Genomic DNA, 288,358 nt, shown 5'->3' with positions numbered 1-288,358 from the left:
TGAATAGTGTGGAACCATATCAGCCAATTACTCTCCCTTCATATAGCTATCCGAAATACTGTATAAGTGGCTTTTATGCACATTTAGAAGAGCCTTGATAGTTCCTCCTCTAATCTGGGGATGTCCAATTCCATGAGTTTTGCTTCATAATGCCATGACCCACATGCAATTGCATAATAAATCCAGCCTCAAGAGCAAAATACTGTACATCATTTGCCTGTTTAAATGAGCAAATCAATATTGACTTCCTCTCTCATCAGAAAGCAGCATCTTAAATAGTGTTAAATTGTGATGTGAGGCATTAATGCAGAATGTTACCACAACTCACTCACAGGGTCCTATTTTTGTGCTCAGGTGCAAGTCTTGTGATCGGCATGGCACACACACGATCGGCGTAAGGCCATTGTGAGATTTAGCAATCGAAAAGTCAAAGTGTGTGTAAACAGAACTACAAGTAGATCTACTGAGTCAGACTATGTCAAATTGGCCTGGGAGGAAGTCAGAGCTGTTCTGAATGAGTACTCCAATGACACACTAAGAAACGCTGCCTAGCGTTAGCAGTCCACCAATGTGGTGTACCAAATTCCTTAACACAGAAAACTAGACATGCACCTGCACAAAATTGAAGAGGCGCTAGTATTTAGACCAAGCGCACATGCACCAGTTTTTCAAAGTAGAGCCAAAATCTTATAGTAAAAAAAAAAAAAAAATATATATATATATATATATATATATATATATATATATATATATATATATATATATATATATATATATATATATATATATATATATATAAAATAAGAAATGAAATAAAGACAAATCTCCAGGAAATGTCATCTGTGACAAATATCAGCAAACTAAAAAGCAAACAAAGCAACCAAACAAATAGCAGAAAGAGATTGCATCCACGTTTATATTGTAGCCCGGGTTTGTCTTGAGATTACAGTCTGCCTCCCAGATGAGGGTGAGTCTGCAAAATATCAGACTGAGTCCACAGATGTGGCCTGTGCCTCTGTGAGATTATGGAGAGTGAAGATTAGGTAAGCAAAGAAATCACATTAACACCTGACCTATTGTGGAAAATCCTGCTGATTCTGCAGGCGAGAGTAAGAGAGGGAGGATTGAAGAGAGAAAGAGAAAGAGAAGATTTCACATGAAGACCGACCACCGGAAAAACACAACCAACATGAAGATGCAGAAACCCACGGAGATACTGTATATCCAAACTAAACAATGATTCTATATTCTATATTGAGTATTAGATGAAACATAGCAATGAAAAATCAATTTCTTTGGGAGCATGGGTGTTCACGCTCAGTGACAGATCAGAACACCAAGGTCTCAAGCTGTTTCTCAAGTGCTAATTTTCTGCATCTAGTTTCCGAGTCTACTTTCCAAATCTAATTTTCCAGTCTAGTTTTGCAAACCTACTCATGCTTTCCTAGTCTTTTTTTCTTCCATTTTATATTTATATAAACATTTCCATCTCTCACTCTCACTTCTGTGTGCTGTTTGCTTCTGGGTTCGAATAGTGCTCCTCATGTGACAGCCCCTCACTGATTGGCTACATTAGTGACTTTTCTCTCTTGTTGCAGGAGTTTTAGATAAGGATCTTGTTTAAATTTTGAGCGTCCTTGTGGATCAGGCTAATTGCCAGAGGCATGAGTGCATGCACATGTGGGTGTGCTTATCTATATGGTTTTGTACATTGAGTGTGTTGTTAAGCCTCCAGAGAAGCAGACAAAATGACAACCAAAATGATAAGCGGCAGTGACCTCTCTCCTCTCTTTGCCAGTCTCTTTAACCTTCATGGCCGACCCTTGGGACACATGCTTGCTATGCTGTGCGCTTGACAGTGGATGTGTACTTTCACATCTGAGCTGAAAAGGCGGCAGGTCAGGAGAAGATTGTGTGTGTTGTGTTATATATAATTAGGATGATTTTCTTTCAGTCAAGACGATTCAAAATCCTTTAGTTTAATTTTGCTTTGTCTGGCCCAGAACATTTATACGTACAGTTGTATAAAAGATATGAAAACTCTAGTATCCTTCATTTGTGATTGTATTATCTCTTAATATAACAAGCTTGAAATCTAATACATTTCTTTAAATAAAAAAAAAAATATATATATATATATATATATATATATATATATATATATATATATATATATATATATATACAGTACACAGTTTAGTATTTGTTAATACTTGTTTAATCCATACAATGATGTTTTATGTTTATTTATCGAGTGATTTATGTGTTTCAAAATAATCAGTTTGTATATGAATAGATTGGTGAAGAATACATATAAAACAAATTATTTTTCTATAAAGTGTAACAGAGCTGTAAAACACTATTCCAAAATTCCGTGATAAAATATAGCATTCGCAATATCAGTAAAAACATGACCAGTTTCTCTGTCTTGTGACTCTTTTAATATTCCTGCGCTCACAATGATATGAATATTATAAATAATGGAACCCAATAAAACCAAATGCAATATTTTATTTCAAAGTCTGTCATGTCATTAGTCTTTATTAACTGTAGCTGTGTATGGAACATTTTGCGAAACAAGTGTTTACCCCCGATCGCACATATTGCAAGAGCCAAGTGCACACAGCTTTGGATATTGCTATTTTAATTGCAGATCGACTTCGGTTTTCTAAAGTAAATAATGTGGTAGTCACTCCCCTGTCGCAAATAATGTTTTTGAGGCTGAAAGTTCAATTCTCTTCCCTTCACCTGTCAAGATCTTTAGCTTGTGGTGCCATGATGCGGAGATATCTGCCAGCGTCGGCACCCCCCAGAGGCTTACTTGAAGTGTCCTTGAACAGCAAGCGGTACCCAAATGTTGTTCCCAATGCTTCAGTGACACAATGTGTGGTAGTCTCAGGCTTGCCATACCGCACTGAACTATTTAGGATGTTGACAGCATATTTGCCGCATGGATCGAACAGTAGGAATAGCAATGAAAGCAGCCTTGCTACTCTTGTGACCTTTTGGATGTTTGGAAGAATATTAATTACAACGTCCCTGACTGTTTAGGTCAGCAAACGAATCAATAAAAATATGCCAACATGAGTGTAAATTTGCGAAGTGTCTCCATTTGGACAACGCAGGCTTAATGCTGATGCTGCGCTACGAACCAATAAACACAACACATTGTAAATCAATAAATAGAGGATAATGTATTTAAACTATGTTTGTAACCTAAAAAGTTACATGACTTTTTAAAACCTTTGCTATAGCTATTAGAAAGTTTGAGTGTTTGCTTTCGTGCTTGGTTATCTTTATAAATACGTTTTTGGTCATGCTTTCACTGAGTTGGGTTCTAGGTACTCTATTAGGTACCCCTCAAAAACACCCTATAGTTCAGTTATTTTTAATTCTATAAAAAAAAAAAAATCAGAATATCAGACAATTACATAGGTTTTCGACATTATGAAGACATTTTAGGAATTATTTTGACAATATATATATATATATATATATATATATATATATATATATATATATATATATATATATATATATATATATATATATATATATATATATATAATAATGTGTGTGTGATTGCGCTGAAGATTTATGACATGGAAAATTAATAGCTTGCATTTGAATAGCTAATTAAAGCTAACAATGCTAACAATGTTATCATTGTATGTTTTGAGGTATGAAGATGAAGGTCTTGGTCATGTGGGAAGGCTATTTCTCCATCACCGTGAACTAGTTGGGCTGGCGGGGGCATCTTGTCCGGATTCCTCTTGGACTATTCTCTATGGATCTGTTGCAAGCATGTCCAACTGTGAGGATTTCGACACGCTGGAGGAACCACGGAATGTTTCACTGCTCACCTGGAAATGCTTTTGTTGTCGCTGGTGGAACTGGAGGACTGAGAAAATCTGAAATATAATTAATCTAATAAAATGGATGGGACATTTAAATGGTTTACCACAGTTCTGTGTTTAAAATGAATCACAGAATCTTTTTATTTTCCTTCCTTCTGCTTATCGGGCTATATTTGAACACCCAAATGCTAATCTGATTGATGTGAACCCATTTATACTAATCCTAGCAACCCGGCAAGAGAAAAGCCATTAGTAGGGCAAAACCCTGCAAGCTCATCAAATGTGCTGTTGCCATGTCGGCCTCCACATAATTGAAGTTCTCTGGTGTCACATGACAGACTTATGGCACCTCCTGGGAATGGGATGCCAGTTAATAACTACACTCTGTGATTCGAGAATGTGTAAACACCCTCAAGGAAAAAAAAAGTAGTTATGAAGGAATATGATCCATCATTTCATCACACGCAGAACAACCATTTTAAAACTGCAACAGTATAAATTAAATGTGAAATGTATATGATGCATTTTCACAAAATCATGCTTTTGTCTCTGAAGATTCAACATGAGATGGTAAGATATTCTAATTCTTTACTTAATTCCCTTTAAAATTATATATGGTACAAGGATGCAGCTCAGGAAGTTACAGCTATTTGAACGTCGGCAAATTGAAATCCCTAGTTTTGAGAAAACACCGACACAACACTGACACAGCTTTCAATGATCATGTCGTTGTTAATGCTTTGTTTTCATACACTTTGAATGCAATTTTCTTGGAAATTAAATTCGAGACCTTAAGGATGATGTTTCTGTAGAAATTCCAAAATTGATGTGTCTGTCGAAAATGTGTGTTTTCCTCAATAATTAATCCCATCTAATCTCAAAACATAATCTTGATTTTGTGAAAACTTTGTAAATATTTGATTGAAATCATTCATCTTCTGTAACAGTCATTTGTATTCTTCCATAACTCCATCTGACTTTTCCCCTGGTGGTAGGTTTCAGCATTTACCTGATGTCACATATCAGCATCTTTCACCAGAATTGTCCTTTTCTATTTGTTGACATTGTGTTACAAAGACACAGGAAGCAAACAAATGGCTTCTCTTTTCCTGTGTTCCCCCTTTGATTATGCATACCTTTGAATGGACAAAGCAAGGCAAAGTGAGAAAAAGTGGCATCTCAATGACAGATGAGAAGAATAGGAATGAGATCACAAAGAAGGGAGTGAAAAAAAAAGCAAGAAGAGAGAAGAAACCAAAATAAACATTAAGTGAAAAAAAGAGAGGGCTTTTGGCTGGGCTCGGCCTAGGAAAACACGCTGTCACGCTGCATCACCGTGACAGGCTGCAGACCGGCCACTTGGGAGGACTAAAATGACACACTAACATACACAAAAAAACAAAAAGACACCTGTGTAGTCATGCAATCACATTACAGGCATCCAACACCTGAAAAACACATGTGGTATAATTATACTTAAGCCTATACATATACTTGTCATTTAATGCGACATTTCCTCTGATTTTTCCCCAACTTTTTCCCCTGCTGTGTGCAAGAAGATAAATGTTGACACACAACCTTCCCTCGTTTCGAAGCAGTGGCCAGAACACAGAATATCAGAAAGTGACCTTAACAAGTTAATAATTTTTTGTGTAAAAGGCAAGTGTGCCTGTTTGCCCATATGTGGCATCACATACAGTCTGTATGTTATCTAGGCTAGTATGCTATCTAATATTATGACAAAGAATCATATTGGATAATTCAAAAGCTGAAAAAAGTCATTAATGCAACATGCGCTAATGATGGTGTATGTACTAGAAACATGGTGTTGATACTTTATGATCTCCATTATAAGTGTTTTGCCGCCATTTTGTTGGAGCCATACTCATTAAAAAAAAAAAAAAACAGTTATAGGGACAGAACACTGACAGGTAGAATTACTGTATTTATTTATTTATTTATTTATTTATTTATTTATTTTTAGTGCCGTGCAATGAGATTTTTGCCACACTCTGAAATCAGTCAGGCTGAAAATTAACCAATAATGGGTAAAAAATAAATAAATAAATAACAACTGAATATATAAGTCAAATTGACTCAACTTTCTGGGTTGTTTTGCCCAAAAAAATCCCCTAAAATGGATTGTTTTGTACCTCATTGGTTTTACATCAAACAACAGATAATTTGTTCAAATTGAACCAAATATTAAGTTGGTCCCTTTTAACCAGTGATAGGGTAATTTTTTTTAGCAAACTTTTTCGAGGGCATGTAAAATATCTTCTAAACATTGCAAAACTTGAGTAAGTGATTAACTGCCGCTGTGACAAATTTAGGTTAAATTGCCCCCAAAGGAATGGAACTTCATCATTAGTCGAACACCATCTGTATTGAAGTATATTGTAATTGACATGCGTGACGTCAATGCTTAAAGGCGCAAATGTCAAATGATCAAATAATGCACTTTGATTAAAATATGCCCAGATCAGATGCAATCGCCAACATTTGTCTGATTGCTCATGACAGACAGAGCCTGTGCTTGCGCCATTGTGTGATGTGATCCCATGTGAGTCATGTGTTTGCCCATGTACGCCATCTCCTGCCCTCTCTTTGGTTCTGATAATGATGACAAGTCTTGCGTTACCCTAGAGGAAACCAGCAGCCCGTCTGTGTTAGCACAGATCTTTGTGTGTGTGTGTGTGTGTGCATGTGTGTTTGCATGTGTGCGCTGTGGAAACCCGTTAGCCTAATCAAGTCATTTAAAAGCCTAATGAGAGCACTGGTGACATGAGATTATGATCAATCTGACCAGTACTATAAATAAAAATAAGTAGAAACACATTGATAACCTACAATAATTGGAATTTAAGAAAATGTGGATTTTAGCTTTCATCTATTGCACATTTTGGATTTTGAATATGTTATTGAAAATTCAATCAAATAATTAGGGATTGGGATGAAAAAATATACATATAATACAGTTAATTAAACATAATGCTTAAAAAGCAATTTTGAATGCAAAAGACAATAATACACATTTCCACACATGAACACAAATGTTTCAAGTTTTGATTTTTTAGACTCACATCTAGCGCTACTTTCCATTATTGATGCTATAGTTGCCACTGTTTGATGGAAATAGACATTATGTAATACAATGTCAGCATAATCATGCCTTTGTTTTAAGCATCCTTAATGAACATAATTGGCAATTGAACTTGATTTCAGTACAACCTTGTGTTGTTGACATTGGTGATGGGTCAAGGCATCCGTTTTGCTGTGAAATGCTGCCAATATCTACTTCAAAATAAAATTCTACCTAGATATGTTATTTGGGAAGGTTGGATTTATCTTGAAGTTGCCGCATTGGGAATGCCTTTTGTCATGCAAAATTACTTGTTGCTGCATTTGGAATTTTCCTAACAGTGTACACTGAATAAATGAGGCAGATTTGTATTTTTTCACCAAGGAGCCCAAAATACTCAAGGACTCTTTTCGCCCTTCATATGATGTTGCAGATGAAGGGTAAAATTTAGACGCCTTATCATCTTAAAGGTGTTTGACAGTTGAGCCTTTCGCATCAAACTCAAATAAGCTTTCATTAGTGGAACTTGTTTATGAACTGGCACACTGTCATGTTAAAACATAGATCAGCCTTAACACAGAGTTGGAAATACTACCTGTACATTCGGAGAAAAACAACGGGGTTATTCAAACCTATCTTTGATGTATTGATTTAGCAAGTGCCCAAATCACTTGACAATGGCATGATGTCCATATACTGTTGTGTAGTTTGTTTCCAGGTCTATAATCATGGAGTTGAGTGCCTCTGTGTCCCATAACACAGACAGGATAAATAGAGAGAGTCCCTGCACAGCCTCACAGATCAATAAGGACATCACGCTCCTTGCCTGAATAATTACATGTCTTCAACCTGTCTGTCTAGTGCAGATATGCACACAAATCACAGATTTTCCAACCTAGAAATGAAATTTCCTGTACGTGATGTTTATGCGCTTATCAAATGATGACACTTTTATTTCAACTCGTGAAATAGAGGGGTTTTTCCAAACGGTGTTTAATTTAATTTAATTTAATTTATCAAGAGGATGAATGTGTGTGCATTTTGAGTAAGAGCTTAACTTAGATTTTTTATTTTCACAAATTTATGAACAATTTTGGCAAGTGTTAAGGACCATAGATGATGCTGTAAAATCTTATAAATGTTTCTCAAGGTTGCACATTCACAACTCACAGGTTGACCAGGGAGCATTTCTTATTGATATGAAAGGCTTTTGGAAGTGATCGACTTCAACTTATGTTTTGTACATCAACATCAGGTTCTGAAGGGCCTTGACCATGGGAGTGCGTCTGCTTTTTGATGGCGCAGATGCTCAAAATCAATGCAAACATGGGGAAAACCAGATATGAACACACAGCCTGTAAGGCAGAATATTGATTACAAAAACATAAATGTTGTTTGATTAAGATTAATATTTTCAATGATAATATTAAAATGTCTCTGTTTGAAGTTACTCTTGATACAGTCTTGAAAACAGCGGGTACTCTAATGTTGGCTTCTTTTGTCTTTTGAGAGTCAGGCTAAGGTCTAGCTAAGGTCTTAACAGAAAAAATACGCCCTGCAATGCATTAATAGAAAATGGACATTTTGGGCATACAAGAAAAAGCTTTTTTTTATTATTATTCATGACTGCAAGTGATGAAAATAATGTGCACTAACATCAAAGCTGAGTGGGGTCAAATATAGCTTTAAGAGCAGCACATTAACAAAAAAGATTGTTTTTCATGTCAAGGTCACAGAACAAAAAAAACAAACTTTGACAGCAATGATATGATTCCATATTAAGTCATTCAATTCCAAAAATGCAATTATAGCCTTTATAGTCCAGATTTTCAATCCCATGAACATATTAACATAGTATTTTTTTTTAAATATTAGGGTAAAACTGTGTCAGAAATAGCTGGCAAGGAATTAGTTAATTGCAGTGAAAAGGCATTTATGAGGCCGATGCATTACCACAATCTGCCCCCTATTTGTTTTTAACATCAACAGCATGATTGGGGTGAAAATATTCCATCCAGCAGCAAAATACTGAATGATTGAGTGTCATTTTCATCCTAGTGCAGAGGGGCCACTTCTAGGACAATTCAATTTGCTGATGTTTTCAGTTTTCCATCTTATCTCATTTTTCTATCTTGATAGAGTATGTGAGATACAGGTTAGTTATTCAGATATATTCATTAAACATTTTCTGGTCACTGCATATCTCATCCTACCAACAATCTTAACATCAGCAAAGTTTCTGACTATATCTTTGTCTCGAAGGAACACCTGTTCCATGCTATGATTGGATTTGTCCTCATTGACACAAAACCAAACTGTGTCCCCTGTGTTCTTTATAGGCATCCAGAATGTGAGACTATCAGCAGTTCGCCTCCCCTTGATTGCTCAGGTAATTTTTTCTATGTTGTTATATCGCATTTCTAAAATAGCTGAAGAGCGAACAGGCATCATCCATCTTTTCATAGTGGTTGTCTATGGCTTTCTTTAGCAGGTTAATTATAGAATATAGCAAGTGAGGGGAAGATGATTACTGCCACAGTGGTCCAATGAGCAGTTCAATGATTCCACCACGGCACTCGTAAACTTTTATTTCGTTTCTTGCGCAAATTAGAAAATCTGGACAATTAAAGGTGCAATGAGAATGCATTACAATACCCAACTGGGTATTGAACAGACTGAAGGTGAGAACTAACTAACTTTTTTCCTCCATTCATTGACCTGTTACCAAGTCAGTAGAAGCACACATTCACTATCTGAAAAGACAGAAATGTTTTGCTGATGTTTTTGGTTTTCAAAATTGAATTACAGTTCTTATTCATAAATGTATGATACATATTGAAACGAAAGACAAGCATATCATCAAGATGTGATTTCGAAACATGTTTTTGAAAGCAAGGCTTGCTCTTTTACGTATACCTGTAAGCAGCCCTATTACCAGTTGTTGGTTTTAGTTGTCAATTATCATAATTTCACGTTTAAATGCTCCTCAGAATTTAAGAAAAAAAAAGACGAAAAGCACTTTGGTAAATTTGGCTCACTCCCATGCCCGTGTATTTGAAAAGCTTTGATTTAAAAATCTTTCTGAGAGATCCACTGATGTTGCCCTCCTAATTACTGTTTTGTTGCCAACGTTAAACAGCAAGGCTCTCATTCAGTCATTTTGTTTTTCCCTGTGAGTTATGAATGACTTAGGTGACAGTCCGAATGACTGCATGCTACCGTAACATACTCCTGGGAAGTTTGAAATTAATAAATGATGAGTGGATGCTGGACATGAATTGACTTGCCAGTATTTAAATAACTTGTGGGTATACTTAGTTGATGGTTCAGAGAATAAAACTCCACATTTAATTGTAGCTATTTTAGAAATTGCCAAAGAAAGCTTTTGGAATAATGCAGGGAAGGACTGTGCGTACATATAAAAACAGTTATTAGTCACAAAGAAAATGGCTGGATATTTTCAAGAAGGGCTGACACAGCCTGCTGGTGAGAGAGGAATGTTGGAATGGGGATTCCAAAAAGGAAACCGTGTATGTGATCATTTCAGTCCAGCTATCTCGACGGGGAGCGATCCTGCCGAGCCGGTAATCCTCTGCCTGTGCAAAACAAAAAATAGAAAAATCCCGAGAAATGAAGTATGTGCTGACTCGAGTGGCTCATTGAAATACGAGACTCCACGATGTCATTGGATCGGCTGACACTGCAGGTGTTGTCCCTAAAAATATTAGCTATTTATATGACTGTGACATTGCCATTCAGCAGTCAAAGAATTCTTGTTTGTGTATCTAATGATAAACTAATCCCAAAATAACATGATGTTCTCTACTTATAGCTCATAGCTGATAAATTATTATTATCTGCAAAGTAAGATCATTACTTCCTTTGCAGTGCATCATCATAATCATCATGATAGGCTGAGCTCAAGTGGCTCCTGACATGTATTGAGTCCTGAGTCATGTATTTATTTTCATTTGTCAAATATCTTCCACTCAGCAGGGGAAGAATGAGCCCAACCCACTAATCCGTTGCTTTGTGACTTGGTTTCTATTATATTTTCAATTTTATATATATATATATATATATATATATATATATATATATATATATATATATATATATATATATATATATATATATATATATATATATATATATATATATATATATATATATATATATATATATATATATATATATATATGTGTGTGTGTGTGTGTGTGTGTGTGTGTGTACACTGTGTGGATGTGGCAAGCATGCAGTGTGGTTTCAACCATAAAACAAAAAAGAACTTCTACACTTCACAAATATTTAAGTTCCCTATTTTAATTATTTTCCTCCACCAAATTGCCTGCAATCGAGGATAATTGTGAAGTAAAGTAAGGCAATGTGTTGCACACAGTGTGCTAAATTGCGAGTCATACATCTGATTAGCATAACGCTAACATCAGCATGAGCCGAGACCACAGAACCGTGTCAGTATAAGCGTTTTCTTCTCCCTGCTAGATACATCAGATACACATGAGCTCATGTAACAAGTGACTCACTTCGTGTATCGCTGATGTTTGCAAAAGCAATTACTTACAAGGTGCACATGATGATGGTTTTAACTTTCTTCTGAAATATGACAAACACATTGTGTTTGTCAGTTTAGGAAATTCGAACTTTAAGGTCCCATAGCAGTCACATGGTCAAATTACAACTTCATTTCTAATAAAATCAGAATTTAGCACTATTGAATGCATTTAACATTGTAGCTTGTTTCTTTTAGTTATGTGACAATAAATTCAAAAACCTTCTAAATCATCTTCCTTTGTTCCTCAATTTTTAGGTGGAAATTTCAACAGTGGTCATCACCTTTTAGTCACCTCAGAAGTACATTTTCTTTGTCGTTCATTTTAAAACAATGTTGAAATGTGAATTTGGATACACAACGAAATTCTCATTGCTCCTGATTAATCTGAATTATCTACATTGATTTTCACCAGAAGAAAAACCCCACTGGAGTAAAAGAGCTGAAAATCCTAAAATATTTTTCATATACTAGCTGTGAGTGAAAAAAAGCATCGAGATGGCAGAAAGTCATTTTAAAGTTACGGGCGCAAAGCTAACCAATGAAGACGGATTAAGCAATTAAAAGTGCATGTTTACTCGTGGCTCAACTGTTTCAGGGATTCCATGCAAAGCAGAGTTGTCCAAATAGTGCACGCTATTGATTTACACCTAATCTGCAAGACACATAAAATGACCTCCACAGGTTCTATAAAAGGATTTGTACAAAGCAGATGTTGTAGCTGTCACCTGGTTAAAGGTGTGGAACTTAAATACTCTACACGACTGAACCGTCCAAGAATTCAGTGGCCTGTCTTGTCCTGTTCATATAACCCCTCCGTAGAAAGATCTGTGTGTGATTCTTCTCTGCTGACCCATGCTGTGATCAAACGCGCAGATGTGCATCACATAAGCGCTCTGACCTTGAAGTTTATCCTCATATGTGCTTTCAAGTTTCATCTGGTCATGAGCCCTGACACTGGAGAGGGAAATGAGCCATGGAAGAATTAGGATGGCAGGTGTAAAGGTCAACAGAGTCCCTATAAAGCAAGAGGACTCACACAGAGATGGATGACAGCGAACTCAGCAGTCTCAGCCAAGACAAACAAATTGTTATATCAAACAATGCAACCCTGACATTGGCATTTTGCCAGTAATTGGCTGTAGGTCTATTGGCTGGCTACTCATTGTCACTTGCCACAAAAGTTAGGGTCAAGTGTTTAAATACTTTAACGTGAGCACAAATGTGTCAAATGGGATGCACAAATGGAGGTGTCATGCACGCATTACAGGCTTGTGATTTGCATCTGGTTACAAGTTCAAAATTGGTTCATTAAGGATTTTAATCATAAAAGTAGTCCTGTATGTTTTGGGGACTACGGCAGAGTTAATGTTTTTTTTATTTTCTTGAGAGTGCACTTTTTAATAAAGGCGTGCCATATATTCTGAAAATTATAGTTTTGAGTTATTGGCAATAATACAACTTTTCTGTAAAGCTGTCCGTTTTGGGATTTTTACAAACAATAAATAAATTAAAGAAAATCACCTGCTTATGGTCTTGACTTTCATTTAACAGCAGCCCAATGGTACAAATGTGCAAGTGTATGAAAATGTCCCAATGTCCCAAAACGATGGATTTAAACAATTCAAATTGCTGTAACCACAAATTCCTGAGCTTGCTACCTCCATGTATTGTATATCATTTTAAAGGTAATTAAATTTAGAATTACAATATATTAATATGTTCATTTCGCTGGATTTTGTGAAAAAGCCACAGAGCCTATTTATTTTTCATTGCCCGTATAGTTAACAAAGGTTCCTTTTTACCAATATTTTCACCCTGAACCTTGGGACTTTTTCCTGTTGAAATAATGTTTAAAAATCCAAACAAACCCGGACTCCCGAAAAACAGTTTGTGCTCATCTGCAGACGTCCCAGTTTTGACCATACACAGGATGCAGTGTGAGGGTAGACAAGGGCAAAACGGTGTCAAATCTGACAAGTAAAAAAAGAATATACAAACATAAAATCCACATATGGGTGTACAATAAAATATTGAACCAGAAATAAAGGTCAGAAACCTTTTGGGATTGTGATAAAAGAGGGGTGTACCTTCTCTGCAGTAAGATTAAAGTGGGTGGTGATGGGATTAAAATGGGTGACCGAAACACTGTAGACAGAGAAAAAAAAAAAAAAAAGAGGAAGTTTTAAAGGATTAACAGGGAAAACAAAGAGTAAAGCTGCCAATAGATAAGAATGACACAGTTTTTGACATCCTTTTTTGTTCTGACCTTTAAACTGTTGTTGAACATTCATAAAGATTTTTTTAGGTTTTTACAGTTGTAACAACAAAAATTAAGAACATTCATTTTTCTCTAAGGTGCACCAGATTCTAGAGCAGAGTCTCAATGAACATGTCTATTTTTAGAAACTTCAATATATGTATAGGGCGCATTGGATTATAAGGTGTTAAGGCACAAGCCAGTGCAATGAATGAGTCAAAATGTATTTAACTTGAATTTGATATCCATAAATAAGCAATGTCAATTTGTGGGGAATAAATATACACCTTATAAACCTAAAACGAGAAACATTGACATGTATTCCTTTTCCAGCATTGTGACAAAATATTCATTAAAGTGCAACGCCTCTTCTTGTGTCCATGACTTCATTGTGAGTGATGAGTGAATTGCTTCCGACAACCTTTAGACACCCTCACCTATGAAGACCTGTCATCATTGATCACGTCATGACTCATTTGTTAGCCTTCATTATTCCCCTTGCTTCTAGAATTATCTCTCGACCTCTTGTCCTGCTTCTTTATCTCATTACAAGTTAAAGTCATGCCTGTGACACTCACAGTGTTTGTCATTACCCGCTTTTGTGATTGTATTGTGTTTCATGGTTTTCTTTCTGTTATGCTCCTGATGTTTGGTAGTTATTTTGAGTCTTGTTTTTTGGTATTTCTGAGTACTCCACATTCATTAAATACTTTTTGTGCTTATTTCTGCTCCCGAGTCATGCATTTCTGCTTTCCTGTATTTGGGCTCTCTCACAACCTCGACTCTTGACACAATGTGCCATAAATGTTTGTAAAACATCCTTTCGTATTCAATCTTTCCAGCTGTCAACGGGCAGTTCTTTTCTGCTTGGTCTTCTTCCCTTCGCTAGCTTCCTCCAGATGGTCTTCAAAGCATTAACGCCTGTGCCAACAACGTTTGGTTGCTTCCCTCAGTGGCCAGGAGAATGACTGGCCTTAGGCTGCTTTTGACAGTCCGACAGAAAGCTCTTCTAACAGCAGCAACTGTCAATTCTGGCTGGTTGCCAACGTTTTAGACTTATTCCAGGCACCTGTAGCTAATTGTGGCGTCAATAAGGCTAGGTCGCCTTCACAGTAGTAGTGATGTGCCTATGGCTGCTTATTTTCAGAGTACGGAACAGGAACCAGTAATTTCATTAGTGCCCTTACAAATACTCAGCACGATACCTAATAATTCTATTACATCTTGCATATATGTATTTTTAACTCATTGAATCCCAAATAAGTATTTGTATGTATTTACAGAGTCCAGATTTACAAATTTGCAGATTAGTTTTAAAATTTTAGAGTAAAGAGAGGTCTCATTCCAACTATTTGGCTTATAAATAAATACATATACAAACTAGCTTCAGAAAGCTAGACGGAGAGTACCTGGGATTGATTATCTAATACCGGGGTGGCCAAGTTCGGTCCTCAAGAGCCACAATCCAGACTGTTTTCAATGTATCTCTTCAACCAACACACCTGAGTCAAATCAGCGTCGTTATCAGGATTGTGCAAAGCATGCTAATGAGCTAATCATTTGAATCAGGTGTTTTAGTTGAAGAGACACAATGAAAACAGGCTGGATTGTGGCTCTTGAGGACCGAACTTGGCCACCCCTGATCTAATACTTATAAAAGATTCATAAAAATACATATTTAGGAATAAATAAGTGCTTCTCACTCTTTTATAACACTGAAAGAATAAATCCCATACTACAAACAACCAATTATTTCAAGTAAGATTTTCTAGAATGTGGGACGAAATCAATGAAATATAAAATGTTACTCTCTTAGTAATGTTTTCCTGTACTGTAGAAAAGAAATGAACATATTCATTTTCATTTGCAAAGTGTATCTAATTACTAACTACCTAACTGCTCACACAGCTGTTTAGCGGCTGTAAAAAAGAATGGCAGTTGTGCAGAAAAGCAAGACGGCTTCAATTACACAACAAGCAGGTGAAAAATAATGAAGATTAAGAAACAAACAAAATTCAACAAAGCTAACAGTTGTATCTGCATAACACTAACAACTACAACAAGGTTTAGAAAATATGATGGACATTTTCGGGCATCCTCAGTTGTCAAAGTGAAAAGGCAACAGATCTCAAAGATGCATATGTCAAGTTTATGGATCACAGTAGCAGACATCATTTTAAAAATCATCAGATGTCAGGGGAAAAAATATGTAATGTTTTATGGAATTGCACCATTGGACTTAGGGCAAATAGGTTTTGTTTTTCTGTCTAGTCTATTGAATTACGCCATCGACCATCAGACAACATGACTGCCAACAAAACCGCATCAGATGAAATGCTTGTGACAAAAGAGCCCCGGGCAAAAACTGTAACAGACAAACAACTTCAGACTAGCCATTTACCTTTTTCAGCTAGCCAAACACAGCTTCTGAAATTCTACTCGGCCACTTCCAACAACTTTCGAAATAACAATCACGATCCACAGATATTGCTTATTTTTAGCACTGGCATTTGGATATCACATACCTGTGCAAAATTGTCATTTGTATAACCATGCGTAGATTAGCTTTATTGTTTTTTCCACATGGAGTTTTTCACTCAGCCCAAAAGCACCTTCTGCTTGAGTTCAGAGATAGGATTAGGCGTAGAGGTTAGATGGTCTGAACAGTGCCTGCAGCTGGGACTTAATGCGTGACATAACATGTCACTCTTACCCGCTAGATATGACAATTCATTTGACTTTGATGCCCATTGCGTGCACTTGTTCGAGCACACCTGTTGCCCAAAAAGTCATCACTTTACCTCGGCAATGAAAAAAAAAAAAGATTATTTCTTTTGCAACTGAATAAGTATTTTCTTCCTTGTCTTCCTGCCCATCCTTTGAAGTCACACTAGGGGATTTATCAGTCCTATAGATGCTTCATATCAAAGTGCCATTTCAAGTTCCATTTCAAGACAGAACATCAACAATCTGGGTCACAGTTTACGTTAGGTTCAGGGCTGCTGATTTTGTTGTGATCTTTTGATTTGCATGTCGCCTACTTTTTGCAAGCTAAAAGCTCCTATTGAGCAGTGCTTGCTATGTGGTGGTGTTTAGCACCTGAGTTGTAGTTTCCCACTATTGTCATAGGACATGTTAACACAGTAAAACAGCCAATTGCAAGGCAGTTTAAAAATACAAAAACAAATAAAAAAAAGAAAACGCTTGTGGTGCATTTTGTTGTGTTCTAATCAAACATGATTGTATTTTGGAATAAATAGAGTAATTCATTATGCAAAAACGTTTGAAAAATGACTTTAAGAATTGACAAAGAAAAGACAAGTAGCTGTAAAGCGACAGCTAAATGCTTCACGTCCAGGTGTCCCAATACTTTTGTCCATAAGCTATTCACCCATTCTCTGACTCTTGTGGGATGGGATGGGGGGTGGAAATGGGTAAAGCCAGTAGAGGGTTAAACCTCCTCGCAAGAAGAGCCAACCCACTGCGTTCTCGTGCCGGCACCAGTGTCATAATTTGACGTGGACTCGAACCTGCCAATACGCGCTCTGCTGAGTGGAAAATGTGTTTTTCATGTACACGTTTTAATACCTGTTGAAGCTTTTGAAGAAAACCCTGCGCTTCGGATGAAAATGGGTGATTTTTCTTCCCGTGCCAACAAGATGAAAGAGGGCTTCCACTCTTTTGGAATATGTTTATTAATGCGCAATGGACATATTCTGTCTTCATATCGTCTTTTTTTATCCTGCGAGTTCTTCCTGGCGTCCAATATGCGAAGATGTTATTTGATGGAACAACCTGTTCACTCGCCTTAAGGCTTGAATGATGTAAATCTTTTGAGATGAAAAACGGCACTTTGGGGGATATTTGCTTGCCTGCGCGCGGCTCCAGCCTGTTGTTTGAGACTGTGGAGGAACGCGCAACTTTGCCGGGAGGTGGACCTGCATCTGGACGTGGAACCGGAGCCGGATCCGGGGCTGCAGTTGGTCTGAGCGGCTCGCGAGGGCCACACTGTGGGGCCCGGGAGGGGCACCGAAAGAGCGGCCCCTGTATTGGGCCGATCTGCGGACGGGCCGGGCGTCCGATTAAGCTTGGATATGATGAAAATGGGAGTGATGATGATGATGGTGAATGGTACCGGCTCATCATTGTGTATATTCTTGTGCGCAATAGTATTTTTGCTGCCGTGCTCGTACTCGCACCCGCAGCCGTGCCAGGTTCTGAAGCGCATCGGCCACACGGTTCGGGTGGGGGTTCTCCACGTGCATCCTCGCCTACTGCCCGACGCCAGCAATTCCGATCCCTGGAATAACACGGGGGCTCCACCGGAGACGAGAGATGGACGTGCGCACGTGGACAAGCAGCTTGCGAAAAGTGCCGGGTCGGGGTTCGGAAGCCTCCGGAGTAGAGGTTCCGCTCCCAGCCAGCGGGTTGGCAATCGGGGTAAAATCCACGCACGGCAGCGGGAAGAGAACACATCGTGGGATAATCGTTTATTCGCACCCAGGGAGTCCATCCTGCTCGCGGTGGAGGCTGTGAACCGAGCCGGGATTCTTCCCTTCAATTTGTCACTGGAGCTGGTCATGGCGGTTGGCTCGGGACTTGGAGAGCTGCCCGCCTTCTCCTTCACCTCACCGGGAAACCCCGAGGACGAGGACCCGCTGTCCTTTGTCGAGAGCGTGTGTCACACGGTGGTCGTGCAGGGCATCTCCGCCGTGGTGTCCTTTCCGCGAAACCGTGACGAGTTTGTCAAGTTGGAGTTCGTGTCTCAAGCTCTTCGGGTGCCGGTTCTCAGCGTTCTTCCCAGAGAGTTTAAGCGTCAAAGTGAGGTAATAATAATAATAATAATAATAATAATAATAATAATAATAATAATAATAATGACACAAGTCAGTACTTGTTGGCATTATCTAATATGAATGTAAAACTGTCATCCCTCAACTAAAAAAGTCCATTATGCACTTTTACACAAACTCACCATTTTACATCACATTTACATCATCAAATAGACTCACATGGGTCACCCTCATACTACACCACCAAACTGTCAATTCACAGCTTGGTCAAGCAATTTGCACATCTGCCTCAGTTCTGAGCTTGCGGGTTCAAATCTGGTCTTCCTGTGACATGTAAGCTCAGGCTTCTTTCGACTTTTCAAACATGCATTTTAAGTTCATTGAAGACTCTAAATGACTATGTGAGTGTAAATGCTTGTACAGTAATGTCTTATGGATGCCCTGGGACTGACTGCTGACCAATCTTGGGTGTACCCTTGGTGTATGCTCTAGCTCACCCCCACCTTAGCAAGGATAACGAGTATAAAAAAATGGATGAATGGATGGTATAAAGGTTGACTGCGTCATAGTGAGAGGTGTTCCTGTTATTGGTCCTGTCATGTAGAGCTAAATTAAAGTAGGTCCTCACCATTGAAAGCACAATCACAAATCACAATCATAAACAGTGTCAGACAGGGGCGCAGAAAGAAAGTTTTCTGGGGTTGGCCAGGCTGACCTAACACCTCAGTGAGGGGTGGCCAGAGATATGCATGCATGCATACATCATTCTTTTATCAAGCCATGTACAATCAGTATTTCATGCAGCATAATAAATTAATTATATCATGTACATTTAAATATGCAGCCAACAGATTAATTACCAGCCTTGTTAAAACGAATTTTGATTGAATGGCAATGAATGAGTTAATATAAATAACGTGTGGTATGTATCAAGGAGTATCAGAATATCCCATGCATGTAAAATTGGCTGAGAAATCACAGACGGCTGGGATGGACTCCAGCTCATCTATAACCCTGGTATAGATAAGTTGTATAGAAACTGAATGGATGGTTGCATTGGATCTCTGTTGTAAACAGGTAGCACCTGCAGGGATAAAAGGGTTGTCTCTGTTTCCATAGAAGATTGAAGGTGATCATCCAGCAGCTAATGATTCCACTGTTGTGCTTTTACAAGACAGCAAAGTCTGAGGAAGATGAACACATGCACTCATAAACACACTGTAATGTCGCCTTAGGGTTGGGCTTTCATCTACAATAGTCATCTTTTTCCTACCCTCCCCCTTGGGGATATGTTTAGGGGTGTAACAATTAGATGATTTGTGGACATTAAAAAGATAATGCAGTTATTATGGTCACTGATTACTGTGTTTATCCAGTTTTTGTAAATGTATGTATTTTTGCTGTTTGGGGAAACAAATTGCACAGTCCACCTGCTCAAACTTTCCATTTGCAATTTCTCACTTGTACTTGTGATATTTCATTCGAGCCTATTAATCATACAGCCAGACACTTAATTATGAGTGTTGTGTTTGCATAGATATGAACAGGCCTTAGCCAATGTGGCGCCCTCGGCGAGATTTATTTGGCGTGCCCCTCCATTGATGATTAACATATTACACATAAAAATAATAAAATATAAAATGGGACTTTTTTGCATTTTATGATTGTTTAGTCACTGCCAAAATTGCCATTGCCTGGATGTTGCAAAATGTAATTGCAAAAACCAAAAAGAGCAACAAATTCACCTCTCCTCATCCCTCCTTTTGGTGCCCTTAGGTGCATTGTGAATTAAATCCACAATTTTGTAATTAAATAAACATAAATTGCCAGTATTTTGTAAACTGAAATAAATACAACTCCTGAGCCATCAATGAGAACCTAAACACAGGTCACTCAAGGAGCAAATAATTTTTAGACTTTTTCTGTTCACAAAATTGCTTTTTTCAGAGCTCAGTAAATAATACCCACATTCCTTGGTAATGTCTGCACAGTTATAGTCACCACTGGCATTATCTGACGTTCTGCAGCGATTTTGGTCATCAATGTCTAACCTGAGAGAGTACCTCTTCAACAATGTCTCTTCAATGTCAACACAAAGGTCTTTTTTGCGGTTGGGGTCCTACATTAATTTTTCCGGAACCCCGAATTACTCCTAAAGTACTCGCTGTCTTTGTGGACTTGACCGGTCATGCTGGAACAGAGAATTGACGTTCCCTCCAAATAGCAATCATATAATTGTCCGACAATACCTTGGTAAATTTAGGAATAAAATCTGGTGCAACTATCTAGCCTAAACACTGACTTAAAATTTCTATGTCAAGAGTTTGATCAGAGGCCTAAATCTTTGATCTTGTTGGAGACTCACATAATCTTTAAAAGCCATTCAGATGGCAAAAAAGAAATCTGGATAAAACACTTTACCCATTCAATCCCTAAGGCACGTTTGTACTTTTTTTTTTTTTTTAGTTCAGACATTCAAGCAAAGGTACTTATCTCTACTTTTACAAGTGTTTGATAAAGGAAGGTTCTAATATTGGCTGGTACTGAATGAATTAAGTGCTAAAGGAATTGATTACATTATATAATTCAGTACAAAATTAAAACATGACGCAATTAGGTCCAGAAAAAGGATTTTATTATGTAGTTAAGTATTAAATTAATGAATTACCATATGTACTGTACTTTAGGTCATTGAAGTACTAAAATTGATTACTTTAAGTCACTAAAGTAATTGCCTGATTAATTTGAAAATGTCCATAGCGCCGCCCTAGTGGCCTCTTGGAACTTTTTCAGTAATGTATGGGGAGGAAAGAATATCATTTTCCTTTTAATATAGTTCACAAACATTCCAGAAACAGTCTTATCATTTTCCAATGTGGGAAAATGCGAAGAATACATACCACTGGAATTTATTACTTTAGTATTACATTAATTAAGGTAATTGATTACTTTTCTACTTAAATCATTTAACACCAGCCACTAACACTTTGGAAAAACACTTGTACATCTTTGAAGAAAATATAAATGAGTACTTAAATCTTAAAAATGTTTTTGGGATTGACTGATTTAGGGCGGCTGGTTCTATGTTAGCTCTATAATTGGCTGGTCTTTTGTTTAAATTTGTCACATTTCGCAAACCCCACATGTAGAGAAGTGGGAATATTCTCATGTTAAATCCACTTGTTAGGTTTTCACCTTAATGATCAAAACAGTTCAACGTCGACAAATGTTAGCTAAATATATACGCAGTCAAACTTAATCACTTGATTAGTAACTTAATGCACTGTAACTTGATCGTCCATCCTCGTTTAGACACATAAATTCAATTGATTTATTGCAACTAAATGCACTGTTAAACTGCACTGACAGGAAAGTCATTGCACATCACCAGGAGAGTTTTTGATATTCCGTGCACACAGCTCAAAATAGAACACACACAGTAGACACACATTGACACACAGACACACACACACACAGTGGCTGAAGGCTTCTGGGACAATTGCCACTTTTAGGAGCAAAAGTGTGTGTTTCTCTTTCATCCCCACTTCCACACTTTTTTTTTCTAAAAAACGCTTGAAATGGATGTCTACATTAACAGACAGATAATGGATGTGTGGTTGCATAGAGTAGTGGTTTGCAATTTTTTTTTCAGTGATGTACCCCCTGTGAAATATCTTTTCGGAATTTTATTAATTATTAATAAATATTTGTCCACAAAAAAATAATCAAGTGTCAGACCTACAAAAAGAAATCTTCATAAATAAATATTTGTTCACAGAAAAATATTAAACATAAAGCATCCTGTTTTGGGATTACAGTAGAAATCTCTTCACAAAAATAAATCATTAACTTAATTACTTTTAAATATGTGTTCCCACAAAAATAATGAACATAAAGTGTCAAACCTGCTCCCATAAAGAAATAATCAGAAATAAATAAATTAAAATAATTCTAAACAACATAAAGTGTCATTCTTTGGGATCATTGCAGAGATAAGTTCACAAAAATAAATCATTTACTTGACAGGTAACGAGAGGAAAATAAAACGTTGGGTCGAACCATTCAAGTAGAAGAATCTGAGTTTTTGTAAAAATTAAATGAAATAACCTGGTGAACATAAAATTTGTTTTATGAGCTTATCTTTTCCTGAAACAATTAATTAATTCAATGATTATTTTTAAAAGATTTATGCTTGCTTCTTTGTTTTTGTTTTTTTAATCGCGAGTAGAGAGTAGATTTAGATGGATTGTTTCTTATGATTTCCTAAACAATTACTATTTGTGCTTGTTAAGTACAAATTCCCTGAACATCTTTGAAATTTTCTGATGGATGTTTGACTTGTATGCTGAAAAAAGCTTTAGTGAAACTCAGAATAAAGCCAGCGAAAAGTAGCTGGCACACGACATCTGGGTCATATTGCAAGCCAGTCAGGCATCAGTTCTTTTCACTTGTCAGTCTATCATAAAATGATGGAGAAGCAGCTGGGGCAAAACAGAATCAAGGTTTTAGGACAGCATAAAAATACAAACTTTGATATTAAGCCAAACGTGTCCAAGTCTTGAAAATGGTCATCACTCTAGAAAAGATCACAATCATCCGTTTTAAATGCATGGATTTGAAAAAAAAGAAAATATTTGTCAAGCAGCTAGTGTTAAGAAACCTCGCTTAATCAACTGTGACAGTCTCAGTAACTAATCATCTAATGTGGGGACAATCACTCCAAATAATTAACAGTATGATTTGTCAGCTGGCTTCTGGTAATGACAGTTCCTTCACTGAGACAATGAATGCGACATTCCTCTCACGTCACATCACAGCTGATGGATGCACTGTGTGGAAATTGAGGCAAGATAGCTGAGTGACAACACAGTTGGGATTTTTAACCCATCTCATACGAAGACGTTAACAGGTATCTGCACTGCAGAGCTTTTCTTTTTTCCCCTCCCCCATCTTCTTTTCTTGACGTCAACAGATTTAAGCGTTCACAATGCACTGAGGGTTGGATTCGGACCCTGAGCATTTCGGGAAGAGCTGTTAGAATCTAAGGCCCATATAAACTGTAGTGTCATTTGTTTATCTTCAAACAGTTCTTCTAATCAGGAAACAGCTTGTTTAATTGCTGTAACTGATGCTTATATTGGCACAGTCATCCATCTCCACATGTACAGAAAGCAGATGAAGAATCATTACATGCATATGGAGTCACTAATGTGATTAAAAGCTTTGGGTGGCTCTGATAGATTTTTGTTTCACAGGTTGCATAAAGTGTATAAACACTAAGGTAGAGAGTGTGCGAGTGAAGTGGAGATAAATCATTTTCTAGCCCGAATTATTGGGTAGATCCCGGAATATTCTTTTCATTCTAAAGTGTGACATTTTTTATGTGGTCATATCTTTCCTGGCAACTTATTCAACTTATTCATTTGCAATTTGCAAATACAGTATGTTTGAACAAGTTGGCAGTCAAAAATGTTTTCTTCACAGTGGCAGATTCACATTTTGTATGGGATAGGGACATATTACATGGTACTACTGCCAAGTCATAGTCACTGTTTTAACATAAGTGATTTTTTTTAAAATATCAACCCTCCATTTTGACCAACAGTTAGCAGATATAAAGTGTGAACAACATCATGAAATGGAATAGACATGTTTCCTTCTTTTTGTTTTTTTTCTTTGCCATAAATACATGTAGTGTAACTTGTGATGTGAGTAATGATATTCATAGAAGCAGGTAAGTGGAGGTTGAAAATCCATTCTTTTCACCTCTGTGTCTGGTCTCAAGGAACAAATTGAATTCAAAGAGGGAAAGTAATTCCAAGGCTGGATTCATAACCCATTTTTTATTTCCGCTTCCACTTCACTCCATCTGTTTTTGATGCCTCATCTTCCACCCATCGCTCGCCTTCCCATATCCCATACTGTAAAGTTCCATAGTTACCCCTTATCTAATTACCTTTCATTTCTCAGCCCTTCCCAGTGTCACCCATCTTCTTGCCTTCTATGAAATCCAAATGACCCTTTCCAACATTTTATCTGCCTTATTACTATTTGTTTATCACTGCCAGCATCTTAATGTTATCATTTGCATTCCTCTCTTATTTATCCATCAATTTTACAAGTCCCTTAAAAAAATTAAGAGACTTGTGGTCCTCCCTCTATCCAAAATTCCCTTTTTTCATTGAAACTCAACCTTACGTCACGTGAACCTCCAAGAACGCATGAGTTGAAATGGCTTTTAATAATTTCCCTCCATTCCTGTCTTTTATCAGAATCCTCTTCATTTCCAAATGGCCATGCGGACAGTTGAGGCTCCGGCACACCACCTCCTCTACTCGCTTTTGATGATGAATGGCTGGTGGGACATAAGTGTGTTGCTCTGCCAGGAATGGAACATAAGTGAATTTATTTTCCTCATCAAAAACAACAGCCGTTTCCACCTGGGCGCTCTTGTCAACTTGACAACTTCAACCTCGGCACTGCCTTCGTCTTCTTTACCAAACGCGGGAGGCGCATTAGGCGTCTCAACAGGAGCAGAGTTATCATCGTCAACTTTTTCCCATCATTTGTCTTCATCTGCTTCGGCTTCCTCTGCCAAGGCGGACCAGCAGCTAGTTCTTATGCGGCAGCTGGAGGCTCTGAGAGAGCCTTCGTCCACGGTCGGGGTGGTAACTTTTGGGTGCGAGATTCGCGAGGTGCGTCGCCTGTGGGCGATGGCCACTCGGATGACGCTTCCAGAATTCCACTGGATCTTAGGGGACGCCCAGAATGTGGCCGAGCTCAGAACAGAAGGATTACCCCTTGGACTTTTGGCTCACGGGGTTATGGCCTCCCCTTCCCTGGATCATTATGTTCAAGACTCGTTGGAGCTGGTGACACGGGCCATTGGGAGCGCAGCTCGAGACAATCCTGCCCTGGCGCTCATTCCAGGAACTACAAATTGTATGGATGTACAACAGAGCAACGGCAGCTCAGGGGAATACATAACAAGGTAAGGAAATGTCACCATATTGATTTTTATCTTTGTCCCCTCTTTCATGAGATCATTTTTTACTTTGCATATCAATCTGATAAACATCATCTGCATTCCTGGATTTTATGCAGCCTATGATTTTGGTTATCAGAATTTACTACAAGGAGCAGGTGAATACCACTGAAGACAGATGGCAAATGTCCTTGCGCTTGTTAATGATGAAATACAAAACAGTGTCGTCTGCATAGTGAAATTTAGCAAAACCAACATTTTGACATGAGACATGTATATATTGTAAATAATAAATACAACAGTAGCCACTATGGACACTTGGGGATTACGTTTTTGGTTAAACAAGTGGTATACACAAATGATGACAACCTGAACCTTTTTTGTCACTCAAGCATTTTCCAAACCATTTGACAGCATTTGAAGACAATTTGGTATATTGTATGGTAGATATTCGCGAATAGAGGCTCGGGAACCACTTTTTATTTTTTTTATTGTAGATGTCATTCTTGGTTTCAAGATCCAGTGTAAATTAAATGCATTTCCATTGCACTGGCCTTTATTTCTAAACAAAGACCACAAGCTAGAAGACTGAAAAAAGTGGCTCATGAAGCTTCACTTACCCATCACTATTGCATGGTTCACCAAATAAATTCCAACCATGCAATTAATTGTGTATCAATTTCGTGCCCTTTGTTTGTAGACATAATTAATTGGGTATATTTAACTTTCCTGGCATCTTGACCAAGCCACTTGCTTCTTGAAATAAATTGTGAATTATACTTGCAATGAGCAATGAGTACATTTACAGACATTTACCACATTAGAGTAACTGGTGCATAGCACTCAGCCAGTTGTTCCTGGGTAAATGTATGTATACCTGTGGCCTATTTAGATTATGTTTACAATTCCATCCTCTCAAGTATAGCATATGCCATTTTAAAAATGTTTTGGAAATTTGGAAGAATTAATTGAGTGAGGTGACATGGTGGTGATGATTATGACGGAATGAGAAGACGGATCAAATCTACTGTTCCATTGCAGTTAGTTCGTCATTTTTTAAATGTTTTTGTTGAGAAATATAATTCGGTAATAATAAAAACAATTCAGAATCTTTCCTCTGCAGTTTGTATCATGCACATTAAAATTTGACAGCTTTTTTTTTTTTTTTTCCCAAATTCAAGACAAAGACACGGTATATTTAGTGGTGCACAAACTAGTGAACCATTGTATGAACATCACCTTGTTCAAAGAACAAAACTAACACAGTGCATATAATCACAACAAACCCATCAGACAGAGTCACCGAACCCTTAGGGTTTGATAAACCGAGGTTACGAACCGTTGATCTCTGGGTATTTGCAGTGCAGTGATGTCACAAAAGCACTCTCTGTTGGTGAAGTTTTAGGGCCTCTGTCATCCGCTGTATGTCAAAATCTCTTCGACTTTAACAACGTTGCCCGGCATTGATAGTTTTGTGTAGCAAATGGACAATAGTGCAGCATCGTGTAGCCTGCTTTTCAGCTGTTATTACATCGTTTCTAGTAACCATAGCAATGGATAGAGTAACTACACCTTTGATGCTTCAAGCTTCAGTAAGTTTGGAAACCCAGAATTGTCAAATTAAAGCTTAAACATGCAAAAACATATTGGTAAGTTGTTGAACAACAAATTCAAAGCAGTTTTGTCTGGTTAATTATAAAAGCAGAACATAATTACAACTAGTTAAAGTCCTCATTCAATTACAGCGGCTATTTCATTTCCACTAACTAGACTTGATCAAATTGGAAATGTTGCTATTGAGTGCCTGGCAGGGGTGCACTGTAGCTGCCCTGGGTTGTTTACACCTTTTTTACTGCTTGCTTTTGCTGGAAGAAGACCTAGATGAGGGCGAAAGGGAACCATTACATTCTGGGGCAAGAGCTGTTCAGTGGAGCCAATAAAAAGTCCAATACATTAGACTAAGCTGTCACGGTGTCTGTGTTCATGGCAGGTACAAACAAATACAATGAAACTTCAATTCAAGCAAGTTCATGATGCATCTTTGCTCAGTGAAAGGCATTGCATTAATACCATTTCAATTAAAATGGCAGTAGAGATGCAACATTGTTGCACTGAGCTGCTCTGAATATATCACATATTTATCGGCATGCATTTTTTAACTTAGAAATCTGCAAAGACTCATGTGTGCCCATGGATACTCCACATTAGAACACGCTTTAAAAATACATTAAATGCATAAAAATGTCAAAGCTTTGGGCGGTAATCTGCACCACTCAACTTCATATCACTTTGATGAGAAGGTGAAGGGAACAAGCTGCTGCATTACAATTACAGTGTGCCTTTTCCTGCTGAGATTCACCTTAAAACCACTGAATCAGCAGAGCCATCATCTCAAGAAAGAAAGATTGGGGAATTAGGCTTGTATTAACATTACTCTGGTTGTAGCATCTTATGAATGATTAATTAGTCCCTCTTTGATTTACATACCAGTAGGCAAAGAAAAGACAAGTCCGGCATGCCACCTGTAGAGTTAATGTTGTCATACTCACCACCTTCCCCAAAGCGCATGTTTAAGTGGAACATGAAAGGATTTTATACTAATACCATTAATACTACTAGGGCAACCTTGCTCTGTAAATTTCTGGTCCTGAATACATTTAAGAAATGCAAAGGGAATACGAACATAGTTAGGAATACAAGCAAGCATAGTGAAGCAGCATTTAGCTGTTATGCTGCCTAGAACTGAAACAATTTGACAACAGGAGTGAAACCATTTTTCTGCTTTCCTTGGGCTTTAGTGCCGAGCCTGTACTTTTTCTACTGTTGGACTAAAACATTGTTCCGAAGCAAAATTTCTCACAGTTGAGCCATGATTTGGAACATGTCAATGTACAAACAGAGATTTGCAGGGGTTCTGCCTGTAAATTGTGCTTAACATTTCACACGTTTTAAGACACCTTAAAATACTTCCGTTATGCTTGTTTTCTCCGAAAGGTTAATCGGCTGAGAGAATGGATGGATGGATTGTGTATTCAGTCTCTCACACTTGCAATGGGGGACTTTTCTTTCTGCATCATGACGTCAAGGTATCAGGTGTTTCAGAGAGCGGGTGAGGTGACCCAAAGAAAACTACATTCATGTTGAAAAGAATAGTGTGTGACAGATGAGCAGCAAAGAGACTTTGACTACTTTCAAGCTAGATACGAAAAAGTCACTTTCAGGAGCAGAAGGAGGAGCAGAAATATAAGTAAAATTTTGAAGCTGCAAGCAATGACAAACGGGCCTTAACTCAGCCTTTCTATGGCAAATCTTTGAAATGATCAGCAAACTTTTACACAAGTTTCACAATGTACCGTCACCCTTTTGCTGCAGTTCGGATACTTGCTTCGTATTGACTTCAATTCTAATTATTGTGACATGTTAATCTAGCATCAATCCAATTGAATTAATTCTCAACTGGGCGGCGCAGTTCTCCACGAGGCCACGAAGGTCTTCTCAGGGTCCTCCGGTTTCCTCCCATATTCCCCCCAAAAAACATGCAAAGTAATGTATTGGAATCTCCATATTGCTCTTGGATGTGATTATGTGCATGAATGGTTGTTCGTCCCAGTGCGAGCTGCAATTGGCTGGCAACTGTTCAGGGTGTCTTCCACCTACTACCTAGGGGGTGGTACCAAATGATTTTGGGGCAGGAGTGGGAGGGTTGTGTTGACCCAAAGATGATTCATTTGCACGTCCAAAAACAACGGCTGGCACTCGAGTCCCAATAAGCAGCAATATGCAAATGGCCAGCCACAGGCCGACCTCGAGTGAATGAAAACACAATGGAGATTCATGGTCCACCAATTTGGCTGTGACTGATGATGTCTGGTCACTTTCTGTGGCCCATTTATTAGTGTCATGTCCCTAAAAAAACAATTCACTGAGGGCCTGGAATATTTTCCCCTGTTACAAAAAGAGTAATGTAGAAAAAGAAAGCCGGAAAGCCTCAGCCACCATAAATAATACAAGATTAAAAGTAAGAAGTGTTGATACAAGCTAAAAGATAAAACTAACACACTTGATAGGAGCTCTGATCAATCAGTTAAAAAGCTTTGCTATATAAGAGGAAGCTAGAGAGAAATATACATTTCGTGATTTGTTGATTCTCCAAAAATCAGATACTCTATATAATTTGTCTTGCACTTGCATTGACAACTGGGTAGAGTAAGTTTTCAGGATATTTCTATATGTTGCTGCTGCCGCAAAGTTTATTACATAACCTCAGTCGTATATCTCACAGTATGTCATCATCGATAAAATCACCAACTTATTCTGTTTTTTTATTTATTTTTGCTTTTTTTCACTTATTATTTACACTACAGGCTTTTGGTTTTCCATGATGGGCTTTGAGCAGCAAGTACTACAAAGTCCTCAAAGAAATGCCACTTTATACTACCATCTATTTACCTCTCTGATTTGATGGCTGAGCACCAAGTGCTGCATCGTTGGACGTTAATTCACTTGCTCCTGTGGGAAGAATCTTTCAAGGCACATCACTTAGCATTATGATGAGGAAAATAGCTCGAAAGGGACACTGCGTATTCTACCAGCAGCAAAGGCAAAGGCTCTCATTTTAGCGCCTCAAGTCCTAAAATGCACATTTTTTTATCTCAAGTTTCATCCCACTCGGTGTGTGTGTGTGTGTGTGTGTGTGTATATATATATATATATATATATATATATATATATATATATATATATATATATATATATATATATATATATATATATATATATATATATATATATATATATATATTAGCACTTGACAATATTAATTGAACAATATGTGGAACTCTGGAAATTGGGCCGTTAGGAGCAGGACATTTGACAGTAAAACAAAATGCTTCAATAATACGCATAGCTGCAAAATATATCGAGCGCTTTACCCATTGATTCTTTAGTTAGGTTAAAGAGGACTTTAACTGTGCTGAATTAAACATTTATGAATGTGATTGATTTATGTTTAAGGTTGCAGGAAGAAGCTGTGTTACGTGCATTATTCATAAATTTGATTTACATTTACACAGCATGTTTAAGAGATGAGAGGCAGGGCTCATTTATAATAAATGTAATATTGTCAAAACCACAAACAAATCCAAAAACATTAAAATTCATGAATGACATAGTATTTATTGTAAGTCAAAATATCATTAGATGATCAATTGTGACTTTTACATTTTTTTTTTTTTTTAAATTGTTACTTCTTTGTGCATTTTGGTATTTCAAAACTGTCAGCTGCAACAACCTCAAATTAAACTGAAAATTATTGGTACATAAACACATAAAAACCATGAGCCATGCACTCCTTTTATTTTGGGCTCATGAATTGAATAGGTTGTGTAATTACAGTTAAATTTACAATTTAAGGGCTTTTGTTGCACTGCAACGTTGCTGCTCACATAACCCGTGATCATCTAAATGAAGAGTTGGTGAATCTACTTGAAAAGCACTTCTCTTCAAATGTCAGAGATAATTCCCACTTTGAAATTCATCACACATCATACGATTGGCTAGGAGGCACTCGTTGCTCCCGTTTCTGCCTTACATTACATGACACTCAACATAAAAGTACACATGAAATTGGCCCATTTTAAAGAAAGTCAGCAACTCAAAATCATACTGCCAATGTGCTTGATTTTTAGTGTATGCTCAACTTTACAGGAGGATAATTAAAGGTTACCCCGACCTTTTTAAACTTAACAAGCTCAATGATTTATCTACAGGTTTGAACAAACTGCAAAAATGCTGCGCTTGTCATTTGCCATTGATAGCTTGAATGTGCACATCACCCTATAGTCCCTGCCATTTAAGATTGACTTTTTCCAAGCAAAATGTCAATGATTTTTAGCCAGCCATGTGCACTGGCTCTTAATAACTTGTTTGTAGATCATCCTGTATGTGTGTGTTTTTTTTTACACCTTAGCAATTGTAAACAACTGACTACCCGTAGTCACTTTTCCTGACAGAGATTTCTGTTTTCCTGAACGTGCTTGTACTTTTTGGAAATGATGTCACGGATTTTAAATCACAACCAAAAAAAAAAAAAAAATGCTTCTACAGTTATGTGGAAAACATATAAAGAAGAAAATATCTTATCAAATTTTCAATAATAGTCTGGAATGCTTTCTACATTTTGCAAAAAACACTGGAATGCAAAATTGAATGGGGCCACTGTAGGAGTGTGGTAGCGCCTTTGCTGCAGGGAAGATATCGTGGGTTCATTTCCGGCTTTGGCCTTCCTCTGTGGACTTTGCAAGTCCTCCCCGTGCCTACCTGGGTTTTCTGTAGATACTCTGGTTTCCTCACACGTTCCAAAAGCATGCATGGTAGGTATACTGGACACTCTAAGGTTTCCTTAGGTGTGTTTGAGAGTTAGGGTTATCTACCCTAACCCTAACCAACCCTAACCCTAACCCTGTGAAGAGTTTGTCTTTTTGTGCCCTGCGGTTGGCTGGCAACCAGTATATGATGCATCCCACCTATTCCCCGAAGACAGCTGGAATAGGCTCAAACACGCCTTGATCCTTGTAAGGATAAGCAGTCAGGATAATAGATGGATGGATGAAAAATTGAAATATTTATTAGGCGCCTTTGCATATTACTGAGGTATTGATCCTTATCATTTATGCTGGGTGAGTTATCTCAGCCTTTGGTGCTTTAACTTATTTGACAGTTATTCTTTTGCATCAAAGTATCAGATAGATATCAAAATATCAGAAGAATACTGCAATATATGCAATATATACAGTCATGCCCTCTGAAGAGACAGATACAGCAACTACAGCAGCAATCATATGGATAAATAGATTAAGTATTGTTAATAGGTGCATGTCAGCAGTTTATCTATTTTTGTTGTTTCTACCTAACGGAGACACGTCGCTTTTACAAGAATCTCTTCACAGGGGTGTTTAGTACTCTTAATATGTCAGCTAGCTGAGTAACAAAGATAGAAAATCCTACATAATAAATGTTCCCTCCGTGGGTTGCATTGAACAAGCCTATGTAAGTAAAACACTTTCCTGTTTGCTTTGGGGGTGTGAGATTGTTTTAAAGCCACCATAAAAGCAGCAGCACTTCCTTCCTTACGTATCTTCTGGCATCAAGAACACAGAGCTGACATGGCACCCGATGAGGTCGTGATGGTGAGAAACAGATTTGATTCACCCCGCTGTCACTCGCAAGCTTAAAATACCAGCTTCGCTGCTCCGCTTCAAATGCCATCAGTCTTCCATTTATGAATTGCACAGGAAATAATAAAAACGTCATTTTTATGTGGCGTGTAGGAGCCACTAATGGCGGCGACCCTGAAAAGAAAGTTACACTTTATTATTACTTGTGAACTTCTGAGTTGAGTTGTGTTTAAAGGGCGAAGCATCCCCAGTGATAAAACTAGCTTCCATGCAAATGAGTGAAATGAAGCACAAGAATAGATTTGCACTAAAATTCCATGAGAAGGGAATTTACACACAAAATAAATCGGGTTTATGACATGGAACACCACCAAATGTTTGGTTTGATTATGGCTACTACAATGTGAATAACCGTGAACAGCAATCTTAATCCTAACGTATAATTTTACTCAGGTAAAGTCAATGTCATACAGTATATTTCCACAAAATTGTTAACATCTTATTTGTGGGCTAACGTACCTTTACATCTTGAAAAACAGCATCCACATTACTGGAATGAATCCCTGGGGACTCGGAATGACTAGTAAATTGGCAGTTGGAAATGAATGCCATATCACAATTTTCTCATTTGAAAAGATTACTAAAAGTGAAAAAAACACATTAGCTGCTGCCAATGTGTGGGTGCTGAAGGTAAAAGTAGATGATTTTAAATCAAAAATGGAAACCTTTCCATAGGTTGATGTGGTTATGTTAGCGTGTTGGTCGGTGTTGATACATTACAAATATGTTTCCAAAAAAGTGAATATGACAATGTGGTAAAACGCTTAGACAATATGTGGTGTTTATAAAGTAAACCCCATTTAAAATTATGATCAAATCAATTACATTTTATGGGACTCAGACTTTTAGGGAAAAAAATACTCTGATTCAAATGGATCTGGATTCTGGGTTTAAATGGTAAGCGGGCTTGAGTTGTGTGTCCAGGCCTTAATTTACATGTCGTGGACTCAGTTTTGATTCCTTTATCTGCTTGCAAACTGGTTATTGCTTTGAAACTGACATTCACTTTTTGGGAACCAAAAGACACTGTCAACACAACAAAGGACTTAATCAAGCGGACAAAAAATAAATAAATAAATAAATCATAGACTAGACCTTACACTAGACCATGACCCAACAGAAGCATACACTTTTGCCAGTAAGGGTTCTGCCACTAAAAATTAAATAAAGTTAGGCTAATATGCATCTTTTGATCGAAAACTTCAGTATATGGATGTTGCTCTATGTCAATCATAATTGAAGCACCAGTAATTAGTCGCAAGATCACACAATGCGTACTGGACAAGCTACACGCTCTCTGAATAAGAAGCATTAGAGGGATTGTGTCATCTGTAATGATTAATTTGGCAGCCTTTGATTCTTGTGACTGAAGTCAAAGGCTCTGCGTGCCCCATCCCAACCAACGCCCACTCCTGAGTATTCACAGTTGACACATGAAAACGAGTGGCCCATCAGGTTTCCACAAAGCAAAAGTTCCCTCATATCAGCACGGACATTCATCACACTTGTCAGTGAGACTCTTGATAGTTGGAGCCAAATTTGTTGTTGTGTGTCACGTTGCGTGTCGTAGTTGTGTGAGACAGCGACATCAGGACAAGCGTCGCAAGATGAAAGAGACAACCGTGAGAGGCCATCTCCTAGTCGTGACTGCACGTCACAAATAAAGTTTACCAGCTCAGCTCCTTCCTATTGTCATAATCTGCATGTAGACACTATTTCGGAACTGCGGAACTTTGACAACATCCTAACACTAAATTTCTGACATTATGCGTCTTAACTGAAAGATCATGGATGGCATCAAATCTTTTTAATGGATGTCATCAAAGCTATTTAAACCCAACTGAAAATTACTGCGTTTGTTTTCACCTCCATCTCTATAAGTGTGGACAAAACTGTTTTATTGTGCCTGTGCACGCCTTGTATGTTAAATTCTCATCTTTGAGTGAGTGACATTTGAATGGTCAAATTTTGGGGATTAGGGTTACAGGGAATGGACTTCGTTGTTATGTCCCCTGATGTGAGGAAAAACATGCGCGTGTGTGTTAGTGTGCGTGTCTGCTCTGGTTCCTGACACTCTCCGACAGCCAGTAGCATGGCTCACTGAGAGGCATGGCGTGATCATAGGGCCATGCTCTGTCCTCTGTTGTACTACTCACTTTCACACACACACACACACACACACACACACACACACACACATATACACACTGAGGCCACCAAGACAGCACACCTCTTCTCTGTAGCAGGGCACCGGATTTTTCTTATATATTAAAAAAAAAAAAAGCACAACAAACGCTTGAAACCATGCCAGAAAAACTACAGTACTCTCCTTTACAGCATGATGTGTCTTATTTATTCCAATTTGTCTGCAATGATATTAATCACACAAACATGAATAATTTATGGTTCATTTCCTTCCAGCCACTTGTTGCAAGGCTGACACCATAATGTGCCCCATTGACTGTTGGACTGGGTTGATGGCAACTTGCCCCTGGTCATAGACTCCATAGAAATTACAACAAAAACAGCACGTGAATCCTAAACAAATAAGAATTTTAACGGATAAATTGGCTAACACAGCTCTTTATTACCATATTTTTGGGACTCTAATGCATATTTGAAATCTTTTAATTGCCTTAAAAAACAATGCTATGGTTTTTGGCTTTATTGAACCTTTAATTAAAATTCTTTCCTCGTGACTGATAGTGTGTGGTCCAAAAACATATACATCATATACATGTGTCCATAAACAACTACATAAAAGCAAAAAAACTTCATATGAATGAATCTAGAATTAAAAATAATGTCTATCATTCAAATTTTGTGAAAATTAATAGCCATACCATGATTTTGGCTTTAACATGTGACAAAAATAATCCACCAAGTGAGGTTTAGTTTTCATTATCGTAACAACATAAACGGTCGAAACTGAAATTGAAAGGCTAATCTGACGTTTTAACTCTAACAAACACGCCATGGCTCAAGTCATCGTTTCGTTATTACCTTGTGACCTCTTCATGTCGTCTTCAAGAGTGGATTGATTTTTACACTGCTGCAGTGAAGTGACAGATGCCGGCAAGGGTGAAAGTGGCATGTGTAAGGTAAACACCAATAAAAAGCCCCTTGCACACCGGACATCCAAGCTTGCATTTTCCTACCTCCTTATCCACACGCCGTCCTGTGTGCAAGCTACCAATGTGAGATACGGGGGTTTAAGTTAAACAGTAAATTTGCTGTCTTCCCAGCTAGTGTCAGAGGCTTAAGAGAAGTGGAATGCAGCCGGTGGATAAGTAGCAAGTGGAGACTATCATCCATGACGTCTTTCCTAGGGTCTCTTGTGTTGAGAACAAATGACGACGCCGCGTAATTATCTCAACGCAAGCTGAGTCTTGCATACTTCGGCCATGGCAATGTTTCGCTTCGGTGGGTTCTGTCTGAAATAGACAGCCAAATAATTCTTGGCTCCACTGTTACGCGTCTGAAACACCAATTTATTGGGAAGTCAGTGTGAAATTGGCTTGTGTCTGTTGTTGATGCTGTTGACAGTTCTCCATCTATTTGCTATACTGCTGTTCACTGGCACATGGATGCTGGTGCTGTCTCACCCATGGGTGCATCCAGGACAATTTACCAGTCAATGGACTCACATCGGGGATCGTTGTTTCACTATACAGGAAAAGTGGTGAAGTAGTTAGCGCCTGTTGCTTCTCGGTGGACTATTCACGATATTTCTGTTCTTGTAGATTTTTATGTTCTTAGATAAGACTTTTGACACTCCATAATAATGACAGCTGTTTCTTGAACATGTGTATTTGTTCAATATGGGATTGTGATTATTTATAGTATGGTTCTTTCTTTGGCAATTATTCCATGGTGTACCCACATTCATGCTGAACATCAGCTGAGACAGGCACCAGACTTCTTTTATATCAAAACAAGAAAATACATGAAAAAAATAAATATTTGACGAACATAATAATAGCAATGAAGACATGACAGTATTTTTTACTTGTATTTACTCAAATAACGCATTTTTTTTTCTATATACTGTAAATCTCAAACTATAAGCCGTTACGTTTTTTCTCAGGCTTTGGACCCTGCCACAAGGGGGCAATCGCCACTGGCTATTAAGAAAACAAACTCCATACCAACTGTGATTCCTGGGGTCACAATAAAATATTTGCAGCTAGTGGTCATCAGCATGAATCATGAATGGATTTCATGCAGAGGTTGAAGAGGAAATTGATAATGCCCAATAACTTCTAATAGGCTTTCAATCAGGCATGTTACTGTTGTGTTGGTGTGTGTCGCTTACAATGGCAATGAATTAAGTTTCTCAAACTTCAACAATACGCCTTATAAGCAGGTCTGCTATATGTATGGATGCTGACTTTCAGCTCATCATCTTTGATTTGTTTTTGTTTTTTCTATTAAAGATGACAATTCTTAAACTATGGTCCTCTATATTTCTACAAATAAATACATAGAAAATGCAATCAAAATTGCATTGAGACTGTGGCTTATATTAGGGGAAAAAAACTTATTTACAGACTCGTGTTGTTTGATTTACTATCTTCTGTTCTGACCCTCACCCAAGTGTCTCGTCCTGTGATTTATTGATGTTTCTGTTTGGTCCCCTTTAGATTTCTTTCCAACACATCCTTTGAGGGCCAGAGCGGCTTTATATCCAGAGAACGTCAGAACCTAAATGTCATCTCAGAGGCCCATCACTACATCTGGTCCCTCCAGCTGGACCCTCTGGGCCAGCCAACCTGGACGAGACTGGGACGTTGGCGCAGAGGGAAAGTTCTGATGGACCAGGGGGCCTGGACGAGCCGCCAAGGTTCTGGAGGGGGAGGCGACTGGCGCAGACCCACGAGGTTGCATTTGCGGGTGGTGACACTGGTGGAGCACCCATTCGTATTCACCCGGGACGTGGACGGAGACGGGTTGTGCCCTGCTGGCCAGTTGTGCCTCGACCCACTCACCAATGACTCAACGGTTTTACAGAGTTTTTTCCAAAATCTTGCAGGACCTAATGGATCGGTCCCCACTGACTCTAAGAAATGCTGCTACGGTTACTGCATTGACTTGCTGGAGAAGCTGGCAGAGGATATGGGATTCACCTTTGACCTCTACATTGTCGGGGATGGCAAATACGGAGGCTTTAAGAATGGTCGCTGGACGGGATTAGTGGGTGACCTGCTTAGTGGTGCTGCTCACCTCGCCGTGACGTCTTTTAGCATTAATTCAGCAAGAAGCCAAGTCATTGACTTCACCTCGCCCTTTTTCTCCACCAGCCTGGGAATTCTGGTCAGTTTTCTACTTTTGATTGCTCACTTCTGTCTATTTCACACTGCTGTTTTGCTTAGTTCCCTCTCTGTCATTGACCTCACCTCAACCCACTGTGATCATTAAGCTGCTGGTCACCCTCTTTAGGGCACAGACTTTTTACTGCACACTTTACAATTGTCCACATGAGGTTTGACTGGTCAGCATTCACTGCAATTGCTTTTCTTGACCTCAGTAGATGACAAAAGCTGTTCTGATTACACTCTCGTTCTCATCAAAAACTTTTTTTACAGAAAAGCATGTTTTGATTTATTTTATGGTAAATGGGTGTTCCTTCTGGATGTGTTTTTAGGTTCGGACCCGTGACACAGCAGCACCCATCGGGGCCTTCATGTGGCCTCTTCACTGGTCAATGTGGCTTGGCATCTTCGTCTCCCTCCACGTCACCGCCATTTTCCTCACTTTGTACGAGTGGCACAGCCCGTTCGGCATGACGCCACGGGGACGTAACCGAGATCGCGTTTTTTCCTTCTCCTCGGCTCTCAACGTGTGCTATGCCATACTTTTTGGGAGAACCGTTGCCATCAAGCCTCCAAAGTGCTGGACGGGCCGTCTGCTGATGAACCTTTGGGCCATTTTCTGCCTCTTCTGCCTGTCCACCTACACTGCGAATCTGGCAGCGGTCATGGTTGGTGAAAAGACCTATGAGCAGCTGTCAGGGATCCATGACCCAAAGGTATTAGACACATTAAACTGACAGACGGGTTGACTGACTTGTCCCTGATGGTGTAGTGGCACACTCACTTGAATTGCATGCGGCCTGTATGGCTTCATTTCCTACTCAGTGACAGTGTGATTGAGAGTGCTTGTCTCCCTATGTGCCCTGTGATTGACTTGCGAGACCGGTCCAGCTAGTACTTTACCTTTTGGCTAAAGACAGCTTTAATGGATTCAAGCTCCCTGTAACTCGAAACATAATAAGCAGGGAGAAAAGTCAAATGATGGCTGATTGGATCAATGTGGCAAACATATTTTAGTATCTTCATTTCCAATTTAGCATTTCGATTTTCTCCTCTGGCTTTTGTTCTATATGTTTTGCTCAATGTTTTGTTCTGTTCTAATATTCTGGTTAGGGATGGGCAAGTATTGATACCAAATATAAGTGTTGGGCCAATATCAGGCCTTATGTCAAGGTAAGGTAACGGTACTCATGATGCATCCGATACTAGTATCGTTGGCAGGTTTTGCTGAAGGTTTTTATCTTGTTAGAATTAGTTCAAGGTCACAAATGCTCTAAAAAATTTTCACCAGACAGTCAGCATTCACCCCTCTGTGGAATAGAGCAGTTTTACAAACACAAAGTATAGAAAATGGCCATTAATATCATGACATTTTGACAACAACAACAAAAAATCTACATGGAAATACATGGAGCTTTTAAAATTATCTTTGTTTTTTTGGAGGGTAAAATTTGTAAATCAAAATGATTGGTGATACCAGTCCTTGTCCAAGTACTCGAGTTGAGTACTTGTGCTGATATTGGTTAGAAAAAAAAGGTGTTAAATACCTGTGTTTGGTGTTGATACAAGGCCACTGGCATCCTATACAGATTTATCAAACATAAAATGGACTGAGTTTAAAATAAACCGTGTTTATATGGTTCTGGTATTGCCTTAGACTACAATTTTACTGTTGTCATTTTGCTCATTTTCATCTATCATCATCTATGTCAAATATATGAGTAATTTTGAAAAAAATCATTTTGGTGACTTCACATACAGGTGGTATAATAAATTTAAGCTGTTGTATTTTAATATTATAGTCAATACTTGGAGACTGTATTTTGGTCACTAAGTTTAAATGCTTTGCTGTTTCACACACAGTCAGTTGTGCATGTATAATACTGAAGTTCATTGAATATTCATATAAATCGGGGTCAGAGCCGCTTCTGGTAATTGCCATCACAACTTTGCTTTTGATGAAAAAAAATTGTGTTCTAATGAAGAAACAATTAGTATAAGTATTTATAAAAGTATCTCTTAAAGTGAAGGCCATTATTTAGGGGAATACGGTAAAAGTAATTCAACAGTGACTCACTGGTTTTTAAGAAAATATATTTATTTAACATGTTTGGTATTGCGTGAACCATTTATTTATGACTTTTTAATCCCAAATGCAGGTAGTCTAATAACGTAGAAAGTGTTGCGTAACTGTAGAAAATCAATAGCAGACTGAAATAGGTGGGGGGTTGATATTAAAGCTTAAATGTCTCCTCTATCTTTCTTGCAGTTGCACCATCCCTCTCAGGGATTCCGATTCGCCACGGTGAGAGAAAGCAGTGCCGAGGACTACGTCAAAAAGAGTTTTCCTGAGATGCACGAATACATGCGACGATACAACGTCCCAGCAACACCAGACGGCATACACAATCTCAAGTAATTTCATTTTTTTGTAATAATACCACTCGTGCATGTTAGTCATGTCTACAAGAATAATATTTGCACAGTCATGATCCAGTATCTTTCCAAGGAGATGGTTTATTGTCTCTGGAAATATCACATAAATGTCAAGTGAATGGGAATGAAAAGAAGGGGAAAAAACAATGCTGCTGTCATTTTCTACTGTGAGTCTGCCTTCACTTCACATTCAGCCCCTATCTTCTTCTTCTTCGGCACCCCCCGACCACAACCATTGCTGTCATCCTAAGCTGCTTCGACATTCCACCGGCGTCCCTACTGAGCAAAGCAAAAATAAAGTGAGAAATGGCAGCTTGGATACAAACAGAGGATGGCTAGAACACAATTTAAAAGATGAAACAAGTTTTTTTTTATTATTTTTTCAGCTGAGCCTCGAAAATGCTGATTAGAAGGTTCAAGGAAAATGTCAACCTTAGGAAATTACAGCTCAGGAGCCGGAAATGTGCAACTTAAGGATTCACGCCCCAAACTAAATGGCTTCTTATCAGTCACGTAATGATATAATAATAATAATGATAATATTGCAATTTTGCTCTGTGCTTGCCAGGTGAATGACACTGGATAGTCAATTCTCAACTGATAGGAGCAGCGGAAATATGAAAATGTGTTTCACTCTGTTTCATCTTCATAAGTGAAGCTACAAATACTAACTATAGCTAATTTGCCGTGCTATAACCGGAGCATCATCAACGCTCACACAACAGCCACATCACTGTGGAAGACATATTAGAATGGCAGTGCTGATGCTATCACCTCCATCAGGATTGAGATTTTCATGGCTCAACTCGCTGATGACGAATCCAAAACAAAGCAATTTCAAGCACGGGTTTTTCTTATTAACCTGGCTGCAAGCATCAAGATGCAAAGATGTTATAGCAATCAACCTTAGAGATGTACCATGAATAGAAGTCCTCCCTCTCACATAGTATCCAATGAAGCAATGCTGCAGAAATGTCAGTGCAATTCAAATCTACGGTAATGGGCTGGCTTTTTTTTTTTTTTTTTTGTGGTGAGTTGAAAAGATCACGTTAACTATATATATATATATATATATATATATATATATATATATATATATATATATATATATATATATATATATATATATATATATATATAATTTTTTTTTTTTTTTTTTTTTTGGAGCTGACAGCCTAAAAAGGATTTTGTCAATTTGTAAACAAAATCGTATATGGTTATAAAGTTATAAGGACATTCCCCATATATTCTCTATAATGAGTGACTGTCCATTTATTCTCTATAATGAGTGAATGGTTATACTGTGTGCCAATCACATGCAGGGCACCTACCGTACAATCACACAAGACATTACCGACCTAATGCAAATTAGAGCCTACAACATTCACTTTGCTGGAAAACCGAAAGAGCACTGAACTCAAGCCCCAGGGCAGTGTTTTAGTCCCAAAACCATTTTACTATGTGACTTACTTGCTATCCACCACTTCATTTTTCTGACCTTTTTTTAACTTTGTGTATTACATTTTAATCACACACGATCATTTGAATACATTGTTTACTTCAAAATATAAATGCAAATAGGAAGAATTATATCATGTGCAGGAGAAGTGGAATACCACGACAGGCTTATCAAAAAATCCACCTCAAAAAAAATAAAATTGGAATTACATATTAGAATCAGAACATAACAATATTATGCATTTCTAACTCATTAAATCTTTACTGAAAGATTCGTAGAAGTAAACTGAAATTATATACAAGTAACAGAAGACGTTGAAAACCATCATCAAAAATACACTGGATAGGGATTTGCTAGGATTGAACTTGAGCACCCCTGCTCTGCAAAATGAATTCTCTTTGACATCAAGGCTTTCTTGTAATTTAATTCCGAATCCAGACTGTAGAGGTAGGCAACCCCGTTCCTAGAGAGCCGCATACCTGCATGTTTTTGATTTCTTTCTCATACGTGACACATGAATCAAATAATCAGTTCATCAGCAAGCTCTGCAGAAGCTCGATAACGATTCTGATCATTTGAATCAGGTGTGTTATCGAAGGGAGATATCGAGTAGATGCAGGATAGCTACACTCACCCGGAGTTGCCGACTCCTGCTCTGGAATCTAGAACAGCGACAAAAAGTCAGTTAATACATATGAATTTGGATTCCATAATTTGACTCAATGGGATTTTAATGGAAGTTGTTCTCTAGCTTTAATATATGTATATTGGTACAGTAGGTACAAGTTCTTGATGTCTCTGTCTATTTAAAAATGTGATTAACTTCAGAATTATATTTGGAATTGTTTGAAGACTTTGTGGCAAGTCTCAACCCACATATTTTAATTTAAAGATAAATGTACACTTTCAAAACTATTTAAATAAGAAATAGACAGTACATTACATTTTTAAAATAGTGGAATAGTTGGCTAAAAATGAGCAATTCTAACAAAATGTTATTTTCAGCTGCATGAATTCATGAAGATATATATAACACTTGTACAAGTTTACAGTAGGTCAATTATGAATACACAAAACTAAAATTTTGAAACCATTCTAAAATTGCATCAAGGCTGTCTTCATTCATGAGTGTTCATAAATGTTGTTGTCGTTTGTTTGAAGGGCCGATCCCCAGAAACTGGATGCGTTTATCATGGACAAAGCTCTGCTGGACTATGAGGTCTCAATTGATGCAGACTGCAAAACATTGACTGTTGGCAAACCGTTTGCTATCGAAGGTGAGGGAAGAAGAAAAGGACGAAACTTTTTACTTTCTCCCAATTATCTGTTTCAGCCCATCAATTTTTCAGAGGTGTCACCGCATGAGTGTTTAAGAGCCAGTAACAGTGTTAATCTTCTTGCTTTCAAAAGCTTATAGTCCACGTAGAATCCTGTTAATCTCAGGCCCATTTAAAAAGCATCATTCACCTGCAGCGAAAACGTTCCCATGATGGTTAACGTCCATTACAGGCCTCAATAGTCCTCCATACCATCGCTGATTTTAATTACTTTATGCAGTCTCTATGTTACTGAAGTTCACATTCAGGAGAGGTTAAGTTTAGTACTTTCATACTTTGTTTTTATTGACGTCACATTTACCAAGGAATAATACAAAACAAACGGGACTCTGTGGATTTCAGGTTAGATGGTGTATGCTCACTTGCTATCTTAAGGGGAAGCTGTATAGAAGTTGTGGTTAGATGGCTTATATAAACGCTGAGATCAATAGAAATGTTGGGACAAAAACACACTAATCTTATTTTTGTGTGTGTGTGTCTCAGGATATGGGATCGGTCTCCCTCAGAACTCTCCGCTCACCTCCAACTTTTCTGAGCTTGTTAGTCAGTACAAGTCGGACGGCTTCATGGACATGCTGCATGACAAATGGTACAAGGTGGTGCCGTGCGGGAAACGGAGCTTTGCCGTGACTGAGGTAAGAATATAGGCACCTTCACCTCAGCTGCTGCTGTTGGCAGCTTTTCAATTAAAGCTTGTTGATGTCGCGTTGATCTCTGTGTCATGTTTATTTATTTTGGTTTGTGTTCTTGATATTCACCAGGGCGTGCTGTTGATTCAAACCCGCACAGCACATCAATGAGAGTCCTTTTGCGTTTGTCTGTGTCCTATACCTCAACAGTAATACGTGACCTGCCGAAATGATAAGCAGAATCCCAAATTGGTTTTCTTAATTTTAAGTTTCTTCTGAGCTCTGTTTGATAAGCACTATTTTCATGTGGTTATTAATGTGAAGAAATCATTTCCTCCGTCAGAAAACGACCAACTCACCGTGAAATAATCAACTCCTGCTTATCTTCCTAATGCATCTTTAATGTTTAATTAGGAGGTGTTTGCAGTATAGCTATCAAGATCATTAACTGCTGGTTTTTATATTTAATCCCTTCTAATTGTCCAATTCTTTAATTTGCCTCATGGCTAGAGTAAAGTATATCTATCAATTTATCTGTTGAACTTACTCCAAAGGGTGAAAGAAGATGTGGTAGTTAGTCAGGATAAAGAAAAAAAAAATCTTTCTATAAACTGATCCAGGAAATGAGCTCATGTCAGCACCTTGTTTTGTTCTAGCTTGTAGTAAATGTGCTGAATGTTTTATATTTGGCCACAGTAAAATAAAACTCGTCTTCTCCGTCAAGCTTGTTCGAGTGGCACCAAGAAAAGATGTTAACATCCATCGACCGTTTCACCTTATGTGGGGACATAACATTCGGGGCTTAACGGCCAAGTATAAAAAAAAATGTCGGGACAAGTGTAAAAGTCAATGCTACTTGAAGATTCCTGATTACAGCCATATACCATCCCCAATAATGGCTTCCTTTTACACAAATAAACACCTCACTCTCCCCTCAGGAACAAGGTGCTGCCAATTTCAAATTTCTGTTAATAAAGCAATTTTTTCAGCAGCACAAAGTAATGACTGATAGTGCAGCAGAGTTCAGAGGTTTGACTCTCAACTTTGGCTCCCCTGTGTGGCGTTTGCGTGTTACGTGAAACTGATTTCTGTTCTATTCCATTTATTCTACTAAATTGTTCATAGATTTTTAGTATGCACCAATCAGAACTACACTTCCACTTTCGCTGTAACATTCTTTTCCATTTCAAACATCTGCATGGTTTCAGAATGCTGCTAGTGCAAACTTGATTCGTCGTAACATGACCACCAGCTTGTCTGCTTCAATTGGCCAACTCGGGCAGATGCGGCGATTGTGAACTTCACCTCTGTCTTCTGCCTCCAAATGGGCTGCATTATTGATATGAACTAAGAATAAAAGGGCACATGGTACAGTAGAAGGCAGTTAAGCATCCTATTCCCTTTGTGTTCCAGAAATCACAATTCATTGTTGACTATTCACTTGGTAACAAGTGCTTCACACTGTTTGTCTTGCTCTCCAGACAAGGTCATTTAGTTGTAGAAAAAATGCCTATTACCATGTGTACAATAACTCGTAAATTCAAAGACTGCCCCTAACCCTCCAGCTGCTTACCAAGCTGTACGTCCATTACTTTGGTCTGTCCTTAGCAGTCAAACAACCCTCGGAGGTCCATCTTGTACTGTTGTCCATAAGAAGTCAGTCGTTTAAACTGCCAGCTGTGATTTGGGATCTCGTAAAGTGTCTCCTCGCTTCGATTGGGTTGTTCAACCTTATTAAGCCTTTAAAATGTATATTTGGGGCTCGTATCACATTTCTGAACATATTTGCTTTCAACGGTTTGTTTTGTCACAAGGTGTATTAAAACACAGCAATCTATGAGAATCTATACAGTTCTTTGGAAAAAAATTAATTAAAAATTTGAAAGAAAGAAATAAAAAATTTCTGTTGAATGTGAAATACCTATACGGGGCAATAGCTGCAAATACAGTATATCACATACTGGGTCATTGTAGGTAATAGGATAAAGTAAGTAAGTTTTTAAGTCTTGTCCTTTAATTAAAATTGTAAACATCCAGAATGCCTGAAAACAACTGAAATTGCGTAAGTGTGTCAAATTGGCCTGCCCAAAGTTTAATTTTAAGTAGAACAACATGTTTTACAGAGGTCACATTCAAAACCTTTTTTATGTTAAAAAGTCCAGAATAATCTCAGTTTAGTCCAAGTTTAGCATCAGTTCAAACTTCAATACGTTGCGTTAATACCCAAAGCTAAAATAAAGAGCAAGCATGTCTTGTATGTGTTTTGTGAGTCCCGAGAAAAGAAGTAAGTTATTTCCCACAGAAGCTTTGTCAGAGATGGTTTCAGCTGTTGCATACATTTGTGTTGCTCCAGGTTCATTTCTGTACTTTGATGTCTGCAGGCATTTACTGTAGCTCCATGTCATTCAATTTTTCTCTCCATATCTGCCTGGGCCCAGCAAACAGATCATGGACGATCTGGCTGGCGTTGCATGCTTTGGGCTGAGAAATAGCTACAGTTGTATACACTGGCAAAAAAATAAATAAAAAATTGATGATTTAACTAAACATTACTCATGTTTCACTGCAAATAAACCCTTGTTATTACCTTGACATTGCCAGTTGCTGTCAAATTCAACATAAGGCAGCATAAGCAAAGAGATTCATGTGACATGCAGTTAAATATTGACCATGCAGCAACATTTTAGACATGCTCAGCATTTCCAATGCAATGATTCTAACAAATGGCTGCCAAATTATCAGAATCAAGCCTTTCTATCTAAAAATTATTGACAACAAAATTGATGGATCGCCTTTCAGAATGAGGCCAAGCTCAATGCATCTTCAGAGATTGGTCACAATTGAAGACAATTCATTCACTAATAAATGAGTCAATAGCACATCTTCAGTTTTAACTGGAAGAAACAGCACATCCCGATCGTCATTCTCCTTGCAATGCTTTCTTTTTGAGTGTGGACGCTGCGTTAAACCCGGCTGGGTTTGCTTGAAAATCATTTCAGATGAAAAGCTGTTCCGCTTTATTATAAGCACAGCCCATTGGTAAAAGAGTATCCTAGTTTAAAAAAGATGCGGTACCCAACATGGTGTCAGCATTCAGACAATTTTCCCCAGCTTCGGAAGTAATTGGCTCCACCTGGAATGCCATTACAGGCATCTTAGTGAGTCACTGTCCGGCAGATTGCCAATTTAATCCATCATGTATTTACATCCCACATCACTTGATAATGCGGCCACCGCAGCCGCATTGAGAGCTGCACCTTACGGGGCAGTAAAAAAGATTCATACGAGGATGTGCATCGGCAGTATCTGGAGCAAGAGCTCCATTAAGAAAAGTGCAAGATCACATTTGTTGATTGCTACTTGCACACTCATGATACACCTCTTAAGGAGGGGTGACACATTCACGCTTGAGAACAATAACTTAAAATGACTGTAACAGTTTTGGCTAACACTAGATATATACAGACAAAGAAATAGATATATCCACTAACAATGAATAGACTATGATCTAAAACAGAATTTCTATGTGATGGTGATTGCTAAACAATTGGAAAACACGATACAATGTAGACCGTGGCATTTGTAAAGAGCAGTGCTAAAGTAATTTTAAATTATATTTTAACCTGACACCATGATATTAGGTGAACCACAGTTTATGGGCATTCTGTGCAAAACAAATAAAGGTCTGTGGAGTATTTTCTGTCACACAATATTCGTTTTCCGTCGACTGAAACTCCACAGAGCTTCTGCTGCAGCACATTTATATTTAAACTGATGTGGTTGGCCTCACTCACCCAAAAAAATAAGAGCTGCAAGGGGAAAAAAGTCATTTGCAGCATGACATTGTCCGTGTTCCTGGCCAGGCCAGCGGCAACACAGCAACATTAACCACAGGGATGTCCTTCACCTTCATGCCACTCTTAGCCTAAAACAGCTCAAAGTGTTATGTTACATGACACCCTACATGACATGGTCATCCCGATGTGCAGGGGAATCCGCGTGGGTGCCTAGTATCATGCCCTGTGGGACGCCATAAGTTTCAACTAGGCTGCTCTGGTCCATGAACATTTCTAGTTGCTCTGTCCTCAATGCAGGCAAGTGACATTGATGAGGAGGACCTTCTACATAAGACGCGACATCGCCTGATGTCTGACCTGGTTTTACTATGGCCAGACGATGGGGATACCCTACTAAAGCTAAAACCAGTGAACATGTTAATTAAACTGTCCTTAATCAGGAAGGATGACGGTGGTTTCTTGTCATTTTTTTTTACACACTTGGTTTAATCAGTGGCCTTTGGCAGATGTGAGTATGTTCACATGCATTCACTGGGCCAAAATTCATGTTTTTGATACATCCGCCAATAGCTTCTTTTACATGTGGTCACAAGACAGTTATGTTAATTATGTTACCTATATTGTGATGAGGACATACATATAACTTTCTGTTTTCTACTGTCAAGTAAACACATTTTATTACTGTCATTCAGACATGACCTGATAGTAGATTCTCATAGTGTGGTAACTGTGAGCAAAAATATAATTGTGTCCCACTACCATGGTATTAAAATGGCATTCCATTTAATGCACTGTATTATATTTTTAAACAAAATAATGAATATTTGCTACATTAAGAAATGTGTCTATGAGTACAAATGAATCCATTCTTCCATTTTCCTTCACATGCGTCGCAAGTTGCTAAATGAATAAATACGTAAATAAATACATTGAGATTCTTCTTATGGTAATTAATTTTAGTCTTATTTTTTTCTTAATTCTTAGTTTCTCAGTTTTGTTCTTAGCATGTCACGGTTCCCTATCACTGGTAATCTATTTACAATACTAAGACCTCCTTATAATTATTATAAGGATTATAAGGAAGGACGTAGCCCAAGTGTATTAACACAGCCACATATTCAGGTTAGAAATCAGATACCTCATGAGTTTTATTTGGGTTTTGAAAACTATATTAGCTCACACAGGTTATTGCTCGCATATACATGACATTCAAAAATCTGAATTTTGCCAAAATTCAGATTTCAAAAAGGTTAATTGACTGCATGTAAGCACAGTCTGTGTTCCAGAAAGCTACCAACAGGGTTTTGCACGATAAGCAGAGGTCTTGCACAACTATTACCGTGGTTGTAATGTTTTGTCTTTTGAAAACCAGAGGGGCATTGGACTTTCCCCAAGTCTCAGTGCAATAAAACAGTTGCAGATGGCTCACATTAAGTAAGTTAAATTCACGGTAGGCTATAAACTTGACCTTTAAAAGTCTCAGCAGTTAAGAAAGCATTTTTGTGGGATCTCCTTTACTCACAATATATTCTTTCAAAGTGCTTGGACATTGAAGCAATGTTCTGCCTCATTGTTCAACCCATAGACTTCACTTTGAAAGGACAGGATTGAGGTTTTTGTGTAGAGGTGAGTAAAAAAGCAGAAACAGTCCTTGTGCAAGTGATCCGAATGTGAATGGCACACAAGCTTGCACGGTTGATTTTTGGGACAATGCCAGTGTTTACGTCTTTGACAGAATTACATTTTCATTTTGAATGAACACTTTCAAGAGGTAAATAGTCTTCTTCCAACAAACTTTGCTGATTCTCTGTTTCTTCATCCAGACCTTACAGATGGGTATAAAACATTTCTCTGGGCTCTTTGTGATGCTTTGTGTGGGCGTGGCCTTATCTCTGTTGACTACCATTGCGGAACACATCGTGTACAAGCTGGTGATCCCGAGGGTCAAGGAGCCACGCTTCAGATATTGGCTGCACACCAGCCAGGTACTCAACTCACACACTTTGCAGTCCATACAATCCACTCTTAATATGGAATGGAACTATGATATTTACTGTATATTACATTCTGATGAAACATTCAGGAGCAATTTCCGAATCTCAGAAAATTACACATCTGAAACACGAAAAAATGGTGAATATTCTGAGCTAAAATAAATTGCTATTGGGATAATTTTCAAGACCCGCTGGGTTAAAAAGATAATAAGAATATTTTCCCCCCAAGTTTGCGAGGCCTCTATAAGTGATTGGTTGTATGTTGCTTGCTCTCCAGAGATTACACCGAGCCCTCAACTCTGTTTTCGCCGATGACAAACTGCAGACTGTCGCCAAGCCTGAGAAGAGGTACCGTACAGAAATATTTGATGTGAAAATGCTTGTACGCTAAGCAGTAAATCACTTCCCTAAATCCTCCAAAAATGGATGGCTTGAGATATTAGGCTGAGAATAGATGACACCAATTAACATTCAAAATATGTTGACGAAACTATTTTAATGGGAAAGTGAATAGACTGATCAGTCTGCTGGAAGCTAATTACCCGCAATGAAAATTGAGTTAATAATATGTCATGTTGAGGTCAAGAAATATTGTTCCGAAGTGTTTCTTGGTCAGTTGCGTTACAGTTTTACAGTACCTCCGCAATGTGCAAACACACACCGGGTCTGTTTTCAGCCCCACGGTGAATTTGCAGATTTCTTTATGAGCATCTTATAGTATGTTGCACCGAACTATAAGGCACAGTCTCCATTAACAGGTCAATTTGGGGAAATGTACATATGTTGTGTGCAGTGGATTGTAAAGTTTTAATATGCTGTATAATAGCCAGAAAAATATGACTTAAGCAAGGTGTGACACTGCTAGAGGTACTGAACCATGCCATACCCCTCTTTTTATGGTACATGGATATGTCTAAAAAATACCGTAAATTCTAGACTTTAAGCCGCTGTTTTTTTCCAATGTTTTAAACCCTGGAGCTTTGAATGTAGTGCTTTTTATTCAGGAAATTTTTACTGTAGTGCTCCAAGCAGTCAATACATTCATCTAGTCTTCTGACATCTAACCAATGAAATTACTGAACATGTCAAATAGGACCAATGAAACTGTACAAGTCTGCTGTTGTACTGAATATTTACCTGCTATTTGCAACAATCACATGAGGCAGGGTGACGAGCAGGGAAGAGAGAGACAACACAGAAGCACGCATAGGTGTGTTCCGTAATTTAGAGCAAAAATTAGCATCTTTAGAGAGTATACATTGGGTAGCAACCACTTCAGGGTGTACCCCACATACGAGCCATAAAGAGTTGGAATAGACTTTAGCATGCCCAGGACCTTGGTGAGGATAAGTGCTTACAATGGATGGATGGATGGATGATTTCATAAGCAGAGGGCCAAGGGCAAAAAATGTACTGTAGCAATAAGCGAATGTGCCTTTTGACAACATTTTTTTTTTTGGGGGGGGGGGGGTCTAATGGTGTTTAAGGTAAATAAATATTTTTCAAAATCCATCTGCGAAAGCTCTTTCTTTGCAAATATCCCATGTAATATGGAGACCTGCAGCTTTTAATCTGAAGTGGACTATCTTTGTACAAATTAATTTTTAATGTATTTAAGTGTTGCGGCTTTTAATCGGGTGCATTTTTTAGTCGTGAATTTACGATATATATGTTTAAAACCGTTCTTTGCCTGCATTTTTTTGTGCTGTAATTTAGACTACAATTTTGTCACCTTGGCGAGAGTTAGCGCATGACCAGTTTCTTTAAAGTACCGTAGTAGGAAGGAAAGCCATGATGAGCCCATCACTGCAGCTATCTGACTCAGAATAGGTCACTTTTCTCATGAGTCAGTATGACTGGAGATTATCAGATAAGCATGATTCATGTCCTACACTAGTAGCTATATGCTTTGAAGAGGAGGTTAAAGTATCCATTGAGCTTTTGCTGAGCAAGAACTGTGTTTTGTTCTTCCTCTAAAAAAGAAAAGAAAAGCGAAACGGCTTTTGTGCTGCTGTTTCAAATTTGTCCTGGCTTAGCCCTACACACAGAGAGGACACTCCATATCAAGAGGAATGTCTGAGTAATGAGGATAGATACTCTGCCTGTTGAGTTCGGTTCATTCAATCAGGCCCTTCTGCACTGTGCTCTTCCAATTGAAATTATAACTGTCAACCTGTCAGAGTGTTGCAGGAATGCCGTGGTCTGTATTTTGCTGAAACAAGAGCAAATGAAAACGAAAGCTTTCTCAGTTACAACGCTAAGCTTCTAGGTTATAAATGCTATCAAATATTGTTGAGTACTTTGCACTGCATTACCTTTAAGTAACAATATTTAGAAGACTGATGTGCTGAGAATAATCATTTCTGATTTCACCATTATTATCAAAGAAGGGGTAATATGACCCAAAATAGGATTTCATATGAAAATATATGTATTTTTATGACTAAAATATTTTTCCTGAGTCCTTTTCTAACGTGATGGCTCAAATTTTTCCACAGCAAAAAATCCTCAGTGCTAAATATGAATTGTGAAAGCTCTGTAGCGTTGTAATGCCACTACCAGCCAGATAATTGTGACTGTATGGAACAAGACACTGCTGTACAACAAGCTCGAAGAACACGTGAATACTTCAAGACCATAATCAAAATTGGTGTGTGTGCACATCAGGAACGTGTGAATGAATAATTAGGTGCAGGAGGGTGGCAAAGTGCATGTACAATATGTGATCTAGGCTATTAAAAAAAGAAACATGGGAAAAATCCCTATAACACTTTCTAAATGGTAGTGATGGGTCCCTCAGCACATGTATAACTAAATTAATTATTGCAATCTACATAATTAATGTAACAATGGGCTGACATGGTTGTATGCAGGGACTCCATGCATCCTGTTATATAGAATATTAAAACATACAGTAGAGCTCCCTCTGCATTTTTGTTTTACTGCAGAAGGCATGGCTATCTTGTGCAACATATTACACAAAGACATTTCATAACTGCTGAATTGATTTAAGGACCATTGTAGAGAGGCAAGTGTGTACAAGCAAATGAATATAAAGCCACATATTACAAGCCAGTATCATTGAATGTACAATGTAAAAGTGCTGAAGAGGCTCATTTCATTTTGATTTTGGATCAAGATAGTATGCAGCAACGATGGAAATGACTTAGATAAAGAGGAGTCATTGTTGTGTCAGAGGCTGCAGCAGCTTCAGTCACAAAGGATGTTCAACCAGCTCATGTTTCAGCTCACTCACACTTAAAGCGCTGCAGGCCTGGTAAGACCTTCTCTGCTAGCCTAAAATTTGTCATTGCATCAAAATTGTACTTTAACTTTTAAACTGTAATTTTCAATCCATGCATCTTTTACTGATTTTACTTCTGTCATTTCTTTTGCCCCGAGACCTTCTGGTCGTAAGACTGTTTTTATGGGTCACTATGATAATCATTTTTTTATATACTGTATATTCATCCCCAAAGGAAAATTCTATTGCACACTCTTACGACAGCTCTCAAAGAGAGTGGGTCTTACATATATTATAATAATATTGACTTCAGAGCAAAGTAAAAAATGCGGTTTTGTTATCTGTATAAGGTAAATTAGTTTATTGATTCAAGAAATCTCAGGTCACAGCATTCCTGGCTGAAGGCTTCCAAGAATCAGGACAGTAAGCAAATTTTAAAGAGTGGTCTGTTTTATTTTTCTCTTTGTCTTGCATTTTCAGATGCAATGAAGGAAACAACCAGTCAGCATCCTGGAATCCCGCAGAATCTTCTCTCTGCAACAGGCGTGGGGTTCTTCCTAAAGAGGCGCACAATGACTTGGAGTGCCCGTCTTCCCAGGACGTCCCTATTCCCCAACCAGCTTCGGCTCTTCCTCTTCACCATTCTCTCCCTCTGTTGGACAAACATCTTCCCATTGTGACCACGTCTAATGGCCGCTCCAATCTGTTGAGCCGCTTGTGTTCTCAAGGATTGGGGCAAGGCCAGGGTAGTGCTGCCCCAGGCATGACTTCAGCACAGTGTCTGGGTTTGGGGGTGGGGGACTGCGGTCCTGGACTGGGAGTGGGATGCAGTCCACTGGTACAAGAACTGTCTGAACTGGAGAGTCAAATCTCTGCAATTAAGCAACAGCTGCAGTCGGCTATCAGGAGGAAGAGAGAGCTTGAAAAGTACCAATCAGAAAACTTGCTAGCAAACCAGACTACACCCAGTCAAGCTACTGTGCACCAGTCTAACCAGCACACACAGTATACACAATCTCACCAACAGACTAACCAACACCAAAACACACTCCCAGAGTTCTGAAACTTTTCCTAATATGTCCAGTGAAAACATCCTAGATGTGATGATCCTAGAAGAGGATGCGATGCACTCCCGATGGATGTGGCCAGAGCATTTATTGGTGAGCAATGTTATAGAGTTCAGGGGAACCCCTGAATGCTGGGCTGAAATGCTCCCATCAGTCCCAAAAGAATCAGTCATGTGACTTGCGTTTGACTGGGAGTCGTGGACAATATATGGTACCAAGCACCGAGTCAGTCCTACCTTGCTTGTTGCAGTTTATGGTTAGCTGTGTAAATCATCCCCCCCTCCACCTACCTCGTTACCACCTCCAACCTCTCATTATCTTCATTTTCTTTCATCCCTTCCCTACTGCGTCACTCTCACGCATTCCCCTCTAAGCCTTGCCTCTTCAAGGGAACAGATTTGCTTTGCAGTGATGATAAGCCTGATCCCCGATATGAAAACCCATAGGTGTTTAAACCTAATGGGGCACATCACCTGATTCCTATGTCACAGCTCACTAAAAGTATCGATGACCTGAGCTTGAACCCAGCCATTAAGTATTGTTGTCCCTTTGATTTTGAAACCTTGTCTTTTCGAATAGAAGGACATTTGTCATTATTACCAATGATTTCTGAGCTTTATAAATCTTATGGTTTGACTTATGTCTCTTGTTTTCTGGTAATTGTGTAGTAAGTTAATTTGTGTAGAAGAAGGAAGTTTGCGAAGACTGCTCGGCAGAATATGATGTCAGGTCCTGAGGTAGTTTTACAATACAATGACTACGTTCACATGAAGTCAATAACCCTTTTGCAAGCCGGATGTCAGCAATATTTTGGTTTTAAAAGGCCATGTCAAGCGCAAAATCCTAAAAAAGACACATGGGACTCCTTTGGTAACCTGAAAATGTAGTGATATAAATGTGTACAGTTTAAAAAGGTAAATTTGTGTACGTATGAGCACGGTACCTTGATTGAAAGTAACGTTGGTTTATGGTTCTGCACATGCAACACAAAGCATCTTGCTCCCATTGGTGGCCTTCTGACCTTATTATTTATTATGTTATTGTTAGTATTATTGTTTTTTATTATGTTGTTTTTTGTTTCTGTGGCATAAATGGCAAGTGTGTGGTGTGAGATTTTACCAATACGTCTGGGAAAATCATACATAAATCCTTGTGACTGGCCTGCAATCTGTCTGAAGCACACAAACCGAGATTAGCTAGGGATATTCTGATTGACCCCATTGGCCATTGGAGTAAATGTTTGCTCACGCATCGTTGCTGTCTTTCTGATTGTTTCAAAAACCGTAATCATGGCCTTTACCTCAATATTGAAGACATGTAAACGTAGTCAGTGATCTACTCTGTAAGGTTTCAGGATCAGAGAAAATGTATTTTATTTGAGGACACATTTTTCTTTAACCATGAATATTGAGAACTGAAATCTCTCCCTTGTGATAAAACCTGTTTTTCTTATTTGCTGTTCAAGGTTTAACCTGTGTCATTAAAGACTGACCTTTCATTTGCACTTATCATGATAACACAATTATTTCTCCAATTTTTGGTTGAAAAACACAAACAACTATTGCACTGTAGATATTTATCTTGGTACCGCTAGACATAAACAAATGCAAGTTTGCTAATAGTGGTTTGTGAAGATGACTTTATTTCTCTCTCAGGTACAAAAAAGACAAACTGCAGCTACACATGCATTCCAATCTTTAAAAAAAGACTTTGCTATCGTTTCAAACACTACGGACAGCTGCGAAACCATTGCACCCAACTACTACCTGCCTTGAGCCATTGTTTCGTTGTTGTACTATTCCTCACTTATATTGCTTGGATAGAACAATATGGAAAAGGAGGCAGGCTCAAAGAAGCTAAGGACTGCAACACACACACACAAACAGGCTCTTTTTTCCCGTCAGTCTGTCTGCAGGGTAACTGCAGACTGTCACCACTGAAATGAATACCTGACAGAGCAGAAGGGCAAGTGCACTGGCACAGCAGCCAGCTTTCTTTGTGAAGCTGAGACAGAGAGAGAGAGGGAGGTTGCGAGAGAGAGAGAGAGCACTGCTTTGTGCTGACGTGCGTGTCACTAAAGTTGATAAAGCCATGACAGAATGATTTAACTGAAAACAAAACAAAGTGTCAGGTTTTAGCTGATCTCGTGCTCTTTCTAATCCCCTGTCTGAGAAACGTCGATTGAAGAGGTAAACATTGCATCCCGTCATGCAACGCTAGTATACCAGGAAAATAAATTTCAGCTTTGGTTGCTAAACATCACAAGTCATTATGTTTGAACTATATTATTCCGGATTGTACTCCCGCAATGTCTTGATCCTGTGTCATTAAGTCCAACTCTATTAACACTGAAACTACTTCCCTTCAGGCTGGGAATTGCTCAACACATTCCCACATGTTCCTCCTGCCAATATTTTCTGTTTCCCATTTATTTCAATCTAGCCAGCAATCTATGACCCTTGGGACCAATAGAAACGCTCCTTTATTAAGTAATGCACCATTACAATTTTAATTAGTGTTGTAAATAGACATGGAAATGAGATCTAACACTTTTCCATTATGTAATTATCATTTGCTTTGTTTCAATTTTTATGAACGGAGGGTATTTTTGGTTGCATCTGGTTTATTTATTCGCTGGGGTGCGATTTACAACATATTTCTTTCATATGCTGCACCAGGCAGCCCTTAGAAGCAAGGGATGTGCCTGTTTATAAGATACACCTCTTAATAAAAAGATCAATACAACTGCACAGTGGCATAGCGGTCATCTCAGCTCAGGCAATGCAGTTTTAATATTCCCCTCATGCTTGTGTTAGTTTTCACCATGTAATTTTTTTATGTCTTTTTTTCAAATCCCCAAAACACGCATGTCATTAGAGACTCAAATCTGTTTATTGGTGTAAATGTAAGTAGGAATAGCTGACATTTGACCACTCCAGAGCATAAGAAATATTCCATGGGATGGTTTTCAGCTCACCTGTTATACCTGTAATGAGGACCAAGTGCTATAGAAGAGAGATGGATCCCCATCTTCTTTCAGGTTTGTCGTTTTCTTGCCACTCCATGCCATTCAACAAATGTGATGCATTTTCACAAAATCAGGCTATGACTCCTAAAATAAAAATGTTGATATGTTCTAATAGCACACAAAATTATATAGATGTATAATAATTATATACAATTACATAAAATACATGGAGGTAGCATAACAATTGATGAGTTTACATCTATTTGAAAGCTGCCAAGTTGAAATTCCTAATTCTGGGGAAACACTTTAAAATTTGACATGTGCATTTTTCAATTGTATGCATCGTCAGTTATTCGCTTATTTTCACACACCTCAAATAAAATATGAATCTTTTGGCTGCTGAGAAATTAATGTCAATACCTTAAGGCGGTTGTCTTTGTAGGTATCAAAATGAACATCTCTGTCGGAAACTCGTATTTTGTATCGCAAAAACTCTACACACGCAAAAACACACACGCACATGGGAGACCACATTGTTGCTACTGACTATTTAATTTGAGAACAAACCAAGAAAATAAAATATATGCAGCATTTTAAATGAAAACAGCTCTTTTGAAACATATCATAAAATACAATTATAATCACACTGTTAAAGAGTATCATTAAAATCATGAATATTTATAAAACATCTTGACTTCTCTCTTCATGCTGGGCGTTTTCTTCCAATAGGAAATGGAGTCACAACATTGCATCACAATCCACTGGTGGGTGGGGGAGGGATACCTCGAGGAGGAAAGGTGAAGTGGTCATTAGCCTGGTTCACATTTTTTAAAAGGACTAGCCAGACTATTTAGCAAGCCATTTACTCTCCCCAAAACATGTTTCTACAGTGTACAGACTGGAATTTCATTTTGGAGTGGTCCGGCACAGAATTGCTAGCCTAGCAGAGCCTCTCTGAAAAGAAATTGCCATAAACAAAAGAATCTGGATACACATATAGTAGATAGTTGAAGGTGTCCCCTTCCCCCAAAAAATGACATCATTTGAAATATGAATTATGATTAACTACATGTCTAGGGATTATGATTCTCAAAGTGCAGTATGAATAACACTAGTGATTGGTGGGCTCTTGAAGGCTAAATGCTAAAAATATAGCCTTTTTCCCAGAATGCCAAGGGGCATTAACTGGTGCATTTGCATACCCCCCAAAAAAAGGGAAAAAAAAAAAGCAGCACGGACAGCACAATCAAACAATAAACGTTCACGCGTACTTACTTAATTTTCAAATACATTAGTAGGCCAAATGCTAATAAACAACATTTCTACCTTTTAAAAAAATGCGGTGTTTGTAGAATTTAGCCTCAAAACATGTTTGAATATATTTGCAAGTGTGTTCAAACGTATTTGCAAATAACATACGAGCATAAGTATGTACGTATGTATGTATGTATTTATTAAACCAGATAACTGTTTAAAGTTTTAAATAAAAATCCTCGTTAAATGCCTCAATTTAATGTTTCCTTTGCACTTCAACTTTGTTTTTACACATTGTGTTAAAATTTTGGATCATTTGTTGAAATTTAGGTATATTATTTGACTATGAAATGATGTCAAATTTTTGGGGACACCGTTCACATGTGAATGTGTCTGACTGATACCAAAACATATCGACGTTCACAGCAGGCAAACAGGTCCAAAAGGATCTTTATATTACAGATTAACAAAAATCTTTACAAAATTCGACCTGACAAGGTCAATCCATATACGGGCATAATAAAAAGAACGACTCTATCTCTTTTTTTTCTGTACAAATGACAAACATCACAGAATGACAACATCAACATTGCTAGTTTTCCATAGCACATTTTCAGACTGAGGAGGGCGGGACAGGACGTGGTGAACGAAGGGAAGTCACCTGACAGGATGTGATGCAACACAGAGGTGTGCAGGTGGAACACTGTCAGGCTCGGTGAAACCACAGTCGCTCATACAAAATGTGCAAAACACCATCCTCCAACTAAAAACAGAAGACCTCGGAGCAACATAAACACCCCATGCTGCAATGAGCTGTTATGAAGAAAACAATCTGTGCTTGAGTTTGTTTTGGAATGCGGATGCCCATTACAAGCATGGTGGATTTCGTCCCCCGGGAGTGAAATAGACAGATATATCAGTGTTTGATTTTTGCAAGCAATCGAAGCCACGTGTATTGCGTCCTTGTCATTGTGTCTGGAAGTGCTGCGGAGACGCAAACGTGACCCGGTGCTGCCCCCTTAGTCATGTGACCTCCGTCATTGATGCCGAGTGGTTCTGAAAATGGATGTGGTAGGAGGAAGGTAAAGGGAATTTGGGGACAAGGTAAGGAATTGGGAGGAGCGTGGAAAAAGGGGAAGGGTTGGGGTTTGGTGAATGGAAAGAGGAAAATATCATCAGGCAAGTGTCAGGACCGCTCCGGTTGAGCTTCTGTTAGTGTTTCATTCAGGAGACGAGGACAAGGTACATGCAAACACTCATGCCTGTGCTTTGTTGATGAGTCATTTGTAAAGAAAGAAATAAAAAAAAAAATAACTCACTAAAGAATGGCAAATTGCAGTGCATTTCAGTGAAATCTGCATCCAGAAATAGCCTGAAAGCCTTGAGGGACTTCTGACAATTATTGAAAACAATACATTGAGGTTGTACCTGTGCACTGAGGGTCTCCAGAGGACTCTCAACACGAGGGAATGTCATCAGGGGGAGGCCGCGATATTCTTCACTCTTCTGTTTGATTGTTGCACTGTGGACACCTTTGAAGTTGTTCACCACGCACACACCCTATAGTGTTGACATATGAGCAGTTCAACAATATTTATAGTTTAAATGGGGATGAGCATATACTAGTAGATGCATGATGCAGTGATCCACCGTGATCAATGAACCTCGTATGTACAGTATAAGTCCGCGTTCCAGCATTTAAGCGTGATTTGACACCAAAAGTAATGAGTTTGGGGAGACTATTAGAATACCTATTAGAATTTAGAACCTATTAGAAACGCTTTCTTGGCCAATCTGTAATGTTCTTAAAACAGCGCCAGTGTAGGCAGTATAGCTAATAATATGCCGTATTCCCTGTCCATGTTTTTAATTAAGACAAAATCGAAAGCAATATAGCATTTTCAATGCTGGTCTGCTGAAACTGCATAGTGCCTTGTAGCAGCTCTTATACTCATCAGTACAATCTGCAACTCATCTCCCTCATCGATGAGCAATTTTATTTAATATGTCGACTGTTCAGCAAGGAATGAAACGGGACTTCTTGTATGCAAAATGGCAAAAAAAGGGAGTTTTTTGTTTTTTTTTAATAAACAGTATGTTAATTACAAGAGCATGTGTAATTATGGTAAAAATCTGTTTATGTTTGACCTTATGTACACTTTGTTAGCGCGGCAGTGGTTGTTAAACGTGCTTCATGAATTACAGTGAGCCAAATTGAGAGAGAGGAAACTTGGTGTTGAAAGAATTGACCTTTTTGTTATTTTTATCATTTGTTGGAATTCTCAACATTTAGGGTCTCAGCAGAACCACCTCTGCCTCCTGAAAAGATATGAAAATGGATGTTTGACTATATCTGAAAAAGAAAAATACATTTTAATCCCATGTGGGTTGGCGGTGTGAATTCAAACACAGTGTGTTTCATATTAATCCTGATGGTCACTTTGAGGTTATGACGGATCGTATCTGATCCCGTGCAAGGAAACCTCATTTTAAGTAAACCATCCAAACATTGTCTTGTTTTAAAGCTTTCAAATAAACTGAGAGCCTATCTTGGTTCCAATTTTGTTTTTCCTATCATCCGGGCTCAGCTGAATTGTTTATTTGGCAGCAAAATGGAAAATCCAATTTAACATCTTCAGACGTTTTGTCGAGACTAGAAGATATAAGATGTTGTTGTCTGCATATTGACAAACCCACGTTGATTCGGGATCCTCTCGACAAACAGGCTCTGCTTTGAACCATCACGCCTCAAAGAAGTCGGCAGTCAAACAACTTGGAATTCACCCAAAAATTATGCAAGGTGCTAGTGAAGTCAAACAAAGCTCCAGGGTAAAAACATAAAAATTCCCCAATGAAGAAGGATATGAAAAAACAGTTCTGCATAAGAGGAACTCATTCACTCTGTCACTTTGTAATCTGTCCTTTCATCCATCTTTTCAATGTGATCCTTGTTCAGGGTCAGGATTGTACAGGGGTATCCCTGACTCTTGAACACATCCCTTGATTGACATGCTGAACCGAAGAGCCGTGTGGAAGGAGGAAACGATATTTCATCTGAGAATTTCTCAAGATCATCTTTCATTTTCTTGGGACTCCCGAAAAAGACAAGATTGCCCCTCGTACTGCACTATTTGATGTAGAGAACAGCATCCTTTGTATCATTATCTCAGTACGGGGCTTCACTTAGAATCTAAAGAGCTGGAACGCAATGTGTTGCCATTGAAACTCTTTTAGAGGACCTCAACCAGAGAAAGGTGCAAAGATGTAACTTTGAGATACAGGGCATTTCTTTCTATGAAGAATGCAGCGTACTGTCTCATGAATTAATCAAGTGTGGTCTTTCTAAGAGTGCAACTCTCTTTGTAAACTGGAAGGAGCAAACTGATGCATCATTGGTGTAAGTTATCTGACAAGAAAAACATGAGTGTATTCCATATTCTTGATTTACTCATACTTTCAATTGGCACAGTACTGGCCACTGATGGTATTTCGCATGGATGTAAGAACAGATAATAAAGCCAGTTAAGAAATAACTACAGTCAAGAAGGCTTTTTTTCTTTTTCTTGCATGATAGTGTTTTATATTTTCTTTGTTGTGTTTGTTTGACTTTGACTTCAGATGGCTGGCAGCCAGTATAGGTTGTACGCAACCTCTTGCCCAATGTCATTTGGGACTGTCTTGAGCTTATAGGTGACCCTAATTAGGACAACCGCAAAAGAAAATTGATGTTGGGCTTTGATGGAATCTAAGATTTATATAGCATCAAGGGGGGGGGGGGGGGGTGCTGGTTTTCACACAGACACACTTAATGAACTCTCACTAAGGCAATAGACATATTTTTTTTCTTTTTTATATCTAAGGGAAGGATGACTCCATTCACAAGTCTGCCGTGAGAGCACAAATAGCACAAGAATTAAACCTGTATTCCCTTTAGGAGGCAGTCCATCAACCTTCATTTTTCATCAGATGAAAAGACAAGTGATGAGCTACATCAGAGCTATTGGTCCCACGTGGAGGCGGAACTCGGCTCCCCTCCATTCAAGGTTAGCAGTTAATAAGCTGGAAATAAGCGTGCTGAAATGACGATTGACTTTTTTTGCCTGGAGATCACTGAGTCAATAAATGTCACTTTTTAAAGGGCGATCAATCTCATCTTCAAGCTTTACAATCTCATGTTCTTTACCTTGTCTTTTCCCGTCCCAAAGAAAATTGTCCCAAGTTTGCATTTTGATCCTGTGGTTACATGGGTTTATTCCAGTACTCTCCACATTTCAAAAACATGCTTGGTAATGCAAGGCAAGGCAGTATATGTAAGGAAGAAAATTAAATCTGATTTTACCTTGACTATTGTTGACGTTCTGAAAATCAGTCGCAAAGTCTATCTCTCCCTGATCTACAGTACAGAGTTGTGCAGATGGTTTTATAAGTAATTACAAACACCAAACCCTAACCCTGAAAGTTTAAAGATGTTCACTGTTTTGACGAAAGACCTGGAATTGGAAAAGTAATCACCGATCCCCTTTCTTTCTTCCTTAAGCAATGAGTTGGACATCAACAGCAAAAAAATTCTTTGTGATTAACTACAAATGCAAACTTGTATTGACAGCCGCCCTGCAAGCTCCCCATGAGGCAAATCAGCCTGATAGTTTTTGAAGGAACTTGCTGACAGACGGACAAACAAACAGACGGGTGCAGGTTGAAACCTTGGCAGAGGGTGCAATCCAATCCCCTGATTAAAATGATGCTCTGTGCCAGTAGGGCTCCCGTACGCTGTCGTTAGTCTTCCCCCTCTTCTTCTCTTCCCCTCTTTCATGACATTTGAGGACCCAACACTAATTACGCCTGGTGAATCCCCTGAGACTATGGAGTAAATTGTTGTTGATTTGGGGAGGATTCCTTACAACCACTTTCTGTGTCAGCAGGTACACCACCTCGACGTGAAGCAATGACTGCGATCTTCCTTGCATTCAAAACATAGACTGTACAAATAAAGTATACAACTTAGTACAAAAGAGCATCATTCCATTAGTCATTTGGGAGTGTACCTAAAATGATAGTTATAAAAGAAACACAAAAATAAACATATACTGATGAGAATTTCTTCACAATTCTCAATTTCAAGTTGTCCTCACCAGAAAAAGTGCAACTGCTGATCCCAGTATAAATCCAGCAACCACGTCTGAACAATGGTTTCGGTACTCTGAGACCCGGTTGAGTCCGGTGAGGAAGGCTGAACAGAGTGTGCCCAGGCATAGTACAGGCTTGGCCAAGCGGCTGGACTTGGTCTTGATGGTACTGGTGATGTACATCTGGAAAAGTAAAATAGTGTTGTTTGGACTGCAATTGTGCATTATTTCTCATATCAATTCAACAGAAAACCACTGTGAAGGGTGTTCAAGTCTTGACCAAATTGGTAACCCAGTTTGTTCAATATGAGGAAATTTTGCAGGATGAATGACTAACTGGCATCCTTTGCGTCATACAATAGACACACAATCGAAATGTAGCAGAGTTTGCTTGGAATCATATCAAGATCACCAGTTTGTCAGACCAGATTTATTAATATCTTTACATGATGTTAAAGCAACCCCACTACAGAGGAAAACAAACGAGAATGCAAATTTTAAGGTATTCATGAGTATTTGGGACATTTTCAGATACAAATCCTTAAATCCTTACATGTAAAGATTTCATTTTCTTTAATGTAAACCAAAAATTGAAAAAGAGGTCAAATCATACTGTTCTGGGGTTATACAGTATTTAAAGCCCAGTTCACAACAGGTTCAGTCAAAGAGATGGAAGAGATTGCTTCAAGCCTCTCTAAACTCTGAGGTCGCCTTCTTGAATGAGCACGTGATCCCAAACGTGTGTTCACCGCAACTCCCATTGCTTGCGAGGTGCCATCAACATTGAGGCAAAGGAACTTCGAGTGCAGAGAATAGCCCCATCTGCTCCCGGCAGCCATCCAAACTCTGAGTCAATGGCGTATTACCGAAAGCAGATTTCAATAGACTGCACATCTAGGAATTGGTATATTCCAACAAATTGTTTTCCATGTGGACAGACTTTCTTTTTTTTAATCTCCATAGCCACATAAGGTTTTACCCTGGAGCCAGCAAGATTTATGTTTTGTTTTGTTTTTTTGTTTTGCAAAGTGGCCTTTGCACCAGGCCTTTATGAAGTGTTGACCAAGCCAAGGAAACCTGATTGTTAGATGTAATACTGTGTGGTGTGTTATTTCCACAAATCGGCAGCCTAATTCACATTTCCAGATGTGACCAAGGCCATGTTTTGCAGTGATACTTTTTCAACAATGCTTTAAGAATGTATTGCTGTACCCACAACAACAAACCCCTCTGTGGATTATTGCTTGTTTTATAAAACACACACAAATTCTTCAGTTCCCCTTTCACTTTGGTGCGACTGAAAAACATTTTGGTAAGTGAGACTACAAATACATGTTTTTCCAAAAAGCCCTGCTCCTATAACAGATTTCTGAGGGAAAAACCGGGACCCTTAATAGATGTTCCCTTTTAAAATAATACTTAAATAAGGGACACACAGAACTGTTTTTAGGAACTTCTCATTCCTATGAGTTCTAAACTGCAATAAATTAAAACTGTGATAAACATGTGGAACGAATACCGTATTTTTTGGCCCATATACGGCACACCGAATTATAAAGTGGAAGGCTCCATGTATAGATCCATTTTTGGAAATTTCCATACATAGGGAGCACTGGATTATAAAGCATACAAATTATAAGGCGCAAAACTGCAAATTAAACAAAACAAACCTTGACATCAAATGAATCCAACTTTATTTCTTTTTAATTCCAGACTTAAGCCTATCAAGATTTAATTTTACTATGCAATCATGTGTAGGTGGAATGACCATATTTTTCAAAGCATAAGGTAAAAGTATAAAGGAAGAAATATGAATTAAAGATGACCAACTGAGAAGCTGACATGCTGTGCATACATTCCTAAGGTGATTTTTGAGAACATGAAAGGATTTAAGTGCACTTAATGTACAGTACAAATGTCTACCAAAACTGGAGAACAATACACAGCATCATTATACTTTAAGATAGATAGATAGATAGATAGATAGATAGATAGATAGATAGATAGATAGATAGATAGATAGATAGATAGATAGATAGATAGATAGATAGATAGATAGATAGATAGATAGATAGATAGATAGATAGATAGATAGATAGATAGATAGATAGATAGATAGATGCATATGGTACATTACTAAATGTCTCACCGTCAGATAAACAGCAGAGTAAACGCTCAGGGAGGCGTCTTTGGACGGAAAAGAGCGGCGTGCGTTGCCAACAATGATGGGGTTTCCAGTGCAGATGTTGGTGTTAGTGATAAACTGGTGGTTCAATCGACACTCTGACCCGGTGTAGTTAGGTTTGCACACCGTCAGAAAGTAGGGCGACAGGCCACCCGTGACCACCTGACCGGCATTGACGAAGATGTCTGTGGCAAACAGGCCAAATGCAAACACACCTACAGACACACAAAGAATAACAATGTGAAAATTTGGATGATAGAACCCAGCAAAGAGCAGAAAAGCATTGCTCAGCAATATGTAATGATAGCGCTGACATTTAGTGTGAAATTGGGCTATGTGTTCTGTGCCCTTGCCAAAATCATCATTTACACTGCAGAAAACGCCACTATTTCAACACCTTTATTTAATTAAAGTAATAACCTGGATGATATACACTCAAATGAATGTAGTATACGCCACTGGCTGTGGTACAGTGATGTAGCAGAAAGTCTGTGGCACGCTGATGAAAGCTGTTTTCATTTGCTGTTATTACGAGTGTGTAAATAAATGCTTATTAGTTTACTGCTAATGAAAACTAAACAACTGTGTCATCTTCTCAATAAAGCCCTCAACTGGCAAGTGAGTGGATATAATTATGGCATCTGTAGCTACAGTATGTAGAGCATGGAATGCTGACATTTATCAAAAGGGTAGAAAACCCAACTGTATTTTAATATTCGGCATGATGGTGGTCCTAAGAGATCTGTGTGATTTCTTTAGGTGGAATTGAGATAAACTAGGCGAAACTATTGAGTTGATAGCAATAAAAAGACACACTAAAAAGAAGGAAATTAGCATGTTTAAATGGCTAGTATTTATTGTTGAAGTTGAGTTGGCTCATTAAGATTCATTGTTGACTCCTGTTTTTGGTGGGTGTGTTTATTATATTCAGGTATCCATTTGCACTTTGGGTTTGTTGCATTCTATTGTTGTTATTTAAGTTAATTAAAATTGATCTAATAAGATTAGTTTTGTTTACTTTGGTCTGAATAGATGTGGTCTCTTTTTGCTTGTTAAGCTTAATTTTTTTTTTCAACCTGCTTTTGTCAGCTCAGTCACTTGTCAAGCAATCAGCTTCCAGCAGCCAGCTGTGTCTTGCCCAGGTGTAATTCGTTGTCTCATCTATTAGTTTGCATTTAGCTCCCTGGATCCATTAAGTCTTTGTGGGTTCTTTGCCACTGTTGCTGTCAGTTGTTATGTAACTGTGTTTGTTTATTTCCATTAGTGCTGAGCGCTTTTGTTTCCTTCCTTTCTTTTGGCATTTTGAATTTGGATTTGATAGACTTTTCAATTTGGATTTTTATTTGTATCTACGCCTTGTTTTTCTTTTTCATATTGGAAAAATAATGAGATTATCTATGCCGCCTAGCTATTTGCTTGTTTTTGTAATTGTGCTTTGAATATTTACAGTACAAAAAAGTCATTGATAACACACCAGTGAAAGTTATGCCTGTCAAAAAATTGATGGCAGAAACACTAAACTATCAGTACTGTACTTGACAATAAATCTAGCACTCATAAATGTGAGCCATTTTTTATTTACATCGCCATTTTCAGTCAAGGGAATCTTCCCGGCGCCTGCATTGATTTGACTGCAAAATATGACTCTGATTATCTGGCTTGCTTAGCCATGAAATGACTGGGCTTTGTATTCTCAACTGCGGCGGGGCGGTTATGACGATGCAGCACGATGGGTGCAGAGGTTTGATCGTGTGTGAGGAACTACTGAACAAGTTGAAGGCCTGAAAGCATCAATCTGTCTGATTTGGGGTTTTTGCATGGGATAATATATATAAAGATAGATTTTGAAGATAGAATTTGGGAAAAACATTAAAGACAAACATTCAGGTTTTCCATCTAAGATGCCATATTTGCAAAATATGAAGGCAGTTTGGTTTAAAGTTGTTGCTTGTTGGATTTATAATATAAAACCTCCAGCCTATAAAGCTCAAAATGTCAGTTGTTTTTAAATTTGAGTAAAAAATACATTTTTTTTTTTTTTACAGTTGCTCTCACTTGACCTCTTTGAGCCAAGAAAAAGACCCCACTAAAAGTGTGCTGCAATTTAATTGGAAAAAGCCAAGTGGACTTAAGTGAACAATTTCCAAAGAAGGCTTGTAAAAGGCAGTCATTAAACATATTTATTTAGTATCCTGCTGGCATCTATTGCATCCATCACTGCATCGACTGGCTTTGTGCCATCATGGAGAAATGACCCATCTCGTCATGTATCATATCACACAAAGGTCATGGAGACGTTACTTGCTTGATCATCCTGCTTAGTGAAATATTGCTTAACTAATGTCGGCAACAAAACATTTTTTAGAGGAGTTTGAAAATAACATTTGTTAATCACATTCTGCTGAAGCCTTTTTGACAAATGTTTTTCAGGGTGTTTAATATCACATAGGCTTTATAAATAGTTTACTAAAGACATATGTGTAACAAACAAGCTATGAATAAGAAAATCAGACCTATGGCATTTATAAATTATGACAATTTCATCAACATGAAAAATTCAGTTTGCCTCATAATAAATCTGTAAATAGTCCCACAAAGACTGCAGTTGAACTACTTCATAAATATGTAAATAGTGCCACAAAGACATCAGTAGACCTACAAATAGTTTTCATTACTGTCAACTGTTAGTAAATTGTAACTACATGTGATGGATATGTTGAACAAGTCAAGTTGCTTCAATTCTAGCATGTTTAACAAGAATTCTCATTTTGTTCATGAGAGGATTTTATGATTTTCAACAACTGGATGTACGATACAAACGGCATCCTTACCTATGAAGCGTATGACACGGCGGATAAGAGGGTTAAGGTAACAACAGTCGCCAGTTACGATGGTCTTCTCCTGTGCCAAGAGAGATTCCCTTGTTGATTTCATGGCGTACATGGACACCTCGCCGACGAAAATCTAGAAATAAAAGGAATGTGCTGTAATAAGGACGAGAGGTAACATTGAGCTTGTGGGTGCTCTTGTGTACACAAGCGCGGTTTCTTAATGCAGTCTTTGCTCGGCTCTATTACAGTGGTGACATTTCATTACCTCTGATGGAAAAACTGCTGCTGGACACACTAAATGAAATTCCTATGGTGAGGCACGCTGTGGTGTGTGTTTGTGTTCATAACAGACTTTCTTCTGACCCTCACAATGCCCTTCGTAAATGTTTTTTCTTGAACACCTCTTCTAAGCAACTTTGTCAACTTGTTTGTTAGCATCACGAAAGAGGATAAATCTTCAAATGGATGCCTGACAACATACAACTATTAAATGCATTATTACATAAACATAGACTGTAATCGTCTTAACTGAATGCTACGGATGGGATAAGATCCCAAGATTAGAATTTCTAAAGATATGTTGTCCCTGCACAGCATGAAATCTTTTATTCTTTTGGCTTTGTTTTTGCAGTGGGGTACACAGGAGAATCCTCTGCTTGTTAATGCTCTGCATGACATTAAAACATGTTGCCAAATGTGGTGAGAAGGCCAACCGACTTCAAAATAAACCTAATCTTACCAAATAATATGGACACACACAATAATATTTTTTTATTTTGAAGTTGTTCCCAGCAGCACGTCACGACAACAGCTGACTTGACTCTTTCTGCTGTACAAACTGTTGCTCCCGGAGTGAGTCTTGAGTCGTAACTCCCAGTAATAAAAAATACTTATGCTATGAATTCACATTCAATTGCTAATTCAGGGCACTAAAAAGGACTTAATTATGCTAACATGATATTGTGCAGCGCCCGTTGCCATCGTTTACCACAGCATCTGGCATAAATTAGCTGCTAGCTAGCAGCGCTCTACCTGTATATTGGCTGGCAAGGGCAATTATACTTTTCAAAGGCACTTTAACAGATTTAAATGACAGTGCATACTTTGTTGCTGACAGCCTGACACAGTTTAATTCATACTGATCACTTTTTAACAAATCTAGACATCTTAAAAATCTGTGTTCTGTGAATATGACGTCACTTTGGTCTCTGAGAGAAAGTTGTCTAAAACGACAATCTTCTCCCCATACATTTGTTAGTTTATATTTGTGAAAAAAATCGATTGTCAAAAAATAAATTATAAAAGTCTCAAAATCAAGTGGAAATGTGTTGTTTTGTCTTCTGTGTTTATATTTGTTTTTATCAAGTAATATATATATATATATATATATATATATATATATATATATATATATATATATATATATATATATATATATATATATATATTACTTCAGATATCAAAATGCTGAATAGGAGCAGCACTACAAAAATCAAATAAAATGATTACGTTCAAGTTAGCTGTGGGGCAATATTCTGTAATCTCACTGCCCAACACAATTTGCCATACACCTCAGTTCGTAAGAGCTGTATTCATTTGGTAAACTACTCCTATTTTGTTTACCATTGCATGTTAAAATGTGAATTTTCTTGCAGTCTGCTCAATATAAATAAAACTCTTTGAAATTTGGAAAATTTAGTTTAGGCATTATTACAGACGTAGCACGTTCACCTCCCGAGTTCAAATCCACTTGGCTCCGGCCTTCCTGTGTGGAGTTTGCATGTTCTCCCCAAGCCCGTGTGGTTTCTCTCTGGGTACTCAAGCTTACTCCCCCACTCAGAAAAAACATGCATGACTGGTGAATTGGACATACTAAATTGTCCTTAGATGTGATTGGGTGCATGAAAGGTTGTTCATCTGTGTGGCTTGCAATTAGCTGGCAAGCAGTTCAGGGTGTCCTCCAGCTACTGCCCGAAGCCAGCTGGGATAGGCACCAGCAAGCCTGTGAACCTTGTGAGGATAAGCGTCTTTAGAAAATGGACGTATTATTGCAGATGACAATTTTGCAAAAATCTCATCACATTCTCGTGGACTCAATCACGTGACATATCTTGTCTCGTAGGATTTGTCTCTTGTGGCATCCCGATGGAATACACTTAAAAGGCATCCATCCAAAATACAGAAAAATGTGCCTGAACAAATTAGACGGAATTAGATGGTGATTCATTCTTTCGCACGCTTTCCCTGACAGGACACAAAAAGAGCAGGCCCATGTGTCTTAATAACACTGGCAGGGTAATTAATGAAAGCGTAGGATCGCTATACCCTTGAAAGTCCATAAAGCGCTTCACCTGTGACATTAAAATGACAGATCGCAACCGCTTCCCACATTCAGGCCGAGTCTTTTTGCGCTTATCGCCTTATTCGCACGCTAAGTACCACATGTCGACGTCCTTGCAGGAAGACCGCAACTGATGAATGTTGCCTTTGCCTTCCATCATAAGGTGCTGGCAAAGAGCAGAGCCTTTGTGACCACCAAACAAATCAAGTGAACTGTTTGAGGTAATGGAACTTTCATTGGAAGTTTGTTTATCAGTCCTTCTGCATGAGAAGAAGAAGTGGAATGCAATTCAAAATGATACAGACATAAAATCATTTCGGGATCTGCTGATGCAACCAATCAATTCCAGGCTATGTTTGTTTTCTTGCTATGCAGCATTTTTGCTTAATCTTGTCATCTAGCAAGATAATACCCAAACTGTGAAACAAATATGTTTCCCTTCAAGAAAGAAACAAATAACTCAATACATAATCAGTTATGGAGGACCTTTTTGTTCTTCTCATTTTCAGAGTATTTTTTTTTAGAATTTCATCTTTTTCTTTTTCTATGATTAGCACTATTTCAACATGAAGACCGCAACATAGCTCTTAGTATGTAAAAATGTACTTGATTCATCAGTCTGGTTTTAGATGAAGCAAATGGTGAAACGCCCACCATTTTTTTCAATCTGTAAAGGGTTAAAAATTCCTCATTTAATGACAATTATACAGACATTCACTCATTATTCATTTGAAACTGAAACAAGTTGAATTTGTTTTTGGTTATAGCGCATCCAGTTATAGATGTGCTATCAACAGATTGTTGATGTGTTAATAGCACATCTATAATGGGCATCAGTAAGAGTACTGATACAGATACTATCAGATTGATTCCTGACCTTATTTCAAGATATGTGCACTCACAAAAGTGTCCACTCTTGGTATTGGTCCTCTTGTGGCCATTTTATGATGAGGAACTGAAGGCATACATGTCTGACAGATGCCTATCAAAATGCTATTTCTGAAAGTTTAGAAATGGCATTACAGTATAATGCTATAACGGGATATGTATTAGAGCTGTTCTATATAATTTTGTTTTAAACCACTACCAGTATGACTACTCAACCCAACTCAACACATGTCCACTACAGTGAACATATTGTGGGTCCTATCTCATTATAGCATTTTTTCTTAAAATTGCTTGAAAATAAAGTACATTTTGGAGTCTATTTTCTATTTCTTCATTTTAAAACGTCCTCACATACCTTGGAATATGGCCGGTATTGACCCAACACATGGTATGGTTGCTCATCCAACCCTCGTATATATTCGTCTTTCTTTAAAAAAATCTGTCATTGTTTACTGTAAATTTTATATATCCATGCGACGCACTGGTATCAGGAATTGATATCTGTTTTGGTGACTACTTAAAAGTTGTGCACTCATACTGGTATGAAATTGTACTTGAACCATATTCAGAATTATTGAGATGCACCTGATACATCTTACATAGGTGTGACACTGACAGTAAACATTTGTAAAATTCTGTAGACCTCAAAGGAGAGTATTCCGATTAATATTGTGTTTGAGGAATTTGAATAAAGCAGTAAAATCTGCCGTTTTGTTAATCCAACCCAAAGCATGGCCATGTTACCACTTGCTGTAGGCTAAAAATGACTAAACTCAGAAAACAGCTGAGTTGCGATCGTTACCTGAGCCCTGCGCAGCTGTGATAACATTTTTAGTTGCCAGCAAGAGACAAAATGGCCGCCCCCTGAGATGGATAAAAATAATTGGATTTTGCTGCTTAATTCATCTTCCACTAATGCAATATTAATCAGAATGCCGTGTTTATAATGGTGTAGGCTTATAGAACATATTATAAAGAAAAATATCACTGACTTCTCCTTTAATATTTGCTGTAATTCCCAACTAAATTTGTCTGATAACATAGTGGGGCTTCTTCACTTAGACAAGAGGCATTCCGTATAAATTAAAGGCTGTTTGCTAATTGGCTAACATCCCGGCCTTGCCCGCCATTAATTCTGATTGGCTGCTTGCGTGGTTTATGAGGCACGAGAAGAGGAACGATGTGCAGAGTCAACTGCAACACCTGAAGAAGCACTCTCAGAGGGCACAATTAGGAAGTGGAAAAAGTACACATGTGCACAAGGTAAAACAGGAAGTGATGAGTAGCGTTAAACCAAACTCGAGCTGCTGACGCTAACACTCCTCACCGGGTGCGGCAGCTAAAAGAAGTTGTGTGGTTATAAATATATTTATGTATATATTCACACGAAAAATGAAATTAGAGGAAGAGGGAAAAAATCCAATTCAATCAGAGAGAAATCAGGCAGCCAATGATGAGCACACATGTGCACTCTTCACTAATCAGCTGGAAATAAAATTGTCTGGCTCATATCCTGGCCAATCACATTGCTCCTCTAGATCTGTGCGTGCGTGACACACAGGACTGATTAGGCACAGTAATTAGCCTCAATGACAAATTGCATGCAGGACATTGTGATTCATGTGTTTGATGACACATGACAAATTATCATCCTTGTGTAGGCAATTTTAGATTTTTTTTTTTTTTTTTTGGTAATTGTACCAAAAAGTAATTAGTTGATCAGGCTTACTTTAACTTCTGTTTTATACAGCATAAATAAGTTATTTTGGGCAAAATAGCCCAGTTAGATCATAGTTTATCGCCGACAGGGCCAGCTTGACACCTAGCCTGGAACAATACTGACATCTACTGGCAAAAATTGTCACTTCTTTTTAAGGCGTTTGAAAAGTGGCAAAATTGTTTTCATCCTGAAATATTAAATTGAACGAGGTTGTTGGAGAGATGTTTCTGCATGGACATTTTGTCCAATTGGAAATTAAGATATGACTCTAAAATAATTCAACCGACAAGAAGCACTCTCTATTCAGTTTGACAGTTGCAGATGATTGGAATGCCTCTTCAAATTAAACATCCCCAAAACTCTCTTTTTGAGGCTCTAAAAACCAGTGATGCTTTAATTTCATGCATTTTATGATTTATTTATTGTCACGTCGGCTCACGGGAAAGCAGCAACATAATTTCAATCACATTTCATTTATTAAAGGTAGAGGTGACTAATTGCATATAGTCGCATATCAACGTGTATTCTGAACAATGACGGTCAGCCAGGCTTCTGACGTCATTCAGACGTAATTAGTTACAAGACGTTAATTTGTAATTACAGTTGCGCCGTCATTAAACAGCACACCTCAGTAAATTTAATTTCCACCAGTGTTAATAGATACATGCTGCATAAAAGTTTTGCTTTGCTTTTACTGTTATAAAAATTTACTATGTGTGTTTTTACATCAGTTTAGAAACTTCTCAAAGATGCTTACGATACCATACATTTATTCTTCCTTTCTTTCACCTTTGTTGGTCGATGTCACGGGGTCACGGAGTGATGAGAATATGCTTCCTTTCCAATACAGGAAAGAAGGGCAACGTTCCAAATGAATTCAACGCCACTTTATCTGATGGACGTCATCATGCGTCAACAAGCATTGCTGATCTCAATCTATTTTGAAGACTTTATCTGCTAAACATTATTGAGTGTAACATGAGCAAAGTATTTAAAAAAAAAAAAAAAAATTATGCCCATGTAAAGCCAAAGCGATTCAAAACACACACACACACACACATATATATGGACAATATATATATATATATATATATATATATATATATATATATATATATATATATATATATATATATATATATATATATATATATATATATTCGGAACTACACAATCGAAAATCCCTCATTTGCAGCATTTAAAATAAATATTAATGACAACATTAATATTATAATTATAATAATTATAATATTATAATAAAGTTTTTTTATCTTTCATCCTTCTCACAATCAAAATGGTACATCTCTTTTTAATCCCTCGTCTTAATCTCACAATATTTTGTTGTCAGACGAACAAACATTCTTACTTTTACATGCAATGCCCAGATGAGCACTGCAAGTAACAAGGGGAAGTCTCCATTTCCCACAAATGTATGAAATATCAAGCTGACCGCTTATTATATATATATATAATTATACCACTATAAATTTTCCTTCCTATTAATACTTGTGGTTCATTGTATTTATTTACCTATTAATTCATTCATTTATATTTAAATAAATAATTGATTTTAGTAGATATATATCATGTTTTTTTAACATCATTATATTTACAGTTGCCTACCACTATTTCAGTGGTCTCCGGTGGAAAAATGGCTGTCCTGTGAAGTGGATTAAAACAGGTGGATTTAGCTGCTTAATTATTGTTCCACAAACACTCATACACATTCATTGCAAACCCAGTTAAAATTGATTTTTGACTTATATCCATCTGAGACCAATTTGTGTGTATAGTAGACCAGTGTTTATCGTATCTAGTGATTAATTTGAGATACTCTACCAAATCCTAGTGCGTTCAGTCGAGGACATGGTCTTTCCAATGATGTTTAATTTATTTGAATGCAATGGAATTGGCCTTGCTGTCCCTCTGAGACAAAATGGACACAAATGAATAGGTGAGGTTTCGGGAGGAGATACCACTTTTTATATAAAAAAAATACAAAATGTATATTTTATTTTATTTTTTTAAACTTGAGTGTGAAACCTGATCCCCTTTACATAATCTGTCACTAGGTTGCTGCCGAAAAAATTGTGGGTAATACATTTTGTCAAATTTGACTAGGAATGACGTTTGTCATCGTGCCTTAAAGGTCATATGCACGCACTTTTCCTCAATATTTTTCGAATCTAAATCCATCCTCCAACAACAATCTAGCGAGAACAAGGCCCTTGGTTTTTTCCTCAACTGACAGCAGAGGGCGCCGTTTCATCCATCGTGCGCCCACTAGTTGGCATCTTTTAAAATGAAAATAAAGGTACACTGTTCTGTATGTCAACAAATAACGTATTGATATTTTTTATGTGTGTTTATGGTAAAGAAGCTTTGAGGGCCCCCAAAAAGTCCCATTTCCCCCCCGCCTCTTCTCCACATGGATGACTGCACAAGGTAAACCCAAAAGCACTGAGCAAAACGTTTTAGCCAATGAAGCTGTTTTACTCACAATAGCGGTCGGAGCAGCGGCCACCACACAATACAAGATGAGAGGGGGTACAAAGCTGGCCTCCTCCGTCCCCGGGTATGGTTTCATCAGCTCGGCGTCATTGCAAAAGAATCCCTGCACATGCACGCTGAACAGGTCTGTGCACTCCATGTAGTAGGCCAGCAACACTGTGCCGGACATGATGACGAGCTGGAAGAAGAACATGGTGAAGTGAGATGAGGAGAACTTTTAAAAATCTTCCATCGTTCCAATTATTAAGTTAATTCCCCTAAAATGGATCCAACTCTTCGTCTCCTTGGTTCTGCTTGTCTAGCTAGCAGCTTTTGAAACAAAACATGCAGAGTCCCTCTCACTTTCTCTTTCGCTCCCTCTCTCTCCATTCCTCCAATGTGAAGCTTTTGTCTCTGCTCTTTTACCCCACTCTTTCCAGAATCAGCTGCAGGCATGTTTGCTTCTTTTTATAAAGTATGGTATATTTAGTCTGTGATGACGAATCGAGGCTACAATGCAAAATGTAAGGCGTGTCGAAGCGTTTTTAAGTGGCTGTGTGAAAATCTTCCACATTTGTATTATTCACCCACTAATGCGGCAAGAAAGCAGGCAACCTACTGGCAATCTGTTGCGGTTTTGTATATCAAAGGAGTGTGGATGAGACGAGTTCATGTTTGCAAGCAAAGGATTTGGCTAAAATAGAGCGCCCTGATGTAGACTGTCAGAACCATATCTCAGTCAGGCTATTTCTGACAACTGATTTAAATACTTGATTTATAGAAGTCTAATTGTAACATTTCTACCTTCATCATTCACTATTTTTTGTTGAATCTTATCAATATTATAATTGGAAAGTAATTCTACAGAAAGAAAATGACATAACTAAATGTAGTTTGTTGATGTGCCCTTTCAAGGTGTACGCAAATGATAGGTTGTGCATAAGAAAAAAAAAAGGCTGAGTGTAAATATTTAGGTCCAAATATTTACAGCTTTGATCATAGTTTCATTGTCAATATTCAAAAACAGTAACTCAAAGTGACTATTAGACTTTTTAATCTATTATGCAAGTTAAATAACTGCAATACCAATTGTTAACGCTTGATGTCACTAAATTACTTAGGAAGATGACACCTGCTTCACCGAGGACAAATCAAATCTTGTTTTCATGGAGACGACCTTTAGTTTTGCCAGCCCAACGGCCAAAATACATTACAGAGCTTTAACCATTCGCTTTGGATGCTAGAGTAAATTACAAATGACCCATAATTATGTAGAACATGAAATAAATTATTTCATTTGATCGTACATATTTATCTAATTATCTAAGTCTTGGGTCAGGTTGTGCATATCCTACTGAGATCCAGCCTCTTTATTTGTGTCCACCGTTGTGTACATTGTGTCTTAGCAAGACAGCAAACTGTATTGCATTTACCCAAACACATGAGACATCACTGGAAAAACAGAAAATCCTTTACTGAACAAACAAGGACTCCGTAAGAATGCTTTAATAAGTCAAAAGATCTAGACTAAAAACAAATGTCCAGGGGAATCTTTTTCATTAAATTTTATTCTCTTTGTTGTAGTATGACTGGTCTATAAGGGGGTCTGTGTTCTTTATTAATTTATAAGAGAATGTATCTGAAGAATCTTTAATCCGATTGACATTGATTTATATATTACAATCTATATCATGTTGTGGTGTGAACCAGACTGAACAAAATAACCAGCATGATACAGACTGAGAAAACAAGGAAAGATAATAATTTGGCAAATATATGACTCCTCCAGATGGCCATGTTTACACAGTGTGTCAAAGTGTGTGCGTCTGTGTGTGTGTGTTTCATATGCCATTGAAACAACTTTGCGTGGTAACCTTCCATTTTCTATCATTTTCTATGTATGGCATGTGTCCGCCTCATAGTCAAAGCTGAGCTGGAGAACATCCAAGCTTACTGTGGACGGGAAATGGGGTACACTCCAGACTGACGTATGACAATTAACACTCACATTTATGGGCAATTTAAAGTCTTGAGAGCATGTATTTTGGGGGGATTGTAGGATGAGTATTTTTTTTTTATTTTTACTGAGATTGTAGCACGATAACTTTGCAATAGTCAGATGAAAGAATGATCGACTACTGAAGTTATTGTGGTCACCTCAAACGTTGTGGATGTGCAGTTAACTCAACCAGTTTTAGACCAATTGTAATTCAGATTAATGCCATTCAGACATGTTTAGTATACTTAGCGTGACTGCATTTACTCTTGACCTTCCATCATATTAACTATGCAAATAGATGACAACAATCCCAAGGCATGAGTACAACACTAATTATATCTTATCATGACCATCTCCCTTTCTTGCAGTGTTTGCAGTGTGATATACGGTATATATATATATATATATATATATATATATATATATATATATATATATATATATATATATATATATATATATATATATATATATATATATATATATATATATATATATATATATATATAATTTTTTTTATCTAGGCAAGGGTACCTTTCTGTAAAATTTGCTGGCTCCATTTTATGTGCCTCTCTGCTGCTTTCTCGACTGTGAGAAGGGCAGACTGAAGGCACTGGCGCTCATAAAAGGAAGCTCCGAAGTTACTGCAGCAAGCTATTATGGCAGACTTCTTTGAAGGGCAAACTTGACAAAGTACATCAGCGTAGTCATTTGCATTTGTGTTTGTTCTCAGGATTCAAACAGACAGACTTTGTTAGATTTTTTTTTTCTCAGTATAAAACTTTTTTTTGTTTTTCAGAGCTGTCCTTGTCTTATGCAAATGAGCCTCTGTAAACCCCACCCAATAAAGAAGTCTTCCAATTTGAAGTGGAGACACGACATTAAGGCTACATACGCTGCTTTTTTAATAGAATAGAATAGAATAGAATAGAATAGAATAGAATGTATTCATCATCACTGCACAGCAGGTATATAACGAGCCAAGGAAAAAAACGCAACAAAACATTTTTTCTTCATGTTTTGCTTCAATTTAGCCACTTGGGAGCAGTATAATACAAACATACAGTCACTATTTTTTTTTCTGTTTGTCAGCTGATCGATAGCCTTTTTGATAAATTAAGCATTCAAATGTATTGTCTTTTTTTTTAGCACTTTAACAGTTTATGTTTACTATTGTTTTTTGGTATTACGCTAGCGGACCTATAATTCTTGAGTTTGAGCTCAGTACAACCAAAGATAAACAAAAATAAATAAATAAATAATTAAAACGGTTTCTTCATCTTTCACAAAGAACCATCTCCATAACTACTCTTGCTACATTCGTCAGCCAGGCACTGCTACTGCCTGCCATCAGTGTAGAAATATTACATTTTTTTTAAGTTTTTGGAACCACAAACTTTTATCCATCCTAGCAAGGCCTAACAGTCATCCATCACCATTAAAAACAATTCTAGAAAGCTTACACTCATGCGTGGACCAGTTGAGCTGGATCCAATCCTCACTGACCTTGTTCACCAAACAATCAGGTATAGGAAAACAATCATTCACACTGACATTCACGTACGGACAATTTAGACTTAAGAGTCCTCAATTAACCTCACATGCATGTCTTAAGGGAATGCGAAAGAAGCAACCGAAAAAAGCCACGCAAGCACAGGAAGAACACGCAAGAAGAGTCCCTTGGAGCAGACTAAGGTGAGCCTGCTGATCCACGGATTGTCAAAAGCAATCAGCAGGCTTAATGCATGACCTGCTTTCGAACCAACAGTAGTGGATGAAAGTAGAAATTATAAAGTCACTTTCTAAACTGGAATGTTGAACACAAATACAAAATAGGCGCGGGGTGATTTCAATAATTGAGCAGCTGTAATGCATTTTCAGAGCTAAGCGAGGGAAGTGCCGCATGCATGCAATCTAATTTGATCAGGTAGTGCGTTGAATACTACTTTTCACTCTATTCAGGAAATGTTTTTATATCTGGTTATCAATAAGTGAACAACACAAACAAAAAAGTGCTGTAAAAAGTGTATTTAAAGATGGTGTATGGGGGGGTGGGGGTGGGGGGGGGGGGGCATTCTTGTTGTTTGCATGCCGGCAAATAAGTTTAACGAAAATGGCAAAAATAGACAAAGTCTATTAGACATAGTCAAAAATAGCATTTTTCGAATGGAATAGAATAGAAAAAAATTGAATTGAATAGAATACCTTGTGTCATTGAAGAAGGATTTACTAAACTACATTGAGAGCGCTGTTACGAATACGGTGAATGTTAATAAATGAACAATAAATAGAATAAATAATATAGAAATAAAGAATAAAATAAAAATAAAATAGAACTGAAATCATAATTTCACAAGTGCATGTAAAATCAGAGTAAAATCAATGTTATTTTCAGTCTGTTCTTGTTTTGTTATTATTGAGAGTGTAAACAGCTCGAGGGAAAAAGTTGTCTCTGACTCAGTATGTCCAACTTTTTTTCCGTTTTTAGCCCAGTAAATGCCGACCAGTGGGCAGCAGTTGAAAATCATGACAATTTTGAAATTTTACGATCAATACCCTCCTAATGGTCCCATTTTCTAGCAGCCAAAAGATTAAAATTGAAGTCAAAGAGGATGAAGAAAGTATTTAGTAATGTAAAATATTTAGATAAAAAATATTTAAATAAAAATATTTAGTAATGTATATAGTGTGCATCACAGTGAGTGCATGGTTTTAGCATACTTGTAGATTGCGCATCTAAGGGTACCTACAGGCAGTTCCTTGTTTCTACTGTCATTTTGCAAATGATTTATATTAATGCCCATAACAAGTAATATAAGTCAAAAATACACCATTATGTTACCCTCCAGTATAAAATGGAGAAGAAGCTGTGTTGTTTACAATATTGTTGTCATGTGATCCAGACTCCAGCAAATGTTTGAAATCCATCCACTATTCAAACCGTTAATCATCATGAAATAGTAACAGTTCTGAGACGTTTTTTTCTTGATGCGTCTATCCATCCATTCTGTATTTCTACCTTTAATTTAATGTTCCCGTGCTTTCAAGCAAGTTATGTCACAAAGACGAGGACATCGAGCACTTTTGTTTCCATCAAGCACCTCCCGGCTGGATCCGCCATAGGAGATTGGTACACTATAGTGAGCCAGGTTTAAAGATTTTATAGTTCCTTGCAAAGTCGTGTTTCTCAAAACCTTTCATGAAACGTTTATAAATTCTGAAACAATCATGTACGTACATCAGTGACTAATGAGGTGCTTGCATATGTGGCCCAGCATCAAATCTATTTTATGCTGATGAAAATAACATCTAAAATGCTCAAATAAAGAAAAGATTATCATGATTGGTCCTTCCCCGGTGTCATATGGCAAGCAGTGCGTAGTTGAAGTGACTTGAAAATTCTGGACAGACAGCTGGGTTAGGCTCCAGTACACCCGTCATTCGAGTGAAAATATGTGGCTAAGAAAATGGATGGATGAATATAAACTCTTGAAGTGTTCCTTTTGAAATATGTTAGATGAAAAACAAAAAATTAAAATCAAACAACCATAAAAATGTTCATTTTCTTTTTGTGTCTAAATGCATTTGAGGTATAATGTTCATGATAATATATAAATAAACTCTCTTGTCACAGTCCAACATATAACAAGTAATTGTGTGACAGAAAAATCTTAAATTCAAATTTCCATTGGGGTAAGAAGCCCTAATAAATTAAACTTTGGCAGGTTATGCCTCAGCAAATGAATTGTAACCTTAATGGGATCTAAAGCGGATGAGACCAAAATCACGACTTTTACCTAATTTCTCCTTTTGAGGAGAGCCTCCTCATCTTTCAAAGCCTTAAAATCTCTGATTATAGTTTACTTTGCGGTGTTCTTTCTACAGTTGCTGAAAGTTTGAGCTGAATATCGTTTTCCTAAGGTACTGCTTGTTATGGTGCCAAAACTTTAAATGTGTTTTTCACAAAACTAGGGAATTCAACCACGCAATATTCTAATAGTGGTAACTTTGTCAATTTTGAGGTACCACCATGTATTAATTATCATTTTGAATCTAATTAGATATCAAATTAGAATATATGAATATCACAATACCAGTTTTTGACACATAAGACCGTCAAAATTGTGGTTATTTATAGTAATGTAATATCATGTGATTTGAGTGGTCATTTTGATACACATACTGATACACAATATTTGTGATTAGCAAATGGGGTTCTCTCGACATTAAAAAAAAATCTTTTGTATAAAAGTGCATGTTTAATTTTTATTGGCTAGTGGCAATGACAAAATACAGAAAGAGATATCTAAAAAGATATCTAAGGATATCACAAGATTTTTTAGCTCTTTCCCAGTTTCATTCCAAATTCCATTGTTGCATAACCACACCCAGAGGGAAGTTCAGCATCCATCTGCTTCATTTTTCCTCAGCACAACTGCTCCTTTAATTAATTTACTTCCTCTTCCTTCCATCTCACTTCATTACACCTCTTCCTTATTTCCTTTCATCCTACCTCCCTTGTGGTGCCTATTCTCATTTTTCATTAGAATGTGTATGCCTCGCTCATCTTATGTTGTTTTTCAGCCCAAAAAAATAAAAAAAATAAAAGTAGAAGACAGCAACAAACACACTCTTGAGGCTCAATAAAGGCAGGAAGTGACAAATGGCCATAAGCTGTCAACACTGCCTCTGGGGCAAAACTTTACAGGCCAGCTGCTCCACTCTGGATAGGTTTTATGTCTTGGTCATGTGACAAGACCAAAACAAAGAGTCTCAATGTGTTTGTGACCGGCAGCTTGAGTGCTGTCTCCACCGTGTCAAGGACTGTGCATCTTTCGCAATTTCAAAAGGAATATAAGAGCCACTTCGCTTAGTGACAAATTGTTGCAAAGCAAAAGGAAGGCTTTTATTTTTCTTTCCCCAACCGTGATCTGCTTGCATCTGCAAAAAAAATACCAAAACCTGGTTAAGCACAAACATATATTTAGGCCACCCCTAACTTTGTTTGGAATTGTGTGGAATTGTTATAATGAGAAAAAATATATATTCTGGAGGGTATGAGCTGACATTGGAAACTTGCTTGAAAAATTTAGAAGCAGTTGAAGAACAAAATTCAGTTGAGTAAAAATTATAATGACGAAAAATGTGCATTATTATGGAAATTTTGCAATATAGGAATTGTGGGGATGTTGACAATTGATCAAAGGATGAAGTGACTGAACTGATCATTTAACATTTTGGAGGAGAATAATTTCTTCAATTTCTCATTTCGGAATGAATACGTTTTTTTTGGGTGTGAAAAATGTTGAATTGTGGTCAAACTGAAAGTTCGGAATGCGAAAAATGATAGTCGGGGAAGTGTGAATATCTGGAACACATTGAAGTTGGAATGTTTTGAATTGGTCAAAAAGTCTTTTATGACAAAACAATGGTGGAATAAAAAGTATAGTAATAATAATAACAAAAATAAAGCTAGAATAACCTGTGAATGCTTTCAGCTTTGAGAGAAATATTTATCTTTATTTATATCTTGGATTTGCACCCATGATGGGTGATTGGATTCTATCCCCTGCGATGAATAGAATCATTAATGCAATATTGTTTATATTTTTGGGAAATTTTAACAAAAATCACAGAAATTTTCACCTGGTTTAAAAGATGGAACTGTGTTAAATATGGCTCCTTTATAGAATATAGACTATCAACAAATGCTTGTGGTTTCTTGTACGTCTTGATGTGTGTGTTGTACAAGCATTCTACTGGTTGCCATTTTTCAAAGTGGACGTCTGTATTTCGGTGTCAACACTGAATAATTTGGAGCTTTTGGCAGGCGTTCCCACCTACACTACGTTAATCGAAGGATGTTGTCAACACAATTAACAGTCACTTAATGACCCCTCTCATTTAGTCAAATAGTACTAATTAAACTAATTACGTCGTCGTGATTAGCAATGTCCAAAGGAACGCCACACACTGACTTCGAGCCAAGACACTTGAAAGCTACAGATTGAGCAAAATGTTATACAATGAAGTCAAGCTGTGAAAACAGACCACAGAACAACATTTTACAGAGTCAACAGTGCTCCTAATGTGATTATGTTCTCTTTTAATTTCAATGCAAGCTGCAGAGCAATGTCACACATGGTTTGATTCAATCTGTCTGCGTTGTAACTGTCTGCAATTGGACTGTTCAACAGCACAACTGTAGACACAGCATACGGTACTTGACCGAATGCAGGACAGTTGAAATTCGATTTGGGCCCGACCCATTAATCGTCTGGTTGATCAAATGTACTGATTATAGCCTTTCAGATATTGGCCATTGATAAAATTTAGCCATTTTTTGTCCCCCCAAAAATCGGCAAATATTGGCCATTGGGCTGAATATTTCAACTTTTTACATCTATGCACTCAGAAGTTGTATACAAATAACAAATACAAATAACAAATAACACTGGTGTCATTATTTAGCCAAGGTGGGCATTTTACATTTTCATGCTGTCAGTCGTCAGTCAGGTGACACAGATGGTGATATATACAACAATGGAGACAGGCAATCTGTTAATATCGATTAACTGCCCACCTTTTATTTCGTACACATAAATCCCAATCCAACATAATCTTGTCTGCTTAACTCACTCTATACCAATTTTTGTTAATTGATAATCTGAAGTTTATTCTGCGAAAAATCGGTGTCTCAATACATTTATCGGATTCTTTATTATGGAAATTATAGTGTGATTCTGAGATTAATGGAAACATACCTAGCCTAAAAAGTGCATGGATTTATACAACTTTTGTCAAAAATGAAAAAAATAATTCTTTGAAGTTCATCTTCATATTTTCATTTACACATCAAATGCATTTTTGCCCTTGGATTTATTAGTCTCAAGCAATTGATATCCCTGGAAAGTGCTCCTCTTAGTAGAAATGTATGTCAGTGCCTTGATGTTTGTCTGTTGATTACCTTAATCACACACAAAGGATGAATGCAGTAGATTTTATGTTAATAATTGTATATAATTTCCTTTTTATATATACTTAAACTCCCCAGTGTGTTTCGTTGGCTTGGTACACAAGAAATGTTCACTGGTCCATGTGACTAAGAGCAAAAATGAAAAAATAAAATATATAGTTGGATAGTTAAGAAAAAAGCCTTGTTGTATTAAATGACTATGAGACTGAGCTTGTTAGGACTTGGTATGGTAGCGCCAAAGTGTCAAAAGTTATGAACCACAAAAACATTTAAAAAAATGTCCACTACGATGAACACGAATAAATTGGATCAATCTAACACGCTACCAGTCTAAGACACTACCATTTATATTTGAACCAAGTAAATAGTGCACAAAAACTCACAAATTTGTATACATTTTTGTTTTTGGGCTCTTTGGTTGCTGGCTTGGAGGCAAAGAGATGCAGAACTGTCATGTGATTCTTATGTAACAAGTGCAAAGGCTGCCCTGAATGCAAGGTGGAGCTTTGCAAATAAGAAGAGAAATCAGAATACGCAGATGATGTGTTTCATGTATCATGTTACATGTCAGGAGGAAAGGGGAAAAGTGTGAGGTCACTCATGGACAAAGCAAGAGGTTAAACAGTGATAATGCCAAATTATGGAGGATTTCTCTTAGGGAAAATGTGAGTGTAAGTATTATTTAGTGGTGGGGGCTGGGGAAAAAAGAGCAAGTTGTGTGGGCGCCCTGAGACATCCCTCTGATTTAAGGCTCTCCGCTACAGGGTAATTAAATATGGAAGACGGCACACACATTCTGCTTTGCACTCATTCCGACACTTCATGCTCCAGTTGGCCGTTTAAAATTTAGCAGACAAGGTCATTTTGCTAATGGTTAAACATCTCTGACGCGCACACACAATCTCATGTGCATCTTCTGATTCTAGATGAAAATCAATTTACATTCAGTGTGTTTCATCTGCTCACACGTTGCACTTCTCGCAACTTCTCACCTCTACAAAGATGAAACATGGGATGATGGAGTAGCTGCGGAGGATGTGGTTGGACGCCATTTTGCCTCCGCTCAGGAGACGTCTCCTCTCAGGATTCACAACACCTCACTCTGTAGAAGACATTACATGACAATGCTACTCATAAAAGAAAGTCAGACATTCAACAGTTTCTAGCATAAAAACAACAGCAGTTGGTGTGCGGTGCCCAAACAAGAATGGAAAAAAGTTTTCTAATTTTTTTAGGATACAGGATTTTTTTGTTTTGTTTTTTTAAGGAAAGGATACAAGAAAGAATTCTTGTTTTATTTGTCTTTGCTTCAGGGCTCTCAACGCAGTTTGGAAGTTAATACAATAAAATGGTTTCTAAGGTTTCTAAATATATATATATATATATATATATATATATATATATATATATATATATATATATATATATATATATATATATATATATATATATATATATATATATATATATATATATATATATATATATATACTTTAAAATGGCCTAATTTTTTTTTTCTTATACGACTACACTTTCTTCTTTGTATTTTGTGACAGTATTTTCATGTTGTTAAAGGTACATATGGTTATGTGGGATCTCATTTAAAAAAAAAAAAACACCATATGCATTATTGGCTTCAGATGCACATTATTGTGTCTGCTGAGTGCAATATGATACAGAGCATAATCAAAGGTGACCTTGAAACATCATAAAAGGCCTACCCGAACATCTGTGGGTGAACATGTGAGCTGCTTCTCTTTTGCTTCAATGGCACAAAAGAACAAACAGAGCAGCTCAAATGTCCTTTCAACAGAACTCATTTCCTTTTGGGGACTCTCGCAAGCTGCCCGGACAGCTGCAAGATGTCATCTCACGACTGAGCCTTAGTTGACCCAAAGGCCATCAACATGGGGCACCTCTCACTAGGATGAGTAAAGAATTAAATACCACTGGGGGGTAAGCTAGAGGTTTGACCATATCTGTAGCAAACAAGCAAAGTAATGGTTCCAAAGAGCCTGGAGTAATGTCTCATAGCTTTTAACTGCACGGCTCAAGAAGCAGTCCCTGGGAATATAGTTAAAGCCTTACAAATAATACACAAAATAAATGTATGAACTACTAGTGTTGAAAACGGAAGTTAAGGATAATAGTTTGTCCAAGTTTTGTTCTAGCAAAATAAAAATTATTACAAAATCTCAACGTTACTATTTACCACACATGACACGGAAATGTTAGTATTAAGGATCATTCAAGTTAACTCACATGATTTGCTTGCTCGGGTCACACAAAATGATGTAGCGGCATAGATGTGGTCCCCGGGACTCAGGTTTGACACTTTTGCCCTAGATGGTTTGTCTGTGTGCAACATTTTCTGCCAACTTTAGAGCGTCTTAAAAGCCATTTCAAACAGAAACCTAAAGGAATTTCAACAATCAAGAACTACTCTGCATATTTGTTGCTACATTTTTTCTATATCCTCCTGAAAGAGAGCCTTTTCGTTTGTGTCCACTGTTGTTTCCATTTGGTATCAGCAAGAGAGCAATATAAATTTTATAAAACATGACATGAAAGGATGTCCTCTATTTAGCACACTAGAACTTAAAAGGGTAGCTCAAATGATTAAGAAGATAAAGACCAAAAACATGTCCACTATAGTGGACACAAATGAAAGTGTGTGTCTCAGGAGGATATATACAAATGCAACAGAAAATGGAATCTTGTGGCAGAAGTAGCAGTATCTAGATAAGAAGAAAAAAATGCACCAATGAGAATGCCGCATATACTGAAAGATGTCAGCCCAGCATTGTTACATTTTAATTCTGCAGCCAAAGGAATTATGTAATCACTCTTGGATGCAAGTCAGGGTTTTTTTTTTCTTGGTATGAGCTTCTTTTGAAGACATGATGTGTGATTGTATCCTACTTATTTGGAAAGGCAAGCAGGAGTGAAGCATTGCTAATTCTGCCTTTACAAACTTCGAGTTTTAGATTTCTTGATGACTACAGACATGTTCTGCAGAAAATTTGACATGTATTTAAATATAATGGTACTTCTTTGCTCAAAAAGAGCAAAATTGTACAAAAGCCTTCCTTGTGTTGTTGAGTGCTATTTAGTCACAGTTCTACAAACAATAGCGGACACACGACTGCCCCCCCCCCCCCCCTTCCAAATTGAGTCATTAGATGCAGGCGAGACAGTGATGATGATGAGGCCTAATCAGTCCCTAAGTGCTTGTCCCATCTGATTGCAGCGCTAAATCCAGCAACATCACACCGACACTGGATGGCAGCAACCTGACCGTCACTCCCGCATCTGTCCTTATGCCTCATTCAGCGAGACAAAGCATCAAGGACGCAAACATCTGCTGATGTCAGTGTACCAAACACCCGCAGCTACTAAACATCTGGCCAAGTCACACTTATTCTCACACCAAAACAAATGACTTGACAGATTTGAAACATTACCTTAAGATGTGTGTAAACAGTGTCGTTTCAGTTTTAAATGCAGTGTGTTTCCTGATCAAGAGCGCTTCGGCTGGAACCGAGTGATCATTTTCTCCCAGTTCACTAAAACCGCAAGCATTCGCCTCCAATGACATGTAAATTGAATTGCACTCGGCAAATTCTTGGAAAATGCTGCTGCTAGACATTCATTGGATCCGTCTCAGCGCACTTCAACAGTGTAATCGGCCTCTGGTGGCTCAGTGTCTGTTCATATTACGGCAGGTAGCAATATGAGTGGGAGTGCATCTTGTGCTTTGGGAAAACTGCTCAACCTACTTTGAATGCACCCAAATGCTTCATTTCCCTATCCACGCGTTCGAACTTAATATTAAAATATTCATTAATATATTAATGTGGATATTAAGTCAAAATAACTTCACAGGAAAATAGTCCTTTTTAGACCAATTTGTTTTTTAAGTCAGTAATGTTACAACCGAAATGTAATACAAATTGAAAGCTGTTTAAAACATGAATGTCTCTAAATGTTAATGCATTCAAATGTTAATACAACTAAACTACTGTAAACCTAGAATGACATATGCTTGAGTCAGACTGCGCCCATATGGTTCATCTTAAAAAGGAAAATCCAGATCACATAGAATGGAGTAACATGTGCTGACTGAATAAAGGGAAAAGGGAATCATTGAAATCCTACAGGATGCATTTTGAATGTTGTAAAAATTGAAGTTCTGGTTGTTATGCTTTTTTTATGACCATAATCTTTTCAGCTGCAGGTTTGCGTATACTTGGACTGCAACTGTTCTTCTTTTTTAGTCATTTCATTTTCATCCATACATACTCTTATCCGATTGTCGTCATTAGGGTTGCTGGCTTGCTGGTGGCTATCCCAGCTGTCTTTGGGCAGAAAGCAGTATACCCCCTCCACAGATTGTCAGCCAATAGCAGAGCACAACACAGAGACAAACAACCATTCACAATAACACACCTACGGGGAATTTGGAGCGTCAAATATGCCTACCATGCATGTTTTTGGGGAAGGGGAGGAAACTGGAGTACCCAGAGAAAAGATGGGATGGGGACAACATGCAAACTTCACACCACAGGAAGGCTAAAGCTAAAGCCACAGCCTTTGCAAATGAGGCGGACGTGCTAAACTCTCCTCCATCGAGCTTCTATCAAGAACCAGTGTGGAAAAAATAATGTTGTGTCGTTTTCTTAACCGTTTTGATTTTTTTGACTTGATGTGGACAAGTGAAAATGAAAAAATTCAAGGTTGGGTCATGCATTGAAACAAAAAATGAAAAAAAAAATCAGAGAGCATTTAAAAATGTCAATTTAACAGTTAAAAAGTACGCTTTGACTGGATGCTGCGTGACAAATTATTCAAATCAAGAAATTTATGGTGAGGTTGCGCTAATCATAAGTGAGTTTTCACTAAATCCAATCAGTCTTCCGATAAGGTCACAGCGTGGCCCCGTCGCACTTCACGAGTAGCAAGTATTGACATTTTTCTTCCACTCTTCAAGTAACCTTCAGGACATCGCGAGCATTAAAACCAAGAGCCAATTTCGTTGAAATCGCTGGGGTTGAAGGGTGATCAGACAGTCATCCCAGAGGCGAGTTCATCAAAGCAGAAGCCTGCAGGCTCTGTCACGTTTCATCAGCTTTGTCCTCTCCGCTCAGCCAAGCAGCGACCACTTTGTCAAATCGCTGCTACCTCCTCGAGTTAGAGTGGGCAAGAACTGACTCTAAAATATGGAGTGTGGAAATATCGGATTCAAAATCTCCTTGTCTGCAGCTGACAAGATAAAACGCTACGTTTCTTTCATTCTTCTTGCCGGCCCTCTTTTTAAAAGAGACATATTATGCTTTTGTTTCAGGCAGTTCTGTTGCAAGGCCCTAAGAATTCTGAGTTCATTCTATTTTTCCTTATGGAGGTAGCATTTCATTACCATTATATTTTGTCAACTACCCCAGAGGATGTGTGCACTGTATAGAATTGTGGCAGCAACAAATTGTTACGCAACAATTTTAGACAGGCAGCCAGAACAATTAAATGGTCTACTGTACCATTAAATGGTACAATAAACCCAAGTAGCCACTTGTTGCCCTTCTTTTAAACCATGTCCGCTTACAGTTTATCAGCTTTGTATTTACTTAAATAAATTTGATACAAAGCGAATGGCGAATTGGCAAAAGTAAATTGAGAGAAGATCAGTATTTCAGTAGTGTATTGGTATTTTTTCTTGTTATTTTTGTTAAGGGGGAGAGGCCCGGTGGAAGACTGGTTGATTAGCATGTACGCCTCACAGTTCAGCGATTCCGCATTCGATCCCGGCACCGGCCCTCCTGTGTGGAGTTTGCATGTGTTCCTGTGTCCATTTGGGCTTTCTCTGGGCACTCTGGTTTCCTCCCCCACTCCCAAAAACATGCAACGGCACTCCTCACTTTCCATTAACATCCTTTTACGTCAACAAAGCACAAAGTGCTGATACCGTTCAAAATGCGTGTTGCCAATTGCTTTTGACTCTATATGATATCACAAGTGCTCAGAGCTCAGGTAACGATCAATAATGTCACATAAGCAAACACAGAAAACAGGTGAGCAGTGATTTATTGTTACCTGAGTTCGGAACTCAAGTAACAGCAAGTGACCTGTTTGTTTTTAAAGGTATTAATTGTTCTTAAAAAACAATGATCAATGTTATCTATTTGTAGTAAAACTATTTACATTTATTGCTTATACCAGCTAGATAAATAAAGTATCCCATGAAAAATCGAAAATACTCAGTCAACGGGCAGTCTTTCAGATTTTGATGACTTGTGATTATAGCTAAAAAAGAAAGAGAGGATTATTCATACAATAAAAACCCTACTTCAATGTCTGAAAAAAAGTCACATTTTCAAATTTTAACGTCTGTGGGTTTTTTTTTTTTTTTTCCAAGTGAGGTCATCGCGGTGTCCTGTTCATTAGCAGTCGGTCAGCTGTCCACCGACTCGTTTACTGTGATTTTGTGTTTCACCCCAACTCCCTCCAGGTTGAAAATAAAGCCACCGGTTTGTAATTTAACCAAGCCATGTTTACTTACAAATAAATTGAGCTTTTGTGGTGAAGGGTATTTATTTAGCAGGCTATACAGTAAATGTAAAATGATCATAGAAGAGATGATGTCCACAAGTATTTTTACTTCATACACTCTAGTCTAGTGCAGACAGAACCGTCCCACAATTGCTTCTCTTGCCAATGGAGCATCTTTGCTGCTATAAATAGTGTTTCATTCCTCCCCTGTGTTTCTCTTGAGGTTGATTCATGTTTGAGTATTTTGCCTTTTCTCACGCCATGAGGCAAAAAAAAACAAGTTTGCTTACCAACCTTCCCCTCATAAAAGACAATATCTATGCAACTTCTGTTAGTTATGTTGAACATTTCTGATACAGAAAAGTATCATCCTCAAACCCTTTTGGGGGTTTGGGCCATTACTTAAAAAGTCAACTCTTTGGAGCTTTAACTGTTGATTTCTCAACCGACCTTACCCACGTCTTTTAGCTTCGTTTTGGTTCTGGAGCTCAGGAACGATTTTGCACCGAGTCTGCCAAGTAAACAGCAATATTTTTTTTTTAATTTTACAGCAGAAAATACTGAAGTGACCAAAATGTGTGTTTGGGAGCATACAGCCGAACAATCAACGTCAGAAGTAAAAAATTCACCTATGGGCAGAACTATTTTTATGAATATTGGGTTCTCATTTGATAGGGGGAACGCGTGTTAGTGAGTGTGGTGTATTGATGCCATTTTGCATTTGAAGGACAATAAAATGCCTGTTTTTGACCTTGTTATTTACAATGTTGGAATAGTCTCCATCATCCGCGAGCCTGGTGAGGATGATGAATGGATGCCTGTTTTGGCTGGCCGGCCGGCCGGAAATGAGCATGGAGCATCAAGGGGGCAAGGCAGCTACACAGTAAGGCAAACGAGCCGTTTTACTTCCTGGTTAGAAATATCCAAACCATAAAATTCATATTTAATATGAAATTAAATCACCTAATGTGCCAAAAGTAATTTATATGCACATAATATGCTGTTGAAAGTATTTGAATATCATGTTATGGCCGCTTTAGAGTTCAGAGATTTGTTGGCCTTAGAGACATTATCATGCATTTCATTGAATGTAAGGCAGGGTTGTGGGTACACATCTTGCTTTATAGGATTAAATTAGAAGTAGAAATAGAGTCATTAAGGAAAAGACTCTGAAACAGACTGTTAATTGAATTATTCACTGATATTTGGATGACAAGATCTGCTTCAAGGTAAGGAAGCTCATGTACAGAATGTCCAATATGTTGCACATACAGCCATGTTGGGATATTGCGCATAGATGTACATTTGCCTGGCTTCTGTTCGAGGGTCCCATCATGGTGTTTTTAACTTTTATTTGTTGCTGTGCCATTTATATAACTCATTTGTGAAATGATGTTCGAGGTGAGGAACTCTGTCATTCGGCACCTTCAAAGGGACGTGTTAGCTAGCTTGTTGGATTAAAAATACTTTACACACCTTCTACTAATCTATTAAATTCATACAATTTGCTGACAATTTGGTGATTGGGAATCGAAGTAGAGAACTTAAGTAGTGTTTTTGTAGAAATTTAAAAGCTTTAAAAGTTTTTGTAGAAATTAAAAAGCTGACATCTCTGTCCAAAGCTGGGATAAGCATCAGCAAGCCAGCGACTGTGTTGAGGATAAAAACCACCTATTATCCTAAAGAAAATAGAAAATGAATGGATGGATGAATGGATAAATGATAGAGGGTTAGGGTTAAGTTTAGGGTTGCACAGGCTATTTTTTATATAAGAATAAAAACACAAAAAATGAATTAAAAGGTCTTCCAAACCTTTGACTGGTCCTGATATTTAACACCGCATACTTCATGTTTACAATTTCATTTTTTTAAAAACAATTAACTACTGTAACTTCAATTGAAACATCTGCCTTTGAAGCTATCGGTTTCAAATCTTGGCTCTTCTGTGCGATATTTTTTGTAATGCATTGATTCGACCAAGAACTTTCAGTTATTTTTTGCAAGTCTATGCCAGTGGGGATTTGCCACAATGTCTTCTGGAAGTTTTACAACTAGAGAAAACACACAGGCACAGAAGCCCTCATTCGTTCTACCATCGGTGTTCGTATGAATGTAAATGTGAGTGTGAAAGACAACACAGTAAAGTGCTTTGAATTCCATGTAAGGAGACATGAGTGCAGCGCATGAAAAATACATGAAAACACTTACTCGAACAGAAGTGAATGTGAATAATATGAGCCACAATCTCAGGGAAAAATCAAGGAAAAATAAATATGTGATTTGATTAATTACCTCTGAGTGTCAGATATGATCATTTAACTGTCAAAATGAGGATCAATTATGACTGTTACCTTGGACTCCATTCATAATGTCCAATTTTGTGGCATGTGCAGTCAAATAAATCAGAAAGGGGTTGTCCTACATATCCAAAATTATTACTGGTAAACAACTGCAGGTAGGTTTGCATCTTGCATGAATAAAACAAAAATAGGAGGGAATTGCATTTCCTCAAGCACTCCAAGTCCAGTTATTTATGTCTTTCCTCAGAGGGTGCAGATTATTCACAATCTGCCCTGGAACTCCTATCACGAAGATCAATCAAACTCCTAGCTAGTTGTCAGCTCATCTACAACACAGTCACCGCTACACCCAAATGCCTGTAGGAGATAAAGACTTATATTCTCGCCAATAGATAGACTTTATTAGCCACTAAGGGTAGCTTCAGAGATATATTTATGAACTATAAAAACTGAGAAAAGGAATGCAACTTTTACTGTTAGTCTTGTTCTTTCAGTTGATCAGTAGTTCAGTGGCATTGCCCTCACAGATGGCATTATTCAGGCTGTTGAATATCAAAAATATTAGATCAAATGAACTCAGTGTTATATAAATTAGCGGTTAGAGAGAGAGCCATGGGCATGAGGCCAAAAATATTTCTATCCATTAAAGGATCAAAACAAGTGGCAAATGCAAATCAGGTTTAAGGCAGAAATTCAAACCCAGAACAGAATTGTTGGGCAATGGTACTAACCACAACATACCATGCTAAAATAACTCTCATATATGCTTTGGTGTGCAGTCTTAATTAACGGGGCTATAAAGCTTGCATTTCAGCATAATTAAAATCAATCATTTAAATCAATGGATTAGCAGAAATTCAATCAAATCTTAAACATTCCTGTGAATCAACCAAACAATTCCTAATGTGTTCATCCTTTCCGTTCAAAAAAAAAAAAGCATTAAACTGGTGGCACTGTGGGCTGGGGGGGTTGAGGCCTCATTCTCCAGAGCAGTCTTTATCTCACCTTATAGGGCCTATCAATCCCTTGGGGGATCGCTGACAGATCTATTACCCAATCAGGAAAACTCCACTGGCTAAATGGCGCTGCCCACCCCCATACGCACATCTCGAGGTAATCAAATACCTGCTATCACTAAATCATTTGTGCATCCATGTATGTGTGTGTTTGCGTGCGGGTGTGTGTGTAATGAAATGTGTGTGTGATCAATAACCAGCCAGTGTGAGGTCAAAAGTCACTCCTTCCTGCAGTCACAGTAAAATGTATGTGTGGATGGTGTTTTGAAGAACACAATAAATTATCCTGAGTTATACAAAGCACATTCTAGTGAGTCCAAATATGCAAGCCGCAAACAAACAGTGGATATATTGCCTATAGTTGGCTACATATAAACAAAGCTTGGCACAAGTCTCAGAGATTGTAATGAGACATCTTCCATCCATCCATTCCATCCATTATTGCAAAGTATATTTATTTAAAATGATACAAATTTCATAAAAGAATGAAATATGACATTCAAATATTGATTTTGTGAATTTATATATATATATATATATATATATATATATATATATATATATATATATATATATATATATATATATATATATATATATATATATATATTTATTTTTTTTTTTTGCAATTGTTTATAACCTCACAACCAAACCTCATCATAAACATTTACAATGTGGGTGGGAGAACGATGCTGATGCAATATGACATTATATGCACAATGGCATCATTCGATATTTTGAATGTGTGTGACGGATGCATGGCATGATGTGTCTCTAATAAGCGGTCTTGTTAAGATTTTAAAAATACCTTTGCAAACACACATGATCCCAATTCTATATTCAAATAAATAGCATTCACTGTAAAAGCTTATACAATATGGTATAATATAAACTTTATGAATGCATAAAACACAGCCTGCACGAAGAGAGCAAGTGGGCAAAAAAAAAGTAAATATTGTGGATATTTTAAGACTACCTTGCCCCCTTTCATTATCTCTAGTTGGCTTGTTGCCGACATGGCTTTTATGAATTTTGGTGACCAACAGTGCACACTTCAGTATTTATTCCACAGACACGTATAAAATTACAAATATGGTTAAGTATTGTTGTAAAACACAATAGTGTCACAATACACATACTGTTCAGCGTTTACATTGTACTTGTGTGTGATGATGGTTGTATGGTTACCGAGTATGTCTTGCTATCTTAAAATTTGAAACCACAGTTTTTGGGTGGTAAACATCTCAAGATGATGTAAAGAAAGCTCCAAAGGCTTCTAATATGGTGATGAACTGGAAACCGCAAAAAGCTCCAACATCATATAAATAGTTAGTGCCTGACTAACATTAGAGACTGTAATCTTCGTAATGTATGGAAAAGTAGGAATTGGAAAGTAGTAATGGGTATTTTTTAAGCATTTTGAGAATTACTGTGGCAGACTGATTCTTTTTTGTTTTCCCAGGATGGTGCTAATACACAGGATGTTCGATAGCAGTGTTTCAGACTAATATCAGTACAAGCACTTAACTCCAATAGTCACGATACTGATGCAAGAACCAATACCACTTTCTACTTTTGATAAGCAAAATTTCTCCCCTCGCGTCCCCCACAAAAATGGCAAATCATTTCAAAGAAGAAACTGCCTATTCCAAAATACTATTTTCCTTAAAAATTGATAAATGTACATTTCTATTCTAATTCATAAGTTCTAGCCATGACCATTGGTAGCTATCACGAGTACCGTTACTTCGAAATAAGGTCAGGTATCAGCCCAATACAGATGGTATCGGTACTCACCCATCCCTACTAATACTCCTTTATAATTATCAACAATTTATGTAGTATAAAATGCAAATCCCAAGAAAATGCAATGCTATAACAGGTACATTTACATCATGAATATGCAAAAAAAAAAAATCAAGAAGATGGTATTCCCACACATTATAATCAGGTTGAACACAAAAGCAATGCACTTGAAGCTTTGTAGATGCAAAGGAGGGTGATGCCCTGAATTAATTCCAAGGTTACAGCCCATGGATTTTAACAGGCGTGAGATTTCAGCCTTTGAGTGATCCGTGTGGCATCAACTGCGCCTTGAATCCACAAAAGGGGGTTGTGTTTGGGGGGGCAGCCTCTACTGTTGGGGGGCGGGGAAAAAGGACACAATATATTCATTTTTGCAACATTTGTCGTGCCAGCAAGGTGACAAATGTGCACCGACCGCGTGTGAGGGATACACACATTAGCAACACGTCGAGGCTCAAATATTGTAAAGTGTGTTTAAGTAGGGCGTGTTGTGGGGTACGCATCCACGACCACTGTTGCTGGTGGAGAGACAGGTGTCTTCTCCCCTTGAATACCAACACGATCCTCTCATCCCTTCTAACACGTTATTTTTTTTTATGTACACAGTCGCTGATCGCGGTTTTACGCATTGATGCGTTTTTATGCAACCAAAGAAGATCCTCGCGATTAAAATCGCAACTTGCCTGGGAAACAGACAATAGCGACACACCAACCCTTCTGTGTTTGTGTGTGTGCGCGTATTTCTCCCCCACAGTAGCCACGACATCATGCACGCGCACGCTTACCGCGATGGGACGGAGCAATATTCCAGAAAAAAGGTGAATCCATGAAAGGTGTGAAGAGGACTCCTATACTTCTTCTACTCCAACTACTACTATTGCACGGGCTGCTCTGCGTGGATGTGAGGGGCATCACGCGGCGTGGATAAGGACGGATGCTGTGCTTTGTCGGAGGGCGGGGACAAGACGCGTACTGGGCTCTAGTGGAGCGTATTTAACGCGCTGGAGGAACCTTGTGTTCAGTGCAAGTAGGCTGTCTAGTCCGTCTATTCCCAGCCAGGCTGCCCTTTATAACCCCACGAAGATTTCTTGTTTTTATTCCACTGGGGTTTGTAGTACGCAATCCATATTCATGTGGATTTACATAGTGGATGAGTAGTTCTCGAGTTCTGAACATTTCTCCAAAACAACATTAAGATTAAATTGATTATTAATAGCATCAAATTAAATATATAAAACTAAAAAGAATATGTTGTTTTTAGGCAGCATGGTCACAAGTTCTGCGGGACCTTTGTCACATGCAGTGAGATTGAACAATAGCTCTCAATCATCAAGATGTGAAGGATGTATTACGTATTTATAATTCAGGTGCAATTGCATGTCAAACTACTGTACATAGCAAAAAGAGTTTCTTCAGAAAGACGAAAAGACCAAATATGCAAGTGTATTGCGCCGATACAATGTAAAGGACACATTTTATTTCAATTTTTCAGATGCATCACATCATTGACATCAATGAGCACACTTTAAACATTGTTTTTCCAAAACCCTTTTTAAGGATGAAATGTTTCAAGATGGATGGTTTTTCCCTGTTATTACAAATGACTTCATGCTTCTTTTCCTCTTCGTTAGCCATTTAGCAACTTAAACCATAAGCGCAACACTCAAGATCTGTGACGTCACTTGTGTTGGTGAGGAAAAAAGAAGACGACAAAAACCAAGAACAAATCATAGGGATGTTATGTACTTATTATTACATCATACCTACATTATACAATCTATGGAAATGTTATGTGAATAGCACTGTCAGAACAGGGGTGGGACAGACACACGGAAGACTGATGCACCATGACGCTACAAGAAGCAAGTGAAGAAAACATTGGTGTGTTCAGTGATCTAGATTCTAGATGGCACGCCACATTACACTCTGTCCTCTGTCCACCCCTCTTCAGTCTTCTGCTTTTCCCTGCCCATCTCACTTCTCTGAGGCCTCCCGTCACATTAACCAAACGGAGCAGAAATATTTTGGAATCGATGTAGAAAAGTCATGTGTCCTGTCGGGGCTGTACATTCATTTATTGCAGATTGGATGGAGGTCAGGTACCACATAAAGATAAAAAATTGATATGTTATTTTAGTCAAATCTTCAGAATATACTTCCATTGTGAAATCATTCCAGCTTATTTGCAAATGTTTTGATGGCACCCTCGGAAGAAGCCATTTATTCCATTGGCTACATGATGTATTATTCCTTCTGCATACATGGTGAGCAATTGTGCAAGGGAGCTTGATGACAGAGGCATTCATGTCCAAATAACTCAGCAGGTATCAAGAAGAATACACTTAAACCTTGTATGACTTCTTCAGACGAATCCTTGCAATTTTCTGCTATTCCTTTAAAATATAAAGGTCATCTGCAGACATGTGGGGCTTTGAGACACTTGTTTAAAAGAAAAAGGTCACATGGGTGCTGTCCAAATAGATGCCTGAGTCACAAGTATGCAAACTCAGAGGAGAAATGTTGTGCTTTTTTTTTCTATTCACGTAATTCCATCGTCCTGAACTATTTTTGATAAAGTTGCTTTTGAACATGTTTTCCAACCAAGTACACACTCACCCATGCAAAATATATTTGTCTGATTTATTAAACTTTGGAGCTACATTTGTAGCGGTATCTCTCTGCGTATTTTATTCAGCAACTCCAAAAGACAGATTGTGTAAAATCATCTGTTTTCTTTTTGGATCATCTGCCAGAAATTTGTGTCACTACTGTAATTGTAATGACATTATATAAAACTTAAGAAAAAGAGGGCAAACAATGTTATGAAAAAGAATAAATACAGCACAATTCAGCAAGAAAACTGTTACATATTGCATTTAATTACCTCCTAATTTGAAAAGAAAAATGTACCATTTCTGCATTAAAAACAAGAGTGTAGATTTGCTGATACCTGCAGAAACCCGGTGAAAATGTCACACGCCCCTTGAAGTCCCTCTACATGCCAGTAAAGTCAACATTCTCCTCTAGTGCAATCAATTTAGCAAGAAAAAACTCTGATTATAATACGATGTTATCTGTTCTTTATGTAAGAAGGGGAGAAGCCCAAGTTATTGGCATAGTTTGTAGTTGCACAAAATTTTGCTTCAGTTTGAATTGTCAAGCATAACCCTATGAGCTTTCAGTTCAAATGTGCATCAACTTTTTAATTCCATCTCTTTGGCGTTTTTACACAATTATTCCCACCTCAGCAAGGTTGTTCAGGGAAGAAACATGACAAGTGTAGAAGAATAAACAAAAGGAGTGGCACGAAATAACTCATATCTCTGGCAGAGCAGAATGACTTAACAACAAAGTTCTCTGTAGGTGTTTTGCTTTGCTTTGCTTTTCAGTGTGAACTTTTTTTTATATCATTACCCTGCATTTTACCTAACATATTCATGTGCTAATCTAAGATTGATTGTATTATCAGAAGCCCCCAGGACTACACAGTATACAGTATTGTAGCATACTCACACACAGAAATATCAGCTTACACCTCACGTCGGAATTTGTCATGCCATACACTGGAAGCTTGGCATTAGTCTTCTAATCTACTAACAAAGCTTCACTCAGACTCAACAGCGTCGTGCAGCGTTTCCCTAATATGATGGGTAACCTAATACAGGGAGAAAGGGGCAAAAATGAATACAAGCACATGGTTTATAAAATATATGATGTGGTAATACATACTGTGAATTCATTCGTTGTGGTCAGCAAGATAACAACACAAAGATGGGACAATTCACAGTCACAATACACAAAATATTACGCTGATCTGATTGGCTGAATGGTGATACGACAATATTTGACTTTTTCTGTAAAGTCGGCTGCTGAACAGTCTGCTTTTAAAACCCAATCTCTGTTAATAAAATGATTGAATTAAATGGATCTTACGCAAGCAGCGCATTTATGAAATGACAACCAGTCCACGGTGAAGTCAGAATAGGCTCCAGCTCAAATTATAGTACAGTATATGGTATACATAGAGGGATGCAAACCACGATGAAACCTTGCCACCACCTAAGCTCCGACGCTAATGTACCTTGCGATTGGCTCGATTCCATTTGGTAAGGTTGTTAAATAGCTTATTGAAGCTTACCAAAGAACCTTCACAATTGCACAAAAGGACTGCCGTTCTTCACCGTGTTCATCTGGGCTTTGTGCATGTCCATTGCCTCATTATTGGTGAGGCGTATTGATCAGACAGTGTTTGGTTTCTAAGAGGCCTCTAAGATTGTGAGCACCCCGTTTCCATGGCGACAAAACAGACTGCCTGTGAAGCACCGGCCTTGGCTGTGATCAGCGTTCCTGGAGAGACTTTGCAAACGCTTATTCACACACATACACAAGCAAACATACAATGTAGTCAATCTCATGCATGTGCTGTATTTGCATTTGGGTAGTAGAGATTTGCATTTTGAAGTGAGTGTTATATAACTGAAAGACATGCAATAATTGTCATTAATTTTGTATACATATTCAAGCATGTGTCATAATGGATTTACCGAACTGTGGCATTTAGTGCCATTTTCATCCTATCCCAGCTGACGATGGGCAAGATGTGCAAGACATTTATAGATAAACAAACATAACCATTCACATTCACAAAAACACAAACAATTAGTGCCGTATTTTCGTAGATTGGAGTCCGTGCACTTCGCATAAAAATGGGTGCAATTTCATTTTGGTGCATACATGAGTTGCCTCGCGCACAACGCACTGATATTTTGGTGACAGAAAGTAGACTATACCTAACCGAACAAAATAAAAAGCTCATCCTTATTTTCATGCCATTGCAACGACTTTAACATTTTTGTGAATTTGATAGACCGTTTACGCCTCACTGGAATTTCTGGTCGATGTGGTGGGACTGCAAACGTTACACTAGCTTTTAGACGACGTAAAAGGTGTTCTATTTTAGTGGTTCAGAACAGTATATTTTGTCTATCCTTTGTCCATCTGCAATTGTCACCACCTGTCAGCATTCACCATCACCTGTCATGTCAACACAATGGTTTATCATCTCATCCAGTGAAATTCTTCCAAATTTCTGAGAAATGTTTAACTTGCCATATACTAGGGAGCAGGAAAGCATGAACTCCATTTAAATTGGAAGAAAATTCATGCACTCTCCATGAAAATAGGGCATTCAGAGTTTTCAAGCTCATATAAAGACCAGAGCTGAAATACAAACTTTGAAAATCAGAACTATGCCTGATGCGCTAATCTTACAACCAACCAAAATTCCATCACATTATCAGTTGCTCTTCCACTGAGGTAAATTCACGAACCGGAAAAAAAAAATGCAACCCTTCACGGTCTGCAATTTTCGTGGGAGTTGTGCCGATCTGCTGCTATAAATAACTAGGCTGCATGGTCGCCGTGGCAACCAACAAACTGATGGCAGTGGTGGGGATGCTCAGCTCCTTCAGCAAAGCACATTCAGCGAAGGGACAGGCAGTGACAAGAGGAAGAATGATTAGACATGAGGGAGAAGTTGTGAAAGCAAGGAGAATGTAAAACAAGTCCAACAATCAGTCACAAATTCCCTTAAATAAGGAAGTGTGATTCCTCATTTATTGTCCTCGCTTGGGCCAGTGACTTACTGGAGTCTTGGGAAAGCCATGGAAGTCTTCTCATTAGCACAATGTTAAACTTGCTCTTGAGTGACTATATCATGTGCTAACATAACAGTGCATTTTTTCTTTTGTTTGAAACAGATTATAAAAACAAACTAGTAATACACATTTTAGGAGGCAGTCTTGCCATAACAGTAAGTTGGCATTTTAAGATATTGAGTTTACAATTTAAACAATATTACTATATGAAATTTTCATCTTGTACCATTTACCCCAAACAAAGACTGCACCAGACAGATGCCATTTTTGACCTATTGCCTCCATCTGCCTCCAACTATCAGCCTCATAGAGCAGCCATCCTCCTTGACATGTAGCATAGCCTAGCCCTGTGTGTAGAGACACTCATGCTGACATAAAGCTTAACGCGATCACAGGGAGGAACGGGAGTAGGTCATCGCTGGGATACGAAAGGGTGCAAGAGGGCAGGACTGATGTGCAAGGGGTGGGGGGTTGGTAATGTTTAAATGAGTGTGAGAAACCACAAGGGAAGGGTTAAAGGCGAGATTGGCTTCTGAAGCGGTTGAGGTTCAGGAAGGAGGGGAGCTTAAAGAAATACTCCAAGATGGGGTCTCAAGAGAGGAATTTGAAAGTCTGCCCTATCTTACTGTTTCAATTTTCTTGAATTTTTTATGCAATATTTTTTCATGACACTGGATCTGTTCTTTATCCTGATGGAAAAAAAAAATACAACTATAATGGTAATACATGTTATCAGTAAGAAGCCTAAGAAGCAAGACTGGCGTTATTATGTCAACTAACGTGTTTTTGATGGTTACAATGGCAACAGATGTTAACACTGTGTGCTGACTCTTCTATTTTTTTTCATCACTCCCAGTTTTGTTTTGTTTTTTAAACATGATTCTCTTTCCACATAATTTAACTAAATCACAAAAATCAATATTTAACCTATCCATTCATGCATGAGCTACCGCTTTATCCGGTCTCCCACCAACACGTCTCGCCTTGAGGAAGTAGAGTCTGGAAACTCTGAGGTAGGCTCTCCTATCCTCTAGGGTGCATGGGAGTTCGCCTAACTGATTTACATGTGTTTTATGGACTTGGAAAAGGCGTTCGACCGTGTCCCTTGGTAAGTCCAGTGGGAGGTGCTTCGTGAGTACAGGGTACTGAACGTTTTGATGCGGGCTAATTGGTCCCCGTACCACCAATGTCAGAGTTTGGTCTTCATTGCCGGTAGTAAGTCAAATTCATTTCCACTGTGTGTTAGACCCTGCCAAGGCTGACCTTTGTCACCAATTCTGTTCATTATCGCATATGGACATAATTCCTACGTGCAGCTGAAGTGTTGAGGATGTCCGGTTTAGGGATTCTATTCTTGATTAAGAATGTATTCAGCATGCATAACTGGATGCATGTCCTTGAATATCAGAGAATATTGAGCCAGTAGTGCTCAAAATGTACATTTGCTGCACATTTTGAGGACTCTTCCGAGTTATAGGTACACAAATATGCATAAAATAAAGCGTCATGGAAGACAAAATTCATATGCAGTCCCGAGAGTTTTCCCTGTGGATTTTGTTTGCATGGTACATTCAGAAAAAGGTGAATATGGAAGCCTATTTGTGTGATTAAATCAAGGTAGGGGCGACATTCATTTCCATTAGCGACTCAGAGGGCTAAATGCTTATGGAAGCAACGTGACTCAACACACGCGCAGACACACAAACCAGAGAGGGAGAGCGAGCTAGCGAGAGAAGCACGTTGCTCAAGGCACTGGCATGTCAAAGAGAGAATGATCCAAACAGAAGTTCCATGTGGACTTCCATTTGCAAGTGTAAACCTCTTTGATTTGAATGAACATCTAATAAAAAAAAAAGTAATGTATTTTTATATCCGAGCAAATATATGGCAGCCTCAATGATAAATCATGTAGATTCACACGAGTATAAAATAGAATCATAAAAAATGACAACTGTGTTTGCTTCTTTCCGCTTCTCCCTCGACAAGCATCCTCTCAGATCTTGCCGCTCTCACTGCCTGATTTTGTCTCCTCTCCTTCCTCACAGCACTTTTATAGGTCAGTGAACACAGCATAGCCACAATTGTAAATGCAAATGTAATGGCCACTCATCCTGTATACTAAAAATCATGTTAGGATGAATGTAAGAATGACATGCCAACAGAGGCAGATAAAATAGTTATGAATCATAAATCGCCTTCATAAAAGGATTGTACAGCTTGCATTTTATGAGGTGTGCGCCTGATTACTGGCTGAAAGGTCAAAGATATCTCATCACTACGACTTTGACATCATTTATGTGAAAGAATGGTGTGAATATGAACTACATGGATGGGCTAGCCACAACATTATGACAACTTGCAGAATATCGTGATATAAAATACAAGAGCAGCGTCAAATATATTTGAGTCTAACTAGTTGAGGTTGGATGACCAAACCCAGAAAACAAGTGAGCCGTGATTGGTCGTTACCTAAGTCCTTATGTAATGTGATGTCATTTTCAGTTGACACCAAGTGACGAAATTGCCGATCCTTGAGATCGATCCAATCGGATGGATTTTACTTCTTAATTTATAGTCTACAAATGCAATGTTGATCAGAGTACCGTGTTTAGGCTTGGGGTGAGAATTTGGGCTACATGGAAGACATTAATATGAAGAAAAATTTGAACTGGACTTTCCTTTATCAGTCAGTCAATGCTAAAGACTTTAAGTATTGAAGTAATGCAATTATTTTAGGTAATCACTTTTTAATTACTTTAGGTACTAAGGTACTTATGAAATACTCTAGTACTTCATTCATGTAGTAACAGACATTTTTAGAACAGACATTTTTAGAACCTGAAAAGAAATAGTAATTACTACTTGGGATTGAATATATATATATATATATATATATATATATATATATATATATATATATATATATATATATATATATATATATATATATATATATATATATATATATATATATATATGGGATTGGACTTTTATTTATTTTTTTTATTTTTAATGTATTTGGTTCTAATGATAGTGGAGTGTGTCACTTACCTGACTTCCAGAAGGAAGCAAGTTCATAATTAAAACATCGACATGCAGACAAACAAATGTTCAGCCGAGTGTTTATTTTTGTTGGTTTCACTTAATCTCTTGAAGTTGAGTTGAACAACACTAATTAATGTCTGGTCCAAGGATTTGCTGTTTGCCACTAAATTCCCTAGCGAAAAACAAAGTAACATTCAATGATGTGAATATAAAAAAAAAAAGAAAGAAAAACAGAATAATGATTTGCACTTAAAAAATGAGTTCTGTAATAGAGCAGAGAAGTGATTCAAAGTATGAATGTATAATGAATATTTAAGGAATCTAATAAAGATTTTTCAGAAAATGCTGGGAGATGGGAGAGGTCATTAATACTTAAATGCTATCATTTTAATCGTCTCTTTTTCTGTTAGGCTGATGGTTGTTACACCAGTGCAAACTGGAACCACAATAGTAAACAATATTCAAATATACTGTAATTTCTTTGACAACATGAGCATTTGGTACATTAATAAACAATGACCAGTCAAAAACACGTATATGATTCAATGACAAACCAATCTTATGGTTAAAGCAACCAATCTACATTGGTCATCTCTATAACTAATACATAATGGTGATAGGGTCAACTAATACAAATTGGACGTTTTGACCAAGATATTGTTTAATTTGCTGCCCTCCTAAAAACAGAATATCACAGTGGATCTACAGATGAAAATCCACAAATATCTACTAAAAATTTAGAGTATTCAACCAGCCCTGCCCCAGTGTACGTTGCTGGAATGTGACGGATATCATGCCACATGAAGTGGACTACCTAATATAATATATATATATATATATATATATATATATATATATATATATATATATATATATATATATATATATATATATATATATATATATATATATATACCGGTAATATTACATTCAGTTACAAATAGTAGTAAAGTGTAAATTGGGTAGTACCATAACCCAACTGGATTCGTCAAATTCTGACCAACGTAACTGCTAATGTAACCAAAAACACTAATTTGATTTTAGAGTGTTCAAGAATTGTTGTTGTAGTTGCGGAATGACAAGAAGTAGATTGAAAGTAAACGGCTGCATTTAAAGAAGAATGTCAGCAAAGGGAAGCAGAGATACAGTCACACTATTGTGTCAGAGGGGATTTGCAACAAAGACGAGAGAGCGGAAAGTGCCGACTAAATTATGGAGAGGGACTCCATGTATTAAGAAAGAGATGCAGAACTAGGCAGGGTGTCCAGAAATGGGGAAAAACACATGAACAAGCTAAGCAGAAGGGTTATACATCCAGAAGGAGCATTTGTGTGTACACCGCTTTGGTTCACTGTTGTCGACTTGCGGTCCCTCATGTTGTTATGTTCTTGTGTTTTTTGACAAACCAAATGTGAAATTCATGGCAGTTTTTGAGTTTAATTTTAGCTATGTATTTTTTATGTCCACACTAGATATCTGCCAACTCAAAAGTACATCGTAGTGACAATATTAAACTTGCGTGTTGCATGTCGGGTGATGATTTTTTCAAAATTAATTTTCCTCACTACAATCTCACTGAAAATCAAAAATACAATACATTTTCACCAGGAACTCAATCATGACAAAATGAATCACTAATCAATACAATGACTAGTGGTTGTGTTATTATTTTAGCTTATTATGCTAAAAGTTATTTTGTTTGACAGTAAACAATTCATTGCAATCATTATTATCCAGCCTCATTCAGTTCCAAAAATGTGTTTCAACTGCGATTGCAACTTGAGTTGACATACAGCTGTTCTGAGGTTGGTGAGTCAATCAAATTATTAAATGTTCCCATGCCCCCCCCCCCCCCCCCCCGCAATGTGCTCACACTAGTTATTGCTGTTTAATGCACTGAATCATGATTTGTACTAAATACTCAGATGTCCCACTGTGGGTGGTCATTGAGCCCACCTTGAGTCACCTTGCTTTCTTTTGCTTTAACTTATTTTTTCATATTTATTTATTTATTTATTCACTCACTTATTTATTTTTGCAAAACCATGTTTACATAACTAAAAATGAAATAAAACTAAAGTGTGGTAGCCAGGTCCCACAGTGTAACACTGCAAAAGCACTGCCAGAAACACTTGCAAATGGTTTGACTACACTTCCCATGATTCTTCAACACAGAAAATGGAAGTCATTCTAGTTCTGGCATGACAAAAATGCAAATGTGAATTGAAGGAATTTAACAGTTTATTTTCTTTTGAATTTGATGAGAATTCACTCAGAAAATTAGTTGATCAGTCAACCATTCTCCCTGATTTCCTGATTGCTCAAAAATGGTCGGCGCTAAACTAACATGGTCTGATCCAGTTACCAGCTACCATTTTTTACTTTATCCCATAATAGAGTCGGTTTGCATAGATAGTTACTAAAAAAGATCATTATTTAAACTCTGCACTTCTCAAGCTCTAACCACAACCTCTACTTAATAGGGTTACTATTGGCTGACCTTTCACAGCAATTGATGAAATCTTCAAAGCACATGACATGATGCCTAACTTGTGGTTCACACACACATAGACATGCACACATGTATTAAATCAGACTGCAGTCATGCTGCCATGCACACACAATGACCCTAGGGAATCATATCAATGGCATTGCGAGTGGCCCAGACCAATCAGAGTGCTTAGTAAAAAAAAAAAAAAACACCATAACAATGACCCTTATGTGGAGAAGCCCACATCACATCTTTGTGTGCATGTGTGTGTTTGTGTGTGTGCGCAGGCTGCTCTCCATTTTAATGGCAATTCCGACAGAGCCTTTCCCATCTCCTCATCACCATGGCAACCAAGCGGGTAAGCGGCCACGTTTGTCCCGGGGGCCTTGGCCTTCTTTTACGTGCCACAGCTACACATGCACACACACATTCCAGGATACACATACTTACCCCCACCAGACCTGGAGAAATCCCAATTATTGATAAATTCAATTGCAAAATAAACATTTATCCTCACACACGCATACCCTTGTACAGTATGCACTCATACCCCCTCCAACCTTATGTGAACTGCGTGCTCCCTAAAATGATTCAATCCTCCCCCTCCTCAAAAACAGTGTTTGGGATTTCTGAGTCAGTTGCTTCAGGGGCCTTCCCAGCTAATTCATCCTTATCAGGAATCCCTCCTTTGCTACATTTGTGCCAGCCTAATTTTTCGTCACAATTTTCTGTGTCTCTCTAATTTGGTCAGTAGACCAATGGTCCAGCATTAAAATGTATTTTTTGGTGTGATTTGTTTCTATTGGACACTCATCAGGATCTGTTTAGCCTCATCTCACCTCTCTCACACACACACACATACCAAAAATAGGTGTTTTCCCAGCCGGCTAATGGGTTTAAAAAGGGATATAAAAACAACCGCTGAGGTTTTTCTGCTCAAAACAAAATGGTGCTAAAATGTTAAATCTTTCATTTGTTTCATTGACTTTGCACTGATAAGAGGAAAGTCATCACACTTTATCTTCTGCGGAATTCTGCCAAGGATGTTGGTGAATTTTTCATCAGCACATATTTGCTCAGCTCAAGTGGGTCGCGAAGCTCCACTGCTTGTTGTGTGAGGTTTGAATCCTTTGAGATAAATGGCTTTGTTGGAGACAAATCTCCACGATGGAATGCAACTGACATTCTGTGGTAGATTTTGTGAAGGTTGAGGGCCTTTCTAAATGTTAAGTTTTAATGTCATTCAAGTCACATTGGGGACTTTTCTATTTTAGAAAGATTCCCACCTACCAAAAAGTTTCTACTACCAAAAATTTCACATGAATTCCCAACAAAACGCAACTGTCCATCCACTGGTCGATCGCGTTGGATGCATTGGTAGATTACAGGACACCACATTTACTCATTATCCGACTGAGCTAAGATGTTTACATTGCTCTTCCTATATACTCAATTAAAAAAAAAAAGCAGCGAGTTGTAGTTGCAGGTGGACGTTTTGAAGCTGTTGTTTGTTGAAGGACTACACTAACATGGCTAATGACGATTAATGTGGATTCCACTTCCTCATGGTACCAAGATGTATAGGTGGCTGATTATTTCATTTTACTGGTCGCTGTTGGAAAAGTAGACCGTGGGACAAAAATGTTTGGCCAGCCCTGCTCTATTTTTTTTTTTTTTTTGACTGAGACAAAAAATACTCATGTTTAAACTCTTCAGAAAATGGGCTACCACATCTTTTTCTATATATCAAATAGAATGCCTATTTTTCAGTTTTTTACTTTTTTCATTTGTTCTATTCTCAAATTTCAGACTTGTACCTATTGAAGCCATTCCAACTTCAAGACTGGTTTGTTCTAATTACAGTCCAGGAGCCATTTGCGGCCCACCATTCAAATTTTAGCAGCCAACTACATAATTTATGATGATTTTTCACACGGCCTGTAATGTTAGTTTAAAAGAAAGCATTGTATGAAAAGAATAGGTGACACTGACAACAACTGGTTTATATAATCTAAAGATAAAAATGAATTCTTTACCACTAAATTAAACAATTTCTCTTACATTTTTTGAAGCAGAACTTGTTTCCTACACATGGTGGTCTGTGAGAATTAGTTGATGAAATCTATGATCCTCAGCTAAATAGAAAAAGATCAGCTTTCTCCAGTTTGCTCTTCCTTTGGTTGAATTTTGGATTTGGTTGCTGTTCAGAATAGGGGCGGAGCCAGTCAAGTTGGATACAAGGCTGAAGTCATCCAAAAATCTTGAAAATGTGTTAACCTTATCACATCTAACAGACTGTTGTTATGTAGCAGTTTTTGAAAATACATTTGGACAATATGCATTTGTTTGATGATAACTGTTTTTAATCAATTAAATTCATTGAATTTCAAAGTGGTCTGTACATCCAGGTCCCAAATTCAATTCCACTTTGCCCCGGCCTTTGCATGTTTTTCTTCTGTTCACGTGAGTCTTTTCCGGGCATTCGGTTTCCTCCCACATTTCAAAACAAGATTGAAGATTCTCAAAAGAAATTTCTGCTTGAAACTGTTTTACTCTGCCTTACCACCATCACATTTTTTTTCAAACATTATTTGAAAATAATAGTTAAAAATTACGTTCTCTTTAATCTGGTCTAATCTACTTTTTTTTTTGATTGATTTTTTGATTTAAACTCTTCATCGCGTCTTGGCCTATTGATTGGTTTTGTGATTTACAGCTAAAACTTTCAGGGATTTGAAATTTTGAAAGACAGTGCCCTCTAATGGTATTTTTTTGATAGCACAGGCTGTTTGAATATTGGATGTACAGTACTGTCTGCAATGCATTACAAGCGTGTACATATAGATTTTTTTTAATTACCTCATTATATATGAGCGATTATTGCTGTTTTAACGCTCCAAAAATCGTTGAAGTACAGATAGTGTTTTTCTCTGTTTATACTTTTTTTTTCATTTCTTTTTGATTCATTAGTTAATATCATTTTTTTGTATTTTATCGTCCCATTTATTTTTATTTTTTATTGTACATCATACTTTTGATTTTTTATTATGCCTGTCTTTTCATCTAAACCCAAACCTTATGGTATTAATTTATTGTTTATTGTTATCATATATGCGTCTGTTTATTGTTTTTCGTTGTAAGTTTATTTAATGATTTTTCATGTTGTATGTTTAATCGTTTATAAAAAGTTTATTTGATTTAGTTTTCCGTTTATAATATTTTATCATTTATTTGTGTCTTTTCACCTTTTTTTTCTCTTCATATGGTAATGTTTTAAGGCAGTAAAAACCCTCGCCAATATACATAATAAACTTTTCTCAAGTGGGCATTAACATTTCTCACATTCCGTCGGTTCAAACACCCTCAAAATTCAAATCTTTGTCGAAGTCAAGCAAAAACAGAACAGAAATGCCGTTGAAAGGCCGCACAAGGTTATCCGTGTTATAGCGAGGGAACTGAGAAATGGACGGTAGTTCTAATTCCACTCTGTACTCGTGAAGTAGCAGTTTTAAAAAGGTTTGGCACGTTCTAGTGTGCAACAATCCACAAGATGGCAGTATGATCAATTCTTTCAGTGATGCTGTAACATTTATATTCAATAAATGGTATTACAATTGTCAGCGTGTCTCTCCTTGTTGGGAACATAAAAAAATATCTATCCATTTTTAAATTTGCCGCTTGTTACTACAGTATACTAAAATTGAGTAATTCGACAAGGCATGTGCGTGTGAATCTGTTTGCATGTTCGTGTGTGCGTGAATGAGTGTGCCTGCATGAGCTAGCCATGTAAGGTCACTTCCTCAGCTTGAGGAGCGGCCTTGGGATAACTGGCACACACACTGCAACACGATAGCCATGAAGTCCACATGAATGAGAGCCATGGAGGGTACCGAAGAGGCCGATAAGAACAGCAAAAGAAAGTGCCTCAAGAAGACTTCATATCGACTGTGTGTGTCAGTCAAGAATGTGAACCATTTTGGCCCACACATACCACTGATAGTGCTTTCACTAGTTCTCAGTGTGGAAATGGTTTCCTCCTTTTTATTTAAAAAAGTAAAATGTGAATTTCATTGATGACTGCTTGGAATTTTTGTAATACAACCAGAACTATATTTGAAGTTGTTCATTTCACAATTTCAAATGGTCTGCTTCTAATAATAAATGTATGGCATATGACACATCTGGTTGTGAATATCCATTCCATTTTAGTTAAGGTTTTAAAAAAAATAAACATGTTTGCTATTTTGCCTGGATTTAATTTCAGTTTGATTCCAAGTGGTTTAAGTTTGGAGTAAATTCTCTGTAATTTATAACATTGATAAATACATCATAATTGAAGTATTCTGGTAAATCTCTGTGGAATGTACTCATTTTATGAGCATTTAACATTTTATTTATCTTTCTACTAACATAGGGTGACCAGATGTCCTGCTTTACCCGGAAAATCCCAATTTTTAGACTTGTGCCTCGACTTCCGACGGAATCTGCCAGGCCCATTTTTTTGTCCCAGTTTTACATTGATGAAGTCCCTGCGTCCTGTAGTTTTTTGTTTTTTTTTCCCCCAGCAATCCAATTGTTTGGGCTAGGTGTATGTCAACTAGATTGATACATAAACATCGAAAAACAAGAACTACTTCCTGCTTCCGTGTCAATGACTCATGGGAAATGAAGTCAGACTATAGGGAGTTTCTTTCGGTGCATTTTCATGTTGTGGTGAATGATTTTTAGTTTTATGAACAAAGTTTTGAAAAAAAAAGTGTGCCCATTCAAAAAATCTATTTCTACTTTAAGAATAAAAAAAAAGTGAGTACTTGTACTTGCTCACACGAATATCTTGCGATGCATTCTATAATCACTCACACAGTAGGAAATCCCAAAAGTCAACAGATAATACTAATTCAATGGATCAAAACAGCAATAATTATTCCATGTGCACATCGTCGGGGATACATGGAAACATTTTATTATTTACTTAACAAATCACAATCAGACCTGCAGGGGATACAAATTTTACTACAATACACTGGCACAACACAAAGATCCTGAAAAAAAGGATCATGGTGAGTGCATTGACCAGCTAAGCGCTGTTGACCCCTAATAATTCTTAGTGAGCACTAGTTTTCATATTTCCTTTAAATATACTTGTCATATTCCAGTTTTTACTGAACATCTCGCCATCATGTACTATTACAACAGCTCAAGTGTGGTGCAGGCTTTCTACTTTCTGCAGTGTATGTGTGACCGTTTTCAGCGTGGCTACATTCTTTGGTATTACAATGTTTCTTGTTGCCTAAAATCTCCATGTGCTGTTCATTGCACATCCTGGAATTATTTAGTGGTTGCTTCTGGATGGATCTTTTCCCAATCTGCTGGCAATCACTGTGTACAAGTAGTTTAAGTCCACATATTTTAATACTCTTTTGAAACCAAGGCATCTACCAATGGAGCGGAAGAGAATTTTCTGCACATCCTGCATGTTTTGACATACAAGTGACCCTGATAATGCTTTCTCTCTCATGCACACACAGTGTGCTCCCCTCCATCCCTTCTGGAGCAGGGCGATGCAGGAGCTGCGGCAGCTCCACTGACGGTTAGCGTGACGAAGATTCACCAAAAGGCAGGAGGAAGGAGGAGGAGGAGGAGGAGGAAAAGGAAGGAAGACAACTCTGTTAAAAAAAGACGGCATCGGTCAGTGGAAGTAGAGCGGGGGGATGGAGATGAGAAGAAGAGCAGAGGGTGTTGCAGCCTTGATGTCGGAGACACCACTGCAGAGCAACGGCACTGCATCGATACGGTGAGTAGACACTTCATCATTCATCCCCATCCATCTCTTTCGCTTCATCTCGCCTCTCCCTGCACGTACTCCTCCATCTCTCGCCCTTCCATTTGACAGGGGTTGTCATGGGAACCGGAGCCCCGTCATGGTGAGGCTGCTCAGTCATGACTGGAGAGGAGACACGGTGTACACTCCTCCCTAGCCTTGCCTCATGTACAATCAGCAAAGTATAATCTGTCATAAGATGTGTCATGTACGTGTCCTTTTCTTGGACATATCTATCTATGGCACAAAGACCATAATACAGTGCTGTGAGTGTGTGTGTGATTGAGGGTGTGTGTAATTTTGCAGGTTCAGCACTGACAATGTACAGGCTGCAGTCTTCCTCCAACATACTTGTGTCAGCACAGCTGCAGGCCGATTCATTCATTACATTTATGCGTGTTTGAAGTCTATGTATTTTTCTCTGTAGTCAGGGATGGAGTTACCATCAGGCAAAAGCAAACGATTGATTGGGGCTACCAAATGTCCTGAAAGATAATATTTTGTCTATAATTATTTTGGTCATGGATGATCCGATAAAGTGATCAGAAATCATGTAATTTTCCACATCATGATATGTCCCCCCCAAAAAAAATATTTAAAAGTTTTACTTGATTTAAACCACTGCTCCACTCGCCATATCAAATGTCTCATGCTGGGTAGTTTACTTAAGAAATGACAATTGGAATGTTCTTTTTTTTCTCTCCTCAATACATTGTTGTTGTATTGTTTAGAGACTTGATGGTGACAGATCTTCAAAATCAGGTGACTCGGACCCAGATTTGGATGCAAAAAAAAAACGTAATTGGAACATTCTTATTTTGATAACTAAATTATATTTTGACATTTGTTGATGACTGAAAATTACATCAGATATGCTCAAGGCCCAGTTTAACAAACAATAACAACTAACCTGTTTTCTGTATTTGATCAAAGTGATGCAAGCTGAGCCATGATTGATTGTTACCTGTGCACATGCAATGTCATTTACAATCAACATTAAGCGACAAAATATGTTTTTAAATATATTCTTTGTACATAAACATATTTTAGTCACCAAAATGACAAAATATCAAGTATTTACCAACAAAAAAATGGCCAAATAAGTAAATTATCCTTTAAATACTCACTTTACAAACACAACTGAATGATAAGACCATACAATTATGTGCAGAGGGTGGAGCAGATCACATTTTCACATAATTAATTTTTAAATAAATAATGCAATATACAATTTTGGAGCTGATCCAACACATGAACGAGGGAGGTTTTGCTCTCACAAGTACTTTTCTAGTTCCATCTGGTGTCATATTAATCGTCATCATGTAACATATGCCGTAGAGTGTTTTGTCATCGAAACAAATAAATAAAGACTTTTTCTAAGGTACCAAAGAATAAAGTACTTCGCAATGAAACACATAAGAGCCCAAAATTAACTTGATCAACAGCTTCTTTCCATTCATGTAATGATATTTATAACAATGACATTCATCAATCTTCCTTTGCACATAAAGAAAAACAATGTTATATAGTATGAAGTTGAAAAGATTAATAGTACTACTTTTTTAAATAACCCACTAAGCACTAATGTTATTTTATATATTTCCTTTTTTTTATGTGGAAGTAAATGGGGAGCAGCTCGGTGGCCTTCCTGTTTGGGGTTTGCATATTCTCCCCGAGCCCGCGTGGGTTCTGTGCCGACACTCCGGCTTCCTCCCTCACTCCAAAAACATGCAAAGCGAGTGTATTGGAGACACTAAACTGTCCCTAGGTGTGACTGGGTGCGTGAATGGATGTTAGTCTCTGTCTGCCCTGCAAACGGCTGGCTATCAGTTCAGGGTGTCACCCGCCTACTGCCCGAAGTCAGCTGGGATAGGCACCAGCAAGCCTGTGACCCTTGTGAGGATAAGCGGCTCTAGAAAATGGATGGATGGGACTAAATGGTACCTGTGAATGGCACCACAGAGTGTTACTGTCTCTTTAAGAATGCAGGTGCATTCTGGGTTGTGTTTACTCCGTTACGTTGTTATGCTAACAGCCTTAAAATGTTGATTATGTTAGCCTCACAGAGGGTTAGTCTCGAAAGAGCCTATCACCCAGATTGAATTCCTCAAGTTTGTCGTAATACTAAAGAAAACCTGGTGGTTATATATTTGCACCATTATAATGGATTTATGTGGTGAGTCTTTCTTTATGTTTTCCCAACATGCAATTTTATTTTTTTAATTTTGCCATTTGGGCTCAACTGTTTGACATCATCAAAAGTAAACGACTTTTTAGGCCCCGACATCAACACGAAATGTATGCCTTTATTCACTCCGTTTCAAAATGTGTTTTTGAAATTGAGAATGTAAAGTGGCCACTGTGATGCTGTAGTAAGTAAGACGAGATGAGTGGGAGATGCTTTGTGGGTGGACTGTATCACGCCATTACCGGATATATTCGTATGGCTGTGACAAGACAGAATCAATAATCCATTATTATTTTTACTTTAATTTTTGCAGTGTTTTTCTGCAGACAGACTTGGGCCACTTTTGCATCGCCACAGTTCATTTAACACTTAGTTTTCATTAACAGCAAAAACTTACAGCATACAGTATAAAAAATGTCCGTGTATTTCTTTTTAAATGTAAATTAGGAAGACTAGTTTAAAATTCCGTTTTTTACTGCATGGGTCCATTAGGGTCAATGGTAGACTAGAGCCTATCCCATCGAAATTGGGCTGTCACTGTTCATTTGTTGCTGAATATACTTATTTCCATTAGGAATTGGTTGGTTGTAATTTGCTGTGCTGTAGAACAGCGTGACATTATATTGAGAGATGTATCTAATGGAAACTTGTCGTACCATACCTACCCAGAGAGACATTTTGGAGTTACAGTGTGACTTTATGGCTGTCAACATTCTCCATACTTAATTGCATAGTACAATTTTACACTGAAATCAATGTTCTGACCTTCATGCAAGCCTCTACTAGCATAACTCCCATTTTACACGCCTGTGGGGATGCAAGTGGCTCACTATCAGATTCTTTCAGCCCTGACCTGCACATTTTAGTGTTGCGTACATTTTAAGCAGATAATTACACAAAACTTCAAATAAATGCTTCCAGATTTGTTTAAACTTCCTGATTGCGTTCCTATGTATACTATGAAAGCAGAAGATGACATGAAGTGGTGTCACATGTAAACAACTTGGCCTCTGTGATGTATAAAATATACATGGGATCAAGCTCTGGCAGCCTCATTAGCAGAAACATAGCTGCTTGAGGTTAAGCATTTACTCACACACATTCAAGCTTGTGCAATTTACTTTATTTGTAGATATTTATTAAGCCCCCCTTTCTTCATTACACTCTGTGCATGTCTTTTTTTTTTCTATTTGTGTGTGTGTGTGCTTGTGTGTGTGTTATTCTGCTTTTGGTTCCACATCTGGAGGCCATTACATCCGAGTCGGGATTGAGGGTGGGCGGAGCTCGGCTGACTCTGCAGTGAGGTCATTGTGTCGTCGTGGCGATGCAGACGAACAATGATACTGTTGTCTCTGGAGGTGGGCAACTATGAAACTGACGCCAGAATGAAGTTTGGTGAGAGGTGGGGGTGAAGCTGGCAGAACTTTCCGAGATGACGAAGAAGGGTGCATGACTGTATCGAAACAGGAGAATATGGTCTGGGGAGTTGAAAAGGTTGTGATGAATAGAAGATGCTTGTTGAGAATGACAGCGTGCGCAGGCCAAACAGACTCATCGTGTTATTGGTGTTAATCCAGGTTGCAGAGAAAAGACAGACTCAAGTCTACGATAGTTGTGCGCTTTCAAGGCAGACTGCTGCACAGCTGTCTATCAGTCTGGTTATGAAACACTAATAGTCTATATGTGCATGTCTCAGGACAGATACAGTTTCATTAGTACCATCACAGCTGCATAACCTTATTTTGTCAAATTGTAAAGCAGATAAGGAGAACATGTTCAAGAAATTAGAATAAAAGGTAAAAGATGTACGGCCAATTTCGCAAAAAATAACATGTTATAGTGGGGGTGTTATCAGTTTTAGCTGAGTTACTTGATGAACATCGGCTCCCAACTGTCACCTAGCAACTACAACACAAGCCCAAAACCACGCGAGATATTTTTACAATGAATTAACCAACATTGTGTGAGCCAACTACTTGAACTGAGTTTTATTGCTTTAATCATTGTGAATACCAGTGTGCTATTGATACTTTGTGTCGGTATTTGTGACTACTCAAGAATTAAGTACTCATATCGCTCTGAAAAAAGTGGTGCTAAACATCCATATTTAGTTTGAAGCGAACTAAACTTTTGTTTTGAAGAATTGTCACTTTCTTCTATAAACTGTTACCGGTTGTAAAGTGACCTGAGTTGAGGTCACTGCCACTAAACAGCCTTCACGTCTCAAATGATTGTTTTCAAGTCAAAGCAAAACATTGGCAGAACGACTGCTTGTATCTAAAAAAAACAAAAAATAAAACATGCAAGTCAGGTCTCTTGTACCTCAAGGCACTGTAATATCTTTACCTTTCTTCATCCCAAGATTCACTGAGAACATTTTTTAAATTTATTGGTCCCTCGAAGCAGCCCAGTACAGGACAGCTACTTTCCAACTGCAGTCATGTTTTGTGTTGTTTTTCCACATTAGCCAAAGTCTGTTGTGTCAGATTGTGTTTGCATGTACAGGGTTAGTGTATATGTGTGTATGTGTGTTACATGCTTCTGTATTCCCCAGTGAGTCTACCGGCACGACGGCTGTTCTTTTCCCTTATAAGGATGTCAGACTCTGGAAGAAGGGAGAGAAAGTAGCAAAAGGAATGAAGGAGGGTTGAAAAGAAAGTGAGAAGAAGCAAATATTGAGGAGGAGACAGGTATAGGCATCTAGGGAGGAAGGATCTAGAAAAACAATGTATGCAATTATTGATAGAGGATGGTCTCAAATGAACAAAATAAAGGAGAACGTCATCTCACCGTTTTAAGGGTCTGATTTTAAAAATGTAATCAAAACTGTGATGCATTCAAAAGTCTTAGTCTTCTGATGTACGTAATCTAATTCAACAATGAGCTATTGTTACAGCGGTTAAATGACATCACTTACACTTTCAGGCTAATACAAGCCTGTCTGGCACTTGGATTTATTGGCAGAGCCATTCACCTAGGAATTGGAGTCCAGATTTGGAGGGCACTAAATGATGTCAGCCTCACAATTACTACTGATGAGGGTGTTGCATCTGGAAATGTTTGTACATGTTATTTTGGAGGCCAAGAATAGTATATTTATCACAAAATTTGGAAAGTACCAACAATGAGTTGGTTGGTTGATTATTAACTGATGTCCCTGATCTATTGATGTGTCATTGAGTTACACAGATGTTTCACTGTATTAAGTCTGGTGTTTCCTTTTAATATGTGTTGTAAAAGAAAAAGGACTTGCACTGTGGTTTTACAATGCAGTTCAATACTGAGATAGGAACAGTACAATTTCATTTTAAAATTAAGGGAAACTTAATTGAAACATGAAGCAACTCATTTGTAGATCTGTCATGTAATATGCTGAGTCCTTTGCAAAAGTTCTATATTGATAAACATTGTCATTAGTTACATGTAACAGTACAAATGCAGTTCCAGAGTTTAATAAAGCTAAAAATGCTAAGTTTTATCCTCAACACACACCACATGGTCATCAAGCTTTCAAACTTGCCCTCTAATCGGCATTGCAGTGCTCATAAAATCTGGAAAACAGACTTATGAAAAGTTCTTTCTCCCAGAGAGCTATTAACGCTTCGGACAACAACAAAAGTATCAATAGTATAAAAGTACAAATATCAATATTGTACATAGTTATTCTATTCTGTTCTGTTCTATTCTATTCTAACAGGAAAATTATTTGTTTCATCTTTCCACTGTTGCAAGCCAAGAGCAATGCCAAGTGATGGCACCCAGATTGATGCAGTTGTATTTTCTATCCTCTCCAACAAGACCTGCATGTCAAAACCACTCAAATAAATAGCAGCAGAAGCTATGCTGTGCACCCTGGATGAAAAAATCAACAGTGGATGATGCTTTACATGCCAAAAGACAGGCGCAAAAGACCTATTGGTCCAGTATCAGAGCCAACAAAAAGTAAAAGTTATGTAAAACAGTATTTCCCCGATATGTTTATTTTTCGTAACCCTTATTTCTAGTCTGGTTCACTCTTGTCTCACCCTGTCGCTTACACTGTTACCACCCTCCCTCTCTCTCAGCTGCTCCTCCCAGCTGTTTAATCACACATGGCTCTTGCCTAAAAAAGAGAGAGGGAGGGAAGCATGGAGCGAATGGGAGGAGAGACAGTGGCCCAAAAGAAAGAGTGGGTGATCTCGACAGAGTGGGAGACTCATGGCCAGTGAATGAGAGATCTTTTCTTACTGTCTACTGTCTGTTGGATTATTCCGGAGGAAGGACTTTGTCCGTGCCCTCTCTGCTCTACCCCTTGACCCTCCATCAGAGTCTCTCACATTTAAGACCCCAATTCTCCCGAGGTCTCACCTCTTGTTCTCCTCTCACCTTCCCCACCTCCCCTCTCCCCTGCTTTCCCCTCTCAGGATGTCGTGTGAGGAGGCTCAGCTCCACAAAGAGAGGCTGCAGGCCTTGGCGGTAAGTCAAAGTGCCTTCAAACTATTTCCGCTCACCTTTTTGTGTTGCCTTGTTCTTCTGTTTGTTTGCCATTGAATGGCTCAAACTCACAGATGGATGTCTCACTTTTCATCTACTTGTCTGCTTTGCACTTTGCCATCTATGAAGCACCTTTGAAGTCCTTCAGGCTCTTTCACTAAGCTACCTCTCATCCGCCGCTACATTCATCCATGTTTCAACTGCTTCAATTTGATGCAATTATTCAGTCTGTAGAACAGAAAACAAGGAAATGGTGTGTGTGTGTTATGTTTGAAGGTTTTAGAAGTGCAAGAACAGCTTTACTTCAAAGTAATAATGACTGGTATGTGTATGTTGTACAATTGCATTTATGATTTTTTTAAATGTTCAAAAAGTCCAGAATGCTTGTGTCCGAAATGGAAACTATGTGCATTATATAGACTCCAATGACAAGTGGATATATAGGTACAATCACACAAATTTGACATTGACATCTGCAGTGACCAGATTTTGATGTGAAGAATCAATCACAGTGGATTTGGAAAAATACACCTTTGTTGTCAGTAACTTGTTTATTAAACCAAAGTAATCTTTGATGTTTACTATCTTGACAATGTTGAGAGTTCATTTTCAAACCAGAGTGGTGAAGGTGATGTCTGAAGCAGAAGCACAGCATGAATTTTATATGAAAACTTTGTCAACCAATGCAAATATTTCTTAACTCTTTCACTGTCATTGATGGCTATAGACATCAAAGATCCCTTTTTACTGGGCTGGCAGCGAATAAGTTAACAAATTCACTGTGATTGAAAGAAAAATAAAACTACCGTTGACATTTGGGCAAGTCTGGCATTGAAGGAATTAAATACATACCATTAGGCATGTCCTAATTAGTTGTTTAGCTAAATTTGAATGGTAGTAGATCAAACATGTAATAATAAAAAAGGCAAAATAATAATTGAAGTTGACTATGCCTCGAAAGGGGTGACAATATTGATTTATTTATTTTTTTTTAAGTTGCTTGATGGAAATGCAACTTTTTTTTTTCTATTGATGTGTTTTGAAGTCAAGGACCAAGGCATCTGGGGAAGTGTTGGGCTGTCTGCTGATAGGGCTTCAGAGCAACAGACAGACCTGGGGTTCTTGCCTGTGACTAAATTTGGCACCAGCAAGAACCAAAGCATACCACACACTCTAAATGAAGCACAGGAACACACACATTCCCATAACATGCAAGTAAGGGGAACAGCAGTAGCAGCGGCTGCTGCAGATAAACTATTTTAGCTGCTTTGAAAAATGGCAGCCATACCAGGCCTCATTTATGTCCACCAGCTTGGCATGTTAGAAAACCAAGTGGAAAGTTCCCATTGGTAGAAAATTTTATACTTGGTGATGCACACAGCCAAGAAAAACAAAATGATTTTGCAAAGCATGCGGATTTTAGTGGCAGCTGTTGTAAACTTTCCCCTACAAAGACTTGTGCCTTGCAGTCATAGTAGAAATATCCTCTTTGAGGTTCTGCTGGATGTGCTAAACTGTGATATAAAGAACATTTTGCCTTTGGATGCTTGTAAATCAGTCTGTCTTCTCCCAAAGTCAGTAACAGCACTAATGGCTCTCAAGCAATCCCAACAGAGGGTTACTATTCCACTGCTGACAATTCTCTAAGGCCGCTAAGCACTCTGTAAGCCTTAAAATTGTGTTAAGCATGGCAGGTCCAATGCAAATACAGGAGCCAATCAAGTGGATGAGGAAAGATAACACAAATAAACTGCAAGCATCCCCCGATGCATACTGGAATTTGAGAAATGCTTAACACAGTAAGTGCATTGAACACTAACGTCAGACTTTATTTTTCCATCTTTTTAAAATAATCAAACGTTTGTTTGACTGAGCATCAGTGCACCCTTATTGAGAGCTGTGTGAGTACTCTGCAGCTGACGAGCCAATGATTACATCAATTATTCATAGTCTTAAAATTTCATTATCGCCCACATCAGTGTATGTTTTCGTCACTTCTTTAGCCAGCTGGAAGACTTATTATAGGGTAAGAGCCAAGCATAGAGACCAGTCACACCTCTTTATTGATCACAAATACAGCCCATAAATCTGTCATTGCATTTATTAAATAGTACACAAAGTTTGTTCCTAAATCCATTATTTTACTAGTGCTAATCCTGATCAGGGTTTCAATTGAGCTGTACACCCTGGGCTGGTCAACAGTGAATTTCAGGGCACATATTACAGGCAGCTAGTCAAACTCACATTCACAATTAAAAGTCGGACCCAGAGAAAACTCAGGAAGGCCTAAGCCAAGATTCAGACCAGTGTGAGGCAAATGCGCTAACCACATGTACCACCTCGCCGCCAAACCCTTGTCATATTTCATCCATTTAAATAGAAAGCCTCCGCGAGGTAGTGGACAGCTGCAAGCATAATGTCCATGTACCACAGAGAGGACCTCATGGTGGCTAACTCATGAATAAAGCAGTGCGCTAATGGTTAGATACGTTTTACTCGTACAGATTCACAATAAATATGACATAGCTGTCAACACTATTATGTCCTTGCGAGCACTTCAAAGGTTTAGTAAGTAAGCCATCTGAACAAGTTAACGCTTCACATTTTGCGCTTGAGGATATTACTAGAAAGTTGGATACAACTATAAAGAAATGAGATGAGAAATGCTAGATTCCTTAGTTTCCATTCCATATCCAGCAAGATGTGAATATTGCATGATGCCACAATCTTCAGTGTTTGGAAATGTTCGTAATGTAGTTAAAACAAGGGCTTAGAGTCCTTGAGTAAGTTGAGTACCTCGATTCTTTCTTCCTCAGGATACTCACTTATTAGTGTATAAATCAGAAAAACAAATCGTTAGAACAGTTGCAGCAATAGTTTTTTGTAGTCAGCTGGGATAGGCGCCAGCAAGCCTGCGACCCTTGTGAGGATAAGCTGCTATATAAAATGGATGTATGAATGACAGTAAACCATACCGAAATCAAAATGAGAAGGCCAACATCAAAATGAACCTTAGTTTAAAATAATGTATGAACACAAAACCCTTGATACACTTTTATAAGTTGTTTCCAGCAGTGTATCTCGGCATCACAGCTTGACTAGTCTTTCCATTGCAACTGTTGCTCCTGACTCCCAATACAAACACCACAACTTGATTCCAAAATAACGTTTCATCGCCTATTCACAGCCCTAACAAATGACTTAATTACGCTGACATTTCCCTTGACATACGGCACTTGTTTACTGGTGGGTCGGGTTCAGTTATAGCTGCGCTTAGCATAAATTAGCCGCACTAGAGTGCTCCATGTGGGCTGGTGTGCAAATGACTGTGCACACTTTGTAACTGACAACCTGACAGTCGCTGTTCCTGCTGATCACTTTTTATCACACCATGCTGACTCAACTCTGCTGTTTCAGTCAGAAAATTCACCTTGTAGACCAAAATTTCTGTGGAGAGATTTGGACCAGGATGAGGAAATTCATGTACTGCTAAGCACAGTTTAAATTTATCAAAAAAATATATATAATCTGATCATCAGAAGTGTATAACAGTTGTTCATTTATAATCAAGTAGAGATTTGTCATTTAGTGTGTACAATTAGATTTCACCAAGGTATTTTTTTTTTTTTTACAATCTGCTGTTTAATTGGAATTGTCCGTTGGATACAGGAATCAAAAATACTCGATAGCCGCAGCCCTAACTATGGTTGACAACTTTCTAGAAGCGACATGCATGTATTACTAAAACTAAATATTAACAATGAAAACATTAATTGTAAAAGACGTGAAATCTAATAACTCACTGAATTCTACACTCTATTTGTAAGAAGGGAATTCTGTCTCATTCAAATAAGCCTCTGCACATGTCTGCTTGTGAGGTGTACCACCATCACGACTAGGGGTGCTAGCCGATGTCTTATTGCGCTCGTTAGGGAAAAACGAAATTTCCATAATATCCCCTTTTTCCAGACCACAGAACCAACTTGTGGGGAACAGTGCCAGAGATTTAGACATGCACTATTTGGATAATACAGACATGCACTTAATGGAAATATGTCTGAATTAGAGCATTGCACACAAACAGTGCCCTAAGCAGTTGGGGGCCCTGCCTTGTCCACAAAATGCAAATTCCGAATACAATCAATCCGTCAGTCTGCTTTCGAAGCACTGCTAACCTTTAACATACTTATGTCATATTTTGGATAACTCTATTTCATAGACATATGTTACACAGAACAAAAAAACATGAAACCAATTTGTATTTAAGTTGTACACTCAGAAAGTTTGTAGGTTAATCAAATATTATGTCAGGCTCATATTTTAGCATGGGTCATAAAGTAATGCAGATGATGCGACGTGTTTGCTCATCAATCTGTTTGCTGTCAAACGCAGATTCGAATTCCCACTGTCTGATAGTGATTACAGCCTATCAGATGCCAACGATGCCGGTTTCTGTGGTTACTAATTGTTCAGATTAAGTTGATGTCATGCTTTTAAGTTCAGGCCTGTAATTGGCATGGCTTAAACATTCAATTATAGTAGTTGAGGGAGTAGAGTCTGGTCAGGGTTTCCTAAAGAACTGATTACATGTGTGGGTCTGTATGTGTTTGGATATGTGTGTGAGTGTGTGTATGTGGTTTGAAGATCAACCAATGAATGGTGAGTGCTACTGCTTTTTAATTAGCTATTGCCCATGGTGCAAGAAGCTGCATGGGAGGTTACACTGCAAATCCACGGCAAATGTGTGAACACGCTGCTGTGTCTGGGACATGTTTACACAAATGACCTCAGCACTTTGGACTTTAAGCTATCCTTAAACATGCCACAATCATTTTTCCTATGTGTACATTTTGGGAGGTATGACGTCTGCAGGCACCGACCGCGAGACAGGAACTGCGGGGGATCAAAGTTTTAGATAAAATAGCCGACCTTTAGAATACTCATATTTACAAGCTTGTAAAAATAATGACGCTTTAACTGCTAAGGCACCCAGGTTCAACCACAGATTGCTCCCAGTCTAAGTAGTGATCGTAACGGATGCTGGACAATTTCTGGATCCACTTAGTGGAGGTCTTACAGCGGGAAGTAAGTGGAACAGAGTGAGACGGAGGGGGATGCACGTGTTGTGATTTGTGACTGGTTTGCACTGGAGGGGCGGAGTAATGTACTGCGTCAGAAGTAGTAAATGGAAATGGGGGCTTTGCTGTCAGCACCAATGTCAGTGCAGTTTCCCTAACAATGGATAAATAGTTAAGGCCTATCCATGAGTCATTTGGATCAATATTGAAATCTTCAGTGTTACTTTTGCATAAAAAAATGTTTACAAATGACAACATTACGTTGGCTCAGTATCATACAATCAATGTATGATACCAAAATATCAGCCTTTAAAAAGATATGCATGAACAATAAGGTCTGGTTTTATTACTCTGAAAATATGAAGAGTGTTTACAATTCAGGTTGTAATACTAACAAATTCGCTGGAGAGTATTTAGTTGGTAAATCAGTGGAAGCAAAAACTGTTATACTTTGATATACACTGTGTATCTCATTGTTTGTCTTATCTCTTGTATCTATCTTTTTAGCATGGAACGAATCAGTGGATTGACGATTCGTTTGATGGAGACAGAATTTTCCTATTTGACTCAAATGTTTTTTATAGCATATTGTTATCAAGGAGGTGTGATCATGTGAGTTTAGGTATGTGAAGTGTTTACGCATGTTTTTGCCAGCAAATAAGCATTATATTAAGCTGATATGTAATCAGTTAGGAAGCTCATATACGTAGGTAGTGAACCATTTTGTTGCTGTTGTTCTTTCGCCATGGTAGCAAGAAGGGGGTTTGAAAACTTGGGCGTTTTACTGAAGATACCTTTGTTCATTAGCTTGGAACTAGCAAGCATAATATGAGCATAATATGATGGATGTAAAGCTTTGTTCTATCGTGAGTGGTTACAAAACCGTATTTATAGTGCATTTTACTGCTTAATTCAAACTTGAATTAAAACCTCTATATTTTTTATTAATGATGTTTTCTGAATGTATACATGTATATTACATATACACAAAGCACTTACTATACTATTTTGGTACCAATTTTTAATATGTATGTACAATTTTGAAGTTTTTGCCTGGGGTTCTAAATGCATTAGCTATTTAACATAGGTTTGGATAGGCCGCCATATGGTGAATTCGCCTTACGAGCCCAACCGCAGAACGAATTAATCTCGTAACACTATACATCACTATAATCTCGTAACACGATACATCAGTTCACCATGTACATTAATTTCATTTTAAATTGATGTATTCAATAGGTGGTTTACTCTTTGAATACTTGGAAATGTAGAACAACACAACTGGCAGTTTGCATTTTTTAGTAGTAGCAGAACATACATGCTAACAAGATGCCCACTTTTTTATGAGTAGTTCATTAATGTGTGTGGGAGTTTGACCGCTTGGGGCAAAGTCACTGAATACGGTACAGGCAATAGAGATAGGGTGAGAGGTTAGTTTGTTGGTAGTAGAGTGTCTCAGGCACGACAGACATGACATGCCATCCAAAATTAGCAGCTGCTGTTTTGGGCCTGCTGAACAGTTGCGTCTATGAATGTGAAAGCCATAGGAGAAATTGGAATAATGGATGATTGGGTCTTGATGTTTTATTATTGATTGATTTAATATTTCTTGTCGTAAGAATTGATCATGAAGAGAATTATACATTTGGATTTGTGGTATTTGCCATCAAGATCCATTTTGGGCTTTGCACTCTTTGGCATTTGGCTCAATGGAAGAAGATCTTTTTTCAGGGAGATGTTTCTTTTAGGTGTGTTGGAATGTCCAGAATGTGAAGCATCTGCGTCCTACCTCTTATGATGTGGGGTACGAATTGATCTCAATTGATGGTTTCTAGAATGTAATATACTAAATACTTTACAGTATAACACAAAATTATTTATTGTTGAATCATCAATGTTTGAATGAGAGATTTGATACCCCTCTAGTGAATGATTAACTATAGAGTGTAAGAGGCAACAATGGAAATCTCGGAAGACCGTGTTTAGACTTTCCTCTTCTTGATTTCTAAAATGGAATTGAAGTTCTGTTGAAGAAATTTCATTTCATTTTTATTTCGCTTTTTTATTCCTTCTGCGTGTTACCAGTAGCGGAACAAGTGGTTATCTGTGTTTTAGAGCCGACTATTAGTTCAAGCCAAGTTTGACTCAGATTGTGGGAAGCTATTAATGTGTCTTGAAGAATGTCAACATATTTTCCCGAGGAGGAGGATGGTGTGCTCTCTGGGGAAAAACCTCTGCAGCTGAGTTACTAGACGTTTCATTTTTCATGGCAGAGGAAATAGGAAACGCAAAATTTGATGTCTCGTCATGTAGTATTTCAAAATTTCAATTGGTTGTCACAAGTCTTGAGATGGTACAGCCCAAATTTGAAGTTAATCAGATGAACAGGTCTAGGACAAGGGGCCAAAAGTATTCCTGTAAATGTCAAAAAATGGGCCAAAATTTAAAGCTCATACATTATTCTGTACATGCTTGGACATTTTTTGTTTGTCTTGGGGTACTACATGTGCCTACCATTTTTCATAGGCCTAAGACAGGAGTGAAATATACCAGAGTTTTTTATTTATATACTTTTTTCCAGCTCTCGGTGACGCTACAGAGCCGTTATGTTTTTGTTGTTTATGAAAACTATAAAATGTAAAATCTTTCACCCGGCACAATGAGTGTGTAAAATTTGATGAGCTTTTGTGCCTGTTTACGTCAGTTCAAACTTTAAAACACAAACTGGCAACCGATCTCTTGAGGAAAATTGGAGAAAAATAATAATTAAATGCATTGGCCCCAAAAGACACTGACTCACCGGGTAGCTGCCCTCTATGCCAGATGGCCAGTCCAGCCCTGCTCAAGTACAACAGAAGCACTACTGGTAATTTTGCTACCAGAAGAACCACAAAAGCAGATTTTTGCCCCTCTTGGAGGTGTTTTTGTGAGCGTATATATGAGAGTTTGTTTTACGTGGTGCAGATTATATTGCATTGTACTGCAGCCAATGTAGACGCAGTGTCAACTTTTCCTACGAGACTACCCTCTCGTGCCCCTCCGCCCCCTTATACCCTCTGTGGCACTTAGTTCCTTTCCATTACATCATGGCCTTTTCTTTCAGCAAACCTGATAAAGCGAAGTTGTTTTCATGCATCGCATTGATTTGCCCTATCTATTGTTTAAAGTTTTGGTCCATCCCTGTTTTATTGGCAAACGAACAAGTGGAGGCAGGAGAGCAAAAAAGTAGTATGTCAGTGGACTAACAAAACATTCAATTTAAGCACAAAATGAAAGGGTGGGAAGAGCAGACTCAGCACTAAATGGTTTTGTGCTAGTCGCTTTGCCAGGTTATAATAGTACTGAACATTTGGATTTTACTCGAGTGTCCCTTTTTTCTTCTTTTCTTTTTTCTTTTTTTCATTTCTTATTGTTTCTTCATTTTTCCCTCTGTTCTTCATGTTCCTTTTTCTTGTTTTTGTCTTTTTTTCTTTTCTTCATCTTCATTTCTCTTTTCTTGTTCTTATTTTCTTTTTCTTTGTTGATTTTCCTTCTTCCTAATTTATTTTTTGATTCTTCTCTGTTTGATTCTTTATTTTCTTCATCTGATTCATTTTTCATATTTCCTTTTTCCTCTGCTTTTTTTCTACTTTTCTTCATTTTTCACTTTTTCTCTGTCCTTTTTGTTTTAAATATTTTTCTTTTCTGTTTTCTTTATCTGCAATTCATTGTTTGTTCACCTTGTTTCCTTCTTTTTCTTCTTTTCCTGATTGTCTTTTTCTTCATGTCTTTATCTTTTTCTTCATCTTCTTTTTTCTTTACCTACTTTTCTTTTGTCCTTTTCTCATTCTTCTGTTTTTCTTCTAATATTATTGTATTAGTCTTCGCTTCTTGTCATCTTTACACTGTGTTATTTTTATTATTATTAGTAGTAGTATTAGTAATAGTAGTAGTAGCAGTTGTAGTAGTAGTAGTAGTAGTAGTGTTACGCACCAACTTTTTTTCTTTCCATAGAAGTTATTCTCCCGTTGGTTTTTACTCCAGAAATGTCTATGAAAGGCCTTAACATTCATGTACATTTGGGGGATTTTCTGTGGTTATTTAAAGCAAACAGGAAATGTGTGAGTGTGAAAGAGATGTCCACAAACTCCCATGCCCTTCTACTCCTGGCTGGGCTAGGCCATCTTGTTTACATTCCCACGTATTTTCATCGACAGCTACTTCACATTGCCTTCATCTTCTCCTTTTTTTTTCTCACTTTGTTCTCGTTTATGTCCATTTGTGCCCAGGACATTTTCCCCAATTTAAGGTCAACCTCTGGTTTCTCTTTTTAGAGGACTGAATTGCCTTATTCATCTTGAGATAACAGGTGAATCCTTAGACTTTGCCCTCCAGTACTTCACTTCCATCCTGCAACATTTTTCACACTGTTCTTTAGAATGCGTCATTGTTTCCATTTGCTTAAGTATTTAAACTTCTCTCTGGAGCATTGACAATTACTGTACTAACAACTTTGGCAAAAGGGTTCTGAGGCTGCAGGTATTAATCCAATTTCCAGCTTTCCTGTGTGAGGTTTGCATGTTATTTTATGTGTTGTCTTTAGTACCCAGAATTCCTTCCAGATTCTAAAAACATGCTTTTTAGCTTTGTTGAAGGCCCTAAACTTTCCTTAGGTGATAATAGGCTGTATAACTATTCTATATTTGCGATTTGCTGATAATGTGGATCCAGCTTTTTACACAAAGTCAGTTGGAATGTCTGCTCTAGCTCAGCAACAAACCCTAGGCAGTATAGAAGATGGATGGATGAATGTAACAATTGTGGGTGTTCAATAATGTCTGTTGTGTGTCACACAGGACAAGCGAAGACGTCAAACTGAGATTGAAGACAAGAGAAGTCAGCTCGATGACTTGGTTTTGCAGCTCCAACATCTCAAGGTTGGTGTGTGTGTTTTTTTATTTGTTTATTTGACCCAACCATCCTGTACTCAATTCACACAAATTGTTTATAATATCTCATTGCGTATTACAGTCATGCTATAAAAGTCAGTGTCAGTATACACATAACATCAAAAATTGCTACATTTTTGAATAACTATTCAAACAAGTTCCAGTTAATTGCAGTAACGAGATGCCTAACAGATTATTAGTTTTAAAAGTAGAGCGATAGGGAACAATTTAAATAAAAAAAAAACTTAAATGTCTTCACACTAATGAACAAAACTTCAAATACCATTAGACAAATCATATAGAGAAAAATAATTATGTTGTGAATGTCAACCATATCACCATTTACTGGTTATTGAACTTATTTAGAATATATATCACACCGACTGTCAAGATTAAGTACATCAACCTGCATTATGAGATCATAAATTTTACAAAGTTTAGACTCCACCACTGTAAATTATTTTACAATTGCTGCTGAGATTTAGAATGTGTGGGAAAATGGCTGTGAGTTCCTGTTTAGCTAAATATATCCAGCCAGTGCAAATAAAATACATTCCTTCTCTAATTAAAGGCCTTTACATACTTGGCTAAAAGAGGCCTTTATTAGTGATTTTGATTTCTGACTACTGGTACTTTGCATCTTTAAACACCCACTAATGGAAACAATGACAGAAGACTGTTGATTGAAGTCATGCACACCTTATGTTTCTGGTCGTTAAAGTGTCGTGTTTGACGTAATGAGTCCTTCATGCTGGGGTGCATGCACCCAGTGTTTTTCTACAAGAACTTAATATTAACTTATTCACTATCATTGACAGCCGTAGACCTCAGAGAATCATTTTGACTTGGCCAGCAGTGAAAATGTCATAAAGATATTGGATCAAATTTTAAGCACTGTATTAAGTTCATAACTGGAGTGCTTTCCAGCAGCATGAACATTATACATAAGCACAAAACCACCACAAGGAGATCCCAAGAGAATCCTTGCCACACAAACTATACAAACACAACTCCATTATGTTTTGCCATCACCTAAATAATTTAAAAGTATTGAGATTCCCCCCATTACTAACATCAATTTAAACAGTATTTTCAGAAGCACAAAAGATGTTGATTTTCTACTTGCTTTATTGCCAGTATTTCCAAGTCAAAATTTGACGACATCTGGTACATAAAGGCACAGCTGCAAGATTTATGAACGAGTAGTCTCTAATGCATAAGCTTAAAAATGTAAAGTCATAGCATGCGCCAGTAAAATGATACTTTTGAACCAATTGATGAATTAATCAATAGTGTTGTGAAAAAAACCTTGCTATATGGAGCGTAACTCTCCCTTCTTGAGTCAGCACACTGCTGTGTTTACTTTTCATGCATACACCACCAGCCGACTTGATTTAATCAGCATCTGGTCACACGGTCCCATTAAATGGCCATTACATCTGAGTGCCACGCGGCCAAGCAGCAAGAAGCGGGCTTTGTAGTATGCCCTCCAGGGGCCTTGTGCCCCGAGAAAAGAAAACGAGACAGGAACTCAGTGATTTGATCAGGACAGCTGGGCCTCTAAGATTGGATGCTTTGGTCTAAAAGCGAATATGTGGTGTTTTGTAGGGTTGCAGCTATTGACTATTTTTGGTGTTTGGATGTCCTCCGAGAGTTGTAATTGAATATTCAGTATCTGGATGAAAATAAAAATAAATACCTTTGCTTGGTAAAAATCAATTGTGAACACAGAAGACCAAAAAAACATTTCAACATATTTATAAATTTTTGATGATTAACATTTTTTTTCCTTCCTTGCATTTAAACTGTGCTAAGCAGAACACCACTTTCATCCTTATAAACATTCAATTACATTTTGGTCTCAGGAACACATTTGCTCAAAAGGCACATTTGAGTTTGCATGGTTTGTTCAAGTAGGTACCCCAACTATGTCAGGCTCTCAGCATCAAAGTGTACAGTCCTTTACGTTTATCACGCCAAACTGTATAGAGCATGTGAGCACTGCTAGCTAGATGCTAATTCATGCTAGACACAGCTATAACTGAGCCCAAGCTACCGGGAAACACTGGCAATAGGTCCCATATGTCTGTGCTAAATTAAGTCATTTGTTAGCACCCTGAATTGGGGATTGAATGTAATTTTGGAACAATGGTGTGTTGTTTTTATCTGGAGTCGGCAGTTGCAGTAGTAAAACTAGTCTAGCTGTTGCGCTCCAACACGCTGCTGCAAACAACTTCAAAATAAAAGTGTATCAAGGCATTGGTGTCCATATTCTATTCATCCATCCTTGTCCTCATTTAATAAATTAAAGTATATTTTGAAGTTGGCTTTCTCTTTGTGTTTATTGCCATTTTCCACAGTGTTTAAACAATCTTATCTGTACAGTTACATTCTTTGTTTACCGTCTATACAAATGACATAAAATAAGCTCCCAAATCAAAGCTTTCACAATTGGTGTTGCAATTAGCTTTACAGGTTGTTTCTGAAATGTACCTTATTTTATATGTGACTATCCAGGGCAAGAAAAACAAAACCCAAGCTTTTTTTTTTTTTTTAACTGCGGTACTCAAATTATTAAAGGACACATTTCAACCCCAGCATATTGCATTGCAATTGTCTGGTGAATCACAGAGGAAATAACAGCTGTTCCCGTATTTCATCCGACATTGTGGGGTACGTTTTGCAGCGGTTACAACACGGCACATGTTGGCAACTATTTTTCAGATGTGAAATTTAGTGATCAATAAATCGTGTCCACTGTTAAAATGACTCTTTGACGTCTTTATCTGTCAATGGCCGTGAATGAGTTAACATGCATGGTTTTGGAAATTGTTTGTATCCAGCAAACAAACAAGCACCAGGTCGAAAAGCTCGAGCTTCGATTCAAATGCTGATTCTTTTGGTTGTGAGGTTTTTAAATGGAAAACAGGACAATTTTTTTAAATGGATTTTAACATACACTGGTATAATGTGATAGCAAAAGGCAACAGTCATTTAATTAAAATTATGTGAACAGCACACACACAACAAATGTGATGAATGTGAGGTTTGCATGGTTTTGGAAGGGAACTAACCACACAAGCACATTCACACGCACACACACAACCAACAAAATCAGCTGTCACAATCTGACAACAGGTGGCATAACACGGTGGACTCATTTCTACATTGTGTGAATGTGTTTGTACAGCCATTGTCATACATTTGACATTGTCATTTCTAACATTTGGAGACAGGCAACTCATTGTGGGACAATAAACTTGAATAGTTGAGGCATGGTTTTCATGGTGAACTTTTTTTGTGGGAACAACACAGAGACCAAGACAATTTAGTTGAAGAGGCAAGTAAACAACATTAGCTTTTATGATTTCAACATTAACAGACCAAACTCATTTACTACCTTTTGCCCATCTGCTTCATATTTCTTTGATGTTGCTGAATTGCTGATATGACTTCCAACTGTTCTTATCAGTGAGGGTTGGCTAGGCTATATTTAGGAACATGCTCACCTGCGTTACCTCTGTTTGCAGTCCAAAGCCATGCGGGAGCGATGGCTGCTCCAGGGAATGGCAGCAGAACAAGAAGAGGCAAGGCGGAAACAGCTGGAACTGGATGAGGAGCACGGGAGAAGGCTAGAAGACATGATACAAAGGTATTGCTGTCTTTATTATTTGAAATATTTAATTGCGTTACATTTCTACACTGTCTGCTAGAGATAATCGGCGGATATTTGGATTCTTTAACGTCATATTGCAGTGCATCAACCCTTAACAAATTGGGCAACGTGCGTCACTTTGATTACATCAGCCGCATTTGAAGTGTCAACTATGGTCTTAAAATAGAGCTCTAATTTTGTAACGCTACATGTGGCACATCACAAACATTCTCCACTTACTAAAATGCATAATGAAATGTGAGCACTGTATAGTAAGTTTAGAGAATAGCTCGTATTTTATTAAAGTATTTCAGGACCAGCTCTTAAAAGAAGCCAAAAAGGGTGATGGACAAACAACAATAGCATAAGAGTGGCATGCATGTCTAAACAGTAACATGTTGCAAGAGAGACAAGTGAAAGGGGGATGTAATTGACAATTTAGTGAGGTGTTGAGAAGACTGAACGAAGTGGAGCGAGTGATGCAATGGTGTGTGCACTTCCTGCGTTTATGTCTTCGGGAGAAGCAACCCGAATCCCATCAAGCATTAATGTGGAGTCGTTACTTATTTCCAGAAGTCTGTGCATGAAATCACAGGCGCTATGACAAAGTGCCAGGTTTTGTCATCATGACACTTTGCTGTGGTGCGTAGCTTATGTGGATACGACCACACCTTTTCTTTATATAACAGTTAAGGAAGAGGAACTAAATCCATGATGAGTAATTCGACCAAAACTAACTTTTGTGCAGCTTGTGGGGCTCAGCAGCTAATTTTCTTGAGTGGTTGGCTTTCAATTACTGGATTTGCTTTGATCTAGCTTGGTGGCGTACATGAGCTTTGCTTTCACATTAAATGTGTGGAAATAACCAGGGATACCAAATTTTCTTAATCTCTAATTTAATGCTATGTGTATGTAGATTACCTCCATTTTTTATGCATCAGGCTTTGTGCTTGAGTTGTTGAGGATGGGAAAACAAATGTCAATCACATCCGTAATTGCGCGCTTGGTTAGCTGTGATTGTGTTTTGACATAGGCTGATTGACTCTTGTTGTGAGTGCAGGGAACATGTTACAGGGCAGAAGAGAGACTTGAACATGGAGGAGCATGTGAGAGCTGTCAGTCGAGAAATGGTAGAATGTGAATGCATTCATTGCTAACAATGTCAACAAAGATGCTAACAGTGAGCCGTAGCAATGTTGTTGTATATCAATCATTTCATCTGCCACAATAACATAATGCATGTAAATCTAAAAACAAGTATTATTTGGTTATAAACTCCATTTTTACTGCCCTTGGGATCTGTGCAGGGTGTATGCTGCCACTCTGTGGTCTTCAGGGTTAAGCTCCAGTATACCCGTGACCCCGTAGCGGTGGACAATTGTAATTTTGTATGACATAACTATAATACATAATATAAATTAATGTAAAACACAAATCTTCCAGACAATAAATCAGCCTAAATTCAGTGTGAATAATTGATCGTGCTTGAGATATGGGTGTGATAACACACTCTGCACATTTCCTCATCCATAATGTATACATGAAAGAGGTTTTGTTAACCACCAGAAACTGTAGCTTATCATCAGTACTAAAAAAACGGAAACGTCACTTGTGGCCACAGGCGCCAGGATAACATAGGCACTAAAAGTTAAAATAGCAAAAGTGAATGGTCAAAGCACTGTGGAGCAGATTGTCGCTTCACTTTAGCTGAATAGACTTGTTGTCCGACACATTTTGTTTCTCAATGAGGAGATATTTGACTTGTGGTTTGTTGACCTTAATTATGAAAAGCTCAAAGAAAGAAAGAAAGTATAGATTGTGTGTTTAGAAACTGTGCTAACTCCTTGATGAAAGAGGGCTGTTTAAAAACAAAGGGAAAAAAAAGTCTAGTCATAGTCCAAGTTTGCACAATTGTGCACATTTTCCTGACCCTCAAGTAGCTAATATAGAGTTTAAGGATAAGATTATGTTCAACCAAGTATGTTGTAAACTAGGGCGGGGAACAAGAAAACCCAGAAAATAAAATCCACATATTTACTGTAATGTAAATCATAGCACATAATGTATGTAACCAATTACTCTTTACTAATCTCGGGAATTCTTTTAGTGCCGCGATACTTTGTGGCTGTATATCCTCCTTGAGACACACCAGTATTCTCAAGGCAACAAAGAGCTCTTGTTTGTAATCGATAGCCACAATTATAATGAACTAAAACAAACATGTTGCCAGAATCTGTGAGATAGCAAAACCAAAATGTTGGGATGGCATTTCCAGTTCTCGATTCCCACATATCTGATACCCTCAGAAACCACTACAGATTGGAAATTGGATGGACTGAGTGCAAGGAATAAGATATGACTACTTACAAATCCTTTCCCTTGTAAACATTTCCAAATTAGGCCTCACCACTCTGTCACTAAATGCACAGAAGCCCCGGAGTCATTCTCTCCCCTCTTCTTTTTTACAACTGTTCAACTTGTAAATGACACTTTTATAATAGAAAGTGACCAAGATAGGGCCAATGACTTTTTATGAGCTCTTGTCCCTTTTCACGGCCTGCTGAACATAAAAAGCAAGAAAAAAAGACTGTCAAGGTGTTACTTAGTTTGGAACATCTGAATACCATAAAACCAGAAGGAAACCAAAAAGAAGTAAACTTTATATTTTTCACTGAAAGATGCAAACCAAATATTTCAAACATCATTATGAAAAATAAACATATAGACTGGACAACAAGTGCATTTTGTGTGTGAAGGTAATCCTTAAACTAGGTCTAACATAAAGCAAGAAGAACAAGCATGATCTTTGTACTTTATACCTAGAGAAATGACTCCCCTGGCTCACCCCTCAAAAAAGGTCCAAGAATTTTTGGTCATAAACCAACTGGGGAAGCATACAAAGCATCAGGGTGGTGAAGAAAGAGGAGTCATTGTGTGCAGCATGGGACGCTCACACTGCCTGAAGGACAAACATGAGTGGAGTTGAGCGAGTGTGGCAGTGGGAGTTTTACAAATATCCCTATCATTACATGGCCAAGCTAAGCAAACAAGTGAGCGAGGAACACAGCGTAAAAGGCCTTTTCACAATGTGCCACTGACCTGACATGTACCCACACTGTGCTACTTTTAGACTGTTATACACATTTTATAAGAGCCGAATGCTTTATTTGTCCAGGAAAATGCTGGACATTTTACGTATTGTATTTGTATCGACCATCTACAACATTATTGCACAATGTGTCTGATTTATTAAACTTTGGAAATTTTATATGTGGCTAGAAATATGTTATTCTTGAAGTCTAGAAAAAAAGATCCTGTTTTACTTATGGCTCATCTGCCAGAAAAGTGTCAGTAATACCAATGCTCATCTGTATGGAGTTTAACAAAAAGGCATACAATGTTTTGCAAAGAAGACAAATTACACAATTAAGTTGTCATAATTGAATCTTTTTAAAATCGATTCTCCCCAGGGGTATCTTTTTCCTTTGCCGCTGTATGTCTGCAAGAAAGGTCTATATAGAAAATGGTGGCACAAACATGGAGCTCCCAGGTGGATATTTCAAATCGGCCTATTTTCACAGTCGACTTGGTTGACTTTTGTCCCAGCCTTAAACACGATTTTATCAAAAAAAATCCTTTAAGTTTCAAATGATTTGCTCTTAACTTGAAAAAAAGTAGTTCCCGTCACGTCATTAAATGTTTGCTGAAATCTGCAGAAACCTTCTCAAGAACCTTCTGAAGTCTATTTTATAATCGCTGCTTTACACTGTCAAATATTCTGCCTTTTCAAAGATTATCACGCTTATTTTTGATTAACACTGGCAGAAAGAAATCAATTTAAAAATAGATCTGTTGTGTGTGTTTGTACTTTTCGTTGATTTAAAAATTTACTGCAACATACTGACAGCTGAAAAACTTTAGACACATCTGATAATGATTTTCCTTTTTTATGTTTATGTCATTCAAATGTTTCATCCAATCCTGCAGACACATGGAAATAGATGTTTTATTTAATCTGACCATACACCGAGTCATTTAACAGAATAAAGGACCATTTAGCTTCATCCAAACCATGTCAAACGAGAAAAATTGAACCTCTGAGAGAAATGAACTGTACTTACTGCGGGAAATAAACGAAACACTGAGTTTGAAAATAATCATCAGTGTGAAGCATTGGTGTTTACTTAGATCACTTTGAAGTTACCTGTTCCAAGAACTTAACATTTGGGAACTGAAATTGTCAATTGTTAAAACTTTGCTCCACTGTAGCTTTATAAAATGGTAAAGATTTGTTAACAGCTTCCAAATGTAAATGATTTGGGATGAAGGAAATGCATTTTGTGTTTTCATGAAACACAAGACCTGGCATACTGTTTTAATTAAACATAACAGAAGTAAAGCAAAGGCTTACTCTGTACTGTACTTATAACTGTTACTTTAGTGTCAACTTCAGCATCATCAGGGCAAAGCAGCTGCAGTATATTAACACAACGTCTAGTCAATGGTTTGGAAACATCTTCAACTTTATTTCTTCAAATAATGAAAAATAGAGAAAAAAAGCGAATTACAGAGTGTTAGATGACACTCAGTTTTGATGGACAACTGTCATAGAGTCTTGAAATAAAAATCACCTGTAGAGTAAATGTTTCTCCAACCCCGTCAGTTACTTAAAGCAACCTTAACTGACATTTCTTATTGAGTGCTCTGTGGTCTTGCTTTCATCTGTGCACGCCCTCCTTCTGGTTGACTTTACAGCTGTGTAATTTAGACAAACTGATGCTCTCATTTCAAATACGTTAGAATAACAGTGTAGACCAAATGCATCACGTCAAGTAATTTCCCAGGAGCGGACCGCTTCATCCGAGAAACAAATTATTTTCACAACTGAATGCGCAGAGAAACAAAGCAGCCCTTAGCATAGCTAGAGCAGAAAACAAAGAGCTGCTGCAGTGTACTTTATGCATATGCTACTTAAACTGAAAGGTGTGCTGGGCTCGGAGAGAAAATTGAACAAGAGAACGAAATTAATACTGCTTAATCATCTGTGTGAATTGAATGAAAGCCCACCTCATACTTTTTTTTTTTTAATACTTGTGAGAATTCGCTCAGTTGCACATTCAGTTGATTTTAGCTTTGGAATGTGGAAAACGGCAATTCTGTTCAATCCTAGATGAAGCAATTTCTGTGGAAGTTGTGCAGGAATGATGAAAGCCGAGTGAAAGATTATGGAAGCATGTGAAATGATGCGGTATACTATACTTTGGAACCATTAAATATAACAGAATGTTCAGAGTTATATAGAATGATGTTGATCAATGTGGAAAGACAGATCATTATGGAAATTTATGGAAATTATTATGGAAAACAATCTTGACTTTAATTTTAAAAATTAGGGAAAATCAGACTTCTTTTCTTTAGAAATTTTACAGTTGTACTACACTCTAAAATCAGTCAGGTCAAAATCAATCCAATTATGTGTCGTGGAGGGCATAGTTGGGTCTATTCGGCCCAATTTTCTGGGCAATCCTATTCAAAACAATTATATTTATGAGGTTATCTTGTGTAATTTTTTTTCCAGGGTTGTTTTTGTGTATAACTCAGAAGTTTGTGTCAAATGGACTCAAATGTTGGGTCTGTTATCTGTTTATATGTGATAGCCTGGCAAGCATTTGATGGTATACCCCGCCTCCTACCTAAAGGCAGCAGAAATAGGCTCCAGCGCACCTAATGAGGAGAAGTGGGGTAGGAAGTGAAGGAGTTGAATATCTGATGAACCACAGCAGGAAACGTTCCCTACTAAAATGCAAAATTTGATATATTCTTGCAAGGGAAATACATCAGAGGCTTTTACGAGAGCGCCGAAGAGATCATTTTTTTCACTCATGGAATTCTTGGGAAAATGGTGGCTCACTGGCACAACTTGCTGAGGCTTACCTCAACCAACGTGATCTTTCCAGCAGCTCTGCATCTGGGAAACTGGCTCCCAGAAGGAAAAGTTCACATACAGCACACACGAATTAGTGTGTAAAAATACTCTGTTCTTTTCCCCGTGGTTAGAACTTTTACTTCGTCCTCTATAGCATCAATCGTTTGGATTGCCTCACAATCTCCCAACGCATGTGGGCATATAAGCACACTCCATCACCACACATAAAATAAGTTAAGGACTTTTGCCTGTCCTGTATGATGTGGAATTGGGGCGTAGCCGTGGCAAATAGCCTGCGGTTGGCTGACGAGGTGGGACAGTGACATTGACACTGGGTTCTCTTTTATTCAATACAATTGACCTGGGCGATATGGCCGAAAGATAACATTTGGATTTTCTTCAATCATTCTGGATGATTGCTATTTGAAAATATTTGATCAGAAATAAATCAAACGTACTTATATTTTGTTTTTATAAAAACAAAATTATGTTGGAAATATTCAGACTAAAATAATGAAAACTGATTTAAAATGTATTCTTACATAAACTTAACAATCATAGCTTGTGCCTAACTTTCATTTATTTTGTCATTTTCAGCAAAAATTTTTAAAGCACATTATTCCACTAGCTGTCGACTTAAATGACATCATCTGTGCTCAAGACTGATAACGACTATGTGCTACTATTAATTATATGTGCGAAAAAAAAATATTTTAAAGACATCTGTGAAGCCCTTTGAGACTTCGGTGATTTAGGGCTATATAAATAAAATTTGATTGATTGATTGATTGATTGATTGATTGATTGATTGATTGATTGATTGACATAATCTTATGTTTTTATGGGTCCACTTTTTTTTTAAACTTTTTTTTCTTCAAATATTTTCATGTGTCATTCTATTAATTGCTAAATAAGTGGACCACTCCTTTAAATGCCACATTGAGCTACACATTTTTGCAAAATTTCAAACTTCTAAAATGATAACTTAAGCGTATTAATTTAATTTACTGTCCATTCCTGCAATACATCTTTAGTTATATATTATATATTTGAGAAATAGTAAACAAGCCTATGATAATTCATGAATGAATCTCAGGAGTAAAATATAACAATATTCTCCTGCTTTGCTGCCACCCTTAGTCATGTTTATGGTTTTTTCACTAGGGGGTGCCAGTTACAAATAATAAGTGTTGAGTATGTGCTTAGTTTTGCTTAGTTGGTAAAGACCATGGAGGGGTTATTACATTGGATACTGTATGAGATGCAGGACAACAATGCATACATTTATTAAATGACAAAAGCATCAATGAGGTCATTGCAATCCAACAAGATCATTATTATAGTTTTTGTTCTTTTTGTGGTGGTTTTTTATGTGGTGGTACGATGTGACCTTTTTCCAATATAATTTTTTTTATATATATATATATATATATAAATAAAGTTTCAGAGGTACTGAATTAGTTGTCACTGTTTGAGCAAATATAGTAGAGGCTTTATAAAGAGATTGACACTTAGTCAATGTTTCATGGATATACAGTACTCTATTTACTTTTTTCCCATGGAGGTGGAGGTATGACGGTATTTTAGGGATTATGTGAAACTTTAACTGGGTTTCTGCTGGGGCTGTCGCTGTCAAATATTTTTGTAATCATTCTATTGATTGTTCCACCAATTAATCAAATAATTGGGTCATTCTATTGTTTCTTTTTTTCTCATTTAGAGATTATTTATCAATGATTTATTTTACAGAAGAGGGATCGATGTTGTACTCACCGTTATTTTATATTTTTCTACTTGCTGTCAGTTGAAATCATGAAATCATCTCTGCTTAGATAACAACCAATCACGGGTCACCTGTTGGTCATGTGACATTCATTAACTGAGCCATGATTGGTTGTGTTCTGCCACTTTTACAAAATCTTGATTTCCCAATTTTGCAAGTTTTCAAATCTTAATTTAAAAAAAAAAGATGAATTAATAAAAAAAATCCGATGTATTGCTCGACCCTAGGTGCCTTTTAATCAATTAATGTTGACATTGCTATAGTTTCTTAAATTATCATCAAATCTAATTGTTTTTAATGCCGTGACACAAACAGCACATTATCTTTTCAAAATCAACCGATAGCTACGTTGTGTTGTTGGCATTCCTCTTCAAAATTTTGCGTGCCTTTGTTAATTTTAAAGAGGCACATTGTCAGTAGTGATGCAATTTTCCAATTGACTAACCATAAATAAAACAGATAATGTTACATGATTTATTTCTAGGGTTTCTGAATAAAATACACATAGGAATATTATTACAAATGCCGTTCCAAAGTTTAATAAATCAGCTATGGTTGGCTTGATGCTGCCCTCTTTTGTGTTTATTTCATCCAAAAATACTTTGCGCCAGGGAGTACTTGACTGAAAAAAGATTTCACAATGAAATTCTAAAAAGGTTGAGAACATTACTGGGTTTTGAACCATTGTTTCATTGCAGTCCCACTGTCTACAGATAAGAAGACTTCTAATTTTCTTTTAACTGCTCTCGAATACCAAATCCCAGAATATCATGTCCATGTAGTTTATCACAAACACAAGTCGAGATGATTGACTACTAAACCATCACCCAGATGTTTCTGAAGAGAGGCTGTCAGATCAACAATGAATCAAAGTGCTTAAGATGCCAAAACGAAGAGATGACCTCTGTTATTTCTGGAGACCTATGGCAAGACTATCAGTTTATGGGAGTGTGATCAAGCCTTCTTTCTTTACACATAATTACGGCACACACATTCTTTGCATCCCAGAGGAGAGTATGAATGTGTTGCAAGTGCTGGCAGGCTGTGAGGAAGCAACAGTGGTTCTCCTCCCTGACCGTTTCCGACTATTGTTGTTACAGCCATCTCTTAATGTCCCTGCGTGCGGGTGTGTTTCAGAGCGTGTCTCATACACGTCAGCGTCTTAGAATTGAGGAGGACTCTGTGAGTGGATCATCGTGTGGTGTCCTAAATGCAATCCAGAAATTGTCTTGCCAGCGACCTTTTTCCCATCAGGAAAATTAATGGGATTGGTGGTATATTGTAATTAGCGGTTACCACATATGGCCCCTTGTGTTTTCTCCACATGTGTACACTAAATTACCCATTGGTGTGAATGTGGTTTGCATGATTTTGTTAATGCTTTTCTTGTGCTTGATTGGCAAGTAATCGAGTGCAACTAGCATCTTAGCCTGAAATCAGTTAGAAAAACATGTATTGCTTGATTTTTTTTTTTTTTTTTTTTTAGGAAATTTTAGTATTTGAAGTGTTCCCTATACAGTAGTCAGAAAAATTGTGTTTTAAGTGAATTTGACTGGAGAGGTTCTAATGCATTTCAAAGGACTTAAGATATTACTTACACTTTGAACGTATAATAGGATTAGTATTGCAGGATGTTATGGATGGATCATGTAATTGTTGAGCCGTCATGTTGGATTATTCCACATCTCTCTCAGGATAAACTGTTTTAAGTCATTGCAACACTATCCAACATAAAAGATTGTATTGTCCTATAACCTGCTACTCTGGTTTTTGGGTTGAATCCATCCAAAGAGGATTGAAGGGCCGCTAATTCTTCATGTGACAGGAGTCTAATTTGTTTATAGTATTAATCAAAGTAAAGTACAGTGTTCCTCCGGTTATCACAAGTACATTGCAAAAAATACCCATAGTAAGTGAGCTAGATGCTGATTAATTTTTTTCCCCATTTATTATGTTTTTAGCATATATTCTTGGGATATGAATTTTCAATTATAGTATTTCTCCAGTTTATTTTTTTCCTGTTAAGTATTTGGTTTGTTATGAATGTATTTTCGTTTTTCTTGTGTTTTCCCTTCATTTTACATTATTACTATGTCGGAGGAGATCAACAATGGGGTATGGCCGTGTAGGATTGTTGGACACAGAACATAAAGTGTGTTGTTTAAAAAAAAATGCATAAAAATAATGAGTGAAATAGCGAAGCCATGACTTGTGAACTGCGTTACAGCAAGGAACCCTGCAAAGCAAAAAATGATGGGATGCTGATTTTTATATATGCTGGGAGCTGATTTAAAAAAATAAGATAAAACAGTTGGTGGGTCATAGTTTTAACTCTGCTATTGCCTTTAACTTACTTTTACATCGCAGTTCAAATGGATCTTTGACATCTATAGCCATCAATGGCTTTGTATATACTGACTTCTATAACACATGATTAAGTCAAGTCCAGATGTCCCCTCGGCACATAGCTGCACCACATCCTAACACACAAACTCAAAATATGTTGTTGACAGTGAACTCAAGCCCAAGTCACTATTGTTGGAAAACTGCGATTATAACTGACGTGACTGACAATGGCAAAAGATATATGGAGCCATCTTTTACTGTCACACAAATATTCACTGTGTTCAAATAAATTTGAACTGTCTGATTCAAACAGCCACACGATAGGAGTCAAAAGCAGCAAACCTATCCAATACTGACTAAAAGTTTTTTCTTCCTGTATTTGCAGATTGGAATCTGAAATCAGTTCACTTGAGAGTGAAGAATCTCTGATCTCAGCCAAGGAGCGGGCTTTACGGGAACGACTCAAGGAGACTGAACGCTCAATAGAAGACCTGCAGAAGGTACGGCACATGAACTTCTCAAAAAAAAACAAAAAAACCCCTCAGATTTACATGCAAAGTCCATTCGGTATAACTTACTGCACAATCTTAACACATTTAAATATTACAATAAGATTCACCATATATGTAAATATGCAATTCTATGGTCAAACCGTTGCCATCATAAAGCCTTTACTTTACTTTCAACAGACCAGATGTTTTAAAGCACAATTTCATCATTCTTTATAACAAGCATCCAACTTAAAAAAAATATAAAAATGAAGAGAACTCAATATCAGGGATTGACTTGGTTATTGTTTTTTCTCGTTTTCAGAGTCTGATGGCCCATGATGGAGGTAAGATCCATCACCCACATGCACATGCCCAAATACATTGGAATCATGATCATTTTTGAGTGTGAGTTGTTGTTTGTCCCTGTGTGCACTGCTGTTGGCTGACAACAAGCTTAGGGTGCCCACTGCCTACTGCCCGAAGACTTCAGGCTCCAGAAAGCCCATGACCCTAGAGAGGATACTTACTAAGATGGATGTGGGATGGATGGATAGAAAGGATAATTACTAAGGTTACTAACTAAAAGTTATTTGTTTTCATTGTAGCAGACAATCAGCTTTAACAAGTGAATCCTTGGCCCTATTTTACCATTAAATCAAGGTTCCACTGTACACATTATTAATACGATACTGTAGTTGTTCTTGCCAAGGGTGTCAGTCACCGTTGTTTCCAAATGTGTGTGCATGTGTCAGTGTGTGTATTTGTTTGGATAATAATCTCGCTGAGGCAAGAGCAATTCGGGCCAGAGAGCGCCCATGAACCTTCATACACACACTCTTGACAACTTACACTGCACACTAGCACTAAAACACACACACGCACACACACCATGCTCAGCAAGACTATTGACGCTCACACTCACACAAGGCCATGACTCTGCAGCCTGCACTCGCTGGCTTTATCCCCCGCTATTCTCCAAAAAGCCCTGTAAGCCCCTGCCACTTTGTTCTTCCCATCACACGCACATGCAAAAACACACAAATACACAGACAAAGCAATGACACGCAAACTTTTGCTGCATAAGCACTTGAACCTCTGGGGTGTTACAGTTGCTGTGGACACAGAAGTGAGACAAGGACAGTTAGACGGTGTGTGTGTGTCTGTGTGTATAGAAGTGGATACATTACCTTATCCCTTGGTGTTTATTTGTCTATGCAGAGTGTTTGTGTATGTGTGTGTGTGTGTGTTTGTATCACGCTCTGCCTCATCACTGACTGTCTTCTGCACTGACCCCCCCCCTCCCCTTTGTGCTCGTGCTCAGTAGAGGCCACCGGCTGCACGTCCGTTCCTCTCTCGGACGGCGCAGACCGCGATCCCGACCGATTCATCCCGGCCACGCAGCCCCAGACTGGCCCACCCGCGCCTGGAGAGAAAGCAGCTCCGAGACCCGGTAAGGATGGAGAGGATGACAAGGGCCAGGGTAGAGGAGAGGAGGAGGAGGGGGGAGGGAGGGGGTTCGGTGAGGGAGGGTGAAAGGGTATCAAAGGTTTGGGATGCGGCCAAGGTGGATTAGACACACACACAGAGCAGACAGGTTAGTACTTAAGTATACATGCTTATTAAAGTCAGTAGATGCCAAACATAGCTTTGGAACAATACAGACATTGCGTGCTCGGTAGGTGATGCTGTTTGTCGTTACTAGAGTTTTAAATGTTAACTAGTAACCTACTTTTAATTCTAGCACGAGCTATTTTACCACAAGTTTTACTAGCCCCACCAAGGAAGTCTTTTTTTTTCTTCTTCTTTTGGTTCTTTTCTCGTTTACACAACAACGATATATTATGTGAATGGGTAAGACATTAGAATAAATTTTGCTTCATGGAATTGTCAAGGAGGAGATTCAGGGCACTTTTTCCAAATGCTTTTTGAATCACACATGGATTTGAATTCAACTCACAAAATTCATGCCCATACAGGTTTGGCAATGTGGTCTTTTGTGGAACTTTTAAATGATAAAAGGACGGAATAACAAGATATTTCTTTGATTAGCAATTTGTAAATGTGGCCTTAACAGTTCCTTAGGTCTTCATCCTATTAAATTATCTGATGCTGAGAGATAGTTAATGAAAAAATATCATAATATTTGATGTAACAAGGTAAATGTTTGAGTCATCGTGAAACACAAATATCACAAATTGATGAATGTTATTAGTTTTATAGGGAATTTTATTACATCCTTGCTGACTGATTTGAGCACAGCTAGTACAAGAACTGTATCAAATATTGTAATTTTCCATATCATATTTTGGTAACCTAAAAGAGTCAAAAATGGAAAGTGCATATCAGTTTACAGCATTTCCAAATTGTGTGTGTAGTGTACGTTAGCACTTCTTAAATAGTAATACTAGTACCACTCAGAATACGTGAAGGCATTTCAAGCGGTACGTGAGATTTTAACTGGGTTTCTGGAGATATCAGCAAATTTAATTAAACGATTTTAATGCTGATGACAGAAATGGTATATTTTGTCTTTTCCAATTAAGAGAAAATGAATTGCACCATGAAACAAATTATTGCTAAATTGTGTTATAGTGACTCCTTTGCAAAAGTTTTACATGGATGCACATTGTCATTAGTCACGCAGTTTTCTGGCAGATGAGCCAAAAATAAACCAGATGAACTTACATGATCTGGAGTTGCTTATACCTGGAATTACCACTACAGATGAAGTTACAAAGTTAAATAAATGAAACACTGATAAATTATGTTTTTTTTTTTCTCTGAATCCTTTATGCTGGTTTGGTGGTACTTAGCTGAAAAAGAGTACCGGTAATAGTAAAATAGTTGAAAAAATACAATCGCTAGTGTACTTCTTAGCTTAATTGTAAACTCACAATAAACTAACCACCACATTAATCAATCATATTTACTGCATATCAATTAAAACGGAAATGTTTTCATATTTGTAAGACTGTGCTCTTCTGGCTAAGAATTGTGATATTGTGATTGACATAAAGGTTTTTCAGTCTACTGTGTGTCCCCATCTTCACGCTTCACTCCTTCCACTTTCTCCTCCACCTCCCCTCACTCTTCCTTCACACCCCACCCCCTTCTGCATTACCCCCTCCCTCCCTTCTAACAGCAATGTTTGCCATGGAGATCAACGTGCAGCACGACCCTCAGACCGGCGAACAGCGCGTCCTCTCAGCCAACCGTGTGAGCCCCTCAGAAGCGGGCTCCCGCGGCGTCAAGGTCTACGACGACGGCAGGAAAGTTGTCTATGAAGTCTCGTCCTCCGGGGGCGTGTCTACCACCTCGGTAGAGAACGGGTGGAGCTCCTCGCAGGTGGATCAGTTACTCCAAAGAGCGGCTAGACCATGCGAAGTGGGAGATGAGAGGAGGGGTCAGGTGTCTGTTACCCCCGCCGTAGCTGCGGATGATTTGTCCCCGCCATCCTGCGCCCCGCCCTCCATCCCGTCGAGCCCGCCGGCCCAAGTCATTCTGCATCGGGAGACCCGGCTAGGCATGATGCCGCCGTCCTCCGCTCCCATCGTGACGCAGCCCGGTCCCTCGGCCCAGCCGGGACCAGAGCTTAGCTGCCTGCCCCAAGCCAGCTCCGAGCACCCGGTCACCATGGTGTTCCTGGGCTACCAGGACCTGGAGGACACCAGCGAGAGCCGACGCCTGCTGGGCTTCGACGGAGCCGTCAAGGCAGAGGTGGTGCTGATCGACGAAGACGACGAGAAGTCCCTGAGGGAGAAGACGGTCACCGACCTGTCCATCATTGACGGCACGGCCGCCGACCTGGTGTCGGGCCGGCCTGTCACGTCCGAGGCCGTCAGCACGGAACTTTCATCCGACGGCCGCGAGCCCGACAGCGCCGCCTCGGCCCCGCCAAACCCCGAAGCCAACAAAGCCCCGCCTCCCGGTCTCACACCTACCACAGGTACAGACAAGAGGAAACGCTGCAAGTGCTGCATAGTCATGTGACTGAATCTTCTGCTTCCCTTTTATTATTACCCACAACCCCCCTCTTTTCCCTCTGTCTTTGGATGGTTACTAACTGAAGCCCCTTCTCCTCTGGACTCTGAGCGGCTGCCACACTCACACACGCACGCACGCACGCACTCGCCTTTTGACTTTTCACAATCTTACGCCTTCATTTCTGCTTTTTTTTAATTCTTTTGTGCCAACACAATGGCTCTGACCTCCTGACAATTTAGTTCAACAAATTCAAACCAATCAGCAGGAACTCATTTGTTATAATGCTGCTACCATCATGGCAAACAAAAAAGAAACAGAAACAGCCATGTTTGTTTGCCAAGCAAAACTTGAATGGCTAATCTCGGTTTGACTCTACAGACGGTTAGCTGCTGGGTTCCCAAGCAGACATTATGGACCCACACAATCACCTCAACTCATTCACTGCCATTGACGTCAAAGATACATTTCATTTCACCTATATAGTAGATAGTCAAAAAGTCCCAATTTAACTGGGCTGGCAGTGAATGAGTTAAGAAAGAAGTCAACACCCAAAATTTTATTTTACAATATGTTCTATGCACCTCCACTAGTCTAAGCATGACATTCTGATTAATAGTGCGTCCGTGGAAAATAAAATATCCATTACTCATTCACTGCCAGTCCAGTAAAAATGGATCTTTGATGTCTATAGCCATCAATGGAAGTGAATGTGTTAACGGAACGATTTCAATTCAATGAAATTCTAACAATAGTTTAAATCTTAGTAGTCTAAAAGTCTAAAACTTTACCAGACAATTTCTGGTCAAAAAATATGTTCTATGAGTCTAATGATTTGTCAATTTAACTCAATAACTGCCAGTGGAGTTTTTTTTGATTTTCCATCTACAGCCGTCAATGTTAATAAATGAGTTAAATTCTGGTAAGTAAATCCACTGTTTGTTTTGTTCTGTTTTTAATCTTAGGGGGGTGGCCATTTTGCATCTTGCATCACAGTTGCTCGGGGCTCAGCAACCAATCACAATTCAGCTTGGGAACATCATAGATAGACCAAACTCAGAAAACAGAGTTGTGAGCAACTGTGATGTCACTTTCAGGTGACAAATCGGCAGTCCCCTGAACTAAATGAAGACAAATTTTGCTGCTAAATTCATATTCCACGAACAATGCTAATCAGAATGCCATGTTTAAGCTATTGGGCCGCATAAAACATATTATTAAAAAAACATATATATACAAAAAATTATCTATCACTTTGTTTTTCCTACTCTCTTGTCCCATTAATTCCTTTCACCCAAACAAACGCGCATGACTTTAAAAAACAGTTGTGTGGTGAAAGTGTGTTTCTTAGCAGGGAAGAGGGTGAGGGTCCTTGTTGCCTTGGTTTCTTCATGTGCCTCTATTTTTCTTCCACTTGAAAAGTCAAAATCACTAAACAATTAGATTTTCTATTATGGCTTTATTTTCATTTGCTTTTAGCTCTACATTATATTTGCTTTTGGAAAACAAAACCCAGGTATTTTGGGGAAATATTCCTTCAATGAACCTTAACATTAGTTGTTTGTTTTCCCCATCAAATTGAGCTATCCCTCCAATGAAGTCATTTCCTCCCATTCAATCACTTCCTAACTCAGCAGCCGGTATGAAGCCATGAAGCATCTTAGGAATTGTGCAGCCATTTCTGTTTTTAGTCTACAGGACCACAAATTTATGAGCACATTGAACATGAGGAAACACCTTCAATGACAGCTGGTAAAATACATGCAAATAGTGATATGAATTGCCAACCACCATTAAGATAGGGGCCAGTATGCTGCAACCCAAATGAGGACTAGCAGGTTAGAAAATGAATGAATAGCCAACCACTGGTATTGGAAAAGACCATTTTTTTATGTGCTTCCGAGGACCACCACCAACACTGCCAGCACTTGCTATGCTCTCCTTCCAGGCCGTCTTGTATAAGGGTGCTAGCATCATGTGGCCTGGATAACATGTTAAAATGTTTTATATTTATATATAGTACAGACTAGTGCTCATTTTCTTGGAGGCCAGCAGAGCTTCCTCGTCTTGTTTAGGGCTAATGAATTAATGTGATATTTGAATGCATGAGTAATAAAGTTGCATTCAAAATGTCTGTATTTTCTCAGATAGTGGCTTCACATTTAGTAGATGATGAGCACCAAATAAGGGCTTTGTCAATCAAATAGCACAAAGCAAGGCAACTACTTTTGCGGCCCCTCAGAAATGTATTATGTGGTGATTGGTGGATTTTGCTTTTATGTACTTTTTGTACATTTTTTTTTTCCCTTAAAACACACTGCCTGCACAGAACACATCTGTCAAGCTCTATTCAAGAGTGCCACATTATCCAGCTTGGAACATTCCAAAGCAAGAATTTCAACAACACTTATAGAAAATTAACATTATGCACCCTGAAAACAATTGTGTTAAAGATAAGCCAAATTATACATGAAAAAAGGAAAGTCCCAATATTGTCCCAACTTTCTGTCTTAGGCACAAAACAACCCCTAAAGTGGGTATTGTCCACTAACCCCCTGCCCCTTAAAAGAAGAAAATGGTTGGTTCATGTAAAACAACCCAGAAAGTCTATCTAGATAAACCTAAACATTGAATTTGTCCTTTTTTGCCTCATATTTTTTTTTAACCCAATTGTGTGGAATTATGACTAAAGTTCTAAAATCAAATAAATGCCTTACTCATAATGGAGGCCAGGTAGTCTCTGCATTAATTTAAGTTAATGTGTTCTATGGTGCCTATATCCGCCTGAGACCCACCTTATTCGTTTGTGTCCACTGTAGTGGACATTTGTTTTTGGTCTCCAACATGTCCTAGTGGTCTCCAACAAGTCCTAGTGTGCTCTACAGAGGCAAAATGTCCACGACAGTGTATACAAATGAACCTGCTCGCTCTCAGGAGAGTATAAGGAAATGTTGAAATTTAAGAATCCAAATGCATCAAATCTACAAAATACATCAAGTGGTGCTTAGGTGGCTCAGGTGTGTAAACATAATAATGTACCCTGTCACCTTTTGATAAGTCACCCATAATTATATACATTCAATCTACTTGAATTGAAACATGAACAAATAAAATGATGTGACATGAAGTCTAAAAAACTACATTTTTTTTTCTAAATGGACCTGTCATAGCTGAATTGTAGTTTGCCTTATGTTAAACATAATTTATCGAATACGATTGGCCACTGCTGCTGAGTGACCGGCCAATTGCACGCCTTGTGTCGAGTTTCCCATGTTGGTAAAGAATGTAAATACTCAAGGCTCTCTGTATTCAATCCACCAATCAATTTCTTTTCACGTCTACACTATGCTACATATCACTGTTATAGACATTTTCTGTCCTATGATGCAATATGACAAGAGCTTTCTATTATTTTTTTTTCGACTTCACAACACACCCAACTTGTGTATTGTTTTGCTGCCTTTGAAATCACAACCTCATGTAAACTCGCCCTAACAGCTAATTCCTTCAGCAGATGTGTCATGCTCACTCTCAAAGGCATGTGCGGATGTTAAAACAGTTTGCAGAGGCAGGATACCAACTAACCCTCTCGATAGGTTTGCATGGTGGCCTATTGACTGCATGCTAAGCAAGTGTTTAATTTTCCTCCAATGCAGACCACCAATGTTTTTAGATTAGGTTTTCTGGCAACCATTAGAAACAGACTTCAATAAGTGGAAGATGTTGCCACTTTAGGTGAAATAAACCTAAATTAGTTACATGAAAGGGTCAAAATTAAAAAGTGTATGCATACCAATTTTCAACATTTTAAATTTAGAAAATGTGTATGTGGCATACTACATTGATTCTCAATTAGGGATATAAATACCCATACATGATTTTTTTACTTTGCTCTGCAGGTATCAGTAAAACTAATCTTTTCAAATTAAGAGCAAATGAATTGGAATATGAAAGGAACTTATTGCTGAACCGTGTTATAGTGAGTCCCTAGCAAAATGTATGCCTATTTTATCTTTTTATTCTGGAGTTGCTCAACAAATATACCATCAATGTAGTTCCAAACTTGAACAAACAAGGATGGCACATCACTTTCCTTTAAGTAATTTGAATGAAAAACATTAATTTACAGGGAGTAAAAATGTTAACCACTGCTATAGATGATGAATGGTTAGAAGAATGAAATTCATCTGACTAGATCTGGTAATAATTACTATTTGCAACAAACACTAGATTATTGTCCACTCTCTTCAGTATCACAGCAGATTCAGTGTCTTGTTTGTCATCAAAAAGCACTAACAATATAGGAAATACAATCATCATATCCGAAATAACTTTAGCTAAAAATAAAAAATGTAGATCTGAGTTGATGAGCAGTCAGCCATGGAGTTTGCAAGCCCCACTGCCACTCAATGAAGTACTACTTTTGCTCTCTAGGGAGCGCCCTTTCTTCCCCTCTGCCTGTTCTCGTGGTTGTATGGACTGTTCATGAAATCAACAAAAAAAGAGCCATTTTCTATTGTTCACATATTCACCTTCTCTCTCTGTTTCTTCAGTCTCACTATCACATCCTTCCCCACCTCTTTCTCTGACGTTTGTATCCTCGCTCTATCTTTGGACAAATAAAGCTGAGTTTCTCCAGTTCAGCCCCTGCTGTCTCTTGCTTGTTGTTCCTTCCATCTGTCTCTTGATATAACATTCACTGTGTCATTGGCTGAAAAAGGATCCTCACTGCACCCCAATTTCTCTGGATAATACCCACTGCCACTAACAAGTGGGCCATCTCTGGCCACAACAGGCACAACCAGGTAGGCCTATTCGAGCCGCATTGACACCAAAAACAATTTTAGTTCAAACACTAAAATATTGCTGTAAGAAAAGCATGTATTTTTCAAGAAAACCTAATACTCTTTATTATCCTAGATCATCCATCCTTCCATCATCAAGCTATTTTTTAAATAATTAATTGCTAAATGTTCCAATAACTAATTCATTGCAAAATGTTCCTTAATTGATCAAGATTAATCCCATTTTTGCAAATACATAACATATTTACTGGAGTAAAATCTTGGCATTACCAGAAGATCATTAAAAAAAATGAAAAAAATGTTTCAATGAATGTTTCAGTCACTTTATCTCATTCTTTAATACGATTATTGTCCTGTAAATTATAACTGTTGAACAAAACTACCAAATCTGACTCCTTGTGACAGTATTTTTTTTCTGAGTCTCTTTGAAACAATTCTTAAATCGTGTCAGTTATGGTGTAATTCTGCTCATCAGCAACACACTCCAGCAGCATTTGTGAGTCTCTTTGGAAGTAACTTGAACAGGCTGTTTTACTATCAGGTGGTGTGCCAAAAATGTACTACTAATATGCTTGAACCTGGCTTTGCAAACCATACAGATTCCTTATTTTTCCAATTAGCCACTGAGTCACATTTTAAAGTAAGACTACATAAATGTCCATTTTATTCTTGTAAAGAACCCAAACCCTGGAAGAGAAAAAACAGTGCTTGTTTTAACTGACAGTCAGAGAGGTTTTACACTAACCTTACAGTAGAGTAAGTGCTGTCAAATTATCATGATAACAGGTGTTACTTGTATCCGTTGGTTCAAAACTGCAATAATAAACATATTAGTAGCATGGTAATGACATGTTAGTGACATCTGTCATTGGTGTCAAAATATTCCTTTATATATATATATATATATATATATATATATATATATATATATATATATATATATATATATATATATATATATATATATATTTGTATACATATACCTTTCTATTTTGTGTGCCATATGTAGCGACCTCTATTAGATGTCACATTTAGTTCAATTTGTGTTAAAATGTTAAAAAAATAAATAAATAAATATATATATATATATATATATATATATATATATATATATATATATATATATATATATATTTGTATACATATACCTTTCTATTTTGTGTGCCATATGTAGTGACCTCTATTAGATGTCACATTTAGTTCAATTTGTGTTAAAATGTTAATATATATATATATATATATATATATATATATATATATATATATATATATATATATATATATATATATATATATATATATCCTAATGGGGTTCCATGATGTTTGATTATTTGTCTTATGTGATACAGTGTGCTTCATACAGTATTCAGCAGAGTAATTCACATTCTTATTTCAATAACTAGACAACAATTTATTCAGTGCACACACATAGAAGAAAGCCAGAAATGTCTTCTAAGCTCATTGTAGTCTGCATGAAACATGCAGGTAAGTAACAAGCAAGATAAATTTTGAGAATTCATTCAGAATTCAGAAACCTTTCCGGGATTTTATGAATAATGCAAGTTAAATTGGAAATGTAAAGCGGGTTGAATCTCTGGCACAAAAATGAAACACATATACACGCACAGTGTAGAAGACCTAATCGCCGGATATGATAAGTGATCACATTAGTGATACCATGACAACCAGAACTAGGCCACATGTATGTTTGATCCCCGGCTGTGTGATGGTAAACATGATAATCAAATTATTTTGGGACAATGACAATGCAAGATAAGGCATATGACTATCTGATGATTTTTACGCCACCCCGTGATATTGCTCATGTTTAGGCATAAAAGGACAATGAATATGCTGATTTTCTCAAGGCCTCATCTGCCCTCATGGAAGAATGTAAAAGAAAATGGTCACGAAATAAAATTGTTAAAAGAGAGTCATTATGAAACATTACTTCTAGGTCAGAGTTCTCATACGGTACAGGTGGTCACACATTCTGAAAACGAATCACGGATGCCCCCTTTTTTTTTTCTTTTTTAAAGGTAAAGTACTCCCACCTTGACAGTAACCGCATTTTGGAATACTCCCACATTTATAAGTAATCTACCCAAAATATTTTTTTCATGAGCAACAAAGAGAACGATGTAGAAAGTAATTTTGTTCTAATTCTTTTTCTTTTTTTTTATCACAGGCTATGGGATTATCGAGACGACCACAAATGGACATCAAGTCGAGATGCCGAACAGATATCCTCACACTGCCTTGGTGAGTTGCTCAGTTTGTTTAGTTAGCAATGTTCTACTTGAAACGTTGTTACTTTTGTGCACATAATGTCTTAGTCATGAAATTTGATAAACACGACTGTAAGAGCTTAAGCTATGTGGCTTAAAATAGGTTTTGAATCCCCTTTGTGTTTTCTCTTTAGAATTTTTTTCAGATATGGCGCACATTTGTCCCTCCACTTGTTACCAGGCAGACTTTATTGGGCTCATTCATAAGAGCTCCATAGGTCCAATGAAGAAATTGCCTTATGCCAGTCATGTCCACTATTTCTTAATGAATTGGGGTGGAGATTACCATGTAACTCATTTGTGTTGGATTCCTATGTAATACCTAAATCTAAAGTTAGAAAAATAAGTCAAACAACTTTTTTGCTTTTGATATTTTGAATTTGAATTGCTTTTGAATTTGACCCAACTTTTCTTTGCACAAAAATTGGGGTTAAATGGACTCAAGTATTGTTTGGTCCTTTTTTGACCCAAAATCTGGGTATTTTTGACCCAACTGATGCCAATATGTGATGCTAACACTGCGGCCTTGCTTACCATTTGGTTACGTTCTCTTGTATAGTCCACAGTCCTGCTGTCACTTGAAAATAGTGAATCATTGCCCAGTCTCACTGCCAGCTTATGCGAGGAGAAACCTGGACCAGGGTGTTATGTAAATTAACCATACTGTTAAATTCGGATAAAATAAAGAATGTCTCACAAGTATTGTCGGATATAGACTGGTAACATCAGATTTATGTGGCTCTTTGTTTTCAAGGTTTTGGATAGGTGTGCATACTACTTCTTGAAATTATGATTGTCTGTAATATGATAAACAATGACTCCTCAGTGAAATGATATTTTACCCTGGGAGAACCCGTGGTGCAACTGAATGAAACAAAGTTCTAAACAGAGGCAACCTGATCCGCTCGGGGTCGGCCACCATTGTGCTGGCTGGCCGCTGGCGCTCTGATTGTCTCTGGAAGGGCTCCGAACACGCTCCGGCCAGCTGCATTATTCAGCACGCGTGCCGGTAGAGAGAGATAGAGAGACAGAGAGAGAGCGAGAGAGAGAGGAAGAGGGGGTGCATCGGAGGGAGGGTGAGTGAGCAAAAGAAGAGCACAACAGAGAACAGCCCGATGCTCATAACTGGCGTATGCCTCTATTTGGATGGGACCACAAAACTAGGAAAGTAAACGTTCTACCACCTGGTACAACACTAGAGAAGCAAAACAAGACAAAGGAGAAAACAGAAGTCCAAGCCAGTAGGTAAGCATCTGTCGCTGAATCCCGGTCATTGTTTCCTCCTATGCTTGTCCTCCACTCTGGCTACTGCTCTGGAGCTATACTACATTGTGACTTTAAACGTCAACACATAAACATTGCTAGAATGAACCGAAAAGCGCGTGTCAAACAGAACATGCTTGCAATCACATTGATGGGCTCCTAAGTGTGAAGGACAATGGATACCGCAGCCCTTGAGAGCAGTAGGAGGTCAATGGACTACAGTAGAGGCTCACTGCAGTTTTTTTTGTTTTGGTTTCTCCAGTCTTTGTGCTCTCAGGTACGCTCGCGTTTTGGCTTTTATTTTGCAGGAGAGTTCTGTACAGCAAAAATAAGTTTGTTGTTTTTTTCATTTTTGATTTCCAATTGAAAATGAGCGAAATATGGTCCTCCCCTTCCTCACTTTGACCTACATTTGCAATGACCTTAACCCATTTTTCTTCAACTCACACTCAACACTGTTAGTCGACTAGTCGTGACAGGCTGTCTTGTGTCTGTACAAGTTATACATTTTGTAGCATAACATTTTTTAAGCTGTTTTATGGAAGTTTCCTTTCTGAGAGTAAAAGAAGTAGCTGTTGGATTCAGATAATATTCAATGTGTTTGCATGGAGAAGTATTGTCTGTCCAATGCCTGTTTATTATTAGAGCGTTAAACGCGCTTGCCTCTGGGATTTTGGGTTAAAATCTCGGCTCTGACCTTACTGGTGGAAATGTGTGTGTTCTCCCTATGCTTGCATGGATTTTCTCAGGTTGTCTATATTCTTCCCACATCCCAAAATTAAGCATGGCATCTTAAGTGAGAATTTAAATGGTTTACAGATATCAAAGATGGTTGCATTTATGGTGTATAATGTGATGTGATTGATTGACCTGGCTAAGGTTCCAGCTGACCCATAAACTAATTGGGACAAGCGCTTATGACATTTGATGGATTCAAGATTTTTAGTGCTGTGGAACTGGAGTGCAATTAATACACAGGCAGCTATTTCTGATGCAATCCCTGCTGGTGTAACCATATAAGGCAACTAAGGTTAACAATACCCACAAAATAGCTGTGCAAATTAATAATGTGACCTTCATTCATATTACATTCAATTACTATTACTGATGTTACAAGTTTGGGATGGCATTGACATATATGTATATATGTACAAGTAAATTAGGTCAGCAACATTACATTATTGCTAGACTAAGTATATTTGCGAAACTTGTTAATACTCCAACACACACTTAACTCATTCGGTATCAGCCGTTTTCAGACCCTTCTTTATCCTGCTATTTGAAATATGTCTTTGTGATTTTAGATTCAGTGCTAGCTATTTGCAAATCTTTCTTTACCCTATGATATGAAAAATAAATACATAAACAAATAAATAGATAATGTTTTGTAAATAGGTAACTGGATTGAATTTCTGGAATATGTAAAGCCATGTAAATACTTATTTGGGATCGATTGGAGTTTACCGGTTAACCTTGGAACAATGATTCGTGCCAAAACAAAGTAGCTTATTTTGTAACTCCAATTATGTTTGAAAATAAAAATACAGTTGAAATCTATGCTATCTTGTTGTTACTTAATTCCCTTTAAGGTGAAAACGTTGGGCTTGCTAAAAGTTGAAAATAGGTTGAAATGATCTGATCTCTATTTTCACTAACTACAACTGAAAAGCAACAAAAGTACATCACGACAAGCCACCATAGTGCCATTGATTATGGTATATCAACATAAATATGCTTCTTTATTTGAATTTAATGAGCATAGGGACCAATTTACGGTAACCAGAATACCATATTTACTAGTGAGGTGCATGGAGCATACGATAGTAAAGAAAGAATTGGACTTTTGACCCTTAAAATAATTTCTATGCGTGAGGTAGCATCTGAGTGATAAGCCACTGCACCCCTATAATTAGAAGGAATACATGTTTTGACTTCTAACTTCAAGTACATTTCCTTTCCCAGACTTCACTGCACCATCAAGTGCAAGATCATGGACAGGAGCAGGAATGTTATCAATGATGTCTTCTTCCCTCCAAACCGCTCCCTTTTCCCAGAAAGCTTCACACCAATATAATCACAGGTTATACAACAGCTGTGCAGTTGATAGGGCTGAATGTCAGGGGGTAAAACAAGGTTCTGCAGGCGAACGGATGAGAGGGGCGGATATGGTGACGATAGCATAAAGCTCCAAGGAGAGATAAAGGGCGGTCCAGGTGCAAGAAGGGTGGAGTCGCCAGCAGTTAACTGCAAGGGGGGTGAGGGAAACAGAAGGGTGGGGGGAGGGGGTGTGAAGGATGCAAGAAGGAAGTCTGTTCAGCCTCACACAGCCCCAAGTGTTGTTGACATTAACAGCCCGCTGGCCTTTCAATGGCCCATCTGTTGATGTGCCGCCACTGGCCGCTATCCAGGAAGGAATTGCACTCACAGTTAGAATGGCATTGATGTTGCATGATTGACAAACTTTGTGTAGGGTTTTTACTCAAATTTGACTCGGGTGGGCTTGGCTCACAATTGTACTCTCAGCTGATCATAACTGAAGAATATGAATAGGAGGGGAAAAATTTGGCTCATGAAAAAGCATGTGAGGGTGCCTCAGGCGCAACAGAAGCTTCACCATTGTTTTCTTAGTTTTTTTTTTTTTTTCTGTCTGAAGGACTTGCTATTTTAAGTGAGGTAGCTCATCAAAGAGTCATTGTCACGTTGTTACTAATTTTGTTTTTTTGTTCAGTGGATGTACTTTTTTTCTGCTGGTGTCTATTCCAGGTTCTTGTCACATTTAACACAACTCATCACTGTAATGTGAGAGATAAAGAGGAAGAGCACATTCATGAGGGAGGTGTATTCTGAGTTGGGTCATGTAATGTCCAAAAGCTGAGCCTTGATTGGTCGTAACTTGAGTCCTACACAGTAAACAAAAAATGCAAACATGTTAAAAATCAGAGCAAAAAAAAAAAAAAAAGAAACACTTATCACATTGGTAAAATTACAAGTGAGGTCTTGGAAATAGAAGTAAATAGATTCAGAAAGAAAGAGTAGAAGGGGCAGACCTAACCCATCCATCATTTTCTCTCTCTCTTTTTTTTAATAACTACTATTACACCTTTGCCCTTCTGTGGCGTGACTGGTAAGAGATAAGTGGTGTCACTAGCAGCATATTTTGTTGCGGCAGGCCTTTTCATCCCTGTATTAATTATCTTTATGTTTTCCATTTGTTTTGTTTTAAGTTGTCCATGTCATTTCTGTGGTTGCATCGTTGTTTATTGTAGCGTTTTTCTGGTCGTGTTTGTATTGTTTGTTTGAGCTGTTTTAATCCTGGTTGTGTTTTTTTTTTTGTGTGTGTGTTGTTTACTAGTGTCTGGATTACATGTTTACGTTTTCCATTCATAACTACTCCAAATACTTTAGATGTTTGTGAGAATGAGTAACATAAACCAAAACGAATCTACCTTACTTTGTAGTAACGTCTAATTTAATCGTTCGGTTCGATCGAAAGGATCTTTCCCTCGCCAAATGATTTTATCCAGGATAAGGACTTTTAATTATGCTGCTGAGATTGTCAACTCTGAAACATCAGTGAAAGAAAGTCTAAACGAAGCATGCAACAAGGTCATTTGCTCTACATTCCATTGTGGAATGTTGTTTTATCCAATGTTTTCAGTATTTGCAATCCATTGAGGGTTGCAGGAAATTAAACAATGCAAGCTAAACATGTGATGACCACTATTGCCCAAACGCCCACCAACCCCTATTGTCCTCAACATCCACCTGCAATTGGCGCACCGTGCTGCACCAGTCATTGATTTCACACAAAGCAAAGTGCAACCATAAGCATGCATAAGCAGTCCAGTGAACAAACCTCAGCCAAAATATGGTGGAAGAGCGTTAATTACAAATCTCTGGAGGGTCAAACAGAGGACCACCTGAACTGTGGTAAACACATAATGACCGTTAACAAAAACATGCAACAGAGAGGTTTCTTTCTCAGAATATTTAGATCCAAAAAGGTGGTCAACACTGCAGGGAAAATCATTGCTAACCTCCATGGAAGATCTCTATAACCTTCACTGCCTTAGGAGAGCACACAGCATATGCAAGGACGTGTCACATCCAGGCCACTTTGAGCTGCTGTTTCTTTTATGTCGAGCGGTTAGCACATCCGCCTCACAGTGCAGAGGTCCCGCGTTCAATTCCAGCTCCTCCTGGCCTTCCTGTGTGGAGACTGCATGTGCTACCCATGCTCACGTGGGTATATTTGTGTGTGTGTGTTATGCGTTTTCACAAAGCCAGGCTTATGTCAGAGAAAATAGTTTTGAGTTATTGATTAAAAATCTGAGTTTTTCGGGAAAGGAAATATGTCTGGTTGTGGTCTATAAAACGTGGCCCACTCGGGGAGCTGCAGCTTTTACATAAAATGCTGACGGTTGCTTTTCATGCAAGTCAAATACTTTCTGAAAGGCTAAGTCAGCAATCAAGAGCTTACTAACATAATCTCACTTAAAAATATAAATAACATAAAAGTGTGTCACAAGTACTCTTTTCTACACTTTTTAAAAATGCATATGTCTGGAAATAAGTCATTATAGAGAGTTTTAATAGCGTTTCTTATTTTTTTTTTTTACCTAACTATTCATGTTTTGTGTAGCTTCCCACACTGGTTCGCTGAATGATTTAAACGTGCCTGAGGTTAAAAATGGGTCAGGTTACAGGGTCATAAGGTTAAGTATCAGTGTTGTCAGTGGAATATGACCTCATCATCTAAGCAATGCACATACTGGTACTGTATCCAGGATAGCCTATACCTGAGTAAGAAATCATGGTTGTGTTGAAAAATCGTATTTTCTTCTCGAATTTATTCCCGAAAGAGTAAAGCCATGATAAGTGTTGATGAATGCAGCAAGCAGATGGAAGGACAATTCTATATAAATAAAATAGGAATACTGTAAATCTGCTACTCAGACATGTTGGCTGGCAAACTGTTTTTCTTCTTGTGTGAAGCCTCCTTCCTCTGTCTAAATTTTGCAGGCTTATGAGCTAGTTTCCTGAAATAGACAGGTGATTAGCACAATGCTGGTCTCAGCGTGCACCACAGCAAAGAGACTTAATGCAGTAAGATAGCACTGGGAAGAAGTTTGAGGGCGAACCATGTTTTCTTGGGACTAACAGTATGGATAGGTTGAGATTGGGAGATCATTTTTAGAATCAGATCATATGTCTTTTGTACCAAAGAAGAGCACTTTGTGGATGGATGATAAGGTCAGATTCCATATTCAAATATCAGAAATCAAACGTCATATTTATTAGCAATGGTGTCAGCGTTTGCTTTGCTCTTGACAGTACTTTGTATTTTGCACTAGATTTGATAATGGGGTTTGAGAGCCTAAAATGTTCATGTAAATTTTATTTTGAGTAATGCACATACATAATATTTGTTCAGATGCGTGACAATGTATTGGATCACCACACATTGTAAAGTTTAAGCCAAACCTCTCCTTTATTAATTATTATTAATATTTTATTTCTGTAATGGCTAAATACTGAACATTTTCATTGACAGGAAAAAAACACTTACAGGGGAATGTTTCTGTAAATGTTCAGTGAAGCTAATAATACAAAATCAATTAAGATACATAGATCCTATATTATTTGCTATGCTTTCTTTGTATCTTCTTTCACCAGTTCAGTGATGATAAGAGTAGCCTGTGGTATGTTTGGGAAGGTGCATTAAGCTTTCTAAACATAGCCACTGTCCTGTTGTCACTAATTTAATCTCGGAGCACTCTGCCTCAAGTAGTTCATTTAAGACTAGGCTGATGTCAAGCAGCTAATTAGAGTTTAATGATTGCTACCAGTAGGATCAACAGTGGTTGGTGGGTCAGAGTGGCTGCCTGTGTTCACATTGCTCCTTCAACGAAGCAGTGATGTGAATTTAACTTTGGAAACTGCTGCCTACTCAGAAAAATGTTTCTTGTGTAGCATCTGCTTCTCATTAGTGGTTTGAGTGGTTAGCATGTACTTTAGCTTAGCAATAGCGCATCTTGGCAGCTTTAGTTTTGTTTACGCTCCCTCTGCAGTTTACGGCACCTGTCAGACCAGACAACAATCCTCTGAGATCCCGCTGGTGGCTAGGCAGGTCGATCCATGTATCGAATGAATTGATACTGAAGTCAGTATTTGTACTGTATTGATACCAAAGAATTAGTATCAGTCAGTTACGTATATGTATTTATTTTGTTTTTCAGGGGTCCCTCATGCAAACGATTTTAAGTGTGTGCGCATGCGACACACTTACCAGCATGACATGCAACAACGAAATGCATTTGTATTGTCAGTACTGTTTCATACTACTGTATTTGGAACACAGTTTTTTTTTTTTTTTTGAAAGACATATTTTCAATTCCAGTTTCAGGTTTACCTGAGTCAAATCCTGCTTTGATTCCAATCTCCATGTTTGCCTCCCCATATTTCTATATTTTTTGCTGAATTGATTTTAATTGTAGAACTTTATGTAATATTAGGCAATTGTTAAAATCTCAACAGGAAAGTCTTTTTGAAAAATAATAGGATAAATAATTGAAATTACCATAATATTTAATGAACCTTTAACTACTTGGTATCAGTTATTTAATTGCTATTGATTAATTTCAAAAGTATCACACAGCTCTTGAGCTCGGTCTTCATCTTCTGCTTGTCTGTCTGCTGAGGTCACCATGAAGTCTTTTTTTTTCCTTGTGTTTTTTTTGTTTTGTTTACTGCCGGGAAGCAACTGATTTTGCGCATAGACTAAACCAGGTGGTGGCTATCTCCACACATCAAACCGTGTTGTCCAAACCAAGAAGATTTGGACCAAATACAAAAATGTTACACCCCTAATACAAACCAACATTTGAATTTAAAAGTTATATTTATCTTCCAACCTCTAACAGCAGTGAATTAGTCCTACAAAATATTTAGATTCATGTGATCAGTGGTGAGTATTGCCTATTAAGGAAGTCTAGAACACCAGATTTTGCTATCATTCCTGAAGCAATTGACATTAATTGACATCATAAATAATAAACGCAGTACACAGTGTCACTGTGCTGGCTAGCAAAGATAGTTCCCATGATAAATTATGTTCTGCACACCTCCAGCTGCAAGCTTGTGTTTAATCCAAGACATAATTAATAGTATATGGCTGTCCTGTGTCCCAGTTATTCCTCCACTTGTGTTCGGTTGGCGGGTCATTTCTCTGGACCTCTGTCCAATGCTTGCAGAGCCAACGTACAAAACTAGTCACACTGTGTGACTACAGACCTCTTTTCTCCGAAAGAGCACTCCATCGCTTAGAGTGTTCAAGTGTAGCATTAGTATTCAGCCTGGAGTGTCTCGCTCCATGCCTGCATTTTGGACCCTTTGTTGTTGTTTCATCAAGGGGTCTTCTGGGGGGTGTCTGGGTTGTGTTGCAAGAGACACAAACAGTGAGCCAGGAGTTCAGACATGCTGTGCATTCCTCTGTCACACAACTCAAAAATCCAACTTATTTGTGGTCTGGTCTTGTAGCCTCTGGCAGTGGCTAACTGAAATTACATTCGGTGTTTTTCTTTTGGAGCGCTGCAATATGCATGGCGCTCAGTCGGACAGATGAAGAATAGACACTGGTTCCTCTTTTTGTATATGGATACTCCTTTGAGATCTGTGTGGGATGCCACACTATTCCAAAGTGTTAATATTGGATTTTCCAAACTGCCATACATCTTTGTAGTCTCATCGACAATGATAAATGTTCTTCTTTTAATGCCAATAATGGCGCTTCCTCCTGGTTTATTTTCGGTTGTCCTGATAAAGTGCAGTCGTGGCAGCTTATTCTTTGTCTGTCTTGTGGTGTTGTGTAGGTGGTCTTTTGTTTTTGATGCATTTCCTATGTTAGGGGGGCCATATCCGTGGATACAAGTTAGCAGAGGTTTCCTGTTTAGAGCGCATGTGATCTGGGAAAGGCTTTGCACGGTTTATCCAAAACCGTGCAAAATTTTGAATAGCTTTTATTGTCCTCATCACAGAGGACAAATTAATTTTTGTACGGCGCGGTTGAAACACTTGAAGTGTGATTGTGTTTTATTGTTTGCAATAGGCATAGTATTGTCCTCGAACAATACAGCCTATGATAAATAATGTGACTGCCTCTGACAAAAGGGTCATCATGTGTCCAAAAAAAAAAGAAAATTTTCATATAGGTCGACACTTAACTCCCAAAAATATTAGTCTTAAACTTTCAGGAACTGTTGATTCAAGATTCAAGAGTTTTCTTGTCATATGCATAATATTACCACACAATGAAATTCTTACTCTGTTCACTTCCCCGAGCAGACAACATTCCATAATTGAACAAATGATAAGGTAGGCAATATTGTGACAACAAAAAACAATAATAGAGCAATAAGTAATAATGACCCACTAATAAATGAATAGATTTACATTCTGACCATAAGAAATGACAATACAGGCCTGAAGGAGGGTATTTTGGGAAGAATCTCAAAATTGTTATTTTTGTCCATGTCATCAATATTTACCATTTACGCGAAACAATCTGCTAACATGCAGACCCCTTTGCCTGAGCAGGCAACATATTTGAATCCCGCTCTATCTACTTGTCTTTTTAAACAAGTCTCATCCATCTTTTTGATATGCCTCCCAGAAAGATGGATGAGAACTCAACTAACTTGCAAATGCACTCAATAATCAACTTGAAGTCTCACCTCTAAAACAAAACCAAGCTAACTGTTCCTGTTAATTTAAGCGTGTTAAGCGTGTTAGTTGGTGTTATCAATCAATGGTGACCAACTTCCATGACACAAGACTGCTTAGGCCTTAGGGCACTGTTCTGTATTGATCCATTAGCACTGACCCAGTTGCACAAACACGCACATGAATAAAATATCACATGTGCTCCTGTTGCCTTCTCTTATTGTACTTGTGGTTATGCAGTCATTAGAATGTACTTATCTTGTTAGAAATCCACTGACGATCAGCATTCAACGTTTTTTTTTTTGTTTTTTTTTAAGCATTCTCTTCAGGGATTAGACTCAAGCCTCAATTATGGTAGATGCATTAATTAGGTAATATTCACTTTTCTGACTAGCTTATTTTTAACCTGCCAACTCAGAAAAAGGATATACCTTGAGTCACACTGCTCATGTTGGGTAGTAGAATTTATTTTTTGGTACTTTTCTGTGTTTATTTTCAACCAAATGAACATATAAATGGCACTGAAGGAAAGTGTCATTCATAAAACAATGCCTTCACTTTTGCAGTAATGCTAACCTTGAAATCAAGGAATTAGTCAAATGTTATCCCTTAAAACACTGTTTAAGTGATGTGCTGTATTTTTGACCAATCTGGGGGCATATGGGGGACAATAGCAGCTTCGCCAGTTTTCCTTTTAAATATGTATTTAATTTTTATACTTTTTTAATTGAACCACATTTATTATTATGGTTATTAGTGACGTCCGAGATCTGCTGTGTTGGAAAGTTAACCAAAGGCCATTTCCCACTGAGATGCAAACATTTGCAAGTTTGGAGAAAGGCATCACATGCACGTTCACGTCAGGATTTGGGTTCGTTCAATCGTCTCACATGTTTTTAAGACTTAAGACATTTTGAAACAGTCTTGTTTGTCATGTTGCAAGTAAATTTTGCTCAATTTTGTTTCCTGCGACACAAAAAACAAGACTTTCAGAACATTTGTTTAAAATTTTTTTAACAACATCGTAAAAAGAATTGCAACCTTGAATGAAACCTGAGAGATCAAAAGAGCCGCTGCCTTTTCAGAAATTTGCCAACAAATAGCCCCTCAGTGGGATAGGAGCTTAAAAGGCTTTAAAAATAGTTTATGAAAACTGTTTGCTTGTGCTATTTATTTTAAATTTAGCACTGTTTTATTTCTTTCATGTCACATTGATCATACATAACTGTCACAGCTTATGCTAGGCTGCCAAATACCCGTTGTGTTGGAAAATCAATGTAATGGAAACGGTCTGCTTTTTTGTTCCATACTTATGGCCATATACTTTCTGTATTGTACAGCTAAGAATCAATAATTGCTGATTACATTCAAAGAAAGTATTTCCATGTTGAGCTATGGTGTATGTAAGCAGCAGAGAAAGTGAGCCATGACGTCGTATCTCTGGTTTCCCTCGCTGTGATCCTGTTACCAAACAAACACACACACTAAAGTTGAACCTAAGTTGGTTTGTTTCTTTTTTAATGACCTATAAAGAATGAATGTGGGTTGAATTGAGTGGTTATTACAATCATTTTTATTGTTCGATACGTATGAATTTTGCATTTGGCATTACCATGCGAGCAATCACTATTATAGGTCAACAGACTCTCATGACCATTTTACTTCACACATACATAATGTTCATTACATACTGTATGTATGTAGTACTGCCCTCAAAGTCACTTACAGATGATACTTCAGCAATATTCCATGAGTAAACCTGAGGGTGGAACTGCCTGTTACAGTATGAGGTCAATAACTTCCTGTTCTTCTTCTTTGTCTTCTTCTTGACAGATAGACATGCCATGTTTTGTGATTGACTGACCCCTCTGGTTAAAATTTGAATGCCTGAAACCGAGCTACTATGGATTGTTTGTAGTGACAGGGTATATTCTTGGCTAATATGGCCCTCATGTTATTTGGAAAGGTCTTGCATTTATTTTGGGAAGTTCCCTGTGATAAAATTGGCTTTAATGAAAGCCTTCTAACAAATAAATCAGTAAGTTATTTTTTAAACTACGCAAATAGCCATTCGGCCACTAGGTGGTGCACTGAGACAAGCAATGGCGCCTTATGTTCAAGACGGTCTTTGCATTATGTTTTTGTTTTTTTGCCCCCCTCATAAGTGCTGCTGCGGTATGTCTTTCCATTTTGCACTAATTATAAATGATCCCAAACATTGTGATACCCCATTTTTTTGGAGAGTTTTTCTTCCTGACTGGCATTGTAATGCTGTGTATGTCTGTAAGAAAGGTCTGTGTTGAAATCTGTGATACAAACATCGTTCCTGCACATCATCAAGGCAGATGTTTTTAGTCGACCTCTTTTTAAAGTTCATATATTCAACCATTTTGGTTAGTTTTTGCTGTTTTATAGATAACATACATTTAAATCTCTCTTTCTGTCTCTCTCTCTTTCTCTCCCCTCATAAATCCACATAGGAAAAAAATAAAATACTATGCCACATTAGTTCCCGTCCCATCCTCCCTTGAAGCTTAAATGAACATTTAGGTCCTTTAAAAGAGGGATGAGTCACTAGGGTGTATTTCATTAGCATTTTGATAAAAACTGAATACAGGAAACATGACACATCTCTCTAAATCTTACATTAGACCGAGTCAACAACCCTAATATTACGATGACAGAAGAAAATGTCATTACCTTGTTATCATCCCCTCCACCTTTTTTCACTCATCATCTGTTCATCAGTAGAAAGTAGGCGGAACTTAATATTATACAAGGAGGGAGGAGTGGGCAGCAATAGGGAGGATGGATGTTTGCTGGGCTGTCTGTACAGAAGGCATCTTTGTGCGTGAGGGCATCTGGAGAAGTCAGCATGCACATACGCACACAGACGCCATGACATCACAGCTCAGTGAGCGGCCGGCAGGAATGCTGCTGAGAGAGGAGAGGCTTTGTGGAGGAGAGGAAAGAGATGGGAGGGGAGGAAAAGGAGGGGAAGGAGAAGAGGAAAAGGCTTGGCCAGGGAAAACTCAGGCACTCCCACAATCTGGAGCAGGAATGAAGCGAGAGGAGCTGAGAAGGATTAGACAGAATCGAAACTAGTAGAAGACATTTTTTTTACAAACTTGAAGGCACCCTTTGAAAATTTATGGATTAGGGGTGGTAGACAGATGAGCTTTGTTGACGCTTGTGGAGACTACTGGTGAGTACAGCCATATTATCATTACAACACGTGCAGTTGATGTGGTAAAAATATAGATATTGGACTTTGAGACTACAAAATATGGATATTCCTTTAGGGGTTTTAACAAGTTTCATTAAATGGAATGATATAGCAGGAAAAAAAAGGAAGTGACTTCACAAGACTGATAAATCAGTTCTAAAGTCACACCCACAATGAAATTTTGAAATGAGAAGGTCCGTAAAGATAAAACAAGTAACATTACTGAAACATGTAATGCAACATTATATTTATTGGGACTTGTGTTCACAGAAATTTAAGTCTGGTCTTGTTCTGAGTTCTACATTATGTCCCTTAAAATAACTCCACCCCCCACCCAATCTCAAGCATGATGTGTTTAAAAAAAAAAAAAAGTTTTCATGTGCGTGTTTGTGATTGTGACTTGTATGCGTCAGCGAACATAAGAGTTTCCAGATGTGTTTGGGATGGTGACAGCAAAGGAGAACTAGCATTTAGACAGCAACAGCTGACTCATGCAGCCAAACACATAGTCCATGTGTGTCTTTTTTTAAACTTTTGATTCATTTTCACCTAATTGTGTCCTTCAACATTCCACCACAACATCATCTGCTGAGCATTTACCTCATGTAAAATTATACACTACTACATTCTCTGTGTATAACCTGTTCTTTATTCTTTTAATCTCCTTTTGTGGTTTACCATTTGCTCATGTTTTTATGGTTTGATATTCAAGACAACTTTGTGTAAATCTTGAAGCACTTTTCATTTACTATACACTGTTTTTCTTATACTCTTGTTTTGTTTTTTATTTGTTTGTTTTTTATTATTGTATTAAAGCTTCAAAACCCCTCACAATACTTGTTTTGTCAGACAGACATTAAAATTCATTCACGTTCTCTTCATAGAAGGTTGGAAAAAAATTGCACCCCAATTTAAAAAAAAAAAAAAAACATAAAACAATGAGTCTGTGAAAGATGATCTAGATTACAGTAAGGGACCACTCCAGTTCATTGATTTTAAATTGGCTTGCTGAATATTCCGTACAATCCTGCTTTATTAATATTGTGTAAATCACGTGAAGTGATAGAGCATATACTGCATGTTTAATTGCTAATTTAGTGGGAAGAAATTGGTGAGTGGATTTACTTGATTGTTGAGTGTTATGAAGCAATCGAGGGCAAAGTTAGTGCACTACTCAGTGACAAACAGCAGAGGTGCTGTTGTGCAGTCTCACATCAAAACAGAAGTTCAGAACATTCAGAGCATTCGCTCGTATTTTTTTTAAATCTTAAAAGCTCAGTCTTTATATTCTTCTAGCATATCTGATCTCTTGTCAGTTGTAAAAAAACAAAACAACAGCACAGACTATACTTCCAGGTGTTCTCAAGATTGTGTTCGTGTCCACAAGTACGTACTCAAATTGTATTTGTTTTGCTTAATTTATACTTCATTTCTTCCTGAATTCTTTCGCACTGCAAACTAACCTTTGAGTGCAGGCAGCATACAGTGTCCTTCATCACTCTCATTAGTGTTGGAGCTTTGAGCTCGCTACAGTATGTCTGGAATGTCAGCTCACCTCATGGACACACACCTGCTGTGCAATGGCACACACTCGCACACACACCAATCCATTATGTTTCTGCACAGGTTTGTGCGGCAAATTTGCATATGATACCCTCCCGTCATATTCTTTTCCTCAGGCTGTAAAAGGATATCCTTCCTCTTCTTCTCAGTCCGGTCTGATGTGTGTCCTCCTACACACACATTCCAAAAGTACACAAGTAGTCAACCACAACAAGATAGACGACTTTAAGTGCAGACAAGTGATAGCTGATGCCCATGTACAGTAATAACATTAACAGCATGGCTGTTGCTATTTTTAAAGACACCAACAAAATATTCCTAAGCTAACCAGTTAACAATTGTGATTAGCATTAGCACACTAGTGATTACCATTTAAGGTCAACAAACACTAACTAGCATTTAGTTCACACATACATAATGGTATATGTACGCTACAATGTAATAGTGTCTTAAATATTGTGCTTCAATAATGTCTAGATTAAATTATATTGTAGCTGCCGGTTAGCTGCTATAAGGTCCATAACATTTTTCATTATTACAATTCTTGTTATAAATATTATTTTTTCTTCTTATTCTTCTTCTTCACTGTCCTCCCCCTCTTCTTTGTTTTCTTCTTATAAAAAAAAAATGTAGCTTTAAGCACGACCACAAGGTAGTGCACCCAGACAAGCAATGGAGCCATAAATCAAAGTGGTTTTGCATACGTTTTGTACTTCTGTTGTCATCCTTTTTATTGTGGCAACAATTAAATGTAATTTTTGTCACTATTTTTCTTTATTACAACTGATCCCAAACTTGTAAAGTCCACTGTTTTTTGACGGAGTCCTCCTCCCTTGCTCTGATTATAACACTGTTTATTTGGAAAAAATGTCTGTTTAGAAAATGGTGCCGTAAACATGGTTCCCTTGGAGCTTCCAGGCAGATATTTTAATAAAAATGTTTTTAAAGTGAACTTGTTGACTCTCCCAGCTTGGTCAACATTTTTTCTCAGCCCAATAGTCAACCACATTAAGATAGTAGACTTTAAATACACACAAGTGACATTTGACATTCATGTGCAGTAATAACAATTTCAGTGTAAAATCATTTGACTTGTCGATATGCAATTGTGAAACGAGCATCGAGGGGGGGCAATGACATTTCTTGATAAATAATCAAAAGATTGCAATGTAAATAATTAAAAGTTTGCAATGTCTGCTTTTCTACTCATCAAAGCCGCCGCTGTGTCAGAAAAAAAAACAAAACAAAACAACAACAACTCCACCATTTTAGTTTTGTGCACCCTGCAGAGCCTCGGTGTAACCCTTGGGTGTGGTTGCACCTCAGTTCTGACTGCTCATTATGTGCTGGGAAGCTATGGAAGCATAGAAGGAAAAAAACAGACCGAGGGAACACAGCTTCATTTGTTCCCATTACACACCGTAAAAATCAAGTAAATATTACTCCCTATAAGTGGGAATGAGCTCAGTAATCAAACTACATTTGTTGGATGTTTACAGTTTAATTGGCATTCCGTATGTTTGGTGCCCCTTTACTTACAAATTCAACATGAATGCTCCTGTTGTGTGTGTTTTGCAAACAGCTGTAACTTTTGCATCCGTGCAATACTATCCAACAACTGTGTGACTTTCATAATAATTTTGACATTCCATCGCGCTTCATTAGACAGCATGAAATTTCACATGACTGAGCAAAATGGGTCACCAAGATGCCCTTGGGAATTCATTTGTCCTCAAAGGATTGGAGAAGAAGAAGAAACGAACAGAGGATTGTTGTTAAGTGTATGACAGAAAAATCTTTTTTTGTGGTAAAGCAGCATTTATAATCCACCATGTGACTGTACTGTTTCTTTAATAATCCCAGAAAGTAGGAAGGAAGGAGAAGAATGAGCTCAGCGGGAGAAGGAACACGAGCCAAATAGCAGAAACGGAAAGAAAGGGTATAAACTAGTTCCTTTGAGGCAGTACCTCCCTTTTAAAAGGATTTCCTTATAATCTTACTTTTTTCCAATTGTGCTTTCAGTGATTTATAATGGATTGTAAATTTCTGTTCTAGCACTATGTTAGAATTATGGTTCCTCACCAGGACTCAAAAAATATTTATCAAAAAAATAAATGAAGTATAAAATTAGAATGGCTTCTGGTGATAAAGAAAATAACCCGTAACACTTGCTGATAAACTTCACTGGATACTTTTCAATGACAGCAACTGTAAAAAAAAAAAAAAAAAAAAAATCTCTACTGGACCCGCTTTGGGTTCTAAGTCACAGTTTGTGAACAAGTGCTTTAAATAAATTAATTTTACTATCTATAAATAATGTGAGTGAACTTGTCTATCATTAATTAGATAACCTTTACTTTTCATGTATATTTAATAGCTTAAAAATTGATTTTGTCACTTGCTGTTGATGAAAAATTTCGTCACATGGCGCAGGTGACAACCTATCACCAAGAAAGTGGAAAATATATTTTTAAAGCTAATAGTAACAACAATAATAAATAATAACACGGAAAAATAGCTATCAAATCATTCACAAAATAACTTTTTCATGCTGAATTAAGTAAAGTATCCCTAAAAGTGTAAGTGAAATTTTTAACCAAACACAGACCTAATTCACTGAGGTGATGCTCATTAAAACGCTGCACGCAGAAACAGTCAACAAACGTTCAAACTGTCAAACAGTCAACAACGTTAAAGTCAACATATCTGAAGAATGGAGTACAAGAGCACAAGGCAGTAAAACTAGAAAGCCAACAGTTAGTGTTAGTGACTTGTATAGTGAATAAAAAAGGTACACAACTGGGCTCCTGTGAGGTCTGGAATGTGTTGGGTTCAAAATCGGAGGGGTACTTTATTTGTTTTAAAGGGGCGTTTTAGTTAGTCCATGTTATTCATACATGAGAAGATTGGTGACTAAAGTTGTGAGCTGGTCTTTACTTGTTTGTTAGTAATTGACACTTTTGTTTACTCTGGTAAGTCCTACATCAAACAAAAGGTGTTGGCTCCACTCAGTGGTTGGACTAGGCAAGGGCACACTCCATGCATTTACTGTATGATATCACTGCAATGCAGACCACACTTGATGCCAGTGATGTCGATTGTCCGCTTGTTATAATACTGTTTTTATTTTATCATTTTATAAACAACCCTAATCTCCCTGAATTTGCATATATCACATGTGCTTAACAGCTTTGTAAAAATAATGAGGATTATATGAGTTGGAATGTGCAGCTTTTGATTATGTTTTTTTTCCCCCACAGAAATCGTGGCAAGCACCCGAGGATGTCAGTGGTACAACACCCAAGGAGCGAGCCTTAAAGAGTGTCACTTTTCAGGAATCAGTCAGCATCATCACTGACGGACCGCTAATCATGGAGGTGGAAAGCCAGCAGATCCAGCACGGTTGCCTCAGCAGATCCAGTATCCAAAGCCAAAGTGCGGTCGAGCTGAAGGTAGAAACATCTGATAGCGATGTAGAGCAGGTATGCAAAATCTCATTATATGGGAATCTTGCACTTATCGTCTGTATTTTTTTGCTATCAAGCTGTACAAGCTTTACAGCATTTTCTAAGTCTTGTCCCCTTGACCCCACCTGTGTCAACTACATTCGTTGGTTGCTCGTAGTAAATAGTTGCATTATTTCATTTTAGCAACATTTTTGAGAATTGAATGGGTCAGATCAAGCCAGGAAAGATCACAATGCTTGCCTCCTGCTACAGATGACATTGTCGAGATAATGTGTCAGTCGAGCAGTCTGCTCCGAATATTTGGGCATCAGAATTTGTTTAAAACAAACACTATGTATTAAAAAAAAAATCACTTTGACAGAATTTTTTATTGTTGAATCTTAGTGTAAGAGTCATTTTTATATACAGACCTACCACATAAGTGTTCACGTTCATCGTAACTGTGAGCATAGTCAAATTTCTACAATTGTAGTTTGCATTCAGTCTGAAAGATCACGGTTTGACATTTTATTGTCAGGGTCCTTCTCCTTGATCACTCAACTGGAACCATTTGATGATTATCCTGTCGTATTTGTATGGTTTCCTTCTTTAAGTCCCTCCACATTGTCACGTTGACGACCCGATCGTACGTGCCTTCAAACAAAGTCTCACTTTCATTCTTTTCATCACTATCAGACAACGAAACACTTGTGTTGTCAGATACCGAGGAAAAGGAATCACTCAGGTCCATGGAAGCAGCATTGCTGCTTTTCGCCATGAACCTATAACCTACTTGACACTGATTGTTGACTTGCTGCAGTGTTTCGCAATTGAGCGAGAGTCCGCCATCGTTTTCCTTGACAATCTTGGTTCTCAGACGCTTTTCCCAAAAGCTGCTGTATCTTGTTTCAGGTGTTCTATCCAGCATATTGGCCTCAACGTCTTTCTTTTTACTCTCCGTTTGGACCTCATTGGTCAAATATTCCACCTGGTCCCAGAGAATCTTGTTCTCGTTCCCCTCCGACTTCAACTTAGCAGACAAGTCTGCTAATTTTAGCCCCTGGCAGTTGATTTTTTCCTTTGCCATTTTGAGCTGAGCTTTCAGGTCTTTGACTTGATTCTCCAGCGACTTGCTTCCTTCCTCGTTGAAAACGCCAAAGAGCTTCTGCTTGGCTGAGTTATACCTGCCAGAAGCCAATTCCTTCACTCGTGATAACATTTTCTCTTGCATTTACATTAAGGTGTGGAATGGAATTTTTGCAAAGTGTTTACAATGAACTAACTTAGATGTTTTCAGCTACTACTAAAAAAGAAGTATTACATTTGCTAACTGTATGAAATGCATACAAAGCAGTGATGTCATCCTACAAAGGGTATCCAAAACCTTTGTGAAATCATGTTTTTCTCACTTCCTTGGGTTCACTGGCATCACCATGACAACTTAAGTGGTTACAATGAGCTCATTTTGATCTGTAGAATTACATGCGCATAATATTTGACATGAATACAGAGCAGTGATGTCATCATGCAAAGGGCATCTGAAACGTTTGTGAAGTCATTCTCTCTCAGTTCCGTGGGTTCACTAGCATTGCCATGACACTTTGCTGTTGATTGAAAGGGATTCGGGCGTCTGCGGCATCAAATTCTTTGACTTTGATCAGTCCAGCCTGAAAATTCACATATTTGGGAGACTTTTTTTTTTTTTTTTTTATAAAATTTAAAGTTTCCGATACGTTTTCTCAATTTTTTGACCTCGTCATGATTTCTTAACTCATTCAAGCCCAAAGACATAGTTTTGTTTTTTTTAAGAGGATATTCAAACCCAGTTAATGGCTTTAGCACTTAAGTAATTGATTAGTCTCCGTAAATAAGTACTAAAATGATAAATTATATAATAATCAATTACTTTAGATTCTAGAGTGCCTAAATTGATTGCTGTAGGTACTGTGATACCTAATGTAATCCATTACTTTAGATACCTAAAGTATTTGATTAATGTATAAAGTACTCACTTATAATAGTGCTTATTATTTAATGTATCTGATTACTTATTATCTAATGTATTTGATTTGACTAAAGTAATTGGTCATTTCAGGTCTTAAGTAATTATTAAAAGTAATTGATTACATGAGTACCTTAAGTAATTAATTATGTTGACGCTCTTGGTACATCAACTAATCAATTATTTGTAGTCCTTAATTACAAAAAGTAATCAATTACTTTCACACTTTAGTAATTTAGTACTTAATTTCATAACCAGACCATCTGATCTGATCACTGGTTTCTGTCTTATCTCCTCTGGTCTTAGGAGATCCGCTACCTTGATAAGGTGCTGGATGCAGCCTCAGAAACACCCACCAATGGAGACTCCTCCCCATCTGCCTACACCAAACCCATCAGCATAGATGGAAAGTCTTCATCTGTGTGCGTGTCCAATTCCCCTCCTGGCTATCACCAGCCAATCATCGTGGAGGGACAAAACCAAACTACTTTCCTACATCAGGATGACTCCCTCGTAAAAACAAACGGGCATATGCCGAGGGAGGACTCAAGCCACAGCAGTGCAAAGTTTGAGCTGAGAGCTTTCCAGGAGGACAAAAGGCCGGCAAAGCTCTTCACCCCAGGAGAAGAGCAGCAGGTCAGAGTGACAAGGAGACGAAATCCAGATGAGGTAATTGGGTCATGTAATCAGCTATATTAGTTCAGAAACTATGAGTGGACAGTAATTCAGGAATGCAACATTACAATGTCCTGACATCATCAGTCTACTCATGTGCCTCCTCTGAGGCTGAAAAGGTGTTACGAGTGTACATCTTCCAACAGGTCCAGGAATTGGAGCGTGAGCGTCAGGAGCTGATCCGAGACCAGGCAGTTAAGAAAAACCCTGGGATTGCTCAGCGTTGGTGGAATCCTCCGCAAGAGGTAGTTCTCTTATAAACATGTGTTTCATTTATAATATTGAAACACCCATTGATTGACTCACTGATTGACTTATTTAAGGTTCCCTTGGAAGAGCAGCTGGACCCTGAACAGCTCGAGTCACTCCGAAAATATCAAGAGAGAAAAACCCAGAAGCAAAATCCTACTTATACATACTCACAGGTAGCAGAATGCACACTATAAATAAACAATAACAACATTATTCAGTGTAGTGTCGTGCAATGAAAATTGTGCAGTATCTCTAGGGTTTAGCCTGCTTTCTAGCTATTGATACGTCACTTCCTGTTCCCTTAGCGGTGCATAGAGTGACTAAACTTGTGATGCCTCAAGCTTTGTTAGGCCTGGAAACACTCAATGCATAATCAAAAAAGTTTTTAATCAAACTATATTTGACAACTTCCTAGAAGTGACATGTATGTATTAGAAAACACATTAATGACAAAAAAGATTAATTTTAACATGCTGCCCTAAATATTTGCTGTCTTTGTCTTTTGTCTTTGTTGACCTTTTTTTTTTTTTTTTCCAACTTAATTTTGACAATGTCCTGTTTTCTCATCCCCAATGGCAGCCTCAAGTTACCGGACCTCCCACGCTGGTTACCTTTGACCCAGAGTTAATCAGGAAGGAGGACATAGTGGAAAAAAAGATTGACTTCTCATCTGCCAGGAAGCAATTCCTGCAAACGGAAGTGCCCAAGAATTCCGTAGCTCCTCACATATACTCTGCCAGACCCTTCTCCAAATCCATACCCAAGGGCAACCACGGGAGTGGCAACGTTGTTCCGGAAATCGGAGAGTGTCATGTGACCTGGTCTGATGAAGGCACGGCTGGAGAATTCACCAGCGTCCGCGCTGTCATGACAAATGTCAGTGACGAAGAGGAAGGGAAGAGCCAGTTTTCCCAAGGCTATCACCCCGAGGAGTCCGACTCTGGATTAGAAGAATTATCTGTCCGCTCTCAGGACACAACAGTGTTTAGCTTGGATAGCATTTCAGACAGTGGGGCCTCACTGCCGCCGACACCACTGCCACTTACCCCAGTGTCACCCTTAACCCCTCAGCCCACTACACCAGTCAACGGGCGAACCACTAACATTGCAGCAGAGGATGAGTTAGAATACCAAGCTGAAGTCCTTGTCCAAAATGTGATCCAAAATGCCCTCTCCACAAACGGAGATGACTGGCAGTCAGCTCTCCAGAACCTGGATTCTTCACAAACAAGCAGTCCAATGTCTCCATCATCTGCGTCAACAAATAGTCCAGTGCCAGTATCTTCATCTCCTTTGTCTTTTGGGGAAGCTGACCATCTGCAATCACCTGTTAACTCCAGCGTGGCTACATCTAACCAGCTGCCAGAGGAACAGGTTGCTTATCAAGAAAAGCCTACAAAAATCAAAAATGTTCTGCAACAGTCTTCTTCATCCAGTCCAACCCAGTCATCACAATCATCTTCAATTCCTTCTCAGCCTATCTCCCCTCCACAGAGACCCAAAGTAGGAGGACCAAGGATCAAAATTCAGTCCTCTTATACCAGAGCACTTGCTTCTTCAGCCTCGGTTGCTGCGCCGGCTCCTTGCCCTGTAAATGAAGTTAATGTACCCAGACCAGCCGCGGTCTACCGCCCCCCTTCTCCACCAAGCCCTGAAAAATCCGAATTCAGCTACTTCAGTAAGTATTCTGAAGCTGCTGAATTGCGTAGCACAGCGGCCGCAACAAAAGGCCCTGAGGTGGAAGTGGCGAGCGGCCCATTCCGCCTTCGCTCCAAGAAACAGCGTACGTTGTCTATGATCGAGGAGGAGATCCGAGCAGCTCAGCAGAGGGAGGAAGAACTGAAGAAACAGAGAGAAGCGCAACCTACTGTTGTTCCTCACGTCGCGAACCCTTCCAGCAGCAGTCAAGTCCCTGCGAGAGCTGGGGTACGGAAAACCACCATATCCCCGGCAGACAAGTTAAAGAGCAACAGCCTGCCAACGAGACTCACGATGACATCAAGGACGGCGCCAGGTTTGTTAATGCACTTCCTGTATGACTCCTGCTACAAGATGGTTGTAAGAGCTGCATCAAAAAAAATACCTCATAACAACTGTAGTGCCAAATTTTGTTTAACTCTGACAATGATAGATTTATAGACATTTACTGTAAGTAAAAAGTAACCCAATTATGAGTTACAAAGGGCCGACCAATACTTGAGTCAATTTGACCCAACTTTTTGTTTATTTTTATTCACAAAACAATGCAAAAATGTGGCTCATTTACTACAAAACAACCCAGAAAGTTGGGTGAGTTTCACTTAGATAGATTCTGTGTCTTTTTGGCCTTTTTCTTAAGAGACTATGATTACTGCCCGAATTATATAATTAAAAACAAAATGGAAAACCGACTGTGCACTGCGCATTTGCCCCATGTAACCATTTCCATTTTCGCGCCGTAGGAAAGATCGAGAAGGTTCGACCCGCTCCGCCTGTCTCGCCTTCGCCTTCAGAAGGAGCCCTGTCTGACGCGGGCAGTGAGGACTCTGGAGGATCTCGGCCTAAAAATTTCATGCAGACACTCATGGAAGACTATGAAACACACAAGGTGAAGAGGAGGGAGAAAATGGAGGACAACAGTGTAAGTACTAACAGTACATATTCATTCATATGTATTTGCAAAGACGGGTGAAGATAGAAAGTTAATATTAACAGCTGTCAACTGCAGAAAATAAACATTATTTCAGTTATGCTTGGCCTTCAAAATACATTTATTGTATGTTAAGGAACATTCAGACACAGGGCAGATGCCAAATGCATTCTGGACTATGTTTATCTTTATAATCTGGTCATTTCACTGGCTTCAGCACATGACATTTAAGCAATATGATATGTAAGCAAACTGGAGATTTTCCACCAGCCTTAAAACAGGAAATGAAAGTAAAAGTAACAGACAAAGGAGATTTTTGTTCTGAGTTTTTAATAAAATTCTTGAAATCCCTTTTTATAAATACTGTATGTAAGATTATTATCCACCATTTGTTCTATTGTGACATGTGTTGACTGTATTTCCTGTTGCTTCTGTCTTGCTGGTCGCTCAGTATGCCCGTTTGTTGCTGGCTAATGAGGTAACCACTGAGGTACCTGACACACACCAAAAAACCCGATTACTACCTTTACTCGCAGACCTGGGACAGATTGAACTGTATCTATTATGTAATGAGTTTAATCATTATTTATTGATTAATTTGTTTAGGGTGAATCAATGTAAAAAGAAAAATGTGTCCCAGGTCTGGGTGTGGTCTCACTGTTATCGTTCTACTCTAGTGTTGCTAATTGATGCATGAGTTTGCACTTGGATTTGAAAAAATGTTTTACCCACCCCTCCCTAATGAAGACACTGTAAAATATGAGCAATTTAATTTTCTTGATTATTAATTATATATTTAAGAAAGGTACATCTTTTTGCAATAGATTTAATGCTTTAGGTTGCAACGTTGTAACGTAAGATTCATACTCGCACTTGACGAGTGTTTTCATTATAATCAGGTTGATTTTTACACAGGCAGAAACACAATTCATCAAGGGATATTTTAACCATTTTCAGCATTAAAAGTTTATTAGCGTGTCTGTAATTAATTTGCTAACTTTGTTGTAAACTGAAAATGACATCACATGTGTTCAGGCTCAGGTAACAACCAATCACAGGTCAGATTGTGAACTTCACATGAATAAACCCAGAAAATAGCATAGCAGTGATTGGTGATTCACTTATTCAATCGAAAGACATATTTTCGAAGGTTTTTTTTTTTTCCAAACATTCAATCCAGGCACATTATCAAATAAGTTATCAAGTGCTAAATGAAATTAGCACTAAACTAAACAATCAATTTAGTATGTAAGTAACTAAAAGAAATGTATTACTTTAGGCAATCAAGTAGGCCTACTAAAATAATCAAGTTAGTACTTAAGTGATAAAGTGATTGATTACATAAAGTACTGAAAGTAAACAATTCCTATCCTTAAATATATTGATTACTTAAGTACTTTATACCTAAAATAAAAACGTTAATACTTTTTAACCTCTGTGTATTTAATTACCTTAGTACTTGATCAACACACAGTAGTAGTTACTTGACAAACACTTGAAAAATAATGTGAAAATTGTAAACACATACGTAGGATTGAATGAAAACAAAAACAGTTTATAAATGTATTACTTCTACATAGAAAAAAGAAGAAGATAAAGAAGTTATCAAATTAATTACAGGCAAAATATTAACGTTTCACCGCTTAAAATGGCTAAAATACGTATGTATTAAACCATCAGCAATAAATCGACCATCCAGCATCATGGGTTAATTTATTAGGGACTCTTCACTTATAGTTTGCTGTATTATTCATTATCAGTTAGTTTAATTTAATCACTAATCTTTACGCAAACCAAGATAGGTGTTGTGAAAGTCATCAAGTGTCTCTGAGACCATCAATCCACTCCTATCTTAACATGACACACATTTGTCTTCCTTGATTGAGCACTTGTGCGTGTTGGCCTTGGCGCGTGTGCATATGTGTAAAAGGGTGCACCTGATCAAGCATGACACACTTGAGGGACCGTGATCAAATGTCTTATTATTATGTCTTATTATTGTCATATTTATTGTCAAATACAAGGAGGGGGCTTGATTGTGGGGGAAAAAATGCTGGTTCATCTTTGTTCAATTCAAACAGTAAAGTTTGTGTGTTAGAGTCACCCCTGGGTGCAAGCAGTACATCTCAAATTTTGTTTTGTTCAATAAAGCAATTCCAATTTAACTAAATTATAGTACAAGTTAATAGTTATATTTTGCAGATACCCTGCTTAAAATAATTATGGAACCCCTTGCCACTTAATTGGAGGTTTGTTTAATAGTCAAAGAATGGCATTTGTTTTCATTAAAAAAAGAAAATAATTCTTTTTGACTCATAATCATTTAAAATAATTGCCTAAAAAAATTGCTACTTGTCCTTCATTTGAAAATTATGAAATAAAAGGCAGTCTTTCAAGACTTAACATTTTTTTTCTTAAATAAAAACAGTCTTGACATATTTAGCTTATAATGTTGTAATAGCAAAACTCAACATTTATAATGTACATTGTTTATAAATATGACAACTGCACTTGGGGACAATCAGTCAGACAATCTAGTGTTACTTTAATGCATAATAATAACATAATAATCCCCTCATCATATGTTTGTAATGTATACTGTATTCATAGTAGATTAGAGTTTAAGAATCTGGTGAATTTCAGTATTTTATTATTCATTACTCGCACAACTTTGCACCGTGAGTGAGGGGCGTGTACTTTTCATGGAAATCTTGTCAATCACATTTTACTGGTGCTCCTATCAGTGTTATTACATGAAGTAGTTACTAGTGCTTCATTCTGTATTCTCCAGTTACCCTACTATACTATTTGAAGCTTATCAATTTATAAAACTTGCTCATGGTCACATTCGAAAAGTAACTTACGTCTGATTATTTAATTGAAACTACTATGGTTGGTTGAGGATATCGAGGAGAAACACGTTACCAACGTCACTTGATGAGATGGATCTCATGAGTATATGGAAAATGGATGGATGGTTCCCACCCCTCTAGTGGTTGACGATAGTAGTAATAGTGTGTTTCTCCAATGAATCCAAAGCTCTCTCTGTGGTTGACGGTGCATGGTGACGTCAAAGTGGCATGTGTGGTGGTGTGAATATGCCAATGGGAATCAGTGAACGGCAGGGTGATTTTTCTCTTTTTTTTTTTTTTTTTTAACAGGTGCTGGAGGCCACTCGCATCACCCGGAGGAAAAGTGACATGGCACTGAAATGGGAGGCCGGTATTTATGCCAATGAAGATGGAGAAGAAGAGGAAGAAGAAGAGGAAGAGGAAGAGTGAAAATAGGACATATGAAAAAAAGGACAGACAGGGGAAACAGTATTTATTTTACTTTTAGTGTTCTGATGATCACATGACCCTCTGGTCTGACCAAAGGAGCTCGACAAGGAATTTTATCAACTATTAATTTTTGGACTTGGATCCTGCAAGTGTAACAGAATGTAGGTGATGCGAGTATGTAAGACAAAAGGAAGGCGATGCAAAAGACAATTTGCAATCAAGAGAAAGGATTTGGAATTATGGATGCAAGTTTCATTGGAGGAAACTTGGGTTTTCTATTGAAGGTTGCCAGAAAGTAACCAAAGGTCTTGTTCACGAGGCCTCACAGGATGCATATATTGATTGAATTTTAAAAGCCGTATCGCCAAGATTTGATTTATAGCGTGAACAAGTAGAGACTATGGATAAAATGTTTTGTCAATATTCACAATTATATTACAGTAATTAGTAATCTGTGTGAGATTTAAACAAGATGGAGGAAAAAGTCATGTTTGTTTATCAAGTGTTTATTAGCAGGCTGAAAAACAGTATATGCACCATATAAATACCAATGGTCTAAAATCACTTGTTTTACCATTGGTTTGTTGACAGTGTATTTTGTATTATATTGCGGTAGGATTGTGTATTTGACAGAAGCACATTTATTCCCGTGTACTTATTATAGTTGCTCGCCTTTTTTTTAATAAACATTTGCCATTTTGTAATGGCAAATGTTTATTAAAAAATGTATATGTACACACACACTATATATATATATATATATATATATATATATATATATATATGAGAACCAGTATGCCTATTTAAGAAATTGTATTATTCACTAACTTAACTTTCCTTTTGCTATCAAATAATACAACCCCCGACAATGGTTGGATGTGAAGATCTGGGATGAATGTCAAGTCCAAGTTCATGTTCAAAATAGCAAACAAGAGCACAAGGAATGAATTTTAACTAAGAGTGATTATACGCCAGTGTGTTTCTGAGTCACTTCAACTGAGAAGTAGCTCTTCGTCAGTTGTTTTTACGATTCCTTCTTCACCCCCAGCATGCAAATTTCGAGAGGTTTGTGAGAATGCATTTGAACCAAAGGTCACCATTTTGGTCTACCAGAGTGTCTTGTCCAAGTGCCCTTCACAACTCGACACTGACCTGTCTCCGCCTCGACTCGCTCGGCTAAATCCTCAGGCAAAGTGAAAGCAAGGAACATAGTGAGGTATTTAGAGACACTCTCTATTATTGATTTTATAGTCATGTAATAATATATTAAATGACAGCTATTTAAATGGAATGTTCCCTTTGAGGTAATTCTAATGCAATACGGCACAGGCGCAGGGGAAGTTAAGTCGGCATAATCTAATATTTGAAACACGTAAAGTTGATGTGGGATATTTAAAGCTTGACTTTTAATTAAAAAAAAAAAAAATAAAAAAAAAAAAATAAGGTTTTGGTTATCTTTGCTAAAGTCACCAGTGTCAAAATACAAATGCCGACCGTCCCTTGATTGTCCTTCACGTGTGCTGCATTGAATGTGGTTGGAATTTCCATTAACAGCAAAGACATGAAAAATATGCTGCCTTTTTGTTATTTGAGTTATTGATGCAGAGATGATTTATTTATCTTTTAAAAAGCCGATGGCTTGGTTTTTACCCTCCGACTTGCTTCAATGTGTGACGACGCAATTTTATGATTGAGATTATAACCTCTGTCCTTATGTTAACCACTCATATATGTTCATATTGTGCTCCACTTAGCACGTGTATGGCTCAGTTATTCGCTTATTATACATATGACAAATATTTTCTCATTAAATACAAAATGAAAATTTTCGGACTGTTTTATTTATTTATTTTTTTGTTTCTGCCACTGCCAGGACATCTTAAACCAAGTCAAGTCATACGTGTTCTTAACAATAACATATATATGATATGCCCTCACTAGTCTAATCACATCTTGAACAATATTGCAATTGTAGAGTATAAATTATGTATTAGAATCCATCCATTAACTGACTTAGGGGCCGACTACTTTTCCACTTACTGTGAACTGAAAATTACATAACAATCAATCAGTGCTTAACTTGAAAATATCACATGACCGAGGGCACATGGAACATATTTATTTATGTTTTAACTTAACTTCCCCCTTAAGGCCTTTATATTAAAGCATGCATTCTGATTATGAATTTAGCTGATTCTTCAACACTGGATGACATGAAATTATTAGATTATCACAGTTGTATTTATTGTTAATGGAGTTTGGTGGGCCAAAGAGCACGCTGTCAGTAAATTCCTCTTTAGCGTATGTGTTTGAATGGAAATTTAATTATGTCCTTATTCAAGTTGTTTTTCCTACTATTTATTCCATGTTACAAGTCATAATAGTTACTGTAATTAGTACAATAAATTACCTCAATACTTGGTGTGATAAAAACTGTGTATATACACAGACAGACAGACAGACAGACAGACAGACAGACAGACAGACAGATAGATAGATAGATAGATAGATAGATAGATAGATGTTTTAATACAGTTCTGTGAATATAAATAATATAGAAGAGTATGAGGAACTTCCAACATGGAGTATTTCTTTTTTGTTTTTTTGTTTTTTTACTGAGCTATATAATAGAATACTTTCACTAAAAAATAAAACATGGGTTTGACTTGAAAAAAAGTGAAAAAAAATCCGTCACAGCCAATATTCGGCTTTTATCAATCTTGAACACCAATTGAATATGTTGAAATTTATCAAAGCTTGAGCATTGTCTCCAATGAATTACTTCACTAGTCTCAAGTTAAGATCATGTTTTCATTTCTCATTGTTGACAGTCCCCTAAATGCTAGATATATTTAAAAAAAATAAACAAACACACAAAAACCGTCATACCACGTGGTATTTGCAAACCACGCAATCCAATACCCCGTGGAATCAATTAAGGATAAAAATGCTGTTGACAAACCTTCAAAGGACTTTATGAACAATTTCGAGCGGCAGGGTCAAATAAAAATAAATTGCTCCACATTGACATTCCCACACTAGCGTTATTTTACCACTGGGTGCAGAACATTTGGTTTGGTTACAAGAAGGTAAATGATTGACAATAAATGAGCATTGGGCAAGTACCGAGCACCAGGATGAGGAAGTGAAACTTTTAAATGTAACTGTAACTGTTCTACTTCCCTGCATTCACAGCCGCTTGAAACTATTGTTTTAATAATGCACGGTTTTAAAAGGAAGAATGGCGACGACAAGCTGGTGCCGAAGCGCTTTCGGGCTGCTCCGCCGAGTTGAGCTGCTCGTCGTGCTCGAGCAGCTGGGCACTTCTCTGTTCGACGCCGCCTTGCTCATGGTGCTCAAGGACCGCTGTGCCGTCAATGGCACTCGTATCCCCGGGGAGGATGAGCAGCAGAAAGCCATGTCGGACTTCTACATGATCAACAACCTCATCGCCCAATTGACGCCTATCGTGCCCGCTCTCCTCCTCGCCAAGGCTGGGGACCGCGGATGGAGGAGAGCCCCCGTGGTGGTCCCCCTGTGCGGGTACCTGCTGTCCAGCGTGGCCCTCCTCCAAGTGGTTCTTTTGCAGCTGCCCATCCAGTTGATGTTCGCGGCGGCGGTTCTGCTCGGGTTGTCCGGCGGCTTTGGCGCTTACTGGCCCGGCGTCATGACATTGGTGTCGCTCGGCTCCAACGCGGAGAATCGCTCTCAGGTTTGGTAACAGTGGCATCTCGTTTATTGCGACTGCTTTAATACAGCGCTTCTCAATTATATTTCGCAAAGTCCCTCCTAGGAAAGAGAAAACATTTCGCATCCCCCTTGCAAGATGATTTTCTATAAAAATTCATGTTTAACCGTGACAAAAGGAAAAAGCAATATAAACCAACTTTCAGCAACTGTTAACTATTTTTACAGCATTTATAGATTGCTTATACACTTATAAACAGAAAAAACCCAAGTGCATCAAAGTGCCTGGAAAAAACGATACCAATCCTTATTTTGTCAGTTATACTTCACATGGCAAAAACAACCCCCCTCACTATTTGAGAACTGCTTTAAACAAAAATCAGAAGTTATAGTGCAAGTTGCATCTTCGAGAAAGCTGCCATGTTATGACTTTACAATATAGAAACGTGTAGCAGACCATTAAACTAACTTTTTTTTTCCCATAATACGTTTATAAACCAGCAGTTTTATGAGTAAGTACTTACGAGTAAAACCAAAAGTTATACTCAAATACGCATACTTTTACTTTTGAATAATGTACTGTATGAGTCAAAATAAAAATAAATGGCAGCATTTCAAATAATTCCTTCGGAATACAATGAATAGGAAATATATCAGATAACCGATTTTTGTTTTTTAACGCTTAAATGGCTGTAATAAGAAATTCCATCTGGTAAACAGCAAAACAGGTTCACCCAGGAGAGGTTAAATAAACAGGAACAAGGCAGCATGTTAGTGGATCCAAAAAAAAAAGTCTACACACCAGTTTTCACATTACAGGTTTCCATGATTTACAAAAGCTAAATAATTTCAAAACGTTTACCAATACTACTGTGACCTATACCTGATTCAGATTAATGGGAAACAAATTTAAAACCTTTCAAAAGTGGAAATAAAATGAACAGTTTGCCGACCCTGCCATTCAGACGCTTGAATGAATCTCGCCTTGACCTCCCTCGTATCACTTGTATCTGTTGTGTGTGACTTTTGCAGGTGATGATGAGAGCAGAGCTGATGTATGGCGCAGCGGGCCTTCTCGGTAGCCTGCTGTCAGGTCACATATTCCTGGTGTACAATTCTAATGTCAGCCATGGCACCGTCCTGCTTTGTGTCTGTACACTTCTCCACTTTCTGGGCCTCATTCATGCCACTGCGTTTTTGCGGGTATGTGTTTTGGGACTTCTACTTATTTGACACAATAAAACTAGACAAACTATGCCACCTTCTCGCAAGAGCTCGTCACTGATTATCTTCTCACTATGTGAAGGTCATGCAAGTATCAAGTGAGCCCGAAGAGTGTAGCCCCCTCCTCCCTCAGACCTCCAGCAGTGTTCCTGCAGAGACGCCCGCAAGGAAGAACATTCTGAACGTGACTCTGCTCCTCTTCGCCGCTATCTTGTATGGCTCTTCCGTGGGCGGAGCCGTTGAGATCCTGGGCATCTTCGTAATCAAAGAGCCGCTCAGCTGGAATTCTGCCCAGGTATCTGTGTTCTTTACAATTGTACGCAGGCAGATCATTTTTGGTATATGCCGCGGCCTGTTGAAAATGAATTGTGGGCCACGAATAACCCCCCTGGCCATAGTTTGATTCTAATTTTGTTGAACCAAAGAGATTGTATTGAACATTATCAAATAAAGGCGGTTTGGGTTGTGGTAATCCAACCGATAAGTAACCTGTAAGATGTTATCACTGTGTATTTTTTGTAAATCAGTTTAGATGCTGCAGAAAACAAAATATTTTGATAAAAGCCAATATCAAGACCTCATGATGGCCATGTTTAGTAAATATAAGCGTAATGGAATTGAAGTCTTACTTTTAGTCATTTGTTATGGAGTTCCTTGCTATCACCGTTCTACCGACATATCATGTGATAGAAACAACATCCCAATTAGCATTTCCCATTCAGTGAGCTGAACTGTACCTCCTGTTGGAAATGCACTCCTGTGTGAAATCATATTCTGATCCTCCAGGTGGGTTATGGGAACGCAGCAGGCTTTGTGATCTTCCTCACCAGTTTCTTTGGTGCCATTGCTTTTCGCCGCTGCGTGAGCGACGTAACGCTCATCCTGATCGGCATGCTTTCGTTCGCCTCTGGAATCTACTTCATGTCCTTTGTCACCGCATCTTACATGTTCTACCTTGGTAAGCCGTCATCTTCTGCTTTCTGACTTTATCATGTTGTCACACCTAGCATAATATGGACTTTCGTCGCAGCTCGCTTGCTGAGCCTCTTTGGGCTCATCCCGCTGCCGACAATTAGGTCCCTGCTCTCACAGCAGGTTCCGACATCATTGTGTGGTGAGGAACAACTATTTGGCTTCTCAAACTTGTGTTCCTCCTCGTATCCCCTTGTGTTCTCTTTTCTGGCCATCAGGCATCACTTTGACAGCCCTGCAGCTGGCGCTGCGGTTCGCAGCTCTGGCGTACATCCCCGCTTACACTAAACTCTACCAGAGAACACTAGATTGGTTCCCAGGTTTTGTCTTCATCGTCTCCAGCACACTGGCAGTTCTGGGAATGATTCCCATCAGGTGATTTTCATATTATCTGTCCATATTAAACATTAGTTCAACATCTCAACCAACTTTTAGACATATACCATACACATAGAATGTTTGGGATATTTGGGTGAAAAGTTAGTATAAACCAAATGTAACTAAATACTGTAACCCTGGGATGCTCAATGACATCAAATGACATGCAAAAAAAAAAAAAAACACAGGCGCAAACAGGGGTAAAGCTAACAGCAAATGCACAGGTAAAATGTGTAAAATAAACTTCACCTAAAGCACGTCTGTTAAAGGATTAAGAGTACAGTACATAGTAATGCAGTAGATGATTTTGTGGTGGCGTCATGCTATTTCACTCCCAATTTGGTCAATCTAGGATGTTTGCATTGCTCTCCCGATATTCCCAATAATCAAAGCAATACAGCTCTGAATAGAATAGTAGAGTGCCTTTATTATTTTTAAATAGCTGGTATGCAACAAAATTGGTCTGTTTGTTTTTGTGTTGGTTTTTTTTTAGCCCTGTAGCATCGACCAAAGGCTAAGAGTTATTAGATTGTGCTATGTTGATTCATTCATTGTAGATTCATTTTGAAATTCATTCGACTTAAGAGGTGTGGGGCTCAGCTGTCAACGGTAAATAATTTCGATCCCAGAAAAAGGTGCATTGTGGGAGGTTGGATGCTAGGGCAAAAAAAAAGTGTGGGCACCACGTAGTATGACCTGTCCAGGTGAATTTCATTTGCTGTCAGTTTCCTTGTTCAAGCAATTGCAGTTTTCAAAAAGTAAAACCTTGAACATGTGCATTGAAGGTTTAGACCAAGTCAAATTTCACCTGTAAACATTATGGTGCATTACAGGTTCAACCTGTGAAAAACAACCCAAAAAAAAGATAATATAGATTTATGTACTTTAAAATGATTATCCTCCTTCCGTGCAGTGTCGTGGGCTGCAGGTGGTCGCAGTCAAGACGCTCTGAAAAAATTGAGACTACCACTGAGACGCGCCTTGTGGACAAAGAGCACTAAAAGTATGCTAACTTCGAAGAGAACATGAACACTTCAAAAAAGGAAACCGAGCAGGTTTGTGTTTTACGTAAACAATCAAAATTGCATGCAGTCTTTTGGAATAACTAATATGGGTGGGGATATGGCAAAACAGACATTTTATATCTCAAAAGGCGTGGCTCCAAAGAATTATTTATAATTTACACAAGAGTTTTTTTTGCTTTAGATGCCAGGTGTTATTTCCATCATATTTCAAATACATTTTTTCCCAATAAATTTTAATTAAGATATTTGGGGAAAAACAACTCCGCATATAAATGTCAAATCAATATATTTTAATATTGGTCCAATATATTCCAAAATAATTTGAGGTAAAGATAATTGCATCAAAACAACATCAATATACGGGCTTCATGTTTCTTTTTACAGCATGTTCAAGTGTACAAAATAGACCAAAAGTAAAATGTAAACACAGGGGAGCAACAAACAGAACGTAGCTGAAGTTATTAAGTTAGCGTTAGCATTTAAAAAAAAAAAAAAACATGAAAAGTTGACAGTATTTCTCTTGTGATGTAATGGCGGAAATAATGTTGAGATTTGGGCAACAAATGAAACTCTTTATACAGAATATGTATTGACAGCTGTCATTCGGTCGTCATTTGGAATTTAAAATAAACATTACACATTGTCAAAACATAGCAAAATTGCCACCGGAGGTGTTACTTTAGTCAAGTCAAAGACATTTTTCAGAAAATAACAATTCAAGCGTGAGGATTTCTATGTAGTGCAGCAATCAGCAGGCAAAAACTCTTTATGAAGCTCTATCAAAAATAGATGCTATGCTGTTGAGGTTCAAATTAGCATCTCTGATTTAAACAATAAAAAAAAAAAATCAATAATTTCAATATATACTAGCTTAATATTATTGTTGAGAATGTGTTTCCCTTATTAATGGTTACATTTTCACATTAAATGGATCCACCGACAACTTTTCAGCCATTATATTTATAAAGTTTCTTCAACAAATGTTCACTCTCACCAGCAGAACATTTGCTTTAAATACAACAGGCACATCCCTTAGCCATGGATAACCTTGAATTTGATTACAATACTGAAATACAGTTCCTGTTGTGCTTTTCATAGAAAGTCCATACGGCAAGGCAATTGACTTTACACCCAGAATTAATCATATATAGTTATCCCCGTTGAGACTCTTATTGTATTTTCAAAGTGACACTCATAGTAGTTTGCAGTAAATCAGCAGAACAGGAATAATTTGAATAGCTCAACACAGCTAAGACTAGCGGTCATCATTTTTGGAAAGACCATTTACAGAAAAACATTTTTAGTGTAGCTATAACTGTATGGTAAAGACAACGCTCAAATTTGAATTCAAATGTTCAAATAAGTTTTTAGAACTCAACCAAGATGTTGCTTTCACCTGGTTCACTACTAGACCCATTGGCAAGATAAAAAAATAAACCCATATTGACCACTAGGTGTCGTCCAATATACTTTTATGATTTAAATTAATTCACCATTTTACTTAGTGATGAATTCATCCAGAGCATTATTTTATTCTTTGTACTGCTCTCATGTACATTTATCAAAGGTCAGGACTTATTCCTTTAAAGCAATACTATTTTAGAACAAAAATCCATCTGCAAATGTTTAGTACCATATCTGACAGCTGAGGTGACAAGCTAGAAAATGTTCTAATTAATGAGACTAATGTAGTCTCAAACTAATCGAAAGTGAGATCGATCTGATGGGACTCAGCCTTCAGCTCGGACACCTTAGCCGGCGCTTTCATTGCTAAAAGCTGCTCGCTGGCCTTTTGGCTGAAAGATGCGAACCAGATAAAGATCTGACAGCTAGCGCCGTCATCTGAGCTTTTTAGCAACGTTGCCGCAGCACTTCTAAGGCAATGTTGTGAAACGTAAGATTTTTTTTTTTTTTTAATGTAATCTGACATTAGTGGAAGGATAAAAACACAATTCAAAACCATTGGGAAACAATTTTTTAACAATGGGGGGGGGGCGTACCCATGAAAATCATACACACAAAGAATGAGGAAAAAAAAACAAACACACGCCTCCTTTGGCATGTGGTTAAATAAGCAATAAGCAGCATTGGCAACTGTTAACAGATATGAAGTAGAAAAAGACCATGAAAAGGAATGTCTGTAGAGAGAAGGTCACCACTCTTTGACCAGTGGTCACATCCACGTACTGTATGAGACGGACTGCATCCTGGAAAGATCCAATTTTGACAGTCGACTCAGAAGAACGGTCCTTCAGTTGGAGTCCCAAAGCCTGCTCGGTCCTTGGCGAAAACGAAAAAGTGCGTGATGTGGCACTTCAGTCAGTCTCGCTCGATTGGTCCTCAGTCTGTTTGTCCTGCAGGACGCTTATGAGGGACTCCCACGCTGCTTGGCACTGCACAAGTAAAAAACAATGATTGCCCTAATATAATGTAATAAATCAAGATATACAGCTTTTAGATGATGAAACAAAACCTTCTTATTTTCTTTTTCTTATTATTTTCTTATTCAACTCCATTTTAACTCCATTTTTTTAGAGGGCGGCCGTTTTGCCATTTGATTGCTACTGAACATGAAAAGGCAGAAATATAAACCTTAGTTTACCAAATAATATACCGGTACACACAAATGCCTTAGCATACTTTCAATTTGAAATTGTCCCTGGCAGCCTGTCGCGGCATAACAGCTTGACTCGTCTTCTGCTGCAACAGCTGCTCCCAACTTAAGGATGAAAACAACACAGCGTTGTTCCAAAATAATGTTCAATCGTCAATTCCAGGCAATGACAAAGCGCTTGATTACATTGACATATGACATATGGTGCCAGCGTCAGTGTTTACCGGTGGCTCAGGTTTCATTAAAGTAGTGCCTAGCATGAATTAGCCGCTACCTAGCAACACTCAAGTGTTCCATATATAGGTGGCTTGATAGACGTGAAAGACTGGACGTTTATAGATGCTGACAGCCTGACAATGTTGCCTTCCTACTGGTCACATTTGAACAAACCATGCCAACTCAAATGTGCTGTTTCAGCCAGAAAATTTGCCATTTAGACCAACATTTATGGGAAGAAATCTAGAGGAAGAGCAGAAAATTAGTGTGCAGCTAAGCACAGTTTGAATTTAAGTTTAAGATGATGGTTTGGTCTTCTGTGATTATACATAACTTTTTCACCAGAAAAATATACAGTTTATATATATGTTTTATCTGAATACTTAATACAGTGGACCTCCGGGTTACAGGGTCCCTGGCTTACGTTTTTTTTTTTTTATGTTGCGATGTGGAATACTGAGGTTTTTTTGTCACTTCTTTACGGTATTTTCCCTGCTTTGCAACAAAAACAACTGTCATGACCCTAGGGGGTTGGCTGTATTTGTGTTGTTTTGTCTCCATCTGCAGGCGTTTTTAGGTAGTCGCACTTATTTTCAGTTGCCGTCAAAGTGCCTCCCTGCAACGCGTCACTACAATGCTGATCTGCTATTGGTCAGCGTCTTCTCACAAAGATGCTGGTCTGCTATTGGTCGGCCTCCCTCGTTTCAAAATGGCGGAAATACATATACAAAATATCGTGAGTGCTTACCAACCCGTATTTAAAGTGCATTTTACTGCTTAATTCAAAGTTGAAAGGGTTAGCCATGGGTCCCAAGATTGCTAGTGATGTTAAAGAGAGAAGTAAGATGATGATTTATATGAAAACGATGCTGGAGCGGCACTCAAAGGTAAATAAATCCTTTCTATAGTTTTTATTTATGATGTTTTCTGACTGTATACAGGTATATTATATGAGTAGCCCTTACTATAGTATTTTGAAACCAATTTTTAATATGTATGTACAATTTGGATGTTTTTACCTGGGGTTCTAAACACATTAGCTTTTTAACATAGGTGTGGATTGCCCGCCATACGGCAAATTCGCCTTACGAGCCCAACCACAGAACGGATTCATCTCGTAACCTGGGGGCCCATTGTATATGAGTTAAAATTTTTGAAGGATATCCACAAGCCAAACATTGCAACAGGTGCAGCCGTCTTTCATAAGAATTTTACACTTCAAATCTCAATCATAATGTATTTAAAATTTATAAACGCAGAAAACATAAAAAAAAAAAAAAAAACATACTGTCCCGTTATTCGCGCAACATGTGATTAGCAACTTTGCCAACAATAATAATACTAACCATAAATCCTCTGTAGTGCAATGTGACATAGCAAAGCTGATCCCGGGATGCGCCGTACCTTCTCATAGTAATTGATGTTTTTGTCGGCCATGCCGCCAAGAAGCTGCTTGAAGTCCTGCCGCTTGTTTCTCTGCCAGCGCTCCCAGTCGGCCTTCAGGTCGGCGTTGAAACACTCCACCTTGTCTTGGCACCGCTCCACCTCAGGTGGCATCTAGCGGGAGACACAAAAGGACTACTGCTACAGGGGTTCTAAGTGCTACATCGTATAGGAGAACAGTCATCTTTTGGCATTACCACGTACAAATACTAAATCCATCCTTAAAAATGACTTGGCAGAAAAGCCAGTAGCATAGTAACAAGGTGGACATGGATGATGCTTACAGGCGTTCTGTCCTCTTGTCTCCGCAGTATGGCAGCTTCCAGACGGCCCTCGTACTCTGCTTGACTCTGGTCGCGCTTCTTCAAAACATTCTGCAAATCCAGTAGGAGACAATTGTAATTACTGGAATAGCTTAATTTTGTTAGACTTCTTGATTCAGACAGATATTTTCCATTGCAGCTAATTGATTTGTGTGAGGTAGAGCTTGATAGACTGATTACTCGTAGTCATCGGGCAATAGTAGTCAATGATATTGGGCTAAATGTTACATTTTCAGCAAAAGGGAAAATATTTTTTTCTAGAACACAAACACACATTTTAAACTTTATTTTAATGTAGGTCTTTGAGATGTAATTATCAGTAAAAGTTCACAATCCGTATTCTCCCAATTGTGTTTCTTCTTATGACAATATACGTATATGACACAGCATTTGCTATGTGGCACAACATTTAGTATGTTCATTGAACAAATGTTCACATTTGCATGTAGATTTTTAGACAATAGGCACCTTTGTTTGTATTGGTTTAGTATTGGCTATTATTATTATTATTATTATTACTTGTTTTTTTTTTAAAAGGCCAATGCCAATCGTTGTCAAAATGTCAAACATACGGCCCGCGGGCTGGTTCTGGCCCACATACGTGTTTAATCTATACTGAAAGAACATTAATGAAGAAAATTACCCATTTTTTTCAATAAATGTTAATGTATGATTTATGATGAATAAAAAAATGATTAAATGATTAACTTGTACTATTTTAGACTATTTTAGACAGTATTAATAAGAATAATACATCTGTTGTTATAAGTTAGATGAATATATACCGTGGTTTTATTGGTCCAGCCCACTTGGGAATAGATAATCGGTCTGTCCTTAGTGCAAGGGCAATCACCGTGCGTGTCGATGGGGGTCGTCGACTGTAATCACTCTCACCTTCATGGACTCGATGTATAGCGTGTACTCCCTGAGTACAGGCAGGAAATCCTGGCCCATGTTTTCACACAGGTCATCCATGGCCCGGCAGCACGTCGAAACGGAGCTCGCCATTCCCTCCAGGGGGCGCTGCAGCTCATCTTCCGAACTCGCCCAGCTTGAGTACACGCTCCCGTAGTCACGCAGCTCAGCCAAGTACTCTAGGAAAAGGGGGGGGGCACAAAGCATCTGTTAAGTTCAGGTTTAAATGCCATTCATTATATGGTGAGGAAGATGGGATTTAAAGGTTGTAAACGACAGCTGACTACTGTTGAAAAGAAAAGGGAAATGGTTGCGTTATCTGAGTTCCGCTTCCTGTTTCACAACTTCTAATGTGGGTCAAGATGGCACCATGCTGATGTGACTTCCATGCTGACAACACAGCTAATCTTGCTGGACTCTAAATATTCACTTTTCAAATTTTATTCATCTATTTTACAACTGACAACACTTTCTGCTTATTATCGTCTGTTGTGTGACACGTGGCGCATGGGTTACATTTTGGTGAATTTTGTATTTTTTTTTTTAAATGTATACTATTGGTCAGTCCACATGTGTGGGTGTTATATATACACAAATGAGTGATATTTAAGTCTTGTTATTGATGTTTAATTAAAATCAATTACTAACTTTTATTTATACATATTAGTGATCTTTAAGTCTAGTTATTGATGTTTAATTACCGGTAAAAGCAATTAATAACTCTTCATGATGCAATGCAAGTGGTTGAACAAACATTTATTTTTTTGGGTCTCCTGAGAAGAGATTATTTAAAACACAAGTTTACATTTATTGTTTTCTTATATACAATTTGTTAATGCCTTTCAAGTTTTTGTTTTTGCATGTACTTTTATATTATTATACATTATTTATTATACGTTTGTTTTTCTTGCTTGAATTTGTTTTTCATTATTTGCTTATACAATTTTTCATTATACACGTTTTACACAATTTATTTTGTTATTATTTACATTTTATTTGTCAGTTTAGTATGGTTTTTATTTTTTTATTTATTTGCTTGTTTGGTCATTATTTTATGTTTTGTTTTTTTCTTTTATGTTTCCAGATTTTAAAACCCCTCTCCACACATATATAATCGCTCTCCAGGCAGGGGGTGCAGATTTGCAACAGTAAAATGAGAATCTCCTAAATGTCCCACATTAATATTTTTTAACCATTTTACTCAAGAGAAAAAAAAATGTACTCAAGTCTAGCCAGCAAGGTTAAATCCACTTTTCTGCTATTTACATGTTCTCACATATCTGTTTTAACACTCTCAAAAGTACAAACATTTGTAGAGAGTAGGCAAAAAAAAAAAAAAAAGAAACCCACTGGTATAAGCATGACTTTTGGTTCCCATCCGCCACCATCAGTTCACTACCTGACTGCTCTTTTAGGATCCTCTGAGCGATACGGTCAATGGTGCCCAATTTCTGGCTGAAGGTGTCCAAGTACTCTCCCATGGCACAGAACTCAGGCGGTCGCGCCCGCAGCTTGTAGCCTCCTGCTACCTGTTTCACTGACTCGCCCACTTTGGTGAGTAGCGCCAGACCTTGACGCTTGTTCAGGTCCTGAAGACACACAAGAAAGTACAACATTCCGGTGGACTGCATCGCCCATATTTTTTCTTTTTCACTTTCATTGACTTAGATACATTTTGGTGAGAATAATGTCTCCTATTCAACAAGTTGAAATTGTCATCATTGTACTTCATGGCCCCTAGAAAAATGGTCCTATTGGACCGCCGTGCAATGTGACCACGAGCCACATGACCTAAATTGCATGTGAGCATGTGATAAGAGAATGGGATATTGTCTTATTTGATGGCTGGCTGACCACTAGAAACCATTCACAGGGGTGACTGGTCTATTCGTGATGAGAAAGTAACACAATTTATGTCGGATTTGCATTCGTTGTTCTTTTTTTCTTTGCATCAGCAGGTTTGTCCCGCGCAACTGATTTACTGAGGTCGCTAAATAGAAGATGTCTGCAAAACAGTTTTTGTAGAATGTTTCCTGTCCTCCAGCAAGCTTACCTTAGCGGATAGAAAAGCGTTGAGATGTGGGTTGAAAGACAGGACTGGGTGGTCTGCAACACGTTTCAAAAATTTGTCCAGCGCTTTCATGCGTGTTTCCACAAACTCTTCCGAAAAACGGTCCACCACGCCCTTCATCACAAACTTCTCTGGCAACGGCTGAAAAAAGAGGGTGAGGATTGTGAATGGTGTGGTACTGATTACAATATGCAGTGTTGTTTTTGTGTTCACTTACCGGGATTAGGTGGGTGGGCTGGCTGTCCTCCAGTTTGATTCTCAGCCAATCGAAGTCTTGATAGCGACGTCGCACGCAATAGTCCGGAAGGTCAAACTCTATCCTCGTTGTCTTAAAATATATACACAGATTTCTACAGTTGCATTATCAGCATTTGTGCTTGATAGGGCCTGACTGATATGGATACAGATTAATGGGCTGATTCGTTTAAAAATGTATAATCAATCAACCAACATGTTTCATACAAACACATTTCAATGGGAGTCAATTCTACGTGGATTTTCACAATTCACAAGCCTTGTAGCTATTCCCTGCAAATAGCAAGGATTAATCATAAATGTTTAAAAAAGATGTCCTTATCAGTTCCCAGACTGCATTGCGTGGCAGTTAAAAGTGACTTAAAAATTCCATCCCAAAGATGAATTTACACGCCTTATGAGAGAGTTCATAGATTAAGTCCCAGGTACTTATTAAACTTTTTCATGCATTCGGATAAAACAGGGTCTGAAAATGCCTGTTATTGAATTTCAATTATAGGGACACGATTACTGTCATGTGTTTGATTTGCCAGTAGTTCAAAGTGTTTTCCATTTAACATCGTTATACTTGATTTATGTTTTGCAAAGTACTTTCTTGTCTAAACAAATGGTGACTATCCAAGTTAATTGCTTGCACAATATCCCTGCACTGCGCTGCTGCTGCTGCACTACATTACTTTGTTTTGAATGACAGGGCCACATGACAAACTTATAAATAAATTGTGTATTGACAACATTATGGAAAAGATTTCTAATAAATAATAACTTACACTACTTGTATACAACTGTTGAGAATGGTTAATGTGTACACAATACAAATTTAATATAAGCTGGTAATATCAGCCATTTGGCCAATTATTTTGGGCAGGTGTCTGAAGGGCCATAATTAGCCGATTACTTGGTCGGACCCTAGTACTTGATAGGATCATGAGAGCTTGAATACTGTACACACAAGGTGGCTGGAGTGAAGCCCAAGCTGACTGGCCACTGTTAAGAGATTGAATATGCTCTTTTAATCAACACTATGTCTTTACTGTGTACTGTGGAGTGTGATATTTATATAAGGCCTTTCGCGCAAAGCACCAGAATGTACATAGCAACAGTTGCCATGACATGACCTAGCATAGTCTTTCCATCTTTGTTTTTCGCTGTAGCATGAAGTGGCCTGCACGTCAATGACTGTCTCAAACTCACCACAAGAGAAATCTCAAACAAGCAGCGTGTCCATCCATTAAATCAAAGTGATTGGATTTATCTCTGGATCGTTTTTCATTAGGATTGAATGGATAAGTGCAAACCCAAAGCGGTATTAATGTGTCCCATCAGCCGAGAGAACAGCATGGGTTTATCACACTCTGATGCTACAAGATCCTCACTGCATATTGTTTAGATATCCATCTTTATATTTAAATATCTTTTCAAATGCGGACCTTGGTGGACACTCTGTAGGTGATGTAGGTCTCCATTGTAGAGACGTGCTTCTTTGGGTCATCCACCGTGACAAACAGGTCACGTGTTTCGGTAGCACTGTCAATGTCTCGGAGGTCTGACTCCATGTCGTCGTCCAGCTGAAGCCTGTTGAACAGCGAGGATGCAGAGGCAGGACTCGGCGTGTCCGCTGGCGTGCCATTGGACAGTCCTGCCTCCTGAGGAAGACAGATTTAAAAAAACACATATGAATTAAAATTCAAGACTAGGAAGTGAAAACAAAGGGGTGATAGATTGATTCTGTCTCGGTGAATAAGGCTCTTGTTGAGGTCGCGACTGCGTGCATGTACTGCCCATCATGTGACACAACATTTGCATACACTGAGCTGAGTGATGGACGATGCAAAGGGAATGAACCAATTGTTTGTTTCTGTTTATTTATACCAAACGATAAATGATTGTGCTTGTGTATATTTTCTTTCATTAGCATTGAAAGGTAATCCTCTTTCACATGTACTAGACTGGCATATATATTCTTTTATATTGTCTATCTTGTATGTCTGAGTCTCAACTTTGAGTCTGTAAAAGAAGAAATGTATTCATTAATTTCTTCACTCACTCCCTCTCTCACCACCAGGCCAAACTCAGTCTGGGTTGTGACTGAGAGTGCTTTCTCTACACAGTGGTGCAAAAACCTTGTAACTTGTAATCAGAGGTCACGTAATTGCTTTGGGTTGCATCACTGAAACGCCGTAAATGAACAAGCAGGCAACTCACTCAATGCAAAAGGAGTCACGGTGAGACACAAAGTAGTCCCGATCCGAGTTTGTTTCTTTAAATAAATGTGTGAATGCCTATCCAGGAAATGTGATGCAGTATTTGGTCACTCATTGACATACAAACCTGACCCGTGCAGTGTAGATTAAGCTCCCATTCAATACTGATGGGGTTAAACTCTATGACTGATGGGGTTAAAATCTATGAATGATCAGCTACTGCAGAAGTTCTCAACTTTTTTTCAGTGATGGACCCCCTGTGAAATATGTTTTCAGCCGAGTACCCCTTAACCAGTGCAAAGCATTTTTGGGAAAAAATAGAAAACAAATAATAATGATTTAATAAAATTAACAACCTTTGAAACTTAATTTGTATTGGTCCACCAAAAAAAAAAAAAAAAAAAATCAACATAAAGTGTCCTCTTTTGGATCATAGAAGCGATCCGATCAAAAAGACATAACTAAATGATTAATAAATATTTGTCCACAAATAACAATCAACATTGTCAGACCTGTTCTTTGAAAGAAATAATGATGAATAAATATTTGCCCACAGAATGACACTCAATTTAAAGTGCCCACTTTTGGATTACAGTAAAGCTCTGTTCACAAAAATGTCATTAACTCAATTACTAATCAATATTTAACCATAAAAAAAAATCAACATAAAGTGTCAGACCTCTTCTCAAAATGAAATAATTATAAATAAATATATGTCCGCAGAAAAAATATTCAACGTAAAGTGTTCTCTTTTGGGATCATAGTAGAGATTTGTTAACAAAAATAAATCATTAACTCGAGAGGTATCGAGAGGTGGCGAGGTCGAACCATTTTAGTATGGGGGAAATCTGGCTTTTTACAATAAAAATAATAAATAACCTACTGAACATGAAATTTGTTTTATGAACTTGTACTTTCTTGAAACGTTTAATTAATTCTTTAATTATTTTAAAAAGGATTTATGAATGTTTGTTTTTATTTAAAATCTCGAGTACCCCCCGTAGTTTCTTCAATTACCCCCAGGGGTACCCGTACCCCCATTTGAGAACCACTAATCTACTGTATAAGTGTCCTGACTGACAACCAGTCCAAGGTGTAGTGCATGACCCTCTGCAGCATACAAAAACGATTCATTCGATTTACACCGGGGAATGCTTGTCTCAAGGAATACTGTGCCCACCTGAATCACTGTTATCACAATGAAACTCTCCGAATGGCAGCCTGTGCCATTGTAGTGCACATTATTTCGAATATGCCCTCAAGAAGAACTTGTCTTCCACAAACATTATTAGTATCCCTGCATAATGCTCATTTGTTAAGACTGAACAGAGAGTTGTTTGTTTTCTCTTGCTGAGGGACGAATGGTCGGTATTTTGGAGTGGGGAGTTTTAAAATCTTGCCAGCAGTCATCGCAAACAACAGGTTACGGGGGGGAAATCGCACCTTTTTTGTTTTGTTTCTTTTGTTTTTGTAAGCACCGATCACGACTAAAGCCTGAGACCAGCCTACCTTATCGCCCACAGTGATGACGCTGACATCTTGCCCCGGGGTGAGCGACTCGTCGGTGGCGGACAACGGGTGTAGAATCTCTGCGATGTGCTTCTGCCCCGAGCTGGCCAGGCCTCGCTGGGCGCCGACGCTCATCGTGCGGTAGGCGCTGGGGCTCGCCTGGAAGTCGAGGCGAGCGACTGTCCAGTTGACAGCGGCAAGAGTCTTTTGCTCGGACGGGCGAAACGATTTTCTGTTCGTCGTCGAGTAAGGAACGGAGATTCGGAGCCGCTATTTGGTCATGGTAGTCAGCTGACCTCTACGGCGCAGATGCGGACGTTAAAACTGGGAAAACCCGGAAGTAAACATTGTGTGCGACAACCGAACGGCAAACGTACGCTTAAATTGTATATACTGTATACGGAATAAAGGTACTTGCGCAGTCGCTATTTGAGTACATTATAACGCGATCATGAAGGCAAAGACTGAAATGAAAACATGTTTTTTCACAATTCAAAGTTAAAATTACAATTATGAAACAATATAAATGTACTATTTTACAATGGACAATAAATATTCATTCATTTATACATACAGACATTTTGTCTCAAATGAGTTGATTTACTTTTGTCGTCTTTTGATCAGGCAATTGCACAGACACCCTAAGACGGCGTCCTAAACTCACCCTCTATCTACAGCGTTTTGTCAGATAAGCCGGAGCACTGAGTGGGAAGCGACAAATCACTTAAATCTACTAGTTTTAGATGGACTTTTCTCCCTTTTTTCATGATCAACATGGCTGCTAATCCTTCAGCACCAGGTAGGTTTACTATAACTTTCGTGTGCTTGACGACCGCGTTTGATTTTTTGGGGGGCTATTTGTTGTTGCAGTGGCGTAGCTTCATATATTGACATCTGTGCTCCTTTTCTTGATCCCCGTAAAATGTTATTATGGGAAAATATAATTTGAGCATATTTATTGTGCCGTTTAAAACATTTCTTTAATTGTTAAATCAATTTCATTGAAATACTACCGTGCACTGCGACTGCATTTTTTTCGGGCGTTTTTAATCAATGCTTTGCTCACTAGCGCCTCCGTGTGGTTAACTATGCTAACGTTGTCAGTTCAATGTGAGTTGGCTGTGGAATGTTTCTTTTTTTCTTCACTATTTAAATAAGCTCCGAGTTTTCTATTGACAAAATACAACCCCAAATTCAGGTTTACACCGGTTTACACCGGCTGGAGAAATTGTGCAGTATTATGAAATCAAACCAAACGTGATGTTTGTCCTTAGACCAGTTTTGGGCTGAACTAAAGTTTGTTGTCAGCATCACTAAATGACAATTAACACGGCAAATTTCCGGAGGCTCCACCCTCGCAAAACGGTAAGTTATTATAGGTCACCAATGACGCCATTTGCCGATCACAAATCGTGCAATACTTTTCATAAATTACTTCCTTAACACATGTTACTTTGAATCCTTGGCACAAAATGTCCCAACACTAATGTGACAGGACACTTTGTGGCAAAAGGTAGTGTAATTGGTGACTTGTGAAGATTCTTCAGAAATCTCCAGCTAAACCAAGGAAAGAATGGTGCTTTCTCTTATTAGTTGAAAAGAAAAACAGTCACAGGTTGTTACAGTAGTAAATCATACTATGTATTTGAAGGAGACAGAACAGACCCCCAAGAGTGAGTGATTTGAAACTACATAGTGTCTTTCCTTGAAGTCAAAGTGACATTGATGCTGCAGGCGCTTTCTTTTCAAGATTGTATCTAAAAGTGAAGGTGTAATGGTCTGTGCATCAAGGGTTGGTCGTCGTTTTCCTAAAGTAAAATTAAATGTCATATTTTGTTTATAAACAAAAAAGAAACAAATTTCGCTAATGACTATCCAAAAATCAGAATAATTCATAAGAGGTTGAATTATGAGTTGAATTATTGCTCTGACAATTCCTCTATCATTAGAGTAGTTGTCAAATAATTTGGTAATCAAGAAGTTGTCGATTAAATTTGAGAGCTCTGTTTGCTTTCTGTCAAGAGTGGTGTTCTTTGTATGAGTGAGACTCAAAAGTGCTAATTTGCCTTTCTTATTTCTGTTTTTTTACTCAACGCAGTTTTCCCGAACAAAGCCCGAGTACAAATTCTGGCCGAGTTGGAGAAAGAAAGGGAGCGATTAATACAGAATCAGTCCATGAGTACTCCAGGAGCCAGGTAACAGGCCAGACCCCACCAGTCACAACTAGAAAAGGCACGAGACACAAATTCCACGAGACAATGTCTCATGAGACAGAGAGGAACGGTTTGGGTAATACTAAGAGTTGTCGTTTGTCACGGTCCTTGCAACATTTTTCCAAGAGGAACCTCAAAATAAAAACACACCAAGGCGTTCATGTCCATACGTTATTTGGTATGATAAGGTTTATTTGGAAGCATTGACTGTCCCTCTCATCACACCCTGTTTTACTTAACAGCATTTCAATATCCCGTCACAATATGAAGGACTTCCGGGATAGTGCAGAGCAGCAGCACATTGTTGCCCAGCAGAAAGCAGCCTTGCAGGTAAAACACTTGTTATGAAGTTTTGACATTAAATGTTGGAAGTAGTCGGCAGTGTGCTTTAATTGCCATCTTTTTCCGCAGCATGCGCACGCACACTCCTCAGGCTTTTTCATCACCCAAGACTCATCATTCGGCAATCTCATCCTCCCCGTGCTTCCACGCCTGGAGCCCGAGTCATGACCTCTTTCACGCAACGTGTGTGCACGCCAGTCACGTCTCACTTCCAACTTTCCCCTTTAGGCGGCATCAAATGAAAAATCCTCAACCTGTTTAATGCTGGGGTTTTCTGATGTATACTGTGTATGCGTATATATGACACGTTTCACGGTAATATTCACATGATTTCCATATATAGAGCCCATTTTCATTTTGTCCCTTTGTAATGTTTTTGAGAAAATAAAACAGTAATACGCAATGGGCAGTTTATTTTCTTTAAAAGGTGTCAAGACCATCAACATCAGCTTCCATTCATTTAAAATCGTTTTTTCTGTGTAGATGAGATTGACACACACTGCTAATTTAGTAATAACGTGTCTAATTAGAATTTTATAAATATACCTCGTGGAAATTAATATCGACTTAGTAAAATAAAATCTCACAAAACAAAATAACGAAGTGCTTTTTAGGTTGAAGCAGATTCAGTTTGTGTACCCACTTTTCACCTGCGAATACTACTTCTTTGGACCTGCTTTATGAGACATTAAGAACGTCACGTCATTCTTAATTGTTTTTCTTCTTCTTTTCGTCAATCAAGAAAAGACTTCAACAGAATTTGACTGCTTTCGATTTGAAGTACTGTACAGTATTGCAAAACAATACTCATCGATGAAGAGCGTGGTATGAATTTCAGCCACAAGAGGTCAGCAGTGTACCGCTCATGTAAATGCAAACAGCACTGTCATCCACGCTAGGAGTCTTTCGTTCCAAAAAAAAAAAAAACTAAACAAAACAGGTGAGTTGGCCAAAATTGTACTCGAGCAAAAGTACGGTTAATTTATTACTTTTCAGATTTTAAGTGTAGGGTTAATATTTGGACGGCGTGATTTACAATGGCTTACAATCGTTATATCGTTTAAAAATGATACCTTGTTGTTTTTTTGCGATCATTCGGTCCTGTTATGTTTCTGTGTTTTGATGTCGGGCATTATAGCGATAACTGGAGAGCTAAATCTATTAAAAAAAAAAAAAACGTTTGCGAGCCATTCTATGTGTTCACAGCCGTTAACGGCCACTAGAGAGCAGCATCGAACACACCACTAAGTCCATTCACTCCACCCTCTCTCTTTCTCTCTCTTTCCGCTTGGTCTCTTTTTCTCTGCTTGTCTCTTTTTTTTTGACAAGCCAGTCCTTCACCCGGCTACCGATTCTGGAGGATCCAGCTGGAGTATGACAGCATCACAACACAAGTGGATCAAAGGAAAGGAGGCAAGGTGTCCAACACCGGTGAGTGAAAGACCTGACACTCTTTTGGGGGGGGGGGACAGTTACAATATTTTTAATTTAGATGTAGATGAAGATAAAGATGATAATTTCGAACCCAATCATTAAGTTTGAATGTCCTCTTTGAAACTCCTTGGAAACATTCTACAGGTGCACTGTCCACTAGTTTACATGTCATTGCCGTCTTTTTTTTTTTTTTTTTTAATTGAAATGATAAATTATCTATGTAATACATTTGAGGGCAATTTTCCACATGGTGCTATTTGTTGACGATCGATCTGACATAACTTGTCACATATGAATAACTCACTTTTCAGGCATCACTATCAATTTCTTAGGTGGTTTTCTCTACTGTACGTACATCACAAATGCAGAGCAAAGATGCTTTTCAAACAGTCGGAAAGATTGTTCTATATCTGTCACACAGGTTGTAGACAGCTCTTAAGAGCACAACGTGCAGCGGTGCTGCACACGAGAAGACAATGGGTTACAACCTGAGGTTAGGCTTCATTAAAAAAAACAAAAGCAAAGCAAACAAAAAAAAAACGGAAAGACTTTTCAGTTTTACATAGGGCTGCTTTCATAGTTATCCCTTCATGGCATGCCTGAACTTTAATTGACCTTTTTTGTGGAGAGGGAATTATTTTACGTACTAGATTACTTGTGAAACCTGTGTGTTTTGCTGTGTAAAGACAATCCATGACTAGCATCTGTTTGTATGAGAAACTAGTTGATAGCTTGTATGCCTTTGTCTAATATGTCTACTGAAAGGGTTGTAAAGATAATATTCAAAAGTTGAGGCAAAGGTTCCATAAAGGCACAGATGGTGACATAACCAAGCATGAGGTTGTATTAAAGGGAGCATAAATCATCCAATTAAAAAAAAAAAAAAACATTTCTTCTATGCAGCTCCACTAGTCTAAATATTGTATTCTGGTATTTTTGTAGCTGTGCAATGGAATTGGCAGCAAAATCAACCACTTTTTGTTCATCTCATTGGGAAGCCATCTTTATACTTCCTGTTTTCTGAAAATGACATCACAACTGCTACTGCTACAACGACTAGAGCTACAGTAATGGCCAATCATTGCTAACTTATGAATGTCACATTTTCTGACCAAACTCAGAAAAGAAGTGTGCTGCAACTGGTTGTTACCTGAACCCTGAGCAAATGTGATGTCATTTTCACATGACAGCCAGCGACATAATGGTCACCCCCTGAGAATGATCATGAATAGATTTCGCTAAGTACTGTACTTAATTTTCCACTAATGCAAGATTATTCATAATGTCATGTTTAGGGTAGAACATATTATTGTGAACAAAATTGGAGATGTGATTCCTTAAATAATGTAATCTTATTGCAGAAAAACACAAGTGAAAATGTTCCCAAAAACGAGCTACACAGCTACAGTACATTTCAGTACATGCATTCTTTCCAAGGTGCACTTGGGCAAGGCACCAAATTGTTCAACGGTTAATTGTTGGGCTTTGGCCTCAGTCCTGAGTTCTTAACTTGTTTTTTTTTTTTTTTTCTTTAATGCCTGCAGACATCCTTTTGGGGAAGTAACAACGTTTGGGTAGTTTAATCATACAATGTCCTTTTAGGCACCCTTCAAAATGCAAAATATAATAAAAAAAAAATGACAATTTCAAAAATGAATCTCCAACACCCTAAAGCACACTCAACAATTATTTACAAAGGGTTTTTATTTTCATATGATCTGTTGTCTGTTATACGTACAGTAATCAGTTATTTAACTCATATGTAAAAGTTAGATAAGCTAAGATATATTAATTTACAAGAAATAGTTCCCTATCCTTATTTCCAGCCTGTGGTGTAGGCACTCAAGAGAGAAGTGCTGTCTTTTAAGGCAATTTGGGTCCCAAGTGCAACTCCCTGACCTGGTTATTCATTATAATTGTCATCATTTCCATTAACGACCAAAGCTACGTAAACACAGATGTTCGTGACATGTAATATAAAATAAAAATTCCCCCCAAATCTATTGCCTCCTCGTAAGCTGCTTTCTGTTATTTTGATGTTTTACATGTCACATCCATTGATTGGAAACTGTTGAGATTTTTGAAGGGTGCTTATAAATAAATGTATAAAAAGTAATAGCTGTAAAAAGGATATTATGATAGTAATAATAATATATAAGAAAACACTGGTTTGCATTGCTGGTTGTGTGTTTGTTAGTGTACTGTAAATATACACCATGTTCCAAATTATGCCAATGATGTTTTTCTTTGATTTCCCTAAACACACAATGTACGGAACTTAGCATAACTTTCAAGTAATCAACAGTTAAACAAACATCCCTTTGATAGTATTTCTTTAAAAAAACCAAAACAAACATAAATTACATATTTACATAAACCCAGTGTACGTTTTGTAAATTTAAAATAGTGCTGTTAACCACCCTGCCAAATTTAAAATAAAATAAATAAATCACCTAGTATATAAAATGAGGCTTATACTTTGTGGAAATTCTGCTCACTTAGTTTATTTGTTCATCTGTCTTCGCTGAAATAGACATTTGTCATTTTGAAATGTCCACTTAATGAGGAAATACAGCAATTATTATGAAATAGAAAAAAAAATTACAGCAATGCACGGATGGACAAAGAAACCAAAAAATGGGTATGCTACTGTACATTCTGTACTTATTGTCAGTCTACGAGGACATGTAATCAATTTGTTTATTTTTCATACGCTCAGTTGGCTTTCTAGGTGTGCCTACAAGGTGTACTTAGTTGTTCAAACAAAAACTGTCTAATTCCTTTCATTACCGCAAGCTGCAATGTTTTCTTTGTACGTAATTGGAAAAAAGGGGTTAATTCAATGTGTTAAAATGCTGCCGGCTGCAATCAATACCTGTGAAGGATAAACTAGCATCGGTGTGAGGAAATGCTTCCTTGTGTTGGCGTCACTCATTTTCATGTATTCCTGGAAAATGCTCACAAAGAGTTTGTAGATGTCATGAGCATTGAAACAAAAGTGGTTTGATGTTTCGTATTTCTAGCTGACTGTCATGCTTTGGTTTATATTTGTTTACTGGGCCGCTTGCTGCAGGGAAGATTTGTTCTATAGGGTTTAGGTCTGGAGAATACACGCAACCTTGTTGTTTTGGCGAACTTACTTTTGTTGAGATCGTAAACAAAATGTTTTCGTAGAATTTTGAGTTTATTTTTGCTTTTACCTTCATGTGTTGAATTAAAGACAGGTAATCAGCGTGTCCAAGAAAATGTCAGGCAAGTCCAAACTATGACAGATTCTTTGCTGGGTTTCACAGATGAGCTTGTATGTCAGGGAACATTGTGATCACATCCTTTATTTGTTCTCATGAAATCTTTTCATCATTTGGTAACGGTTCATCTTTTTCTTATCAGCCCAATGAACTTTGTCACAGCATTTATTCGTTTGTTCGTCTCCACACTTTTGGGCAAATTACACCCAGGCTGAGTTTTTTTTTTTTTTTAAAGCTTTTAAAATTATTCCATCACTATTCACCATTGTTTTCCTTGAGCTAAGCGGATGATGTTTGATACGCTTAGTAAGGCTGAACAATTTCAACAATATGTCAGTTGGAAAAAAAAAAATCACATTACCGATAGCAGACCAAGCTTGGTTGTGCAGATGACATCATTGGTTTCCATTCATCCTTTATTTTCAATAGCCGCTTATCCTCACTATGATCACTGGCTTGCTGGTGCCCATCCCAGCCATCTTTGGGTAGTAGGTGGAGGACACACTCTACTGGTTGCCAGCCAATCACAAGGCACGCAGAGACAATCAACCATTCACAATCAGACCCAAGGGCAATTGAAGCACCTAAAGCACTTATTTTGGGTCATAGCTAAACTCAGCAGTTAATATTAGCGATTAGCATGCTTGGGGACTCCTCAATCATCTTTCAATTCTCTTATCTATTTTCTCGAAGGGTGGTTTATTTGTCCCCATGGGGCAGAGGGACTTGGATAGGACATATATTCAGCCTGTTTTGCCCCTGAGCAAGATAACTGAGTGTTGCCCAGCAGTTGAGAAGGAATTTCGAGGAGTATGGGTAACAGCGCTGAACCCGATACAGTGGTTCGTTTTTTAACCTGTAGGAAGCTGGGTAATTGTTTTCTTATCTTCAAAATTTATTTCTTACCGATAGACTCTGATTTCCATGTTGGCATTCAGCTTGGAAATAAAAAAAAAAACGGTATTTATCTAATCGAAATGTATAAACATGGACAAAAATTGCCAGAATATTTATACGTTGTCCATAGTGGTCTTTTAATGTCAAACTCAAAGTTTTGATTCTCCAATACTGCAAAAAAAGAAAGTAGACACACTTTCTCTGAACTAAAATGGATGATGACTGGATATATGTTTTATTTCTAGCAACGTGTGCGAGTGTCGTCATTGTTTTCCAGTCATTCCGAGCTCATCCACTGTGGTGGTCTCCATAATGTGACAAGCTCTTTGCACGCTCAATTACCCTCTCACTTGACATTATACCTTCAGCTTTACCGCTTTATTCACTAGACGTGCTCCTTTCATTGTGAGGGAGTTTCTTGTAGCTCCATTCATGCATGTGCAGCAAAGCAGAAAGTATGCACCTGCACATTCATCACCACATGAAAGCATGGAGAAATCAGCGTTTCCGAACAAAAAGTGGTCCTTTGAATATGCCGTCACTTGATTTAAAGATAAGTATTTTATTATATGTCTTACGAAAACTTCCTTTAGTCATCATTTCTTGAAGTAATCAATGTGCCTGTATGTTCACTGGTGAACGACAGGTGATACAGGTGATAATTGTTTTATAGACTAAAAAATATGAGAAGACATAAAAGACATAAAATCAGTGTTTTTTTTTTTTGTCTGGTCTGACGTACAAGAAGAAAACCTGAAAAAAATGGCGAGGTAAACCTGTGATAAATATGGTCATGAATGAAAATACACGTAGTAGATTTTTTTTTATTAAATAGAATTGCTATTTTGAGTGGTCTGATTTAAAAAGAAAAAAAAATCATGGAAAATTACACATAAACCTGCAATAGATAGATTTCTAGCCATAAATGATAGCAATAGAATGAAGCAGCAATAATTGAACCATGTTGTAGCGAGTTTTTATTCATGTATATTTTTTGTTTTGATATGTTTCTGCCTCTTCCACTTGCAATACTCTATTAACTCTTTATTTCTCAGTCTGATAATTGAACAGCTCAAGATTTAATATAAAGGTGCAAGATTTAATATAAATGTGAATACAAAAATTCCCCATCCCCTTTCCCCAAATTGCTGAAAATGGATGCCTTTTAGCACTCATTTTGTCCATTTACAGCAAATAGATGAAAAGAGCGGACAACCTGCTGAATGCCACTTTTCTTTTCTGCCTGACAATGCCAAAGCAAAAAAATAAAATGCTCAATTTTCACAACTCTGCTTGCCAACATATAATCAAGATGTAGTCAAGGAAATCCATTAGCATGAGAAATCATTTGAACACGCTTATCGTTGCTCACATTTTTACCTTATCAAAAATAGTGTTTATACTGTGGTTATTAAAGGAATTTATGAAAGATTTGAGTAGTTTTAATTTAATAAATCACCCTGTTTGCTTCTTTAGAATGCAGCCTGTTTGGAATTCGAGCATCAGAGAGTAAGTGTTGCTCTCTTCACTAAACTTTATGTGCGCTGTTTGTCTCTCTCTCTCTCTCTCTCTCTTTTTTGAAAATTTTTTGATCGTCTTATGTTTTCTATCAAGTCATTCGATTATGCAAGTGCGCCTAAAATTATGGCCGGTGCCACCTGTGTAACTGGCTGATCACGGGGCCCTCCCGTCTGTCTAAAATCAGCACAGCAACACTATCAGACTGAGAGGAACAAAACCGTAATTAATGGATCACATTTTGACTGGTTTAATTTTAGCAGATGCCAAGATTAGCTTAGAGATTTATGGCCCAGGGAACATTCACTGAATTGCGCTTTAGAAAATCCTGTCCCTCTGGAGAACGCAATCCGTTGTACAGCCTCTCAGGGAGGGGAGGGGGGAAAATCGCTAATATCATTCTATATGACAGCTGCCAAATTTGGTCTTTAGACTGGCTAAAGTGTCTCCAAATGTTGCCTGCTTATTCAGCTGCTTGTTTCACGGGCATTAACTGTCCTGTTCGCGCATCACACGCTGCATCTACTGAGCTTATATAGGCTCACGCACACACGACCCTCTTGAGGCCTCCATCCCGAGATTGTGTGCCGAGTTTTTGATTTTTAAATCTATTTTCCAGCCAGATGTGGACCTTTGTGTCTGATAATGACTATACTCCCTGCAGATACTTCGCTGCCATGGAATGTAATATCTGTCCTGGCCAATATAGGCCGGTTGTCCACAGAGGATTGGCCGTTAAAGCTGCGTTACTGTCTGGGGGGGCTTTTTACCCCAGTGTCCAAACAAACCACAAACTAGGTTTTGTTATTGTGTTAGCACAGATGATGGGGGCAAAAGATCGTTAGAGTTGGGATTTGTGCCTGCTATATATCCTTAAATGCCATGACAATAGTCTTGGGACTCAGCTGTTGTCAATTCATTGACCTGTTAGGAGTCGAATTAGACCCCTTAGTTGCCCCAGTGCTGACCCTTGATTCGACATCCTATTAAGACATTTGCAGGAAGCCGTTTGAAAAGGCTCCAGCAAGCATCTTTTGGCATGAACTTGTTCTAAATAGTGTCAGATTAACAGATTAATTGCAATCAATTAATCAGTCAAAGTTTAAGCGTTGCATTAATCGCTTTTTTAATTTCTAGCTTTATGCTTTCTGTATGCTGATTTCGATTTGTTTGCATCAGGCATCTAGTGCTTGAGATGTTAAGGGTTGGAAGACAAAGGTCAATCACACCCTGAAGTTGACATTGATTGGATGTCATTGTGTTTGGCATAACCTGGTAGATTCCTGTTGTGAGGGGGGCGGGCAAATTCAGAGACAGAATGAAGATGTGAAAATAGAATAGGGTGTGAAAGTTGTCAGCCCGATGAACAGTAAATGGTAACTTTAAAAAATCCTCCCAATGGCACCTTTGACACAGGTAAAGTGCAGTCTTTGTAAGACGATAATTGCTTACCACAGAAACGACTAAAGTTCAGTTTACCACATAAATGCAAAGCACTCAGTTGCAATTGTAGCCACAGCTAACGATAGCAACAGTACCCTAATAAAGTGAGTAATAACAAAACTCGAGAACAGCATGTGTTTGAGCAAGTCTGTGATGGATGAATGATGGGCTAGGGTTAGGGATTGATGGATCGCTGTTTAGGTAAACTTAAAAAGATAATGATTAGGTGAATTAATTACAGCTCATCATCAATTAATCTCATCTTTTTTAATCTCTTGGTCACATTTATTATCACCTGACACAGGTTGCTCCCAGTCATCCAATATATCAAATTTAACTTCCATAGTCCTTCTTAAGTTTAGCTGGTGTTGGGTCATTTAGTGTTTTCAGGGCAAAAAACAAACTTTTTTTTTCAGAAGTGTTTGGATAAGATTGAAAAGAGTTAAGGTTGATCATTTGATTACAAATCTTAATTAATGAATTTCATTTTTGTTCAATCTCCTGACAGCCCTACCAAGCACACATGCTTTTGGTTGACTGAAAATTCTCATTTGGCCACACGTGTGAATGTGAGGCCAAATGTACTCATTTTAAATAATATTGCTATTGCATTCATTTTACAACAAGATATTGCTGATTGTTGACAACAAGGGTTATTGTTTGAGTTGGAAAAAAATTGACAAAATGGCTTTCTAATTCTTCACTGGACTTACCACCAAGGTAGCCTTAAGCAAGACTCCGACCCCTGCAACATCCCAGTTTAAAGGCACAACAATGTTTGCAAGCCACTTTTATTCGGCTGTATGCATGTGATATTCTCTGCAACACAAATATACAGGCGAGTCTGACTTGAATAAAAGATAATCATGAATGTAATATATTGAATTATATTTAAAGATTCCCACAGGAAAATCCGGGCCCATGGACAAAATTGTTAGGAACTTCTGCCTAGTAGCATCCTGACTGAAATTCCCACATTTTTCTGCACTCTTTACAAGAAATGCACATTCACTCATTAAGTGCCAGCTATTTTAGATAGTCTATTAAAAAAAATACAGTGAATAAATCCATGGCTCATACATCCAGTCTCATGGATCGTTTTACGTGTAAATGCATTTTTGGGATGGAATGAGTTAAAGTAAATTTCTTCACAATCAAAAGCACTATATTGCACATATATAAGTGTCACTTCTATTTAGATCATCCATGTCTAAACAGTTCTTTGACAATATTCATCACAAACATTTAAGATTACTGAGGGACATAATTTTGAGCGCAATAGCACATGGTCTCCATGACAACGGAATCAGAATATCCTCCATATACGCAACGGCAAATGTCTCGTGAGTACAAACGAACAGGTCAGATTTCACTCGGCCCAGTGTAAGCTGCGAGATGATTGTGTTGTGTTACAAATGTGTCAGTATCAGAACTTGTCAAATTGGCTTTTCAGAGCGAGTGCTGATACTTTTGGGGAGATAAGCATCTTGGACCCCCCCCCCCCCCCAATTTGGTATATATCCAATTGAGGGATCAGTTTATACAGAGGATCTTTAACCTCTGGCCTCCAGAGCCACATATGGCTTTTTTATCTTTTATACTTCTGCTGTGACAATGAAAAATTTAGAGGACCATTTTTTTGTTTTTTTTTGTTTTCTACTGTATGTATGTATGTATATATAAATATGTGTATGTATGTATATATATATATATATATATATATATATATATATATATATATATATATATATGTGTATGTACGTATGTATATATATATATATATATATATATATATATATATATGTGTATGTACGTATGTATATATATATATATGTATATATATATATGTATATATATATATATATATGTATATATATATATATATGTATATATGTATATATATATATATATATATGTATATATATATATATATATATACATATATGTATATATATATATATGTATATATATATATACATATATATATATATATGTATATATATATATATATATATATATATATGTATATATATATATATATATATATATATATACATATATGTATATATATATATATATATGTATATATATATATATATATATATATGTATATATATATACTGTATATGTATATATATATATATGTATATGTATATACTGTATATGTATATATATATATATGTATATGTATATGTAGAGAGAGAGAGAGAGAGAGATAATTAAAAAAAAAACTTTGAATTTAGAGCTCTACAGAGTTCCTAAAGTTCAATCAATCATGGTCGATCAATCATTTGCAACGGTAATATTGGTAAATCACAATGACATCACACAACATAAAAAACTGTGTGCCTAAGGTATACTATTCATTTCAGCAAAAGTACTTCTGTTATTATTATGACTAAGAGTATTTTTTTTCTTTATTTATACCTGTGCAATTTTGAAGTGAGACCAGGTGTTTCTGCTGCAATGGATGATTGCATGGTGACATCATGCTATCTACGCATGCTTCTGCCATTCTTGCTCCTAATGTGCCCAAGCTAAGATGTTTTCATTGCGCTCCCTGTTTTCTTAATAACTAATAACTTAGACATTTTATAAATTTTATATTTATTTTATCCTCAATAGATGTTAGAATGGTTTTATGACCATTTTTTTTTCTCCCTCCGGGAGAGAAGAGTCAAAATGGCTCTTTGCCGACCCCTGGTTTAGACTCAAATCTTGAGATTGCTTCTCGTACAGCCAAAGATTCCTTCCATGTTTAAAAATACAAACTGTAACCTTTCAGTGACCATTTGCTGTAGCTAATTACTATTTGTACTTCAGAAGTCATGGGATAGCATTAATGTGCCATGTGACCGCTATGTGTGGGGAAAAAAAAATATATACTGTATTTATATATAACCCCAAATTGCTCATGGCTTTGTAGATTTGTCCTGATAAGAATCAAATTGAATTGTAACCTCAAGCCTCTTCTCTCACACAACTGAAAAATGTGGTTGAGAAAAAAATGGGTCACATGTCATCAAACTTTCTCATGCAGCACAGTGCAATTATCCTACTGCCCGGCCACAATATAATTTTTAATTTCCACACTTTAATCGCTGCAAAAACAAATTATTGTTTAACAATGGCCTTGCAGGAGGTATATGCACTTGCGTGAATCATACCTGATGAAGGTATGATGTTGAAAGTACAGCACAGTGAAAGTCTACAGAAGGAGCATGCTGTTTTGTCTTGTGCAGCAACCCGCAGCCGCATAATGACTAATTGTAATTTGTCGCATCGACAGGATTTCAATTTTGCCCTGAATAATGCAACAACATCACCATGAATCAAAGGTGCAGTGTTCAGGAAAATAAATGTAGTGACATCTGGTCCAATATGGGTGTAATGAAGGCCTTCTTTCTTTCTCTCCCTCCTCTCCTCACTTCACTTTTGTGTCAGTCACACATACAACAGAAATGGCGAGCTGTGAAAAGACACCTCCCTCTCTGAACATCCCACGAGAAATCTCACTTTCTTCTTCTCGTCATCCTCTAGCAAGCACATATTTTCTGACATGTTTTTTCTTTATCGACTGATGCATGTGTAATGAAAGAGCAGTGATACAATGGCTGGGTAAAAGAGTCCAATGATTTTGGATTAACCGTAAATTAGAAATGATTAGAGCGTTTTCACAGGATGAAGTAGTTGTTGAACTTACACTATTGTTGTCAAACATGTTTTCATCTTCAGTATAGATACCCACAAGGCTTCAAATATTTCGATTCAAGTTTCTCTCATCATTGACACGTTTGACATCTAAATATAACAAAAACAGAAAACCACACGTTATTGGTCTCTTTGGTAACAGTTTCCTCAATGAGAAAGATGTGACAAAACTGCAATAAAAAGAGCACATGACACTCACGGTGTCATGTAAAATTAGCAATGAAGGACAGAAAAATCACCTTATCCCGAACAGTATTTACTCAAATCTCAAAAGAAATGACTATACGTTATAGAATACCTAATATTATTGTATTGAACATAGAGAAAGTAGTCACACATTTTTGAGTTTTTATTAGCTGAAAATAAACGTATTCAGTTTGTTACAAAGTCAACAATGTTATCTACTTACCTGCACTACCCCCTCCACCTTTCCAAAAAACGGATGACGGAGCAGTATGCCTTCATCCTCACACCAGATTGTGTGAGTGCATGAATTCCCCAAAAGGAAGTCCCAAGATGAAATTGTTGTATTTATCAATAATATATACTGTATTATAAATCGTTGGTTTTGCCATTACATCATTAATCCATTCAGTGCCAACTATGTTTAGACACTACTTTACTCTAGTATTTGAATAACAAACAAACTGTAATCAAGCATCTGGGATAGAATGTCTGGACTATATACATATACACTATCTGCTTAACGTAACTAATGATATTACTTGTCATTTAACTAAGTTACTTTCTAAGGTAAATGTGGCAACACTGCTGACCAAATGAAGCAGCTGTGATCGATGCTTAACATTATACAGTAAACAGATTTCAAGACCATGATCGACAATAAATTTCATAGTCAACATTTTACTCTATTGCAGTAATTTTTCACTCTAAAAAAGACTAGATTACCCGATAAAAAGTTACACCTGGAAGAGAGTATCAGATTATTCAGAGTAAAATTTACTCAAAGTACCTGAATAATTGTTGTCCAAACAATTAAAATCAACTTTTATTTGATGAGAGCATAAGTTGCTTGTCGACATTTCACACCAAGGGGAGCCTCATGTACTTTTAGTAAGGAGATGTTGATCCATTCTGAAGATTTACTCATTTTTAAATGGCCAAGAGAGGCACTTACTTCTACTGCAAATGTTTAAATGGACACTAAACTTACTCAGCCATCTTCAGCAGTAAAATGTTTAATATTTTGTCTATAATTACTTTGACAGCTCATTTATTTTCTTGTACAATTAATATAATAAGAAAGCACATCATTGTATTTACTCTCAATTGAAAATGACATTGCATGTGCTTACAGGTAATAACCAATTACGGCTCACCCTAGGTTTGGTCATGTGATGGTTGCACCTGAACTCTGGGCACATGTATTGTCTTTTTCAGTTGATAGCACATGGCACAATGTATTTTGAAAAGTATTAATTGTACGTGAAATGAGTATGCGTAGTCAAATCAAGTGCGAGTTGTGAGACACTTTACTGCACCATCCAAAAAATGACTGAGTGCCCGATCTGACTTGTAGGCCTCGAGTTGAACACCTTGGCTGTGACTTGCAAGTGGAATTTTGTGGAAAAGATCTAAATACAGAATATCTTACATCACATTCAGTTGAGAGCATACTAAGAAGGTTATAGTAATGGGTTCTAATTTAATAGAGTACATTATGCAGTAATAGCCTAAACATTGGAGTGAAATCAAGATATGTTGTAGAATAGGGCTAAACATAGTAACAAAGCAAAGATGGAAAAATGAAAGTGACACCTTAAGCCTCGGGGTGCAACACATCATAGGTAGAGGATGATGGTGATAGGATAGAGTAAATGGTCTTCTAACTGCAGGAAGTAGGTATTTACCGGATCACCGTCTGTCACATTGAGGGCATTTTGTTGACACTTGAGTGTGATAACACCTTGCGCAGGTCATAAAAAAGTCTCAGATGAAGCCATAATAGGTGCTTCATAAATCCGCTAAGGCAGATGAACAAACTCTATGCTGTTGTTCAAGAATGAAAATGTAGCACATGCCAAAAACAAGGTCAAAATTGTGTTTGTAACAATTTGTGACACAAACAGGCACATTAATATCTACAAATCCTATTATTAAGGGTGTCCATGATTCGATTACCTTCTGTGACAGTGTGTGTCTGCTCTGTGTTTTCAAACAGTTCACGTTTTAGTACTTCCTCATTCTCTCTCAGAGGTGTAAGCTATTTTGTCAACAGAAGACATCATGGCAACGGAAGAGGAAATACTGACATGAAACTCATCTTTTGGTTTAGTAGACCGAAACAGGATTATTTTGTCCAAGTATGTGGATTGGGTGAAGGCCACACTTTATTAATTGTATATCTTAAATCACATGGCTACAGTACATATATATATATATATATATATATATATATATATATATATATATATATATATATATATATATATATATATATATATATATATATATATATATATATACATACGTATGTATGTGTGAGTGTATATACTGTAGATACACACATACTAAAAACAGTGTTATATTTGATATTGTTTGTAGATTATGAGCCACAAAATCCACCCTTTTATCCATATCAGGAAGGTGGCTATGAATGTCACATGACTAAACTCAGAAAACAAATGAACTGTGATTCGTCATGAAATGAGCTCAGAGCAACTGTAATGCCGTTTTTATTTGACAGCAAGTGACAAAATAGCAGCCCCTGAGATTTAAAAAATAAATGTGGATTTTGCAGCTCAGTTCATGTTCTTCAATCCAGATTTAATCAAAATGCCAGGTTAATATTATTGGGTACGTATAAAATACATTATGGTAAAGAAAATTTGAGGGTTGACTACTCCTTTTTATTCAATCTTCATCGTGATAATATTATAACGTGAAATTCCACATGATTGAAGTTTTGATTGACTCTAAATAGGAGGCATGAGTTGAGCAGCATGGATGCTGCTTATATTTACACAAAATGTTTTGCCATTCAGTTGGTAATTTGACAAATAAAATATGTATAATGTTCTGACAGGTCAGGAGCATGGGGTGAAGAGGACTCTCCTCATATGACCTCAAGGCAGATGACCCGTGATGGCCACAGCATCACCTCCACTGTAAGTGCAGAATCAAAATAAAATGCAAAACAACTAACAAAATCCCAGCTGCACAAATTCCTTAACCGTGTGTCCCTTGAGGGACATTCTGGAAAATTATTAGGAATGGGACAAGATCTCCTACGACAAGATCTCACAAGAATAAAACCACACAATTTTTTTGTCTGCATCGCACAAGATCGTTTTTTTTTTTTTTTTTGCCTATAGCAGATTGCAACTAAAGTGATGACTCTATCTACTAAATAAAATATTCCTCCTTCCTGGAGTAGGTTGTGAGGTTCCGTGAAAAAACTCCCGATGTAAACAGTAACGTTGCTCTGAAATCACATTCAATCACCAATCCAGGGCAGTCAAAACAAATGAATTACGCTGCCGTTTTATTGTTGCCCGTGTTTAGCACAGAGACTAGCATCAATTAGCTGCTAACTAGTTCACCACAAAATATTTTTGAAAATATTTTATTTGAATACTAAACTACCCAGTAATAGCAGTCCTACAGAAGAAGTACAGGGGGCGCTCAAATCACTTTTGTGGCGATACTTTAGTTCCCCAGAAAAATTATACTGGGCCTTATTTTATGTTACAACATTTTTCAAAATGTAATCCCATCTCGTTCTCATGAACTTAAACTTGTGAGACATGTTTTCTTGTGGGATTTTTGTCTTGTCCCATGCCTCAAAATTAGTTTTTTGATTGTTTTCGGAAGAGCATTGCGTTGTAAGAACATGCCTCACATGTGTAAAAGGTATGCAGAGCTGCATCGCGTTTTGAGACTGCAGATTAGATTACCATCTGCTAAATGGCACACACTGGATTTTTCTGTGAAGGTATCAATGAGCGGCAGGGGCTAATCTGTGTTTGGTGATGTATCCTTGCTCCACATACACCAGGGGTTTCCAAACTCGGTCCTTGGGAGCGGTGGCCTGCATGTTTTTCAGCGTACTTTCCTCGACACACCGAATTCAAATGACAAGATCGTTAGCAAACTCAGCAGAAGCCTGATAGTGATCTTAATCATTTGAATCAGATACTGAGGGGGAAAGAAACCTGGAAAACACACAGGATACCAGTCCTTGAGGACCGGACACGCCAGGCATGCTCACTGTAGCGCACGAAGTGCTGCTTCCAAGAATGAAAATGCTTTTACTGTCTCATAATTGTTTTACTTTTATTGGCCTTTTAAATAAGATGATGTTGTTTTTGGCAGTCTGAAGGACGGTGTGACGAATACAGAACATCAACAACCGGAACAAGAGCAGCAGGAATTCCTCAGGTCACTGGAGAATATCTTGCTCACTATCGCGCTGTCCATCATTATCATCATGACTGTATTCGGCAACCTGCTGGTCATGGTGGCGCTCTGCAAAGATCGACATCTACGGTGAGAGTTTTTTTTTAAATACCCTTGTCTGTTTTGGTGCCAAAGTACTTTTTTTTTTTTTTATACAACACCTTTATTGCTCCATTAATCCATTGAAAATGAGAAAATTAATGTGCACAAATACATCACAATCTGAATGGCCATCATGGGCCAGACCACTTTTGAAGGATTCATGTTTTGTAAATGTAAAGTTGTTAAATTATAAAAGTCAATCTCATTTTCACCAAGATGATCATAGTTCATGAGAACTAACACATCACAATTTTGTGATCTCTTTCAAATTGCGGTGCACTGGTTAATGGATTTTTCAAATTAAAGTATTTTTGATAATTTATTAATCATTTGTCCTTTTTTTTTAATTTACAATTGTTCAAATTCATCAAATTGTAGCGTCTTAACACTAAATATTCTAAAACGTTTGTAGTACTACATGAACGTGAACTGATCTTTGTGTTGCAATCAAATATTAACAGATATTTAACAGATTTAATCTGTGGCAGGCAGTGAGTTTCGCACTGCTCACTGAAGAAGCAAATTGGCTGCATCACAAGCTTGTCAACAGGCCCCAGAAGTTGCAAGCTGAAATGTGATTGGTTCAAATGTATAAAAAAAACTGTTATGACATTTCAATTTTACACCTGTGTTAAAGGCTATGTGTTTTTTTTTTTTTGCTGGAATGGCAGCACACAGAAGCTCAAATCCGATTGGACAAACAATAATTATGGTGACCCACAAACAACAGCGGGCTACAAAGCAACATCACACACTATTAAGACAAAAGGAAGTTGAAAATAAAATCACACATTATTTTAGAAACTTATACCAAGTTTTAAATGCAGATCAGTGGTTTTGATCATGTTTAGGCCTTCAGAGAAGGCCCTAGCTCAGCTGTTAAAAATGAAAGCAAGGTGTATTAACTGAAATGCAGTGAAGGCCTTTCTTTGTTCTTGTCTCGTCATATGTCAGGAAGAAAAAGACCAACTACTTCATTGTTTCACTGGCCTTTGCTGACCTGCTGGTGGCCCTTGTGGTGATGCCCTTTGCCGCCATCGAGCTGACCACCGGCGTGTGGAAATACGGGGAGATTTTCTGTCTTGTGCGGACGTCGCTGGATGTCCTCTTGACCACCGCGTCTATCCTTCATCTGTGCTGCATTGCACTGGACAGGTCGGCGTTTCTTTGTGTGCCGGCTTGAATAAAGGTCAGCTGACATTTGGAGTGCTCGCCTCTTTCAGGTATTACGCTATCTGCTGCCAGCCTCTCGTATACCGACACAAGATGACCCCTCTCCGTGTGGCGGTGATGCTCAGTGGCTGCTGGCTCATCCCCACCTTCATTTCCTTCCTACCTATCATGCAAAGCTGGAACGCCATTGGCATCGAGGATATAGTAAGTCCTCGCTCACTCGGCTCGGTCGCGGCAGACGAGGTAATCGACTAGCAGAGTGAAAGAAAAGCGTCCTGATCCAAGGTCAACTAAATATATAGTCAGTATATCCTCCTTAAAGAGGAAGATGTTCTTTGGGCGAGGGCAAACGGAACATAAAGCTCCACAGCCTCATATTGTGTGTTTCTAATAACATTTGCAATCCCTCCAACAATGACACGGTAATGCAGTGATCACAAAACAATTTTGTCCTCGGCAGAGGCTCAGAGGCTGCGAGCAATGACAGCACTTGAGCAGACATTTTCGCTGCTCCGTCTGTGTTTTGTGGCCAGGTTATTTCAGAGCTACCTTGAAATGAGCTGGACAAATCCCGGGGGGGTGAACGAGGCCAGAGATGGACTTATTCATTCAGCCACGTTTAATGAAATACACATCTTTTTGCTTTTTGCCTAAGCCACAGGCTGCTACCAAATGATATATGTCAGGAATGGACATACAATGAGTGGCGTGAGGGTTTGTTATTCATTTGCGCTTTCGGTCAAATCAAGGTGAAGATAATTTGCTTCACTTTTGCATTTTTAATAACGGATGCACCGGAAAAAGTTTTGCCAAAACCGAAAATCAGAAACGCTTGGCTGAAAACTGAAATTGCGAAAGAAAAAAAAAAAATCACTTAACACACAGTGCCTAGCAGCAGCCGGTCACAAACAGCGTCCTGATGAAAATGAAATGAACTGCATACTATCAACATTCTTCTTCTTTGATGTTTTAAGGTCTGTTTAGAGAGGACTCATTTAAATGTGCAGCAGTTTTTTGTTTTATTGTAAATGTCACCAGTAGATAACACAAAGATGGGATGTTTTTTAATAGTTTGATCCACTGACGTACCAACAAGTAGAATGAAATACAAAAAGCTAGGTTTTTGGTTAGATATTGTAAACTAGAGTGATGAGATGGACCATTTACTGTGATGAAGTGAAATATCAATTTCACCATCATCATTCCTCTGGATATTGGTCAGTATTTACATACATACTGTACTAATAAAAAGCCCACATCGTTCAGACATTTGCAGTTGTTAACAATTACTGCAGTGATGGACTTTTTTTCTGTCTGAGTATGAAGTGTCCAACAGTATTTGAATGCTCCACATGCATAGTTTGCAGCTAGCACTGATGCCAGAGACTTGTGCCATATTACATAGTGGCAGCATCGCATTTTTTTTTTTTTATAAGCTTCCTAAGTAAGTGATTAAATATTTGGTTTTTAATGGTGGTGCTTTGATGTTGGTAGCTCCATGATGGCAATAAAAACAGAGCTATGGAGGCTAACTTCTAAATAAAAGATACTGCTTTTGCTTTGTTGTCCATGTTTTGTTTGGTGTGTTTAGTTATAAGTTGTAATTACCTAAAATATCAAAGTAGTTTCAGCCCCATTATTCTTCTTAATATGTGACAGCGGTGTATAAATATGTCATCCTACAACAATAAATATGTAGTTAGTGGCTCGTGCTGACACCAGAGACTAGCCATTCCCCTCTTTTTCTCTTGTGTGCAAGTGTGAAATTCAGTCAGAAAGGTGCTTATTGGAAGTGTGTATTGGAAGTGTGACAAAGATTTCAGTAGATGGAAATTCTACTTTTATTAATGTAGCCGCGTTGTAGGTATTACTGGTGTATGGATTGTAAAAAGTACAAACTGTTTACAACATCCTATCAGGCGAAAGGAAAAAGCCAGGATTCAAGCGCTGCACTACTAGATATAAATTGTAGAGGTCTGACTTAATAATACATCAGAACCAAAGCCCCACAGTACCTCACCACACGCTGAGATTTATGTTTGGCAAAATTCACTTTTTGGCTTGAGCGCACCTGCAGAATGTAAAAGATGTGCAGACATTTCACCTTTACCGTCTGAGGACATGCTGTACCTCTGTAAGCCAATGCCCACGTAGAAAAGATCAGAACAAACCTTTTTTTGGTGCGATGCAACGTTTCCACAGGACGGAAAATTTCCAGTTGATTTCTGCAAACATTCCGGAAGCATACACTGTGCAGTTTAGCTGGAGTATTTTTTTGGAAGTATTCCAAGTTGGACACTTTCATGGGATCAAATTGCAACCCATGGAAATCAAAGGAGCCTATCAATCAATCTAAATCTAAATATTTAGTTTCGTCATAAGCAAATAAGCGTGCTGACTTTATTTATTTGTCAGTTTAATTTCTTGCACGAGTGTTCTGCTTTACTGGCCCCACAGTAAATACTAAACTAGTTTTATTTTACTTCCCAAATATGTACTTGGCATAAAAAGCTAAATGGTTTATTACCTTGATCTTTTATTATAGTTACTGATGGGCTAGCGAGAGGTTCAGATACCTCTCTTTTGTTCAAGCAGCATGAGTTCAGTTGTCACCCATTGACGGTGTGAATCTGCCCTTCTGATTGTCTAGCGACCAGTTCTAACTGTTGTCTTGCACTCACCCAAACTCAGTTGGGATACAACAAGGCAATGTAACAAGATACGGCATTGCTACACACTCATATAGAAACATGATAAATGTAAATAACAAGCAAGTATTTTTTTTTTGTAACCTTCACTTTGGAAATAAATAGTAATACACTCTGTGTACTGTATATACATACATATTTATTCATCGCTAATGTAGTTTACATTATATAGGCCGCCATCTGAGAATACAGTTGGCCCCCGGTTTACGAGATAAATTCGTTCCTCGGTTGGGATTTTAACGCAATTTCACCTTATGGCGGGCAATCCAAACCTATGTTAATTAGCTAATGCATGGAAAACCCCAAGTAAAAACATAAAAATTGTATAAACATGTTAAAAATTGGTACCAAAATTGGTTCACTGTGTTTAACTGACAAGGAACCATATCATGGCTGAAATCTGATTGGTAAATCGAACACGCAAATACAGTACTGTACTGGAAGTAAGGTAGGTGATACCACGGCGAGTCTTATAGAATTGAGCTCATACCCTTTGAGAAAAATTAGTGTATATACATCATCTAAGGCTGTCACTAATCATATTGGATTGCATTGAATTGTATTGCAAAATCTTTTTTTTTTTTTTAACAAATACTGTTCATTAACTAATTACTTTAATTAGTATTGTTTATTTGGAAAAAAAACACAAAATAACAATAAAGCAATGCTACATACTATGGACTGATGTACTCGCCAACATTTTTCAAACTGATTCAGTGTAGGCAGAGTTTTGAAGACGATTGTTATTTTGGCCGTAATTTAGTTTTATTCTTTGTGTATTTAGAAAAGATTTTCAACTAGCTTTGGTGACTAGTTTAAATGTTAATTTTAATAACATTATCGCAGGCCACAGAAAAATGCATGGTGAGGCGCAAATGGCCCCTGGGCCGTAGTTTGGACACCAATTCTCTAGAAAATTACTCCATTACTAAAATAGTTGTCATTTGCTAATTGATTACTTGTCAAGTTATGATGAGTTAAAGTAATTCTCTCGCGTGTTACTTTCAACTTTCTTCCAGATAGAAGAGAGGCGGATCTCGCCAAGTGGCTCCAACGAGACAAGCTGCGTATTTTTGGTCAATCGGCCGTACGCACTGATCTGTTCCACGGTGGCCTTCTACGTACCCCTAGCCCTCATGGTCCTGGCCTACCAACGCATCTACGTGACGGCCATGAGCCACGTGCGGCAGATCGAGACCCTTCAACGGGCCGGCTCGGCTCCGGTCGCCGGGACGGCGGCCGCCATCGTCACCGCGAGGTCATCCACGTGCTCCGACCCGGTGGACCACTACCACCTCAGGACAGCCGGGGAGGCTTTCTTGCCAGAACCGGCTCCCATCGCCAACAGCCGCATGCGCGTTGAGACAAAGGCGGCAAAGACGCTAGCAGTCATTATGGGTTGCTTTTGCCTGTGCTGGGCACCCTTTTTCATCACCAATGTGGTGGACCCCTTCATTCACTACTCTGTGCCCTGGCAGCTATGGACAGCGTGGTTGTGGCTTGGCTATATTAACTCTGGCCTGAATCCATTCCTGTACGCCTTCCTAAACCGAGCCTTTCGGAGGGCCTTTTTGGTTATTCTCTGCTGTGGGGACGAGCGCTTCGTACGGCAGGGGAGTTTCTCATGCGGACCCACCCACAGAGTGTGCTCGCCAACATCCGTCAACGGGACATCAATGGCGCTGAGGTAAAGACACCAGTTTTGGTTTTCAATTGAACAATTGCATTGTCATCCGTACAGGATGACAAATGCCTTTTCCCAGGTCATATTTTTTAGTTGAACCCCCAATTAAAAAGAAAAACAAATCAAGCCCAATACAAAGGTAGAAACGTACTTATTTCTAACATAAAAGTATGCATGATCTGAAAGCACATACGTGTCGATTATCAAATTAGATTCAACAAAATAAAAGCAAGCACGCCATAACCCCAACACCAGCCACCACCAAAGGAAATGGAAGTACAAATTAAATACTTGTTCTCTAATATTTGAACTATTATATATTAGACTGGCTGGGACCAAGTTGTGTAAGGTAAGGCATTATTGGATATGATCACTTAATTACATATTATAAAAAATGAAAGATTAATTACAAAGTAATCCCTAATCTCTTTTAATATCTTCAGAAAATTACTCAGAAAAAAAACACTCTGTGTGTTGTTAATTTAGATACATTGTGCTATTGTGGCCGATCAAAATATTTATATACAACATAAAAATGGCTTCAGTCATGTATTTTCTTTGAACAGATACAGTTTGTAACCCTTTTCCTTCTGTAGGATTTGATACTAGTCCCAAGAATGGTGTTGTTTTCTTTTGTCATTTGCTAAGTAATACGAATTTACCATCAAAATAAAAACATCATCCAATCTACCAGTCGCAGACTTTCTCAAATGTGGGTGTTATTGAGTTGAATATGTCAAACAGCTTTGAAATGGCTGACTATTAGCATCTGTGTTGCTATCGTTATCTGAGGCTGCAGTCGCAGCTAGGAGTTTTGCATTTATGCGGTTAGGCTAAACTTGAGCCGCTTCTCTGGTATGCAAGCTCCTTCTTACAAACATTGCATATTACTGTACCTTTATCAAAGGTGCTGTTGGGGAACTTTTTTAAAGTTAAATTTACCGCTCATTCAAAACAACTTAATAACAGACAAAATATATTCGCAGTATATTTTAATTTTTAGTGCCACCAAAAATATTGGTCAGGATGGTGTTCATGCAATCACTGAATGTCAATTATTAAGGAAGCATGTGTGTGTGTGTGTGTGTGTGTGTGTGTGTGTGTGTGTGTGTGTGTGTTTGTGTATGTCTCTGCTGTAATGGATCATATGGAGTATACAGGCTACTTGTCACCAAAACCTAGCCTGTAGGATGATTGTTACTTGAACAAAGTGACACCAAGTGTTTGAAGGTAGATGCGGTAGGCCAGTGGGAAACATTCATTTGTTAACCAAGTGGGACATTAAAAATGCCAAAACATGAATATACAGCGTGTGCGTCTGTTTATAGCATATCGTCTTGAAATAAACATTGATCATTTCATTGTGCAGCTACATACAAACACAAATCTGAACAGTCACATTAGCTCTTTTGCTAACGCTAACTTCATATGACAGCAGGTGTCCTTGACTGGTCCACATGTTAGAGCACTAAAGTTGGCTCACCCTGGCTGCAATAAAGATGCCATTCTCCCCTTTTTCCAACCTACCTTCATAATAACTACAAAATGCTATAAGATATGATTTAGCTACACATTTGACTATTTCAGCATTTGGACCACATTTAGGAGAGGATAGATTACATTTTTCATCATAATAATGACCATAAACACTGCTCTTTTTCAGGACAGGGTTTTGTGGCTGTTAGTGGCAATGACTCAGTTGACAGCTGTGTTTGCGTTCCCTCCTTCAAGTGGAGAGGATGATGGAGGAGGCGAGCCGCTCGCGTCTGGATTGTTTAACTTGAACACAGACACTCGAACGATGAGACAAAAGCAATCACATGCGCACTTGCACATTCCTCAAGAAGAAATCCGCTCAACCGGAACATGTCCTATAAAAGTGAATGTTTGAATGAAAGCCTGACTTGGGCTTGATTAGGGATCTTATTGAGAGCCTGAAAATCATAATTTCATTTTAATGAAAAAAATGTGAGCAATAAAACACGTACGTCCTTTTAGGCTGGGTCACACATTGTCAGTGACTCACAAAATGAGCGAATATATAATATATATATATATATATATATATATATATATATATATATATATATATATATATATATATATATATATATATATATATATATATATATATATATATATATATATATATATAACTACACACACACAAAGAAGAATTACTGCACACTTAATATGCACTTGTCACACTGTGGTACAAATCACGCCATTTTTAGAGGCTGATCTGTCTCATGCAAATGCCGAGTACAGCTTTCGTTACCAGGACGACAGGTGGCAGAGCTACTGGTGGTCATTGCGATGAACACAACGTGTTGCCAACATAGCTTTAAATTGTTATTGTTTGTTGCTAAATGTGGGAGTAGTAGAAGTTCCCTCTTCTGTGTCCAGACAGAAAATGAACAGAGCATGTTGCAAAGTAGTCCAAAGGAGCTCCTTGCTTTGCTTAAAGTTGTTTTGATGATGGATATAATTAGGTAAATCAGCCCCACTGTTTGGAAACAGCATGTACATATGTGATGTTGCTGATGTATATTGTGTGCCACACTTAATAATTTTATAACCAGTTTGAAGAAAAACAGCTGTAAATGGCATTTTAAGTTAAATGTACAGTATTTTCCAGACTATAAGGCGTACTGCTATATAAGCAAAACATGATTTTCGTCATGGATAAGCCGCACTGGTCTATAAGCCGCAGGTAATAACATCAAATCTTTACACAAAAAGATGGTATATGAAGTTTATATCTTTTTTTTTTTTTGTAATTGTCTGCCAACAGCAACATCCTCTCTTTAACAGACTGAACATGCCTGCATGTTTAGTCCCAACTTATTAAGAGAAAATGGATGGATGAATGGATAGTTATCTGTTAGATAAATAGCAGTTCAAAATCAATAATTCAATAGCATCTTTTTCTGTCTCCCTTTGTTTGATGTACAATCATAAATAAAATCACTTCTACTGTGTACTCTATATAAAATTTACACATCACAAATTTACCCCAAATTTTATACATTCTCTTATTAAATTTAGACATATATATTTTTTAAATAATATATTGTTTTAACTATTTTTGAGCACAGCCATTGATTCACATCTTTTCAGTTCTATTTGATAGTTGTTCCATAAATTGATACCGCGAACACATACACACATTTCCTTGCTGGTGGCTAGCAAAAAAAAAAAAAAAAAACACAGATAAAATGCACTGGACTATAAGCCACAGGGCTCAAAATATGAGGAAAAAGTTGCGGCTCATAGTCCGAAAAATACAGTAATTAAGACCATGGAACACAGAAAAAGTTTCGTCCGAGTCTCTTCCGCATCTTCATATTATTGCAATGGAGAATAATTTGTGCGATGTGTAAAAATAAATTAAAGCACGTAAAAATAAATTAAAGCACGTATCTCTATGTTCATTTGTATCTTATGCAATAAGAATTTGAATTTTTATCGTATAAATGCTGAAAGGAGTTAAAATCTGCAATGAAATCACAGCAATGACCATCTCCCAGGGGTGCAGATACGATTTTGGAACTGTGAGGAACTCACAAAAACAATAAACATTTAAACTTTAAACATTAATTGTACGAGGCCAGATTGTATGAATTCATGTTGATAAAAGATACATGTAAGATGTCTTTCCCAATGTCTTAAAAGTAGTCTATTTGCTTCATACATGGTAGAAACCCTGTTAAATCTGCCCTTGGTGCACTCGCATTATCTCTGGGATTCTATCAGCATCTCCCACTATGAAAATAGAAAAGTGTGGGAATGTGCAAGGCCTAACTCCACAATAAAAGCAAGAATGATAGGTGCTCTATAAAAAGGTACTTGGAAGTTTAAACATGTAATAGTGAGCCAAAAAATGGCTAAAGCTAGCTCTTCTGTGTGTGTTACGTTTCTGCTTGGAAACATAACAAACTACAACTCAGTGTGTCAAAGTCTTCCTGTGACACTAAATCTGCTCATTGGCTTGCATCCTGAATTTACCTTTAGCCGTGTAGTGACACCTTCGCCCTCATCCATGGACTTCCTGTTCCATTTAGTGGGGACAGTGTAGAATCACATTCAGATTGGAAACAGATCTCATTGCAATAAAAGTGAAAAAACACTGCTGTTTGCGCTTTACGTGAAGAAAGTAAAAAAAATAAAATAAAAATGACTAATAGAAATATTGTCAATTCTAATGACTAATAATCAATATAGTTAATGTAAAGTGACCATTAACCAGGACAGTGCCGATTTGAAGTCTTGTGTCTCAACTTTGCCAACCCCATTGTTTTGGACCATATTTACATAGCTCACATTGTTTGTTGTTGTCAATCACACAGTTGTCATTGCAATTAATACGAAAAACTAATCAAAAGGAATTTAACGGATGGCTCTGACATTCAGTTTGCCACATACCTGAAAAAGAACTACTTCCTGCTTCTGCTTCCAAGAATCATTGGAAATGTAATCATAGCAAGCTCAGAATTTCCGCTGGTGCTTTTTTGTTGTTGTTGTGTCAATTTATTTTCAGTTTGATGAGCAAGGTTTTGCAGAAAAAAGTGTTTGTGTTCAACAGTGTTAGCAATGGAGAAGCAAAAATGAAAAAGTACTGTACTTGTGCAGTTGAACCCTTCAATGAACGCTCGCACAGTACACATCTTTAGAAATAATCATTACCAGGTACCAAACAGCAAGGAATAGTCAGTGAGTACATCATAGATCATGGAACATTGTTTTTCATTTATTTGACAAACCAAAATAAAAATAGCTCCTCTGCAGATCAAGTTCTACATTGCAATTCTACATTGCTCAACCCTGGGACTGAGCAAAAATGCTCGGATCATGGCGAGTGCCCTGACTCCTTTAACCTCATTAAGACATCCAAGATAGCATTAGCTAAATTACTAACATAACCACCGGTCACCAGATTGACTAAATCAAATGTGTTTCAAAAAGAATTTTCTGGAAAAAAATGCATATTTCAAAATTGTAGAGTCCCCTGTTTAAGTTTTTAAAATCCGGATCATGATCATAATCTTGAACTGATGAATTAGTACACAAGTGTAAAAGCAGCTCGCGTGATATAACATCACATTTGATAAGATATTGCAATTCTCCCCAAAATCGCAATCAGATGCATTTACTGTATAATGAGTTTCCTCAATTGTATTTGACCATTTCCATGCCACCTATCCAGAGTTGGGTTTTGGTAAACTTACAGCCGTGTTACTGTGTGATGGAGAAGTGGTTAACTTCTGGTGTTTTGTGGAGCGCAGTCACTTGGAAAAAACACGCAGGCTGCTTTAGTGTAAACCTTGCAGTCAGTGATTTATTATGAGACATGTACAATTTATTGTTGTTTGATTGAAACCAAAATCCTCCGGCAGACCCAATGTAAATCTCACTCCTTTGCTCTCTCTTGCTCAGATTTCGTCATCCTTTTCTCCTTCTGTTGAAATATTCTGAAAATGTTACGTCTATAATTAGTTGGAGTGCAAGGATAAAAAAAACAAAAAACAAGTGCCTTGGTTCCCTTGTTTATGTGGCAGTGATATAAATCTATAAAGCAAATATACCTACCATACATGATTTAGGGAATGTGGGAGGAACCCGGTTTACCCGGAGAAAACCCATGCCGGCATGGAGAGAATTTGCAAACTCTGCACAGGAAGGCCATTTCTTTTAAATCAAACCCACGACCTTGGCATATGAATGGTGTCAAATTGGGCAGCAGACATGTCGACACAATTTTGAGGTGTTGATTGATCCCAGTATTATTGACATTAACACCTATGTATGTACAATGCTCTAGAGTGGCACCTCACATGAAATTCTAAACTTCCCAGCATTAATTATCTGCATTATGAAAACTTACTTTTGTCGCATTGGCGGTGTAAATTCTTATAAAATGGGAGTTTCTAAAAATAGCTAACCAGGAAGTGAAGCATTGACTGAAACCACACCTCTCACTTTGCGGTTGCGACTCCCCCTTCAAGACATCGTTCTAAAGCCGACCAGCCACAAAACAATAACAAAGAACAAAATCTAGAATAACCTTACGATATGTAAACTCATATGTGCAACCGTGATTTTGCATTGTTCTTAAGCTCAAAGGCAGATGTAAACGGTACTTCACATTGAGAAACGTAAGATATTCGTAGTTACATTCATTCTTGTTTTGGCGAAGGGTCACCATGAAGTCCTCCACGAAATGTCGGCAATCACAAACACCTGCTGGTTGTACAGCCATGTGCTTCCTAGCACACATTTTCACCACATCAACATTTTTTTACAGTGAAACTTGTAATGAATTGAACTTTGTTTACTTGACTGACTGTACAAAATGTCTTCCTCCCAATTTAGGTTTAAAACCTAAAGTAAAAATAAGCATGGGTGCTCGGATTATCGCGCCTCTCGCAAGCCCTTTTTCTCTGCTCGGGCGGGGTCGGTGTTGAAAGCACGGAACAAGCGAGGACTGCTCAGAATTGGGCTAAAGCAGGAAAAAAATACTGGGGGTGTTTGGAGTGGGGAATTAAAATTGTTAGATGTTTAAAAACACCCAAAAATTGAATTTCCATGATAGGGGCCCATTACAAAGCTCTAACTTGTGTATAAACATGTAGCTTGCCCCACACCCACTCTATCTAAATCTAACGTTGCCCACCACATAAAATGGAGCCGAGCAGTTTCAATATGTTCAGAATGAACTTTTAGTCATCGCTCTCGAGTCTCATGATTAATTTGATCTAAGCTACAGCCTGTGTGAACACAGCCTCAGGACTCTCGCCTCAGCTGACCGATGGCCTGAGAGATACGCTGCCGAAAACAACACGCAGCGCTAAAATAAATCCTAACTTCATTTCAGCCTGTTGAAACGCTGTTCATTGCATCACATCTCTTGCCAGGCTCCGACGGGGGCTCAGAGGGTTTGCGTTATCGCACTTTCCCATCGTTTAGAGAGCGGCTGGAATTACTGACGCCGCTACCCCGCTCCTCTCTCGCAGATAATCTCACTTTAACACAAATGGGATGAGTAGAAAAAAAATATGTGACCAATTCAACACATGGTATTTGATGTCTGTACAAGTAGAGACAAAATAAATCAACTACTGTAAGTCAGAGGTTTTGTTTTGGATTATTTTGCACCTGTGTTGAAAATAATGATACTTAGGGCTATCTTTAGAAAATTCCCTTAATTAGTAAAAGCCGAATTTTGTAGTTTGTATTAATGTTTGTGATCTTGAATTTTGACTTCATAACAAGTCAAAATAGCACTATTTTCTGGCTATTGGTCCTTCTATTCCTTTCCTTCTTCTATCCGGCCATTAATTTATAAATTGCAGCAAAAACAAAACACTTTTCCCACACTTTAAACATTTCAGGTCTTATTTTTGTGCCAAGCACAATTCAAGTACCCAAAAACAGTCTAACCGTGCGCATTGGTGGCGTATTCTTTCTTATGTTTTTTTTTTGGTCACCAGCACAGGGGGAAGGGGGCGTTTACGCCACTGTGGGAGGGAACACAACCATTCAATTTCCATTCAATTAAAACATCTCCCCTCCATTTCTTTTAAATTCAGCACAGAAAGACGTGTGTGGTTTATGTGCGTAATTGTAATTTTCTTCATGACCAGCAATTTTCCTGCTCTTCCAAATATGTCTGCGAAAGGCTAAGCATTTGCGTGTGTGAGTATGAGTTTTATTTTTTTTTACTGTATCCCCTTGGTCCCAAAATGTTGGATCCCACACGCCTAAATGGTGATTATTGGATTGAAACCTAAGAATGAAAAAGCTCCATTAATAATAAAAACGATAAAAGTTAATAGGATTGTGCTTCAGTGGTGTTGCCAGAGGATTTCATTCAGTATTTGCAGTAAGTGGTTGTAGCTGCAGGTGAATCTTAGACTTGATATTTCAAAATATGTTCTTGTACACTTTGGAGCTTTTGTGTCATTTGGGGATAATATTGGTACATTTGCTTGCTAGCAAAAGATTATTTGGTTGTTTTTATTTTTTACCAATTCTATTTATTTATTTAATGTTTTAAAACATATCAATAGCAGAATGATTCTTTTGGATTTCAGTGTGTTTATTTGAAAAGAAGCTGAATATTGTGTTTATGCTTTAGTGGCCTATCCTTGCAAAGTATGAACTTGACTGGTAGTACGCTTTCATGCCTTTAAAATGTTTGGGTCTATATCTGTAATTCATTCAATGAAAAAGCACCTACGGTACAGAAAGCTCCATCCATCTATATTCTAGAAGTGACAGTGATATTATTATTTACTATTTCGAAATCTATATGCATCCTTAAATTTACTGTATAACAAGACATTTGTTAATGTGGTCATTCTACGGACCTGACAATTAAAACAAGCAAATCTTAATTTTGACGATGAAGAACTGACCTGGATGTCACTAATTTACACAACCTAAAGTAACCGTTTGTTTAAAAAAAAAAAGTGACATAAATTAAGCATACATGTGTTAAATATGACATCCGTTCAAATACTAGTACTACTACTAGTAAAACAACCACACAGTAATTAAAGAGAAAAAAATCAGCCAAAAATCTAGATCTGCCTCCAAACATTGCTGGTTTTTACCCCTTGTTGGATCAAAACTTTAAATAAATCCTTAACCCACTCTTAAAAATAACCTAATTATGGGTCAAAAAGTAATGACCCAATATTTGGGTCAATTTAACCCATCTTTCTCGGTTGTTTATAGGCTAAAACCTAAATTTTGAGGTTGTCTTGTGCAAAACAACCCACGATGTTGGGTCAAACTAACCCAAATATTGGTTGGGTCCTATTTTGAGTTATAATTTGGTTATTTTTGGCCAAGCTGTTTTTGATAGTGCTTTAAATTGACTAGTGTGAATAACCCAAGTTAGCTATTTACCTAGTTTGGGATATTTTTGACACCGCGTTTTAACGAGCGTACCAGTCATTCACAAGTCTCAGAAAAAAATCAACAAAATGATTCATCTTATTCTGTATGTGGCGTGCAACATAAAAAAATACAGAAGAGTGTAAATTGAGTTTAGAAAATTGAAAAGAGAGTGAAAATGAGCAGTATAATAGAGTAGATGCTCACCAATCACCAAGTCTTCCTCCAACAGTTCCAACCGACTCCCTCCCATTTAGGAATTAAAATCTTTTCCTCCATGGGTTTTTTTACGGAGCTCTCTGATTTCCATGCACATATTTTATCATTTAGTAAAAGCTAACATTTCCCCCTAAGGGTGTCCCGTCATGAAAAACAGGTTTAAACAATATGTGACTAAATAATAAAGCCATGTTTCAAGTATAAAATGGTATGAATGAAATTTGCAGGCAAGATTCTTGTTGAATTGAATTATCTTGTTCCAAGGATTTAAAGCCGCAGCAGAAGACCTACAGTGGTCCAAGGAATTACAGCGTTCAAGACTATGGTAGAAGAAATTAAAAGGCAGAGGCCAAGCGAGGTCACTTCTCATCCTGAAATACGATTATCAGGTGTCAGGCGCTTGTTTGTCTGCGAGGATGCATAGACTGTGCGCTTTTTGCCCTCGGCTTTCTCAAATTGGCCGTGTATTGAGCCTTGACTGATTTGCATTGTAATGTTTAAAACAGCCTCTTGGGCACCGTATCTCGATTAAATTATTAAGTGTGTCATCTATTTAACTAAATAAATGCCACACTTGAAAAAATATTGACTTCTTCTTCTCATCATACAAAATATTACAAGGGGGTATTATCTTTTCTCCAACAGAATAGATCATGATAAATCATTAAAGACATTTTAAAAAACGCACTGATGCAAATAAAAAAGCCTCCCTCCAGGAAAAATATTATCCTTGATAACACTTGGGTGTATTGTTACCTGCAAAATACTGCATGTTTGCTATATAGTCTTTGTGAGTATTTGCATTCACTGCGTAGTTCAAAATCAATCAGATTGTTGGAAAAAGTCCACAGTTTAAATATTATAGCCCTATAAACCTTTTCCTCTGAGGAAGGCATGTAAAAATAATGAAGGGCGCTGTTTTTTTTTTAACTCATTAAACAATGTAGAAACCAGTCAATCAAGCATGTAATTACATATTGTTTGTATAATGTAAGTATTTAAAAGTGCTATGTTAAAAAATTTTGTTAAAGGGGATGAGACAAATTATAGATAGATTTTTTTCCCCACACTTTTAACGCGGTCGTTCGTTTCCGTTCCTTTTTTTTTTTTTTTTTAGATAGCATTGCAGGCCATGTTAAAATGTAATTTTAGCATATGCTACAGTTCAAAAAGCGGATCGGACATACTAGATATTTTTTCTTGGATGGTCAAATACACTATGTGAATGAAAATGACTAATCGTTTGTCATGTTTCAATTCAGATATCAAATGACATGAAGCATCTGTCTATCATTTGTGCAGGTACGTAGAAAAAACACACACACAGGTTGTACTGCAGAGATTGAGCTACTTCATTGAGGGTTCCTGTTTGATATGAAGCAAATATGACACATAGGGGACTTTGTGTCCCAGAAACCCAGAAAAGGCTTCTGAAGAGGTTGCAGGACCCGAGTCTAAGTATGCACTTTGGAGTTTGCACACACACATGCACAGTTAAGCCAGTATTTGACAGTGTGCTTGCTTTATTATTCGTCTTTTATTAATTATATTATTTTATTATTTGGCCTGTGGTTATTTGACTAAAATTACCTGAATATTACATTGCATCATGTTGACACTCTCAGGAATTGTTGATTATACCACTCCCCAACTTTGTTTTATTATTTTCTGTCTGTCATGCATTTTGGCTGCTTTTGTCACTTTTGGCACCCTGTGAGGTGTCACAAACACCTTTATAAAGGACAGATTAATTATTATTTATTCATTTTTTAAACGATTGAAATTCTTGAATATTCTTTAAACCAACATGACCCGCCTAGGGCTGCACAATTAATCGAGTTTTAATCGCGATCACGATATTGGCTTCCACAAATAATTAAGATGATCCATGGTGATATTAACATTTAAAAGGCAAGCACTTTTTTGAATTCAAGTCAGATCAAGCACTACCACCAGGGTGCAATGTTTCCCTCATGTTTGCATGACAAAAGTTTCTGATTTTCTCCCCCTATCATTTTCCATGGTCAAATGGCATTTAGTTTCTCACCTGGTTTCTAATATTTACAGTGCTAGCAGTCCATTGAGACCCAATTCGAAAAATCCAATTGGCAAAAAGTTTGAATTCATTTGTTTTGAAATGACTGAAAATGACATTTTCCCTGCTAATTGATTAACATTTGCTGAAAAGTAAATAATGTGCTTGATTTTAACTTGGCTTATTTTTTCATTGCTTTGCACTCAAGTAATTTAGTTGTGTTGCCCAGTGTGCCAAGTTTTTGCCATTAATTATTATTTACTTTATTTATTTATTTTTGTTTGTCATTATTATTTGTAAGTATTAAGCCTTGAAGCCTTATTTATAGACTGCTTTTTTTAAGGGACATAAATAGACAGGTTCGACCAAACATGTTGAATAAATTGATTAATAATCGCGGCTTCAATATTGACCAAAACAATCGTGCAGCCCTAGACCTGCCAATTTACACTAGTTTGTATACTAATACACATAAAGAACAAGATCTGAATTTGTTAATTGTGTTCATTCAAATTGGTAATGATTTGATAGTCCTTTCAATATTGTTTTCCGGGAAATAGAAACCACAGTAAACCATATCTAATAATAATAATAAAAAAACATTTTCATAAAGCTTGATGCATGCAAGAAAATGTATGGATTCAATCTTTTTCTATACATTTTTCTTAGCCTACAACATATTGAGTGGTAAAGCAACACTTTGAATTCTATTTTGATGACTGCTGCAAGTCTTTGGGTGTATGATTTCACACATCGATTTGATTCAAAACATGTTTTAATTTAAAATGGCTTCATTGAACAATGATTCCTGCTTTCCTGATGTCGAGAGGGACGTGATGTGATGGCAATAAAAGTAAAAAAAAAAAAAAAAAGAGTCACGAGGAAGAGTAAATTGAGTTGCTAGCAACCACCAGCCAACTTCAAAATAAAGTGAACAATGACAGTTTGAATGAACAGTTTGCAATGATGTCAGTGCGTTATTTGGTGTGTTTATTTTGATGTTACCCTTTGCAAAACGCCGTTGGCGCGTCACATGATGTTTGTTGCCTCTTCCTTATAGAGCGTGCATCCTGTGTAGTTACATGGAAGCCGAATCGATTTTCTTGGCATTCAAATACAGTACTCTTTGCACAGAGGCGGGTTAGACTGAGTGTTGGTATTTTGTTGGGTATATTGTGAATGTGTGCAAGCATTTTAAAGAAAAAAAAAAGAGGGGGGTTGTGCTTTTCCGGGCGGGAACACAGTTGACTTGATTTGCTGTCAATCTAGGTGGAAGAATGCTGAATGATGAACCACATTCTCAAACAGATGCAATGATATTGAAAATTGATGGCTGGACATACAGTACATGTACATTTGGATGTTCAGCATTCACACACTGCAGGAGTGAATGCTAGTTTGATTAGCTTTGCAACTAACTGGGTTCGTTTGTGTTTTAATCCATTAATCATAGTCTGAGACATCTGCACAGCCACGTGCTACAGCAGCCAATTTTTTTTCGTCTCAGACCAGTGGTCCATTTCTAATAGGGGTGACCTATTTGTATCACACAGTCCACACAAGTGTCCTAAAAGACGTGTTAGAAAAGGCAGTGTTTTATGCTTTTCAGGAATATTTGAACATTTTTGTCTAATTTGCTTTTTAGGCTTAAGGCGTTTCACTAAATATAAGTGTTCAGTTAAAAACCAAGCATATTTTGGAGGTTTTTAGTGTCTTCTTTAACCAGTCATCTCATGGTTATCAATCAACTTCTATTGACATCAAAGTTTGATTCATAGAAATTAAAACAGAGTAAGTTAAGTTATGGCTCGTGAGTTTGTGATGTTCGATTGACATTGGTGTTTTGAGCTGCTTTGGGTCAAATAATTTAGCTTGTTTTGGTCCCGGTGCCATACACACACTGCTTGTTGAATGCATCTGTAGATGTTTATTATGTATGCGGTAGCCAAGATGAAGCCTTAACTCCCTGTTGATCTGTCCAACATATTTCTTGAATTGAGAGATGTCCAAGTAATTCTTCTGTCTGTTCTATTTTTAATGTCTGTGCATGTGTGTGTGTGTACGTTTGTGTGCATGTTTATGTGAACAGGAAAATCAGAATGTTACATCTGAAAGAACTTAATCTACTACCAAAGTACATTACATTATTGAATTTGCTCAAAACGTTACTAAGTACAGGACAGGTACAACCTATTGTATTTATTAATCCCTGCACTACACTACATTGGATTAAACGGGTTCTAATTTGTTTCCTCCTGGCCTCTGCTTCTTTTGACCAAATGCACTCATGCCTGCTGTTTGAGAAAAAAATCCAACAATACACATTGGCTTTCTATAATTGGTCAAGCAAAAAATTCCCTAAACAAAGCACAATTTTGAGTCTTCCTGTAACAGTTTGTACTTAATTAATTTAGACGTCTTCCATTTAGCCTAGCCAATGATGGGATTTGAACTCGCAACTTCCCATGTAAACATGCCGATGGGAAAACTTGGCTTATCGGTCACCTTCATCAAAATTCTCACTTCTGCAATTCCAAAAGCCAAAGAGATAAGAGTGAAATTTGATTATTTAATGTCCTTGAAGGATATTAGAAGCAAATGAAAGGAACACACACACGTCTCATATATCCTGTGTTTATCTCTCTTGGGCCACATGCTTTCAGTCAAATGCCTTGCAGCATTTGAGATGTATCAAAACAATCCACATGCACTTCCACTGGGAAGACAAATTTGTCTTCCCCTTAGTGTTGCGAGGACAAAAAGCTGCATGTATCAAGTCTCTGGACTCAAGCTAGTTAAAGTTCAAGCAAAAATAGAAAAGTCAGAACTTGCCTTTGAAGAAAAACATTCATTTTCAGTTACCGTACATCTTTCTCAAATAGCATACATAGCGCAGTTTCTCAAGGAGACATGGATGGAAAATAGTAGATTCACAAAGGAATCGGGATTCTCATTTTCCATGATTTAGAATTTAAAAAAATGTACCAAAATAATTACAAAATTAATACACCAAAATATTTTTTCTCAATAAAGAAAATAATAAAACAAAAGCAAAATGCATATCAATCAAAGCAATAGTTGTTAAATGTTTTTATTTTTACAGCTCGTGTCACTCTTTATCGTGACTGTTTTTATTGCCATCACATCATGTCTATACCAACATAAACACACACCACCTTAAAAAAAAAACAGATTCAATCAGCTATTAAAGGCGCTATTAAACCGCTAGTTAATTACGCCATCATTGTACAAATGGCACAAGTCACTTGTGTCAGCATTAGCCACTAATGACATGGTGCATTCAAATGTAGTATGACATTTCCAACTCAGAAAGAAAAAAGGTCCATCAATGCATCAAATGTTCAGAATGGCAAACATCTGTAGAATGTGGGCTTTCTATCAATCTGTAAAAGATGACGTATCAAGAAGAATGACAGGGGTGGGCCTTTTTTACAAATTGCAATATATGGTCCATCTAGTCTCTTAGGTTTACGATATTTTATCAAATAACAAGGCTTTCATCTTCACCTAACCCTAATCAAATTTTAAATGGCATATCATCATGAATTGAAAATTTACTCTAACTTCAAATTGTAGATATTCTAAAAGATATTCGAATGTAATCATAAGAAAATAACCTGAAGCTAGAGATAGCAAAAACAATCATATCTGTCAGAGATACAGTATTTGAGTTCTGAAAATATAGATCAGCTAAATAATAATGACTCAAATTGCAAGTGCTGAGTCCCATTTTCCAGTGTGTTCATCTGAAGGATGGATCTAGTTAGCTATCCAGCTGGTTAGCTATTGCTCACACTAAAACTAGCTATCATACCAGATTGTCAGAATTAATATTTTCCGTTCTGTTGTTCACCATTCCCACATAACCATTCCGTGATTCTTTGTGAAATTGATGTTCCTCAACTTTTTTGTTTCTTTTATACCCACAACATGAAAAACTCATTCATGACCAAACCCTCTTTTGGCAGTCCTAAAAATTCACAAATTGATGAATAATCTCTCAAAGTCCCCATGCTGAATGCGAAAGTGCTCTGACATCGCCTTTTATCCAGCAGGACAGCAGAGGAGCAGATTAGTAAACACACACAGGAGCAGATTAGTAATCACTCACACACACACACACACACACACACACACACACACACTAGGGCATAAGACTCCAAATGGTACAAAGCGGTCTAACGGTGGTTTTAGTGGTTTTGATTTAAGACATGAGAAAACAGCCCTTTTTTTTCCTTTGGAATGTTCTATGATGTCTTTACTGCTACAACATGTCAGAATGAAGATGCCTGTGGAAAAAAACATCTTCACTTAAACCAGCAAAAATATACAGTATGCAATGCATTACACTCATATATTCAATGTGTGAAGTATGACTTTTCATTTGATATGTCTGATACTCAAAACATCTGCCTAGGCCTTAAAGGCACAAGATGTTAGCCAAGTCTAGCCAAGAATCATACCATATATGTATGTTCGCTACACTGACCTGGATCTCAACTCAGCCTGAATGAATTGAAACTGATAAGAAAGCTGTTGAGTTTTTTTCCCCTCCGTCAGAAGCAACAAAGTGCACAAGTGAAGGTAAATGGGAATCGCTCTTGAAGCTAATGCATGTGATTGAATTGGAATGGTTCCAAAGAATTAAGGATATATTTAATGCTCATTTACGGACGGACGGATGGACGGATGGACGGATGGACGGATGGATGGATGGATGGATGGATGGATGGATGGATGGATGGATGGATGGATGGATGGATGGATGTGGTATTGGTATTCATGGAATATAGAAATGGTGGAGACCACCATAAATCAGTTTTGAGGTTTGCTCTGTAGGGTTTCATGGAATTTCAAAGATCACCTCAAGTATGCAATGAAGTTTCAAATAATGTAATTGGAAGTGTTAATGGAACACAAGGAAGCATTTTACTGAGTCACAGAAAATAAATATATCTTTCTTCTACTAGTATGTATGTATGTATGTATATATATATATATATATATATATATATATATATATATATATATATATATATATATATATATATATATATATATATATATATATATATATATATATATTTTTTATCCCTGATTTATGTGATGTCTGTCCAGTATTTTGGCACCATAGGGGTATAGTCACTGCCATGTTTTATTTATGAGTGCTGTTCTTGTCAAGTGATCTCATAAATGAATATTTAATGGACCCAAATTCTGAAACCGACATGTGCTAAATTGTCTTTGACTCATCTACTTGAGGTTTGATGCTTATTTCATACATGTTTAAAACTTGCCATAGAAATATTCCACAAGGTTTTGGTGATTTATATTTAGGCATAACACTTGTTCTTTCTTTTTTTTTTTTTTTAAATCTGTAATCAAGCTTGCTTTCTCCACGAAAGTGCTCGTGAAACTTGCAGGGCGTCATATTGTCCGACACTAAATCCTTCAAAGCTTCTACTGCTGGAGGTCTCCACTTGTTAAAGTGGAGGACAGAGACAGGCCTTTGTTTGGACAGCAAACACACTCCTTGTACAGAAAACACTCTGGGGGGAAAAAAAAGACAAGCCTAAGTTGAAGAACATTTCTGTTTTCCTTTTTCTCACCAGGCCTGGCCACACCCCCTTTTTTTAGGAGCGTGCATCAATTATCTCCTTAACACCTGGATTTAAGCATGTAAACTTGTGTTATAAAGGGGAAGCGATTTTATGGTGTTTTCCTAAAGAAAAAAGTATGACTTACTGAAGATTTGACCTTTACATTTTCTTTGTATGCATTTTTCAGATTGTCCTTCTTACCAAATCGAAGTTACTGTGACAACAAAAGAACCATACTGGCCAATGAGCAAGAGTCTCAAGAGTCTCTTGGACCTCTTTGAGAGAGACTTCTCCAGCAGGGGGCTCGCCATGATGACAAGTGACGTCAACTGCTGTCAACCGATCAAAGTTTACCAGACTGGTCAGCGATGTTGTCTTAGCTAGATATTTAATGAGCTCGAATATGCCGGTGGACATTTTCAGCAGTTTTTAAAGCAACAGCAGGACAATGGGATGTAAAGACTGTAAGGTGTGTGCTTCACTTTTTGTTTACATGACAAGAAGCAACTGTGGATACATGTGTTTCCAAGCGCCTGCTTCATTCACTACCCTTTTTTAAGGAACAAATGTCTTCATTGGAAGTAGGGAAGAGTTTTCCCGACTCACTTTCAACAACAAAGCATCCAAAAGTCCAACATTAATTGACCTGGATTAATTCCAGGATAATTACAATAATGTTGCACCTTAACTAACTGCATTAAGTTCATGCATATTACAAGAGGTTATTTTCTACATTTTTTTTTATATGTTCTTAATATATTCTTGACTAGATAATGTTTTTTTACTTGCGTTTCTTATATCCCAATTAAATTAGGGCAAATCCCCCGCAGCAAATTCAAATGCAATTTAAGTATTTCACATACGAAACAAACATTTTCATGTACACGAGCAAATATAGAAGACAATGTTGGAAAAAATGACATGACTGCGCATGGCGATTTAATCAAAATTTACATTTGTGATATCCCTTCAATCGTGTCATACATGTGCACTTTCTTTCTTCCATTGCATTCGTTTATTTTGACTACTAAGCAGACAAATGTTTTACTTTTTGTTGTGAGTATGAGTGGTCGTTAGTCTCTGTATGCCCTGTGATTTTCTGGCAAACAGTTCAGGGTGCACCCCACCTGCTGCCAAGAGACAGCTGAGATTGGCACCAGCATGCCCTTGACCCTTGCGAAGACAAGCGGTACGGACGATGGATGGATGGATGGATGGATGGATGGATGGATGGATGGAATTTGTGTGAATTTTATTCAGATATAATTGATTTTCTTTCATCTGCTGAGTATTGGAGGCCAGACTTTGGTTAATGTAACGAAATTTAAGTACACAACGTACATTTCTTATATATTTTGTACACTCTCTTTTGGCTTCATTGTAAGATGTGACAAGTGAAGAAAAATTGAAGCAGTTAATGTTTGCCGTTTTAGACGTGCACTGACTAAAATTGACCACTAGAGGGCAGAATGTTCAAGGTAAGCAAAAATAATTAGTAAACGTGCATAGTCCAAAAAAGTCGTTGCACATTGAAAAAAGCCTGTCTCTACAAACATAACGTGATTGGGATAGTCGACGTAAAATTTGATTATTATTATGATTGTAGTTTGCAGTCAAAGTCATCATACTGAAACCCCCTCTCGTGTAGCTAAATGGTTTACTATAAAGTAATATGGAAAAATGGTTTTATATTGCCATGCTTTTACTTGTTAGTCTGCAGGTTACATAAAAACATTGAATGGATTTTAGCCAGTCAAGTGAAGAAATGATTTCTTATTTCCATTCTGATAGCTGCGCACCCGCTTTACTTTTGTTTACATATTACTTGATCATGCATGGAGATGGTGCAAATATTACTGTTATAATCCAGGCATATGAAAAAAGAACCGTTTTGGCACCGTTATAAGGACGTAATTTTCCACTGAGCGTCTTTTTTTTTTTTTTTTTTTGATTGCTGACTCTCCTTACGGATTGTGTCATTTACTCTTCCTTAACCAAAATGTTGGGAAACAACAACAAAAGTGTATTCATCCAAAAGTCATTTTTTCATGTCTACTATATGTTGGAAGTTAAAAATAAACTGACAATTCATAGATTATTGTGGTGAATTGACTTGTTTTTTCGTCCACAATCACACGACACAACTCGTGCACAGGTTCGTTCATCTTTGTGTTTGCGTCATGGCCCCTCCCTTTGAATCAGCATGAACGCAAATTAAAAACGTGTTTTCAGAGGAGGAATATGTTATTCTGTGTGGGCCGGAGACACATTTTTAACAAGATTTTAACAGCGCTCCCACACAAAGGCGTCGTCAGGCAGCCTATTCAATGACAGCAGACACTAGAATCAACAATCAGCGATTGCCACAGAACCTACTATTAACCAATCACTCGAGGAATTTCTTGTTTTGTCAAATTAAGCCCCTCAAAATGCTACTTCCTGTCAAAAGGATGGATTTCCAAATTTGACTCCTGTGCCAACATCACTTATCCTGCCAAAAGTGCATCCCTCAATCCTTTTTGTGTGTGTGTCTGTGTGTGTGCGTATTGATTTTTGCGTCATGATGACGACCCAGTTTTTACTGTCTTTGTGGGGACCTCTTGTATTTGTGGGTACAATTTTCGTGAAAGTACAAGTTTGGACCTCTTTTTGAGGGTCAAGACTTGGCTTTTAGAGTATAGGGTTGAATTAGATTTTGGCTGAGGTTAGGGTTTAGGCAATCCGTTGTGATGGTTTCGTTGGGGTTAGGGTAAACATTGGCAATTTGGCAAACTACGCCCCAGAGGCCCCTTATGATTTTTAATCCGGCCCGCCAAACTTGAAGAAATTATTAGTCATTAGGAGAGTGATAGGATAGCAGAACTATAAATGCTTTAAAATAGAAACTGTCAGCACTAAACAAAGCTTTTTGTTCATTTAATTTTCAGTTGTTGTAAGTCATTTAATTCAAATAGCTAAAATCATGGCACTTGAATACCAGTGTGGTAAAGTTTTTGTTAATTTTGTGTGGAAGTGACCTGCATTTTTTCGAGTAGGAGGTGGATTGTTAAAACCATCCATCTGCTCCTGGTCTGGCCTTTTTGTCAAATTTTAGAATCCTTGTTGAACCTTGAGTCAAAAAGCTTGCTGCGGGTTTGGGGCTAGGATAATGCAATTAGTTGGTGTGATGTCCCCACTACAATAGAAAAACTGCGTGTGAGTGTGTGCGCGTGTGTGTGTGTGTGTGTGTGTGTGTGTGTGCATGTGATTGTGTGCGTGTGTTAGCGGAATGACTCATTGACTGTTGCTATGCATATTTCTCATAATCAGTTTTCCCTGAAAAGAGGTGTCTGTGGAAAGCAATTTAGAAAACGTCTTTATAAGCAAGCATGCCAAAGTACTAACACACAATTGATACCGTAGATCTCATTTAATTTGATTGTTCGCTTTTTTTTTGCCTTGTATATTGTTTAAAAAAAGTTGTGTTTTTTCCTTGAACATAATATAACTGTACGCTAGCAAGGCTTGATTTATTTTTTCTTTCCAAAGCAATTTTACAAACGATTTATTTAACTTGAGGAGCACATTTTGTGGAACTGCTTTTTTGCAGGTCTGCCTCAGGAACATGAAGGGTTTTATTAAGCAATAAGAATATGAGTTTTTATTGTTGTTGTTAAATTCACACTGTGCACTGCAGTAAACTATTTTCTTGAGAAGGAAAAGTAAATAAAAACAGTGCATGTAGGATATACTGCAGCGTTTCCCATACAGGGGTATGACTATTCATGTGGAAACGTTATACTTAAATTCCAGGATGATAAGTATATATTTATGGTCATTTCATAAACTCTTCAATTCAATTGGTATATCTGTGCTACATTTAGTTTCCACAGTTGACAAGTATTTTGTTCCTGATGAAGTGTATATTTATTGGAGCTCTGTTTTCTTCATTTGTGGCAAATCTTAAGTGATACGTAATACTGGTATGTTTTTGGTCATTATTTTTGTTCATTTAGATTACGTATCGAGAGTTATTTTCAAGTTAACGTACATGTATTGATTTATTTTGAGGTAAAAATAAGATCATATGCGAGAATTTGAATGAATTCAAGTGAAAGAGATGAAATACAATGATTTTCAAAACTCAGGACTGTATTGTGAGAAGAAACGTATAACATCACTGTGATAAATATTGGTTACAAAATTAACATGGTTTCAAGCATATTAGTCACTCCTTCCCATTGATGTGGTACATAGCCTGAAGTAATTTAGATTAGAGAGTATTAATTTTCCTTTCCAGAGACCAAACACTTATTAATTTTCCTGCTATTTTGCTGTTCAAAGTTGGATGTTCTCAGCTTTGATGTGGTTCCAGCCAATTGTGAAAAGCAGTGTGGCGTAAGGTAACCGCAATTAAAATTTCAAGTACTTTTCTTGAGCCGCTTAATTCTATTGCAATCCATTTGTTTGTATTTGTTGGTTTTGATATGATTCTGTGCAATCATAGATGTACAGGCTTTAATTCAAGTGGAATAAATTCAGAAGTAAAATAGAATATTGTAAAATAAAAATCAAGAGTAAATGTTTAGTATTCAATTGAGTCATGATTCTGCAGTTAATTTAATTAATGTTTATTGTTTAGTATGAAAAAGGGACAATCTAAATAATGGTTGTGGCATCTGAAAAAATATGAAAATATTCCAAAAATAACAATGTTATAATAACACCAGGGGTAAAAAAAGCAATTAAAAAATAAGAGAGTATTTCAATTCATGGATGTGGAACAGGCCATTTGTAGGGGTATTTTCAGCTAGCAGAATGCCTTTTTGACCTTCCGCTTGTGGAGATGATTAAAGGGTGTACCCACAAACACACAATCACATGAACACACATCAGATGACGGCCTTTTTCTAAGTGAGCGTGATGTTACCTTTGTCACAGTTAATACTGAAACATGAATGTGCTTCTCTCAACCGAAGCTGTTAATAAGTAGAAGATAGTGTTTGGGTGTTGTAATAGTTAAGGGGGTTAACTGGTGGTCATTGGGGCTTATCTGTGGGATGGTAGGAGTCATTTAAACATGTCGAGCATATTAGGGAGAAAAAAAATTGCTCGTCTGTGAGAAGCCAATTTCTGAAAAATATTTGCTTAAATAGATCATGTTTCACACTTTTGAATGTTTTCCCTAGAAGGACAATGCTGCAAGTCACATAACATCACAAAATATATGAGGGGGTTAAAAATGACCATCCTTGGCCATAACTCCGCCCCTTGACATTTCCCCAAAAATACAAACGATTGACCGGGTTCACTTAAGATTAATTTTTTGTCTTTTTGCGTTAATGGATGTTTGTGTCCTCATTGGCTGGCAACTAATCCTGAGGGTAAGTGGTCAAGAAAATAGATTCCTGGGTGGAAACAGTAAACCAAATATCTAAAAAAACAAAAAAACAAAAAAAAAAACATGTTTTTATTTTCAGATATCAACAAATGTCACAATCCACTGGCCTGAGCCGTTGTCACCATGGCAACCATTATCCTCCCCTTATTCTCTTCCCTCCCCCTCTCGCTCTGCTCCAGACGGCATATGGGAGCGAGGCGGGGAGGTGGAGGGGGGGGGTACGGTTCCCAGCATGCTTTGCAGTCGGAAGCAGGAAGAAGCTTGAATGAGATGAAGAGATGCTGGATGGAATAAGGGCGCTGAAGAAAACAGAATGTCCTCCACGTGCCATCCGAGTGGCATCTCCTCTCAGGGTAAGTCTTTCCCCTCACGTCTTTCTAAGATCATGCTGGCTGCTGGAGCTGGCACGCAACTAATGTGGAGAGATTATCTTAACATCTCGTTGTTTATTTGTCAGTGGGAGGAGAAGTCCACAGTTTCACCCATAAATACATCGAGGACCTTCCACAGAAACTTTCTTATCTATTGTGTGTCATTCATTTAAGATGAAACTTCCCCTCCCCCTCGCATCATCATCTAATCACCTTTAAAAGCTGTAACGCAACTCAGTGAGAGGATTATTATTATTAGATTGGAAATGTTATGGCTGATGAGTGTACATGATAAATGTCTTGAGTGAGACTGATATGAAGAATGCGATGACAGGATTAGCTCAAACGCTGACAATGACGCCTTTCTTTGAAACATAATGTATGCAGGAGAGTTCACACAAGAGAAATACAACATGTACACTCTCATACAAAAACTCTCACAAAAGAGAGAGGTCTACATCAGCAGATGACGATTTGAGTAAATGAAAAATATTTTTCTGATGACAACAATTGTAATACATTCAATGAATTTATTATTATAAAGATTCAGAGGTAATTACCCATGTCTAATGTTCATACTTATAAGTGAAATGCAATACACACGACCCCAAAGCAGAATCTGTCTGCCTGTGCGGCTCCATCAAATCCACCAAATTTGCGATATACCACCGGCGCTTCAAAATAAACCCGCTTTCAGGTGGCCTAAAACAGTGGTTCTCAAGCTTTTTTCAGTGATGTACCCCCCTGTAAAAAAGGTTTTCAGTCAAGTACCCTATGATCAGCGCAAAAAAAAAAAAAAAGACTTAAAACAGTGTCTGATTTATTGAAATATAGAACCTTTCAAAATGAATATGTTTTAGTCCATAAAAAAAAAAAATCAACCTGAAATGTCCTCTTTTGGACACTTTAGGTTGAAGAGATCTGTTATCAAATCACGTGATTCTTAATAAATATTTGTCCACAGAAAATAATCAACATAAAAGACCTGTTCTTATAAAGAAATAATCATAAATGAATATCTGTCCACAGAAAAATATTAAATACGAAGCATCGTCGTTTGGGATTACAGTAGAGAGTTGTTCACAAAAATAAATCATTAACTAAATTATTAATAAATATTTGTCCACAAAAAAAAATCAACATTAAGCGTCAGACCTGTTTTCAAAAGGAAATAATTATAAATAAATATTTGTCCACAGAAAAATATTCAGCTTCAAGTGTCCTCTCTTGGGATGTTAGTAGAGATGTGTTTACAAAAAAATAAACTTGACAGGTAACAAGAGGAGACACGTGAAAAGTTGGGTCGAACCATGAAACTGAATAACCCACTGAACATAACATTTCCTTTACGAAGTTATATTTCACTGAAACATTTAATTAAATAATTATTTTTAAGGGATTTTTACATGTTTGTTTTATTTAAAATTTCAAGTACCCCTGAAAATCCTTCAAGTACCCCCAGTTTTACCCGTAACCCCATTTAAGAACCACTGGTCTATAAGAATGTGGTCAAAAAATTGCAATTACACGCTGTGGACATGGAGTAGAGTTGCGCCTGAATGCCTATTGAGACCAAGTGGGGTCTGTCAAATTAGAAATAGCAACATTAGCAATACTGTAAAATCTCAGGTGATGTTCTCTCTCTCTCTCTCTCTCTCTCTCTCTCTCTCTCTCTCTCTCTCTCTCTCTCTCTATATATATATATATATATATATATATATATATATATATATATATATATATATATATATATATATATGTGTATGTGTGTGTGTGTGTGTGTGTTGACCTGCTGACTGTTGCACCAAAAGTCAACCAATAATGGATGTCTGTGTGAGCCGCGAACATGGTTGACAGGCTGCCAGATAACACTGCAGTTCAGTCAAAAATTGACTCTGAAAACCTTGTGTATAACTGTAATACATAATGCAAATGAGACAAAAAGCCCCACCCACTGCAAGCAGGCAAGCCAGTAAAAAATATTTGCACAAAGGGCTGCTCTTAGTTCACTCACTAGAGTAATTGCACTTAGTAAACACAGACGACTTGGATGTCACTTCAGGCTGTGTGTTGCGGTACGACTTCTCCAGGTGAGGACAAGTGTGGAGAAAATTTATGGGCCTTTTTTTGGAATTTAACAATTGTTAAATTTGGTATACTTATGTGTTCTTAACATGTCATTAAGAATTGTTCGAAACATACAGCAGCAATTGCTTACTAAAGAGTAAACCCAAGCTCATCTTAAATTTCTTTGACACATTGCGAGATGTGAATACATCAGCTTGTTATCAGATTAATCATTTGTTCTTCACTTTGCAATGAGGCTTCCGTTTGCCCTCTTCAAAGAGAGATTTTAGTAAAAAAAAAAAAAAAGTAGTGGCTTGCCAAAACATATCACTCAAAACTCTTGCACGTTGTACTGTTTTGCTGTTTATTAATTATTTACAGTCACTTTATGACAGTGTTAATATTACTGATTGCAACATGTTTTGTAGAAGAGAACGGAGAACTAGAAATAACAAGCCACTACTCATTCTAGTGAGAGCGCTAATTACTCCAGGCGTAAAATAGTTAAATGTTCTCTAAATGAAAAGAAAAGACATTAAATAAAACATGCCTTCTCTTTTTGATTTAACACAAGGAAGTTTTTATTGTATACTTTTATTGCCCAAAAAGGGGGGAAAACACGAACATTTCCAGCAGTGAAAGTAAAAAAATAAAATTACATTAACTTTTAAAAAAAAAAAATATATATATATATATATATATATATATATATATATATATATATATATATATATATATATATATATATATATATATATATATATATATTTTTTTTTTTTTTTTTTTTTTTTAATTTTCACTGCTGAAAATGTTCATGTTTTCCCCCCTTTTTGGACAATAAAAAAAAATAATAAAAAAATAAAATCGACAAATACCCCTAACAGATTAATTATCAAGAGCTACCCTATAAAACAGTATATTTAAATTTTAGCAGCCTAGAAAGAGAATAAGCTTTTTCGGTAAAGTTCTTAGCATGACTTGAGTCCTTTCCACCACATGATGAAAAGCAGTTCATATTGATTCGAGACAGTCAAAGAACAGAGTTAGCTCATTGTTTCAGTCTGTGACGTGGTGATCAATCTTAGCGCCGCTTACAAAAGATCGTCAGGGTGTCTCCTCCCACGCTCCTGCATTTATCAGGTGCTTTTACAAAAAGTAAGAAAGCCCGAGTTTCGCTGGAAAGTGTAATTTATTGATCGACCTGTGTTTTCAAGCTCTGTGGGAATGGATTTAAACCTTGCTTGTGTCAGATCACAAAGCAGAATTGTCACATAACTTGTGTCCTATGGCATTTTCAAGCTAGATCCTTTTTTGGGGCCCGGCATATCAAAGTGTAAGAGAACAAAAGTACTAACCCAGTTTAAAAAAAAAAATGCTTTTCCACAACTGTCAAGTCTCATATCTGCTGCATCATCATTAATTTGTGCTATTACCAACTGACAAATCGACACGATGGTATTTTATTACTGACTACCTCAGTGGCATATCAACCCTCAAGAGCTATATAAAACACATGGCGTAGCACTGTTGTGATGATGGTGATAAAGAATGACAATGAGCGTTTTACAGCTACTGGGACAAGGTTTCATTATATGCTCTCAAAAGCAACAAAATCGGAAAGCATGTGACAAACAAAGCACGACTGCAGAGAATACCTTTACAATAATAGCTAAATAAAGCGTTCGGATCTAACCAACTGAAATAAAGTTTAGCGAAAAGAGGTGTAAACGCTAAATAATCTTGGATAAAATAGAGATCCGACAAAACAGCTTTTTCCCAAAAATATGGCCATAAGGGTAGCACTACCTTTCGCAATTATGATGAAATAGAATTTGTTCTTCATAAGTGCAAATTACAGACTAATTTTTAATACAATCACAAAAATGTTCTTGTGGAATATTAACCAAATAGCATAATTCCTCCATTTTTATCCATCTCAAAGGAAAGCAATCCAGTCCCAGGTAACAACCAATTATGGTTTGCTGAATTTGCTCATGTGACATTTGTAAACCGAGTTGTGATTGGATGTTACCGGGGCCCTGAGCAACTGTGATGTCATTTTCAATTGACAGTAAATGACAAAATGGCCACCGCCTTAGATGGATTAAAACAAGTGGATTTTGCTGTTTAGTTCAAATTCCACAATTTCAATATTAACCACGATGCCATTAGAAGATTTTACCAAATAATATGGCCAATAATTAGATGATTAGAATTAATTGTATGTGACATGGGAAATGTTGACCCATTCTAAAATTATATCATGTTAATAATAGAAATCTCAACATATCTAAGTAGAATTGTTCACAGGGATTACTTCCAACTAATTAATCACTTAATTTGGCAACGTCTAAAAAGATAAGGTAAATTCTGGCAAACCATCTAACAACTGACAACGGGTTACATGTACTGCAAATATTGATAAGAAGAAAAAAAATGTCAAGCGTTACTCAAGGTCATAACAATTATGTTGTATCCATAAATTATATACCAATCTAAGCCAACAAGGTAGCGTGACCTTTGTACTACCTCACTTGTGCTACTTTTCAGATTTCAGTCGGCTTAATTACATCAACACCTTTGCATGCGGGGACAATATGTTTTTCTTTTGTTTGGAGACTGCCTGGAGAAGCGTAAAACACACACTGAGAGCACGCTCACTTCAAAACGAGTAAACCACATCTTTTAGCCACACTCACACAAACTTGCTGGTGTCACAGGAAACTCAACCCCGCCTCTTATCTCTTTCACTGCCAGCCATGATAAAATGGATCTTTGACGTCTACAGCCGCCAGTGGCAGGCAGTGAATTTGTTTAAGACAAATGTATGTACACACACCCTGAAGCGCATAATATTTGAAAAAATAAATTCCTAGTAACCTTTTCACTGCCACCATATCAGTTTGGCACACTGAGTTCAGAATGTTTCAAATCAGCTCATTAAAACTTCTATCATTCTTGGTGTACATATGTTATGCATAAAAACAACACAAAGACTTTTTTTTGACGGGCCAGTTAAACACTTTTACCACCCGTCGCTTATAAAAATTATGGTTAGTTTTTCAAAGGTTGAATTTTTAATACTGTGTTTTAATGTGGAATCCAGGACATAATCAGGAAATTTGTTGAAAATAAGAGCAAAAATGAAGGGAAACAATACATTTTTGGGTGATTGATTAGGTTAATATATAAGATTATCAAAATTACAGATTTTGATATATTATTTTAAAACTGACAAAACAGGAAATGCAATGATTTTATTGCAATAAGAATCTTTTAATCTGGCCATTAAAGGGTTAAATACTGTACTATACTATACTATACTATACTATACTATACTATACTATACTATACTATACTATACTATACTATACTATTTTATGCTTATGGTTTGTTTTAGTTTGTTTGAACACATTTACACAGCATATGACATTCAGTGTCTGTGTGCCTCTATCCCTGCTTCATTCTTCTTGATGATCTCCAAGGTGTACAGCTGACCACCCTGTCATCAACGCCAGCACCCCGCTCTTCCTGTGAAACTCCCTCTCCCCATTTGAGGCCATGGAGGAGGTCAACAAGTTCAAAGAAAGCACACCGTCTCCTCCACCAGCTCTGCTGGAGCGGAGATCTCGCCAGCCACGGCCCGCACTTTCGCTCCTCAAGTCCAAGCTGCAGCGGAGTCTGAGCTGTTCCGTCCCCCGACTTCGCTCCACGTTGTCCGGCTTCTTCCCTGTGGTACGCTGGCTGCCCAAGTACAAGCTACGAGAGTACGTCTGGGGGGACGCCATGTCTGGCTTGATCGTGGGTATCATCTTGGTACCGCAAGCAATTGCCTACTGCCTGCTGGCTGGCGTGGAGCCTATCTATGGATTGTACACATCATTTTATGCCAACATCATCTACTTCCTCATGGGAACATCCAGACATGTTTCTGTTGGCATCTTTAGCCTGATGAGCCTTATGGTTGGACAGGTGAGCTACCGATACATAGGTGTCACAAAAAAAAAAAAAAGTTGTAATAACAGCCTCTGCTTTTCTACAGGTGGTTGATAGAGAAGTGTTCCGAGCTGGATTTGACCTCAATGAGTACTCATCTGGTCCCTCAGACGTCAATGGCTCATTCAGTATCAACATCACAGCCGTAAAGGATCATAGTGTGGAACTTATGGGGGTGCAGTGTGGGAAAGAGTGCTACGCTATTAGCATTGCTGCTGCTCTCACGTTTCTGGCTGGGATCTACCAGGTAAATAATTTCCAAGTTTCGTACCGTTTTACACATCTTCTTTCAAGATTGTAATGGATTTTTCCACCCTAGAGAATACAATGTATTCTTTTATTAATTTTTTCATCCCCTCACCAGGTTATGATGGCCTTGTTCCGGCTAGGCTTCGTCTCAGTTTACCTTTCGGCTCCCATGCTGGATGGTTTTGCTACAGGAGCCTCATTTACCATCCTGACCGTCCAAGCCAAATACCTCTTGGGTCTGAAGATCCCTCGTCATCAGGGCTACGGCACCGTTGTTGTAACTTGGTTCAACATCTTTGCCAATATTCACAAGACTAACGTTTGTGATCTCATCACCAGTGCCATCTGTATCACCACATTAGGTAATCGAGGACCAAAACTCGTTGGATTTTAATAGCACAATGTATGATAAGGCAGTCATTCATGTTTTTAAATTCCTTTTGGGGGCTGGGTGTTTTGGGGGTTCGACAGTGGCAGGGAAAGAAATCCAGGAACGCTACAAAGATCGCTTAAAGATCCCTCTGCCAACGGAATTGGTCGTGGTTGCCGGAGCCACGCTGGCCAGTCATTTTGGGAATCTCAACCACCATTACGGAACCAGCGTTTCAGGTCACATCCCCACTGGCTTCATCCCTCCTCAAGTTCCAAGCTTTAGTCTGATGCCAAGAGTAGCACTGGACGCCATTCCTTTAGCAGTCATCAGGTAATTTTTAAACTAGTTAATGCTGTCATTGCTTGGTGGGAGCAGCATCCCTCTATGCGGGTCATCAACATCTAGTGTAGCATCTGGCATACTGTCTCACCGGTGGCAGAATTGGTATTTGTTTGAACTAGATGTCCGATGTATGATAACCTTGAGCCAAAGCCTATTCATTTGTGTCCACTGTTGTGTCCATTTGGTCTCAGCAAGAAAGCAACATTGATTGCTTCTCGCCCAAACACGTGAGATCATTGGAAAAGGAAGGATTTATTTTAAAAGTTGACCTCTTTGATTTAGTCGACCTATTTTCCCCAACCCAAAGATAGACAAAAAACAAATATCTACAGTGGACACAAATGAATAGACTGGGTCTCATGATATGTTTAACGGTGATGCATTGCAGATATCTTGGGTTCCATATTACTCATCACATGGGCTTTTGGTGGAGGAGTGCAAAGAATTCTAAACTGATATTATAGTGATTAATAAAATAAAATGTCATTTTTTCTCCTAGCTTTGCCTTCACTGTGTCACTGTCTGAGATGTTTGCCAAGAAAAATGGTTACACCGTACGTCCCAACCAAGAGATGTTTGCCATCGGCTGCTGCAACATCATCCCGTCCTTCTTCCATTGCTTCACCACTAGCGCCGCTTTGGCAAAAACTATGGTGAAGGACTCAACGGGCTGTCAGACACAGGTCCAAAATCAACAAAATGTGCATCACAACGCTGTTTTTAAGCAATGTAGAAGTCCTAAGTATTTCTTTGTGTTTCTCCTTCAGGTATCAAGTCTGATCAGCGCCTTGGTCATCCTGCTGGTCTTGCTCTTCTTTGCACCTTTCTTCCACGCTCTCCAAAAGTGCGTCCTTGCCTGTATCATCATCGTGAGCCTTCGCGGTGCACTCAGGAAGTTTAAAGACGTCCCTGCTAAGTGGCGAGCCAGTCGTAACGATGCCGTGGTTTGGCTGGTTACCATGTCGGCCACGGCTCTGATCAGCGTTGAGTTAGGCCTCCTTGTTGGAATCACCTTTTCTATGATCTGCATCATCTACAAGACCCAGAATCCTAAGGTGGGTATTACAACTGCATCCTGCAACTGTTTGCTGTTTCACATTATTCTTAGGCCAATGAGTCGAGCGCAACTCGACTCTTGTGATTCACTGAGGGCAATTAAGGGTGCGCTAGGAAAAATGTTCTGAGTGCCCATTGCTACAATCTGATCATGCAGAAACACAGTGTGTTACAGTTTAGATATTGAGTGCAGCAAGAGTGGTGGGCACCCAGGGTCCTCCAACTAGTCAGGAGCGAGGCAGCGCACTCAATCTGAGAATGAAAATCTGCGCTCAGACGGCTTGAATGAATTTTCAAACTTGGGCAGAGGAAAGACATAATTAGGACGTATTTTGATATTACAAACAAATACGAAAGTTAGAAAGCGATGGGTTCACTGGGACATTTCAGAGACATCCGGCGAATGTCTGGTGAATGACCGACTAACGCCAGAGGTCCAAAACAAGCCCAGACGAGATCAAAAGACTCGCTACGCTTGTCAAGACTCACTAAAGTTCACCCCTCAGGATAGGGGCTTTACAAACACATTGGCCGCAGGTTCTGAACCTTGATAAACTGATGAACACTGACGAAATGCAGCAAAAAATACAATTGTTCAGCAATGTTCGCAGTTCAATGGGATATGGAATTTAACTCCTTTCAAAAATGTTAGTCAAAAACGAATGTGTTGTGCCGTACATTTAGCAAAATTTAACTTTTGTGTGTTTTATACCCTTCATAATTAACCATTAGGGCTTGAGAACGTATTGTAGTTGTTTCTCGTATATATAGACTTAAAGGTGGCCCAAATATTCACCATGTAGTCCACTATACTATCAAATTTTATTGTAGTGAAAACAAGATGACTCATATATTTTTGACTCTCTACGGCGTAGAGTCTACGCCAAGGGTCAGGAACTCCATTTCCTCGAAAGCCGTTTCTTGCCTGTTTTTGATGTGTCTTTATTGCAACACATCTGATTGAAATGATCAGCTCATCAGCAAGATTTGTGGAAACAAAAACAGGCAGATCCCTACCTCTGATCTACACAGCTTTACAGATTTGTGGAGACAATAATCAAGAAAAGACTTAAGGTCAATTCCATAACCTTCTAAGCTTCTTCAATGTCTAACATCAGGTCTCTCTCCTGGGCCGGTCCGGCGACTCCGATCTTTACGAGGATGTGGAGGAATACCAAAACCTAGTCCCGCCAACCCGAGTGCGAGTTTTTCGCTTCCAGGCTCCTCTCTACTACGCCAACAAGGATACCTTCCTGAAAGCCCTTTACAAAGCTGTCGGGGTGACGCCTTTCTTGGAGTTGACCAATAGGAAAAAGGCAGAGAAAAAAGCTAAAAAAATATCCATGACACAAGCCCAAACAAACGGGGACGCCAACAATGGAGACGCCGTGGTTGCACTCGTTCAAAGAGAACTGGACTTTCACACAATCATTTTAGACTGCTCTGCCATCCCCTTTATAGACTCTGCTGGCATGGGTGCCTTTAAGGGGCTGCTCAAGGAATTTGAGGAGATTGGCGTGAGAGTGGTCCTAGCCTGCTGTAACACCTCGCTCATAGACACCCTGGAACAGGGACAGTTATTTGGAAAGGCTGGCAAAGATATGAGTAAAATGCTGTTCCCCACGGTCCACCACGCGGTCCTGCAGACAAAAATCCAGCAGCCAGACAAAGGCTCGGAAGACTCTGCTGTGTAGAGCAAATGACAAATGAAATGTTTGATGGCCTTTACAGCTCAAGGATCCCCTATGTGGAGTTGCAAACTTCTCCAGGTTCTCGCATGAGGTGTTTTTTTTTTGTGTTTTTTTTGGCATTCTGGATTACTCCCACATTCCACAAACAAGCATGTCAGGATAGTTGAGGACTAGATTATGAGTGGGTGGCTGTTGGTCTTTATGTGCATTGTCCCACCTCTTCTAAAATTTTGATTCCCTAGTCAACTAGGGTTATTATACTTTCTTCGCACAAAGATGGCACTAAAGCGATGTAAACCAGGGCTTAGTTTTGGCACAAAACAGCTAACGGGTGAGTTTTTCAGCAAAAGCCACCCAAAAATGCAGAAATGGCTGAATTTGCAAAACATTTCAACACTGTCATTCATCATGTAGCTTCCTGCTTGCTGAAGGGAAGATTTGTCTCGGAGAGAAAAATAAAACAGCCAACTAAATTTGAACTCAGTAGAGCACAAGCCACCAAAGAACACATCAAAATATATTTGTACCCAATAACCCACAGATGGTTACACAGCCAGTTTTAATGAAATCTGTTCATTCACATATACACACACAACTATGAATCTGCTAGGATAAGTATATGACAAAAACAAAATAAACGTAATGGCTAATCATTCACCATCAATAGATCAATAGAGCATTTTGCAAAAACACGTTTTGACCCTTGTACAACACTGTCCTTCTCGTTTGCATAATCTGAATGAATTATAGTATATCATAGTTACTACGGATCGTTGTTGTACAGGGTGAAATTATGTTTATTCTGTGGATAAACCACGGTCACTTGCATTAATTGGCTTATGCATACTGTGAGAATCTGCAAGAGTAGGTTAAAAAAAATGAAAATAAAGAATTCTGCACCTTGGTTTGCCATTTATATATATATATATATATATATATATATATATATATATATATATATATATATATATATATATATATATATATATATATATATATATATATATACAGTATATATATGTATATATGTGTATATACATATATATATATATATATATATATATATATATATATATATATATATATATATATATATATATATATATATATATATATATATATATATATATATATATATATATATATATATATATACACACACACACACACACGCACACACCAATATGGCCTATATTACTCAGAGAAGAAAATAGGGAAAAAACACAAAACCGTGATCTTTCAGTATACAAAGATTCATGGTTCATGTTGATGTTTTTACTTTTTAGCACTAGTGTATCTGTTAAAATCTAGTTGTGGTTTATTCAAATGGCTTGGAGTTCTTTCTTTTATTCGTTTTTTACCACTCAAGAAATTGAAAACAATATTGGAGACACGTTTTATTCATTTCCAGAGTTTGGAAATGCTCCACTAACCTTCCTCAAAGGAAGAACAACAGTATCCATAAAGTTGCAATGGAATATCCTCTAATAAAGAGAGCTCATTTCATGACACAACAGCCAGGCTGCATTTACACTTCCTAAAAAATAATTTGCAGATTATTTGGACTTTTGTTTGGTGTCATTAATCACACTAATCCAGATGGCCAAAGTCTACATGTAATGATTTAACCAAAGGCAATTATTACCCAAGGCCTAAAAATCATTTTCTTAAAAGGTTTAAACTGTCAAATGTTTTCCCCTCAGATTCTTTAACGTGTGCTATGAACAAATAGTACTTTTTTGTTACAATTAGTATGTTAGTTTTTGTTTTAAATCTGCATTGTTACTGCAACTAATTGATTTTTTTTTAATGGAATAGCATCTTACTGGTTTGTCTAATGGTGTCAGACTGAACTTATAAATTAACTTACCGAATTAATGCAACTATTCAAAGCTGATTTATGCCTTTAAGTATTTTTATTTAAAAAATACAAGGGAACACTAGCAACATTTTTAGGTTGCATTTGTAAAACTGTTGAAAGTAGTGTTTTTTGAGCATTCCTTTTTGCAATAGTGTTTAACATTTATGTGAAAGCACAGCCTTAAAAGTTCAATACTTGAAATAAACTATGAATAAATTGTGTGGAGTGTTTGATTGTGATCATTAACAAGATATAAAAAAATGGCACTGTTTGGATTTCTTATTCATTTGAATTGGGCTTTTTGAAGATAAATACCTTTCTGTGAAATGGCAAAATGTTACAGGGCTGGCCATCTGCAGCATAACTCAGTGCAATGATGTGCAAAGCACAGTGAAAGTTTATGGCCCAATGTTGATGACCCCCAAAAGAGTTTGCCTACAGGAGTGATGCTTCCATGAAATGATAATTGAAAAAAACTGACATAGCATAATCATTTAAAAAAATAGGCATTGAAAACAAGGAGACAGTAAGGCGTTTGTTTTTCCACTGAATCTATGGAAAGTATGGTGAGGCAGCTCCACACAAAAAAAAAAAAGATGACTCGGTTTGGCATATTAACAATCACAAACTGTCCAGTCCTTATCCCTTCCATTATTTTCCAACATAATTGTCTTGTTAAACATCAGTATGAAAGTCAGCATGTCACAAAATTTCCGTTACACAGTTACAAACTGTTTAGCTTTGAGGGGCCCTTCATTACTCATTGTGTGCATAGCAATGGCGTCAGACCAAATTCAGCAATATAGGGATATAGTGTATATATATGTATATAACAGCATAGATTTTATATATATATATATATATATATATATATATATATATATATATATATATATATATATATATATATATATATATATATATATATATATATATATATATATATATATATATAAATATATATATATATATATAAATTAGTTTTTTTTTAGAGACTAGATTCTAAATATATACGTATAAATACGAATAACAACGTTGCCCTCTATTGTTCATAGTAGGAATAACAAACTCAAATACCAGCTGCAATGATGCTCTTTGGCCTCTTGATTTTTTTTTATAAATGGAAAAACTTGTAAACACTCTGACACTTAGTAACCTACTTCAGTAACCAACGTTTAGTCATTCTTAATTTATTTTCCCAACATGGGCCCTGAAATTATCTCATACAGCTTCAAAATCAATGACAGTGATTTTTTTTTTTTTTTTTTTTTTAAATTGGGAACCATTGTCGTGCAAAAACCAAGTCAGTGCATATACTGAATACATTTGTTCTGGTACAAAGGCAAATGAAATTCATAACGTATAACAATGTCTGAGGCAGGAAAATATTAACATTAAACACTTTTCTGACAACTTGGATCACTTGACACATTATATTATAACATTGTAACATCACATCCAGCTGGCCTACTTATAATAGTTCTGTAAAACAAGAAAAATAAAACGAGCCAGCTATCCACCCATATAACCTGAAATATGCAATCTCTCCTCCACAAGGATAGAAAAATAGATATGTATAGCATGCATAGTTTGGTTTTCCAGTGGGGGAAATCCTTATTTGATGTCCTGTTGGATTTGTCAATTTGAATGTTGTACAAAAATATTCATAGCATAAGTATCACATAGAACATTTGTCCTATGAGTTCAAAACTTGTGATTGAGAGTTTCTCTATATGATTGCGCAACTACTTTTACTAATATTGTGTTCTCTAGTCCTCATAAATAAGCAGTCATTCAAAACAGACTGTTAATTTTTTTTTAAGTGTGCAAACTCATATATCCAACAGGGGATCAAATTATTACTTCCTCCAGCTTTCCAAACATCACAAATGAAGCAAACATGTAGACAGTATCAATGATGCTTTTGAAAACAAGCTAGTACTGGCCAAAATTGCATTTAGTCAAGCAAATATTCTCCTTAGAGAGCCGAGCAGTTGTGGTGTTTTGCTACCGCTAAAAATTTCACATTGGGAAACTACAGTACTCTGCGGTAACAGAACAGACATAACAGCAAAATTTAGGATTAAATTTAGGCAAATTAGGATTTTATATATATATATATATATATATATATATATATATATATATATATATATATATATATATATATATATATATATATATATATATATATATATATATATATATATATATATATATATATATATATATATATATATACATTTTTTTAAACACTCTAGGTAGCAATGTCGACTGTCATTCACAGTGACACGTTGTTCAATAAAAAGCTCCAGCTTCACACCCCCCCCCAGAAGTCCAATGTGCAAATGTATACAAGATACATCCTTCTTAACCAAGCATCAGATGATTATCAAAAGTAATAAAAACAAAACGTACAGTCCTCATATTGCTATATACTGTATAAATAAAAACGTCATGCACTGGCATGTTACCAGTAAGTACTTGCAATAGCAGGCATCTTCAAACGACTTCCCATGACACGTATTGGCTCTGGTGAACATGCTTATTTTTGAGCAAATGTAAACAATTCTCACGTTAAAAAAAACGCAGTTGGTTGTCGGACTACCTAGCGCGTTCATCCGTTTTATGACCGTTTTCACTGTGTCCTTGGGAGACAGGGCCGGCTGTGGCGGAACTGCATAATGTCGATTGCGGTCTGATGCCACCAGTAAAGCATGGCGACCACCAGAACATGCCACACCTGATGACTGGCACCGATGTAGTTCACATGGCCTAAGAGACAAGGATACTCTTATATGATGCTGTATTGTGTGATATTCGTTTCTCACTGGTATGTAAGAAGACTCACTTGTAAAAATAGTCCAGTTGTTTTAGGGCCGAACGATACTGTATACTTACTGTGATTGCAAACCAATGCAGCTAAAAGGTCATGTAAGATGCAGGTATTATATTTGTCCACTTGGGGTCGCCATCGTAAGATTCTCGTCGACAGTTTGAATGGTTTTAAAAGGCGAGGCCTGGCATGTTGAGTGACATGGGCGTCAGCGAATGGGTTTGGAGTTGGTTGACTGTTAACTGTCTGCGTGAGTGACTCCGCATGTGTTGTGGCCATCAGTAACTTGTTGAGGAATGTGCTTGTCAGGCGTTTGTTTTCTTGTGGTATGTTCAGTAAAGAGATTGAAAGCGCACTGCGTACAATATATTCAAACTGATGATGGTAGGGTATGTCAGCCAACACAGAACGATTATTGGGATCAGGGATTTAATTTGGATTTTTTTTAAATTAAAATGGTCTTAATTAGTTTATAGCAGGTTTGTATTTTTATTTTTATTTGAAATTGCTTCATTTTAGGTTTTTTTTAATTCGTTTTAGTATTAGTTACATTTTTAACTCATTCACTGACAAACAATTTAAAATAGACCTGCTGTCAATAGCAATGAATAAGTTTGTTTACTACCTGTCAGTCCAGTTAAAATGGACTGACGTCAATTTCTATCAATGGCAGTGAATGAGTTAGCATATGAAGTATTTGTGAAGTGCATTATACATAAAAAGGTCAGCTATTTTGTTAGATTTTATTAAGTATAACAATCTTGTCATAGATCTGTTTTATTTGTTCTGTTTTAATTTATTGATATAGTATTTGCGAATTGTATGATACTGTACATAAAAAGGCACTGTTGTTAGTTTTAGTTAACTATAATAACTTTGCCATTAGGTTTTTTTTTTTTTACATGACATATTTGTGAAGTGTGACATACATAATGAAATGGTCGCTAAGTTATGGTTAGTTTTTGTTAACAAAAAAAAATTGTCATTGATGTGCTTCTCATACAGTGGATGTATTGTTGTGGTACACATTGCACTATCATTTTCCCTGTTAGTTGTGAAATGATCCTTAACTTTGGACCTTCTGTCTTTTACAGACTTTTCTTTCCTGGCTCACTGCCATTGTGCCAACCCTAAATCAGTGTTTTTTTTTTTTTTTTTAAACAGTGACTCCAACATACTTCCTCTAGCTTAGGGCATGGGCTGGTGAGCAGGCAGTGCCTGGCGAAAGACAAAGGTGGAGTCAAAGAAACTCACCAGGGAAGCAACGCTCAGGCATCTTGGTTATGTAGAACACAAAGGCAGCTGCACCAATGAGGTACATGACAATCAGGCGAGGCAAGAACATCTGTGCACATGACAAAATACAGGCAATTGTGGTCATATGAATCAAAGTTGGAATATCTAGGCTACAGTTTTAGTTTTTTTTTTTTTTTATCATCTCATGTTCGATGAAAATCCTCCTGAGAGGCAGCCTGTTCATTTATGTCCAGTGTTGTGTCCATGATATCTCGACAAGACAGCAAAGTTATCACATCCTCCCCAAACACGAGACCTCATCGGAAAGATCAGGCTACTGAGCACAGTAGGACTAAGTAGGGTAGATCCTGAGTCCGAAGATATAGACCAAAAACAAATATCCACGTCAAGGGACACAAATTAAAAGGCTGTGTCTCTGTAGGGCCTTTACACGACAGTAGTATTTTGGTGTTGGTGTTGGTGTTACTGATGCCACCTAGAAGAGCTAAGTAGTCTTAAGGGGAAACCTGGAGTATACTCTTTGACCACCATTGATCGAATATTTTCTGTAAAACACTGACCTTAACGATTTCACATGTGAGCCCCCCATTGAGCCACACCCAGTGGTAGGTCGGGACCACACCGATAACGGCCACGCCAAAGAAGATGGACACCCTTATGCACCGCCATTCAGCGGTCATGTAGCGTGGATGAAACTGAGCGCCGAAGACAAATAGAATCATGGCCAGCACCGTCAGCGAGTAGACCCTTCGCCAAAACTGATGAAACAAGACAATAAGAACTGATTAGATGATGGAATGCGATCGCAGATGAAGGAAATGCTAAGTGGCACATACAGGATTGCAGTAGAAGGAATAAAAGATGCCAGGCACGTAACAGCCTAGGATGCCAACAGAAATGCCCGCGTAGTCCAAGGCCAACCAACGACGACTGGTCTTCTCCGATCGATGGCACAAGAACAGATGATAGCCCACGGAACACAACATGCACACCTGGGAAGAACAAATACAAAAAGTTTACAAGCAGTGTTAACCTTAGCGCCCCATGCTGCAATAAAACATCACCATTATACAGCATAGCATTCCAGTAAAAATGCAAAAAAAAAAAAAAAGTGATCGCATTAAGGCTTTATATGAAACAAAACTTTTTCATTTAGACGTTTACCAGCACCTTGGTAGTACCTAGCGGTTGTATATTTTAGGGGAAAGTCAACCCATAATATTTCTTTACAATCTGTTCATTCAGCATCACTAGTCTAAACACAGTATTCAGATATTATTGCATTTCGGAATTACAACTCCGCACTAAAATGCATCATTTAAAGTAGGTAGAGTTCAAGAGATTCAAAGTGAAGATATATTTAAAAAGGTGGTCAATAAAAAGTAGCAAATACTGTATTTTGTTTCTTATTTCGATTACTTCGCTTTTCAAAAAGCAATCGTTTTAAAAAAGTAGTGGATAAATAGTAGTAAATAGTATTATTAATTTGCTATAGTTGTAAAGATTTTTTTTTCAAAATTAGTAAATGATCATTTTTCGTCATTTCGCTTTTTAAAAAGTAAAGCTATCTTTTTAAAATGTAGTAAATAAAAGAAATAAAATACTATGTTATTGTTTTGTAAAAAAAAAAACTATTAGCAATTTGTAAATACAAGTTGTTTTTTTTCAAACGTAGCAAATAAAAGTAGTGAATACTATTTTTATTTCATTACTTTGCTATGCTTTGTGAAGAAATCTAAAATCTGGTAAAAGTAGAAAGTAGTATATTAAAGTAGTATATAAAAGTAGTATATTTTTTCTTTGCATTTAAAAACAAAAAGTAAACAAAAAGAAAATTGCCGTATTTCTTATTTCTGTATGCTGTTCATTCTTTTTTTAAATAAATATGGTATTTTAATTACAATATGTGAAACACATTGAATGTTTCTGTTTATAAAATGCACGACAAATCTTTTCCTTTGTAATACAGCTACTGACAGTGTAAAAAGAAATGTTTCTTTCTAAGCTCGCAGTATACTCCCTTTTCTCTAAAGGTGTTTTTATTTTAATAGTAGTGTATACTTAAATGCATGTTTGAAACGAACCCTTCTAAATTAAATAAAAATATAATATACCAAACTTAAATAGTAAATACTACTGAACTGCATGAAGTATCGAGCAGTGGTTAGCAGTGGGAGCTTGCGTATCATTTGAAAAATAATTGAAAAACACTGCCTTAGTCTCTGGCAATCCAACCGGTTGAGGCAGCCAGCCACCCCACAGTGAGTTGCAAGTCTATTTCTTGTTTTTTTGCTAAGGGGGAGTTTTTCTTCATCAGTTGTCTAATGCTAGCTCATTTGAGGTTCAAACCGGTTTCTTCTTTTTTGGGGAGTGTGGTTTTCAAACTGCCTTGAGATAAGTTCTGTCTGAGGAAACAAAAACCAGGAAGTCTTAGTAGCTTTACACTATCACTGTGCAGCAAAAACTAAGACCTAAACCTAACGTTGAGGTCATTGGTTACACACAAAAACTGGGGACAGGATTTACAATCACGGGCTGGAAGCACGTTGGAACTACAAAACCACACCTATCTCAGGCATTAAAACACAATACAAACCAGTTTCAGACCAGATTGGGAGGAGTGAACTGAATGAACCAGTTTTAGAAAACGTGAATTACCTGAAGTATAATATTCTTGCTTTATGTCACAGTGGACCCCAAACAAAAAAAATAGGGATGTTGTGGTCCCAACAAATAGAATATTGGTCAACGCTGGAATAATCTACGACAGTACCAGTCTCAATTTCTCTTGGTCATGCAACATCAACTAAAAAAAATAAAAAAACAAAAAAAAACACCCACGTCTTACCTGAAAGCAAAACAATCCTATGGCATAGATAACATAGTCCTCTCTGCTGGCTCCGGAAGCTGGCAGCACCTTCACAGCATCGTTGACAGCCAGAGAGAAGAAGAGAAGGAAGCCCAGTAGATGGCTCCAGATATTCACAGTCTCATTGGACAGAACGAAAATACTAGCGGCAGAACAACAAACAGAACAGATTACTTGGCTGTTGGAGCAGGACATTTTTTTAGTTAACATTTTGTAACAATGAAAATTAGTCTCACCTCCTCAGGCAGAGTTTGGAAGGCAGGTGTGCCCTATAGCCATCTGTGATGTAGGGGTTCTCTCTAAGGTACATTGGGAGTTGTTCAAAGGTGTACAGTCTTATCTTCTGCGGAATACGCATAGGCCATTCCGGGTAATTGCCCAACTCAACGTACTGAGTCGTTTTCAGCATCTTGATCTTTGCTTCTTCTCTTTCAAACGTAACAAGCTAGGGTAGGGGGACAGAGGGGGCAGGAAAATAAACCTGACAAGAGACACAATTATCACATTTTGATCTCGGCTTTAAAGAATGACATTTTTTTTTTTTTTTAATAAATTGAGGTACATCTAGGCCAGGAAGGGTGCAGTTGACGAAAATATATTTATAAATTAAAAAAAAATACAGATACTTCAAATGGATGGATGGATGAATGACAGGCAGACATTTAAGCTGGGATGGGTGTATTTGATGGAAATGTACATATACATTTTAAAAACGGAAATTGATATAGATAGATAGATAGATAGATAGATAGATAGATAGATAGATAGATAGATAGATAGATAGATAGATAGATAGAAAGAAAGAAAGAAAGAAAGAAAGAAAGAAAGAAAGAAAGAAAGAAAGAAAGAAAGAAGGGTCTAGGATCAAAATTATACACAACAGATAGAAATAAATCTATGATCAAATTTATACACAACAGTGCTAAAATGTAGCAAGTCACGGTGTTGTGATTTTTTTTTCTCTTTTTTTCCCATAAAGAATGCACCACTAGCAGGTTGTTTATAAACCATGCACCATCAGCGGCATCCTTTGAATGGCATCTTGCTTTTTACTATTGTGGTCACTGCGGACACTGCCAACAATAAACAACGATTCAACGTTGACCCCGAGACTGACATTCAGTACACACTCCTTCGAATATATTTCTACCCTATAGTTCCATCCGTGTTATTCCTAACGTTCACGAGAGGCATAAAAAATGTACAAGCTTAAATCAAAATGGTTTTCATCGTTAACATTGTCAGGCATTATTTAGGGCAGCTAAATTGATTGAAAACAAACTCACCAGTGACCGCTAGTCCCTGTTCCACAATCGGTGATCTTTCAACCCAACCATGATCTCGCCAATGTGACACGCTGCTCGCTTTTCTCTTTCCAAATATTTCTTAACTTGCTGTCACACGCACAAGGTAACGTCAGCAACTAATACAAAGCCGTTTTCTTGTTGCAGTCATTGTAAACAATGACACACCGCTCTACCGCCACTGTGTGGTCAAGTGGGAGTACTTCACCTGCAGTTCATTCATACACCATTGCAAAAATAAAAATAAACAAATACTTTGACCACGTCCCTTTTATGAGTGTAAGCTGTTCCCATTTGATTTCTAAACCACGAATAAGGAATAAGGAACTCTCAACCTCTTCTGTTCACAAAAAAGGGGATTTGATGACATCCAAAAAAAAATGTTCTTTTCTTTTTTTTTTGGAAACTTCAGAGTAAAATTGTTTGGTTGTACTGTAATTGCTTTGTTGACCACATAAGAGAACATTACTGCCTTTTTTTCTTACATCTGAAGTCAATTACCATAGCCTGACATCCTTTTCAAATTCATAAAATTAACACTACAAAAAATATTTCAACAATTGCCCCATAAAGGGAAAATCCCACCTCAACTACGCTTATAACACAGATATTTTTTTGACGTGACAGATGGGAAATATGTTGATTTCCCCTGAGATCATAGAAAAGAACCAACTTACGTTGGTCAAACTTTGTCTTTTCTTTTAAATAACATGTTTTCATTGAACCATATGACGTTAATTGTTATGCCATAGGGTAATTTATGTAATTGCATTTTATACTAATGTCGGTCTGTTCCTGTACAGTATCCAGCTGTTCACTGCAAAAAAATGGTTCTGTATGGAACCTTCTATGTACATGTTCCACATATGTCTGTTGGATGAAAAGCCAAAAAGAAGAGGGCTGGATGGTGGGGCATATGGTATTACGTGAACTATTGGCCTGTAATGTAATGGTTACACCCACAAACAAAAGAGGGCCAGTGTGAAGCAAAAACAGATCTCTCCAAGGGGATCCTGCATTAGGCAAACATTCAATGTCCTGACAGAATGACATTGGTATGTATTATTTCACGTCATGACTTCAGACTCTTTGAAAACTGATTTGTAAAGAGACATTCTTATCATTTATGCTGCATTATAAAAACATAATGTGGATTTTTAATGGGGCAGGTCCATTTTCTGTCTTTTCGGGATACTTTCTAGAATTGATCACAACGAAAAATATGCAAATGGAATCCACACATGTCAAGAACTGAAAATGAAAAATGATTTCTTGCTCAATACAACAATACACTTTTGGCCTTTTTGAGCTTTCTGCAATTCATTTGTAAGAACAGTGTGCATTTGTTTGTGTTGGAGACATTGTGGTCTAGTGTTTTATGTTAACGTGAAATACGTTGGGACATTGTGGTCATCAAGAACAAATTTTACATTAGTTTTCTATTGGCGTGACAAGATGGCATCCATAGCACAGTTTAAATACTTACATCTAAAAAATATCTGCAATAATGAATGATAAAATTAGTTGTATTAGACCGCCCAGCCAAGTCGCCTGACATGCTTTTCATACTTCTTGTCCCTGTCATTGACTATTTATGCTGCAAACAGTGCCAACTGTTCTGGCATTGACAGATGATTTCAAGCAACACAGGAACTGTGATCGTGTTGATTTTACAATAAAAGCTTATTTTTCTTTCTTTTTTTTTTTAACCAACGTTAGATGTATTTGGGACAAAATAAAAAAAATTCACCATTACAATTTTACAATTATATAAATATTCCACGCGTGTATATGCGAGCGTCAGATCAGTACCAACATAAGTGTTAAAATTACGCTACTTAATTGGGCTGTTTCTATCTTCAAGGTCTGCAATTTTGCAATATGTATAGAAGAGGCGCACAAAACAGATATTACGTGCTATCGTAGTAAGTAAATACATTACAATCAAAACAGGATCAACGTAAAAGCATAGTCACAGCGGTTTCACACGAGAAATTACAAAATAAGTACTGTACAATTCATTATGTATTCTGGTCAATATAAAGAATTGTACGATGAACAAAACTCACCCAAAGTGTAATTAATTAAATAGGAATACATAAAAATCAAAAGAATCTCCATTTACTGGAAGACTGGAATTGATATATTGGTGTACCTATTATTGTGACCATGATGTTGCGTCTTTAGGAAGCGGAAAAGCACAAATGAATGGTTGTTTTACGGTTGAATGTACTGTTCTAATGTAACCCAGCAGTGCTTTAATTCTGAAATGCACAGAGGGTGGTGCTGTTCGGGTGTGACCACATGGTTCGGACAGCACTGGATGATAATCTTCAATCTGTACAGTATCTGAACTCCAGGATGTAAGGCACTTGAACGCACCGCGCGGGATAATGAAGCCCACCGATATGAAAGATTCATAACATAAGATCGTAGTAGTTTTGGAACCAAAATACTCCGATGTGCGTGGATTATGGGTCGTTTATGGGTGTGCTGCATAATCCCTTTTTTAACGGCTGTTTTGGTGAGCGCGTTGACGGACGTCGAAGAAGAGTCCTGCAATGGTGCATTCGATGTTTATTTTGTTTTGGACAGGTGAGACATACGAGCGTGGTAACATGCCGCGATAGTGGACATTCGTTGTCCTTGTATGGCTGTGTTTACGAGTATTCACGTTCCCACTGCTCCACCGCAGCTTTAACCTTACACTACCCTTTAGCCTTAATTTGAACTTTACTTGCGGAAAAAGTGGCACAATAATTTTCAGTGGATACTTTATACAGTGTGAATATGGTGCTCATATAAAGTGTAATAACACAGTAAATGTACTACACGTTATTCTCAGTGCAGCACTGACTTTAAATCTTGGCTCAGGTGCGTTGTTGCTCATTTTGCCTTATTCTGAAACAGTGCACAGCACATATGAAATATTGACTGGAAGGTATAAAAGCATATGTACAGTGGTACTGTAATCACAGTGTAAAATTACTACTATATGACAATTGAAGTAAATAGACATTCAGAGAGAGAGTTGAAGGTCGAGACCAAATCCAGACAGATTCTCATCTTTCTCTTTCTTTTTCAATAACTACTGTACTATTAGCACTACTTTTGGTGTGACTGGTCAATGCATTTCAGTCCCGCCTCCTAGTGTTATTGCTTCCGGTATGTGGTGTCAATTTGCAGCATATTTTATCATTGCAGCTGTTTTTATCCCAATGCATTTTTTTGGCATTTTTTTTCTCTTTTAGTATGGCTCATGTTGTTTTGTGAGTGCATAATTTTGTTTTGCAGCATTTTTTAAACTTTTACAATAGTTTTTTTCTTTGTTTTGTTTTTATTTGATTGCCTTCTCGTATTTGTAGTGTTCTGCCAGTTGCAGCATGTTTGCCCCCCACCTTACTCTGACATAAAAATAAACAAACACATGCAACGTCAATTGAAGAAAAGAAAAAAGAAAAGGCATTTTTAATAGCTAATAAAAAATAGGTCTTTAATGGGCCCAATTGTATTCTTAGCTAATTAATTGTAACAACACCAATTTTTAGTTTCTCATTAGTGTTAGTAATATTGTTCTACTGATGCACATTTAAGGTTGCATCTCATTCCTCAAAGTCATAAATGCAATGACAATAATTTTTTTATATACCGCAATGCAATTGAATGTAATTTTAACTACAGCATACCACAAATCCAGTCCATATTGTCATTCTAATTGTAATTCGTTTTCATTAACATGCTCTATACCACACACTCATCTTGTTGGTGTGGTTTCCAATGGTAAAAAACTGGACTGCATCTGCTTGTTTGGTTCCTTATTTTGTTAGATGTGACAGAACATTATTCAGCATGCATTACCTAGTTTAGAATTGGCATTTATGTGTCGTTTTAAAAGAAGGGTTTTTTTCCGTGTGCGCTGATTGTGTTTGCAGGTCAGGCAGTGTGTCAGGACACTGGCATGAGATATATGGATTTGTGGAGCAGCTCACCAATAAATTTGTCAGGTAGGTGAGCGGGGGCATTTTAACTCATTCATTCCCAGACCAGTAAAACTAGGTCTTTGACATCTATAGCCAGCGATGTATCATGAGAGGCGGAATTATTACTCATTTACTGCCAGACCTGTAAAAATTGATCTTTGACGTCTATAGGAAGTGAATGGGTTAACCACCTTTCTTGTTATTTTATGTCAAAGACCTCTTCCACATACAGTACATCCTCTTTTCAAAACAAAGCCAAGCAGGACTTTTATTATAGGTCTTTAAAGTGGAACATAAATGGGAGTCCAAAAAAGTAGGGCAAAACTATTTGGGGGAGCTGACATCGCAGACAAGGCTCCAAACTCCTTCTGGCTAATGGTGGAGAGGGTGTGTGGGATATCTTTGGGTTTAATAGCAGGTTACTAAATATAAACTCATAACAGTGAGCCAGATGTGGAGGTGGTAGTCAGGACAGACACAGGGAGTGCTGCTGGCAATGCTGAAGGCTTAGTTCTTACTACTGGGGTATAAATTCCGTTTTTTTTTTTTTTTTCTTAAATGAGGTGCTCTATGAATGTGTTTCAGTCCCAGGATGAGAGTATCCTACATTGTCTTTTCAGCCCAAGCAGTTGTAATCCTGCCATTAACTGGAGACAGGTAATTTCTCCTCCTCCTCTCCTTTGAAAATGGAAAACCGCAGATAACTAGATTACACAGAAACTGCCCTCTTATCAGTGTTGTGTATATTTCAACCTGCTTGTCGACAATGTGCTTTGTGGATTCCCAGGTCCAAAATAAGTGATGGTTTGACTAAACTGAGCCAAATCAACCCTGCTGGTGAAACATACATGCATGAAGGCTTGAAAGCAGTACGTATACACAATCCCAAGGGAAGCGGCAGTTACATCGAAGTGGTTACATTATAACAGGCGGAGGACCCAGTAATGCGAATAGGCCATATGCCCATCTGACTGTCGAAAAAATACCAGGTCTTACTTGATCGCAACCCAAGTTTACTGTGACAGCAGATAGTGGAAAATATAATTTTTAGTTCTTCTTCATCCAACTCCTCACCAAATTCCAATGGGTTTATTGCTTAAAATTTGATTCAATTTTATTTTTATCTTTAGTGTAGGATACCCAAATGCACTGACAAATAGCTAGATAGATAAATTCCCTCCAGATAAATAGTGTATCATCCATAAAAATAAAAAATACATGATTGAGTGTTATTGCTACATTTGGCTTTGACTTCTCAGGTGTCGGAACAGATGAAGACACAAACAGCGCCGTCTCGCAGCATCATCATTGTTCTGACTGATGGCAAGCTGGAGGTTTACCCCTTTGAGCTGAGTGTGCAGGAGGTGAATCACACTCTCATTTGCACTAGATCACAATGTGAGGTCATAATTTACTTCTTCCCAGTAGTTAAGTAATGTAGGTAAAGTATTAAAACCTTTCACCACAGCGACAAAAAAAATATATATCAAAAAAGAAGTAGCAACATAACATCTTATGCCACTGGCGTGCTACGAGGGCGAACTTCAAAATAAACACACCAAATAATACATAGACGACAATGCAATAGCTGTAGTCGACTTTTATTTTGAAGTTAGCCTTCACAACTGTGATGATGGTGTGGCTAGCTTGATCGCCCTCTTGTTTCCTTTTATTTTGCCGCGACATCTCAGCGGTACCGACATAGACACACAGCCACTAAAAAAAAAAAATAGAATAAAGCGCTGATTAAGGATGCTAAGAAGTCACTATTCAGTTAAGCTATCATTGTAGGATATGGCACATGTCTCCAGCTAGTGTTAGCTCCTAACTCCATTGTGCACATGGTGCATTCAAACGCAGACAGACATTTAAAACTCAAAGGTGCCGATTTTTCATTCTAGTCAATGAATAAAAATAAACCTGTCCAGAGTATATAATCATATAAATATTTAGTGAAAAAAAAACCTTGGGTACTTTTAGAATTGTTCACCTTAAATAGCTGTTAAAACCCTGAACAAGAATAATCTTCAGAGCCATAGTATCCCGTTTTATTTGATTTTGATCAGTTATCTGAGCTTTGATGAGTTTCTACATAGCCCCTGCAATGTGTGCACTCAATTATACTGTAAGTGGGGAACAATGTCTTTGACGACATTCAGTTGACATAAAAGCAAAATTTGTTTTTCATTGTTTTCTTTTATACTTAGAATGTAAAATAATTGATGGATTTTGCCAACCACTTTTTGTTGCACTCAGTTCATGTTAAAGTAAGCTATTTTGCAAATACCATATCTTGAGTCACAGTGAGTCTTAGTCGTATAAAATTAGCACATTAAAAACTGAGATGACCATACATCAAGAAATATGGTCATGCTCTACCGTCTCAAAAGTGTGACCAAATCCTGGGCAGTGCACCCAATTTAAAAAGTTTGTTGCTCCAGTGCTTCCAGTGCAAATGTTAGTTAGCGCTCTAAATGATAGTAAATATGACAGCGATGACAATGCAATTATAAATATATCTGTAAAGACTCCAGTCAAAATTCATTAAGCTTCATAAACTAGCCTTATACTACCTGTGTAATAATAATTCCTAGCATATTGTTGTCCTCTTCTTGTTTTATACTTGGTTTGACTTGTTGCTTTTGTTGCCCGCAGGCAGACAAAGCGAGAGGTTTTGGAGCGCGAGTGTACTGTGTGGGGGTTATGGATTTTGACCATAAGCAGGTAGGGGCTCTGAGATGTTTGCACTCCGCCACACCGAGGGGTTTCTATCTCTCTCAGTGTGTGTCTGTATGTGTTTGTGTTTTTGGGATATCAGTTGACGTCTCACAAGATGGATAAAAAGCAGAGGATAAGGCTTTTAAGCTCAAGGGCGATGGGCTGTTTGTGAAAACATTGTTAAGCAATGTTTCAACTCAGCTGGATTCCTCTCTGTGCCTTTGACTGATTGTTTTTGTGCCAATGGCTACTAAGATGAAACGATCAACTTTAATATTTTATCCTAAAGTTTGATGGAGCGCTTCTTGTCAAAGCAAATACTACTGATTTTGATTGGTTCAAGATTTTGATTCAAGAATGGAGGGTTAAAATCAACATTTAACTTTGCCACTTTCTGATGTAGCATCAGAGGCATAACAAAGGAGGAATGCCACCTGTGTTCTAAAGGGGTAGTGGGAAGACAGAACTAGCGAGTGAAGTTTAATGACCGAGACTCCCACAACCTCCCCCGTTGCGTTCAAAGCGATCGACAAAAATACACACACAGACTTCAGAATGTCACACTTCAATGAGTTCTGCCTTTAAAACAGATGCAAATACAGCACTAAAAGGTACACAAGTCAGACACATAATCGCTGTGCTTTTGTTCTTTTTTTTCTGTTCTTTTTTATGATTTACCAATAGAGCCCATTGGACAGAAACCAATAAAACTAATGGATGCAAGAACATTTGCTGATTTGACTTACAAGAGACCCAAGTAAAAGTTCATCTAAATCTTTGCTGTCCTGTGACTATTTTTCATCTTGATTTGCAAGCAGGAATTTTATTGCAATGTGTTCACTTGGTTGCAGACAATTTTACAACAAGTGCTTTTGTAAAAAATGTTATGCACAGTAAGTATTTCATGAAATATACAATTGCATGTTATATAAATGTTAATGTAAATCTTTATATCGATAAAGATTACTGGTCATTGAGAAGAGATAGAAGAATAAGTAAAAATAGCAAAAAAAATCTGATATTAAAAATTTCCCCTTGGTGTAAAGGTGGCCGTGGCCACCCCTGGCCACCATATGTTGTCGATCCGGCCCTGCTCTTATTAAAGTTTTTGTGTCCATACCTCGTTGAAACGTGAACATAAAACAAAGAGAATTACACATTGCGTAGTTAATAAAGCCATATTCTTAACTAAAGTTAGCAAGATTGATGCTAACAAATCCTGCAAAATGCTAAAGGTGTGCTAACGAACCCAACATGTTTCATGCTGTTGTTAATTCAATCCTTAAGAAATACATATTTGAACGCAAACAGTGCAGGAACACATATAAATAGTCACTTTAACAATATTCAGAGTCATGTATTATTTATTCTCTGCAGAAAATGACTAATACTTGCAGTGTACAGTAATTTGACTTTTTTGTAGCTGTAATCTGTTTTAAACAAGATGTTCACACCAGAGGAAGTAACTCGTTACTGCTTGTCCAATATGACTTGTTTGGTTAACAGCTTATGAAAGTGTTTCATACAAATGTAAAATGATGACTTTATAACTACTGACGGCATGGCCTTATGGTTAGTGACATCTTCCATGGTTAACGCTACCTTTTATCGTTTAACCCCATACTGATGACCCAGAGTGCTTTGGGGCTTTGGAGGAGGAAGTCATTATAGTGCTCTAATTAAATAAACCAAACGAGCTTCCTGTCAAACAGGAGATGAAAGGTTCTCATGTCATTTTCCTGCTAAAACCCTGCAGTAGATAACAAATCAGCCACTGAACGATTGCTAAAATGTAAACAACCGTACATGCATACATTTTGAGTTCAAGGCCTTATGCAGTCGATTGTCTTTGTGCTGCAGCTTGCTGAAATAGCAGACGGGGTCCAGCAAGTCTTCCCGGTGTTGTCGGGGTTTCACGCTCTCAAAGATGTCGTCAGCTCGGTGGGCTTTGATCACAAATGATTCGCTCATTCATGTGCAGTGCGTAACCCTGCTTCTCCACTCAGATCCTAAAGCAGTCCTGTTCAGAAATCTTCACAATAGAGCCATCAAGTGTTTGCGTAAATGGTATGACAATAAAATGTGCTACATGTATGACATTCCATATAGTAACATCACATTATGATAGTATGCGTGTTTGTCTGCAGAATCTTTCAATGTGGTCCTGAGAGGAAGTGGCTTCAGTGGATCAAAGAGGACAGACAACGTTCTCTGCTTCCTCACAGTCGGTCAAGACACATACAGTGAGTCGAACTTAACAAATATAATGGCATTTTCATTAAACAGCAAGTTGAAAAATGTGTTATTAAATATATTAACTCATTCACTGTCAGCCTAGTAAAAATGAATTTTTGACTTCTATATTCTCCATTGGCAGTCAGTGAATCAAACTTTCTTTTAAATGGCAGTATTATTTATTATTATTTCCTGCAAGAAATGCATTTTAATCTTCTATTCATTGCAGTGACTTAGGTAGAATGAATAACTTCTTCACTGTACAGTTAATACATCTAAAAACACATTTTTAACATTTAAAAACATATGTGCTCAAGGCTCAGATAATGACCAATCATGGCTCACCTGTTTTGAGTGGTTGGTCATGTGACATTTGCAAGCTGAGCCGTGATTGGTTGTTACCTGATTCTTGAGCATGTTATGTCCTTTTCAGTAAATAGCAAGTGGAAAGAATGTGCTTTTGAACGTATCATTTGTACATACAACATAATTTAGCCATCAAATTAACTATAGACCAAAAAATCATTACTATTAAAATGTCTAAATGAGTGTACTATCCCTTTAAACTTTTGACCATCGTTTATTTGGCACCTAAATACTTTGAAATATGTAACCAAGAACCGTATGAAGTATCTGACTTCATCTCGAGAAAACAAATCCTCTATAATAAATTCCAAACAATACACCAACCAGTCTAACTCCATAACATCAAATAATTCATTCGTATTGTAAATGTACTTCTCGTTATACAGTGTCGGGTTATCATGATGTCATCCTATTTCAAAAGCTGATGTAGCGCTCACATTGTCACACTAATTCAAACATAAGTCAGATCAGGGTTTACAACTGTTGGGAATTCACGGTCAGGTAGTGCTTGCTGGAATCATTGTTTTGAACTGTTGAGGAGCCAGTCTCTCATGCAGGCTCTTAAAATACAATTACGCCATCATCATCATCTCTAAAATTATACTATGCACAGATCTCTGCACTGCCAAGGAGAGTCAAACAGTAGCTGCTTTTTATCGACTCTAGCCGGAGAACAGATGAGGCATTATGAGGGAATGAGGGAGGGAGGATGAGGCTCTATTATAAGATGGATGGAGACACAAAACCACATGACTGGATCATACTTCCTGTTTTTTTCATTTTATCATCCCAACAAACAACACAAACTAGAAACCTCCATCCTCGCAGGATTTAAATGAATGCTATAAAAGCGTGGCGAGTCAGGTAGTCAATTGACTTGATTGTCAGAATATGAAGAACAAATTGAAAGTGACATTTTCTGGTCGACTCTTCATAGGCCAGAAGGCAACACCAGTTAGAGAAGGTTATCTGTTTTGTCCTGCCCCCATCCTGCATGAGGTCGGACAGTAAGTACACACACACGCATACACTCACGCTTTAGCGGTCAAAGACTGAGTCTGGCGTGCTGGCTCTTTTTAGTTTAAAGTTTCTTTAAAGAGTACCAGTAGTCAGGTGATTTTCTGTATATCATTACCAGCATTACATTGCAACATAATTAATTGTGACGTATGAGCTTTTCATATAAAGGGTCCATACCATGATATTTTAAACTTCACACAGTTAGATTCATGCCTCGCAATTACATTTGGCACATTGACAATTTCATTTTTCATGAAATATGAGCTTTTTGGTTCTGATACTTCTAACCAGGAAGTGAATTGTCACATTGACTGAAGCCACGCCTCTCACTGGTTTGCTGCTGTGCCCGCCATGTCGTCGCTTGAATGCTGGGCAGACACAAAACATTCATCCGTCCATCATCTTGACCCCTTATATACTCCGGAGGGTTGCGAGGAGCTGGAGCCAGAAACAGCCATTTTCATAACATTAAACTACAAAATAGTGCCAGGAGACTGCACACACTAAACACCCGTTCCTCCTGTCAAATTGGTCCCCTCCAGAAACCACTACTCATGACAACAGTTTTGCCTGTAGGTGAATTATTTACTACAACATTGATTGTCTGGCTGTGTGCTCACAAGCACATATTTTCGCCACTTAATAAATACTGCTGTTTATTTGACTGAATTTGGTGCAAAGTCTCACCTTCCCAACCCGAGATGAACACAAAACTAAAAGACATGAACATCTCCTTTTATAAGTTGGCCATCTATTTACTCTTGTACAGGTAGTACGAGGGCAGCCACAGTTCAAAGTAGACACATTAAGTAAAAAATGCATTCAAACTTGGGGGACTCCCAAAGATTAAGCTGAAAACAAACCCTCCAAATGATTTTGACGGATAAATACAGTTCACACCTACTCAGTGCTCTCCAGGCTTAGGGTCTTTATTTTCGAGACTTTATCACCAAACAAGGGGAAACCCGCTCCGAATACAATGACAAAACAAAACTAAAAGACATGAACATCTCCTTTTATAAGTTGGCCATCTATTTACTCTTGTACGGGTAGTACGAGGGCAGCCACAGTTCAAAGTAGACACATTAAGTAAAAAATGCATTCAAACTTGGGGGACTCCCAAAGATTAAGCTGAAAACAAACCCTCCAAATGATTTTGACGGATAAATACAGTTCACACCTACTCAGTGCTCTCCAGGCTTAGGGTCTTTATTTTCGAGACTTTATCACCAAACAAGGGGAAACCCGCTCCGAATACAATGAAAGCTTAACAATGGAAATGACTTCCCTTTCCCATTGAGTCAATTTTTGTGGCACTAATGCTGTAGGACACTGGCAAGGTCATCAAGATGCATGACACTAATAAGGTCTTCTATTGTGTAACAAACCATTGAACAAACAGTAGCTAATGGGATTGTAACTTGTTCACTCCATCCAGGACATGGCTGTGGGAGACTAGAGTAAGCACTGAAAAAAAATGCTAACAAAATTGTGCATGTGTTTATTATGCATTTTATTATGCATGGTAAAAGAAAAAAAAAATGAGTTTGTCTGATGTTTTTGCAGAGCAGTTGAGGTGCTGGTCAGTTTGAACGATGGGAAGTCATACATAGCTGCACCCATCACTATCAAAGCTACAAACTGTGTGAGTATCTGTATTAGAATGAAAAATAAAAATGTACAGTATGTCTAGCTATAGATAGTGATTTTAGCAAAAATGTACTATATGAATAAACAAATACATATAATGAAACTGGAATCAAATAAGTATACACTATTTCAACATGCATCACATTCAAATGTTGGAAATGTGAATTTATTCAGTAATTTATCCCAAAAAGCAAAACTTTTGTATATATATTTAAATTTATTGCGCTCAAAATGAAATATTTCTATCTGTATTTTTAAACAATGTTGATCTGCAAACACCTTCTTATGCATATATATATATATATATATATATATATATATATATATATATATATATATATATATATATATATATATATATATATATATATATATATATATATATATATATATATATATACACAGTATATGTGTATTAAATAGAACTGAATTTTAAACAGGGGTGTGTAGACTTTATACAGTATACTGTACATTTTCCCAGTGTGGGATCACTGAAATCACATTATTGTATTACTACCGTATATTATATCGGCTCTGATGTCCATGTTTGGGCTTTTAATAAGTGCATTCCATAGCATCATTTCATTTTAATATATTGAGTGTTTGTTATTAAATAAGTAATGTAATTGTAATGGGAAATTTCCAACTTGACTTTCTTCATGACTATATCTCAATACATAATATGTTTTGGTGTATGCCACAGTCAAATGGGAGTTGGGCATTCTGGTTGCTGTTGGCTCTTTTGCTGTTGCTCGTTATTGGTCTACTTTGGTGGTTCTGGCCTCTGTGTTGCACCGTGGTAAGTGTGTCTGTATTTGAAGCACAAACCTTGTTTTCTAGAAGCACATTTGATTGTTGATTTTGCTCACCCCAGGTGATTAGAGACCCCCCACCCTCTCGTCCGCCTCCTCCTCCTCCTCCTCCTATACTTGTGAGTAGACCACAAAAATAATAGAATTAAACGCGTAGTCAGCTAAGAACAGCAGATAAATTGTGCGTGAAGGATAATTAGTGTGGAGGTAATTATTACGGGGCTTTTTAGGGTGACGCAAATGGCTTTTGCAATTGAAGGAACAGTGCAACATTGTCACCTAGTGACTATTATTGGTACTGCTATTGTTGCGTTCAGTTGCTCAGAGGCAATCAGTTGTAGTGTGTGAATTAATATTACCTGATTCAAATGCAATTTATATTAAACAAACATCTTAAGAGACTGGGATGATTCAAAATGGGAAAGAATTGTCAAAATAATATTGCTAAAGTATAATAAAAATATGCCGTCTGCATTTTTAGTCTTTAGTTGGGTTTCTTTCCACTTTTATTGTTTTATTTTTTTCATGTATTCATTTTAGGAACAAGAGGAAGACTTGTTCCCTAAACACAAATGGCCCACAGTGGACGCGTCATACTATGGGGGGAGAGGACCAGGTGGAATCAAACGCATGGAGGTAATTTCAAATGTTTTAGAAATATGAATAACAAATAGCGGTAGTGAATTGATGGATGGATGAATCGCAAATAGCATTTGTCATTCCCCTACTATAATTTTTATCAAGTAGCATAATCCTGATTTGTTTTCGAGCAGACCTGAAGGTTTTGTGCTTTGCTTACTAATCCTCCCATCTCTAAGGCTCCAGTTACCATATTGTTTAAATTAATTTGTGATTAATCAGATGCACTTTAAATGGTGTAGCATGAACTGATCTCCGGGTGTGCACACTTTTAGCAAACATTATTTCTATTATTTTACCTTAACCTCTTGAAACAATTGTTGTTGATTTAATGGTATAGATTATTAATGGTGGCACCATTATTTAAATGATTCATTTCTGTCTATTTTTTTTATTTCTTTTAGTTGTGTCACAAAAAATATGTTATTTGAACAGGGGTTTGTCGACTTTTTTCCTCATTTATGCACCAAGATGTATGTACTATAGGTCCGCTGGGGGCAGAAGGGCTCCACAGAGGAAGGCTCAAGGCTGGAAAAAGCCAAAAACGCGGTGGTCACTATGCCAGATGATGTGGAGGAGGACTTCGTCATACCTCGACCACCGCCAAGGCCTCCGCCCGTTTACAATTCCTTACCGGAGTCCAAATGGTACACGCCAATCAAGGTGAGCCATACGGTCATCGTTATGTTACAGTACACATATTGAATTAAATAAAGCTTCATGATATTTACAGTATGTATTCGTTTTTGATGTGACCTTAAGGGGCGTTTTGATGCGTTGTTGGCCTTATTGAGAAGGCAGTACGACAGAGTGGCAATCCTGAGGCCAACACCTCACGACAGGGTAAGACATTTACCCCATTTAAATTTAGGTATCAAGTATTTTTTTTTATTTGAATGATCTTATACGTTTTTATGTTAATAAACCTAAGTTTTCAAACAATTAGTTTAACTGCAATTCTCTTAATTGTCCACAGGGGCGCTGCATCAACTTCACTCGAGTTCGTTGAGACTGAAACAGAACCAACAATTTACAGCATTACTAGCTTAGACCAAAGATGAGTGTTATATATTGTGTGAGGATATGTAAATAATTATTAAATGTCTATACATTTATCCTGGTTTTTCAAAATAAAAATCAAAAATATGTCATTTGTTTCTTAAAAAAAAGCATCCATAGTGAGTTATTTTGTTTATTTTGGGAAAAAATATAACTGTCTTTTCACAAAAGCTTCGGTACAAGTACCAAGAAACACGTAATACACAAGACAATTTGAACAAAGCACATGAAAAACACTTTTATAAAACACTTAGAAGATAAAATAAGCTTTTTTATGTATAAACTAATTGACACAGATGTTCCCTCACCATGAAAAGAGACATGGAGAATAACACGTTTCCTATTTGTGTTAAAGCTGTGCGTCAAAACGCACTTCTGTAAAAGCTTAACTGGTGCGTGCGAATAAAACCAATAACACTTCACAAACCAGCATGGAGACTACATGACGAAATAAACATTCATTGTTATACTTTTGATACAAAATACAAATTAACACTGTAGAAAGAGAAGGCATAAAGTCCAGTAAGAAAACACACAGCTGAAGATGAAGTGCGTTGTTTAGCTTGTATGACATTACACAACTGGTTCATCAAAACACGGTCAAAGTGCCACAAGGGAGTTGATGTTAGAGCAATATTTCATTGTTGACATTAAAAATGAAGCACTCAACAAGACAAGGCAGAATGTCCACTTCCTGGCCTCCATTGTGTTGCAATAAAAACACTTTGGTCCTTCGGTGTCTCCTCTTTCGCAATACATGACTGGAGTGCCTTCATAAATGATTTCTGACCGGATTTCTTTGCACAATGACAGTAATAAGCCAGGTTGGCCCAACTTTTCTGACAAAGTCTTGGCAGTAAGTGCCTCAGAAAAAAAAGCGATGATTCAATCAAAAACTGAGGTCATGAAAACACGCTGAACTGGAATCCTTCAGAATAGGAGGGCTCTAACCACATGTATCAGTTTGCAGTTATTAAAGTCAGTGTAAACTAAACTGCTCAACTGAGAAAATGCAGATTCAGCTGTTTCAGGTCTGGCCCAGGGAATGTATACTGTATGTATGGCCATGTAGCTTTATCATGCTATTTGATATTTATTTACACTGCAATGCGGAAGCAATTGTCCTCATGACCGATTCTCTCGGTGCAACAGGGAGGATCTGCGGGGAGAAAAAAAAAACAGTAAAACTTTAATCTCAAGGTAGATGTACTAAGTTTGACTTTGAATGTGTTTGCTCACCGGAGAGATCGTCGACTGTCCTTCTCCATGTTGTTCTCGGGCCCCTCGCTCTCATAAGAGGCCAGATGCAGCTCTGCACAAACCAATCACACAAATTTCAGACAGTGTTTTGCAGAGAAAAGAAAGAAAAGCTCCACATAAAAAGGGAATCCACAATTACTTTTTAATAGTTCAACACGTTAGCATAGCGTTATTTTTCGTTAAAAGTTGTGATGGTTTTTGGCTGCTGGAATGAATTAACCCTATTTCAATAGCGACTGCTTATTTCACAACATAAATTCCTGAGTCGCCATTGTATTTGTCAATCTAGGGTATTAAACACACATACAGACAAAAAGCTGAACAGTAGACTGACTGACCGTCTTCGGCGAAAATTGGCGTGGTGACAAGATACTGGAGAATTCTGCGATCTCTGTCAAACGGGCAGATCACTTGGCGCCACACCAGGAACTCGCTCACCTGCTTTGCCAGCTCCCAAAGTTTCTGCAAACAAAGAAGCAATTTACTGTGAGTCTTAATATCGAGAGCTTCACCGCTGAGCATGTTGCTTGGCCACAAGGGGGCGACATTACATTGCTATCTACTGTGTTTGTGAGGGGAATGCATGCATGGGGTGGTTGTGGAAGGACAGTTTTCTAAAGGTGCTTTTCATGTGAAAGGGGACAGTTATGTCTGGATAAGTAGCAGTGCTGTGTTTAAAAAAGAAGAGAAAGCAGTGCTGCAATGGAGAGTTCTAAATGGTAGTTTTTCTCTTATTGCGGGGGGGATTCCGGTCCCCTTTAACCGCTAAGAACGAGGGGTTGCTGTATTTAACTTGTCACTGATACTAAAAAATATTGCTGAGTTTATGTTGTTTCTGGGCTGAAGATAGTAATTTTTTGAGGCATTTTTCACTCACGAAATCCTGCAGATAAAATCTCACGGTAATGAGATCTCAGGTAAAAACAAGACAACATAACTTGTGAGATAAAAAAAAAAAAACATGGCGGACGAAGTTGTCAAAAATGTTGGTACGTGGGCAAGTTTTGCTGGATAAAGATCTAAATGGACTAAGATTCATATTTTGACGTGAAAAAATTATGTGTTTGATGGATGCACGTTGATTTGAAAGTATGGGTTCCTTATACGTATAGGATGCAGGGACACAGCCAAATGAGAGCACTGAATACTAAAAAAAAACAAAACAAACAAAAACAAAAAAAAACACACACACATTCCTCTAGGCATTTAATCATGCCTAAAGCATAAATCTAGCCTCAGTAGTTTCACACAAATTGAGTGACAGACCAACCTCAAAGTTGATGTGTCCATTGGGAAGCCTGCTTGAGCAGCCTTCATTCAGGAAGTAGATGTCTTTGATGAGCAGACTGAAGAAAGGAATGACAATCTTCTCTTGGATGCTGTGTGCAGTTTCAGACCTCTGGGTGGCGCCTCGGAGAGCAGTGCGATAGTTGCTGAAGTTGCTGGACGGGTCCATCTGGTGCTGAATGGGGATGGATGCATGTTTTTAGTAACTTGCCAAGTAAGCGCACACGATGCTCAGGATGACATTTAGGGTGTGTGTGGGGGTTTTCTCACCTCGAGAATTTCAAACTTGTCAGTGTTGACTTTACTCCAAGTCTTTTTCAGTCTGGCGACAGGACTCATGTTCATCCCAGCTGAGATACCACAAAAAAGGTCAGATTCAGTACAGTGTGTCCATTTGTGTTTTTCTGTAGGGCAACTAATATAACACAACCGCATCCAATTGTATAAAACACCCAAAGAAAAGTTCCACAATCTATTTTCATAAAGGCTGCCATTTCACAGCTCTAAATTATAAATCACACTAAGACGGACCAGAGGGAAAGACCTTCTGTTGATAAGCCTTTGGCACACAGGCGACCATTGCAACAAAACGATTGTTGCAAACTGTCACGCCAATGGTGGCTGCTTAAAAATCCCACCCTGAGGTGGCGTTGTGCCTGCTTTGTTTGGCTCGGTGAAAACAAGAACTCGGCACAACAGCGGGGTCAAGCTGGATGCTATTCGAAAGGCTAATTAGATCGACAAAGGGTATGAACGCAATGTCACAGTCGACATGATCAGCACAGCTGAATCTATTTTGACATTCGCCCTCAGGTTGACAGCTGGTAAACATTGCAGGATTATCACAAAATTAATTGCTTTTGGTTAATCAATTTAACAAGCACAGCAAACTGTTACTAGAGTGATTTTTTTTTTTTAGGAGGACTGAGGTTATGGATCCCTACCATCTGGACATTTTTACCAGGATACATGATACCTATGTTGAGCCCCTCCGCAAAAGGCGTCTTGTTTGCTAGAAGAAGAATACTCACTGATAATGGCCATGAGGGAGTTAAAGTTGCCAATGTTGAAACACTCCTGCGCCACATCAATGAAGAACTCGATGATCCGCGCTCTTTGTTTCTTTTTCACCGGCTGGAATGCGACAACGAAATCAACCAATAGACTCCCAAAAATGCCCATAAGGGACTTCTGAGCAATTGTCACAAGTGGACCCATGAACGTACCATGCAGATTTCAGTGGCCACAAGGTAACTCAGTCTGTTGAACCAGTTCACGTACGTCTCCAGGTTGCTGGTCTTGCGTTTTCGGAAGAAACCCTGAAAAACACAGTTGAGAGGGACAACATGGTCAAAACACAAGATGGGAGATCTTTTTTTGGGTGCTTGCAGCTTATCCTGATCAGAGTAACAGGAAGATGGAGTCTATATACCAAGTATGCAGCAATTGGACATGTATCTATTGAGCCCTTGAGAAATCTCTAAATCATAATATTCAGTTTTCTGAGCAAATGCAAGTATTGGCTTGTCTAAGTTGACTATGTTAATTATAAATGACAAAGACAGGCTGTCTGCTTATTTGTCACTTCCTGCTGGACAGGATCTTGAGAGCCTTTACTCCCACGCAAGCTCTCTCCTACACAATGAAATCAGTGACGTGGCCGCTGTTTTTCTTTCACATCTCATTTTCATCTGCCTTCGCATCACCTGGCTCACACAGGGTAGTTGTGGGGGGCTGATTTCTAAAGGTGCTTTCATGTAAAAGGGTTCAGTTATGTCCAGATAAATAGCAGTAGTATCTTTAAAAGTAAAGCTCTAAATCCACGTAATGGCTAATATTTTCCTTCGGGGGAAAAAAAGTGTTTTGGTAGCAAGAGGCAAGGTACATGGTATACAGAATGTGTAAAATTGACACAAAAATATATAAAATATATTTAAATACATATATGAGTGAATAAATGTATTTATGAGGCATTTTCACAAAATCAGACTGTCTCTGTCAATGAAAATTATCATAGTGGTATAGTCTGATACTACATTTATTTCCCTTCAAACTTATATATAATAAATGGATGTGGCCCAAAATTTGACCAAGTTTCACCAATGTGAATGTTGCCAAGTTGAAATCCTTAGTTTTCCTTAGTGTATCCTTAGGGGAATATGCCTATATATAAGTTTTGGCATATTCATCTTTTAATGGTGCGCACGGTCTACTAAGACCTTACTGTCATACACTTTGATTACAATTTAAACCTTTTGGCCGCTGGGAAATGAAAGTCGAGACCTCAAGGAGGTTGTTTTGCGGAAATGTCAAAATGGAAATATCAGTTGAAAAACTCAAAAGTAACCTTTGCTACAAAAGCCTGATTTTGTGAAAACACATCAATAATATATAAATATAAAACATAACTAATAAAGATATATACAATTGTATAGAATAATATAATGATAAAATAATAAATATATAAAAATAAAACGACTTTGCTTTGATGACATAATCCCAGACACGCTTACGCAATAGTGGTGGCACAGGGCGATACCTCAAGACTCTAACCCCTGTGCAAAGTGGTCTTATATAACTTGTGATACACAATGACAGAGTGCCGGTCCGCTATGGTGCTGATTGCGAGGCACCCTTCTGCTGACGCACAGCACCACTCGCA

At 37.7% G+C, this 288,358-nt stretch overlaps 11 protein-coding genes and 1 long non-coding RNA gene across 27 annotated transcripts in view; 8 read left to right on the top strand and 4 right to left on the bottom strand.

Annotated features, from left to right (window-relative positions):
- LOC148411640 (uncharacterized) overlaps positions 1 to 14,296 on the top strand; it is a 33,681-nt gene extending 19,385 nt beyond the window's left edge. Inside the window, exons 2-3 of one of the 2 annotated variants that reach the window (XR_015868004.1) lie at positions 9,279 to 9,328; positions 12,442 to 14,296. This is a non-coding gene — a long non-coding RNA (uncharacterized LOC148411640). Of the gene's footprint in view, positions 1 to 9,278; positions 9,329 to 11,767 lie in introns of both variants that reach the window. The other variant, XR_015868005.1, reaches the window with a different exon arrangement.
- A 3,567-nt stretch (positions 14,297 to 17,863) lies between these two features.
- On the top strand, positions 17,864 to 55,561 carry grin3a (glutamate receptor, ionotropic, N-methyl-D-aspartate 3A). The gene is made up of 10 exons (XM_088435900.1): positions 17,864 to 18,595; positions 24,835 to 25,553; positions 37,426 to 38,095; positions 38,427 to 38,810; positions 40,364 to 40,509; positions 43,151 to 43,266; positions 43,810 to 43,961; positions 49,576 to 49,737; positions 50,024 to 50,094; positions 53,471 to 55,561. The coding sequence occupies exons 1-10, from the start codon at positions 17,864 to 17,866 to the stop codon at positions 54,051 to 54,053; spliced, it is 3,735 nt and encodes a 1,244-aa protein (XP_088292026.1). The 3' UTR covers positions 54,054 to 55,561.
- Positions 55,562 to 57,558: 1,997 nt separating this feature from the next.
- Positions 57,559 to 97,484, bottom strand: plppr1 (phospholipid phosphatase related 1). 3 transcript variants are annotated; one of them, XM_088435284.1, is made up of 8 exons: positions 97,286 to 97,479; positions 85,828 to 85,937; positions 75,871 to 76,059; positions 68,422 to 68,554; positions 65,555 to 65,805; positions 63,412 to 63,588; positions 59,708 to 59,839; positions 57,559 to 57,808 (listed from the first exon to the last, which is right to left on the bottom strand). In XM_088435284.1, exons 2-8 carry the CDS (start codon positions 85,885 to 85,887, stop codon positions 57,764 to 57,766), a joined length of 987 nt encoding a protein of 328 aa, XP_088291410.1. In that variant the 5' UTR covers positions 85,888 to 85,937; positions 97,286 to 97,479; the 3' UTR covers positions 57,559 to 57,763. The 3 variants fall into 3 exon arrangements, with proteins under 3 accessions (XP_088291410.1, XP_088291411.1, XP_088291412.1); XM_088435285.1 differs by having other exon boundaries at positions 57,559 to 59,335; positions 97,286 to 97,478; XM_088435286.1 differs by lacking the exon at positions 85,828 to 85,937 and having other exon boundaries at positions 97,286 to 97,484.
- A 15,878-nt stretch (positions 97,485 to 113,362) lies between these two features.
- Positions 113,363 to 184,342, top strand: palm2akap2 (PALM2 and AKAP2 fusion). 6 transcript variants are annotated; one of them, XM_088435017.1, is made up of 17 exons: positions 113,363 to 113,487; positions 120,106 to 120,157; positions 130,089 to 130,169; positions 133,712 to 133,833; positions 144,277 to 144,391; positions 144,705 to 144,726; positions 145,707 to 145,832; positions 147,525 to 148,328; positions 155,357 to 155,430; positions 173,490 to 173,711; positions 175,984 to 176,346; positions 176,499 to 176,597; positions 176,676 to 176,777; positions 177,184 to 178,618; positions 179,046 to 179,224; positions 179,685 to 179,723; positions 182,395 to 184,342. In XM_088435017.1, exons 1-17 carry the CDS (start codon positions 113,405 to 113,407, stop codon positions 182,512 to 182,514), a joined length of 4,038 nt encoding a protein of 1,345 aa, XP_088291143.1. In that variant the 5' UTR covers positions 113,363 to 113,404; the 3' UTR covers positions 182,515 to 184,342. The 6 variants fall into 6 exon arrangements, with proteins under 6 accessions (XP_088291143.1, XP_088291142.1, XP_088291147.1 ...); XM_088435016.1 differs by having other exon boundaries at positions 145,704 to 145,832; XM_088435018.1 differs by lacking the exon at positions 113,363 to 113,487 and adding an exon at positions 115,628 to 115,690 and having other exon boundaries at positions 145,704 to 145,832.
- A 1,248-nt stretch (positions 184,343 to 185,590) lies between these two features.
- slc46a2 (solute carrier family 46 member 2) lies at positions 185,591 to 198,325 on the top strand. Of its 4 annotated transcripts, XM_088435157.1 has the most exons (9): positions 185,640 to 185,674; positions 185,751 to 186,226; positions 187,234 to 187,404; positions 187,508 to 187,720; positions 188,212 to 188,383; positions 188,456 to 188,539; positions 188,616 to 188,772; positions 189,689 to 189,830; positions 194,385 to 198,325. In XM_088435157.1, the coding sequence occupies exons 2-8, from the start codon at positions 185,756 to 185,758 to the stop codon at positions 189,774 to 189,776; spliced, it is 1,356 nt and encodes a 451-aa protein (XP_088291283.1). In that variant the 5' UTR covers positions 185,640 to 185,674; positions 185,751 to 185,755; the 3' UTR covers positions 189,777 to 189,830; positions 194,385 to 198,325. The 4 variants fall into 4 exon arrangements, with proteins under 4 accessions (XP_088291284.1, XP_088291282.1, XP_088291285.1 ...); XM_088435158.1 differs by having other exon boundaries at positions 185,591 to 186,226; positions 196,727 to 198,325; XM_088435156.1 differs by having other exon boundaries at positions 185,591 to 186,226.
- On the bottom strand, positions 190,070 to 201,671 carry snx30 (sorting nexin family member 30). Its single transcript, XM_088435160.1, has 9 exons — positions 201,351 to 201,671; positions 199,068 to 199,283; positions 197,600 to 197,710; positions 197,365 to 197,523; positions 196,711 to 196,900; positions 195,291 to 195,490; positions 194,358 to 194,447; positions 194,035 to 194,187; positions 190,070 to 192,193 (listed from the first exon to the last, which is right to left on the bottom strand). Exons 1-9 carry the CDS (start codon positions 201,483 to 201,485, stop codon positions 192,116 to 192,118), a joined length of 1,332 nt encoding a protein of 443 aa, XP_088291286.1. The 5' UTR covers positions 201,486 to 201,671; the 3' UTR covers positions 190,070 to 192,115.
- Positions 201,358 to 204,308, top strand: inip (ints3 and nabp interacting protein). 5 transcript variants are annotated; one of them, XM_088435161.1, is made up of 5 exons: positions 201,358 to 201,491; positions 201,975 to 202,149; positions 203,449 to 203,545; positions 203,806 to 203,893; positions 203,975 to 204,308. In XM_088435161.1, the coding sequence occupies exons 2-5, from the start codon at positions 202,116 to 202,118 to the stop codon at positions 204,071 to 204,073; spliced, it is 318 nt and encodes a 105-aa protein (XP_088291287.1). In that variant the 5' UTR covers positions 201,358 to 201,491; positions 201,975 to 202,115; the 3' UTR covers positions 204,074 to 204,308. The 5 variants fall into 5 exon arrangements, with proteins under 5 accessions (XP_088291287.1, XP_088291291.1, XP_088291290.1 ...); XM_088435165.1 differs by having other exon boundaries at positions 201,366 to 201,491; positions 202,028 to 202,149; XM_088435164.1 differs by having other exon boundaries at positions 201,374 to 201,390.
- An 884-nt stretch (positions 204,309 to 205,192) lies between these two features.
- Positions 205,193 to 245,114, top strand: LOC148411633 (5-hydroxytryptamine receptor 4). The gene is made up of 7 exons (XM_088435901.1): positions 205,193 to 205,336; positions 219,203 to 219,284; positions 220,492 to 220,665; positions 221,632 to 221,832; positions 221,901 to 222,054; positions 225,578 to 226,245; positions 243,206 to 245,114. Exons 2-7 carry the CDS (start codon positions 219,262 to 219,264, stop codon positions 243,297 to 243,299), a joined length of 1,314 nt encoding a protein of 437 aa, XP_088292027.1. The 5' UTR covers positions 205,193 to 205,336; positions 219,203 to 219,261; the 3' UTR covers positions 243,300 to 245,114.
- A 3,543-nt stretch (positions 245,115 to 248,657) lies between these two features.
- On the top strand, positions 248,658 to 259,473 carry slc26a1 (solute carrier family 26 member 1). Its single transcript, XM_088435198.1, has 8 exons — positions 248,658 to 248,751; positions 254,322 to 254,808; positions 254,879 to 255,079; positions 255,197 to 255,443; positions 255,553 to 255,784; positions 256,296 to 256,479; positions 256,564 to 256,851; positions 257,971 to 259,473. Exons 2-8 carry the CDS (start codon positions 254,398 to 254,400, stop codon positions 258,544 to 258,546), a joined length of 2,139 nt encoding a protein of 712 aa, XP_088291324.1. The 5' UTR covers positions 248,658 to 248,751; positions 254,322 to 254,397; the 3' UTR covers positions 258,547 to 259,473.
- Positions 259,474 to 262,670: 3,197 nt separating this feature from the next.
- Positions 262,671 to 268,843, bottom strand: paqr3b (progestin and adipoQ receptor family member IIIb). Its single transcript, XM_088434902.1, has 7 exons — positions 268,653 to 268,843; positions 267,603 to 267,847; positions 267,346 to 267,508; positions 265,334 to 265,489; positions 265,058 to 265,255; positions 264,495 to 264,585; positions 262,671 to 263,179 (listed from the first exon to the last, which is right to left on the bottom strand). Exons 2-7 carry the CDS (start codon positions 267,773 to 267,775, stop codon positions 263,043 to 263,045), a joined length of 918 nt encoding a protein of 305 aa, XP_088291028.1. The 5' UTR covers positions 267,776 to 267,847; positions 268,653 to 268,843; the 3' UTR covers positions 262,671 to 263,042.
- Positions 268,844 to 270,964: 2,121 nt separating this feature from the next.
- On the top strand, positions 270,965 to 283,246 carry LOC148411630 (anthrax toxin receptor 2-like). Its single transcript, XM_088434901.1, has 17 exons — positions 270,965 to 271,265; positions 272,603 to 272,674; positions 273,236 to 273,307; positions 273,438 to 273,519; positions 273,910 to 274,014; positions 275,306 to 275,374; positions 277,229 to 277,309; positions 277,375 to 277,435; positions 277,516 to 277,611; positions 278,907 to 278,976; positions 280,556 to 280,634; positions 281,343 to 281,438; positions 281,514 to 281,570; positions 281,992 to 282,087; positions 282,577 to 282,753; positions 282,853 to 282,933; positions 283,067 to 283,246. The coding sequence occupies exons 1-17, from the start codon at positions 271,144 to 271,146 to the stop codon at positions 283,097 to 283,099; spliced, it is 1,449 nt and encodes a 482-aa protein (XP_088291027.1). The 5' UTR covers positions 270,965 to 271,143; the 3' UTR covers positions 283,100 to 283,246.
- Positions 283,247 to 283,268: 22 nt separating this feature from the next.
- LOC148411629 (ras-GEF domain-containing family member 1B-B-like) overlaps positions 283,269 to 288,358 on the bottom strand; it is a 13,994-nt gene continuing 8,904 nt past the window's right edge. Inside the window, exons 7-13 of the mRNA XM_088434900.1 lie at positions 286,923 to 287,015; positions 286,728 to 286,830; positions 285,967 to 286,046; positions 285,680 to 285,871; positions 284,748 to 284,871; positions 284,389 to 284,461; positions 283,269 to 284,308 (exon numbers count right to left, since the gene is read on the bottom strand). Coding sequence (XP_088291026.1) covers positions 284,275 to 284,308; positions 284,389 to 284,461; positions 284,748 to 284,871; positions 285,680 to 285,871; positions 285,967 to 286,046; positions 286,728 to 286,830; positions 286,923 to 287,015 — 699 coding nt within the window. The 3' untranslated portion in view covers positions 283,269 to 284,274. The remainder of the gene's footprint in view (positions 284,309 to 284,388; positions 284,462 to 284,747; positions 284,872 to 285,679; positions 285,872 to 285,966; positions 286,047 to 286,727; positions 286,831 to 286,922; positions 287,016 to 288,358) is intronic.

This window comes from Hippichthys cyanospilos, chromosome 15 (genome assembly GCF_059441005.1).
Source record: "Hippichthys cyanospilos isolate Australia breed blue-spotted pipefish chromosome 15, RoL_Hcya_1.0, whole genome shotgun sequence".
Classification (NCBI taxonomy): domain Eukaryota; kingdom Metazoa; phylum Chordata; class Actinopteri; order Syngnathiformes; family Syngnathidae; genus Hippichthys; species Hippichthys cyanospilos.
This window is presented reverse-complemented; position numbering and strand designations above follow the sequence as displayed.

Coding starts and splice junctions, on each gene's coding strand:
- palm2akap2 (XM_088435016.1), top strand. CDS start 113,405: ATGGAGATGAGAAGAAGAGCAGAGGGTGTTGCAGCCTTGATGTCGGAG. Junction 144,392..144,704: donor CAATAGAAGACCTGCAGAAG/GTACGGCACATG, acceptor TCTCGTTTTCAG/AGTCTGATGGCCCATGATGG. Junction 179,724..182,394: donor CTAATGAGGTAACCACTGAG/GTACCTGACACA, acceptor TTTTTTTAACAG/GTGCTGGAGGCCACTCGCAT.
- plppr1 (XM_088435284.1), bottom strand. CDS start 85,887: ATGGCGTCCAACCACATCCTCCGCAGCTACTCCATCATCCCATGTTTC. Junction 65,806..68,421: donor CCGTGTCATACGCTTCATAG/GTAAGGATGCCG, acceptor GTGTGTCTGTAG/GTGTGTTTGCATTTGGCCTG. Junction 63,589..65,554: donor ACTCTGCTGTTTATCTGACG/GTGAGACATTTA, acceptor TTACTTTTCCAG/ATGTACATCACCAGTACCAT.
- LOC148411633 (XM_088435901.1), top strand. CDS start 219,262: ATGGCCACAGCATCACCTCCACT. Junction 220,666..221,631: donor TGCAAAGATCGACATCTACG/GTGAGAGTTTTT, acceptor GTCATATGTCAG/GAAGAAAAAGACCAACTACT. Junction 226,246..243,205: donor GGGACATCAATGGCGCTGAG/GTAAAGACACCA, acceptor TGCATTTTTCAG/ATTGTCCTTCTTACCAAATC.
- LOC148411630 (XM_088434901.1), top strand. CDS start 271,144: ATGGGTCGTTTATGGGTGTGCTGCATAATCCCTTTTTTAACGGCTGTT. Junction 271,266..272,602: donor GTTTATTTTGTTTTGGACAG/GTGAGACATACG, acceptor TTGTGTTTGCAG/GTCAGGCAGTGTGTCAGGAC. Junction 282,754..282,852: donor AATGGTACACGCCAATCAAG/GTGAGCCATACG, acceptor TGTGACCTTAAG/GGGCGTTTTGATGCGTTGTT.
- snx30 (XM_088435160.1), bottom strand. CDS start 201,485: ATGAGCGTCGGCGCCCAGCGAGGCCTGGCCAGCTCGGGGCAGAAGCAC. Junction 199,284..201,350: donor TCATCACTGTGGGCGATAAG/GTAGGCTGGTCT, acceptor TGTCTTCCTCAG/GAGGCAGGACTGTCCAATGG. Junction 192,194..194,034: donor ACATCAATTACTATGAGAAG/GTACGGCGCATC, acceptor TTACTTGTGCAG/TGCCAAGCAGCGTGGGAGTC.
- slc46a2 (XM_088435158.1), top strand. CDS start 185,756: ATGGCGACGACAAGCTGGTGCCGAAGCGCTTTCGGGCTGCTCCGCCGA. Junction 187,405..187,507: donor ATGCCACTGCGTTTTTGCGG/GTATGTGTTTTG, acceptor CACTATGTGAAG/GTCATGCAAGTATCAAGTGA. Junction 188,773..189,688: donor CTGGGAATGATTCCCATCAG/GTGATTTTCATA, acceptor CCTTCCGTGCAG/TGTCGTGGGCTGCAGGTGGT.
- inip (XM_088435161.1), top strand. CDS start 202,116: ATGATCAACATGGCTGCTAATCCTTCAGCACCAG. Junction 203,546..203,805: donor ATGAGTACTCCAGGAGCCAG/GTAACAGGCCAG, acceptor TTTACTTAACAG/CATTTCAATATCCCGTCACA. Junction 203,894..203,974: donor AGCAGAAAGCAGCCTTGCAG/GTAAAACACTTG, acceptor CTTTTTCCGCAG/CATGCGCACGCACACTCCTC.
- paqr3b (XM_088434902.1), bottom strand. CDS start 267,775: ATGCTGAAAACGACTCAGTACGTTGAGTTGGGCAATTACCCGGAATGG. Junction 265,490..267,345: donor TAGGATTGTTTTGCTTTCAG/GTAAGACGTGGG, acceptor TGTTCTTCCCAG/GTGTGCATGTTGTGTTCCGT. Junction 264,586..265,057: donor TCACATGTGAAATCGTTAAG/GTCAGTGTTTTA, acceptor TCATGTGCACAG/ATGTTCTTGCCTCGCCTGAT.
- slc26a1 (XM_088435198.1), top strand. CDS start 254,398: ATGGAGGAGGTCAACAAGTTCAAAGAAAGCACACCGTCTCCTCCACCA. Junction 255,785..256,295: donor ATTCCTTTAGCAGTCATCAG/GTAATTTTTAAA, acceptor TTTTTCTCCTAG/CTTTGCCTTCACTGTGTCAC. Junction 256,480..256,563: donor CAACGGGCTGTCAGACACAG/GTCCAAAATCAA, acceptor TTTCTCCTTCAG/GTATCAAGTCTGATCAGCGC.
- grin3a (XM_088435900.1), top strand. CDS start 17,864: ATGATGAAAATGGGAGTGATGATGATGATGGTGAATGGTACCGGCTCA. Junction 43,962..49,575: donor GGAGCTTTGCCGTGACTGAG/GTAAGAATATAG, acceptor TTCTTCATCCAG/ACCTTACAGATGGGTATAAA. Junction 49,738..50,023: donor ATTGGCTGCACACCAGCCAG/GTACTCAACTCA, acceptor CTTGCTCTCCAG/AGATTACACCGAGCCCTCAA.